General features: G+C 47.2%; 12 protein-coding genes and 1 long non-coding RNA gene across 30 annotated transcripts; 4 read left to right on the top strand and 9 right to left on the bottom strand.

Moving 5' to 3' along the window:
* Positions 1-54,790: 54,790 nt before the first annotated feature.
* On the bottom strand, positions 54,791-59,757 carry LOC129737377 (T-cell activation Rho GTPase-activating protein-like). Its single transcript, XM_055726948.1, has 9 exons — positions 59,639-59,757; positions 58,697-58,816; positions 57,976-57,996; positions 57,699-57,783; positions 56,576-56,635; positions 56,183-56,344; positions 55,989-56,098; positions 55,584-55,779; positions 54,791-54,805 (listed from the first exon to the last, which is right to left on the bottom strand). The coding sequence occupies exons 1-9, from the start codon at positions 59,755-59,757 to the stop codon at positions 54,791-54,793; spliced, it is 888 nt and encodes a 295-aa protein (XP_055582923.1).
* A 7,476-nt stretch (positions 59,758-67,233) lies between these two features.
* Positions 67,234-72,401, top strand: LOC129737376 (E3 ubiquitin-protein ligase RBBP6-like). The gene is made up of 3 exons (XM_055726946.1): positions 67,234-67,470; positions 69,701-69,800; positions 72,344-72,401. The coding sequence occupies exons 1-3, from the start codon at positions 67,305-67,307 to the stop codon at positions 72,399-72,401; spliced, it is 324 nt and encodes a 107-aa protein (XP_055582921.1). The 5' UTR covers positions 67,234-67,304.
* Positions 72,402-118,955: 46,554 nt separating this feature from the next.
* Positions 118,956-121,915, bottom strand: LOC129737345 (uncharacterized). Its single transcript, XR_008735096.1, has 2 exons — positions 121,807-121,915; positions 118,956-120,245 (listed from the first exon to the last, which is right to left on the bottom strand). It is a non-coding gene; the product is annotated as an uncharacterized LOC129737345 (long non-coding RNA).
* An 11,921-nt stretch (positions 121,916-133,836) lies between these two features.
* Positions 133,837-150,138, bottom strand: LOC102059154 (carbohydrate sulfotransferase 5). Its single transcript, XM_005432276.4, has 2 exons — positions 150,002-150,138; positions 133,837-137,475 (listed from the first exon to the last, which is right to left on the bottom strand). The coding sequence occupies exons 1-2, from the start codon at positions 150,010-150,012 to the stop codon at positions 136,266-136,268; spliced, it is 1,221 nt and encodes a 406-aa protein (XP_005432333.3). The 5' UTR covers positions 150,013-150,138; the 3' UTR covers positions 133,837-136,265.
* Positions 149,696-155,032, bottom strand: TMEM231 (transmembrane protein 231). 2 transcript variants are annotated; one of them, XM_027802064.2, is made up of 7 exons: positions 154,621-155,015; positions 154,380-154,549; positions 153,289-153,417; positions 151,768-151,911; positions 151,405-151,486; positions 151,166-151,271; positions 149,696-150,286 (listed from the first exon to the last, which is right to left on the bottom strand). In XM_027802064.2, exons 1-7 carry the CDS (start codon positions 154,760-154,762, stop codon positions 150,097-150,099), a joined length of 963 nt encoding a protein of 320 aa, XP_027657865.2. In that variant the 5' UTR covers positions 154,763-155,015; the 3' UTR covers positions 149,696-150,096. The 2 variants fall into 2 exon arrangements, with proteins under 2 accessions (XP_027657865.2, XP_055582552.1); XM_055726577.1 differs by lacking the exon at positions 153,289-153,417 and having other exon boundaries at positions 154,621-155,032.
* Positions 155,033-155,100: 68 nt separating this feature from the next.
* On the top strand, positions 155,101-163,284 carry GABARAPL2 (GABA type A receptor associated protein like 2). Its single transcript, XM_055726580.1, has 4 exons — positions 155,101-155,271; positions 155,557-155,612; positions 160,554-160,726; positions 162,706-163,284. Exons 1-4 carry the CDS (start codon positions 155,238-155,240, stop codon positions 162,794-162,796), a joined length of 354 nt encoding a protein of 117 aa, XP_055582555.1. The 5' UTR covers positions 155,101-155,237; the 3' UTR covers positions 162,797-163,284.
* On the bottom strand, positions 161,192-192,390 carry ADAT1 (adenosine deaminase tRNA specific 1). Of its 8 annotated transcripts, XR_008735092.1 has the most exons (11): positions 191,619-192,298; positions 190,779-190,847; positions 189,053-189,107; positions 188,152-188,282; positions 186,143-186,761; positions 181,503-181,648; positions 179,026-179,125; positions 176,394-176,480; positions 171,090-171,544; positions 161,801-161,960; positions 161,192-161,553 (listed from the first exon to the last, which is right to left on the bottom strand). XR_008735092.1 is itself a non-coding variant. In XM_055726572.1 (10 exons), the coding sequence occupies exons 3-10, from the start codon at positions 190,843-190,845 to the stop codon at positions 169,707-169,709; spliced, it is 1,338 nt and encodes a 445-aa protein (XP_055582547.1). In that variant the 5' UTR covers positions 190,846-190,847; positions 191,619-191,740; positions 192,231-192,390; the 3' UTR covers positions 164,492-169,706. The 8 variants fall into 8 exon arrangements, 3 of the variants coding, with proteins under 3 accessions (XP_055582547.1, XP_055582546.1, XP_055582548.1); XR_008735094.1 differs by lacking the exon at positions 171,090-171,544; XR_008735091.1 differs by lacking the exons at positions 161,192-161,553; positions 161,801-161,960; positions 171,090-171,544 and adding exons at positions 164,492-167,300; positions 167,466-169,839.
* Positions 192,367-201,616, bottom strand: KARS1 (lysyl-tRNA synthetase 1). 2 transcript variants are annotated; one of them, XM_055726570.1, is made up of 14 exons: positions 201,503-201,616; positions 200,759-200,909; positions 200,388-200,553; positions 199,889-199,982; positions 199,373-199,559; positions 199,073-199,198; positions 197,236-197,355; positions 196,839-197,001; positions 196,569-196,742; positions 195,718-195,803; positions 194,935-195,020; positions 194,535-194,661; positions 192,708-192,851; positions 192,367-192,490 (listed from the first exon to the last, which is right to left on the bottom strand). In XM_055726570.1, the coding sequence occupies exons 1-14, from the start codon at positions 201,577-201,579 to the stop codon at positions 192,404-192,406; spliced, it is 1,788 nt and encodes a 595-aa protein (XP_055582545.1). In that variant the 5' UTR covers positions 201,580-201,616; the 3' UTR covers positions 192,367-192,403. The 2 variants fall into 2 exon arrangements, with proteins under 2 accessions (XP_055582545.1, XP_055582544.1); XM_055726569.1 differs by lacking the exon at positions 201,503-201,616 and adding an exon at positions 201,313-201,493.
* A 46-nt stretch (positions 201,617-201,662) lies between these two features.
* On the top strand, positions 201,663-203,289 carry TERF2IP (TERF2 interacting protein). The gene is made up of 3 exons (XM_055726576.1): positions 201,663-202,158; positions 202,267-202,343; positions 202,706-203,289. Exons 1-3 carry the CDS (start codon positions 201,663-201,665, stop codon positions 203,147-203,149), a joined length of 1,017 nt encoding a protein of 338 aa, XP_055582551.1. The 3' UTR covers positions 203,150-203,289.
* A 1,836-nt stretch (positions 203,290-205,125) lies between these two features.
* CHST4 (carbohydrate sulfotransferase 4) lies at positions 205,126-215,728 on the bottom strand. The gene is made up of 2 exons (XM_014277965.3): positions 214,853-215,728; positions 205,126-211,038 (listed from the first exon to the last, which is right to left on the bottom strand). Exon 2 carries the CDS (start codon positions 211,023-211,025, stop codon positions 209,886-209,888), a length of 1,140 nt encoding a protein of 379 aa, XP_014133440.2. The 5' UTR covers positions 211,026-211,038; positions 214,853-215,728; the 3' UTR covers positions 205,126-209,885.
* A 5,551-nt stretch (positions 215,729-221,279) lies between these two features.
* TAT (tyrosine aminotransferase) lies at positions 221,280-229,959 on the bottom strand. Of its 2 annotated transcripts, XM_027801965.2 has the most exons (13): positions 229,850-229,941; positions 229,391-229,507; positions 227,971-228,213; positions 227,694-227,798; positions 226,914-226,981; positions 226,407-226,565; positions 226,089-226,227; positions 225,501-225,553; positions 224,970-225,122; positions 223,931-224,059; positions 223,408-223,491; positions 222,659-222,757; positions 221,280-221,956 (listed from the first exon to the last, which is right to left on the bottom strand). In XM_027801965.2, the coding sequence occupies exons 3-13, from the start codon at positions 228,203-228,205 to the stop codon at positions 221,813-221,815; spliced, it is 1,368 nt and encodes a 455-aa protein (XP_027657766.1). In that variant the 5' UTR covers positions 228,206-228,213; positions 229,391-229,507; positions 229,850-229,941; the 3' UTR covers positions 221,280-221,812. The 2 variants fall into 2 exon arrangements, with proteins under 2 accessions (XP_027657766.1, XP_027657761.1); XM_027801960.2 differs by lacking the exon at positions 229,391-229,507 and having other exon boundaries at positions 229,850-229,959.
* Positions 229,960-237,494: 7,535 nt separating this feature from the next.
* Positions 237,495-240,627, top strand: MARVELD3 (MARVEL domain containing 3). The gene is made up of 3 exons (XM_055726575.1): positions 237,495-237,814; positions 238,128-238,228; positions 238,372-240,627. Exons 1-3 carry the CDS (start codon positions 237,495-237,497, stop codon positions 238,980-238,982), a joined length of 1,032 nt encoding a protein of 343 aa, XP_055582550.1. The 3' UTR covers positions 238,983-240,627.
* Positions 240,517-281,466, bottom strand: PHLPP2 (PH domain and leucine rich repeat protein phosphatase 2). Of its 8 annotated transcripts, none has more exons than XM_055726566.1 (20): positions 280,705-280,838; positions 280,327-280,401; positions 279,057-279,245; positions 271,710-271,843; positions 267,145-267,335; positions 266,584-266,709; positions 265,221-265,375; positions 261,100-261,246; positions 258,930-259,160; positions 258,043-258,245; positions 257,478-257,538; positions 256,646-256,741; positions 254,604-254,759; positions 253,665-253,865; positions 250,871-251,033; positions 250,208-250,338; positions 249,693-249,803; positions 249,037-249,225; positions 248,671-248,902; positions 240,517-245,585 (listed from the first exon to the last, which is right to left on the bottom strand). In XM_055726566.1, exons 3-20 carry the CDS (start codon positions 279,092-279,094, stop codon positions 244,449-244,451), a joined length of 3,702 nt encoding a protein of 1,233 aa, XP_055582541.1. In that variant the 5' UTR covers positions 279,095-279,245; positions 280,327-280,401; positions 280,705-280,838; the 3' UTR covers positions 240,517-244,448. The 8 variants fall into 8 exon arrangements, 6 of the variants coding, with proteins under 6 accessions (XP_055582541.1, XP_055582540.1, XP_014133364.2 ...); XR_008735089.1 differs by lacking the exons at positions 279,057-279,245; positions 280,327-280,401 and adding exons at positions 247,087-247,274; positions 281,276-281,466 and having other exon boundaries at positions 245,451-245,585; positions 280,705-280,949; XR_008735090.1 differs by lacking the exons at positions 279,057-279,245; positions 280,327-280,401 and adding exons at positions 247,087-247,271; positions 281,276-281,466 and having other exon boundaries at positions 245,451-245,585; positions 280,705-280,949.
* Between the last annotated feature and the right edge of the window lie 571 nt (positions 281,467-282,037).

Raw genomic sequence — 282,037 nt, 5'->3', positions numbered from 1 at the left:
CTCAACTGTGCCCCTAGGCTGCAAGCAAGTGCGTAGCAGGGTTAGTGCCCTGGTAACACGAGGCAGTGCTGAAGTAGAGACTTTGCAACCTGTTGCCCCCAAGGGAGGGCAATTCAGCTTTCAAAAGCTTAAGGGACCATGGGTTCACAGTGGCACAAACAGCCAGCTTCTGCCTAGCACCCCTCTTGCCTTGGGTTTCCCCCTGTTTGGGCTGGCGCTGCATTCAGCCTGGTGCAGGGTCCCACGTTGGTGGGGTGGTAGAGCGTGGCTGAAGGGTCAGCCCGCTCTGAAGTGCTGAGTCAAGCCTTGCACGGGATGCCATGTCCCACGGTGTCCCTGGAGAGGGGGCTTGGAGCATAATGTGCATCTGCATGAATGGCGAGAGGCATCTTTCTCTCTCAAGGTCGTGGTTGTCTCTGTGAAACCAAATCCTTGTTGCTTTAGCCTTGCCCTCAGGTCCCTGGAGAAATCCCTTGTGCATTGCTGTGCAGGTGGTCCCAGCGCCCCTCACCAGCAACGGAGCTGGGAAGGCTGCCTGTGCTTGCTTTTGGGGGGGATTTATTTCTTGGGCTCTTAATTGCATTGCTGTTGATCCATTTGCTCCTTAGCAATGACAACACCTTGACAATTACTTCCTTTTACTTGCTCCAAGTAGCTCCAGTTGTTGAAGTTCCTTTTTTCTTTATCCTCCTGCTGATCTGAACTTGCATCCTCCTCTGCCTACCTGGCACCTGGAAGAGGGAGCTAAGTAAATATGGCATGCCAAGACTTAATAAGGCAGGTAGCTTTCAATTGGCTTTGCAATGCCTTTGTTACAGTAGTGTGGCCAAAAGAACAACAACAACAAAAGCAAATAACATTCTTCATTTGCTAATGAGTTTCTGAGGATCGAAACAGTGCAGGACGTGAAGTAGCCAGGTAATAGGTGCTTTAAATTCATATGGGCTGCCCATAGCTTTTATTTTAGAGGGCTTAGGCTGCAAGATTGAGTACAAAATTGCTAACTCAGAACGACTTGCTGAAGATGAAACGCTTTCCTGAAATGCGGTATTAAATCATGCAGGTTGCTTGCTGCAGTTCCCTTCCTAGTATTTTACCTTCCAAATAGGAAAAGCAAAAGCCCTTCTGCAGTTTCTAGGGTGAATATTTGAGATGTCTAGAAAAGGAGATTATTCTTTTTGTCTTGGATGGGGCAGCATCTGTACTGACAAGCTTAAACCCCAGCTGAGCAGGTGGTAGGCGAGGTGCTGGGTGGTGGGTGAGGCGCTGGCTGTCAGCGCTTGCGTTAGAGCAATAGGTGCGTGTCTGTGCCTGGGCTGGCTGCCTTAGGGCCCTTCCAGGAGGGGATGGGGACGGGAGCAGGAAATCCCAGCTGTGGGGGAGTCTGGATCGGTTCTGCTGAAGGGAGTTTGCTGCTGTATGCAATTCCTAAATCATTAAAATCCTAAAGCGCTTGCTGCTTCAACAGTGATAAAAATATCAAATTAATTAAAAGCACTGAGGAAAAAATCAGGGCAGCCAGTGAGTGACGAGAAGCAGAGTTTTTATCAGCTCATCCATAAGAGCGCTGCTGGGGGTAATGGCTCCTGGCCCTATGGCAGCAGATTTACCACTGATTTCAGTGGGGGCAAGGTGATAGTTCCAGCGCAGCGATGCCACGCCATACATCTGGAGACTGCTCTGCTCATCTCTACAGTAACATGATTTTGGTAATTTGATTTGCCTTCCTGCTGCTAAACGCCAGACAGCCGGGGCGCGGGGGGGATTGCCTGGCTCTGTTCTGCAGAAGGCAGTGGCTGGGACTGCACAGCCGGCTTTGCTCTGGTGGGGTGTCTGAGTGTCCCCCGTGTGCAGCTCCCGATGCCGCCTGCCTGGGGTGGGTGTGCTAACCAGGCACGCCGTCACTTACTCCTCTAGAACAGACCTTACAGAGGGGTGTGATTACGGCATCAGCCAGAGCTGTCTCCTGTGTCCCCTGAGGCTGGGTGAGATGTAAAGGGAAACGGAGTTCAGACACAGGAAGAACTAACACCCTTTAATTCTAGCGCAGAGGTGGCATAGGCTGCTGAGGGCAGGGGTGGAACCGTTAGCGCTTCTAGGTACTTGTGAAACCTCTCGCAAAAACAGTTTGGGTCTGGAGCTGAGCCAGCTCTGGTGTGGGGAGATGGATCAGGTGGCTTTTGAAGGGTGCGTGTCCCCAGCCTTGGCCCTATAACGCTGTGAGAAGGGGCAGGAAATACAGCCGTACCCTGCACTGCCCTGACGCTGCCGCAATTACCGTGTCCAGCTTGTGAAGTATTTCACCGAAGACTGACCGTTGACTATGCATGTGGTGAAGTCCTTTTGAAAGTGTACCTGAGCATCCCCTGCCAAGCTTCAACGAGGTCGCCGCGTTGCTGGCACTGGAGTTAGTGCTGTGGCACAGCTGGGTTCTCAGTGGTGCTTCCAATAGTCTGCAGTGGCGATCGAAGCAGGTTGCGTTAGTGCTGTGATCCCTTGCATGAAGAGACTGTTCTGGTGTCTCGGAATCAAAGCATCAGATAATTGTGGTGCTGCCAGCTTGCTGCAAAAGCAGGTGAATCAATGGGGTTGTTTCTCCTTTGCAAGTTAACGACCCTGTGCAAGTCATGCTACTGGAATGAAAGCTCATGAAGGTAAAAAGTACTGTTGCGTTACTGAATGATACTGCTACAGCCATAGAAAACAGCAGCTTTCCTTCTGCCGTGGGGAAAGTACTAAAAGCATTGTGCTGAGATTGTTTCTTTCCCCGCAGGATTATTTCCACGAGCTCATCTGCATCACAGAAAGGGGAGAAGTTTGTTGTGCCTCTCCGAGCTATAGGTGCCCGAGCTATCCTGGACTTCCCCGACCAGGTGAACTTCTCAGCCTGTCCAGTCAAGTACAGCACCCAGAAAACACTGCTGGTTCGCAACATCGGTAACGGGGCGGCCCGCTACTGCATCAGCCCTCAGAGGTAGGGAGCTCATCTCTTTTTGTGCAAAACACTGTTGTGTGATAATACAGTTGGTAAACAGCGACAAAAAGGAGCCAGAGCGCGTGAGCTGCTGTACTGCTGCCGTGGCTGGAAATGGGCAGGGCACGTGGGGTTTGCTGTTGATTATAGTGTTTGAAGCATGGCGCAGCCTCTGCTAAAACTCTGCAAGCTGCAGAGTGGAGTTTTATAGTGCAACGGTGTCTTCAGTGCACAGTCGTGCAAGACTGATTCTGTTAGATTGAACGAGCAAATGTAGGAAGGCAGCTGGACTGCCCTCGGGCTGTGTAAGATCCTGCGTGGCAGACGACAGCTCTAGGAGCTCAGTTCCTGAGGACCAAAGGCAGTGTTAAGAAATGGGCAAGCTCTGAGCTGGTGGAAGAGACATTTAAGAATTTATCATCAGCTTTACCAGCAGTTTGTCTATAGTAGCAAGTGCAATCAGAGATGATAGATCAAAGCAACTGGTATTGAGACCCTGACAAAAACCCTGTGGGGTCCAGAACCTGGTTTTCCAGTAGGTTTGATCTGGTCCCTGGGATCCACTATTCTTCATTAGAATGAGCTCTTAAGTGGAGATGAGCTGGCAGCGGCTTCAAACCTGCACTTTAGCCCCAAAGCAGAATGCCGATGGGCGCACAGGCAAAAGGTGCAGCAAATGGCTGGTGCGTGGGTTGGGAGCCTTTTCTAGAGCTTTGTCTCTCTCAGATCTCCTGGAAAGTGCTCTAGCATGCTGTAGTAGCTACCAGCAACCCCCTTGATCTTCAGTACCTTCTGAAGTGGTTATGTGGCCCTATTGACCAAATATACCCATTCCCTGGGAGGCCACAAGCACGTGGCATTTCGGCAGTCTCCTGGTCAAGCGCCTGATGTGTGCTGTGTCGTGGACAGCCTGTACTGTTCCTCTTGGTCTGAGAAGACAGTCACTGGTTTTCCAGTTTGCTGAACTGGAGAGGGTAATGCGTTTTGGAAACTGCACCTGCAAGGAAACCACTTCAGCTGGCTGGTAGTTAGCTCCGTGTTGCTTGGTCCCAGAGGTTTTGGTGTAGGAGCTGAGGTCCAGAATGCAGCAAAGACGTGCCGTCTGCCTTAGTGCACCTGAGTTGCTTCGGTTTCTTCCCCAGGAAAACAGGGGTCAAGAGAAGGCTCTTTGCTCTTTCTCCTGGGAAATGCGAAGGTCCAAGAGGCTTCTACCAAAGCCTGGCAAGGCTGTTGAAGCAGGCTTCCAGGATGCTGTTCAAGCAGGCTGCTTCTTTTCACTGTGGAAATACATAGGCAGGAACTTGTAAATCCCTGTACAGCTTCCCTCTGGGATTTCCAGATCTACTTGTCACCACCAAAACAAGTACCCAGTCGTGTGTAGCATCTCTTGGCAATGTCCTTGCCAACTGTTCTATCGCGTGATACGGCGTACGTTGAATCCTGCTTGATAGGGATTTTATGCTGAACTTCACCAATTGAATGTTTCAGTCCTGACTTGCAACAAAGGGATGGGAAGCGTTACGAAAGCTTTATTTCAAACTACACAAGAAAGTACAATTCTGAATAACTGGATTGCGTGTGCACAGAGATCAAAAGCTGGTAAGATTTCCCATGTCAGCCAAAGGCATCAGTCATCTCTTCCATTTCGTTATGAACTTTTGAAAGCCAGTCTGAAATTTCAAACTGATGATCTTTGAATATAAGCAGCGTTTTATTCTAATTAGGTCGCCCCCACTTTCATTCAGATTTCTTTTTTAAATACTCTGAGGTTCCTGTCTTTCTGCTCTTTTATTTTTTTTTGCTTTAAGTGTTCAGCGAAATGTCATAACGAATTCCTCATTGGGAACTTTCTTAAAGGTTGAGTTCCTCTAATGCCTGTGTGTCTACCATCTGCCTATATATATGCACAGATGTATAAGAAATAATATGAGAAATTTGGGGAACACGTGAAATGGAATTGGGCTGCCGGAGAAGATAAAATCCTAGAATAACTTTGGAAGAGACCTCTGGAGATCATGTGAGCAAACACAGTGCTCAGAGCAAGACCAGTGTCAAAGTTTGATCAGGTGTGCACTCAACACGAAAAGTAAGACCAAGTGATACCAGCCTTCGTCTTTCCTTCTCAAGGCTGTGCAAAGCCATTTATCCCAGCATCTCCCTGTATGTGCTGTGCTCCAGCCCCTAAGCTCCTCTTCTGTAGAAAGGCTTTCGTGCCCACCAGCCTGCACTGCCAGGGATTCTTCCATCCCAAATACAGGTTTTTGCATTTTCCATCCCTCGGCTGCATGCGGTTCTGCTGTGTCCCCTGAATAGCAGCCCAGCCCTCCAGTATCTCGACTGTACTCCCCCAAGCTTGTATCCTCCACTCAAAATCCGAGTGCTCCCCACTCTTGACCAGGTCACCACGTCCCCTTGCAGCCTGGGAGCAGAACAACCACGTTCTCCCTGTGCGATGAGGCCATGGTGGGCCAGGAGTGGTTTCTCCAGCCAGTGCTGGGGACTGCGCTGGGTGACAGTGGGTTCCCTGCTGCTTGTGCTGTGAGAAGTTGCTCAGGTGCCTGCCCCGAGGTCCCAGGTGAGCTCAGTGGCTCCAGCAGCCCCAGCAGAAAAGAACTGGCCTCCCAGCTGGCATGACAAGTTGGCTGGAGAGTCTCACCAATACACTGCTCCACAGGCGAGTAGGTCATTAGCTGTTAATTGTCTTTGAACAACTCTACTTACAGAGGCTTTCGCGGGAGAGACCGTTTTCCTCCTCATGTCAGGGGATTAATTTCCCTGCGTTAGAGGCTGTGACCAAGGCTGCATCATTATTAACGACAGGGGAAGTTTTTAGTTTAATGTCATTGCATTCTTTTGAATGACTCCCGTAATGATTGTTCAGCATCACAAACACTTAAACCTGTGCTTTGGACATTAATGCGTGGTGTTTCCTGTCCTGGAGAGCTTAATGTGTAGATACGAGACGCAGTATTTAAGAGTTATGGCATAGGTGGTAGGAGTGCCAGCCTTACAGACTTACATTCAGGACTGTTTTAGTCTCTTCCTATTTAGTGGAGAACAGAAGCAGCTTTAGTGTGTGCTTAACTTTTGCTGAGTACGGATGTAGTGTTGTGTTAAAGCCAACATCAATATCACATAATAGTTTTGTGTGCCGCTATGTGTAAGCATGCGTGCACGTGAGAGGGGGAGGAGGCTTAGTGGGGTAGAAGGGAATGAGAGATCAAAGTTTGTGGACCATCAGCTGGCCTCTGTGTCCTTCATTCTCTCTCTGCACAACTGAGACTTCTTAGTTGCTGCAACTTCTGTCTTCTGGCCTGGGCGAATTCAGGCTCTTGCCCCTTTGCAAGGCAGCTGCAGGCGCCACAGTTTCCTAGTCCAATGCGCCGCTCTTATCACTTCTCTCTGCCTCCTTTCTCAAAATTCCCTTGGCATCAAGCGTAACCTACCAGCTTTCACCTTCAGTGCATTTTTCAGCCCATCTCCAATGCTAACCTTTCCTCTCGGTCAGTACTGCGAGCTCTGCTCTTGCAGCGGGTCACTTCATAAGGACATTCCTTGCCTCTTACAACTTTATCTAAGGACTTGTGTGGTGTATTTTACTCCACGGCAGAGCTCTCAAATGAATCCACGGGGCCAGTTCAGCATCCTTCTGCTGTTGCTTGTTCAGAACTCTCCCTTGCCGTGGTATCTACCAGAAAACATGGACACGTTTTGACTCCTCTTTCGTAAAGGGGGGGGGTGTGTGTGTGTGTGGGAACCCTGACACCAAAGCACTCCCCATTATGCAGCTTGGCTCTGTGCCTGTCCTCCCCCTGCATGCCCATACCCAGCTGTTCACTGCATAGTGTAGTAATAAAAAAAATAACAATAGTATAAATATAGAAAGTCTTTTCCTGCCGTTCTCATTGTTAAGGCTGGATAGTGAGTTTCTTCTCCACGGCATTCACGGAGATAAATGTCATTCCAGTACATTTCAGTTGAAAATGGTGCCTGGAAGCAGATCTCGGTGCAGCACTGCCTTTTCCTGACGTTACACTGTGCTGTGCTGTGCTATGGGTTAGAGAGGATCTGTCTGAGAAGGTCCATTTAGGAATGTCCCACCAAGCTCTGGAAGCTCAGGAAATGATCCTACATGGCACAGTGCCAGGAGCCGCCTTGCATCCCTCCCTGCAGTACCCATTATACTACATGGAGGTGTGGGGCTGGAGAGTTACCATGGGATGTACAGGGATGTGACAACAGAGCCTACGTGCAGGGAAAGAGGGAAAGAGAGAGCTTGTGAGATGCTGGCTCTGTGCAGGATTTTTTCAGTATGGAGATGGAGTCTTGGATGCTTTGACCTAACAGACTGTGTTTACTGGAGTGGTTACAGTGCTCGACTTTGGCTTTTATACCATTACCAAAACATTATGTATGCCAAGATTAAGTGATCTTTGGGGTTTTTTTCCTGCAATAGGTCTTAGTTGACAGAGGGGGCAATTCAATCACCAGTAATTTTACTGTCGGTCTTGGGGTTGGAGGCAGCTTTTAATGAAATCAATTCTCATAAACTCAGATGATTTTATAATGCAAATTAAGGCACCAGAGGAGTAAAGGGGTTTTGGTTGTAGAAGAGAAACATACCATGGGACGAAGTATGTTGCAGCCTCGTTGCACGCTGCACTGACTAAACGTATGGTTCCAGGAGGAAAGGCAGCGCGGTAGTCGGGAAAGCCTGAGCCACAGAACTGTCAGCGTTGTTCACTTGTCAGTTGGTTGCTAAATTGTCAGGAGTATTTTGCCTGTGGTATCCTCATGGGATTTAACTTTTGCCCAGCTTGGGGAGCTGATGCCTGGTGAAAGCAAGCAAGATGTAAACGCCAAGGCAGATCACAATGAAATTGCTTACTAATCTGGTGTTGTTCCCTTTCTGAAGGGCAATTACGGGCAAGATCTCAGCAGGTTCTGCTGGGAAGGTCTCCCTCAGATTGGTGCGGCTAGATGAGTTTATACAAGCTGGGGATTGCAAGGCACCGTTGGGAGATCTGGACCTGTGAAAGTTTAGATGTTGTACAACAAAGCAAACGTACAAATGGACGTAGTTGAAAAGCATGTCAGAAGAAGAGCTATTAATAAACCTCCAAACCTTATCTTTCCTGTTTTGTCAGGAGCAGTAGTTATTCATTACAAGGGTAGATCTAACAGGACAAGAATTACCGTAAAGAACAGCTCACAATTAATGGCTAAAAGGCCAAAGTTTAGCCTGCCAGCTTCATCTGTTGGCAGTGGTTTCCGTGTGGCTATTAGTGTGTCAGGGACGTTTCCTTAGCATCTCTTATCTGTAGGCTGCAGGGAACAGCTTAGTGATGTGGACTGAAGTTCAGAGTTCAGGTGAAGCATGGACCTTACATCCCTCTGGGTCTTGGAGAAGCAGGTCTACGTGAGGGATACCAAGCTCCTGCTACATCAGGAACCAAGTTGTCCTGTGGGTACAGCGTGGGGTGGGAGGCAGGAGGTGCGGTGTCTGACTTGTGCTCTGTTTCTCAGTCCTGAGAATGAGTCCTGACCTCGGTGGGATCCTCTTCTCTGGTAATTTGAAGATGTGAAGGTATCTACTTTCTCGGGCATCCCCTGAAGTCATCCTCAGGAGTGTCATTCCCATCCCAGCTATCTGAGGGCAGGGGTATGCAGACATGGGGATGGAGTAGGAAGGGCATGGGATGGGAGGTAGTGCTGAAGTGTGGCCCTTACCCGGCAGCTTTTCTGTTCTGGCAATGTTTCTGGTAAAAACAACAAACTAAAAGAGGTGGGGGGGAATTTTTCTGTGCCTTTCCCACAGCAGGCAGTGATCCCCGCCAAGCACCAGCAGAGCCCTGCCCACTATAACCAGGCACAACCCCCAGCGCAGGTGCAGGGCCATGTAGAGCAGCCCGGTTCTGAGGCTGGCGGCGCCTTGGCTTTCCTCCTCCCTCTCAAAAGCCTCAGGTCCAGCACGTGAACATTGCGGGCCCAATGCTTCCCCATTAGTCACTGGCGATGTTCTTGCTAGTCGTGATGGGAGCAGGTCAGGCCCCCAATTGCATCAGTGTCTCCTTAATGAGCAGGAACTCCAGCAGTTTCATCAGCTGTCACTGCTTCCATGAGCGAAGCTCAGCTTGCGCATGGCTCCATTTTTTCTCATTATTTCTGTGGGCTGCACTCCCCAATCACTGTAAAACTCTGCAGAAAATATTTTTAAGGTGACAAATTGACCACCAGCAAAGCACTAAATCCAATAACTTTTGCTTTCTAAGTGAGGCTGTACAAGAGCCGCAAAGCCCAGCTGCTGTTGTGCAGAAACATGTTGCATCTGACTTTTCCCTGAGCATTAAAGGACTGAATTATGTGTCTGTCAGCTGAGAGCTGTTTACCTGGCGACAAATCATAATTGCTCTTGTTAAATCTAAAGTACACCGACACATTTTCATACTATTTCCCACACATTGCACAGAATTTCTCTAGTAGGCCAAGCAAACAGTTACCAAGCCTGGATTACAACCCAGAGCCCCAGACTGCATTGCTTGTGAATACGCAGAAAACCTCCTGTTGAAGGTGCCTTGATATGCTCCTGCTAGCGGTGCTTCATTTAGCTAGAGATTTAATTGTTCAGGCTGTAAATGGGATACTCCTTTTGTGTCTTGTTTTCTTGTTTCTGTATCACTCTAATCTGCCTTTGCACTCATACAGATTTTTCTTTGCTTAGAACAGCTTTCATTGAAATGCTGATAAAATGTGCCCTTTCTGAGGCAAACCCAGGATGCTTTCAAGGTAAAAAAAAAAAAAAAAAAAGAAAGATAGATTAATTCTGCCATTAAAGTCTAATTATTCTCCGGTCATTCAAGAATAAACTTCTGTTCTCCCTGTCTGATTTCCAGGCTGTAATCTCACTGGGACAGGTATTGCCTTGACATTTGCATCTCTTGAGGTTTATAGGTGGCAGGAAAAGACGGATTCCTGAGGAACTCAGTGTCAAGTTGTGCATGCAAATAACTCTTGCCATCTCTGTGCCCTTCAAAAACCCTCCTCCGATCGTATCGCTAGCAGTCAGACTCTTGAGCCTTGCTGCAGAAAACTGGATGCAGGGTATGGGGGAGACGAGGTCATTTTATCGCTTAGGATCTTCTGAGGGCTGGAGCTCTTCAGGAGTTGGGTCGGTGGCTCAGTTCCTGGCCCTGTATGTTCTCTTTTTCTGCTGCTGACTGTGGTTTCTTGGCCCCTTGCTAATACAGGTGAGCTGGAGTGAGCTGGATGGCAGAAGGAACGTAGTCCCCAAAGGTCCCACAATAATCCTGATGTGCCTCTCCGTGTTGCAGCCCTTTCTCTGTTGATCCCTCCGTTGGGACTCTTGGGATTGGCGATGCCGTGCAAGTAAGGGTGGACTTCCACCCAGAGAAGACTGGTGATTATTCCAGGCCCCTGACAGTTCACTATGACACAGGTAAGGTCTGGGCACTGCATGGTGCCCAGTCTCTGCGTCCTTCAAAACAGAGACCTTTCAAAGCAGAAAAATGTTAAGCTTGCTTTGCAGACTACTTCTAAAACCTTTTCTTTCAAAACCTCTGTATGTTTCGGTGCTTAAGTGAGCAGGTAAGGGGCAAAGGCTGCGTGTGCCCTCGTTCTGTGTGGCTGTGTGCCGGTCTCTCCCTGGGGGATGCTGGTGTCGGCTGGGTGCTCTCCACCCAGCACCCCCCATGACTGCCATCTGCCATCATTCCCTGTTGTCCCGGTCACCTTAATTGCCTCTCCAGGTGTATCTCCCCTGTCCCGGCTTTGCCTCAAAGAAAAGTGACAAATAGTTGGTGTTTAGGGGGCTTTTAAAGTGCATCCCCTCAAGCAGGAATGAGGTTTTTTGGAATCGGGTTTTGCTGGGAGTTGCTGAGTCGGAGGCGGGAGGAACCTTGATTCTCCGTTACGGTGTGCATATGCACGTGTGAAGCTTCATTCCTTGGCGGTGCTATGTTTGAAGCGCGACGTGGGAATGCGTGCCTCTGTCAGACTCGCTCCAATGCCGCTGTCTCTTACACATCTGTCCCCTGCACTGCTTCTACGTTGTTTTGCCGCAGAGCCTTGTTCTTTCTTTTTGCCTTCTCCCACAGCTCACGACATCAGGACTAATGCAGCCAGGACTTGAGGGCTCTTGGGATTTGGCAGGAAGAGCTCGCTGCCTCCCGAGATAGGTGTAACATTTATATTAGGCTAGGAGAAGCTGAGGTCAGGCCACAGAAACACCATCAGCTTTACGCTTCACTGAAGAGTAAGCGGGGAATATCTTTAGGAAAAGGCGCCATGTTAGAATGCTTCTGTCGGCCTTGGCTCAGCAGGGGTATGTTGTGGTGCCGAACGAGGCGCTTCCTCAGTTGCGTGAAGGCACTTGGCGTGTGTTTCCTCTCGCCTGAGAGGGAGGTTTGGTTTGTCCCTGTTCCTCAGCGTTGGTCCTTGGAAGTGCGGTGTCCTAACCGAGGGGATACTGTGTGCTGCTTTAGCCCGGCAAAGAGCATTTTAGTTGTCTTGGGTTTGTGGAAGTTACAAATGCTCCTGTATCTTCCAAACACTTATGTAGCCTCACGACTTATTTCAGCTTTGTCTAATGTTTTCCAGTTATTGACATATTCACGGAGAATGGTTGATGCTCACTCAGAGGAGCTTATTGTTTTGGGTAACAGTTTCTAGGACGGGTGACTGAAATATCAGCTAGGGAAGCACAAAAACGTGCCTTATTTGTATGCCTATACAGAATCTATAGGATAAAATTCAGAGGGCTAGAATTTCTCTGGGGCAGATGAGCAGTGACAGTGGAGATTAGGGCCGTAGGGTTTATACTTTGTGACGGAACAGAGTGAGCGAATAATTAGGGCCAGGATCTTCGTGGCTCGCTTTGAAAAACCTGAGAGTCTTGTTCTTACTGAAACAGCTGGTTCCCCCATAGTCAATCTTTGCAAAAGTGATTTGTGTGGGTAGGCCACGGGGATAAACTCTCTGCTGGCTCTGAGATGGGTGTTTTCCCAGGAACACGTGCAGCTCCCTGGGAGATGAACCCAGGATTTCATTCCTGCCTGCCAGTACAATGTTGCAGTTATTTTGAAATAAACTACGAATTGCGAAGGAGAGCAAGGGGATAATGAAGGGATTATCTCTCTAGCTTTGAAGCGTACAGGTAAGTGAAAGGCTGCTGAGATGAATGGCTAAAGTGAAGCAGAAACGTGTAATCAATCAGTCTTTCGAGGTGTGGTGCAGAGTTTATTGCAGGAGTAGTGCAGAGCACCAGACAGCGTTCCCTGACCTCGCGTGGCGAGCCCTGGCTAATGTGTCCGGCACCACGGCAGGCTCCCTGTGACGCGCGTACAGAAAGCAGCCGGGTTGCTCTTTCAGAGCCACCAACAGAGTGTTTATTAAGAAACAGAAGTGCTAAGAGCAAAACAGCAGTTTAAGGTGTTGGGAGGCGTTTCCCTCGCTTGGCTGTGTATCAGTACTGACTTGCTCGCAGGCAGCAGTCGTTCTCAATGGATCACACCCTTCTTAGGGTGACTTACGCAGGATCAGGTGAACATTGCTTAAATTTCTGCTGAAGCTGGGTCAGATCTGTCCCTAGCATTGCTTAAGCAAGCATGGAGCTCTTCCATGTGAACAAGTCACAATTTTTCCCTTAGCGTATGATTTGGTTGATTTAAATTGTGTGTCTTTTGGGCTGGTTAGGAGCACAGGTACTGTCCCCTGGATAGACTGTGTGTGTGGTGGCGGTTCTGTTGCTACAAATTTATGGATGAGTGTGGAGAAAATGTTTGCTGCTATGAGCGTAATGATTTACAATGAAAACTTGTCCTTCAGTGCTTTACATGCCTAAACTCCTCCTTTTCGCCTGTGTACGTGTGTCTGGGTGTGAAAAATCCCAGCTCGTACTGAAATGAGGGTGACTTGGGATGTTCTGGGCTCCAGCATATCCCTGTCCAGCACCTTAACATCAGATTATGGTACTTGAAAGGGTTTCTGAAACCTGCGTGCGAAGCACTCGTACAGCTTTGGAAAAGGTTTCAATACCACTGAAAGTCCTGTCGGTCACTTGGCCTTTCCCAGATGACGTTCAGCCCACCCTGTGTGGACCGTGTGGATGTGGGAAAATAAGTTTATGGAGGTAAGTCCTAGTCTCAACCAATCCAGTATTCATAAAGTTTCGATATTCTTTCAGCTGTCAAGTCCTGCTCAAGTGAGATGATGCCCAAGCTGCTTGCCCTGAGTGCTGCTGATTGTACACCAAACCCAGTCTGCTGCAGTAACAACATTTATTGCAGCCTGGCAGCGTAGCACCAGCTTGGTGTGGGAAGGTGAGCTTTGCTCAGGGACACGTGGCTGAGGAGATGCATGACGGGTTCCCAGAGGTGTGCCAGAGGTGCAAAGCAAATCCACCAGTCCAATGCCATCCAAAACAATAACGTCTACGGCAGGTGCTCCATGCAGGTGAAGAAGGCTGCCAGAGACAGGAGGTGCCGGCGAGATGCTTGGAGTTGTGGAAGGAGAATTGCTTCTCTACTCAGAGCTCCCTAAATGCTGACTCACATTAGGCTCCTGTCTCCAACGAGTACTAGTACAGTATGATGGGTGGTCTTCAAGGTGTAGGACCAGATCCTGTGCCTGTATGTGGGTGCCTCCAGTGCCCACTGGCCCTTGTGGCAAGGCGCTACAACACGCTTCTAGCCCAGGGGATCTGTGGTGCGGTATTGAAATTCCTCTGTGCAGTTTTTCCCCATCGGTTGCTGCATCCCTTGGCATCTCTTTGTCAGCACAGAAAACTTCAGTAATTAGCAAAGCACCACAGAGCTTGTGCGTGGCTGACGGACGCTATGTATTGAGATGCTTTTATTGCTGTCAGTAATAAAAGTAGTGATGCGGATGGCTCTCTTTCAGTAGCTCTGTGAGTCTAATGCAGAAGCAAAAGCCTGGGGCAGGATCTCACCCTCTTTGAGGGGGGAGATCAGAACCCATACCCATAGGAGTATTTTAGGAGACAGCACACCCAAGAGGAGGCAGCCCTCAAGCAGAACTGCCTATTCCATTACTCTTCTGTCTCCCCTTGGTTCAGAGCCCCAAAAAGCGGTTTCCCCAGAAGAGAGGTAACATGTGTGGCTCAGGAGTAGTTCTCGGTGGTTTTAGTCCTGCTGGAAGCCTCCAGCCTTGTGCTAAAAGCCTGCTGAGGAACCGTCTAGGTGTTTGGCAGATGAATACCCTGTTTTCCCTCAACTTCCCACACAGCTTGCAGGAGGGCTGACAGCTGCTGAGCAGGAGCTGTGCTAAAGCAAATCTTGGCTTGTTTGCTGTGGATGGCAGACCCAGGCTCAGAGCATCCTTTGTGGTTCTGCACGCCCAGGGCACAGATGGGGGAGTTCAGCCTCGGCTCCTCAATTGCTTACTTCAAGGGCAGGTAGAAAGTGCGAGCAGGGTCTGATTCTGGCTCCGTGGTTGTTAATCAGAGTGAGTTTTCCTGCGCTGGCTCAGTTCCTGTCCCCGTAGGAAGTGGGTGAAGTCATGTCTCCCCTCCTGAGCCCTGGGCAGCAAAACTTGCTCTGTGCCAGATTCAGGTTATTCCTATATGGCAGGAGAGAGCAGCTAAACAGACTTCTTCAGTGCAGCACGCTGGGAGCTGGATGTGGGGCAGAGCTTGCCTTGCCCTGGGTCAGGGAGGGGTCTGGCTGCCTTGTTCCCCCGCCGCTGAGCTTTGCTGCCTGGCCCTGGAAGCAGGGGGTCCCCAGCACCGTTTCCTCCCCATTGCTGCTTGCTAGGCGTGGGGCAAATGCCAGCAGCCTCGTAGAATCATAGAATGATGGAGGTTGGAAAAGACCTTGAAGATGACCAAGTCCAACTTAACCCCGGATTGCCAAGCCCACCACTAAACTGTGTCCCGAAGCACCACATCTGTGTGTTTGTCAAACGCGTCAGGGGTGGTGATTCCAGCCTGCAGCGTGGAGAAGCAAGCCCTGCCGGAGCCGTCTCCTCCCTGGCAGGCTCCCGCCAGCCCCCCAGTCCCGAAGGCTGGCCAGCAGCTGCTGCTTAGGCTGCCCGCACGCGGGGGGCTGCTGCAGGGGGGTTTGGTACTGAGCACCGGAGAGCTACTGGGATGTGTGGTTTGGGTTGGTCAGTAAGCGTGATGAGCTGGCCTCAGATCTTCCCCTTCCTCTAAGCCAGCACCAACACTTGCACGATAGACAAGATCTCCTTAGGGCAACGTAAGCATAAAAAATAATAACAAAAGAATTTCTTGGGTAGATCTGGAAGAACTGGCTGGGGATCACTGTATTTAGTGCGGCAGCAATGCTCAGGGTGGCAGGGGATGTCAGAAGAGGATCTGGGTCTTCTGTCCTACACAGGACGGCCTGAGCCACTGCCCTGAGGTGCCTCTGCCCTTCTCAGTCTAACCACAGGCAGCTTCTCTGTGCTGCAGCAGCCTCTGGAGCTGTGAGTGATAACCGCCAGCTTGAGAAAGCACCGAGGTTTCATCACAAATGGGGGAAAATGAGGCATGAGATCACAGGAAAAATCAAGGCATATGAAACACGATTAATTAGGGAGCTGATGTGGAGCTCTTCAGTCACCTGTGGCACGACAGAGAGTTTGGTGTGGTGTGTTAGAGCCATTTGGGTTTGGTGAAGATGACGGTAACTACAGAACCGGGTGTGCTCGGCTGGCAGCAGGGCAAGCACAGCCTGTGCATCTCGGCCGCGGTGGGAAACTGTGGTAGGGGCTGCATCGCGTTGCAAATGGGCCGAGGGGAATTGTCAGGGGCGTTGCTGACTGCTCAGCTCCTGCACAGATCAGCATGGGGTTCCCAGCCGGGAATGTCGGTGTGTTGGGGTGCTGAATCCCTTTCTTCAGCTGAAATTGATGCTGGGCTTAGCTGAATCAGCTTACGTTGGTAAATGAGGCCACCTCTGCAAGGGCTTGGCGGTGTGTTAGTGGCCACTGTACACACGCAGGAAGCTCATTAAATCCCAGCCCTACGTGTTTATTGATGTTTGAGGCTGAACACCTGTGGGCATCTCAGCTACTCGCAAGAGTAAAACATTACCTTGCTGTGATATTAGTCTGTGGTTTTGTGTAGACTTTGGAGAAGACAACCACCTCTGCATGCCTCTCTTCTCTTTTCTTTAAGAACCCCCTTTCTACCGAAGGTCCTGTCATCTTGCCAGGCTGGCACTGCCATCAGTAGCTTCCAGGAACTTGTTTGAAAACAAAATGAAAATCCTATTGGCTTAGCCTCTAGATCAAGCCTTTGTCTTTTCTCTCTGGAAACCCACGGATGGATGTGGATAGGCAGCAGGGTTTAGCTGAAGTTCAGCCCTTGCTGTGTTGCGTTTCACGTTCCTGAGATCACTCAGATTGCTGAGCCCTTGCGGTTTGTACTGACTCCAGCCAGAGCAGAGGAGGCTCAGGACTTGCCAAAAGTCTCAGTTTTGGCTGTTTTGTTCATCCCCAGAAGCAGACTTCCATGTGACGCCGCCTATCCCGTTCTTAGCCTGTGAAGGATTTCTGGAGAATGTAGTTTTCATCTCTTTGCAGGGCATCCTGGAGTGCAGCTTGTCTCTTCTATCATCAATGGAAATCACTAGTATGTTCTTAGGTGCCATGAACCCTGGATGCGTTTCGGGGCAGAACTGACCATTCATTAGTCTCCTTTCCTGGTGGATCAATCAGCGTTTGCTGAGAAGCAGAAGAGTAGCTTGAAGGGTGATTGATATATGAAGTGGCGTATTAAGCATGTCTTTGCCAGGCAATCAGAAGGAAGGTTCCTGCCCTGTCTTTCCCCGTGGGCCAAAAGCAGTGTTTCAGTGATCAGCAACCCCAGCGTATCATGGCTGTAGTACCAATAATGATTATATATAGCCCACGGCATCCTGGATATGCGGCAGCGCTGTCTTGTGTTATCCAACAGTTTCATTGTCCTTTCAGTCCATTCTGCGAGGCTCCTTCACACTGGGCAGCACAAAGGCTCTGTGCTGGCTCCCAGATATTCCTGCGCTGGAGTATTTCATCCCGTAAGAAAGCCAACAGCCCTTCCTAAGCACAGTGCGGAGGAGGTAATGGGGAATCCTTTGGGTGCTCCATTACAGGAGGATGCACAGCAAGGAGCCTGGTGGAAAGCAAGGTGACTCCTAAGTGCAGGAGAGCCGTCTGAAGAGCCTGCGACCTGTCCCGTAGACGCTGTGGCTGGTCATTGCTCTCCATCTGCCTTTTCCTGCCCATCTGTTGTCTCACGGTGGCTTGCAGTGCTCTGGGGTAGCAGATCCTTTCCTTGCAATGGGCTGCATAGGCTCAGAGGGGGCTTTGCTGGGGGCTTTAGCTGTTGACAGCATCAGCTGTGGCAGCAGTGATGATTAGGGTGCCCTGAGCTTTGTTGTAGCCTGGGCAATGGTCCTGTAGAAACCCCTGTGCTGGCAGCAGTTATTTAATGGTGAGGTTTATAAACAAGCTGCTCCTAGGGCTGGAGTAACTAGCACGATGGTTTTAATGATGTCTGAAGGTAGCTCATGAGCACTGCCTCCGAGAAGCACTTAAAAATGACTGTCGCTGCCCTGTGTTTTGCTCTAGTGCTGGAAATACGAGCGTGGGGACTGACAGGTGGCCTTTGTCAGAGACCCAGCACACTTTGTAGGTGATGCCATTAGCTTCCTGACAGCAAAACAGCTCAGAGCAGCGCTCCTGACTCTGACCGAGGTAGCTCTGTGGGAGGTGCAGCCAAAAGCATATGGTGGGGAGGGCTGGATCCAGCCGCAGGGGACTCCTCTCGCTTTCCAGAGATCGTTAGCCTGGTGAAGTGACTCCCTTCTCCGGTGGTGAAGTGGTACCAGCAGACCTTTGCATGCTGTTTGAAAAACCAGAATATGCTGGTGATGGTGAGGCAGTTGGGTATCGTGATAGTAGCAGGAGCAAAAGAACTGCTCAAAGGGTCGATGTGGAGGTACAATGACACTTCTGAGTGAAGAGCTCGGCTTTCGTTGCTTGCTTGTATTTTCAGTGAAAAAGCAGCAGGACCTGTCTCTTTTAGAAGAGGTGAGAGCCAGGCATAGTTTTCTGACAAACTGGGCAAATTAACTTAAACTTGCTTTCCCTGTTACCCAAATATTCTGAACCTGACTGTCATGCACTCCTAGAAAGGTTTAAAATCCAAATTCAGCGAGGAGGGAGTTACAGGGATAGAGGGAGAATATTACGGTGAGGACGAAAGGCAGCAGAGTGCTGTTTTGTTTCTCTTCAGTCTAATCCATCTGGCTACCAGCTTCCTAATATTTAGAGCAGTAATCGATGGAGGAAGGTACTGGCTGTTGAATGCTGGGAACGCATTCTTCATAAAACCTGAAATTTGTTTTGAAATCTTGTTCAAGGGTTTGCTTAATATTCGGAAAGATATTTTAGCTCTTCTGTAAGTTCCCTCTCCTCCTGCACAACAGGCCCCCCAGAGGACGACCCAGTGCTGGGTTTCTTACTTTCAGATAGTTAAAAGTTACCATGATGTGCTGAGATACCGGTGGCCATAGCCATGCAGATGGATGCTGGAATAAAACACGGTGGTGTTCCCGCTGTCTCAGAGAGCATCGCTCAGGAGTGCACAGCCCAAAGCACCTGCTCTACTGCTGTGTAAGAAGCCTCTCTTTTAATTTCAAGTTCAGGTGTTGCTTTGTTCAGGTTGCAGAGTGAGCTGTGTCCTGCTGTCTCTGGGAAATACGTCAAAAGCGTGTAAGAATGAGAGAGCTGACAGCCTGTAATAAGATCATCGTGTTGTGTAAGTAACGATAGGGCAGGTACGTCTGGATTCAGTAAATGTGCTTTCATGGCAGCAAAGCATCCCAAAGCACAGACCCACGGACATTACCCCATCAGGTGAAATACCTAGGGCTACATTGCTGGTACAGTACAGAGATTGTTTTGTTGTTGTTTTTTTCTTTTCCTCCAGACTTATATATTAAACCATCAAGAGTCTTAAATAAATGTCACATCTAATTTGGCACCCAGGCCGTGAAGCCTGCAGCTGCCCTGGGCCAACCCTGACAGCTCTGCTCTGTGTCAGTTTATCTGCCTGGCAGAAAGACCTGCTGCTCCCTCCTGACTCGCTGGCGTCTGCACGCTCTCGTCTGTACCGGGAGGTTTGTGGGTTTACACAGTCAGCACGATGCCAGATCCTTCTCTCTGTGGTAGAAGGTGCTCCGGCAAAGCCCTCCAGCCTTCAGAAGCGTCCTCGGTGCCTGCAGCCGGGAGTGTAAGTGCTCTCCAGGAGAGCAGCAGTAGGGGATGCTTAGCAAAGCGTGTAGAAGCAGGCAGTGCATATGCTTTCTCCCTCGTGGGCCTTGGAGGCAGCATTTTTCTGTGCTGGAGGCTTTATTCACGTCTTTGTTTAATCGCTTCTGATGGTTTTACCTTCCAAGCCTTTGTCCAGTTGCTTTGTGGATTTATAGCGATGAGCGTCTGTAGGCACCTATGGCAGTACGTTCCAAAGGAAGGAATATTCCTAGGAAAAGTACTAGAACTACTTTTCTCTCATTTTAACTTGTTGCGACGGAGGGAAGACACAGTCGCTCAATATGAGTGATCAGCAGACTTCGTTTATTGTCTCTTACAGTCACCTTTTATGCCTTCTTATAATTAGCTCATACATATTACAAAAGTTAAGCTCATTATTGGTTAGTTGCCTAAATACCAAGCCCGCCCCTAGTTTCTCTTCTGTAGTTATCGGTTCCCACCTGCAACATTCTTTTCCCACCAAAATCTTCCTGTTACTGTGTAACAAGAACAGCCAAAGACAGTTATTTTTGCTTTACTTCAGATAAGCTGAGAGCAATGTGCATTTTTGTCCAGCCAGCTGGACTATGTCTATGTGACCCTTTTCAGCTAGTCAGTTATCCACAATTCCCCCGTTTTTATTTTGGGCGACATAGGCCTGGTTGACCATTTTCAATAACAGCGTTTTAACACAGGAAAATACACAGCCAACTTATAAAATCTCAGTTCAGAAGTATAATTCCTGAAATACTTGAAAAATAAAGTTAGCTTGAAGCTTTAATTTAGATGCTCTTTCTGTTCCAGTGATATAAAAAGTTTAAAAAATTCAAAGGTAATTTTAAAGTTCTGAACATGGACTAATGCAAGCTCAAAACCCAAAAAGAAACCAAACTGATGTTTGACTAGGAATATTTGCAAATATTTCCAAATAACAACTGCCCTTATGCAACCAACCAGTCCATACATTTTCTGAAGAATTCCTCATTGATATCAAAGAATTAACAAAGGGGAAAAATTAGTTCTAAGCTATATACATTCATAAGTGGATTTTTCAATAGTTACATACAGATTTACACACTAAGCCATAATGGCTTGTAGGTGATACACACAAGAAGAGTACGTTGCTTATCTGTCTGAATGTCTATGCTAAATTTGACAACTATGCCACAAGCCAAGCCTACATGGGTGCTGTGTGTTATGCACGTTCCTTAACAAACAGAAGTATAATAGGTAAATTCCCAAGATCTAGTCCCCAACCTAATTATATTATTTTGTAGCCAATTAAGGAAAATAACACAAATGTGCATATCTACATGTGCACACACCTTTTAGTTCAGAACCAATCTGTGATATAAGGCCTTAGCCTTAAGGCATCATCAAATCTTAACGAGTACAGTAATTAAAAATGCAGTCTTACTGTAAGTGCGATTTATGCTGACATTCCCTCAAATGCTACACATGAGTATTTCTCACTCAACTGCCTCAAGGTAAAATAGTAGTATTCGTTAATATGTATTAAAAAAAATCATTAATTCTCTACAATAGCAGTTGATTTCCATAACACTATGTAAGCAAAAGAGGCCTAAGATGGGTTTTCTGAATACTAACAATTTATTTTAGACTGTCTAAACTCAGGTCTTGAAAGATTTCACTCTGCCAGACGTAGAAACACTGTTGCACTCCAGTTGTGATATCCCTTTTCCCAAGTTGTCACATGCACATCTCGCTCAAGCAACATTATTGTCAAAGTTTCTCTCTGCTACATAAAAGCATGTTGCACTTGTAGATATAAAAGACAGCACCCTTACTTAGATTATTACCTTATTACCTCATAACTCTTAGTATACCTTGTATCTCTGATTTCATCACTTCAAAAATTCACCAGAAGCAGATAAAACCACAGCATCAGACTAAACTACACCTTAACTGCTGATTCAAATAAAGGCATTCTCTTCCACATATGCCTAATGCTTACAAATAGTGTTGGCTGGTTTTGATCAAGAAACTATTATTACAATAACGATCAAAAATAATAATCCCGTTTGCAAAATGCCTTTAAGCCAGCCTCCTAGTCCCAACCAATTTCCACATTCAGAATACAGCATAAATACAGAATACAGAATAAATTATCTCCATCAAGGCAAAAAGGCTTCTCTTTAAGCACAGAGATGTTTGCTAGTTCAAAGCAGAAACGCATTTCTTGTAGGTGACATCTGAAGCACTTTTTTTTTTTTTTTTTTTTGGGGGGGGGGGGGGGGGGGTTGGTGGGTTTGTAATCAATTCCGTATTTTTCCTTGAGAAGCTTAAGCTGTTCCTCTTGTTTCAGGAGTGTTTCCAACTCTGATTTGTCGAATAGGTCCGTATTTCCCAAAGATATCCTACATTTCCTCCGCTGTGATTTTATACGGCAGGTTCCGAATATAAAGGGTCCGATTGACCTCTGGGGGCAGCGAGATGTCAGCTCGCTTGGCTGCTTGCATCGCCATGGCGCCGATTGGAGGGGGGGGGGTGTGGGGGGGTGCCGCCTCGGAGAGAAACCGCGGCCGGGAAGGGGCCTGCCGGGCTGCGCGCCGCCGCTCGCCGCTGCCGCGGGGGACCCGGATCCTATCCCATATGCTAATAACCCGGGTAATGCCTTTTTACAATCTATGTCCCGAACGCTCCGCTTTTCTAAAAAGCATATGAGCGAATCATACGTCGCTTGTCTCTCCATACCTTCGTCAGCGCTGTTGCAGCCTTTGCGAGACTTCGGCGACGCGTGGCCGGCGGGACCCTCTGTAGGTGCTCCCGGGCGCGGGGACTGTGCCCTTCCGCCTCCTGCGCTGCTTTCAGGACCGGTACCCGAATCTCCGTCGAACCGTGGCTCGCAGGTTCAGCCCTCTCTAGGGTCCCTGTTCGGGCGCCATTTGTCGCGACGGAGGGAAGACACAGTCGCTCAATATGAGTGATCAGCAGACTTCGTTTATTGTCTCTTACAGTCACCTTTTATGCCTTCTTATAATTAGCTCATACATATTACAAAAGTTAAGCTCATTATTGGTTAGTTGCCTAAATACCAAGCCCGCCCCTAGTTTCTCTTCTGTAGTTATCGGTTCCCACCTGCAACATTCTTTTCCCACCAAAATCTTCCTGTTATTGTGTAACAAGAACAGCCAAAGACAGTTATTTTTGCTTTACTTCAGATAAGCTGAGAGCGATGTGCATTTTTGTCCAGCCAGCTGGACTATGTCTATGTGACCCTTTTCAGCTAGCCAGTTATCCACATTAACTAATACCATTTCAGGCCCTCGGGTTCCTGTTTTACAACAAATTGTGACAATTTTTTCCTTGTTCACTTTTTCCCAGGCCATTCATACTTCTACAAACCTACCTATCTCCTGTGTGGTTTCTAGGTTGAGGAATCCTGTTCAGTCTTCGTATAGAAGCTGCTCTGTACTTCGGAGAAGGGCAGAAATTTCAAAGGCTTCAGCCTGGTTTTTAAGATCAGAACTATACCCATTATTTCAAGACCCACCTGGCCATGGGTTTAGACAGCGAGATCATGATAGTTTTCGTGGAGTTCATTTTGCAGTAGTTGAAGATGTCAACATCAGGCTAGACAGGAACTCCTTGACAGCTGGGAAGACCTACATCACGCTGTCAAACCACAGATCCGTGGTCATCCACAATCGGAGTAAAGTCATAGCCCACTCCAGTGGAAGGCTTTTGTTAGTCAAGAAGGGGAGGATCAGGAGAAGCTGAGGTTCATTGGGAAGATTCATTTCAGTAAGACAGGCTGCCCAAGGGTAAAACTAACGTACGGCCTCAGAGGGATGTTGGTGCTTTTTTGAATGGCGTAGGACAAGTAAACCATCCACGACACCAGGGTGTCCCCCCCTGGGCTTCAGGGTAATGGAGCTCAGTGCTTCCCATTCCGGTTCCATCCATGTTCCAGCTCATGTTTTGGGGAGGAAAGGTCGCATTTCCTCGGAGAGCAAATTGCCATCTGTGGGAGCCCTAAGTCAGTGAGGCCAGGTCCCTGGGCTCGCAGAGGGTCTGTGAGGCTGAGGAAGGTGTCGGCACTCCTTACCTGGGACTGCGTTGAGCGGTAGCACCTAACAGCTGCAGGCAGCGTACCTGTTGTGATATTCACTGCAGTTTCTTCCCCTCCAGCTTTGATAAGATGGCAACCTTCTTCAGCCTTCTTGTCCAGTAGTGCGCAGGGCAGGGTGCTTTGCTGGCCCCGAACGTTGAGGCCATCCGGCTGTAGGATGCTGAATTGCCTTGCGCTGTCCCGGCTTCCAGCACAGCGAGGTATCCCTGCCCCTTCTCCGGGGCTCGGAGAGTTCGGAGGTGGAGGGTTCTGCGGGGAAGGCAGGGCAGCACAGGACTTGGAAGTGCCTTTGGGCGTCAGCACCTGTGTCTTCGTGGTGCTGAGAGGTGGGGCAGGCTCTCCACAGGGTGTCTCTGAAGCTTTGAAATTCCGTTTGGGGCAGCAGGGAAACACTTCTAGCCCAAGGGGATGCACTGGAAAAGACACTTAGAAGCTGGGGTGATTTAGGGAGTCCTTGTGTGCCTTCTCAGAGTTGAATGGCTGTAGGTGTATAGGAGTTAGTCTGAACCCAGAGCTGGTCAGGAAACTGCCTTCAGCTGGAGAACTTTTTGAGGGCTTCTGAGCAAATAAAGTTCAGTGTAATTAGGTCAGAAATGCCTTGAAGGCCAAAACTAGTTTTCCACTCTTCTCTGTTTTTAATTGCGCAGTGTGTGACTTCTGTGCAAGATCAGTGTGTTAACAGAAAAAGTCTCATGACCTTCTCTTAGTACGTCCCTGCGCCATTCTTTTAGCATCTCTTCCCACCTGCCTATCTCAGATGGGACCCTGAGTGATCCTCTCTCCCCTCAGAAGCAACCAGGTTTCCCCACAGTTAACTTCAACCCATTTTTTTCCAATGGCACTTGATCTTATGCCAGCTCGTGTTCTATACTCTGAGCAGAGTGCTTTGTTCTTCCTTACTTGCAGTCTTAGGGGTGGTCATAGCTCCGAGGCCTCTGTGCTGCTGTAGCAGAAGCTTTTGAGATGTCAGAGCAGAGAGGACCTTTCCAATGGGAGGAGGCAGTTCAGCACCCTGCGCTTGGCTGTCACCCCAAAAGACCTGGATCATCACAAGGTCTACCCAGGGGTTTGCTCTGTCTCCCTCCTGCAGGACTTTCTGGGATTCAACAATGGAATTATTGTCTGTTGATGAAGGCTTAGTTGAGGGTTGCTCATCTCGGTGCCTGGAAGCCCCCCTCATGCACAGCGCTGTAGGTCAGCCGTGGAAAAACATTTCTCATGACACTCCACAGGGAGCAAGCCAAAGAAAGTATTTTTGGCACTGGTGACAGCATTTGCCCGAGGCTCTGTCTGCGTGCTGCTAGTAATGTCCATGGCTGTGTTTCCTTTCTAAATGCATTGGAATTCAGCTGGGTGGTGATTGCGGTCCTGTTTATACCACGTTGCCCTGATGTGCTGTGTATGGAGCCTTCCCCTCATCCCCCTCGAGTAGTCACCTGCTGGTCCTTGGTGGCCAGGGGACTGGAGCGTGAAGGGGGCACATCCACGTGCCAGCTGGGAAGCAAGTGCTCTGCAGCAGTGCTCCCTTCTCACCTCTCGGTTGCGAGCTTTATACACTGGAATGATTGCTGCTACAACTACCGAGTGAGGGAGAGGTGACCTGTGTCAAAGCTCTGTGGAGAAGGCCAAAAAGAGAAAAATGTTGAAGTGGTTCAAGGCTGGATGTAAGGGTTTGCATTCAGAGATGCTGGTCCTGCCTTCGTTATTGGGTGATGCTAGGCAAAGTCCCTTCACCTCTCGGGGCCTCTGTCTTCATGCATATAAACCCATTAATTTCACTGAAGTGATGCAATGCCTGAAAGTCCGTGAGTTGGCTTTTCAAATGCTCTGGGATCCTCTGCTGGATGGCAGTGTAGGCGGTGGAGCAGATCTAGTTTGCTTATCCCTGCCAGTCCAAAAGGGAAGGTAAAAAAGAGTGATGCTGGTAACCTGCAGCTGAATCCCAGCTGCTCTCCCCTTGCCAGCGAAGCACTGCAGTGTGTGCTCCTTCATCTTCATCCATCTCCCCCGAGCACCTCTACGGGAGGAAAAGCCATCTGAGGGTGTTGGTGGGTTGTCCATTAGTCGTGGCAGTAGCTTTGAGCCAGGAGGCTCTCCTGAGGGCTGCTAGCTTTCAAAAACCTCCTCTTAGCTCGTGAGTGTGGCGTAAAACTACCTGCCGTGCCAGCGAACAAGTGATAACCTGATCTGCTTGGGACCCCGTGGCTTGGGGTCAGCCCCTTGCTGAGCTGCTCCTGCTGTTCCTCCCCCAGTGCGTGGCTGCTCCTGCGCTTACGCGACAGTCTCTGCAAATATCTTGTTTATTAAATGATCTGCTTGGTTTGTGTCTCCCCATGGCTGCAGGTGCTGTCTCAGGCTGCAGAAGCAGGAGGAGAATGAGAGGGATTCTTTTCTCAAGCAGCGTGCAATGGACCCCACGCTCCAAGAACGCCTTTCCCTTCTCTCCCGTGCCTTCCAGAACCAGAGGGCAAAGGTGCGAGAAGACTCTATGCTTTTCTCCAGTGATATTTTTGCCATTGAGCCGGTGGTAAGTGATAGCTGAGAACCTCTCTTCCTCCTCCTCCTCCTCCCTGAATGAGGTCACTCGGCAGATACCCGCGTCAGCGTCTTGATGTGCCGAGAGGGAAGACATGAGGTTTCTAGTGAGGCTGGGAGAGGTTGTTGCAAAAAGCGTTTCTAAACAGTGAGCTCCTGGCAGGCGGCGAGAGCCTGCCTAAAGCTGAGCTCTGCTGCAAGGGCTGTAAATTAAGGGCACTTCATAAGTGTCCTTACAGTGTTCAGGGGTACTGATTATTATATATAAGGGCAGGCCTTACACGTAGCGTATGGGGATTAACCATGGGCATTAGTTCACCTATTGAAGAATGAAAAGGTCCTCTATGGAAAGGAGGCCAAGTTCAGCCCGTTTAATCACGGAAAGACCAATCCCTTCATATAATCTGGATTTATACCATGTGTGACTCTCCCTCCCAGCATCGTCTGTGAGCCTGCACGCAAGGCTGGCAGCTTTAAACGAACTTTTTGAGTTTCATTGCAGACTTGGAGAAAACTTTTTGCTTTTGTGTTTGCGCAATCAAAACCTCATGTCCTTCAACGAAACAGAGCCCTGACTGAGTATTTGCATGGTCTGAGATGAAGAATGCCTGCTGCCTGAGCAATGCAAAATCCCTTCTCATCCTGTTGCAAACGCTAGAATAATCCGAGCCTCTTCTTTCTTTTATAGTAGGTGAAACTATTTTTTTTTTTTTTTAAGGAAGGGGATCTTGTTCTCTTCTTGGTTACTCCTATAGCCCGAATGAGGCTGAGAGCCCCCCATGTGAGCACAGCTGCAGTTTCACACCACTGCAGCTGAGAGCAGCATGATGGGACCAAGAGCCTGTGTCAGAGCAGCGGGGGTATTGCAGAGAGCGGGAGCCGATCGCCTGAGCTGTGCCAGCTGGTTTTGGAGCATGTCGCAGGGCTCCTGCTTCATTACAACTGGGCTAGGTCTCCATAACGAGCTTAACCTGCTCTTGGGCTCCTGAAGTGCATTAGGGTGAGGTCCAGCAGCCTGGCTGCCCGCTGAGTCCTGGTGCTCCGTGTAGCGCTGTACGGACCCAGAGTGTAGCCTGGCCTCAAGTCTCGAGTGGAAACCTTTCCTGAATGGCTGTGTTGATGTTACAGTTTGCTTAGGACTGGGTGTAAGTGGGATACTACAGGAGTCGTTCCCCTCCTGGCTGGTTCAGCATTATCAGTCTTTAGATTTCCATTAATTCCATGATTTATGGACCAATGGGTTTCACATTCATAGTTTTGCTGATGTCTGTCTTCCCCCCCTGGCGTACGGGTGTCTTCACATCAAATGTTAGTCTTTTTTCCTATCAAATGTAAAATCTAAAAATCCACTGCTGCTGACTTCCAAAACCTTCTCCCCGGTGAAAGTCCCGTAACTTGTAGCGTGGACAGAGACCCTTCTTGCAGCGCCGTGTAAATCTGCTGGAGGGGCCCCACCAGAGCTGGGACCTTGCTGCCTCGGACCTTCTGGCCAAAAGCGGCGGCTGCTCTTCTCACCTATCACCTGTGGTGCCTGGGAGCACCCTATAGAAAGAATCAAACCCTTGGAACAAGTGGCTGGAGGTTCCCAGAGGTTAGGAGGCCGCTGGAGGGACGATAGCCTTGGAAAGGCTCTCTGGGCAGGGTGGCTTTGCAGGGTTTGTGCAGCAGCTTTGCTGTGTAAGCGGGCCGTTAGCTGCCAGGGGTTGCTCTCAGTGGAAGCTGCAGCAGGCTGTTTCAGCCTGTATAAGGTTAACTTGCTGATGAAAATAATAAGAGAAAAGAGGAGGAGCGGTTTTGCAGTCAGCCTGTGACCATGAACGTTTTGAGCAGCCGTCCAAGCCTGTGGGAAACAAGCTGTTCTGTAACTCTGACTTCCTGAGTGCATCTCAAAGTTGATTTATTTTTGCAAAGACACATGGTATGTCAGCAGGAGCATCTGTGGTAGAAGCCCAGGTGGCTCTCAAAGGACAAAGTCCTTGCTTTTTGCTGCACCTTCCCCACCACAGCTTAGCTGTAAGTCACAGTACAGACACGTGGGAGCTGACTCCTTGGAAATGGAAACCAGAGGAAAGGGAGGAAAAGGATTTGTAATCATTGCTCTTACCTTGACAAGTCATCACTGTCTTGTCATTGCCTGGTAGCGACTCCTCAGTGCCACGTGTCAGCTCTGAGCCGATGGAGGTGGTCTTCAAGATGTGCAGGTTACGCAAGTGCTACTGCTGTTGGTGCAGAGGTTGGGCCAGGAGATAACAGCTATATTTGTTCCTGCAAACGTCCACCTCAGCTGAGGTGCCCAGCTGGTCCCCATCCAAATGAGAGGGGACTGCAGAGCACTTTGGTTTTTGGCAGAAGGCGCCATCTCCAGTGGGAGCTATGGTCCATCCCTCCACTCGCTGTGGGTTCGGTTATTGATGGGAAGGGGCAGATACTGGCTTTGGCGCTGCCTTTTCCCTGAGTGCCCTGAACTAACAGGATGCACTTTGGGGAGTCACTTCAGTACTTGTGTTGCCAGCTCTGCCTTTGGGGGTTTTGGTGTGCTTTGAGCAGTGATTTCCTTTCCATGGATCACCTTCTCCCTCCACCAAACAAAGCAGGCCGACAGTTGGTGGTGCCCCACTTTCCAAGACCAGCTTTTTCCTTTTCAGGCTGGTGGAGGTTGAGGAGATTCGCATTATTTAGGGGCTGAGGGAGGGGAAATAGGATCTGCATCTATTTATGGTTGGTCTCCTTATTGAGGTCACTTCTGTAGCGGTGAGTCATGGTGTGCCGTCCCCTCGGGTATCACGTCGGCATATGCTGTAGCAAAGCCAGGGCACAACAGCAGGAGTTTTTGTGCTGGATCATCATACATCCACCGTCTGTATTTTATGCCACCTGCCAGCTGCAGCCTGCCTGAGGCTGACATTAAGCCAGAAGTGTTGCAGTATCGTGTTCACAGCACTGCATAGTTGCATTTCTGTCCTGGCAAGCATCCACGGTAGTTTTCCATGATCTGACTCCACTGCCATCTTACGGAGAATATGCTAGCCGCGGCAGACCGCTGGCTCCTGCCGTGTCCTAGGGCTGGTACGCCTATGTAGCAGTAGCCCGCAAGGGTGAGTAGTGAAGTGTATCCTTTTAACCAGCAATTCTTTCTTCCCCGTGGGGTAGCAGGAATGTGAGGAACCTTTCCAACAGCCTATTTTCATTTCCCAGGAGAAATAGGTCACAATACTTTCCAGTTTTATGGTCTGACATACAGCAGTAATGAAGGGAGAAATGACAAAGGTTTCCCAAAACAGTCATGTCCTTCACAATTTTTTTTTAGCCACAGAATAGTAGAATAATGTGTAACTGATGATTTCTTCTTGCCCTCTCCCTTTGAGTCAAACAGTCTGGCGTGCAGCTTCACTGACAATACAGGGAAGCTGATTGTGGCCGTACTGCCTGAAGTTTCTGTCCGAATACGTTGAATCCTGGAGAATGGTGATTTCATGTCAGAAGCTCAAGAGGTTTGAGTCTGTTAACTGCTGCTGCAGGTTTTCTTGGGAGTGAGGATATGAGTGCAAGGCTCCATCAATAATGCTGCGTTAGGATTGTTGCAGAGAGCTGTGCGGGTGCATATGAACGGATGGGTTGTGTTGCTCGTCTGTAGGCTTGTCTCCTCTGATGCCTTAGAGCAGTCTCATCTGACTGTGCCTTGGGATCCAGCAGCACCCTGGATGTAGGGAGATATGTCCCTTACCAGGATCTTACTGCACCACTGACTGGCTTCCTGGAGCATGGCAGGACATCTGGTGAGTTATACAGCGTACAGAGAGATGCCAGCAACACTGCAGTGATCACCGTGGTCTCGGTGGTGTTGGGCAAATCATCCCGCTGGGGCCTCGGCCGCTGGGAATAACACCTGCAGGGACCCATCGCCACTCCCTCGCTGTTTGAAGATTTACGCTTGCAGGGTTCTCCCAGGTTCTTGCTGAAGCTGGATTTTTTTTGTGCAGCGGAAGTTCACCATTTTGGTGTTCGGTTTGGGTTATTTTGAGCCAGGATCACATTCTAGTGTCAGAGAAATGCCACGTGGGCACTGACCCAGCTCCGGTTCCGCTTCCGACAGCAGCGGTGATGCAGGAACGGGAGGAGGCCAGGACAACTAGGGCTTTGTGTCATGGGCAATGTCTCATACCCCCTGTGGAGACCTGCAGGCAGCTGGAGCAGATTGCAAAGCCCTGATATTCCTCTTCTGCCAGTTGTTGCCTGCAAGCAGAGGGAGGCTTGGACAGTGAGCCCTGGCCGGGGTAGCCAGCCCTGACGGGACCTTGCCTTTGTTTGTGAGCTGGTTTACAGATCTCTTCTGCAATGATGAAGGCAGGCATGGTTTTCTTTCTTTCTGTCTTTGTAACTAAGAATGGAAAAATCCATTTGACTTGCTAAATCTCTTCTGATCTGAGAAGACGTGTTCACATGGCTGTAGTGACACAGGGATATAAGGGAAGGTTTGGAGGGAAACCGTATCTTTTCTTTAGGTCAGCTGGCACTTCTGAAGAGATCCTTGATATGCCGAAGCCAGCCAGTTTAGTTCCTTTATTATAGCCCTAATTAAAGAAAAAAAAAAAAAAAAGGCAAGCCTTTACCGGGTGCTAGTAAAGGTAAGGGACTTAATTTTTTTCACAGCTGCTTCCAAAGTCTTACACATTTTGTAAGTGTTGTTTGCTCCTTGCTCGTCATTGATGCTCTAAATAAAGGCTTACAGGGCTGTGGTTGAAAACAAGAAATGTAACGTTTGAAGGTAAATAGTTTGTTGTCTCCTGTCTTAGGAGGGAGATGTCTGGCCAAATTCTTCAGTTGAAATTTACATGATCTTCAAACCCCGAGAAGCCAGAGTGTATCAACAGTCTGCTGCGACATCTCAGTACAGCTCCTTTCTCCTCCTCCTGCTACCCACAGCAAAGGCGAGGCACAAATACTCTTCCAGCCCAGTTGGTTCCCACGGAATTCCTAGGAAGAGCCGGTGGTCAGCAGGGCAGTGCCAGCACCTTCCTGCTGTCCCTGTGGCTCCCAGCTGGTCTGTGCAGAGCCAGGGCTTAGCGCGCCTGGCTCCGACCGCTGATCCCAGAGCAGCCAAAGCAGCGAGCTTTCATACCATGCATTCGTTGTGCTGCAAGGTGTTTGTAAAGGCAGAGAGGTACACAGCAGAAGAGCTTTGGTGGACGAGCACTAAGCCCCTGTAGACCTCCAGGATGAGCCTTTATTACGTGGATGCACCATCGGGCTCCTGAGGCGGTAGGAGCTGAGTGAAACGTGCTCCCTGCCCCTGGGTCACCTCCCGCTCTCCAGGCGCTGCCAGACCGTAGTGGCTGAGCCCTGCTGAGCGCAGGGTGTCTGTGAACGTGCCACACGTGTGCTGCTGTCCCTGCGTGGGAATCGTCACCTCGTGGCTCAAGTCTCTGCTTCATCTGGGTCGCGTGTTACAGGGCTCGCTGTCCTCAGCAGGGTGAGCACCCTCCCCAGAAGTCAGAGTGCGAGCAGCCTGCTAGACAAGCTTTATGCTCCTCCCGGCTGACAGAAGTGCTGTCAGGTCTTTTTCTGGGAGCGGTTATCACTGACCCACCGAGTTACGCCGCCTTTGCCCTTACAGAGGTGATGGCCTTGCTGTGCTGGCACGGGGCAGGGAATGCTTGCAGCAAGCTCCGTGGTTCAGGTTACCTTGTCCTTCCTCTCCGTCCGTGTGGTGCTGCTTGAGGTGTTTTTCAGGAGTGGGAGGTCCCTGTCAGATTTCCATCCAGGGAACGCTCTGGTTTTCCCCATCTAAGAGGAAGGAGGTGCGAGGCCCGTGGTCCCCAGCAGCCAGGCTCCCGTTCTGGAGGGTGCTGAGATCACTAACCCAGCTGCTTCGAGCCATTCCTTACTGCTCCAAGCTGACAGATACAAAGGCCATGAAACAGCTTTTTATTGATACGGTAATTGCGCAGGGTTTACTTGGCAAATGCCACCTACAGTAATTAACCAGGGCTCGTGTTAACAAACCGCCTTCCTGGCCGCCAGCTGCAGTTGTTAGAGCTGTGGAAGGAAAGGGTTGATTTAAAAAGCTGCTCCCAAGGGAATCCTGGCTCAGCGCTGTGCTCCTGGCCCTGGGATTTTTGCTGTGGTGGTGGGGCTGTCCATCACTTTGCTGCAGGGATCTCCAGGGGTTGTGCCTGGAGAGCTTTTGTTGTTGTTGTGGCAGAGAAATAGGAAAATTACTTACATGCAACCTGGGAGTTACAGGAAACAGAGCTGGGCAAGCGATCGGTGTTTAGAAAGAGGAGCCTGCTCTGGAAAAACCCTCGTGGTCCCTCAGGAGATCTGAACTCTTCCATGGGCCCCTTGGGAGAGGACCTCAAGGAGGTCACCTACCCCCCATCCCTCACAAAACAGAGCTGAGCCGCTGTATCGTCAGGGTGGAGACTGTCCCAGGGTGCAAAAAGAGTTTAAAGAAGAAACCCGTGATCTTTAACTAGGGAGTCATTAATTTTGCTTCTTGACGACTCTGAGCAGTGTGACAGCCTTCCTCGTGCATTTGCATGCCAGTCACAGATCCCTTTGGAGGACGATTTGCAGACAGCGTGTGCCCCTTGCAGGGAATATTTAGAAGCTTTGCCCTAGTGCAGCACTGTGAAATTGCAGTTGGATCTCGAGCCCCACGGGGAAGTGGCTGGCCTCCATGTGTGTTTTTGCAGTTGCCTCCATAAATTGCTTAGCCGAACGCTTCTGGACCAGGTGATTTACAGAACTCATCAGCACTGTGCAACTTGCAAAGCCAGCGGTTAAGAAGTGGTTTGAAATTTGTTTTGTTTAAGCTCAAAATGAACTTTCTTAGTTATTCATGCAAATAAAGCCATGGCTCTTGAGTGCTGGAAGGAAGCACGTGGTAGGGGGGGCTCAATCACCTAAAATTCTTTTTTTGTTGTTTTTTTCTGGATGTGGAAATGTACTGGGTTGCATCTGATTTCTTCCAAAACCCATTTCTAAGCCGCTTTTGCAGGGAGAAGCAAAATCCTAAGTGCTGATCCCTCCTTCACTTGCCGTGTCCTACATCGTGTGAAACTGGATCTCTGTGTTGATGTGGTTGGTTGAGAATCACGTTCAAAACCAACCTCAAAACCTGGGGACGTTCCGTGGGCAAAAAAACGAGTGCCAGAAAGCAGCAGAAGTTAGGGACTTGGGAAACAGTTCTGTGCTGTTGGGCCACCCACACCCCTGTTTCTTTGAATGCCGAGTTGTAATCCCTCCATGATGTGCCAAGGTGTTAACCCGACTGAGATCTGAATTCTCACTCCACAGAACCAGGTGTGGCTTTGGGACTGAGGACAAGGAGGCTGCGGCCCCTCCATGCCCTGGTCCATGTGCTCTGGGACATGCTGTGGTGGGGGCATCACACGGTCCCAGCCCGGGGTACCCAGGCCTTGGCCAGCGGCTGGGTGCTCCTGGAAGCCCCAGCTGCTAGCGAGGAGCGGGACATACTCTCTTTTTTCTTTCTTTTTCTCTCGGCTGTCCTGAATGGTCTGTATTTTACTCTGCTCCTCCTCCTTTCAGGAGAGCACTCTCTGAGGTTCACCTGGAAGGAGAGAGCGTAAAACTCCCAGGGTTTCCTAAAGTTCCAGCATCAATGTAGGGGCAGAAGAAAGGATAGCTTCCGCAGACCTTCCAGGAGAGGCTGAGGGCCTGCTGCAGAAGGGAAAGAATGGCCACTGATTTTTTTTGATGATAGTGGCCGTGGGGCATGCCTCACCCATGATTATGGGCAAAACTTGTCCCTTGGAAATCTTTGTCATTTCCTAAGAGCTTTGATGGTTTAGAACATCAAGTTTTTAATGAAAATTAGGCCACATGTGATGCAAGATGGAAAAATCTTCTGAACAGCGAGCACCCAGTACTGCCTCTCTTCGGGTGTCTGTGCAATAGAAGTACACAGCCCTCTGATGCGTGCCTGAGCTGTGAAGTGTAACTCATCTCTGCTGTCAGCTGGGCTGCGGCTGGATCCACTGAAAAACCACTGAATTCAGCAAAAGCTCCCTAGCTCTTCCTTTCTGGCTTTGGATGTGATCAAACATCCCCGTGCCACGGTTGCAAGCCCAAAGTCAGGGATCACTGAAAAGGCTGTTCCAGGAGGGTTTTTTCCGAGTTGTGATCTAGTCACACGTGGGCTGCTCTTTGCAATAAGAAGTTGGTTTGGACATTCTGGAATGACTAAGCAGCAGACTTTTATAAAAAAAGAAATCAACTTTCAGTCCCTAAGCTTTAGTTAATGGTGGGTGTCACACAAAAGGAGCTCAAAGGATAGAGGAATAGTTTTGCACAAAAGCCACAGTGATGGTTGTGTACAACTTCTGGGGCTATCTTCTGCTCCTTGTGCTACTCGCTTTCCGTACAAGAGTAGAATGGGATGGCAGTGTTACCGAAATCTCAGAATGAAGAACTTACCGACATCAATGTGATGTAGATAAGCAGACATTTCTTTATGGACGGCCGGATGCGTGAGCGAGTCCCCTCACGATCGACGCACACCATGGTTCAAAATCATACACCTTATATAGAACTCATTCATACATATTCATTAAATATTCATGCATAATCGTAAGATTTCCCATAAATCATTAACATACTCTCCTCTCGTACCCGATTCTGCGCAGTAAAGGTTAGAAAGGTCCGGAAATGGGTCTGGGGTACGATTTGGGTAGGTGGTATGTGAGTCGGTGGTCTCGATCTCCCCCTGCCAGAATTACCTGCCACTTGAGGTAACTGTTTCTTGGCCGGCAACTATGGGTTGCTTCACTCGACTCTTCCCAGTTCACATAAATTCTCATTTTGACATTTTAGTACATCCTCCTAGGTTACATATAAACAATCATCTCAAATCTTAAGTCTGTTATCTAAGTTCTAAACATTCCTACTAGGTGATTCTGACCAATTCCTCCGGCCTTGGTACGGGGCTGTACAGAAGGTTTTTTATAGCAGCTTTTTACCATAACTATAAGTTTCATTAAAATATATTTTCTTATCCTCTTATATTTCTATTACATGATTGATTTTATAAAATCAAATAATCAATCAAATAAAGTCAATCAATCTTAACTTATTAGCAAATCTATAACAGCAGGGGGACCTAAGCCAAAATCTGAGCTAGAATTCAGGCACTTTAGGCTGCTCCAGTGGTTCAAGAAAGGCTTCAGACTGAAAGATCCCGCACTATGCCATCTTAGCAGACTTAAGGAAGAAACTCAGCATCCTGGAGTTCAGCTGTAAGCCTTGTGGTCTCAGTTGCCTTTGCAGCAAGGGATATGTGTGTTAGCAGTACACTTAGAGCTTATCTGGTTTCAGTAGCGAGGAGGCTGGTTTTCCGTAACTGCTCAGTATGCTTCAGGTGGGGCGTCTTTACAAAGCTGAGCTCTTGGTTTGATGGTGGGAACAGGTGAGTGCTGCTCTCTGGAGACCGTAAAGCCCCGTCTTAACAAGGCGCTGCTGCAGGCGGTGAGCCCTGGAGCACCCCGGTACGGAGCCCTACGTTAGGCGCAGGTGGTGGCTGAGATGCTCTGCCTGCTTGAGGCAGCGCTCGGGTGCGCGTGTCGCTGTCAGCAGGCTGCTGGGGTATCGCTGTCAGCAGGCTGCTCTGCCTTGCTTGGGCTCATACTTCTCAGCTCCCGTGCGGTCGTCTCCGATTGCAGCGATACAGACAGCAGATTTTTCTCTCCGGCTCTGTTTTGTGAGCTTTGTGCCTTCTCTGAATGGATTTCAAAGCTCGTTTAAGTGCATGGGAAGGAATTCAGAAATCATGTTTTATATGCAGCATCACTTTCTGAGGGTGCAAACTGATTGCTAAGTTACAAACCAGCCCAAGGGCTCCGTCAGAAGTTAGAAACCAGCCGCAAAGTTGATGTGCTGAGGGAAGAGAAGGGTCCCGTATCTTCTCGCGGAGCATCTAGTGCTGGTGCCACCCAGCCCGGAGTCAGGGACTGGCTCTGAGGCTGCCTGGAAAATCCAGGCGAACCGAAGGAATTCTGTACTGACATGGCAACCTCTCCCCAGGCCGTGAGACCAGGCTGCCCCTGCGCATCAAAGGGAGCGGCATAGGGCCCCAGCTGCGCTTCAGCTTTGACCAGCTGGACATCGGGAAGGTTTTTGTTGCATCAGCCCCCAGCTACGAGGTGAGCAGTGGGGCTTGCTGGGGTTGGGGTGGATCCTGATGGCCCCTGGGGCAGCAGTGAGCTTTGTGCACCTGCTGGATTTCTGGCAACACAGGCAGTTATGTGCACGCATTATTTGATGTAAGTTAAATGTGGGAGTTTTTGCAGAATCTGGATAGTTTTGATGGGGTCTGAAAGGTGTGTATGTTGTCCACAAAGCCCCGATCCCTGCGTTTTGGCAACCTCCCTTTGAGACCAGCTGGGAGGCTTCATGCAGAAAATCCAGCCCTTGACACATGATAGCAACACCGGGTCAAAAAGGTCAGGGTCCAGAGGCTTTTGTTTCAGCCCTAGATGCACTGCGCCCTGGTACCCTGGCAGTTAAAAAGCAGCTGGAACAAACGTGTTGTGTTCCGACTCGAGTCCGTTGCAAACACCTTTCAGTGAAGCGCAACTTGCTGGATCCTGGCGCCGGAGGGAAGCCGGGCAGCCTCCCCGCGCAGAGCTGCCCGCGCAGGCACCGGGAGCGCTGTCCCTGCTGAGCAGCCTCCTGCCACCCTTCAGACCTGGTGCCCCTCTGGCTCTATGAACAGAGCAGAGCAGTTCTGGAAATGAAGCAAAGGAGCTTTCTGGGTATTTGCCTCCCCCCGCCGATGGTGGCAAGTTTTCTCAAAAAAAAACCAACCAAAAAAACCCCCAAGATACAGCAACTGGAGGCGGTAGAAAATGAGGCAGTACATCGTGCCAGACACTTTCAAAAGCTTGACTGTTGCAGGGAAGGACACGTTAAGGTGTTTTCTTGCCAAAATATTGTGCACTGTATGTATGCATTTTTTAATGCTGATTCTTTATTGATTCTATATATATCAATGTGTTGGTTTCATTACTGGAGAAAATGTGAATAAGTAGATGATACTCCAAGTGCTGTATTAAGTAGCCAGACTGGAGGTAAACTTCAGTGTAGGATCCCTAAGTGCAATTTGTAATTAAGGTGTAAAACATATGAGTAGTTTCCAAGTTACCAGTGCAGAATTTGAATACAGGAATGTTTTCAACAGCAGCTGCAAAATTAAAAAAATAAGGGCTGTACCTCTGCTTCTGTCTCAGTTTTTCTGACAGGTTTTGCGAGGACAAAACTTAGGGAAAATAACTGCCAAGCAGGTAGATAAGTCCACAGAAATGGCCGGATTTCACCTGCAGCCTTCGGAAACTGTAGAGCTTTGCTTTGGGTAGGTTTGGTGACCACCAGTGTGCTGATACTCACAGGCAGGTGTGGGCATTTCTTGCTGAATCTCAGCAAATGCTGCAGGATTGTGTAGCTTGTTGGAACAGTAAATAATGGTAAATTAGTAGATGATGGCTGTGAATATTTATGAAAGAGATTCTTTAGAGCAGGTGGAGCTGCTATGCCCCTCACTCTCATCCTTTCTTGACATGTCTGGTTGAGCAAAGACAAAGAGACTCTCAGATCAAAGAAAAGAATAAAATGCGCCTCACTGACGTACCCTAGCAGAGTCGGGGAGTGCTGCTGAAGCTGGTTATGGGGCTGTCCCAAGGTATTTTCTACATCCAGTAAACTTGCTGGCTGTAACGGGAGCTGAATGTGTTTTTGCCCTTGGCAGGACTGGGCTCATCTGGAGCGGGAGCAGTTAGGTGACGATTCGCTGTAATGCTGCGACCGCCCTTTGCTGCTCTTTGGGGCAGGTCTGCATCGCCTTGGTGATGCTGAGCACATCCTCAGCCCTGCAAGTCCAAGCGGACTGCTCTGTGTCAGTGGAATAAACCCAGAGTGACTCTGTTTATGTGAAGTTATCACTGGGGTTTTTTGCATGCAAAAACCCAAAGGCAGAAACTGTCCTGTTGTGTTTTCTTTGGCTTCAGCCAAGCAGCAGCACACAGCATCTTCTGCCTTTTGTAGAAGTTTAATTAGAAAACAAATCAGCCTTCTGTAAGGAAAGAAGATTCCTCATGTATTTCCATTTTGCTTTCTTGCTGCTGCAGGTGATCCTGTTTAACAAAGGAGTCATTGATGCCCCCTCCAAGTTGGTCCTTCCGGCGACCGCTCTGGGCTCCTGCTTCTCCTTTCTCCCCCAGGAGGGCATCGTTTTACCAGATGTCCTCCAAGTCATCCAGATCTCCTTCAGTTCCACCGCCCTGGGGCAGTTCACAGAAGGATTCCGGTTCAGTGTGGATGGGTCCCCTGAGCCCGTGACCTTGACCGTCAGGTGAGGAGGGTTACAGGAGCCTGGGGGGTGCCTCCACAGTAGTTCCCACTGCAGACTCCTCTCCTCGAGATGGCATCTGCCTCCTTGCTTTCTGTCTTGCCTTTGTTCCAAGGACCCCTGTCCAGCCCTTATCTCTCATTCTCCAGCCCCACAACTCAAGCTGTTTGTTTCAAATGCTTTTGAGATGCCCACCCACCGGGGCAAGCCGAGCCTCCCTCTTCAGGGGGGGTTGTGCACTGGATTTAGTTCTCCAGGGAGGGAAAAACTCCCAGTTCTTTTGAGTGGAGATGAGCTGGCTGGTGGGACATGGGGCTGCAGAGGAAGGAACAGCGGTGGGAGTGCAGGTGGTTCCTCTCCTACCTTGTGCTCCTTCCTGTTCTGCGAGGACCCCGATCTCCCTTCAGAAGCACTATTGGAAGATGTGGCTGTTGCCATAAAGACTGCCCTCTTCCCCCGTTCTCTTGCAAGCTGCGCTGTTACCGGCTGTAGCGCACAGGGCTCTGGGCTGGCTGCTTGGCCGAGCCCTCTGGGCAGTCCTTCAGGTCTGACTTCCTTGAGCACAGCTCCTGTGTGCTCAGCAGAAACGGCAGTTATTTCCCCCCTCGCTGCAAGGCTCACCCTTGGCAGTTTCCCAGTGTGAGACCCAGTTGTGGCTGGTTTGGAGGCAGTTTTCTATTGTCTTTTGGCAAGTGCTATTACGGAAAGCATGTCTGCTCCCTTTGCTCCATCCAGAGTAGGATGCTGGGGCTTGGCAGGTTAAGTCTGATTACGTGAGGTCCTTGGAGAGGGAACCTCATTGCCAGAAGGGGTTTGCTACCTAACTTGTTCTCAGGAACTGATTCAGCTCCAGGAATCGAGAATTAGCATGGGATTGAAACTCCTGAAAGTCAGATTTTGAGTGCTTTTTGATTGTGCAGTCAGAAGATGCCCAAACCATAGGTGATCACTCTTTGCTTGGAAACAGACCTGACGAGGTCCTGAACGCTTGTTCTTTTGCTCTTTAGAAAGGGATGCTGGAACTGGGACACCACGGGTGAGTGCAGGTCCCTCCTGCGGGAGGCTGGGGTCTGTTCATGTGTACGAGAGACCCGGTGGCAGTCCTGTGAATAAAACTAGGAGGCACGGGTCACTGTGCTCCTTGATCTGTATTTGTTTTTTTCACCAAGAGGCAGAGCTGGCATTGATTGGCATCAACCATGAAATTAATGAATGTTGTGCAGCTTCAAGTGCTGATTTCAGTGGATGTTGGTGAGTTTGGGAGTTTGGAACCTCTCTGAATTTAGGGATGGGCGGGCTGGTGTGGTGGCTTCAGGACACTCATGTTTGGTGGTGCAAACAGTCTTGCTCTTGGATGTGTCAGCCGGTGCACTGGTGACAAGCTGATACTTTCCTCCAAGATTCCGCCATCCACTGTGTAGAACTTGTGCTGCGTTTCTCAGTAGATGTCTGGGGCTCCTGTGGATTCGTGCCTCAAAATCCTGCACGCATAATGGTAGTGTGGAATAAGGTCTGAGGAAGATGTCCATCTAGGCCATGGAAAGGCCAGTTCCAGCAAAGAGATACCAAAGCAGGGAACCTGTGGCTGAGAGGGCTAGTTACAATGAACCTGCTTCTGCATGGACAGCTCTGCCCGTCACATGACAGGTGGGGAAACTGAGGCACAGAGCCATCACTTGTTCAGGGTCCTTCACTGGGCCAGCAGCAACCTGGGGGTGTACCCTGCCTGCCCTGGTGCCCTGAGCCACCTCAGCAGCTGCCACCTGCTGACCACGTTGCTTTGGCTGCCTCCTGTGCACAGGGATGCTGTGCCGAGCGCAGGGGTGACGGGTTGATTTGAAACCCACCGTGCTGCTGAGACCAGCTTCTATCCGTCCCGGTGGTAACAAAAGCCGAACACTTTGCAGTTCTTTTTAACCAAGCCAGTTCCTCCTCTGCCTTTGTCCTTACAAGGGCTGTGTCATCGGACCGACTTTCCCTTTCCATGTACCTTCCCTCCATTCGGCGACGTCTCCTTTGGTGAGTGTGCCCTGGGCTTGGACCGCTGGTGGGGAGGTCTGTGCCTTACTGAAATGAAGCGCTTTGGGAGCGTCTGTCACTTGTGTTCCTCCACAGCAGCCTTCAGGGTGTTAGAACCAGGGCTGCCGCTTGCTCAGGTGGTATTTTGCTGCCGTGAGATCAAACAGGACCAAAGGAATAGAAAGTCAGGATTTTCCTGGTGCCCTCAGAGCCTGCTCAGCCCCAACCTCCCAATCCTTGGCGGCAGAATGATGGTGAAAGCCTTTGTCCCAGAAGGGCCCAGGGGATGGGGCTGCAGGAGAAGGGAGTTGGAGCCACACGCTAGCCTGTGGCTGCTCAGGGTGAACGTTCCTGTTGCAAGGCGAGGACACCACTTACCCACTTGACCTTTAGCGTGAGCTGTTAATTTGTGCTGTGAGGGCTCCTCGTTATCACCTGCCCGGTAATAAGCCCAGGCAGTAGCTCGGCATTGGTTTGGGCAGTGATGTCTCCAGAGATGTGGGCTCCTTCTCCTTCCCCAGCCGAAGCACTGCTCCACTGACGGAGCCGGTGGCTGAGCACCCAGAGCATCTCCACTGAAATGCAGATTCTGATTCTCCATCTCGAGTCTCAGAGAAAAGGCTTTGTACTGAGATGATCTAAAGTTTACATGTGAAATCAGTTGGGGATTGATTGAAGGGCCATGATCATTCTGTGCCCAGGATGCCTCTGTGGTTTCATGCGGTTCGTGGACTTTCTAGGAAATCTCAATACTTTCCCTGAGCCACTTCCCCCTCTCCCTGCATCACCACTCGGCCACTTCTCTGCTTCCTTTTGAATAAATAGACCCACAAGAAACGCACCGGCAGAAATGCGGTTGTGTAATAGGAGGTTCATCCTACTTTAATCTGATTTCATTAACAAGGCCTTTTCAGCTGAAGGCAGCTATTGTATTTTTGCTTCTTGTCACTGTGCTGCTGGCTGTTGTCTGCATCTGGTGACTTCGGTCCCATTTGGGGCTGTGCAGTGGGTCAGTCGGTGCATGTCCTTTCTGTGCCCCACCCCCGCCTCCCTGCCGGAGTAATTGCTGGCGGTGGGCAATGGTCACTGCTGCTGGGCACAGAGGAACTATCTGCTGTGTCTGCGGGTGGTTTTCCTCCCTGTCTTTATTCAAATAGCACTTGGTAAGCAGGGCATGGGAGGTGTCTTCTGGCAGAGCTGGTGTCCGCTCCAGACCAAGCTGCGGGCTGGTGTCCTGCCTCTGCAGAACAGCCACCCCCTCACCCAGTGTGGTTGTACCACTGGTTTTCCGTTGTGGAAAGCAAGTGTCAGAGCTGGAGTGATGTCAGGCTTTGTGGGCAGTAATCAAAGGCAGTGTGGATGTGATGTCCCCGTGTGTTAGGTAAGGTGAGACACAGTTCCTGCTCATTTCTAAGGAAGCATCAGGTTTGCCTGCAGTGAGGTGGGCCGAGTTGTCATGTGCTCAGTCTGGTTGCCCAGAAACAGGAGATGCCTTAAGGGTCCTGCCTAGAGAAACTGCATTAGAGTGCAATGCATCATGCTGTAGTGCCCGGTCTCATCCTTTCTTTTCCTTACATGACAATGCCCTACTTTCATATATTGAAAACTGGGGGAATGTTCATGGAGTTAATGGGGGATTTTACAGACTGAATTTTCAGAATAAATGCTCTGTCTGGGTGCACACTGATCAGTGAGAAAGAGTTGGGGCTGGTTTGGGGGCAGGTGAGAGAGCTCCTCACAGGTAGAGACAGCTCTTCAGCACCAACGGCACTGCCCATTGCCAAGGAAGCAAGCTGTGCCATCCATGGAAAAAGCAACTTCAGTCACAACTCACTCCTCCCTGAGCTTCTCCATTACCTCTCATTCACACTGAAAAGAGATAAACAACAAGCACCGGTCTATCCTAACAGGAGAGTCACACCAGGAATCACGGGATAACCGGGGACTTAACTGATATTTGCCTCACCTTCACAGGCTTTCCTCGCACCCTGCCGTGTCGCCTCACTAACACCTCCTTGGTTCCCATGACTTTCAACCTTCGCATCCCTGGTGAAGGCTCAGGACAGCGCAGCGTCACCAGTTTTGCTCAGATATCAGACAACACTTGCCCGTCCTGGAGAAAGGGAGCCCAACATCACATCAAGCCAACTGAATTCACCATAATGCCCTGCAAGGGGACCATCCGCTCCCAAGGAGCCCTGGGTATCCAGGTATGGCACGAGCCCGGCCATACGTGCTTCAGCAGGTGGAGCTGAAGCTTCACTGGTGCGCAGGAGGGCTGTAGTGCTGCTGGCTTTGGGCATAACGCAAGTAAGAGATCGGTGTTCGTGTTAGGTTTTTGTGAGCTGGGGTACTCTGGGGCGGAGCACCGTTTTGTTTCCAAAGTTGTAAGCCAAGGATCGTGTACCCTACGGTCAAGCACAGAAGCCACGCGTGTGTGTCTGAGCTGCTTAGAGCAATTTGATTTAAAGTGGGCCGAGGAAGGATGGGGACAGAAGGTGACTGTTAAAAGAAAGATGTCATTGCATAAAGCAGTTTGCTATTCTTCCCGGTCTTATCTTTCCTCTCGTGTGGAGCAGAATGGTTGCATCCACTGCAGCGAGGACTGGAAAAGCTCCAGCAGCCGTGAGCTGCACAGCTGCTGCTGGGCCACGTTTTGCCCTTGGCTTCCCACTGTAAAGCTGGACTCATTCTGTGAAAGTCAACAGATTTCCTCTGAATTTATGCTGTTGTAGTCGAGAGTAAAAATTGGTCCCAGTGGCAAGTAGAACATGAATTGTGCTTTAATTTAGCTTACATATGCCCTGGTATGCAAGGCGTACTTAATAAATCGGATATCGCCAGAAGAGTTTTGTTACTCGGAAAGACAGTGGTCTACACGTGGACCAGCAGGAGAACTAAGGCAAAATATCGCTCCCTTTCCTGACCGTGGGTGAGAGCCAGAGGACACCATGCGTGGCTGATGGCTTCTGGCAGTGATTAAGTATCTGACGCTCTTCTCCTCTACCAGGTCACCCTGTGTTCCAGCACGGTGAGGCGATACGAGCTGGCGCTGGTGGTGGACGTGGATGGTGTTGGCCAGGAGGTGTTGGCGTGCCTCTCACAGCCAGGTACCGGCGCTTTCCTTGCAGCTGGCCACCTCTCCCCGCGTACCCATGCCCAGCACGCTGCCTGGCGTGGGGTGTCCTGGCTTCAGCTCCAAATGAGAAATGTTGCTTAACGAGCTAGTTCTGCCCAGCTCGCTGTGAGCACAGCCGTGCTTTGAAAGCAGCCCATGTTGAGAGGCACCTGTGCTCAGTGCTCAGGGCCATGCCTCTGTCTTTTTTTTTTTGGTTTATTTTATTTTTAAGGGAGCAGTGATTATATTCACTATTGGCCTGTTGTCTGGGACGTGAGGAGTAATGAATCTCCAAAGGACTGCCCCTGCTTCTCCCTGCAAGCGGTGGGCTTGTGCTGGGTTGGCCCAAAATGCAGCATTTGTTTGGAAGGCGGCGAGCAGCCTGCTGGAAGCTGGGGTCTGGCTCAGTTAATGAAGGCGTGTGCAAATGGGAAAGGGGCTTACGGCAGGAGTGGTGAGGGGAAACTAGTCCTTGGTGTGGCAGGTGAGCTCAGGTTTCTCTGGTTCTCTTGAGCATGAACGTTCCCAGACTTAAGCCAAAAGCTGCAGCGTCGTTCAATGCCGTTGCGCCGCAGCGGGTGCCAGTTTAATGACGAGAGGGACGCAGTTGCTGGTGCTGTTCCCTCTCCCCGGCAGAGTCACCCACTGGGTGCCTGGGCTGCAATTTTGTAAAACGAGTGGGAATGGGAAGAGTCAGTGTGTGGGCTGGTGTGTGGAGGACCCAGGCAGCTGCAGGAGCTGGGAGAGGCTGGTCACCCAGTGCGAGAGGCAGGCGGTGCTGGTGCCCTCCATCGCGGGGGCAAGCGGCTGAGGTTTCAGGCAGGGCGAGAGTGGTACGGGAGAGGAGGGAGTTGCTTTTACTGAGATGCGGGAGTCTTGTTTTCCTTGAGCTTTGGGGAGCGCTGGTCCTCAGCGGGAAGGCTCCCGCAGAGCTCGTGCCTTGCTGGGACTGTGGGAGGGTCCTTGCCGGCCTCCTGGGGCAAGGGAGCGGCAAAGCTTGATGAGAGAGCACTGGGGCAGGGCACTGGGCAGCCTCTGCCATGGGAGTCTGGGGCTGCCCCTCCTTTACAAGAGGCTGTTGAGTAAGAAGAAGTTAGAGGTGATCGATTGCCGTAGAGGTAGGAAATGTCTATCTGGCAGAGACAAATGCCTTGTGTCTGTTTCATGCTGTTTGGGGAGTAAACAACTTCTACATTCTCTCAGTGTCTCTAATTCCCTTTGGTCATCTCTTCACCCGGATGTGTCGTTCCTCCACTGCCCGTGCTCAGCCCTGTTCTGACATTTGGACGGTGCTTTCTGAAGTTCCCTTGCGAGTGGATGCTGACCCTTGTGAACGACAGCGATCTTCCAGGCTGCTATGGAGTCCTTCCTCAGGCTTGGCGTCGTGTTCGCCTCCTGCCCTCAAACGTCGTTATCGAGGGGTTTGTTAGGAAAGAAACGGGGTTTGGATAAGACCTTGCTGTTTTATATTCAAACCTAAAGTTTTGGAGAGAACGGGAAGCTACCTGAATATGAACTTCAGGAGCGGTTTGAACTCTTCAGAAAGCAGTTTCGGTTCTAGTCTTTGGGGTGCTTTCATGCAGGAGAACTTTGAGGGTTGTGAAAAGCTGCTGCAAGGAGGCCGCCAGCACCGGAGTGGGCGTTTGCGAGTGCAGCAGCTTTTGGACCCTGTGAGGATGCTAATTAGGCCCATACAAATCTTGCTCCTTGTGTTGTGCCTTTCTGCTTTCTCCTAGGGATTTTTAAAAATGTGGGTGAATTGCCGTTGTGGTGGATGTTAAGAAGCTTGGAGTTTCCTCAGAGGTCACTCTGAAGTTGTCTTTGATTCTGTCCCTTATAGGAGCACAAGGAGGATGCTGCTGTGTGGTACTCCAGCCCTGTGCCGTGTGGGATTATCCAGCCTCACAGCTCGGTAGAGATGCCGTTGACGCTGGAAGCCCAGGCGATAGGAAGGCAGGACACTGTGGCTAGTGTCTCAGTGTTTGGGAATGAAAGATCCCCGCTGGTGAGTGCTAGGCGAGATGCGTGCCTTTGTGTGACTCATCTTGGTGGGCATAAAGTGTACAGGGGTTCTGCCAGGGAAAAGGAGAACGTGACAATATGTGGCTGGTGCGGACACGGAAAGAAGGGATTCATGGCATAAGTAGCAGCTAATGCCTAGAGAAGGGTGGTGTCCTCTTAGGTGGAAATCTAAGTGTCTGAGATGGTGTTTAATTACGGACGTGTGAGGCGGGATAACAAGCCCAGTCTGAAACCCAGAGCAATTCCTGGGTCTCTCGCTCTCCTGCGTTACGAGATGAGCAGCAACCGCTGCTTCATTAGAACTCTTGTTCGGGAGCGCACGGGGACATCGCTGAATACCACTAAAGCAAGAGCGGTGTAAGAGACCGTGCTGAAATGATGATTTCTGTAAAGCTGGATTTAAGCTTTCCTGAAAGTCAGGTCCATCCCGCCTGAGAAATATCCATCATATCTCTTTGCCAAAAGCCCCAGCCAAAGACGCATGAGACTCCACACTGCTTGCATCTGGAGCACAAGCTTTTTTTTCTTTTCTTTTTTTTTCCCTACCAAGCTTGAAAAGGGGTGAGGCAAAGCATTCCTGGACTAAAGGCTCCTACAGGACATTTGCATTCAGGCATATACAGCAGCAACAACAAAGTGTAGGCAAGAGAATGTTGTATCTGGTGTCCTGGCTTCCACTGGCTGAAATCGAGAACAAATTTAGTTAATTAAACTTTAATTTAAAAGGATACTAACTTTTGAAGCAGCTGTTTTAAAATGTCTTGTCCTCTCTCTGAGCACGGAAGGGGATATCAGAGGATTCCCGAGAACGTGAAGCTTTCTGTAACAGAAAGGAAGGCTGACATTTTGAAAACAATTGCAGGGATATAAACTTTTTATAAACCGAATTGAAACGATGATGCCAAATCCCTTGGATGCCACTGGTCATCTCAACCCTGGCTGCTGGGGATGTGCATGTAAACCAGTCAACAGCAAGGCCAGGCAATGCAGGCTTTGCAGGGAAGTCTCACGTTTGACAAAACAGTTGCTTGCAAACAGAAGGCATGCTTCCCCGAAAGAGGAGGGTTTCTCCCCACTGGAATAACCAGTTGTTTAAATGTCAGCTGGATTTTGAACTACAGGTACCTTGAAAAGCTTTTACGCTTGGGCTAACAATTTATAAATTGAAAGTTGACCTTACCTTAATCTTTTCTGTTTGGACGTGAACGTGTCAATGTTTTGCCCAAAGGGCGAGCATTTCAGCTGGAGAAGCGTAGCTGTGCCTAAAGAAAGGACTAGATGCGTTGCATTTTCTATAGGTCTGTCTTCTGGTTGCAGTGCAGTTCCAGTAGTTCCCTGGTAGCTGACGCACCCAAAGCTTTCTGGGCTGGCAGAAGAGCTGGCTGTCTTGTTACGTGTCCTGCACTGGTGGCAGATCCTACCCGTACGGATGCAAGTCTGACCTTGGGAATCGCTGCAGTGTGTTCCAGTAGAACTTCAAAGCTCGTTCTTGCCTTAGGCTGGGGTGCCCAGTGTCGATGCCTGGTCTTTACCACCGTTTCAGGCGGAACGTGGTACAGATCGTTCATCCAGGTTGTGCAGAGTCCCTCCACAGCTCTGTTGTCGGGTATTTGGTTTGCAGGTGACCGTGTGCCTGCTCCAGTTTGGCGTGTGGCATCTGCATGAAGGAGCTGGTAAATCCCAGCGCTGGCGTTACTGGTGCAAGGCAGCCTCGTGTGCCGCGGGCAGGGGGTTTGGCAGCTGGCTGCTGTCGGAATAAGCGGGCACTGGAGCACAGCTGTCCGCCAGGGTCAGATGCTCGTCGTTCCTAAGTGATCAAATGTGACATGACCTACCTATTGACAAAGCCAGCGGTGCTGGGGGGGGCGGCAGCTGTGTCTGTAGCTGTGGCAATATTGCCGATGGCAGAGCTGCCATCGCTTGTTGCTGCCTTTCCCTGTGCCATGTTGCCTGTAACGCTGTTGAATGGCATTTTCCTTGTCCCTTTTAGAACCCTGTAGATGAAGGGGTTGGGGTTTTTGAAGCCCTCTCCTTGGTGGTGAGGATGCGTGGTGTTAGTACACAGGCTGACAGAAGGCAGCTCTCCTGGGCATCCTCCAGATGTTGTTCCGCTCATCCCCAAAGGGCTCTGCCCTGCCTTTGCTGCTGCTGTCCCGCTGTCACCGGGGAGCTGAGCTGGCTGGCGAGGCGCAGCTCTTCCCTGCAGCTCCTCCTTCCCGGGAGCTTTGGGCAGCATCGCCCAGACATGCATCATCGTGCATGGCTTCAGTTCCTTATTTTGGAGGCCCCAGCCTTGGTAGGTGAGGTTTTTGGCTCTTAGTTGCACGCAGCCCTGTCAAGGGATGAGCATTTCTGGATGCTGCTGCTTCTGGCTGAGTTGGGCTGGTGATTCTGACAGCGGTCAATACCACTTCCTTGAGCCAGACATCATTAAAGGTTTTACATCGTGGAAGCTGGTTTCTTTTTCGGTTAAATCGTACTCTGTGCCCTCCAGTGAATCATACGGCGTCTGGTCAGTGTTGGGAGTTCTATGCATTCAGATCCTGTTGAAGTGTTGAGGTGTTTGGAACCAGTGAAATCCACCGCAAGAGTGGACAAATTCTCGTTGTTTTTAATGATGTGGGAAGGTGGTTTAGCAAAGGGATCTGTGTTCCTCCTCCAGTAGTCTGTGCCAGTTGTGCAAGGAGAAAGCTTTTGGTTGTGACCGTCGAGAAAAAACACCACTTGAATGATGTAATGAATAATTAATGCCTGTTATTCATGCCATACCAGGAATACACATAAGCACACATCAGAGGCCATAACTTGCACGATCTCTGCTCTGAAGAGCTTGCTTCGCTTCTGGCTTGTGCTGGTTTTCAGAGGTGCATTTTTGGGAATGTCAGAGAAGTAACTGTCCAAGTGTCGCTGTGCAGCAGCAGCGGTCAGGGAGGTTTGGGGCAAGGCTGAGCGGCAGAAGGAGCGGGAGCAGGCACAAGGCAGAGAAAGGAGAGCTAACTGTGGAGGAGGTCTGGAAAGGAGAGCGTGGGACCCAGGGTTTCTCTGTCCCCTGAGAACGGGAGCTTGTGGCTTTCAGATGGGGTCACTCCCGAGCCTGCACTTGCCCCAGGCCTTCTGTTTCAGCCTTGCAACACTGAAAACTTCCAACAGCCGTACTTATCGCCCAGTCGAGGAGGACACTTAGAGCTGTCTCATATTTTTTAACTTCCCCTGCTTTTCTTTTTTCTTTCCTACCTGCTTCCTGGAGCAGAATATCTGTTTAGTGAGCATTGGAGAAGAACGGGTTGTCTACGTGCATCTGAGTGAGATAAATTCCAGCAGTATTGAAGTTCTACAAGATGCGTCCAAAACTCTCCACCTCTCCAATCAGGCTGTCATCCCTGCATCCTTCTGTGTAGAGATGGTAAGTATCTTTGGGGCTGTTTCCCAATGAAAATTGACTGGTCTGTAGCAGCCTGTGGCCTGATTTTTACATGCAACGTTCCCATATTGCTGTCTCGGAGAGAAAGCAAGATATTCCGTCCCAACGCAGCGAGAGGAGCCTGGCTCTGGGGGCAGTGTTAGCTGGGGCACCCCTCAGTAAAACAGACAGCTTGCATAGATGTTTGTGCAGAAATGAGTCTGGATCATCTTTACAAGTTTTCCCTCTGTTTTCTGGGTGGTATTTAACGGAGAGTCGTGTCTTTGGAGCTCTGAGATCAAGAGGCCCCTGTGGCCCTTTGCTCCTGGAAGGGCATGGATTTCCCGACACTTTCCCCATTAGGTCTGCGTTTGCTTTGTGTCAGACTGCTGTTTGTGACAGAGTCTGGGGTGTGAAGTTTGTCCTCAGCCTGCCTGTGGTGAGGTGAGTTTCACACCTGCTGGGGGCCCAACCAGCTGTGGTGTTGCACAAAAATATAACGGTAAGGGTTGTGTAGCTACAGAGCGTGTGGGCTCCGTCGCGTTGCAGGGCATCTCCGGAGGCCAGCCGCAGGGAAAGGCCGTTGAACTGATGGAGGCTGCAGCTGACAAGCTGCGTGGCAGGAGGAGGTTGGGTCGCTGCCCTGGCGGGGGGCGCAGGGCTGGTGCAGCCAGGGAGGGCTCCCGTGCAGACGCTGGGTGGGCTGTGCCGCTCACTGGAGGTGGGATCTGTGAGGGGCTTAAAAACAGGGTTGGGAGGAGGTTTGTTCTGCTCCACGCTAGGTGGGCTGGATTTGTGGAGCTGGTTCACCCAGGCCTGGCTCTGTGGGCTTGGTTGGGTCTGCGGGTAAAGCATCAGGCAGCGTGCGAGAGGCCAGGCTCAGCCTCCTGGGCCAAGGGGGAGGGGGGCGAATTTCCTCCTTGCTGCTTTTCCAGCTGTTTGGGGGACAACAGTAACCTCCAAGTGGGGGAGGGATTCCCAGGGCAGCTTTCTTTGAATCCACCATGAAAACCCGCTTTCCATCTGTGGCGAGAGCAAGCCACCAGGGATGGCTGGTACTGGTGTTGAAATGATGGGTTTGCATGCCTGTCGCAGGCAGTGACCCGCAGAGCTGTTCGGGTCCTGCTGCCCCGGTGCAATGCCTCCCTCCTCCCCGGGCAGCTCGCGGTGTAGCCGGGGGGCTTGCAGGGTACATCTGCCCCTCCGTTGCCTCAGGGCCCTAACCCATGGGACTGGGCAATAAAGCCTGTCGTGCTTCACCGCCATCTCTGCCAGTCCTGGGGCTGATCAGTCACTAGAGCAGTAATACGAGGCGGCTCAGGGACGGCTTCTTTCCCTGCAATAAAGACGGGCTCTGCTTGAGCAGTGGCTTGGACCAGATGATCTCCAGAGGTCTCGCCAGCCCCAGCCGCGCTGTGACTCTGTGTGTGTGATGATCCCCCCTGCTGACTCCACGGGGCTGAGTTCCCCCATGGTGCGCATCTCTGCTTTTCAGGGCAGCTGCTGCTCTCATGGAGACGTGCCAGGAGGCAGGTCCTGGGAACCTGCTCCATCAGCCGCTTCACCAAGGGCTCTTCAGACAGACTCCGGGCACGGTGCTGCTGAGGCTGCCTGATGGGAGCAGCGCGGGCGTGGGCGAGATGTGCCCGAGCTGCGCCCTGGCCCTCAGCAGCTGCCTGCTCTGCCGCTCTTTTGCTGCCCCAGTTGAAGTTTTGCCCTTGGCTGCTTTACGCTGCCTGGCAGCTCCTTGACGGGAAGCAGAGGGGACTGAATAATTGTGGAGATAAAGCCTGAGATGCAGTCGGGCGTCAGGGTGACGTGCACGTGTCCACCTGAGAGCGGAGCAGGCTGCGCTGTGCCTTAGCCCAGCTGATGGGTGACACGGGCATCCTTCATTCCCCCGTGTCCCTGAACCCAAGCCTTGTGTCCTGTAAAGCGCCAAAGCCGCTGCTCTGATTCCTGCTTGGAGGTTGCTGCAGGGTGGTGAGCCGTCATTTCCCTGTCTCCCATTTGTTGGCCAATCTGCAAACGGTGGCTGTGAGGCTCAGAGATCATGGTCTCCAATTGAAAGGGCGAGTTATCGACTGAAATTTTCACAGGAGCGTTGCATCGGGAATGTTATGCAGACTGACGGACAGCTTGACAAACTGAATGAGGTTAATTTAAGGGGCGGCAACAGGGCAAACGAAAGGCTGGTGTCTTGTTTGAAACAGAAAAGGAAAATGCTGTAATGCAGGTGGCCGTGCTGCCACCCCGGTGGTACTCTTAACCCTCGAGTGATAATTGCTCTTCCTGTTAAGGCAAGCTTGCTGCTGGCGTTGTGGGAGACAAGATCATTACCTGAGCAAGCCAGCATGATTTGTGGTGAACTTCACTTTGGGAAAGTGACTTCAGGAATTCCTTGCAGTCCCCCTCAGGCACCAGCTTCCCTGTACCCCTCTCCTCTCTGCTGGGTGAGTTGTGTCTGTTCTGTTCTCAGTTGCAGGGAGCAGCAGGGAGGGAGTATCTCTGCCACCAGAAGAAAATAAGTAAAAACCCGCCAAATCTGTGTGTTGAGACGGGGCTTTTTGGGTTGGAAGAGGGGTGTAGGGACTGCATACCTGCGTCCTCGGTTGGCTTATCCCTGCTTGCCAGGGTGTCTGCAGATCTGCGACCCTTGGGACCAGTGTGTTGTCCTGTGCTCACACTGTCAAATCCTGTGTCTGTCGGGTGTGCTTTTCCCTGTCAGATTGCTTTCCCAGCTGCCAGGCAGCCCAGCGTGTTAGGGAATCCTCTGGATCCAGCAAGGGGAGGATTTGTGTCTGTCTTGGGTAAAAAAAGACTGGAGGAATGAGTCAACATGAAGGAGCTGTTGCAGCTTAGCTGGGGGCTGATGTAACCTGCTGACAAAAGTGGCTGTTTCTCCTCCTTGCTCCATTGTCATCTTCTTTTCCTGCCTCCCTAAGTGCCTGATTTTTGCCGTATTGACAAGTGCCAAAGGCTTGTTATGGACTGATGGAAGTGTTTGCTCTCCCTGCAGAAAGGAAAAAGCATCATTCTTAGGTAATTTCCTACTTGTTCTTTGTCATGCTGTCTTCTCGGAGATGTTTTATGTGGCTGCTAAGGCTGACATCTCTTGGCATCACAGAAGGCAGCTGCATGTCACATCTCTGTGATCAGGAAAGAAGAGACAGGCCTAGGGTGTAAGTTTTCTTAATCAGTGGCAGCTTTTTTCTGCCTGCATAACCCCCGTGCTGGGTCTGTTATGTGCTGCCACAGGGCGCAAATGGTTTCCCAGCGCCTTGTAACGAGGGAGGAGGCAGAAGACCTTCCTTGGGATTTCCTCTTCTCATGACGGTCATAATGCGGGGTCCTGTCTCCTTCAGCCTGGTCCCTGACCTCCCTGATCCAGAGCCCTGTGCTCCAGGTGAAGCTCGCTGCTGCCTGGTTTCCAGCAGCGGTCGTACAGCCAGCTGCTTCGTCTTCAGGAGGGTGCCTGGTGGCTCAGTGCAGATCCCCTTCGGCGTTCCCAGGGATGCGCTGCTGTCACATTCAACTGGAGCTGACCTTGCAGAAGAGACCAAGTTTTGTTTGTTTTTTAAAAAAAGAAAAAAAGCTGTAACTATTTGTCTTGTCACTGGGATTCACTGCAGATAACTGATTTTTCAGGCAATGTATAAAGGCTCTTGGTCAGGTGTGGTGTAAGCAAGGGCAGAACACGCAGTTCCCATTCCCATACTGGCTTCTCCCCTCTAGCACACAATTTTTTTCATTTACTAATTTAATTGTTTATTACCTCAAGCCTTTGGCGACACTGCCTTTATTAACAAAACGGCCATATGGAGAGACAGCAAAACACGGAGGAGATAAACTTAAAAACAGTGCCGATGAGGGGATGCTGCTTTAGTGATTCTGTTCCTTGTTCTGGCTGACGGGCAATTCTGTTGCTCTCTGAGCAAACCGTGCCGGCTGGGGGCAGTGAAGGCTTTGAAGAGCATGTCAGCATTGACTGCAGTTCTCCCCAGCTGCTCTCACTGAAGTCGGAGCAGACTTGAATTGGCAAGAGGGTGGTTTTTAAATCTACTGCAAATTAACACCACCACCACCACCACCCCCGCCCCCCCAAAGCAGCTGAATAATTAGCCAGCGGGTCAGTGTTTGCTCCTAGTGAGACAGAGGCAGACAGTGCTGTGCCCTTCAAATGGTATCTGCAGTGCTATTTAGAAATTAGGGTTAAATTAACCTTCCAGGGTACGGGCAGCGCTAGCCCTGCATATGTGGCCTCTTCCAAGGTGAGCAGAACTTTTGAAGATGCGTAGGCTTAACTCTTTCCAGAGCTGTCCCACCAGAGCCTCATGGTGCTCCAACAGCTGACCTTTAGAATTAAACCCTTGGTTTGGGTTTAAAGGCTGTGCTGCTTATACAGCAGTACCAGTTTCTGATTTCCACCCAGTTTGGTTTTGCCAGAGCTGTAGGGAGCTTGTCATGTCGTGGCTGTTCTGGAATGCGGTACAGTGAAAGGAGAGACTGAAATGGCAAATTTTTCCCCCCAGGGCGGTCAAATGCTGGCAGAGGTTGCCCAAGGAGGTTGTGCAGTCTCTGTCCTTGGGGATCTTCAAAGGCCAAGGGCACACAGTTCTCAGCAACCTGCTCGAGGCGAGCGTGCTGGAGCAGAGGGCTTGGCCCAGAGGACCTCCACGGGTCCCTTCCAACCCCCCCCTCCTGTGTGGCTCTGTGCTTTGCTTTTCCTCCTAAAGCCCCTCAGCTCAGCCCCGATGCCCGCTGGAAAGGGTGCTGGGGCAAGGGACCATCCCAATCTCCTCCCCGAGGGTCCACCCCAGCACAAGCGCTCCCCACTCCACAAGACCCTATGGCAGACACAGTCAGGAGAGGGAAAAGATTCTTTTATTGTCAACAGCAGCTGCAGGGGCCCAGGAGTCACAGCTGTTCAGCCGGTGAAAATCAGTCGGCACCTGCAACGACAGAGTCAGAAAGCTCTGATAAGCCCCCAGAGGCAGGAAGAGGCAGGATTTGGTTCCCCCCTCTTTGGGGGACGCTGTTTCCGAGGAATTCCTCATGGCCCAGAAGGGACAGCTCTTGCTGGCCTCCACTCGAGGCCGGCTCCGGTGCCTTCTCCCCAGGGGTGATGTCCCTAGGGAGCTGTGCGTGCGCAGGGATGCTGACAGTGCCCCTGTGCCGCGCAGCAGGGCTCGACGGGGAGCCCCCGGGGAGCTGCCGTGGGGCTCATCCCAAACCCTGCTCAGCACCAGCCCTCGCCGGCCCTTGCCAGCCAGCTGGGCTGACTTAGGGCCGTGTTCAGGGCTGGGAAAGATGGGCAGCAGCGCGTGGTACGCACCTGGCCTTCCTGACGTGCTGCAGCTTCCTGCATTTTCGCAGGTTTGGGTCCACAAAATCACTTCCTCTCTTCTCCTTTTTATTTGTGCTTGGCTGTCCCTCTCCTCTGCCCAGGCTTCTTTTCTCTTCCTTTTCCTTGACTTTTCCTTCTCCTGCTGGGAGCCTGCAAACCTTTCCGTCCCACAGCGTGATGAGATGGGGAAAGCCCCAAGCCCCTGCAGCGAGCTCTCAGGTCAGGCAAGGGGAGCTCTTCCTACCTGGTTTCCTGGGGCAGGCTGGTCAGTTGTGGCAGGCGTGCCAGGGACTCTGCCGTGCCCTCGGGGGTGCCTGGAGGCAAATCTGGAGGTGCCTAAACCAGAAACTTGGGAGGTAACGGGTGGCAAGTGACAGCCTGGGGTAGTGAGGGCCTGACTGCCAAATTGCTGTATGAGCTCTACAGAGGAGATGCTGGTTTGCATCGTGCACATTTTGCACAGTCCAGCCAACGCAGCCTAGACTTGATGAAGCTGCGACGGAGTAGGATTTGAGCAAAAGCCCTCTCAAGGTGGCAGCTACTCCTTTCTGTCCTTTTGTGGGTATTTTGTAGGTATGTTTTGTTTGATGAAGCAGATCACACTTCATGAAGTGCATTCCAGAAACAGACTTTCCAGTTTTCCTTAGCACGCACCACTCTGGGGGGAGAGGAGGAACCCCAAAGGCACAAGAGAGCGGCTGCCAGGAGGAGGCCCAGCGGCTGCTTGGCCTCCTGGGAAATTACTGTCCCACTTGAGACATGTTGCCCCAGCGTCTGTGGAGCTGCCGTACCTCTGCCGCTTTGGGCCCTGCCCCTGTGTCTCCCCCATCTCCGCTGTCGATGCCCAGCAGAGAGGCGGCTGCATCCAGAAAGGCTTTTGCCGGATGCTGGGTCTCTGCTGTGCCTGCAGGGCCACTTTGCTCTTCGCACCGCAGCTCTGGAAAGCAAAAGCACGTGCAGCAGCGCGACTTCTTGGAAGTCAAGAACACCTAAGCAAAGCCCAGCCGAGCCCTACACCACTTGTCTCGTCAGCGTTGAGGTTTCTGGCATCCCAAGCCCCAGTGTCTGTGACAAGCCTCAGTCCCGCCTCCTACCTGTGCCCCGGTCCATGGGTGCTGGCACCTCCTCGGCTGATGGAGGGGAGAGGCCGGCCACCTCCTCCCCAAAGATGTCCCCGCAGTTTTCAATGAGGAACTCCACCAGCACGTTCACCTGCAGACATCAAAGCCTTGGTCTCAAGCCAGGTGCCTGCAGACGTGTCAAGCAGCCTTTCCCACTGCTGACCCTTCGCCTGCGCAGGCGGCTGCGGCTGGGGGTTGCTCTTCCAGGCACCCAGCCCACCAGCACTGGCCCAAGGGAGGAGGCAGCCAGGGACCTCGCAACAGCCAAGCTCCGATGGGCCGGGAAGGCAGCACTGGCTGCTGGGTAGGGCGTACCTTCTCGGTCACCGCCAGCATGGCCTGCAGCGGGAGCAGGTCCTCGTTGGGTGGGCTCAGCAGGTTGGGCCCGACGCAGATGGCCAGGTTGCTGCAGCTCATTCTGCTGGTGGCTGCGTTGTGGCCGATGTGCTGCAGCAGGGCCATCAGCCGCTTCAGGAGGAGGAGGTTGGCCGCAGGCAACTTGTCGGCCACCCTGGGGGAAGAGGAAGACAAGGCTGATGAAGCAGAGGGTGCCCACAGCCGTCCCCGCAGCTGGCCCCAGGCGGGTGGGAGCCAGCGGCCGTGTTGCACAGCTTTGCAGCTGCCCGAAAAGACAGCTTTCTGAGGAGCCCGTGCCTTTGCAGGCAGGTCCCAGAACTCTCCCGGTCCCTGCTCACCAGGCAGGCTGCTGCCCACACTTACGCTTTCAGCTCCTCCACCTTGGCCTGCTTGCTGGCCCTCTCCATGGCTGCCATCCAGTCCTCGTAGAGGTCGACGACGAGGAGCTTGGTGGGGATGCTTCGCAGGAAGTCCTGCAATGCCAAGGGCTGCAGGTGAGCCTTTGAACGCTGCAGGCCAGCCAGGAGCTCCTCCAGCAGCAGGTCAGAAGTGCTCACCTTCAAGATGACGGCCAGCAGCAGCGCAGGCTGGCTTCCTACGTCGATGTCCTTGCCGCGGTCCAGGGCCTCGCGCAGCTGCCGAAGTTCTGTCCCACCGGCAGCTCTGCGGAATATCCCCTCCGTTGCTGGTCCTTGCTGGCGCAGGACAGCCAGCAGCTCCTGCAGGAGAGGCAGGAGGCCACTTGCTTGGCTGAAGAACCAAGCGGTGGCAAGGACCAGAGCTCTGCCCCAGACGTGGTTGCCTAAGCGCCACAAAGGGTCTGGGACCAGAAGCAGGTTCTGGGGGTGCAGAGTCCAGTGCCCTGTCCCCGCAGCTGCTGGGGACACGCAGGCCCTCTCCAGAGCAGCCAGAGGGAGGGCTGGGGACCCCGTCTGTCCAGGCTGGCTTACCTGGATGGGCCGGGGCAGCGTGTTGTCCTCCCCACAGAGGGCTGCCAGGGGCTGCCCAAAGAGCGCCCTGCTGCAGCTGGAGCCCGCCTGCCCTGGCGCCTGGGCAGCGGCCGGGGTGCGCCGCAGGGCGAAGGGCCAGGGCAGCCCCATCCTCCTCCTGCTGGTGCTGCTCCCGCTGCTGCTCCCTCCTGCTGCAGAGGAAAACAGAGTAAGACGCCACCAATGGAGACCCCAGGCCAGCGGTCCCAGCGCCTGCCCTGCCCTGCGCTGCCCTGCCGGCAGCACGGTGCTGTGTGGTGCGGCAGGATGGGCAGGGAGGCAGCAGCTGGAACCGCGGCTGTGGCTCGGAGGTGTTGACTTAGAGGCTCTTGAGAGCCATCGTGCCACGGGGTCAGCCTGTGCCAGCCTTCGCCCTGCCCTTCTGCAAGCTGCGGGCAGCAGCAGAGGCTCCGTGTCCCCGCAGAAGCATATCCAGCAGGCACTGCCCAGCAGTTGTCCTTGTCCGTCCAGGTGACATCCTTCCGTGGGCTGCCCAACCTGCATGGCGACACTCGGGACAAGTGAGCACAGCATTGCAGGAGGTTGCCTTGCTTTCCCAAACTCACCTGGTGCGGGGCAAAGTCCCCCTGCGTTTGCAGATGGGGCCGTCGCAGGCCCTTGCTTGGGATGAGCCTGCAAGAACCAAGAATCGGGCTGTGCTTGGAGAGCAGCCCCGCAGCAGAAAGGGCCACCAGCAGCCTGAGCGCGGCAGAGCTGGGACCCTCTGCCCTCCCGGGCTCTCTTCCCCATGTGGCAGGGTTCCTCCCAGTGTCACCAGTCAGAACGTGCTGGCGTGCTGCTGGCTTCCCAAAACTCTCTGCTCCCTGAGTGGCACCATCAGACCCTCTGTCCCTCCCGCACAAGCTCACCCCACTCCCTGCGCATCCCGGCGCAGCCAGAGGCAGGTGCAAGGCAGCCATTCTCACCTCTGCCTGTGCCTCCATCAGCCTCTCCAGGCTCCTGGCGCGCAGTGTCCTCCACTGGGCAGGAGAGAAGGAGGGGAAGAAGGTGAGCAGCCATGGCTCTGCTGCTCGGCTGCAGGAGCAGTGCTTGGGGACAGGGCCCAGAGCAGAGAGACACTCACGGCGTGGCGGCGGCTCAGCTCCCTCTCCAGGAGCTTGATGGATGTCAGATGGGTGACGCGGGCTCCCTTGCGTCCTTCTGGTGTCCTGTGCACCGGGAAGGGAGAGGGAGAGAGCTGGGTGAGCCCCAAGCCGTCTCTTGTCTCTTGTCAGGCAGCTGTGCCCGAGAGCTGCTCGCAGCCACGGGGGCACCTTCCCCAGCTGGGGGCTGTGTTCCCCCATCCATCCAGCTTCTCCTGGAGCATCCCCCCGGCTTACCCCAGCAGCGTGGCCACCCACAGCTCCTTCAGTGCCTGGGATCTGCAGATAGAGAGGAGAGAGAGCGTCAGGCCCTGCTGCCCCCAGCCCTGGGCAAAGGTGGGTGCCTGCACAGCCCTGTGCTGTGGGGCAGGATAGAGGTGCTGTCCAAGCCCTGGGTCGCTCTGTCCTGCCTGAGCGGCTGCATTTGCCCTTCCCTTCTGGGGACCAAAAGGTGACCAGGGGATGCAGGATGGGGAAACATCCCACATCCCTCCCTCCCTGCCACCGGGCTGCCTGCTCCCTGCCCAGCTCTGCACGCAAGGCAGAGGCCTGTGTTCACGGGATGGCGTGGGCACGGCTGGGAAGCTCTCCTGCCCGACCACGACTCACCCAAAAGTGGCGATGCAGGAGCCGGTGGGCCAGGCGAGGATGACAGAGGTGCTGTCCTCATCGGTGCCTTCCTCCTCCTCCTGTCCCTCCTGCCCCGCAGCCTCCTTCCCGCTGCTGAGCACCCACAGCTGGTCCAGCGCCAGGCGGAGCTGTGGGCGCAGGCTGGTGCCATGTCTGCAGAGAGCAGAGGCGGGCAGTGAGCTGGAGGGGGGCTCCTTGGGCTGGGTCCCCACGCGCAGAGCCCTGTCCCCCACCTGCCCTTGGGACGGACATTGGTGCCTCCAGCACCGAGGGGCCGGGGCCTGGGGCTGGTGCCAGGGTGTCCCTGGGCCGGGGCTGGGGGCAAGGATCTGGGCTCTGAGGGTCTTACCGCAACTTGGCGACCACCAGTTCCTCGTGTAGGAGCAGAAGGCACCTCTCGCTCCTCTTGCGGCCCTGGGTCAGCCGCACGTCCGCGCTCAGCACCGGCTCAGCGTCGCTGAGAGCCTCCCTGCAGAGCAGAGAGCGGCGGGCGTGAGCAACGCCAGTGCTGCGTGGCCCAGCTGTGCCCGCGTGTCCCCGAGCCCGGGGGGAGCCCACCTGGAGCCGCAGCAGCAGCTGGCCTGGCCCATCCTGCCCGGGAGAGGAGGGCCCTGGCCGTGCAGCGAGGAGGGGGCCCAGCCGGCGACGGCGAGGCTGGGAAGCGGGGTGCTGGTGCTGTGGCAGCGCTGCTGGGCCAGAGGCTGCCTCCTGCCAGCGCCGCTGCGTGCCAGCACGGCTCTGCCCTGCTGCCTGTGGTGGCCGTGGGCTCCCCGTGACCAACGGTCTGAGCCCAACGGAAAGTGGGCGGGGCCTGCGGGGCGGGGCTGGGGCCCTCTCCAGTATGGCCGGGCCTGCCTCGCCCCGGGGAGCCCCGCGCAGGACAGGGCAGGGGGCAAGGGCCACCTCCCTGCGCCTGCGGCCAGCGCTTTGCCCTGGGGTTTGGACAGGGTCCTGCTCGATAAAAGAAGCCGTTTTTCCTAGAGGTGACCGTTGTGGCCTGAGGCAGACTCCTCTTGGTGGAGGCCGGCCTAGCGGTCGGAAGGCCTCTGGCACACAGGCCGTGCCAGGCCTCAGGCCCCAAGGCGCTGGAACTGGAGCAGGCCCAGCAGGAGGAAAAACTTCCATTTTTACCAAAAGACGGGGGGACTAGCAGCAGTCAAGAGCCGCTCGTGTCCTGCCAGGCGCCACAGGGAAATGAAATGTGTGGTGAGCTTCGGCAGGAATTGTGGTGCCCCTGGAGCACCACCCTTGCTTGGGAAGGCTTTATTCCACCTGGGTGCTAAGGCTTCACCCTTGGCAATCAGGGCTGGATGAGCGCCACACAGGAGCCCCTGCCCTGTTAGCCATGACCTTCACCCAGCCGGTGGCCGACACGGCCAGGGGCGAGTCTGTGGGGTAGGCCGTGACCATGGCAAAGAAGGGGAAAAGTAGTCAGCTTTTGATGGCCCGTGTCTCGTTTCACTGTTGACCCTAAGCAGTGCCTTGCTTCAAATAGAAGTGATTCAGAGAGTTACACACCCGCCCTGTTCAGGAAAAATGCAGGAAATCAGAGACATCTAGCAAATTCTCTTGTGGCTGTTGTACACTGCAGCAAGAAGCAGCGTGGGTCCAGTGGCTAATGCTGGAAGGGGAATTCAGCACTTCTGGGAAAGGGAGATAAAGGCACTCTTGTGGGCCAGGCTGGGATTGGAGAGCCTGGGTGGGTGTCTGGGGTCCCAGCTTTCCCGCAGTGCTGACTGTGGTGCCTGCTGCTTGTTCTTCCCTGCAACGCCGGTTGCATCCACCTGCTGGGGCTGTGCTTGGGAAGGGCTCCGGGGGTGAGCAAGCCCATGGGAGAGGCCTGGGGAGAAGCTCTTCTCCAGAGATCTACCAGAAACTGTCCAGAGCATCCAAGAGGATGCTCTGTATGACAAGGGAAGGTGCCCGTTGGTCCAATGTATGAGAGCCTGCAGGGCTCCCATCAGGGTCCTTTGACCTACCCATCCTCCAGCCAGCAATCCAGGTGCTGGGGGGTCCCATGTAGGTCTCCTGAGGTACCCTTTAGCCCCGGGCAAGGTGTCGTGCCTCAGTGTGTGCTTGCAGGGCATGTTTCCTTCCTGCTGACAAGGGCGGAATTGCAGTTAAATGCCCCTGGGCGATCCCGAGCCAAGCAAACTTTTTTCTATGGGTCACACTGCTTTGCAGTCCATGTGTGTGGTTCAGCTCCTGCATGGGAGCTGAGGACACGAGGTGACCTAGCTCAGAAGCTGGCCACTCTTGCTCCAGGCAACTCCAGTTGCTTGCGTTTTCCTTCAGCTTCCCCAGCCTGATCATCTCCACTGTCACCTCCTCCCTGTCCTACAAGAAGTATCCCTATCCCAGCCATTAGGACAGTGGCACAGCACTCAGAATCCAGATCACTGGTAGAGAAGAAGGACAGAGGAAAAGAGAAGTTCTCCTTTGAAAGAAATCCTTCTTTGTCCTCCTTTAGCTACTAGTGGATGAAAAAAAGGGGGACAGAATTTCAGGCCAGCCACAGCACTGGCTTTCAAGCCTGAGCTTGTCATCTCATGGCTGTTCTGGAATGCGGTACAGTGAAAGGAGAGATAGAAATGGCAAATTTTCCCCCTCGGGGCGATCAAATGCTGGCAGAGGTTGCCCAAGGAGGTTGTGCAGTCTCTGTCCTTGGGGATCTTCAAAGGCCAAGGGCACACAGTTCTCAGCAACCTGCTCGAGGCGAGCGTGCTGGAGCAGAGGGCTTGGCCCAGAGGACCTCCACGGGTCCCTTCCAACCCCCCCCTCCTGTGTGGCTCTGTGCTTTGCTTTTGCCCTGGCGGAGATCTTCAGGGACTTTGTGCTCCGTTTTGTGTTGCCTTAGGGCTACGATGTGCTGTGGTTTGGGGGCAACAAGGTCAAGTATGTCAGAGGTCAAGCGAGTCAGTGTCAAAGTGTGTTACTGTTATGGACAGAATCTGTGTTTGTTGGCCCTGTGTTCCTGGGGTTATGGCATTTTTATCTTATCTTGTGATCTGTGTGGTGGGTTTTTTTTGCGGAGAGTGCCTTTTTTCAGCTATTTTGCCTTTGTGGGGTTTGGATGGGTGCCTTTGGTTTGTGTATGATGTTTCTTCTGGTTGTTTTTCTGCTGTGCTGGTGGATGGTGGTGTTTTTTCTGTCTTGAAACCATCGTTAGTGGTCTAATAGATCTCCTGCAGGTCAGGCAGTGTCACTTCTGGCGTGGTCTGACTCATTTCTGGTGAGCTGGTGGGTAGGTGTGGAGGACTTGTGGTCCCTCCATGGGGAGTGACTGCTAGAGGACTAACAGGCAGATCTGTGGAGGGGTGAGAGGACCGCTGGCCCATAAGTAGTGACTGTCAGAGGACTAAGTGTACTTGAACTAACGTAGGCTTCCAAATTCATGGTTATCTGTCCTGCCTTGTGGAAGAGCCATGGGAAGTCACCAGCCACACGGAAGGACAAGGGGGTTCCCAGGGGTACGTGGTTTCTTGGGTTTTGCTTTTGAGTAAGAAAGTCTTGTCTCAACATGAGTACAACTGTGAACGGTCAATTTAGCTAACTTTAGAAAGCAGGGAGTAGCACTTTTGTGCTGTGCCTCACATGGCTGCCCGGGCAGGGTGAGAAGCAGCAAGAGAATTCCTGCCTGGCACCTTCTCCAGGGGAGCCGTGCTGCACTTGTCAAGGTGAGGGTTTTTTGGCTCTATATGATTGAAAAGGTGAGGGGTTAATTTTCTCACCACAGAAATTAGGGAGCAGAACATTTGTGCTGTGCCTCACATGGCTGCCAGGGCAGGGCGAGAAGCAGCAAGAGAATTCCTTCCTGGCACCTTCTCCAGGGCAGCCGTGCTGCACTTACCCATAGTGAGGGTTTTTTTGGCTCTTCATGATTGCAAATGTGAGAGGTCCATTTTCTCACCACAGAACACAGGGAGCAAAACTTTTGTGTTTTGCCTCACATGGCTGCCCGGGCACGGTGAGAAACAGCAAGAGAATTCCTTCATGGCACCTTCTCCAGGGGAGCAGTGCTGCACTTTGACAGGGTGAGCTCTGGTTCTGCATGAGTGCACAAGGTTTTGGTCAATTTTCTCACCACAGAAAGCAGGGAGCAGAACTCTTGTGCTGTGCCTCACATGGCTGCCAGGGCAGGGTGAGAAGCAGCAAGAGAATTCCTTCCTCACACCTTCTCCAGGGGAGCAGTGCTGCACTTGGACAAGGTGACTTTTTTTTGGTTCTGCACCATTTCAAAAGTGATGGTTCTGTTTTCTGACCACAGAAAGCAGGGAGCAGAAATTTTCTTTTGTGCCTCACATGGCGGCCCGGGCACGGTGAGAAGCAGCAAGAGAATTCCTGCCTGGCACCTTCTCCAGGGAGCACTGCTGCACTTTGTCAAGGTGAGTTTTTTGGGCTGTGCATTATTGCCACTGAAAAGAGGTCAGTTTTCTCAGCACAGAAAGCAGGGAGCAGCACATTTGTGCTGTGCCTCACATGGCTGCCAGGGCAGGGTGAGAAACAGCAAGAGAATTCCTTCCTGTCACTTCTCCAGGGGAGCCGTGCTGCACTTGTCAAGGTGAGGCTTTTTTTGGCTCTATATGATTGAAAATGTGAGGGGTTAATTTTCAGATCACAGAAATTAGGGAGCAGAACATTTGTGCTGTGCCTCACATGGCTGCAAGGACAGAGTGAGAAGCAGCAAGAGAATTCCTTTCTGGCATCTTCTCCAGGGGAACTGTGCTGCACTTACCAATAGTGAGGGTTTTTTTGGCTCTTCATGATTGCAAATGTGAGAGGTCAGTTTTGTCACCACAGAAAGCAGGGAGCAGAACTTTTGTGCTGCGCCTCACATGGCTGGCCAGGCATGGTGAGAAACAGCAAGAGAATTCCTTTCTAGCATGTTCTCCAGGGGGGCAGGGCTGCACTTTCCCAAGATGATTTTTATTGGCTCTTAACGACTGCAACTCTGAAGGGTCAATGTTCTCACCACAGGAAGCAGGGAGCAGCACTTTTCTGCTGTGCCTCACATGGCTGCCAGGGCACGGTGAGAAACAGCAACAGAATTCCTTCATGACACCTTCTCCAGGGGAGCAGTGCTGCACTTTGACAGGGTGAGCTCTGGTTCTGCATGAGTGCACAAGGTTTTGGTCAATTTTCTCACCACAGAAAGCAGGGAGCAGAACTCTTGTGCTGTGCCTCACATGGCTGCCAGGGCAGGGTGAGAAGCAGCAAGAGAATTCCTGCCTGGAACCCTCTCCAGGGGAGCAGCACTGCACTTTCCCAAGCCATGTTTTTTGCTTCTGTATGAGTTCTAAAGTGCTGTGTCAATTTTCTCACCACAGAAAGCAGGGAGCAGAACCCTTGCGCTGTGCCTCACATGGCTACCATGCACGGTGGGAAGCAGCAAGAGAATTCCTTCCTGGCACCTTCTCCAGGGGAATTTCCCAGTTCCCGAGAGACTCCTGGCACCAGCTGCAAGGGGGCTCCCAGCCGAAGGGAATTGGGGTGGGAATTGGTGATGTCTCCTTTCCTTAGGCATGTTAACACTTTGGAATAACAATTGGATGCTTCGCTTCTGTTGCTCTTTTATCATATTGCTCACAGTAACTGCTACTGGTTCCTTTTATCATATTGCATGCTATTTTCTTTTATTGTAATATAAGCAACTGCGTTTGATATATTCCATCATTTGATATATTTGATAGATTTGATTATATTTGATGTAGAGTTCAGCTTTGCTGTGTATCCAGTCAGTCAGCAAAACATAATTTGGCGTAGTCGGCATCGTATGAAGTAAAACTCTCTCTATTTAAGAAGAAAAAATGTTCCTCGACTTGCTGTTGGCAGGTGGGAACCATTGCCTTACGGTGCTTGGGCCAGAGTGGTCTGGTGGTGCTGGGCAGTTGGGCCGTGCCAGGGACAGAGGGACGGGGGCAGGGGAGGGGGCGGGGGGAAGGGGTTTAGGGACGGACGGGTGGGAATGGATGAAGGTGTTTAGGGATGGAGCGGGGTGTGTGGGGGTGGGGCAAGGATGTGTGTTTGTGGGAGTGGGGGTGGGGGGGGTGGGGGGTGGGGGGAGGTGGGTGTGTGTGTATTGATAAACCGGGGGTGGGGGCGTGGGGGGGGTTGAGGGTGTGTGTGTTATTTAGAGACCAGATTGGGGGGCCTGGGGGAAGGGTTTTAGGGACGGACGGGGGGTTAATGGAGGCCTTTAGGGAAGAACCGGGGGATTGGGGGAAGGATTTTAGGGATGGGCCGAGGGTGGGGGAGGGCTGGACCAGGGTCTGGGGGAAAAGGTTTTAGGGACAGGGCGGGGAGGTGGAGGTGGGGGATGACTTCAGGAACAGCCAGGGTGGAGGAGGGGGTCAAGGGAAGTCTTTCAGGGTTGTTTGGGGGGAAGGATTTTAGGGACGGATGTGGTGTCTGGGGAGACCTTTGATGCCACCGTATAGATTCCACTGTATATACGTTTGTGTCCAGGGATTCTGTTAAGGGAAGGCTGCTGGCTCGGCGAAGGGACAAGATGTCTGAGCTCCCCAGTTACCACACTGATTTGGTGTTTAGCTCTACGTTAAACACACCTGCGCACAAAGGTTAGGCCAAGCTGACTCTCTAAAGCTGTTTAAAGTGACGAATTAAGGGACCTCTCATCCAGGGAGTCAGCCTTGGGAATGATGGGGAACAAAGAATGGATGGGGAAAAGAACTCCATTCTCTTCAGTGATGCAGAAAGAGCCTCTGGGTGAGGACGTTGTGGCCACAGGAGGAGACAAGCCGATAGAGTGCTGCGATCCGCAGAACGTTGGTTGGAAGTCAGACAAAGGTAATTGTTGTGGGGGGAGATCGCGACCTCTGACTCAGATAGCCCCCCGAGAGAGGGCAAGGCCCCGCTTGGGGAGCATGGGGAGCTAGTAAAAAACCTCAGCAGTGCTGTCTGAGGGTGTGTGCTTGTTTGTATTAAAGCAAGAAACTTGTAACCCATCCTGTGCCTGACTGAAAATGCATGTGTAATGCGCTATGAGTGTGCAAGTGCTCTGCTGTCCATAGTGCGTGCCCTCGAGTAACTGGGTGAGCACGCTCAGAGGAAACATTCCCCCGTGCTCCCAGCACTGCCATAAAGAATGCCTGCCTTCTGAAACTTGCAAGCAAGGCTTAGAGGGTTTCTCTCCATGACCGACTTTATGGCATCATTCCCACCATACTGGAGAAAGCAAATCTTTTATTGTTTGGTGGTGAAAGCAGCTTGGGCAGTGTCACTGATGTGCAGCACTTTTTAACCTCAGGTGTAAAGTGCCACCGGTCCCACCGTGGGGTACATCCTTCCTCAGGCTTTCACCAAACGGAAAGGATGCATCAAACCCACCCCACAAACACGTCCTGCACTTTTTTTATCTTTCCTGGAACGTGGGGACATGACCCTGCTGGGCCATCAGTGCCACCTGCCTGGGAGCCAAGATGGTGCCTTTGCATTCCAGTCTAGGAACTTACCTTCTTTTTTTCCTTTTCAGTGACTTTAGAGCCATCCTTAGGGAGGCTGGTTAAGCTGGTTTACTGCACAGCTGGTCGCCAGTGGAGGGAAATGGTAAGCTCCGCTGTTGCCTTTGGTGTTAACTTGTTACTGTGTCGCTCATTTGAGTGATCTTCTCATGCCCCGGCAAGCAGAAGCTATCACGCCACTTTAGGCCTTGGTCTAATAGTCATGCAAAGCAATATTGAAAGTCATTCTGAGATCTGGAACAGGCCCCAATATGCATTTTATAAAAGTGCTTCTTGGCTGCTGTTTCTCTTTGTATGGGGTTTTTTCCCATTTCCCCAGACTGCTGAAGCTCTGAAAGGCACCGATGAGCTGCTCTCCCTCAGTTTGCTCCTTTGCCTTTGGGGAGTGCGGTTCATGTTTTCTTCATGGCTTTGCAGGGGAGAAAATCCATGAGTACACCACCTTGGTTTTTTCACCTAAGCTAATTTCAGAAACTGCCTCCTTTAACTTAAACATGAAACTCTTCTTCACCTCTTTGTGCACTTGTAGAAAAGCAGGGTGGGGTGGGGGGTGGGGGTGTCTTCAGGAAGTGCCTGCAAAAGAGCCTTTGGGAGATCCTGTCCCTTGACTCACATGTGGGGTAGTGAAGAGTCTGAGAAAGTCATGGGTGTTTTGGTGTTCACCTAAGCAGGTTTTCGTTTTGGTTTTTTTCTTTTTTCTTTTTTATCTTATGTAGCTTATGTCACCAGGTAGTGACAGCCTGGGGATGACAGGAGGGGACAGCAGGCAGTGGCAGTGTGGAGTGTGACCAGAGGGGACAGTAGGCAGGGACAGGCCGTGAAAACCTGGGGATGACAGGAGGGGACAGCAGATTGGGACAGCATGGCGGTGACAGGAGGGGACAGCAGGCCATGACAGCCTGCGTGTTGACAGGAGGGGACAGCAGGCAGTGGCAGCCTGGAGGGTGACAGGAGGGGACAGCAGGCCGTGACAGCCTGGGGGGTGACAGGGCACGGGGCGGTGATGTGCCCAGGGCTGTTGGGAGAGCCACCACAGGCGCAGGGGCTGATAGGTGACGCTGGGTGGTGAAGGCCCCAGGGGGTGACAGGAGGGACACCGCAGCCCTGGGGGGTGACAGGGCACGGGGCGGTGACAGGCTGGGGGACAGCAGGGACACCGGCGGCCCAGGCGGGGCTGATGAAGGCCCCTCCCCCAGGGGCGCTGAGTGGCCCCCTGAGCCCCTCTGTCACAATGCGGAGCCGCCTGGGTTGCCATAGCGAGCAGCTTGGCCTGGCAGCGCTGGTGCGAGGAGGGAGCGGAGGCCGCGCCAGGGCCTGTCCCCATCGTCCTCCCACCGGGGCTGCGAGGAGGAGCCGGCGGGCTCAGCCCGCGCTGCTGGCCCCAGCCCCTCGGTGGGCCCTGACCTGCTGTGGGGGCCGCGAGGCCAGCTGCTGCGTGAGGTGCCATCGCGGAGCGGGCACCGCCTGGCCCCGGCCATGTCGTGTGTCCACTACAAGTTCTCCTCCAGGCTGAACTCCGATGTGGTCACCTTTCACGGCCCCCACATCTCCCTGCGCGACCTCAGGCGCCAGATCATGGGCCGCGAGAGGCTGAAGGCGACCCACTGCGACCTGCAGGTCACCAACGCCCAGACCATGGAAGGTGCGTGGGGGCGGCGGGCACGGGGACCGGGGACCGGCCGGCTGGCGATGGCGCAGGCGGCCAGTGAGGCGGTTGGGCCACGGCCGGCAGCGGTGACTTGTGCTGGGGCCTCAGAGCTGCTCTTCCGTGGTTGTGCGCTGGCAGCTGCCGTCAGGGCTGTGTGCGCAGCCAGGCACAGCAGCGTACGGGGTCCGTGTGCGACACCGCGCGTGGAAGAGGTTTGGTTTCTGGGAACCCTTCTAGCTAAAACGATAAGGGAATGTGGGACAATGCCTTGTCATCACAGACCTGCCAGATTTCTTTGAAAGCCGGCAGAGAAGGCTGAACATGATAGAAAAGGAGTGGGTGGCTAATTTAAAGGGGAAAAAAAAGTGGGTTTGGTGACTGAAATTTGTCTTCAGCTACTTTTACTCCACCGCGTTGGAAAAGCGGTGCTTGGCTGCTGCAGAAACTGCTCAGTAGCAACGTTTTGGATCAAGAGTGTATCTGTGAGTGAGAATCTATGCAGACCCTGGAAAGCCATCTTGTAGACGAGTGTTCTGTCTAAAGTATACTTGGCATTTCTTGCTAATACAGCTTCTTTGCTGCACCATGCTACACATTCATTCAGATGCTATTGAGCATCATTTCTTCATTTCTTTCAAACGGTGCATTTTTGTCGTGGTACTGCGTGTTAAACGGTGTCAGGGCAGTACTGAAGTTTTATGGCAGATCAGTTATGGTGAATATACCTAGAAATGTTCTTAGAGAAACCCTAAGTTCTTTTGAATCTGAGAAATGGTGCTTGATTCTCAGAGACGGTAATGGTTTTGTATTACTTAGTGTGCTGTTTCAGTTTGGTAATCTACCGTCTGGCAAAGCTTGCATGTGATTAAAGACTTTGGAATATGACTTGTCAGAAATACAAAGACTTGGAAACCGTCTCCATTCCTTAAACATTCAAATTTTATCGGTTGGGGTTTTTTTTCTTTTTTCCTGTGGTTCTGTGACATTCCCACAACAGTCTTGTCGTTACAATGTGTACTCATAGGATTTTTTCCTCTCCCTGTTTGATGTATTAAAACTTAAACAGAATAACATGCCTGCTGCGGTAACTGTAACTTTGGCTCCAGCCTTTCAAGTGGTTGGACCTAAACACGCTGTTTACCTACAGATAGGTAAAGTATGTTCAGGAGAGTATCTGTGAGCAGACTTAACAGCACGGTGTTAGGGGTCTTGGGGGTGTTACGGGATCGCGTGTCATATACAGCAGTAGAGACAGACATGCAGGTAGAGGCAGACGTACAGGTTGTGACACAGATGCTTACTGGAACTTTTGTAAGGGTGTTTTCCCCGTGAAAATGCAAAAATCCCCCAGCGGTTGTCAGAGCAAAGCTAAGGAATACATTTCGGTGTCATTTATGTGTATGCCAGATTTTGGGGTTTTATACATAACCGTGACTTTCCGTTTTTATTGAACAGCATCTACGTGCTTAAAGTCACCTTCAGAAGATGAAGGAAAGAACTAGGCCTGGATGTCCTGCCTAAAGGGGGTTCTTGGAGATCCTCCCTGTGGAGATATGGTAGTGGGTTTTATAACTTTGTGCAGGAGTCCTGACTAAATGTTGGCATGATCTTGGAAAGACCCTTCAGTGAACCTTGAGTGAAGATGGCCAACTTGTTCAGAGTTTTCCGAGCCGCGTGATCACGGAAATCTCGTAATAGAAGCAATGCTAATAGAAGCTAAAAGTAAACAGGATTTTACACATCACTGGGGGGGAAAAAAAGAGATGGTGGACTCTTTTTGAAGATGGTGGGAAGGCAAAATGGATGGTTGGGATGTGTTTTAAAAGGTGGGAGGCGGGGTGGGGGTGTCCTCTTCCGTGCTCGCTATTATAGAGACATGTTCTAGGGTTTTGTAAGCTAACAGGAGCAAAAGCAATGAAAGTTAGATCAGGAAAGAGCCTCATGTTTTAGCAGACTCTGCTTTAGTGACTTTAGAGACCATTTTGCTGTTGGCATTGAAACGATTCAAAACAAGTGGAAAAGATTTTGCTGCTTGTGTTTGACTATCAGACCTGAAGATTTCTGGAAAGGTACCGTGAGTGTGTGGACATGATAAAAGCATGACGCTGTGTGTAAAATGTTGCTTTTCTATCCGTAAAGGGTTCCCTGAAGTGCTATGTCATGACATATTAATATCACTCTTACGAACTGACTGATGCTTTCTCTGTATTGATGTTGTTTTCAGAATACACAGATGACAATGCCCTGATTCCAAGGCACTCATCGGTAACTGTTAGGAGAGTCCCTGTTAGAGGAGTTAAAGCTACCGGCAAGACAGACCTTGGGTAAGTAGCCATAACGCGTTGTGTTCTTTGGGAGGGGTTTCAGTGTGTTCACCTTCTTTGTGCCTGTTGGGTTACGGAGGCATTCCGGTTGTCTCTTTCTTGTTAAAGCTGCTGTTAAATTGTGTTGTGACAGGGCAGATCTGAATGTATCTGTCCCAAAGCAGACTTAGATTTTTCAGCCCGCTGGGACGTGGCATTCAAAGTCCAACAGTGGTAGCTGTTCAGACGTTTGAATTGGGTTTGTTCTTGGGGTTGGTTTTTCTGAGAGTCAAGTTCTCCATCCTGTTTCCTCTATGCAGAGAGATTCCTTATTTTATGCTTTTGCTTGTATTGCTTTTAGAGTAAACGGAGAGACACATTGCAGTGTGAACTGGTAATTGGTTCCCATCTGCCAGCAGTCCGAGTCCCAGTGTTTGACTGCTTCCTTTGTTTGGGGGCGGGGGGGCAGGGTATTCTTACACCCCAGAGGGGTGGGGGTGGCGGGGCTGCATGCTGTCTCCAGAGGAAAGACTGAGAGTGGCCAGCTGGCAAACCGTGCGAACAAGAAGTTTCATTCTTAAGTGATTCCTATTAGTTTCCTAAAGACAATGCCTGTGTCGGGCAAGAGAAAAAGAGCAACGTCCTAGAGCGTATTGCCTTTTGTGCCAGGACGGTGAAGGAGCAGTTGATCTTTTCCAAACCTGAAGCTCAGAAAGCAGTTGGGCACGTTCCCAAATGTTAGTAGTTACCTTTCTAAGTTTGATTTCACCCTAAGCTGCTCTCTGTGCCCCAGGTATTGCTGCTGTATTCCTCAGATTTATGGAGGACAGAGATCTGATTACAATTGCAGATATTCAAATGTAAGCCTGACTACAGCATTGTTGCTGTCATCGATGTATTCGTCCAGTCCAGTTCTGTATCAGCTGCATCAGCATGGTTTGAATGGTCATGTTTTCCAGCCTTCTTCAAGACAGACCTCTCCTCCACCATTAGTAGATATTATTGACTTGTGGTTTTGCCGTGTCTTTCTAATGTTAGTTCTCAATAAATAAAGTATACCGGCAAGTTTCAGCGTGTCTCAAACAAACAGTACAGCAGCATCCTAGTACCCATGAAGCATCTGCAAGCAAACCCCCCTGAATTTATGTGGCTCTCCTGTAAGCTTTGGGCGTCTTAGTGCTTCCAGGCACTACCAAGAGTTTCTGGATGCCACAGCACTGTGCTGCTAAGCATGGCCTTGTTTGGGGGGTTAATTTAGATCGGGATGCTTAGTGCTGTCTTGTCAATATAGCCTCCATTTCTGGTTGGATGACGCCCTCTCCTGGTGTTGGCATGCTGCCCTAAAATGAGAGGCTAGGTGCCACTAGCATCAAAGATCCAAGAAGCACCTGCACGTGGGGATAAGGGATGAATGCCGCTGCTCTGCTAAAGTTGCAAATGGATCAGGCAGGTCAGCTTTCTATTCCTTCAGCTGGAACCATTGTGGAAACAACTGGTAGAGCTGTTAATGTTTGGGAATGGTGAATGCATGCTGTCATGGTGGAGAGGCCTTCAGGAATGTGTTAGTCACCTTGTAGTATCTTCCTCAAGGCAAGTGGATGAAGAAACCATGGTGTGGTAATCTAAAGCTTTTCCTCGCGCTTCCTCATCTTCAGGAGGTACGTGGCTGTACTTGCGAGCCTGGTGGTGGTGTAGCAGTGTCAGGAAGTATGAGCCTTTCTATTTGTGCAGGACTTGCACAGCAGCCTTTGGGTTGCCTCTGCTCGTGGGACGCTTTGGATGAGGTATGAATTGTTTGTTAACTAGATGGGCGGTTGCATGTTTGATTCATGAGTAGCATGCAGGTACAGACCAATGAGTATGTGGAATCTCGGCAAGGGCTTGTGTGTCATAAGTGTTCCCTAAAATATTGTAGCATGTTCAAGATGATCTTAAAGGAAGTTCTGGTAATCAAGACTTTTTTTCTTATTTTTTTAACACAGGCCTCCTCGATCTCAGAAAATCCTAGGAACTGCTTTCAGGTGATGTTTCTACTGCTATTTGTAGTCACTTTAGGCTAAGTATGGTAGGTACCTGAACACAGTGCTTGGGCTTCCACCAAGAAACACTTTTCTACAGACAACTGTTCTTGTTTTGTCAGAGGAGTGTAGAAACCAAAGTGCTCTATCTGGTACCTGTTTGTGATAGTGGGGCTATACAGATTGCCTGAAGGTGCCTTCGTATTTGGATGGCTGACTGTTTAAGAACAGAAAAATGTAGCACAGTCTTCACAGTTTTGGTACTTAGAGAGCAGAAAGAAAATATGTGAGGACTTCTTCTTGCACTGCTGTATTCTGTATCTTAGAGTCATTGGGGACAAAGAAGGAATGGGATTTTGGGTTTTATTTCAATTGCACTGAATGCACCAGGAGAGCACACTTTATGTATAGAAATAAATTTCCGTATTCATAAGACTACCAGAACACAATGTTTTGATGTTCAGGTTTTATAAACTGTTTTCCCTGCTTTATGTTGGTTACGAGTGCTTTATTTTAAGTTCTGATCATCTTTCTTTCTTCTTCTAGAAGTCGAACTGGGCCAGCGAGTAGAACATCGAAAGAGGTATGTAAAAACACAAGCTGAAACTTTTTGCTACATGCTGCACCTAAGTCTAAGAAATGTAGCCTTGTACTAATTTTTTAATATATATAAAAATATATAAAATATATATGTTTTATATATAATATTTATAATATATATATCTCAAACATATTTTCCAGTGAAACATAGTGTATGCTGTAAATCCAATGTATTTGATTCAGCATAGTGAAAACTGAGCAATGCCAACATTTGCGCGGTTCTAATGTGAATAATGGTATTTGTGCCTAGTAACGCATTGCATTTCGTACTGAATAGGCTAGAATATTTCTTGTGTGACTGTGTGTTGTACCGATAATGTATGCTCATTTTTAGAGCTTGTAGGTTCAAGGTTTGCACCACTGAACTTGGTGCCACTCTTCAGTACGCCACCACTTTGAATTTACATTTGGAAAAGGGGCAGCATTTTTCTTCCGGTCAGAAAACACTGTTGTTCTGCTGCTAAGACATGAATAAGTAACTCGAGGAGACACTTGACTAGTAATGGCCTAGATCTCCACTTGGCCCTTGGGGGGTATGCTACGTGCAACGATGCATTTCAAAATAGCCCTCATAGTACAAACATTACTTTGTGGTGGTGGTTGGTTTTCATCTGTAAGTATAACTGCTTGTTCTTCACTAGAATGGAGTGAGGCATTACATGAGCTCTAGGTCACTGGATCTGATCACTTTGTAAGCTCTTAGGATAACTTAATCTAGAAATTCGTGAACTTGGGGTCTAATTAAAGTAAATGAAAGACAGCGCAAAAACTATACTGCATTCATGAATCATACTTGTGTGCATTTAGTAGATGATGAGCTATTAACTGATTAATTTATAAACTGCACTGACAATGTTTCCTGTAGTGACACTTCCTACTCAAATAAACGGAAATAATTTTTTTAGATCCTTTCGAGCTGCAAATGGACAGCTTCCTTAACCCTCTGTCTTTTAAGCAGTTGTGAGCATTTGACAAGGGTCCCCCTCTGAGGTATTCTGAGCAATAGGTTGATCTCAGGAGGGGTTGGTTGCTTTAGTTTCTTCTCATTAACAACGTAGGCATACTTAAGCTGTTTAAGGTTTGGACTTTGTTTTGAACAAGTATAAATTCCACTGGCTTGGAGGTGGCTCTTCCAGTGACACTCAGAGGATATAGCGCAGGCTTTCATACAGCAGTAGGGGTGAACTATTGCTCTGTTTTGATTGTAGAACTTGAGTATGTGTTTAATTTTTCTGAATAGATTGGCGACCCTTCTGCACCTCTTTCTCTGGCCCAGCTTATTAAGGTATGCTTAGATGTACTTGCTTGTGAAATAGTGTTAAAAAGAAAGGGGTGGGTGTGGGTGTGTATCCTTGTATTTTCAAACCTTACACTGTGCTCTCTAGCTGGATAACTGCTGTAATATGAGCAAAACATTAATTGTTAATAATTCAGAGTGTTTCTCCTAACTTTAAAATGTTACTTTGATACTATCCTGTAGAGAGTAGTTCCCAGCTTGGGAAGATGGAAGGGGAGCACCTTATTGGCCTCAGTGTAATGCTGCAGTGTTACTCATCTGCGAGACACAAAGAAGCAGCACTTCAGAAGCTGTTTACCATTTTTCATACGTCCCGCTCATTGTTCATTGGAAACTAACACCATTTTTACAGCAGGATTTAATTGGCTGTAAGTCATGGACATTTCTAGGGCCTTTGCAACAGCCGGAACAGACGTGTTTCTGGAACATGGACAATTGCATGGCTGTTTTTGAATTTCTAGTCATTACCTAACCCCATATGTTAGGGTTATGAGTTATGTTATGGGTTATGACCTAACCCTAAGTCTGAATTCTAAGATATAACCTTAAGTCTTCACCCTACGACTTAACCCTCTGACTTAACCCTAAGACCTAACCCTAAGACTTAACCTTAAGATTTAACCTTAAGACTTAACTTTAATACTTAACCTTAAGACTTAACACTAAGATTTAAATTTAAGAGTTAACCATAAGACTTAACCTTAAGACTTAATCTTAAGGCTCAACTTTAAGTTTTAACCCTGAGAGTTAATCCTAATATTAACCCTAAGATTTAACCTTAGGATTTAAACTTAGGACTTAACCTTAAGACTTAAATTTAAAACAACGTTAAGACTTATCACTAAGACTTAAAGTTAAGACTTAATCCTAAGACTTAATCCTAAAACTTAACCCTGAGACTTAAACCTAAGACTTAAACTTAAGATTTAACCCTAGGACTTAACCCAAAAACTTATACATAAATTTAACCCTAAGACTTTACCTTAATGTTCAGCCTTAAAGATTTAACATTAATATTTAAACCTGAGAGTTAACCCTGACTTAATCTTAAGACTTAACCCTAAGACTTATCCTTAATAATTAACCCTATGAATTAACGCTAAAACCTATTCCTAAGACTTAACACTAAGACATAACCCTAAGACTTATCCTTGAGACTTAATCCTGAGACTTAACCATAATACTTAATCCGAAGACATAACCTTAGGAGCTAAATTTAAGACTTAACCCAAAGACTTATTCCTAAGACTTAACCCTAAAACTTAACCCTAAAACTTAACCCTAGACCTTAATCTCTAAGACTTAACCCTGAGATTAAACCTAACACTTAACCTCAATACTTAACCCTAAGACGTAAACTTAAGACTTAACCCTAAGACTTAACCTTTAAGACTTAACCCTAAGACTTAACACTAAAACTTAACCCTAAGATTTATCCTTAAGAACTAACCTTATGATTTAACCCTAAGACATAATCCTAAAACTTAACCTTAAGACTTAAACCTAAGACTCAACCTTAAGACTTAACAATAAGACTTACCACTTAGACTTTAAATTTAAGACTTACCACTAAGACTTAACCCTGAGACTTAAACATAAGATTTAACTTTAATATTTAACCCTAAAACTTAACCCTAAGACTTGTCCTTAAGATTTAACCTTAAGACGTACGCATAAGACTTAACCCTAAGAGTTAACCCTGAGACTTAAACATAATATTTAACCTTAATACGTAACCCTAAGACATAGCCCTAAGACTTAACCTTAAGAATTAATCTTAAGACTTAACCTTAAGACTTAACCCTGAGACTTAAACCTAACACTTACCTTTAATACTTAACTGTAAGACTTAACCCTAAGACTTTAGATTAAGATTTAACATTAAGTCTTTACCTTAAGAATTAACCCTAAAACTTAACCCTAAGACCTAACCTTAAGATTTAACCATAAGAGTTAACCCTAAGGCTAAACCTTAAGACTTAACCCCAAGATTTAACCCTTAGACTCAAACTTAAAGCTTAACCCTAGGGACTTAACCCTAAGATTGACACTTAAGACATAACCTTAAGACTTAACTTTAAGACTTAACCCTAATACTCAACCTTAAGATTTAACCCTAAGATTTAACCTTAAGACTTACCCTAAATCTTAAGACTAAAACTTAACCCTAAATCTTAACCCTAAGACTTAACCTTATTATTTAAGCCTAAGCCTTAACCTTAAGACTTAACCCTAAGACTTAAGCTTAAGACTTAACCCTAAGACTTAACCGTAAGACATAACCCTGAGACTTATCCTTGAGATTTAACCCTGACACTTAACCCTAAGACTCTTCCGTAAGTCTTAACCGTAAGACTTAACTTTAAGACTTAACCTTAAGATTCAACCTTAAGGCTCAACCTTAAAAATTAAGACTGAGACTTAACCCTGAGGCTCAACCCTAAGACTTAACCTTAAGACTTAACATTAAGACTTAACGTAAAGACTTAACCCTAAGGCTTAACCATAAGACTTAACCTTAAGACTTAACCGAAAGACTTAATCCTAAGACTTTACCCTAAGACTTATCCCTAAGACTCAACTTTAAGACTTAACCCAAAGACTTATCCCTAACACATAACCTTAAGACTCAGCATTAAGACTTAACCCTAAGACTCAACCTTAATACTTAACCCTAAGACTCAAACTCTAAGACTTAACCCTAAGACTCAGCCTTAAGACTTAACTCTTAGACTTAACCTTAAGACTTATCCCTAAGACTTAACCTTGAGACATAACCATAAGTCTTAACCTAAAGACCTAACCCTAAGACTAAACACTAAGACTTAACCCTAAGACTTAACTTTAGAACTTAACATTAAGACTTAACCATAAGACTCAACCTTAAGACTTATGTCTAAGACTCAGCCTTAAGACTTTACCCTAAGACTCAACCTTAAGCATTAACCTTAAGACTTAACCCTAAGACTTATGCCTAAAACATAACCCTAAGACATAACCCTAAGACTTAACCTAAAGACTTAACCCTAAGACTTATCCCTAAAACTTAACCCTAGACTTAACTCTAAGACTTAACCTTTAGACTTAGGAACCTTAAGACTTAGCCTTGAGACTTCACCCTAAGACTTAACCTAAAGACCTAACCCTAGAACTTAATCCTAAGACTTAACCCTAAGACTTTACCCTAAGACTCAACCTTTAGACTTAACCTTAAGTTTTAACCTAAAGACTTAACCCTAAGACTCATCCCTAAGACTTAACCCTAAGACTTAACCTTAAGCCATAATCTTAAGACTTAACTCTAAGACTTAAGCCTAAGACTTAACCTTAAGACTTAACTCTAAGACTTAATCCAAAGTCTTATCCCTATGACTTAACCCTAAGACTCAACCTTTAGTGTTAACCTTAGGACTTAACCCTAAGACTCAACCGTAAGACTTAACCCTAAGACTCAGTTTTAAGACTTAACCTTAAGACATAGCTTTAGCCTTAACCCTAAGACATAACCCTAAGTCTTAACCTTGCGACTTAACCCTAAGTCTTTAACCAAACGACCTAACCCTAAGAGTTAACACTAAGACTTAACCTTAAGACTCAACCTTAAGACTTAACTGTAAGCATAACCCTTAGACTTAACCCTAAGTCTTAACCTTAAGAATTAGCTTTAAGACTTAACCCAAAAACTTAACCCTAAGACTTAACCCTGAGACTTAACCCTAAGACTCAACCTTGAGATTTAACTCTAAGACTCATCCTTAAGTCTTAACCCTAAGACTCAACCTTAAAAATTATCCTGAAGACTTAACCCCAAGACTCAACCTTTAGACTTAACCCTAAGACTTAACCTTAAGACTTATCCCTAAGACTTAACCTTGAGACATAACCATAAGACTTAACCTAAAGACCTAACCCTAAGACTTAACCCTAAGACTCAACCATAAGACCTAACCTAAGCACATAGGGTAGAAGCTCCTGATCTGGCTCCGGTCAATCTGGGACCATCACTGGGAACCACAGAACTTGGCCAGCACAAGGTCTGTGAGGTAGCAGGTTAAATGAGGCAGAGGAGAAGCCCACCACTCTGATGAGCTGGGTTCTTGGCACCAAGGTACCTCTGTGACATTTTCACTGTGCTGCAGTGTAAAGACGGCCTGTGATTTTCAAAAACTGAAGATCAGTCTTTAAAATGCAACTCCTCGGGCAATAATAATACTGTGTCAAGTAAATACATACACCCCTCACCAATGGAGTTTTGGTTTTTTTCTTTGTACCTTTGCTGCTTCTGCAGAAGCCAGTAGCGCAGAGGGCTGAGGGTACAGCTACACAGAGTGGCTTCTGTTCTGTGAGCTCTAACTAAGCATGCAATGGACAGCCATTAAGATTGGGAAAGCTCACAAAAAGCTTAAAAACAAATAAACCACAACATTTCTTTCTTTTTTATAGAACTCCTTAGATTACTCCTTTTTTTATAAAAATGAGAAATCAGGGGTTAGTCATGCTTTGTATGCTATCTAAAGGCTTTAATCAGCAGTGCCTCCCCTGTCCATGCAGAGGAGGTCATGTCCATCTTTTTTCAGATTTTCTGTAGCTGGAAGAAGTGTTTTTGCCAGCCACCACAGACAAGTTTTCCTAAAAGGCATAATCTGTCCATTTAAGTGTTCCTTCAGCCTGATAATGATTTAAAAACTGTGCCTGCTGGTCTGAACCTGGATTTCATGTTCTAGTTCCCTCCTAACCAAATAAATAGAATGTTCTTTGCTGTAGACGCCCCATTGCAACAGGGTCTCCAGGAAGGGATTCTGCATCCAGCCCATCATAAATAATCACGCAGAATTCAAGAGAATATTTTAAGACCAACACGCTCTGCACTGATTAACATCTTCACCACTGTCATCTACAGTGGTGAAGATGACAATGAGGAGTACAATGAAGAGGAAGAGAACTGTAAACAGTTTTTTTTTCTCTTTTTTTTACAAGGAAGAAGAATGAGGGGCTTTTCAACTCTTGCAATGCACCGCGTGAACGATTTCTTAGAGCATTACAATTCTAGGGAAGACTTGTCAACAAGTTTTTGAAATAGTTTCCTAATCTTCAAAATATTGGAGCTGGTAGTCACCAGCTGTGGCTGATGCACCATTTTCTGACTCCTGTGAAGTGCCTAACTGTCTATTTCCATAGTGGTATCATTCCCATACCTCCTTTTCCTTAAATAGAGTTTAAAATGGGGTCCACAAATCAGATGATGCGGTCCACAATTCAGATGGCCATCAAAGAGTCTTCAAAATTTCTCAAAATTCAGGTACTTCTTTTCTGGGAAACATACTCTTTGCTACTTTAACAGAACGTGTATGTGTATGTATGTGTAGGTATTTACAAAGAGGCATTTTGTAAAACATTAGTTAAAACGTTGACTGTCTCTCACTTAGAGGTGAGAGATTCCGGGGGAAGGAATGGATTGCACATTCCCAGCGAGTGAAAGCGAGAGAACACCCTGCTCCCGCACGTTCCCTCCGTAAATGCCTGTGCTAGTTCTCAGGCGGCCCCAAGCTGCTTTTCACATCCCCCCTGCCCTTCAGGCTGGCTGGCAGGGCTGCCGGTTAGCGCTCCCTCACTGCCTTTCAGGCTGAGCACGCCTGTCAACAAGACAAACAGGAGGGCTTTGCTAACCTTAGTATCCTCAGCGGAGACGGGGAAGGAGCACTCGCGTCACCAGCTCTGCTGGCAGGCATCACAGGACAGCAGGTCTGCGCAGAGGTTTTGTGTCGAGCCCTCCCTGGGGACACGCTGATCCCAAAGGTTTCCTTTTGGGTGTCAAAGGGCGATTGTTTTGAAAAGGAGTGCTGAGGATGGTTTTGGAATCATTTAAGATCAACAAAGAGCAGCTTCTGAGTACGTGTTGGACCTGCAGTTCCACTGCACTTGGCAATAGCTGCTGTTAAGGACTCCTTTTCCTGGCCAGGAGCAGAGCTTGCGGGCAGACAAAAACCAACAGAAAATCCAGTACCAACAGAAAATTCTTAAATCCCTTGCTAAGGGATTATCAAAAGCTTGATTCCTTTTAGTGCTTCTGGGTCTGAAGCTGAATTTCAGCAAGCAAAAGCATCTGCCACAACTCTTAAGTTGTGTGCCCTTTTAATGCTGCAAAACATAACTAATGCTACTTGCATGCATCCCAGTTAAACGTACCGTGGCTAGCTTCTTCAACCAGTCTGGAGCTTAAAGGCCAGCTTCAAAATGCTGGCTGGTGTGCTTTTTTCTACACATAGCTTCAGTCCACTTGGAAGAAAACTGGATTGACTTCACAAGTCTTTATGTAAGGTACAAAGAGAGCCTATTTGTAGCCTAACATGAGTGTCAAATAATCAGTACCTGTTAAACAGACTGACAACCTGGCTGAAGACAATGCTACCAAAGAGGATAAGGTACAGGCTATGATGGTACAGTCTTGCTGTGAATACAACCCAGTCGAGGAAGTGTCAGGTATGTTCTTTGAAGGTTGTGGGAACATTGTAGAGATGTTTGTTTTAAGAAGAAAGACACATGCATACGTTTTCTTTTTTTTTTCTTTTTCAAAAAACTTCTAGTTACATGAAAGACCCCTGGGATCCACCTCCACCATCGAACATTTGCTTGTGTTGTGGAAAACCTGGCCACGATAGAAAGAACTGCCCAACAAAATGGGTAAGGTTGTGGGGCGCTTCTGGTGTTACTGAACCTTTTAGGGTTTTTACCTTGGCATTTATGTGACAAAGACATGAACGCTCCTAGTAAGAATTGTTTCTCTTGGGGTGAAATACAGAGGTTACATGGCAATGTTGCAAAGCCCTTCCATATTCAAGGGAAGCCTGGAATTCTGAATGTGAAATTTTCTTTTCTCTAGCTCACAGTCATTAAAGATGGACATGAAAAGAATCATTAAGAGATTTCTTTGTCTTTATCTTGACCCATGAGCATTGCTGGTTTATTTTCTTCCTTTGTCCTGTTGAGTCAGTGCAGCGAATGAGCAGCTGAATGTTTGTCTCACCATTGGTCAAGGTTAACCCACCACAGGACCACATCAGGACTGCTGAGCCCACAATGGGGCTCCCCAGCACAAGCAAGACCCTGACACATCACAGCAAGTCCTGCAGAGGCCAGAAGGATGGTTAGGACCTGGAGCCTATTATGGGCAAAGGGAGGCTGAGAGAGCAAGAGTATTATTTGAGAAATGGTTCTGAGTGAAAGACTGGAGCGCTGGACCCAGGCCAGCTGGTGGGATCTCAATCAATATTTGTTAGAATAGAATTGTTAGACTGTAGAGATGTTTGTTTTAAGAAGAAAGACACATGCATACGTTTTCTTTTTTTTTTCTTTTTTAAAAAACTTCTAGTTACATGAAAGACCCCTGGGATCCACCTCCACCATCGAACATTTGCTTGTGTTGTGGAAAACCTGGCCACGATAGAAAGAACTGCCCAACAAAATGGGTAAGGTTGTGGGGCGCTTCTGGTGTTACTGAACCTTTTAGGGTTTTTACCTTGGCATTTATGTGACAAAGACATGAACGCTCCTAGTAAGAATTGTTTCTCTTGGGGTGAAATACAGAGGTTACATGGCAATGTTGCAAAGCCCTTCCATATTCAAGGGAAGCCTGGAATTCTGAATGTGAAATTTTCTTTTCTCTAGCTCACAGTCATTAAAGATGTCCATAGATCTTTCTCAGTGAACTTTCACACCTATTTTTGTCTGTTTCAGTAGGACTGGAAGTTTTTCTGCTTCTAACTCTGTTCAATGACCATTCAAAGTTGTTGGTATTTCCTCTAAAAACAAGAGGTTTCTGTTGACCCCATCTATTGAGTATCTGTGAGTTTTAACTACTAGAAGCCTCTGGCTGAGTATTCATGCCGTTTAACATCAGTCACTGAATGTATATGCAAGAGGGACGAATTCAGCTTTCATAGATGGATTATTAAAGAATTTCCACAAGCCGAATGGGTTTCTCTAGGTTTGCTTTTAATCACAAGACAGAGTTGGGCAACACCTCAGTGAGTGGCAACTTGCAATTTTTCATTTTGCATCTTACATAGATTTCTTAAAGCAATTACATAATCCCTAAAGTCCAGTCATAAGAGTCCACTTAAAGTTTCATCATCTTTCCGATTCTTCTGTTCTTCTTGGTCAGCCGGAAAGTACTTTGAATTCTCATCCGTCAGCTGATCCTCATCATTCAATCCAATTGTTGACCGTGTAGGTCACGCTGTTCTCTTCTTGACTCAAAATCATAAAAGTAATTTCTATCTAATCATAATCATCTGACAGGCTTATTTGATTATTACTTACTGTTTAACATACACATTTATTTTTACCTACCGATTAACTCAGTTGAAGGCTAAATCAATCATGGAAAGAATTGTACAACGGACGTGGTTATATTGTTATTGCTGCACCTGTGTTTTCACTGCTGCTAACAACTAATCTTACTACTTTAACCTAGACAATACTGCTATTAATCTATGATTAACCTTGAACATAGATGGTGAATATAAGTTTCCCCAGGGACTTGTGGATATTTCTCGAGCTAGCTCGACAGCATCAGTGAGCAGAAACTGACCTTGGGAGAGAGACACAGTTATGCTTGTTGAAAGGAAGTCATGGGAGCAAGAAGAGGAACTTCAAGATACGGAGTTGTCTGCAGAGCTCGTGGCCTTGTAGGTAAAGGCAGTTGCTAAGTTGCTGTGTCTGCAATAGGAAAAAGAGCTACAGTGGAAAATTACTGAGCACAATCACAGGCTGATACATCAGCCCGCTGTAAAGGTAAAAAGGCTTGCTTGATTTTAGTAAAGTGTCTTTGAGGTGTCTTTGATTGTCTTCGAGTCTTCAATCTGCTCTCAGAGTCCATGCATCAATAAGCCACAGGGACTGATTCAGAGCCCTGAATGAAGCTCTCACTCTGCAAAGCATTTTGGAGGGGCAGCGGGTTTGTGTCTCTGCTCCGAACAGATGGTGAGCAAAGGGCTATTTCACCCTGAAGGGTCCTGAAGTTAAGCCAAAGAATGACTGAGTCCAAAACACTGCTCAAACCTGTGGTACGCCCTGGCTATATTCACTGAAGAAAGTAGATATTTCAGTCGAGCAACCCTTATGCTAGGTAAAAGGGGAGGATTAAAGGCTTTCACTGCTTAAAATAATCACTGCAATGTCATATTAAGTGTGGGTCTTAAGATAAGAGATGTCTGCATTTCCATTCTTAACAGGGCAAAAGTGTTGAGTCTCTTCCCAGGATTAAAAGAAGCACAGGAATTCCAAGGAGTTTCATGATGGAGGTGAAAGATCCCAATACAAAGGGTGCCATGATGACAAAGGCTAGGAAAAATGCAATACCAACTATTAATGTGTAAGTGTGAGATTCACTGGACTGACCAAAAAGTGAATGAGATAAACCATGTAAAAATGTAGCCGAGGTGGCCAACCTCTGCCATTATGAGGGAGGAAACATTATCATCGTATCTTAACATTAAGACCTGCAATACTTTACAATATTAAAATAGGGTGGTCTTAATGTTCATGCCCCGGGAAGCTGGCTGACCTTGGGGTATGCTAAGAACCTGTATTTCTGCAAGGCATTTCAGTAGCGTTTCCAGTTGGCATCATTCTCTCTGAATGCTCATTTTGCTTCTGGTTTATGTTTCAAAGGCTTTTTGCAAAATTTAATAAATAGCCCTTGGACTGAGATTTCCTCCCCCTCCAACTTTTAGTGAAGTTTTCCTGTAGCTATAAACTAAGAAATTACTGCTGTGTGCTGACAGGAGTGGCTGTTGGAAAATGCACTCGGTAGCACTTCCCTTTTTCTATCGTGGATCTCCTCTTGTAGAAGCTGTAGCACAGACTTCTTTAATTTACAAAATGAAATTACTTGGGGACGAACTTTACCCTGATCCAGCAATTTGCACTTACCCTCTGGCAAAGGAGAGGTGGGATTCCTTTCCCCTGCTCTCTAGCTGCCAAGCAATCATTTTTCCAGTCTGAGCTAATTTTGTAGTTGATCCAATGGATAGGAGAGTTCTGCAGAAGGAAAACTGTTCCTCCCTCCTTCTTTTGATATTGTGGCTCTAGAAAAGTCATGTAACCTAAATGCCTACATTGTAGAAGGCCAATGTGGAGTGAGAAGGCTTCCATCTATTACCCTTGTTTGATAAAATCCAAAGCTTGTAAAAGTTTTCCTTTAGCCATCTTTCATTTTTTTCTTTTTCCTCCCCTCACCCCCTCTCCTCCAGGGAAGCTTATGCTAGAGGGAAGAAGGAAAAGCCTCCCTTTTTACCAGAGGAGCCTTCCTCCTCCTCCTCCTCAGACGATCCCATTCCAGAGGAGTTGTTATGTCCCATTTGTAAAGATGCGGTGACGGATGCAGCAGTTATTCCCTGCTGTTTCTGTAACGGTATGCAGCCCATGGCTCAGCACCTCCACGTCACCTACAAAAAGGCAACACCCTGACACCAGGAGGGCCAGATTTCCCTGCGGAGGGCGAGGAGCGGGGCATCGTGCACCAAGAGCAGGGGCAGCTCCGGAGCACAGCTCGGCAGAGACAAGAACTGGCTGCCTGTGCTCGCCCCCAGCACCGCGGAGCTGCCTGTCCTGTTGAGAATGTTATGGAGAGGCTTCTGTGATTGTACATTTATAAAAAAAAAAAAACCCAACCCCAGAAAAGGAAAGCTTTTCTTTTTCTGGCTGTGTCCTTGGGTGTGATTGCAGAGTGGTCTGTGCATCCCTCTGCTCTGGCAGTGGTTAGAGAGGGGCTTTGTGGTGCCTGTTCATTAGTAGGCATTGGGTTGCAATCCAAGCTCCCGGACCCTTCTCTGCCACCTGAATAACGCTGCAAGAAGCAGCAGGGTCAGGAATGGATTTGCATGGCAGGGACATACCCTGAAAACTGCAGCTCCTGCCTAATGAAACTCGGCTCAAATGTTCGGAGGGAGCACCTACATCTTGCTGTGGGACCGGGAGACCTGTCACAGGACCCAGTTCTGATGGTGCCGTCCAGCTGACTTGAGAGGACTTGGGGCAGTCCTGAAAGTCAGGACCAGACCTTGCCTAGCTTCAGTGCAGAACAGCACGAGAGTTTGGGTGAGAACTGCGAGCCAACAGACAGAAGAGAAACTGCCCACAGTGGGATTGATCTCGGCAGCTCTTTTTTTCTGGCATGGGAGTCATGATGCAGCCTTTGACCTTTGTGAAATGTGTCCTGGAGTCCCTCACCAGTGAGGGAGGCAAAGGTCTAGCACTGCCTCTGGCCCACGGCAGAGGTGGGAGAGAGTTCTGGACGTGCCTCTCCATCAATTGTCTCCAAAGGCTTTCTGTGGTGGGTGTGGGGCTCTAGGGAAGGCCTGGGCCGTGATATTGCTTTCTCACAAACTTTCTGATGCCAACCATCTGGACAACACATCTCTCCGGTGAGAAGGGGCTGGGAGAGATGGGATTCTTCAGCCTGCAGAAGAGAAGGCCCAGGGCACCTTCTCCATATAGATCACTATCTGAAGGCAGGGTGCGAAGAAGCTGGAGCCTGGCTTTTTCCAGTGGTGCCCAGCATCCATGCGGCTCAGGGTGGCCCTCCTTCAACAGGGGCTGGCACCAGGTGGCCCCCGGAGGGCTCTGCCATCCCCAACCGCTGCACCAGCGTGTGATGCTGGCACAACTACCAGCAGCAGCAGGGACCGCCTGAAAGGGGCCTGAGCAGACACGGAGGTGTGAACCAACGCTGCCGGAGGGGCTTTGCATCGCAGGGTCTGTCTCTGAGGCTGGGCGAGCGCCTGCCTGTAGGTGCACCCCTGAGACCACTGTGATGTTACCAGAGGGTCACAGTCACCCCTCGACTTCACTTGGGCTGCGCAGCAACACTGCCAGCGTCGCGCGAGACGTGGAGTCCTGTGGGCAGCACCCAAGCCATCGAGTCCGGCCACAGCACGCCAGACGTTGAGAGCTGCCAGCAGCTGAGGAGCCAGAGAGTCCTGCCCGTGGAACCCGAGCCTTCAAGTCCCACCAGCAGCACCCGAGCCTTTGAGTCCTGCCGGCGGCACCAGCCAGTGGCAGGTGAGATAGCAAGTGCCGCCAGCAGCTGACAGGGCACCAACTTCCAGCACCAGCGATGGAGGCATCCAGGCATGAGCCAGCAGCACTGGGAGCCGCCAGGATCTCCCGGCGGGAGGACACCTGCCCCATCTGCTTGGGTCCCCTTGAGGGCCCCGCTGCTGTGGATCCGTGCTGGCATGCATTCTGCCACGCTTGCATCCAGCACTGGGCTGACACCACCGTCGCTGCCACCTGCCCCATCTGCCGGGGGCGCATCGTGGCCATCCGCCGCCTGCAGGGACAGGTGGACCACAATGGGGCAGCCCGCCATCATCACAGCCGTCTCCATCCTCAGGTAGAGCTGTGGCGGTGGCAGGGGCAGTGGCCGCAGCAGCAGCAGCGGGGCCCCGGAGGTCCCCGGTGCCGGAGGCTCTCTGACAACGCTGGGGAGCGCAGGCCCCCTGTGCCCCGCCAGCGCGTCCGCAGCATGTCCAGCCCGCAGGACAGAGACCGCAGCCCCCTCCGCCACTTGCCGGACGTCAGCAAAGGTCTGCAGTGGCTGCGCAGGTTCTTGGAGGATGAGCCGGGCTCAGGGGACCATGCGCACCGCCTCCCCTTGCCCCGCTACCGAGTGAGGCGGCCGGGCCCCCCAGGGCCCCTGCGGTGAATGAAGAGACGGGACGCAGCTTGATGCAAGCAAATGTCAATTTATTGTACAGAAGCACGAGTTTATATACACTTTCAGAAGCTGCACATTTTAAACAGATTGGTTCCTGAAGCTAAGCCTTGCATACTAGGCAATCCCTGATTGGTGGTTAACTACCAGCAATTAACAGCAAGGTGTTACCTTTCCTGGGCGCCATCCTTGGCGCCATCCGTCCCCCACTCCCCTGTGCTCTACTCCCCTGTGCTCTGTAAACACGTCTCATCATGTTAATTGTTGTCTAGACAAGCTCGAGCACATTCCCCTCAGCTAACTGATTGCCACGGATGGTCCTAGTTTCCAGCCCGCTCCTGCATCTCCCTCTTCCTGTTGCACAAAAAGAACCTTTGAAACCGAATGAGTAAAAACAAGGTATAAGTAATAGAACAAATAAAAAAAGCAACTAAGACATCTTATCAATGTCAAAATAACCCACTGTCTCTGTTCCGTACAATTTTACAATTTCCCCTTTTTGTTTTTGAACAGCTAGTACCAGGTTTGCCATGTTCCGCAGGGCCCTTGCAAACATGACAGCAACCAAGGTAATAGCAAACAAACAATACTGCCAATCGAGTGAATGGATGCCAAAAAGGCTGACATTTTCTCAGATTTTGACAACATGTTGCTGCAATGGGGCGCCTAAAATCCACGCAGCACATACCATCAAAATCCTCACAGCCGCGTCCTTGAACCAACAACAAAAAGCAGTGGCAGTTTTGACTCACATTCTGAACTGCCTACCAAACAAGGTGATTTAACTCTTTAATGCTTTCCCTGCTGTTACTCTGGGTAAGAGAAGAACCGCTGCGACACGTTCCCATCATAGCCTCCTACTACATTAGCATTTACAGAAAGACAATTATCGACAAAGTGTAAACAATATCAGCTTCTTTTGGATTAACATTATACATAGGTGGATGGGCACACCAAAAAAGAACTGGTTCAGTCAAAAAGTTCGAAACATCACATGCCTTCTCTGAACATGCCTCTGGGGTCATTCCCCTCATTCCCTCTCTTTTTTATGCAAAGAGAAACACTTTTACCATAACAGAGAAGCCCCTATTTACATCTCTGAGCCCGGACACAAACCGCAGCTGTATGCTCCACCAGGCTCAGGGCAGGAATCATTCATGCAGTTACATAGCTATGTATCACTACAAGCATGCAGACACCTATTAAACACTAGATAACCATGTTTATCTTTCCTAGTCTCCTTCACAATACCTAGCTGTTCTCTCATCTCTTGTTAGGTCAAATATTCTCCAGCTTCCTCTCCTATCTCTCTCTTCAGACATTCTCTATCCTCTTTCTTGCTTGTTAATTGCGACAAGGCAAAGCGTGTGTGTAGCTGGGTGACCATGACCTGATTTATGTTACAATCAACTAAACACTGAATACAGGAAAAAAAAGGCATGGGAGACATAAGGCAAACATCACTAAGGTGGTTAAAGATAATTATAATAAATCCTGTAATACCTTTGAGTCATGGCCCAAAGTTTCCCAGCCGTGAGAAGAGACCAAAGGCATCCCGCCCCTGGCTCTGTTGCAGATCTTTGTTTTAAGGCTTTTAAGTTTTGTATACTTTTGTGAATTAATTCACAGTGGTCACTCAGATTCACGTAACACATCCTATCAAAGTCTTCACACTTGTGTCCCTGTGCTAATAATAAAAATCAATAGCAACTCGGTTCTGTAGCAACATATGATGGACAGAATCAACATCTGTTAATAAGTCAGAAAAAAAAAAATAGTATTTGTAGTATTGCTTTGTTTAGCAAGCTAGCAGCCTAATTTACTAAGCAAGTTAAGAGCGTGTACTATTCTTACAGAAGAGATCAGAGAAGCAAAAATCTGTTATGCTGCATTCCAGAACTCAGCCTGAGAATTACAGTCTGCTGTGAGTTCTGCGTTACAATCATTTGACACATGTTGGGGTTGCGATTGTGAAAGTTGCCCGTTTACAATTTTCATTGGCATTATCACAGCTAGTTGTTTTAAAAGCAACCCTTGAGCTTCCTGATGTTCGACTTGTTGCAAAATATTCTGAAGCCAATCAATCAAGTTAGTATTAAAGTTAGTGACTCTCTAGGACCCCGCAAGACTGTGGCAAGACTCCCGCATCCTGACTGCCTTAATAGCCATCTCATTCATTTGCAAACAGCTGTCCCTGGCATACCTTGCCTGACTCACAGAATCGGCACAGTTATTTTCTCCAGCCAACTGCTCATAGTTAACAGCAATTCCCCGATTAAGGTTTTCAGTCAAGGCCACTACACATAGCTCACAAAAATCAAATAACCACATCATATACTGTATCAGTTAGTACCATACAAAGCAATGACTTCCAATCATGCAGTGTGAGTGTATAAGGCTCTGCCATCACTTCAGGAAGGGACACAGCAAATGCATTATGAATCCTCCCTTCCCGCACTGCTTTGCTTAACTCTGTAACAGCCTCGTATTGCACAGGCTGCCACTCTGCAGGTTGATTTGTCTGACAAAATACTGCACATGCCATAGCGACTCCCAAAACCCATCACTGAAGTGTTTCCCACTTGCATTCCTGTCACCAATCCCTCAGACCCCCTTTCACCCTCCCCCAAAATACAATCAATGCATCGGGAGAGACGAGGGGGTGGGGGAAAGGTCTAGCTCCTTTTCCAGATCTACAGGACCTGGATCAAAAGGTTTATCAGTGTCAATAAAATCATTGTCCGAGTTGTCCTGTTCCCGTGCTTGGTCCTGTGTTGTGAGGGTCGCTGCAACCAGTGACAGAAGCTTTGGGGGCAGAGGAGGTGTGGCCAGAATCGCCATCACTGACGGTGTCTTGAGAAGAGTCGCGCTGTCGGTGGAATTTACAGCTTCCTCTGGTTTAGCACCGTTAGTAGAATTAGTCCACACTTGGCAAAGAGGAGTCAGAATTTGCCACCAAGATGTTAAATGCATTCCTGACACGGAGTTCCCCCCAGGGCCCCCCTGAAATAAAAACACTGGGGATGCTGAGAGGGGCCACACCTGGTTTCTTCTGTGTCTGGTTGCTCATCGCTGCACAAGTCGGGGAGTGAGAGGGGTATGGCCCTGGGAACTGGGGAAGAGGCTGGCATATGGCTCAAGAACCGGGAGGGAGGGAGGAATGTGGGTGTCGGAACTGGGGGAGAGGGGCCACTGCTGGCTTCTTCTCTGCTGCTTTGCTCATCGCTGCGCGGATGGGATGCATCCCCAGAAGGGGAAGGGGGAGTGCCCTGGGACTCTTGCCAGCAGGTCCCCGAAGGGGCCAGTGCCTGCTGTCCTGGAGGCCAGGGCGAGGCAAGCAGCTGAGATGGGGGTTTCAGGGAGACCCTCCTCTCCTCTCCTGCCCCCACACCCCTGTGCTGCTGAGGGCTGGGGGAGGCTCTCCGGGCTGGGGGAGGCAGCCCTGGCACAGCCGCCTGCCCAAGGGCAGCTGCCTGCGGCAGAAGCAGCCCCAGCTGGGATGTGCCTCACGTTTTGGGGTCACTTCTCCAGGGAAACCCGCAGCCCTTCCCTGCTGCAGGGCAGCCCCACCAGCTGTGCTGCAGGGTACAGCCTGTGGCCCTGCTGTGGGGGGGCTGTGGCGGTTTTAACCCCCACTCGCAGCCTCTCCCCCCGGCAGGCTTTGGCGGGACACAGGTTCTCTAGGAGAGACCCGCCCGGGCTGCGGCACTGCCAAGAGCCTCGCTTGCTTTTCCAGGCATTCACAGGTGATTCTGTCTGGGCTTCCTCCCATCCATGGCTGCCTGGCAGGGCTGGCGCTTGCTGTCAGCTCCACTCGTGGCTGACTGCTTCATGGCGTTTGACTTCTTTGTGTAGCGGCACTTTGCTGTTGACACAGCTGGACGGGCTACAGCCAGCTGCCAGTAAGACGGCACTGCTGGCGCTGGTGCGGCGTGCAGAGGTCACCGCTGGAATGCCAGCTGTCACACACAGATGCAGTCATCTTGGCTGACCAGCAGCTGAGAAAGACAGCAGTGCTGAACAAGCTCTCACAGGGAGCAGGTACCAGCATGTTCTTGCACCTGTTTGGTATTCTCTGATAACATGTGAACCAAGTGACCGGCTGCAAGGTTTGAAGGGGGACAAGTGAGGTGTGGCTCTCGGGAGAGAAGATGCTACTTGGATTCCCGCAAATACAGTGCTGCCTCGTTCTGGACTCCAAGGCTCAATTTTGTAACCTAGTTTCTACACGCCATAAAAGCAACCCATAGATAACGGAGAGCACAAGTTTGTGCACATGCAGCCAGTGTCATAACCTGCAGGAGCGGGCTGGAAACTAGGACCACGCGTGGCAATCAGTTAGCTGAGGGGAATGTGCTCGAGCTTGTCTAGACAACAATTAACATGAAGAGGCATGTTTACAGAGCACAGGGGAGTGGGAGACGGATGGCGCCAGGGAAAGGTAACACCTTGCTGTTAATTGATGGCAGTTAACCACCAATCAGGGATTGCCTAGGATGCAATGCTTAGCTTCAGGAACCAATCTGTTTAAAACGCGCAGCTTCTGAAAGTGTATATAAACTTGTGCTTCTGTACAATAAATTGACATTTGCTTGCATCAAGCTGCGTCCCGTCTCTTCATTCGCAGCAATAACCCTACTCCCTACACTCACTGACACGCCAAAAGGTGTATGTGCCTACGCGAACAACGCCGAACTCCATAAAGGCAGTCCTAACTGCCCTGCCTTCCCCTGCCTGTTTTAAGCTTTCGGCTTTCTCCTTTCCCAGGACCAGCTGTATCACCTCCTTTCTGTAGCAAAAGTAATAAAGCCACTAAATACCTTCTCCAGGGGAGCAGTGCTGCACTTGCCCAAGACGTACTTTTTTGGCTCTGCATGAGTGCAGAAATGTTGGATCAATTTTCTGACCACGAAAAGCAGGGAGCAGAACTTTTGTGCTGTGCCTCACATGGCTGCCAGGGCAGGGTGAGAAGCAGCAAGAGAATTCCTGCCTGGCACCTTCTCCAGGAGAGCACTGCTGCACTTTGCCAACGTGTTTTGGGGTTCTGCATGAGTGCAAAGGTGAGTGGCCAGTCTTCTCAGTACAGAGAGCTGGTAGCAGAACTTTTGCAGTGTGCCTTTCGATGGCTAGGAGGGCAGGGTAAGAAACAGCAAGAGAATTCTTCTGTGGCACCTTATGTGGCGGAGCTGTGGCTGGATATTTCAGTGGAGCATTTGGGCTCTGTACAAGTGCGAAAATGAGCTCTTAAATTTTTCAACACAGAAAACAGGTAGCCAAACTTTTGTGGTGTCCTGCACATAGGCACCAGGGCAAGGTGAGATCCAGCAAGAGAAATCCTTCTTGACACCTTCTCTGGGGGAGCTGTGGCTGGAGGTTTCCACGGAGCATTTGGGCTCTGTACAAATGCAAAAGGGAGCACTTAAATTTCTCAACACAGAAAGCAGGTAGCAAAACTTTTGTGATGTCTTTCACATGGCTACCAGGGCAGGGTGAAAACCAGGGTAAACAGGTCCAGCTCCCAGCCTTTACTCCTAAGAGAGATGCTCCAGGTCCCCTCATGTTTGGATCCATACACTGGACCTGCTCCAGTAGTTCCCCATCTCTCTTGAACTAGGAATTCCAGAACTGGATAGAGCACTCCAGATGCAGCCTCACCAGGCAGGGTAGAGGGCACCCCAGACAGCGCTGTAGACAGATTTTGTGCCTTTGTGCAAGGCACAGTTTGCAGCACCTGCAGTGCGTAAGGTCTGTCCCTTACTGGGAAACGATCAGCAGCAGCAGACGAGGCCAAGGGGATGGCACCTGGAATCTTAAAGCTGAAACTGGATGCCAAGGACGTGAGCAAACGCTGCTGTCCTCAACAGCAGAGAGAAACACAACTGGGAAGCACAGCCCTGACAAGAAAAGAGGTTGCTGACAGTGGTGTCTCTGCTGCCCATGAGGGCCTTTGGTGGAGGTGAAGGTGATCGCCAGGAACGATAAGGTGCTGCTGACAGGCTCACTGTGAAAATGGTTGGTGTGTTCATTGGCTGTGTCATCAATGGGGAGAGTACCGGCCAGTGGTGAGAAAAAACAGCAGTTTGAGGACGTAGTCACACGAGCGGAGACACTGGTGTGATGTGCACTGTGGATATATCAAGATGAAGTCCCTGGCGGTCTCGCGAAACGTCGTGGGTCACCTGAAGAAGACAAAGGGCAGCCCCATCGCTGTCCAGCTGATGGAGAAGCTCCTGCCCCTTTTTGCTGTGGTAAGGCTGATGGGGGAGCCCAAGCCTCGTGGGCAGGCAGGCGCTGGTCGGGGACAGCTACCTACAAGCACGCAAGTCCTACTCTGCTTCTCTCTACCAGGGCTTCGGCAAGCTGAGAGAGCTCTCCATCAGCCTCTTCAGAGACCTAATGAAGACTGTGGTGAGGAAAAACAAGAGGCAGGTGAAGACAAAAGTGGAAGTGGGCTTGTTCCCTCTCATCTTTCACATGAGCGACCAAATCCACAGCGTGGCCAAGGCACAGATTCCAAAGCTAAGCAGAGATATAGGGATGAAAACCTGAGATGTTTGGGCCAGGGTACCTCCCAGCTTCCTAAGGGCAGGATGACCCCAGGAAGAAAGGAAAAGGCAGGGAGATGCCAGGTCTCCTTCCCCAGTTTCTGATGCCACCTCCCAGTTTCTGATGTTCTGCAGGCCTCCAGGGAAGCCCTCCTCGCTGCAGCAGAGCTCCTCAAGTGGAAAAAGCTCAAAAACCTGCTGCAGAGCCATCAGGCATGGAGGATTGCAGAGTGCTTGGTGAGGACAACCCCTGGACGAGGGCTGCCCCACGGGTCTGCCCTGCGCGCTCTGCAGCTGTGCCTCACCTGCCCTGCTGCAGCCCGCAGCCCACAGCCTGGAGCTGCATCCTTGTTCCCTGTCCTCGAGAAGAGAGCCCCAAGGGCTCTTCTACACACCCCTCTCCCCGCACCCAGCGGGAGGGAGGGCTCTGGGCAGCGGCGGGTGCTGGCAGGCGGGACTGCTCCGGCCAGCTGGGGAGGCTGTGTGACATGCCCATACCCTTGTGCTCTCTCCAGCTACAGCGGGACAGGCGCAGGACCGAAGAGTACTTGAATCAGAGCCTGCCGTACCTGGAGGATGCTCAGGCCACCTTGCGAACAACGGCCGTCAGGTTCATGGGTGAGCCACAGCCCCCAGGGTCCCGCTTTTGGCAGCCCAGCCCCAGTCCCGCTGCTGCACCGGCAGCAAGGAGCAGCCCTGTGGCTGCCAGAGCCTCGGCTGCCCCGTGCAGGGCCTTGGCCTCTCTCTCCCACCCTTGACCATGCAGGTGGGCTCGGTGGCTGCCTTGCTCAGTCCCACCGGCCTCAGCTACTGCTCTTCCCTGGGGTCAGCCTGGTGAGGGGGAGGAGGGCGTGCAGCCCAGCCAGCTGAGCTGGGGGCTGTGCTGCTGGGAGCACGCTGGGGAGTGGCGGGTCTGATGAAGCTCTGTCCCTAGGGCTTGCTGGGCGGCTCCTGAGGGACCAAAGGGAGGAGAAGCTGGCTGAGATCTGCAGCAGTGAGTAGGGAGCATGGGCTGGAGGGGATGCCTGGTGGTTTTCGCAGACACGGCAGTTCATCTCTGCTCCGTTTCTTTCCATCACAGCCCTTCAGGCCTTGGAGGAAGACAGTGGACCCTCCATCTGTTCCCTGGCAGCTCAGACCACCTCCATCCTGAGCACTCCAAGGGTGCGGCAAACGTCACGATGCACCCTGCGATCACTGTGCTGCTGGTGCTGCTAAGCCAGGCAAAGGTGCAGCTCTTCTCCAGAGAACGGCTGCAATTCAATAAAGCTGGAACAAGAAGCCTGAACCCAGGGTGTCTTTCCCAAGTAGAACTGACAGGCAGCGAGGAGAGGGCATGGGATGGGTGGTCCCAGCTCTGACCTCCCTGTAGTTCTCTGGGCACCCCAGCGACACCACAGTATCTGCTTCTACTGCACTGCCACGTCCCTGCACCATGATGCACTCGGGAAGGTTTCCATGCAGAGTACAGAGGTGCTAAGGGGGCCAGAGGGACTGGGGGACAAACAGAGTGCTTGGGTCACCCTGACTGCCTTGGGAGGGCTCCCAAGGTCTGGCTAGTCGAGCAACAGAAGGCTCTGGGGCATTACAGACACCTATGGAGGAGTGCCGCGGGGACTCAAGCGGAATGGTCGAGTCTAGGGGGGCAGGCCCCCAGTCCAGCGGGCTTCCTTTGAGTGCTTGAGGCTCTGCAGAGGGGTCTGGGGTGCAAGGAAGGTCTCAGGAGGCTAGTCCACCTGGGTGGACTAGCGTGAGCCTAAGACAGCTCCAGGGCAAAGACAGCTCCAGCGCACCCCAGGGTAGAGGGTGCCCAGGGCCAGGTGGCCTCCGCAGCCATCAGGGACCTGGGCACAGGCACTGTCATGTGGGGAGGCAGGGAGCGTGGCATGGGCTTGTTGTGCTCATCGTCTCCCTGCCCCTTTGCAGTGCCTTGACGTTGCAGCTAGTCCAGGCACTGCCCCCCACCAGCGCAGGGACCCTCGCGCAGCACTCCAGCTTAAGATCCCTGGCACCGGCTGCCCAGAGAGGCCTCTGGAGACATTCCAGCACCACCTGCACAGGATTTTGTGCAACCTGCTCTAGCACAGCCTGCTTTTGCAGGGCATTGGACTAGATAATCTCCAGAGGTTCCCTCCAATCCTGACCATCGTGTGATTCTGTGACTCCTGGCACTTTGGCTGAGGAAGAAGAGGTCAGGATCTTCAGGCAACACAACATCTGACTGCCCTCCCAGTGCCTGTCCAAGAAACCTGCCAGTCCTCCCTAACAGAAGTTGGAGCTCCGCACGTGGGCTTGCAGATGTGCATGTGCACTGCAGGGCAACAGCCTTCTCTCTCTTCCCCATCCTCCACTGCAGGGCGAGTGCAGATGTTCTGTGGAGGAAGCACCAGCCTGCACAGGCCCTGCTGCCCTCCCTGTCATGCACTGGCCGTTCTACCTGGGCTCCCTCTACTGTGTCCCACACCACTGGCCTGGTGTGATGGCAGAGCCAGTGGCACTGCCCGGCACTGCACCTTCCTGGTCCATCAGGGCAACCTGGGTGCCAGTGGGAAGCTGGGAATTGCCCTTGGCCAGGGCCTCTCCCTGGAGCTGCCAGAGCAGGAATTCCTTGTGGATGGCAGGGATGCCAAAGCATGAGGAGTTCCCCATTGGATGGCAGGGACAGGGCGTAGAGCCCCATCGATGTGCAGCCACCCCCGGCAGCCCCTCAGCCATGGCCACGGTCACACAGAACCTCACTGAGGAGCTCATCCGCATCATCCAGGGCACCCTCATAGTGACCAGGCAGTACCAAAAGTTTCTGCAAGTAATGATGGCCAAGTAGCAAGAGGCGGTCCGTAGTGGGACACACACCACGCACACCACCACCCCACAGTTGTCTCCCTCCCCCCCGCCAGGAAAGAGGAGCAGCAGGAAAGAGGAGCAGCTCTAGCCAGGGCTGCTGGAGCCCAGAGGGTTTCCCCAGGGCCTTAGAGTGGAGCTGCTGGGGGCAGATGCGCACATGGAGAAGATGGCAGATGGGGAGAAAGACCAAGGGGAGGACACGGGGCCAAGCAGAAGCAGCCCTGTGCAGGTGGGCAGAAGGAGCCCAATGGGGATGAGGAAGAGGAGCCCCATGACTCCAGACAGAATCAGCTCCATGGGCCTGGGCAGCACCATCCACGTGGGGCCGGGCAGGAGGACCCCAGCAGACCCCAGTCCCCGGCACCATGTCCCCGTGGGCAGGGCACGTGGGCAGGCGGCCTCAGGACCATGCTGGGCAGGATTGTGCCTGCAGGAGGGCTGCTCCCGCCTGTGGGGCTGCCCAAAGGCTTGGTGGAGATGCCACTGCCGGCTCCATTGTGTCCGTTTCTGCAAGCCCCCGTGGTGGCAGCGCTGCTCCCACAAGAGCAATGGGTTCCCCTGCCAGTGAGCAGCTGGTGGGGTGCAGGGCTGGGACCCCCCTGGCCTGCCCCCTCATCTGAAATGTTAAATCTTTCCTCTATCCATGGATCTATCTGTGGAGCTCATCCATCCATCCCGCCGCAGCTGGGGCTGCTTCACCCTCAGTGCCTGAACCCAGTGGGGATGGTCTGGCATTGGGCACTGCTGGCACCCACAGAATGGGGGGTGGGGGTGTCTGGTACCACACTGGTTGTGCTGGCATGTGGGGACGGGGCTGGGCTGGAGAAAGGGGCCAGCAGGAACCTCATGAGGTCCAACAAGTGCCAGCTCCGGCCCCTGGGGAGGAGCGAGCCCAGGAGGAACAAGCACAGGCGGGGGCCACCTTGCTGGAAAGAAGCTTGGCAGAGAAGGTCCTGGTGGGCCCCTCAACGAGCTGCCTACTGGGCAGGGGATCTGTGCCCCTTGCAAAGGGGGGAACTGGTATGTATTGAGACCCCACGGTGAATCCATACACCACAAACAGAAAGTCATGTTATCCCCAGGTTGGCATATTCAAATGGCTAATAAATGGGGTATAGCCTTGGTGCCTTAAACATTTTTGTCCAAACTAGATAACAGAGTTGAAACATGGGAATAAGTCCCCCACCCCATCAGAACATGGCGCTCAGGAATTGTTCGTGAACGATTTGTTGTGAATCGTGGAATAGAACCATGGTACACCCCAGACTTGTGAACCCTTATTCCAGGCATGTGTCCTTGTTGGGGTTTTCAGGCACCAGGGTTTAAACTGCATAACACGTTTGCAGAACAGGTTTGCAGGTTTGGAGATCCCACGTGTTATGCAAAAACTACCAATCAAGGAAACACATTGCAATATGCAGTTTTGCTTACCCACAAAACAAAATGAATTTTGTGTGAGAAGGAAAAAAAACATGCTACGACCCATCAACGCACTCCACCGTTCAATATCCAGCCCCTCAGGGTCCTTTCTGAGCATGTTCGGATGGGAAGATGTACTTTGCACTAACTACTTCCTCAAAATTATTTACATATGCATAAGGCACTTGCACATGTCACTTTGTTCCTGGGGGCCTTTCTTGGGGTCTTTAGAGATCGTTGGTGGTCAACAACCTGGTGAACTTCAGCTGAACTTTCCTGGGGCACCTGTACTCTACGTGTGGTTATAGAACTTCATTTATTCTCTGTGCTGTATGGTCTTGAAGGCAACGCACCGTTACCCCACTACCCTCATCTATCGGTATAGCCCAGGTGCCTCAGAAAGCTGCCACCCCTTACTGAGCTTATTCAATAGGTCGAGTTAATCACTGCTTTAGCTGCAGCCTCTCCGAGTGATTCTTCATAACTTAATCCTGTCAGCGAGGAGAAGCGTCCAGCTCTGCCACTGAAGGCAGCAGCCTCGAGTCACCAGACTGCTCCCTACAGGAAGCAATCCCGACTGCCTGGATCTCGCCGCTGAGAGGCTGTATTTAAAAATGAAGTGTTTTCTAGCAAGGGAAACAAGGCTGGAGCACTCGTACTCTGGCTGGTGACTCTCCCAGGCAGCTGCATATTGCCAGTCCCTCAGCAGGACAGGTGTAGCCAGAGCCCTGTCAGAGTCAGCAGAAAAACATGCTGGCCCTATTCCTGCAGGACCTACAGACGCCGGGGCGGCTCCAGGGGGCTCTGTGAGTCGGGGTGCCCGGGGCACCTGCCGGCGCCTCTTTCCCTCCTTGGCTCTCAGCTCACTCCCAGGGCTGCCCCAGCCAGGCCTGACTCCAGCTGCCCCGGGGCCTGGCACAGCGGGGGGCTGGAACCTCCCCACAGAACCCCCGGGCAGCCAGCAGGCAGCAGACACCCCTGTGCCAGCCCAAGGGGCATCCCTCGCCCCACGGCCAGCCACAGATCCCCTCAGCCGGGCCACAGCCCCAGCACAGGCTGTGCCTGCCCAGCCCAACACGGCTGCCAGGAGGGTGAGGGTGGGAAATGGCAGCTCCCAGCATGCCCCGGGAACAACCTGGCCATGGGGCGGCCCCGGGCCTACAGCTCCCAGCATGCCCCGGGAACAACCTGGCCATGGGGCGGCCCCGGGCCTACAGCTCCCAGCATGCTCTGGGAACAACTGGGCCATGGGGCGGCCCCGGGCCTACAGCTCCCAGCATGCCCTGGGAACAACCTGGCCATGGGGCGGCCCCGGGCCTACAGCTCCCAGCATGCCCTGGGAACAACCTGGCCATAGAGCAGTCCCGGGCCTACAGCTCCCAGCATGCCCCAGGACCAACCTGGCCATGGGGCGGCCCCAGGCCTACAGCTCCCAGCATGCCCCAGGAACAACCTGGCCATGGGGTGGCCCCGGGCCTACAGCTCCCAGCATGCCCTGGGAACAACCTGGCCATGGGGTGGCCCCGGGCCTACAGCTCCCAGCATGCCCCGGGAACAACCTGGCCATGGGGCAGCCCCGGGCCTACAGCTCCCAGCATGCCCTGGGAACAACCTGGCCATGGAGTGGTCCCGGGCCTACAGTTCCCAGCATGCCCCGGGGCACGCCTTCTCCCAGCAGGCCATGGGACATCGCTGCCCTGCAGTCGGGGCCTGGGGGGACACCAGCCCCCAGCCCGGGCCCTGTAGGCCCCATGGCCCCTTCCCAGGGCTGTCCAAGCACAGGCCCCGGCCCTGGAGCCCCCGTGGGACAGGGACGAGGGGAAGGGAGGCACCGAGCGGCAGGGAGAGGTGGGTAAAGGCGGAGGGGTGGCCGGAGAGGGACAGGAGGCGGCCAGAGGGGCAGGGGGAGCAGGAGGGGCTGGGCAGGGATGGAGAAAGGACAGGGACTGACGAGGAGTGGGCAGAGGGATGGAGCGGGACAGAGACAGAGGGGCAGGGGGGTGCCGCAAGGAATGCAGGATCAGCAGCGGGAGAGAGGGCTAGGGAGAGGAGCGGAGGGGCGGGAAGGGGGACAGAGGCACAGACCAGCACAGGCAGGGTGAGGGGACAGGATCCGTGAGCGGCTTGTGACTTTGGCAGTGGGCAGCAAAGCTGCTTCTGTGGGTCTTTCCTTTCCCCCTCTGCCCTTATCCCCTCCCCACCCTTCCCCTCGGTGAGGCTGTGTCTGTGGTGTGCCTGCTCTGGTGAAAGGAGCTCCTGCACCAGCCTGAGGGCAAAAGAAGAGGGGCAAGGAGCGAGCTGTCGCAGTCCTTAGTTTGCAGGTTTAATGTATCGGCCCTGTTCAGAAAACACAGCGTGTCTGTGTGTCAGTGGTGCCGGCAGATTTTTATTCTTTATAGCAATTTCTTTAAATACCGGGCTTCATGCAGAAGGTTCACACGGTGCTGTGCTTGTAGTAAACGGAATTGCTTTTATGCATGCTGCATTCTGGAGGTGGCAAGTGCCAGGTTAGAGATGAAGATGGAAATGAAAGCAAGTGACGCACACGCAGTGGTGATCCTGCCACAAGCATGCTGTGTATTGACCTGGGAGAACGCTGCAGGGACTCTCAGAAGTCAAGGTTTTCAGTGCTGTTTCTGTGTTTGATACCCAAGGGATGGCTTCCCTCTGCATGCGTTTCTGGGCAGGCATGTGCATGGACCATAGGTGTGTCTCTATGGTGCGGTAAGTGGGACTGCTGGTAGCTTTTCATTTCATTCCAACTCAAAAGTAAAGAAAGATTGTACCTGCAAAAGAATTCAAACGGCCATCTTTGTTTCCCAGAGCGAGCATACAAGCATGGGGGAGCGGTTTACAGGTTCAGAACTTCAGCCAGCTCTGGATGCTAAACCCTCAGGAGAGGAAAGAGAAGCCCCACTTTTTTAACTACAGCTCTGCTTCCCTTAATGTGTCTTCTTGTTAGATTGTGTCGGTAGTCAGATTAAAAGCACATGATTAAACTGTGCTTCTTTATGAAGATATTTGAGGGTAATTTACTGTCTTCAATCCTCTTACGAGTGGGGCACTCTGTTGCCCTGTGGGCAGTACAGTGTCGTGACTGGTAATTTTCCTTTTCTTGCCTAGTGTACGGATGCATTTATGAAGGCAAGTGTTGGGTCTTACTGGCGCCGCACAAGAAACCAACGTGTGAAACCCAGACATTCACTGTTAGAAACAGGAAGAAGCTGTGGGCCCTTGCTTCAGATTCTGCAAAAGATGTACCAAGGCTGAGGAAATTGGCAAAAAGGGAAGAAATGCCGTAGCATAACTTTGGGATGGCAGGTGAGGTTTCCATCAGTGTTCCTCAAATGTAGCAGCCTCATTTTGTTTGCTGATGTGGTGTTGAACTCAAACTGCGAGACTAGTTTCCTTTATTGCGGGTGGTACTGTAGCACACGTACCTTTCATGTCCCAAGTGAAGTTGCCAAGGCTCTAGTTAAACTTCTGCAGAACCACCTCAAATTTTCCGTAGTGCGTGATTTCCTTCAATAGTCAAGTCCAGGTCTGTGGCATACAATAACCCCTACCCCATTTGGGATCTGGATGTGGTTGATTTTTAATTCAGACTTATCTGCTGTTAGAGATGTTTGGGTTTTGGTCCAAATAGGGAAATGCTGATTGTGTGCATTCTTTTGTTTTTTCATAGTGTTGTTCCATGTTTAGTCATTTGTTCCTTACAAAAATAATGTATGGGTGACTATGAAGCTGGAGGTCTTTACGTTCTTGTGGCCGAATGTAGCAGTGGAGCTATCTTGCTGTATTTAAATCAAGAGGAGCATAATGTAACTTCACTTAAAATCTGGTCTTGGTAGGCAGATCCTACCCTGATAAGCATTTAAAACAAAACAAAACAAAAAAAAATCAAAAAAAATCAAATCTGTGACAAGGTATAGGTGGAGCACCTGAACGGGTGCAAGGCAGCAATTCTCTTGCTGATATCCACACATTGCAGAACTGTTGCCATCATGACCTTGAAATAGTGAGCCATTAATGTTAACTACTAGCAGCTTGTGAACCTAACACCTAAAGGTAGAAAATAATTTCCCACTGCCACCTATTTTTAATTTTCTTTTATGTTTTAAAGTTTCTCATTTGATACTTTCTGATGTATTTGAAACCTGTGTCATATCCTATGTAGTTTGTGACAAGTGTGTGGCAGATGGGACTTTTCTGCTTGGAGAGGTGGTGAGATGGAGAGTAGAGAATGGTTTTATGGCACAAGTGTAGAAGTATAAAAAGAGATTAAGAGGCTTGTGTACCTTGCTGCCAGTTCAGTGGCATGAGAATTCCTGTAATGACAAATTCCTTCTGGCTCTGAAGGAATGAACGTGCCAGCCTGCTGAGTTTCCAACCAGAGCAACACTAGCAACGGATGTCGTTCCCAAATGGTGAGGTGGTTGTAAGCTTCAGCAGCAGTAGAAGCTGTGGAGAAAGTCACGAATCACCTGCCGTTCTGCAAGTCAAGTGCTTGGCTCTTTTGTCACTAGTGTTGATTTAAGGGTGCGTTGCTTATAAATAGCACTTGACCTTTGTAATTCTTCATACTGCTAAATTCTGGGTGCCATCAGAGAACCACTGTGCTGTGAAGGCCCTGTAAACATACGGCGATGTTTGTGTTTATCCATTTTGCCTTCCCTTAGATGATGTTATTTTGTCATTTGAAACCTTAGTGGCAGGATTTGGGGCTTTATCCTGATCAGCCATCTAAGGGCCAGCTCTCGGCTGCAGCATAAGTATTCAGGTAGTTTGAGCACCAAATGAAACTTCCACTTGGCTGTCATTTTGGCTTTTCCCTTCCTCTTAATTTTTATATTTTAATTAAGAGTTTTAAGTATTTGGCTTCCTTACAGAAAAAAAAAAAACCAGTGCTATCCTTGTCCTGTTATGATAGACCCCTAATCTAGAGGGCAGAAAGCTGAGACCACCAGGAAGACGTTGAGAGGAAGGGGAAGAATGTTAGAGCCATGAGTTGGGTGTTCTTCAGCTGGCCAGATCTGAGGAGATGGAAAAGGTGCCTCCCAGGTAGCTACAGGGAAGCGCAGGAGAGCAGCTGGGAGCCAGAAGTGTGGTGTGGGCATACGGAAGTGCTACACTGTGGTGTGTCAGGCAAATTATTTTCAGGAACTTTCATATTTGTTGTCATTTCCCAAGCTCCTGAGGTGCAGGAATGCTGGAGGCAAGAAGCTGCCAGCATCAATTATGTGGAGAAAGAACACTTCTATCTCCATTTTACTTTCCTCACTTCTGTGTTTCGGTGGCAGGGCAGTAAAGACCCGGACCCGGACCCTGACCCTGACCCTGTGAGTACGCAGGCAGCTTGTGTGGCCAGTGCCGGTGTGGTTCTGGCACAGAGGATCAAGCTCTTCATGCTTCAGAGCTTTCAGGCTGACACTCTTCAGCACTCAATGAAGCTCTAAATTGCAGCTAAAGGAAGACAGAAGTTTTGCTTCAGAGCTTGATAATGTCATTCTGATCCATCCTTTTGCTTGTTCAGTGGCTACAGAAGGGAACCACTGCCTTGGTAGGAGCATCCATTGAGTTCTTCATGTGTGATATTAGAGGATCATTGTGTCTGTTTATGCATGAGACCATTACAGTAGGTGTTTTGAAGATGTTCATGTGTGGTACATAAAACCTTTGCCAGTAAAACAGTAAATCCACGCAGTGGGGTCTAAAGCACACAGATCCAGTGCGATCCTCCAAAGAGCTTTGAAAGTGTCTCCCCAAGGGTACAGACCTGGCTGTTGGTGATTCTGTTGACCTGCCTTTTATAGCGGGTTGCTTGGAGAAGTTGCTATGTCAGAAGTCATCTTCTGGGGGCCGAATGCTGCAAATGGTAGAATGTTTAAGGAAGCAAATGAATAACCTTCAGACTTGATTTTACTCTTTTAACAGATTGTACACAAATGGGAGGCCTGAGCAGGCTGCCTTTAGCAGGGGAACATGGCCTGACTGCACAGGAGGCAAGGAACTCTCTTCTCTCGCTGACCATGAGCCCTCAGTTTCAAGGCAGATGTGAAGAGGAATATTTGACCCGTGGGAAATGCAACTTCAGATACGTAACCCAGGTGGGACTGCCATGTGAGCCCTGTGATAGGAGCCGTGTATCCCAACCATGAACGTAGAGGTTGGGCCCAGTTTTTAGCTTGGTTCAGTATGAACTCTGCTGACTGATTCTGTGATCAAGAGCAGGCAAGTCTGCCCCCTGAGAGGATGTTGTCGTGGGTGGAAGGGTTGAAGTGCAGTGACTGAATCAACAAACAGGTGGTTTGAAAAGTCTTTTGGGCGAGGATCTGGTACGCTGGTGTAATGCCTTTTCCCTTTACAAAGGTGTCCAGTAAACACAAGTGTTCCTGCATGTGTCCAGTAGCGCAGAGACCTCTGTACTTTCTTTGGACTGATTGTTGTGTAAGATCTGGGGTTTTTGGGACAGTTCTGAAAATTGTTCAAAAGGTGTCTTGAATGTTGGGTGAAATGGGTCATCACTTCCATAAACCTCTAGCCTGTAAAGAAGAGCCATGGATGTAAGGAGATTTTCTTTTTTTCTCTTTTTATTGTTACTGGGAGGAAAAGCAGTGATTAACTATTGGCCTGTGATACCCCCCGGTGCAGACTGTGCAGTGCATTTGAGGTGGATCACTCCTGTACTGCCAGGACTGAGCCCAGACTCCTCAATGCTTTGCACACTGGCACTGGAAGTCCTTGTGCAGCTGTGGGTACTGGCTTTCTGTGCTGCAGTGTGAAAACACTGGGGTTAAGGTTTGCAGAGAAGTAGGAAAAAGTTGATTATTTTGTGCTAGGAAGAGAATGTCCTGTAGTTTTCAAGCTTTGAATGTCTCCACTTGGAATTTAAAAACTGCTTTTAACTCGGCTATGTTTCAGTGGGCGGGAAGGTGTCTTGTAGTTAGAGATGATCCGTTGCCGTCAGAAGGATCTTTGCCTTCTGAGTTGAGCTTTCTTGGCTTTACATAAAAGTGCCTCAAGCTGTACAATTTCAGATGGCAGTGAAGGAGTTACATCTATGTGGGGATTTAGAGACAAATCCAAAAGTATGTTGCCCTATCGTTTCAGTATATGAACTTTCTAAACAGGATTTGCTGGGTTTTGAGCAGCAGACCCATTTCACATGTGCCTACATAAACCCCGTTTTCTCAGACAGACACGTGCATTATGGTTTGTGATGCAATATTTACTTGATTCATAAGCCGTACTGTGCTGTGCTCTTCTGGGCTTGTCGTAGTCCTTTGAAATGCAGCCCTGCGCATCAAAGGGGCAAGCTGTGTCATCTGCTTTCCCCCACAATATAGAGCAATGTAACTGTCATAAATACAGGCTGAGCAAAACTAGTTGAGGGATTTGTGGGCTGCTGTTCCAATCATGGTAGGCCAGAAATCAGCCCATACTTACTAATAAGTTTAATTGTCCTACGCCACCTGAGGGGCAGGACAGTGTCAGGGCATTTTCCCAGGGAATAAAACTGGACATGTTTGCTTCTCTCCGAGGGTCCCCTATGTACAAAGCATCCTTCAGCACAATCTGGGTGCTTGGTGTTCTCAAAAGGACCCAAAGGGATGAAGTTCACTCCTCCTGCCTGCGTGACAGCAGGAATTATGGCTGCAGCTGTGCTTCTCCGCACTTAGAAACTGCCTCCGTTTCTTTGCTTAGCCAACCAGAAAAAAAAACCCAAAAAAACCTAAGCTGAGTTGGCAACAGTGTCTTGCTGTCCTCTCTGAAGGAAGTAATTTACCATCATCTCGCAGCTTGTCAAACATGCACCAAGTGTGAAGAAGAACATGACGTGCACTGTCCTAAGCTCTCAGCAGGTCAGGTTTTGCTGTCCTCTGGAAACTGTCTAGCTCCTCAGTTTTTCTCCACAAAGGACACATTGTTTGGAGTAGTGATGAGGTGGCCCCCCAGGTGCCCCAGCTTTGTTTCTAAGTGCTATTGAAGTATTTTGCCTCCTGAAGAGACTGTGTTCCTCATGAGGAACGGTTACTTCGAAATAAAGTGACCCCCTTTCCGTCTAAAGGGATGGAGCTTGAGACTGTGGAGGTGGAGGTGCTTGGTGAGGGAGGCAGTCAGGCAGTGCCAGTCTGGGGTGCCCAGCTGCGCAGGGCAGTGATGGCACCCATGTGCCTGGCGAATGCTTCTCTCGCAGTGTCGCAGGGAGAAGGTGTGAGGGTGCTGGGAGAGAGCCGGCGCCCCTGGGAATGACAGCAGCTAAAGGTGAGGGCTGGCTGCGTGGGCAGCAAAGGGTGAGCCAGCCACTCCCTTTGCAAATGCAGTGGAGAGGGAGGGAGCCCCTCCATCAGCACAGCAACGTCTGCTGGGGCAGGGCCGGAGGCACCGGCACCCAGGGCGGGGCTGGCAGGGGGTCTGAGAGAGCCACTCCGCCACCGCCTTGCTTACTGACCTTGTGGGGAAATCGCTTTGGGGGCAGCGATTAAAAAGTGCGTGCAAAGTTTTTAGGTCCAATTGGAACACTGAGAAGGGATTCGGGGCCTTTCTCAGAGCGCCGCACGTTGCATAGTCATGTGTCATACACAGGTTTGGTGGCTGGTTTCTCGCTTCTAATGCAAACACGTACGCATCCTCAGTAGCACCGCTGAAGTGTTTTACGGACTACGCATGCTCCCCAAGTGGGATTTTGGCCTCTTTGGGGCAGAACTATTTCAGTTAGAGGTCCCCATCTCCCACTGCCACCATTATCTTTGTCCTATTTTAAACTCATTTTCTGTTGATGTCAGTGGATCCCAAGACCTGATCAGCTTGTGTTCTCTTGCAGCCAGAACTTTCCTCATTGGAAGTCTTCTTCCTGCGCAACTTAGATAACGGTGCTCTTTTCACTACCTGCTCTTTGTTTCTCACCCCTACCAAGGCTGCCTCCCTTGATGGGAAGTCCCTTCATTTGTAAATACTTTAGAGAGTGGGTCAGCTCGGTGGAGGTGTCGCCTCGACAGAGGGGAAGGTGGAGCGTCAGATCTCTGCATGTGGCAGGGGCTGCATTAACCCTCATCTCCCGCTGCGTGAATGACCGCAGGCAGAGGCCCTGTGCAAGGAACATCAAACCTTTAATGAATTAAGAAAGACAGATCTGGTAGAGGGCTGGGGCTGCAGTGGGTGGGTGCAGGTCACATGTCAGAGGGATCTGTGCTCCACACCTTCTCTATCAATATATCAACGGCGACTGGGGCAGCGTGGAGCACCTTGTCTCCCGGTGTTCCTCAGGGTTCTGGCTCGCTTGGTGGGCACGTAGTCGCTATTGGATGGCCTCTGCTTGCTGCTGCCCCCCTGCTCCCCACTACAGCCCACTGCCGTGGCATCCCTGTGTGGCTTCCCCTCCCAGAGGGTTTTGGAGCTTTTTGCCACCGGGCACACCACCATCTTCTTCCTCTTCTTGGGTGGCATGCTGCCCCATGGGGACATCTCTGGCATCCCGAGGGTGTCAGCCAATGTGGGGCGCTTGGCCTGTTTACCAGCAGCCTTGCCTGATCTGGGCACCACCTGGCAGGAGGAGATGCCCGGTGGTGGTGGCAAGCGGGTCAAAATGACCCGGGGCTGCCTCCGCAGCACCTCCTCCACCAGCTGGGCCATGCGGGGCGGATGATGCTGGGGTGCAGTCGGGGGGCTGGCCAGGGGACTATTCAGCAGGATCTGCTGAGGACCCTCTGGGAGACCCTTGTGGGGACCCTGTGAGCATCCCTTCAAGGGGCTCTCCTCTGAAGTGTCCATAGGACCCTCCTGAGAGGGCTCCATGGGGCTCTCTGGCAGCCGGGTGGGGAAGACCGCTGCCAGCCCACCCTGCTTGCCTTTGGCGTCCAGCAAGGGGGATGTTGCCACCCTCTGCCAGGAGGGGTTGGTGTCCTCCTGCATTGCGGCCACCACTTGGTCCTTGGGACAGTTGCCCTCCATCATGCACTCCAAGAGGTCAGGGATCCTGTTGAGGGTGGTGGTCAAGACAGGGACATCAGGGACACCACGGTCGGTGTCCTCGCTGCCCCCCAGCCCTGCCATCAGCGATTGCTCCTTGGAGCAGCCACCCTTTGCCACGTACTCTGAGAACTCTGGGAACTTGTTGAGGAGGGTGGTCAAGCAGGAGCCGCTGAGAACTTCAGGGAGCTCCAGGATGCTGTCGAGCCAGGCGAGCAGGTCGCTGCTGTCCACGGTGGACGAATGCTCATCCTGAAACTGCAGATTGTCCTCTGCCAGCTGAGGGCAGGCCTCGTTGAAGGCATCTGGCCCCAGCTCGGGCAGGTCCAGGAGATTCTCTGGGCTTGGCGGGGTGGTCACCACTTCTGAAAAAGCAAACGAAGCCAAGCCACCCCCAGGGTGATGCAAGCCTTCCTTGGTGCAGGTCACCCCCTATGGGCTCTGCCACCCTGCAGACCTCACCTTGGTGCTTGGTCCTGTTTCTGCCAGAGAGCATATCCAGGGCGGGCTGGCAGGGGGGTGGCAGCAGGGACGCCATCCTCACTGGCCACCACGTCGTTGTTAAAGGCCTCCAGCAGCTTCTGGGCGCTGCCAGGATGGGTGCGGAGCACAGGGGAGACCTGCAGGCAATGCTGAGCCGCAGGGTGTTGGGGTGGCAGGGGCCCAGCATGGGCAGGGACGTTCAGCACAGTGCAGCCCGTAGGGTAGAGGGGCTGCCCCTGGCCCACGTCCCATGGGCCCAGCCCCGCTGGCTGGTGGGGCACAAGTGTCCCCATCACCACTTGCTGTCCCCGGCCATAGGCAGGGGGACAAGGAGCAGGCAGAGGGGGCAGCTGCACACCGCTGGGGAGCTGCAGCACGTGTGGCAGCTGCACGACCTGCCCCGAGTCCCCCAGGGGCCCCTGCACACCCTGCCAGGTTGCCAGGGCAGGCTGGTGGGTGACAATGTGGAGCTGGGAAGGCCGAACAGTGATCAGCAGCCCCGGGACAGAGGGCAGCACACCAGCAGTGACCGGTGGCGGCATGGTCAGAGTGGTGAAGCTCATGCGGGGCACCTCTGGTCCTGTCGGTAGCTGGAGGGGGAACCTCTCTGTGGGCAGAAGCGAAGGGGGGTGATGGGGTGAGATGCTGGCCGGCACAGCTGGTTGGGGGTTACCCGAAGGGCAGGAGCACCACGAGGAGCGTGCTGCTCTGTGCCGCGGCAGTTGGCCAGTGTGGCGTTTGTTGGGGCAAACAGTGTTCTGGGGTTCCGTCTCCATGGCGATCATTATGCCAGCACCTGGGTCAGCCAGCGTTGTGACAGTTTGACTTTTAATGACAGAACAACTTCCCAACTCAATGGTTTCCCATCCTGCTGATGCTTTCCTGCCCTCAGTGCTGATTTCCCACCCCCACCATAGTTTCCCATCACAACTGGGTTTTGGTTTGGGAGTTGAGTTTCATGTCAAAGGGGAGTTTTCACCTAAATTTCTGTTGATGTCAGTGGATCCCAAGACCTGGTCAGCTTGTATTCTCTTGCAGCCAGAACTTCCCTCATTTGAAGGCTTCTTTCTGCCTTCTTTCAGCCAGGGCAGGGCTGGGAGGGAGTTTGAGAGAGCCACTCCTCCACTGCCTTGCTTAGGGACCCTGTGGGGAAATTGCTTTGGGGTGGGGGCAATTCGAGAAACCTGGGACCTCAGAGAAGCATAGTATTACAGGAAACTTTTTAGGGTAAGAGACAGCTATCGCTTTCGGGATGGCTGGCATTCACCATCCTAAATGTGTGCTGCCACGGCTCCCTAAGCAGCGCAGCCTGCAACCTCAGCACGTGCTGACAGGAGTAACGGGGGCTGGAGCGGAGTGGAGAGCCCGCGGCCAGGCTCTGTTATGCTCCTGCAGGAAGGGGAACTTGACGGTACCACAGAGCTGATGAGATGTCCACTGCCATGATTTTCCCTTTTATAACAAATTCTACCAGGGACGAGCAATGACGGAAAAGGCAGGAATATGGTTACGCCAGTACTTCACAGTCCCTTGAACTTGTTGTAGTTCCAGCGTACTGGATGGACTGTGCCCAGATTCGTTCTTTTCCAGTGTGTCTGGTGGAAGAGAGGCAGCTCCTGCAACCCACCAGACTCCTTGGAATTTAACTTCTCGTGCTGGCCCTTGGCACTTTGACTCTGGGACTTCCAGTCCCAACTTGATTAGTGTTGCCCAAATGTTTTTCATTGCACCTGTAATGCTTTGTGGCCCTTCTGCCCCGCTGAGGATGCCATCGATGTATCGATACACTGTGAGGCCAGGTGGAATGGTGATCTGTGCTAAGGCTGTGGCCAGAGCATTGTGAGCGATAGTGGGGCAGTGTTTGTGTCCTTGCGGAAAACCGTTTGAAAACATACTGAGTCCCGCTCCAGGCAAAGGCAAACCGGGCTTTTTCTTGTGCGTGGAGCAGAATCACGAGGGATACATCTCTAACATGTAAAGCATCTAAAGCTAACCTAACATCTATGCTAACCCTAATGTCCTACAAAAATCACTGCGTTACTGACAATGAAAGGAGAGGAAACAGCACTGTGAGAACGAAAATATCCCACTAAGTCAATTTTTTTGTCTACCTATACAGCAGAAGTGTTCTTTCGTGTTAAAGTCAGAGTATGTTCTGATTTGCACTGCCCCACTAAATGGTTTTATGCTGGAAAGGTTTACTAAGAAATAATTGTTAGTGTTCTTCCTGGTTATGCACCCACATCTTATAATGAAAAAATTAGATGATAACGTCTTTGCTGTGCTACACTGTTCTATAACTGAGAGTTAGGTTGTGTTTCATTTTAAGCATTCTCAAAAAGTACAGATAGTTACAGCTTTTACTAACAGCACTGCGGCAAATGTGAATTCACTGGTGGGCTTTTAAGCCTCACCTCAGCGTGTTTGGTGTAGGAACAAACATTACAAGTACTCTAGTATTTTTGCCAGTGCTTTCCTGCACAAATTGTATTAAAAGCATAGATTCTTCTGGTCTTCCATGCAGAAAGTATGGTGAGAATAAATCTGATATTAAAATGACTTCTTCAGATGTCAGAGGTTTATTTAGAAATGTCCACTACCTGTATTTTTTCTTATATACTTGCAGCAGGTCGTAACAACCTGCAGAGAAGATATGCAAAGTATGTCATCCCTATTATTTCCATTCCTGGGTTATGATAGAATTTGGCACAGAATTTTAGATCAGTTGCAAAAAGTAGTGCTGGGCCACGCATATTCAGATTGATCCATGATCCCAGGTAGCTGTATGGGATTTGGTCATTTTCTTTAATAAGTAAAGGAAAACTGCATGTATTATGGAAATGAGAATTTAGTGAGACAAAGGGCAGGTCCAGTTCCTTTTCGACTACTACACAGAGATATTCTAACACATCAAATGAAAAGAATTTCTAAAGAACTAGACCTTTCTGAGCTGGAGAAGAGGTAGATGAAATAGAAAAGATAGAACTAAAATCTGCAGCAAAATATTGCCTCTAAAGGAAGATGTGTTGGGTTTTTTTTCTTTCACGGAAACAAATGAACAATTACTCTGCGATTCTCCAGACTGGAAATTTGCAAAAAGCTGTGTAGTGTGGTTTTCAGTAGTATAAAAAGCAAAAGCTCTTCAGGGTTTCAAGTACACCTTTGCAACAGCTGTGAAAAAAATGCAAGCATGCAGATTGTTCCATTGTATGAAAACACCTTCGTTTACTACTTATTTGTCATACAGGGAATAAACTAGCAGTGACGACTGTTGGAAAGTTTTAGGTGAATAAAAAAATCCTCCAAACCAGGAAAAATACTGTGCTATCAGGTAGCTGCAGCTTTGCTGTGTGAGCTTAATATTCACGTAGAGACTTTTTCTAAATGTGTCACTTAAGGCAGGGATGGCTTCTAATTCTAAAAAGTCATTTGCCTAGAGCAGTCGCTCATGTGCCACATACAGGATTTTTATGCTAACACTATTAAAAAATTTCCCTAGAAAATTTTCCACCTCCTTTGAGTAAATACAACCGATGTCCCTAACTGTCTCAGTTTCCTATTCCACCATAGGTTGCTGTATTTCAAAGACAAAGTTAACCAACGGCTGGTTACTAACCGAGGGCTCAAACCAATTTTTGCAGCAGTCAGGTAGAGAGTGGCCATTTGGTCTGGACCCACTGAAGTGCCAATGTAAATACAAACAAAATAAGGTCTATCAAACTTTAGATTCTCTAGCAAAACAACGGAAAGAATATGAAGAACTACGTCTTGTCTACTGTCTGTTTCCCATATGTGTTGTGATCGGCTCCCTGGAAAACAAGAGGCTGGACTGGTCCTGGCTGTGCCCATGAGCTTGCCAGCTGAGTGCTAGGTGGTAGCAAGGAGAGCACTAGAGAAAAGCACAGACCCATTGACCCAGCACCACCGTTCTCATGTTCTTCATGCATGTGAGGCCTGTTAGCCATTGTACTTGTATTTATTCTAACACGGGACATCAGTCAACAGTCACAACACCGGTGGATTACCAGCACTTCCATCATATGCTTCACATATAGTGTTAAAGGAGAAATTTACACAGACGTGGGTACCACTAGGTTTGCTTTAATCGCCCCTCAGAGCTGGGCCACCGCCCCAGCGAGTGGCGGAGAGCAAAGGGATACAGCACGGCTTATATACACTTATCAAATCATTAGTCAACGTCCAAAGTTTTTAGAAGTTTCCTTTGGTCTTGTCCATTCTGCAAATCCATCACCTGACCCTGTCCCTGTTGATTCATCTATTTGCTTCCAGTCTCTGCCTCGGTTCCAAGCTCCTCCTCGGATCGTGATCTTCTTTCTGCCTGCTTTAACTCACACACTCCTTCAAGCACACTTAGTCTTTGAGCAATTCCTATTCACATATACTGATTTTTGTTTCTTGAAACACCTGCGTTTCTGCGAGCACCTGTGTGCACAAGGTGATCATCTGTTGTTTCTCTGTTCTCCCAGTGATAACTGGACTGGGTGTTAAACCAGCCTTGGATTAGGGCTATACTGGGGACGAGGCCTGGTTCTGCCACTTAGCTGCTTTAGCACTTTAAATTTCTGAATTCAAAACACATTTTCTTTAACAAGCAATACCAGAACAATGGAGAACAATTAACAATGGTTTGGTCACTGCCGTGACAAAATAATGACAATTATTATTTCTGGTGTAGGTTGCTGTATGTCGTATTTATGAAACTAGGATTTGCCGGAAGAAAAATGTTCTATTTCACACCCACAGATGAGCTCACTGACATGAGCATCCACGTTTTAACAAGCCTTTACATCAAAGGCTGTAAACGAGTGTCAGTCTGCACAACCAGCTGGGAATCTTGTGTTGTTCCAGGCACGTATTTTTGTCCCATTCAATACCTTGTCTGTGTGATTTGCCTTTAGTCTGTCCTGTGCTTTCCTGCTAAAGATTTATAGGCTTCAGTCTTCTGATACTGCTCCAGCTCCTGCATCTAATGCTCCTTAGCTCTATCCGCTCCATCAAGGTGTTGCTGAAACAAAGAAGTCCAAGAGTACCAGGGAGTTGCCTCCCCTTCAGGAGGAAGGGAAGAAAAACAACTTGGCTGAAGTGCTGATCCATTTCACCTATGCAAACAGGAAAGGAGTGAAGAAACAATGAGAATGTACGTGAGATGCAAAGACGCAGGATTTCTGGATAATATTACTGTATTCTGGTGTGTGTCGTGTCCGTGTCTCCCCACCCTCCCGCCTTTCCCTTTTTTTTTTTAATTCAAATCACTATTCTGTTAACTCTTTTTTTTTTTAGATCAAGCTTTAACGTTCAGATCTGTAACAGCAGGGTTCCAATACGCCCTTGGTTTTTTGCCCCACAGAAAAAAATGCACTACCATTCTACAACCACACACTTTTCCCATCTGAGAGGCGAACAAAACATCATGGCTATTGGAAAAGAGTAGCATAAAGATAAAAGAGCCTAGGTGATATCAATTTAAGCTATCTACATTTAGGTTAAAAGAAAACTTCAGGCTAGGAAGAAAAAAAATATTTCACACGTGCATAATAGAATGAGCTTAACTGGAGAACTCTTTAGGGGGACCAATGAACTGAAAACCATTTAAGGAGTGGTCACAACACTTGCTAAAGGGCTCTTTTCCAGAAAAAAAAAAAGTTGCTGAGCAAGTTTTTCATCCAATGAGTTTAAAATTCAATGGAAATAAGTATTCAATCTGAGTGAACATTAGTCACTGGGCATGCCTTTTTATTTTCATTACGTCATCACAAGAATACATGCAATAGTTATAAATCTCGTGCATTTGCAAACCTGTTTTGATGCTGCTGAGGACACAGTTAGCATTCTAGATTGGGGTGCAAATTTAGTGATGCTGGGTTTGCGTTTCTTTTGGACACTGTATTCTTCCAGAAGACATTAATTCTTCTCTTCTGTCTCCAGCAATGTGCTGCTGACAGAGTACAGTAACCGACTCAAAAACAGCAGCAGTGTTTCCTCAGCTTGTGTCTTGGATGGATTGTTTTGAATCAGTAAGGAGGAGTTCTACTCTACTACCTGTAAGTACATGTCCTAGGTTTTCTAGCACAGATCTATACAGTTCTTTAAATATTTCTTTATATATATATATTTTGTATAAAACTTAAACAAGAAGAATGATTTTTAGGGTGTTTGCTGTATAACTATAGTAATGGTCTTTTTCTAGGGGAGACTTGCTATTCGGTCAGCTCAACCAGTCCTTATTTCAGTCAATTCCAGCCAGCTCAGCGGTCCTTATGCTCACCAAACACAACAAGCAGTAGCAGGACTGCAAGGCTGGAACAGGGGAAGCGCGAGGCTTTCCCTTCAACTGTTGTATCGGACAACTAGTTTGCTAGTTGCTGCAGCTCAGACACTTTTCCCCTGGGTTGCGGGACACTCACCCACACACAGTAGTATACTATGACTCCACCACTTGCTTCGAGAACGACTTCAAAGTCGTTAGCTAACCAAAGCCAGGCTTACGCAGCATTTTGGCTGCGGACAAGTGCAAAAGGCCGCGGTTCCGCATCTCGCCCCAGAAAGCGGGCAGCACAGTTCTTGTGGTGCGCTCCACATGGCTACCAGGGCAAAGTGAGAAGCACCACCACGAGAAGAAGCACCAGCCGCCCGTTCAGAGCCGCGGCGGGCAGGGGCTGGGCTGCCGTTCCGCGCCGGGCCGGGGCTCGGTGCCGCCGCGGGCTCCCCTCAGCCTGCCGGCCCCGGGGTGCGGCGAATGAAAAGACGGGACGCAGCTTGATGCAAGCAAGTTGTCCATTTATTAGTGATTTTCTTACAATTATATACGTTTCTACCTTCTACATATTACACACTGATTGGTTAAATCTTCAGCGTAAAAAACACTGATTGGTTGATATTTAAGGCACACCGTTAGAACAATAGGAACTTATTAGTTTACCTTGACATAGCAACAGTTTCTATTCCAAAGTTAGGGAGTTTCTTTCTACCCGGCTTTCTTGATTAACAAAGTTACGTATCGGCGCCAACGGTTCCCTTATCTGGCTACTTGTTTCTCTGTCCGTCTGGTTGCCTCCTCAACTGTAACGGCTCAGGGGTCTGCAGTTAGCTTGTTCCTTTGTTCCCAGGGCTTGTGCCCTACAAGTTCTAACAAGTCTCTATTCGAATAATCAGGCTATCAGTACTTGGACTCTTGTCCTTGAGGCCTTGTCCTACATCTCCCCCTTCCTGTTGCACAAAAAGAACCCCTGAAATCGAACGAGTTATTAATTTTTGTAAGCATTGTAAAAGACAAGGTATAAGTAATAAAACAAACAAAAAAGCAACTAAAGCATATATAATCATCTTCACTAAACTTCTTAGCCATCCTGAAATGCCCCAACCACTAAACAGTTTATCTAACCAATCCCAAGTATCACTTTGTTGAAGATGAGAAACTCCATCCTTCAATCTTTGGATGCTAGCATGAATTGATTCCGAATGATCTGAAAGGTTCATGCAACACATCCCTTCAGACTCTTCACAACCATGACCTTGTGCCAGAAGCAAAAAATCTATTGCAGCTCTATTTTGTAATGTCGCGTGGCGAACACTATCAACATCTAATAAAAGACCAGACAGGGCACTGCTTGTGGCATTAGTTTGTTTGGCAAGCCAACAGCCAAGCTTATCTAATGTTGCTAGAGCCTTTCCTGCAGCAGCTCCAGGCAACAGAAGAGATGCAATAAAGCATGTTATCATCACAATCGGAGGCAAATGCATGAACACCGTGCTTTGTCCTTCGAGAGTAGCGATGTTGTAAAATCATAGATGTGTTAGGAGTCAGGACGGAAAGTCGCCCTAAGCTACACGGACCTCCTTTTATGTGAGAAGGAATGACAGGCCATGCTCGATCACCACAAATAAAAAATACTCCAACAGGTAGTGAGAGCGGAGCATTGCTAGATTTAGACAAGTTATTAGCAGTGTAATTACACCAGATACTTGCATTTCTAAAAACAGGATGAATAGGGGAAACATCCCATGCCCTAGATTGATTCTTTCCCGTGTAGTTAAATTTTATGCAAAAATCCATTTTTACTGAACCAAGGAGTTCAATTTCCTGCGGTTCCAGAGTAGCCAGTGGGAGATGGGGTATCCATACATCCCAATTGTCTGTCACATTTTTTGATACGTTTTTGGGTGGAAAAAGACTTTGAAGGTCCCTAGGTATAGGCCATTCGTCTAATGGTAAGCCCACAAGACAGGTGGAAAAAGGCTGATCCGGAGTGGCCATAGCAAGACACAGAGTATCCTGTCCAGTCAAGTTCGCCAACGTGACCCAAACATTTACCTTTGGTAGAAAAGGGGGATAAGAGCTACCTTCAATAGGCCAAGGTCCAGGTATGAACATCATTATCCATATTACTGTCAATGCTTGTTTCTCTTTTTCTTTTTCCATTGTCGTTTTACAACCAGCCATTCTTCTGGTCGTACTGTCCACGACCAAGGCACTGCAATTGATTGTCCACACTCTAATCCTACAATAATGTTCTTGTTAATAATATAAATTCTGCTTGCTAATACAATATATTGAAACAACAACTGTGCAATAGCCCATACTTCTAGGCTTTCAATCAATGATAAAAAATTTGCAAAAACTAAGTTTGGCAAAATCTCAGAACCTAACCCTATAACTCCCTCCAATTCCAAAAGAGGTTTTCCCATAAAACATTCAGCCCAGTGTATATGATTAAACCTTAATATTTGATTATTACACTCAGAACACATCCAATGACCCCATCTGTCCCTTAGTCTTACAGCTCGCCAGCGATCGTGATCACAGAGTTCACAATGAATCTTGATCCACGGTCGACAAGATGGTTCATGTTCATAGCAACTTAACTATAGAAATCGAGACACTGTCCAATCTGGTTCATGACAGTGTCGTTGAAAGTCGATGTAATGGAAGATAATATCTGCTAGCGGTGCCGTCAGTGCGTTGGGGATCTGGTCTGGTCCAAACGTATTACCTTTGTTAAGTGGTTTAATCCAGGGCGATTATGTCCGTTCCAAGCGCTGTAAAAAGCGAAAACTAGATGCTATATCCTGAATTTGGTTACCTGACATTAATGCAAAACAGAAATCATCATGCAGTTTTTATTTCATTCTGTAGGGTCGGTGTCGGTATCAGTTGTCTGCGGTAAAGGTTCACGGAAAGGTCGTACATTCTTTGCTGGGATCCATCTGGGTCCTTTTTCTGTGGAGACACAAGCATAACCTTTTCCCCATGTAACAAGAGGATATGGTCCCATAATTTTACCTGTTTCTGGGTCTCGAACCAATACTGGGGCTTTAACCCGTGCCTCGAAAGAGGTATTTGCAGTAAAATGTTGAACTATCGGTGGGTTGTTATCTATTAAAGAACAATTTAAAAAATTAAAAACATACAATGCTTTCTGTAACCGTTCCTCCGGAATAGCCATTCCCATTCCCCCTTTTTGTTGTTGTAATAGACGTTTTAGAGACTGATGAGACCGTTCAATGAGAGATTGACCGGTGGGGGAATGAGGAATGCCAGTAATATGAGTTATACCCCATAGGGCAAAAAAGGTTTTTATAGTTGTTGAAACATAAGCTGGACCATTATCTGTCTTTATCTTTGAGGGAATACCCAAAGTAGCAAAAGCACGCATTAGATGTCTATGAACATCTCGTGCCTTTTCTCCTGTGTGACACGAGGCAAACAAGGCGCCTGAAAATGTATCAATGGAAGAGTGGATATATTTAAGGTTACCAAATTCAGAATAATGTGTGACATCTGTTTGCCATAATGGTAGGCTTTGTAATCCTCTAGGGTTAACTCCTGCAGCAATTGATGGGAAAGAATGTTTTTGACAATCAGGACAGACAGCAATAATATTTGACGCTTGTTGAGAAGGAAGGTCAAACTGTCGTTTAAGAGCTCCAGCATTTTGATGGAAAAAAAGAGTGACTTAGTTTAGCTTGTGCAATACGGTCTGGCAGTACTTGAACTGGTAACGTCAATAGATCAGCTCGTCGATTGCCTTCTGCAAGAAAACCAGGTAGTGAGGTGTGAGATCGATCTAATATGCATAACAAAATAAGGCGCAGATCGAGCGTCCAAAAGGAAAACAAGTTCCTGTAACAGGGTAAAGAGTTGTGAATGTGAAACATTCCGCAGCACAGAAGCTTCCGCTCGTGTAACAATACCTGCAACATAAGCTGAATCAGTAACAAGGTTGAGGGGTACCTTCCATTTTCAGAAAACGCGAACAACTGCATTCCGTTCTACTATTTGAGGTGAACCGGAGACTGTCTCTATGTCCGAGTCCCATTGTCTCCGTTGATCATCCCACCATAGGAGAACAGATTTATGTGATTTGCCTGATCCATCTGTAAACACAGTAAGTGCCTGTAAGGGTTGTTCGCTTCTTTTGGGTTTTAACATCAGACGAAAGTCAATGTTAAACAGTTTGTGTGAAGGTGGATGAGAAGTTATTTGACCTGTATAGTCAGCAAGTGCCCTAACAAAGGTGTCTGATTGCTGATAAAGCCATTGCAAGTATACCGTTGTTATTGGTAGACAAATACAGACAAAATCCTTCCCTGACAAGGTTAACAGGCGTGATCTAGCTTTAACAATCAGAGAGGCAAACATTTCATGTTGTGTCAAAATAGTTTTTGTAGACTGGTTAGGTAAAAAGATCCATTCAATAATCAACAGGGCGTCTGAGTTCTGAAGGTCCCACTGAAATATCAGGGCATGAGGCTGTCGAGCAGGGTTTAAAATAATCAAGTAAAAAGGTAGTTCAGGGGCCCATCGGTGGGCCAGTCAAGAAGCAATAGCTGAGGCAACCTTTTGTAAAGATGTATCTGCTTCAGAGTTAAGATTACGTGGAAAACAAAGATTAGTGTCCCCTTTTAGTAGTTCAAACAGAGCACCCAAGTCTGTATTAGAAATTCCCAATAGTGGTTGAACCCAATTTATTGTTCCCAGTAATTTTTGTGCATCATGCAGGTTTCTTACATTGGTATTGATCTGCAATGGTTGAGGAACAATAGTTTGTGCTCTTATTCGCCAGCCCAGATATTTCCAAGGGGGAAACTTTTGGACCTTTTCTGGTGCTGTACAGAGACCTGCCGAATTCACAGCATCTGTGACAAGGGCTACAGCTTTCTCCATGACTTCGTGATGTTGTGCTGCCACTAAAAGGTCATCCATATAATGATACAATAACACAGTAGGCATAGCATTTCGGACAGGACTGAGTATTTTCGCCACATACCATTGACACATTGTAGGGCTATTTTTCATACCTTGTGGCAGTACAACCCACTGATATCTCTGCAATGGAGCTTGCATGTTGATGCTTGGAATTGAAAAGGCAAATTTCGGGGCATCATCTGGATGTAACGGGATACTGAAAAAACAATCTTTAAGATCTATGACAGTTAGATGCCAGTGTCGAGGGATCATAGTCGGGGACGGGAGCCCGGGTTGGAGGGCTCCCATATCTTCCATAGCATCATTAATTTTTCTGAGATCATGGAGCAAGCGCCACTTGCCAGTTTGTTTTTTAATAACAAAAACTGGTGAATTCCATGGGCTGGTAGAAGGTACAATGTGTCCTTGGGACAGTTGTTCTGAGACTAAGTTTTGAAGTGCGCGAAGTTTTTCCAAAGGAAGGGGCCACTGATCCACCCAAATAGGAACATCAGATTTCCAGGTTATTTTTAGGGTGTCGCACACTTCAATGGCCCCATCTAAAAATGTGTACGGATAGACATTCCCCATTGTGGTAATACATCACATCCCCACAAAACCATAGGTACAGGCAGCACAAAAGGTTTAACAGAAGCCACATGTCCCTCTGGTCCTTGAATTCGAATTAGTTCCAAACTCTGACGACTGTTACCGGTCCCCCCTATCCCAGCCAGTGTCTGAGAGACATTAGTCAGTGGCCATTGCGGAGGCCATTTGGCTTGAGAAATTACTGTGACATCAGCTCCAGTGTCAATGATCCCATTTAGTGCTATTTGTTGGTCATTGTAAATAAGGGTACACTGATACATAGGTCGCTGTGGAGAAATGGATTGTACCCACAAAATACGAGGTAACCCTGTGGATCCAAAACCTCCTCTCCTCTGCGGAGGATGATCAGTGATAAGAGAGCTTACCCTTGCTGGAAACAGAATCAATTGCGCTATTCGACTACCCTGAGGTATCGTACAAGGTGGAAATGGAGTCCATGCCATGGTTTTGATTTCATCCACACTGTCAGAGTCAATAACACCTGGTAAAACAGAGACCAGACAATGTTGTGGAAGATCTACCAATTAACGGAGCTTGTGTATCGGGGGGTAATGGTCCTTTGACATTTGTTGATAATAAATGAACCGAGGAATCGAGCAGTGTTACTGTGTGTGAGATTGCCAGGTCCAATCCGGCGCTGCCTGAGGTTGCTGGACAGGGACTTGAGGTGTCGGTGCTTCTCTCCGAGCTTGTTGAAATGTCAGCTGTGGCACTTGTGTCTGCGCGCGTCGCTGCCCCGCGCTCCGCGGTCGGTTTCCCTGTATCGGTTGTCCCTGGAAGTCATACTTAGATCGACATTGATTAGCATAATGGCGCCCTTTCCAACATTTCGGACAAACTCCAGGACCAGGAGGTTGTTGTCTATTCCCTGCAGCCCGAGCAAGACAATTTCTCTTTAAATGACCAGGCTTACCACAACCATAGCAATTCCCCACACCACACATCGCTGCAAAAGCAGCAGCCATAGCTTCAAACTTATGGTCAACCGTACCGATTCGGTTACATGCTTCCACCATTTCCACCAGAGTGGGGTTTGGGTTGGTTAGAGACTTCAGTAGCCTTTTACAATCAACATTAGCATTTTCAACAGCTAGTTTTGTTTAACAATATATCCCAAGCTTCCGCATTATCTACTTGACGTTCCAAAGCCTGTTTTAGTCTATCAATAAACTGCATATAAGGTTCTCGAGGCTCCTGAGTGATGTTAGTAAAAGCTTTTTGTGGCTTTTGTACGTCAGGAACCTGGAAAAAAGCCTTTTTCGCCTCTTCTCTAATTGCCTCGAGCGCCGCACGGGGGGCAGTTTTGAGCCTGCGCTACAGGATCAGTATGTGCACCGGTGCCCGTAAGATGTTCTGTTGTTAGTGCAGCTAATGCAGCATCATTATGATTAACATACGTGAGCAGGAGTGCTTGCAGTCCCCCTCTCCAGTGCGACTCCCATAATGTGTACTGAGTCGGGGTTAGTAGCAATCGTGCTGAAGATTTCAAATCATGAGGAGTCATGACATAAGTATCAAACACAGAAGATAACAGACTTATAAAATAGGGAGAAGAAATACCATGCTCCGTAACCGTGCGGTGCAGTTCTTTAACAACCGAAAAAGAGCGAGCCTCCCATCGTGCTCCCCCTGCCCGACCCTGAGAATACAAGACCGGAGCAACTATAGTTTTAGCCATTTCTAAATCCCCCTCCTTTAAGGCTTGTTTCTTTATTTTGCATCACAAATGCAAAATACGCTAAATATTTAATCGTATTTATTACGCTAAATAGGCTAAATATTTAATAAAATAAAAATGCAAAATAGGCTAAAATCACAGGCCCACACGTCACGCAGATCAGGAGGGTATAAATCAGGTTTTTGTTCAGGGTCTACCGGTCCCAGGTCAAAGGGGTCTTCTTCTGGCGGATACCCCACTGCATTAACACCCAGGGGTTTAGAGCACTGTGATTTAGAGGCTGATAAGGACAGGGCTATAGGAGCTTGCAACTCCTCCTCCTCTCCTTCCTCTGCCTTTTCTTTTTGTGCTTTCAGAGTCTCAAAAACAACTCTCCACGAAGAGAGCAGACGGTGGGACTCAGTATTGCCTTTTGTCGCAGAATCCCACAATTTCACCCCTGTATCGTCCCAAAGTTCCCGCGTGAAAATTGTAGTTGCAGTCACTGCAGGCATATTTACTTGCACCCACTTAAGCATTGCTTTAAGGTCATGCCCAGAAATACTTTTCTTATGTTTGTTAAGGAGACCTTTCATAAGCACATATAGGTCTCTTTCTGGGGATGAAACCTGATTCCCCATTACGGATTTCCCACAGCTCACCTCTCAACTCCGGAGGGATTTATGGCCGGCCGGCTCCCGCTTCCTTTCAGCAGATCATTCAAAGTTCTGTGGGATTCGCTGCATGTCGCTCAGTTAGGCGATTCGAGAGTCCCTCCACATCAGATCGTTCACCAGATCACGTCAGGGTCAGCAATTTGCGGCAAATGAAGAGACGGGACGCAGCTTGATGCAAGCAAGTTGTCCATTTATTAGTGATTTTCTTACAATTATATACGTTTCTACCTTCTACATATTACACACTGATTGGTTAAATCTTCAGCGTAAAAAACACTGATTGGTTGATATTTAAGGCACACCGTTAGAACAATAGGAACTTATTAGTTTACCTTGACATAGCAACAGTTTCTATTCCAAAGTTAGGGAGTTTCTTTCTACCCGGCTTTCTTGATTAACAAAGTTACATATCGGCGCCATCCGTTCCCTTATCTGGCTACTTGTTTCTCTGTCCGTCTGGTTGCCTCCTCAACTGTGACGGCTCAGGGGTCTGCAGTTAGCTTGTTCCTTTGTTCCCAGGGCTTGTGCCCTACAAGTTCTAACGAGTCTCTATTCATCAGGCTATCAGTACTTGGACTCTTGTCCTTGAGGCCTTGTCCTACACCGTAATACATAACCCAAAGACTTAACCCTAAGATATAACCATAAGTCTTAAGACTGAACCTTAAAACTTAACCTTAGGACTTAACATAAAGTCTTAACCCTAAGACTTAACCCTATGACTCAACCTTAAGACTTAACCCTAAGACTTAACCTTAAGACTTTACCTAAAGACTTAACCCTAATACTTTACTGTAAGACTAATCCCTATAGATTTAACCCAAAGCCTTAACTCTAAGACTCAAACTTGAGACTTAACCCATAGACTGAACCTTTAAGGCTTGACCCTAAGACGTAACCCTAAGACTTAACATTTAGACTTAACCATTATTTTAAGGTAAAGTCCTAACCCTAAGACTTAACCCTAAGTTTAACCATAAGACTTAACCTTAAGACTTACTCTAATTCTTAAACCTAACACTTAACCTTAAGGCTTAACCCTAAGAGTAAACCCTGAGACTTAACCCTAAGACTCAACTTTAAGACTTAAACCTAAGACTCAACCTGAAAAATTAACCTTAAAACTTAACTCTAAGACTTAACACTAAGACTAAAACTTCAGACTTAACCCTAAGACTTACCCTAAGACTTAAACCTTGAGTGCTGCGGGCATTTCGGGCGAGCGGGAGTCAGATTCAAATACTCACAGAGTTCAAGATCTGATCCGTTTATTGTACAAACCAGGTAGACTTTTATAAGGCATTCTATAAGCGTGCAATAATGTGGTTGGCTATTTTACAAGCGTATAATAATATGATTGGTTAACAATTGTTTACTGGGAAGATTTCTGTTTCTGCTTTCTCTGGCACGTAGGCTCCTTTCTGCGGTTTCCCAGCTCCTCTTATCACGTCCCGTTGGCCTTGCTTTTGAGCAAACATCTGCAATTTGCTCCTTTTTCTTCATCCCACTGTTCTGGCCGTAACCTCGTCTTATTTCTTCAGTATTTTTCCACTTGCTTCAGAGTTCAGTATAATCATTCAATACAGCAAGAGCCCCAACACCTCCCCCTTTCTTTTTAAATACAGCATTAATACTGCGTTCCACACAGCTCTGAAAACATTGTAAAAGGCAAGGCACTAAAAGTAACAAAAGAATAACAAACAACAATATAGACAGACCTTGTTTCAATAAATCCCTCAACCACCCTCAATTCTTGTTGAGGTAAATAAATTGATACATTTAAACGGTAAATCAACTGTTGCAAAAAATACGTATTTTTAACAAGTGTAGTATTCCACCAGGTACAGTTATCACTAAAGCCAAAATTCGTGTCATTATACTTCTTATCTAACCAACCCCAATATGATTGATTTATAGCCGTATAGTTTACTCCCAAAGGCTCAAAAGCTAGTTCAAAGCAGAAACGCATTTCTTGTAGGTGACATCTGAAGCACTTTTTTTCCTTTTTTTTTTTTCTTTTTTTTTCTTTTTCCTTTTTTTTTTCTTTTTTTTTTCTTTTTTTCTTTCTTTTTTTTTCTTTTTTCTTTCTTTTTTTTCTTTTTTCTTTCTTTTTTTTCTCTTTTTTTTTTCTTTCTTTTTTTTTTCTTTTTTCTTTTTTTTTTCTTTTTTTTTTTCCTTTTTTTTCTTTTTTCTTTCTTTTTTTTCCTTTTTTCTTTTTTTTTTCTCTTTTTTTCTTTCTTTTTTTTTTCTTTTTTCTTTTTTTTTTTTTTATTTCCTTTTTTTTTTCCTTTCTTTTTTTTTTTTTTTTTTTTTTTGGGGGGGGGGGAGGGGTTTGTAATCAAGTCCGTATTTTTCCTTGAGAAGCTTAAGCTGTTCCTCTTGTTTCAGGAGAGTTTCCAACTCTGATTTGTCGAATAGGTCCGTATTTCCCAAAAATATCATACGTTTCCTCCGCTGTGATTTTATACGGCAGGTTCCGAATATAAAGGATCCGATTGACCTCTGGGGGCAGCCAGATGTTAGCTCGCTTGGCCGCTTGCATCGCCATGGCGCCGATCGGAGCGGGGGGGGGGGGTGGAGGGGGGGTGCCGCCTTGGAGAGAAACCGCGGCCGGGACGGGGCCTGCCGGGCCGCACGCCGCCGCTCGCCGCTTGTTCCTTTTCAGGACACCAGGGTGGTAATTGCGCGACCATACCCCGTACAGCTCGATACGTGCGAGCCAAAGTCTTTACCCCCTTAGTCCCAACTTGCACAGATTCCCATAAGTCCTCTCCTACTTTCTTCCATGTTTCATTATTATATACATCTTGCGTAGAAGCAAGGTAACCACGGCGGCAACTCCAACATAGCAGATCAACTACTGCCTGCCGTGAGACTGGCGTTTCAGTTTTTTCTGCCAGTTTCATCAAACTGTCTACGATTGCTTTTTCCACCACTGATGCAGTGATTCCCATCCTGCTTAAATTTCCTGACTCACCGGTCAGCCGTGCACGTTCCGCCTTTCTTCGGGCGCCCAGCTCTCTCTCCGCTGGCAGCAGGATCCTCGCCGGCTCCGCAGCTCGTAACACGATCCTTAATGAATCCTCCTGACCTTTTAACCGATCCTGTCGACCCTCATCGGATCACGTCGGGGGTCACCAGATGCTGCGGGCATTTCGGGCGAGCGGGAGTCAGATTCAAATACTCACAGAGTTCAAGATCTGATCCGTTTATTGTACAAACCAGGTAGACTTTTATAAGGCATTCTATAAGCGTGCAATAATGTGGTTGGCTATTTTACAAGCGTATAATAATATGATTGGTTAACAATTGTTTACTGGGAAGATTTCTGTTTCTGCTTTCTCTGGCACGTAGGCTCCTTTCTGCGGTTTCCCAGCTCCTCTTATCACGTCCCGTTGGCCTTGCTTTTGAGCAAACATCTGCAATTTGCTCCTTTTTCTTCATCCCACTGTTCTGGCCGTAACCTCGTCTTATTTCTTCAGTATTTTTCCACTTGCTTCAGAGTTCAGTATAATCATTCAATACAGCAAGAGCCCCAACACTTGAGCCTTAACCCTTTCTTAACCTAAAGACTTAACCCTAAAACTTAACCCTAACACTCAACTTTAACCTTAACCCTAAGACTTATCTATAAGACTGAACTCTAAGACTGAATCTTAAGACTTAACCCGTAAGACTCAACCTTATTAATTAACCTTAAGACTTAACTCTAAGACTTAACCCTAAGACTTAAGCCCAAGACTCAACCTCTAAGACTTAACCCGAAGACATAACCTTAAGACTAAAACCTAAAGACTTATCCATGAGACTTTAACTCTGCCTTAAACTAGAGACATATCCCTAAGAGTTAACTGTAAAGACTCAACCTTAAGACTTAACCCGAACACTTAATCCTAAGACTCAACCCTAAGAGTTAACACTGAGAATTAACCTAAAGACTTAACCCTAAGATTTAACTATAAGATTAACTCTAAAGGCTCAACTTTCAGACTCAACCTTAAGACTTAACCTTAAGATTTAACCCTAAGACTCAACCTTAAGATTTAACACTAAGACTGCACTCTAAGACTGAACCTTAAGACTTAACCCTTAAGACGCAACCTTAAGAATTAACCTTAAGACTTAACTCTAAAACTTAACCCTAAAGAATTAACCATAAGACTCAACCTTTAAGATTTAAGCCTAAGACTGAACTCTAAGACTTAACCCTAAGATTTATCCTTAAGACTTAACCCTACGTCTTAACCCAAATACTTAACCCTAAGACTCTACCCTAAGAGTTATCATTGAGACATAACCTAAAGACTTAACCCTAGGGATTTAACCCTAAGACCTATCCCTGATCCTTCACACTAAGACTTAACTCTAAGGCTCAACCTTAAGGCTTAATCCTAAGACTCAACCTTAAGACTTAACCCTAAAGACTTCAACTCTAAGATTTAACATTCAGACTTAACCTAAAGACTTAATTGTAGAGACTTAACCCTAAGACTTATCCCTAAGGCTTAACCCTAAGACTTTAAGTCTCATCCTTAAGACTTAACCCTAAGACTCAACCTTATGACTTGACCTTAAGACTTAACCTAAAGACTTGACCCTAAGACTTAACATTTAGGCATAACCATTAGCCTTAACCTAAAGACTTAACCCTAAGACTTGACCCTAGGACTTAACCCTAAGGCTCAACCTTAAGCCTTAACCTATAAGACTTAACTCTAAGACTTAGCCCAAAGGGTTAACTCTAAGACTGAACCTTAAACCTAACCTTAATACTTAGCTCTAAGTCTTAACTATAAGACTTATTCCTAAAACTCTCAGCCTAACACTCAACATTTGGACTTAACCTAAATACTTAACCTTGAGACTTAACCCGAAAACTTAACCTTAAGACTTAATCCAAAATACATAACCCGAAGACTTAACCCTAAGACATAACCATAAGTCTTAAGACTGAACCTTAAAACTTAACCTTAGGACTTAACCTAAAATCTTAACCCTAAGACTTAACCCTACGACTCAACCTTAAGACTTAACCTTAAGACTCTACCTAAAGACTTAACCCTAGTACTTTACTGTAAGACCTATCCCTATAGATTTAACCCAAAGCCTTAACTCTAAGATTCAAACTTGGAGACTTAACCCATAGACCAAACCTTTGAGACTTAACCCTAAGACGTAACCCTAAGACTTAACCTACCAAAAAAATTCCTTCCTGGCACCTTCCCCGGAGGAGTTGTGCATTGGGTTTGCCTTGGAACAGTTTGTCTCCGGCCGAGTACAAACGTCAGCACACCCCATGCACAGCTCCAGCAGGGAAAGGTGCCAGGAAGGCATTCTGCTGGCAGTTCTCACACTGCCCCGGTAGCCAAGATGAAAGGTACCACAAAAGTTGGGCACCTGCTTTCTGGGCTGAGATGGGGAACCGCTGACTGCACAAAGAGGTTAAGAAGAGTTTCATGTTTAAGTTAAAGGAGACAGTTTCTGAAATTATCTTAGGTGAAAAAACCAAGGTGGTGTACTCATGGATTTTCTCCCCTGCAAAGCCATGAAGAAAACATGAACCGCACTCCCCAAAGGCAAAGGAGCAAACTGAGGGAGAGCAGCTCATCGGCGCCTTTCAGAGCTTCAGCAGTCTGGAGAAATGGGAAAAAACCCCATACAAAGATAAACAGCAGCCAAGAAGCACTTTTATAAAATGCATATTGGGGCCTGTTCCAGATCTCAGAATGACTTTCAATATTGCTTTGCATGACTATTAGACCAAGGCCTAAAGTGGAGTGATAGCTTCTGCTTGCCGGGGCATGAGAAGATCACTCAAATGAGCGACACAGTAACAAGCAAACACCAAAGGCAACAGCGGAGCTTACCATTTCCCTCCACTGGCGACCAGCTGTGCAGTAAACCAGCTTAACCAGCCTCCCTAAGGATGGCTCTAAAGTCACTGAAAAGGAAAAAAAGAAGGTAAGTGCTTAGCCTGGAATGCAAAGGCACCATCTTGGCTCCCAGGCAGGTGGCACTGATGGCCCAGCAGGGTCATGTCCCCACGTTCCAGGAAAGATAAAAAAAGTGCAGGACGTGTTTGTGGGGTGGGTTTGATGCATCCTTTCCGTTTGGTGAAAGCCTGAGGAAGGACGTACCCCACGGTAGGACCGGTGGCACTTTACACCTGAGGTTAAAAAGTGCTGCACATCAGTGACACTGCCCAAGCTGCTTTCACCACCAAACAATAAAAGATTTGCTTTCTCCAGTATGGTGGGAATGATGCCATAAAGTCGGTCATGGAGAGAAACCCTCTAAGCCTTGCTTGCAAGTTTCAGAAGGCAGGCATTCTTTATGGCAGTGCTGGGAGCACGGGGGAATGTTTCCTCTGAGCGTGCTCACCCAGTTACTCGAGGGCACGCACTATGGACAGCAGAGCACTTGCACACTCATAGCGCATTACACATGCATTTTCAGTCAGGCACAGGATGGGTTACAAGTTTCTTGCTTTAATACAAATGAGCACACACCCTCAGACAGCACTGCTGAGGTTTTTTACTAGCTCCCCGTGCTCCCCAAGCGGGGCCTTGCCCTCTCTCGGGGGGCTATCTGAGTCAGAGGTCGCGATCTCCCCCCACAACAATTACCTTTGTCCGACTTCCAACCAACGTTCTGCGGATCGCAGCACTCTATCGGCTTGTCTCCTCCTGTGGCCACAACGTCCTCACCCAGAGGCTCTTTCTGCATCACTGAAGAGAATGGAGTTCTTTTCCCCATCCATTCTTTATTCCCCATCCTTCCCAAGGCTGACTCCCTGGATGAGAGGTCCCTTAATTTGTCACTTCTAACAGCTTTAGAGAGTCAGCTTGGCCTAACCTTTGTGCGCAGGTGTGTTTAACGTAGAGCTAAACACCAAATCAGTGTGGTAACTGGGGAGCTCAGACATCTTGTCCCTTTGCCGAGCCAGCAGCCTTCCCTTAACAGAATCCCTGGACACAAACGTATATACAGTGGAATCTATACGGTGGCATCAAACGTCCCGCCAGACACCACATCCGTCCCTAAAATCCTTCCCCCCAAACAACCCTGAAAGACTTCCCTTGACCCCCTCCTCCACCCTGGCTGTTCCTGAAGTCATCCCCCACCTCCACCTCCCCGCCCTGTCCCTAAAACCTTTTCCCCCAAACCCTGGTCCAGCCCCAAAGTCCCTCACCCACCTTTGGTCCGTCCCTAAAGTCCTTCCCCCAACCCCCGGTCCTTCCCTAAAGGCCTCCATTAACCCCCCGTCCGTCCCTAAAACCCTTCCCCCAGGCCCCCCAGTCTGGTCTCTAAATAACACACACACCCTCAACCCCCCCCACACCCCACCCCCGGTTTATCAATACACACACACCCACCTCCCCCCACCCCCCACCCCCCCCACACCCACTCCCACAAACACACATCCTTGCCCCACCCCCCACACACCCCGCTCCATCCCTAAACACCTTCATCCATTCCCACCCGTCCGTCCCTAAACCCCTTCCCCCCGCCCCCTCCCCTGCCCCCGTCCCTCTGTCCCTGGCACGGCCCAACTGCCCAGCACCACCAGACCACTCTGGCCCAAGCACCGTAAGGCAATGGTTCCCACCTGCCAATAGCAAGTCGAGGAACATTTTTTTTTCCTAAATAGTGTTTTACTTCATACGCTGCCGACTACGCCAAATTGTGTTTTGCTGGCTGACTGGATACACAGCAAAGCTGAACTCCAGATCAAATATAATCAAATATATCAAATAATGGAATGTATCAAATGCAGTTTCTTATAATACAATAAAAGAAAATAGCATGCAGTATGATAAAAGGAACCAGTAGCAGTTACTGTGAGCGATATGATAAAAGAGCAATAGGAGCAAAGCATCCAATTGTTATTCCAAAGTGTTAACATGCCTAAGGAAAGGAGACATCACCAATTCCCACCCCAACAACACCCAGGCCTACCCTTCGGCTGGGAGCCCCCTTGCAGCTGGTGCCAGGAGTCTCTTGGGAACTGGGAAATTCCCCTGGAGAAGGTGCCAGGAAGGAATTCTCTTGCTGCTTCCCACTGTGCATGGTAGCCATGTGAGGCACAGCGCAAGGGTTCTGCTCCCTGCTTTCTGTGGTGAGAAAACTGACACAGCATTTTGAACACACACAGAACCAAAAAGCATGGCTTGGGAAAGTGCAGCACGGCTCCCCTGGAGAGGGTTCCAGGCAGGAATTCTCTTGCTGCTTCTCACCCTGCCCTGGCAGCCATGTGAGACACAGCACAAAAGTTCTGCTCCCTGCTTTCTGTGGTGAGAAAACTGACCTCTTTTCAGTGGCAATAATGCACAGCCCAAAAAACTCACCTTGACAAAGTGCAGCAGTGCTCCCTGGAGAAGGTGCCAGGAAGGAATTCTCTTGCTGCTTCTCACTCTGTCCTTGCAGGCAATGTGAGGCACAGCAGAAAAGTATTGCTCCCTGCTTTCTAAAGTTAGCAAAATTGACCGTTCACAGTTGTACTCATGTTGAGGCAAGACTTTCTTACTCAAAAGCAAAACCCAAAAAGCCACGTAGCCTTGGGAACCCCCTTGTCCTTCCGTGTGGCTGGTGACTTCCCATGGCTCTTCCACAAGGCAGGACAGATAACCACGAATTTGGAAGCCCACGTTAGTTCAAGTACACTTAGTCCTCTGACAGTCACTACTTATGGGCCAGCGGTCCTCTCACCCCTCCACAGATCTGCCTGTTAGTCCTCTAGCAGTCATTCTCCATGGAGGGACCACAAGTCCTCCACACCTACCCACCAGCTCACCAGAAATGAGTCAGACCACGCCAGAAGTGACACTGCCTGACCTGCAGGAGATCTATTAGACCAGTAACGATGGTTTCAAGACAGAAAAGCCCACCACCATCCACCAGCACAGCAGAAAAACAACCAGAAGAAACTTCGTACACAAACCAAAGGCCCCCATCCAAACCCCACAAAGGCAAAATAGCTGAAAAAAGGCACTCTCCACAAAAAAACCCCACCACACAGATCACAAGATAAGATAAAAATGCCATAACCCCAGGAACACAGGGCCAACAAACACAGATTCTGTCCATTACAGTAACACACTTTGACACTAACTCGCTTGACCTCTGACATACTTGACCTTGTTGCCCCCAAACCCCAGCACATCGTAGCCCTAAGGCAACACAAAACGGAGCACAAAGTCCCTGAAGATCTCCGCCAGGGCAAAAGCAAAGCACAGAGCCACACAGGAGGGGGGGCTGGAAGGGACCCGTGGAGGTCCTCTGGGCCAAGCCCTCTGCTCCAGCACGCTCGCCTCGAGCAGGTTGCTGAGAACTGTGTGCCCTTGGCCTTTGAAGATCCCCAAGGACAGAGACTGCACAACCTCCTTGGGCAACCTCTGCCAGCGTTTGATCGCCCCGAGGGGGAAAATTTGCCATTTCTATCTCTCCTTTCACTGTACCGCATTCCAGAACAGCCATGAGATGACAAGCTCAGGCTTGAAAGCCAGTGCTGTGGCTGGCCTGAAATTCTGTCCCCCTTTTTTTCATCCACTAGTAGCTAAAGGAGGACAAAGAAGGATTTCTTTCAAAGGAGAACGTCTCTTTTCCTCTGTCCTTCTTCTCTACCAGTGATCTGGATTCTGAGTGCTGTGCCACTGTCCTAATGGCTGGGATAGGGATACTTCTTGTAGGACAGGGAGGAGGTGACAGTGGAGATGATCAGGCTGGGGAAGCTGAAGGAAAACGCAAGCAACTGGAGTTGCCTGGAGCAAGAGTGGCCAGCTTCCGAGCTAGGTCACCTCGTGTCCTCAGCTCCCATGCAGGAGCTGAACCACACACATGGACTGCAAAGCAGTGTGACCCATAGAAAAAAGTTTGCTTGGCTCGGGACCGCCCAGGGGCATTTAACTGCAATTCCGCCCTTGTCAGCAGGAAGGAAACATGCCCTGCAAGCACACACTGAGGCACGACACCTTGCCCGGGGCTAAAGGGTACCTCAGGAGACCTACATGGGACCCCCCAGCACCTGGATTGCTGGCTGGAGGATGCGTAGGTCAAAGGACCCTGATGGGAGCCCTGCAGGCTCTCATACATTGGACCAACGGGCACCTTCCCTTGTCATACAGAGCATCCTCTCGGATGCTCTGGACAGTTTCTGGTAGATCTCTGGAGAAGAGCTTCTCCCCAGGCCTCTCCCATGGGCTTGCTCACCCCCGGAGCCCTTCCCAAGCACAGCCCCAGCAGGTGGATGCAACCGGCGTTGCAGGGAAGAACAAGCAGCAGGCACCACAGTCAGCACTGCGGGAAAGCTGGGACCCCAGACACCCACCCAGGCTCTCCAATCCCAGCCTGGCCCACAAGAGTGCCTTTATCTCCCTTTCCCAGAAGTGCTGAATTCCCCTTCCAGCATTAGCCACTGGACCCACGCTGCTTCTTGCTGCAGTGTGCAACAGCCACAAGAGAATTTGCTAGATGTCTCTGATTTCCTGCATTTTTCCTGAACAGGGCGGGTGTGTAACTCTCTGAATCACTTCTATTTGAAGCAAGGCATTGCTTAGGGTCAACAGTGAAACGAGACACGGGCCATCAAAAGCTGACTACTTTTCCCCTTCTTTGCCATGGTCACGGCCTACCCCACAGACTCGCCCCTGGCCATGTCGGCCACCGGCTGGGTGAAGGTCATGGCTAACCGGGCAGGGGCTCCTGTGTGGCGCTCATCCAGCCCTGATTGCCAAGGGTGAAGCCTTAGCACCCAGGTGGGATAAAGCCTTCACAAGCTTTATCAACTTTCAACTGTCCAACTTTTCCAGTTTCTTTCTTATATCCCTCCATGATCCAGCCACAAATTGGATTTTTAGAAATGCTTCTCCAACTGGAGAGGATGGGTATATCCCCGAATACATTTGTAAATTTTCCTCAGTTTCTCTAACCAATCCACAGGAGACTCGTCCTTTTCCTGTTGCTCACTATAAACCTTGTTAATATTCTGCCCCCTTGGGACTACCTCCTTAATTCCTTGGATAATCAGCTCTCCCAAATCTGACATATTTTGTATTCACTTTCTTCCTGACTAAAGGGCTCTTTATTATTCACATATAAATTTAATGTCTCACACATCCAATTATCAAAACATCCAAGTATTGACCAATATACATAATCCGACCGAATTTCCTCTCTCGTCCACACATTCATACAGTAATGGACCATTTTTGGTTTAGTTTTTCCCTCTTGAGACGGCCAGTGGCCCCAGTGCCTGAGCATTATTCCTAAAGCACTATTCAGGGGAATAATTTGTGGGCATTCCTTTTCTTCCTTTGTTTCCTCTTCAAATCTTGACTCCTGTTGGCCCATTGGATTAGGAATTTTGCGGCAATTCCTATAGCCCTTAGCAACCAAAAAAGTGTCTTGCAGGGGTTCTGTCTCACATCTGACGCCCCCCTACGAATATTACACCCTTGGTTACCGATACCGATGTCTACTTTTACAGTGGCTTCCTATCGCCCTTAGTTACCGGTAAGAGTGTCCTGTACGGGGGTGAACCCTTCACCCACCCACATACCCTATAGGAGTCGAGATCCCACCCACAAATCCTATAGGAACCGCTTCGGTCCTTCACCGGCCAAGTCCCTCGCAGGAGTTTGGAACCGCAGTTAGAAGACCTCCACACTCACTTCGGAATTCAGATCCTGGCTCCGACCCTAGAGTCCGTTTCCAGAATTAGGTTCCGTCTCACTCACACTCTTACACACAAGTAACTGATACCCACCCAGCCGAACGGCTTCCCTTATACTCACGACTCCGTTGTCTTCATTCGGATCTTCGTGCGCCAGAATTATGGGTCCTTTATACTGCAGTTTTTCCCTAGGAGCTCCAATCCTTTTTGGTTATTGTTTCTCTTTAGTTCATTGATCTCCAGAGACTGACCTAGACTGCTACTCTCAAGCCACAATCTGTGGGGCGCCCCTCGAGAAGTCACAGTCCAGGAAAGCACAGCGAGATCACGTCAGGGTCACAAAATTGTTATAAACGATAACAATTAAAACAATTTTATTTTGGGTTCAATCAATTTAGGTTGAGGAACAATAAGCAAAAACAGCGCTGGGTGCGTGGAGAACTCAATTAGTTCCACCACACGCACACCTGAGTCCTAAAAGCAGCGTCTTTTATGCCCGGATCTTGACCAATCCCTTCTCGCCGGGTGTTCGTCCTGCCCTTTCCCCATTGGGTCGTTAGGAGGAGAAGGTGTACCCTACTGGCTCTCCTTTGGCGTGCTTTTTCAAATCTCAAGGTCTTTGTCTCCTTCGGAGGGTCTTCTCTGGCGTGGTTTTGCTTTCCTTATCTCCTTTTGGTGAGCTTTTCCAAGCAGTGATTGCCTCAGGGGAACGGGAAGCCATCACATTGTCTTAAAGGAGAACCACACGTGCCCACTCACCACAACTGTGATACAGGTCCCAGATTTACACAGGGTACAACAATTACACTTATCACAGTACATTCTATTTTTGACATGAATCGTGACTGCGTTTGGCCCAGCCCCTGCCTCCTCAGGCAGGGCCACCCACAGCCAGCTGCCCAGGACCGTGTCCAGATGGCTTTTGAATATTGCCAGGGTGGCAGACCCCACAACCTCTCTGTGCGTTCCATGCCAGTGCCCCGTCACCTGCACAGTGAAGTGCTTCCTGACGCTCAGAGGGAACCCCAGGTGCTTCAGCTTATGCCCATCGCCTCTTGCTCTGTCACTGGGCACCACTGAAAACAGCCTGGCTCCATCTCCTTCACACCCTCCCTTCAAGTATTTATATTCATTGGTAAAATATTCACCACCACCACCCCCCCAGCCACCGAGCTGCCTTCTCTCCAGGCTGAATAGTCCCAGCTCTCCCAGGCTTTTCTCATGTGAGAGATGCTCCAGTCCCTTTGTCACCTCAGGGGCCCTTCCCTGGACTTTCTCAGGTGTGTCCATGCCTCTCTTGCACTGGGGAGCCCAAAAGGTGTCCTGTGCTACAGACAACCCATATACCATACAGACAGCCCATATACCCGTCCCACCTGAAAATTCCACATTCCCTGACACAGGGAATGTGAGGAAGCCTCAGATAACCTGAGTAAGCAAATGACCCCCAAAGAACTGAGGAATGCACCAGAGATGCCAGCACAACCTCAGAATGCCTGGAAAAGCCACCAAGACAAAAAAATAAGGCTCCACAGGCCCCACGATAGCTCTTGGAACACTTAGGAAAATCCCAAGAAGCAAGAGATGTGGCCCTAGAGAACCCCCACAAGGAGACACAGCTCCCAGCATCTAGGGTGCTAGGATCTCCTACAGCAGATCACAGTAGCAGCACTGATGAGCTTTGCTGCTCATCCTAAATGAGCAACAGCGTGACATTCTTCAATTTGCCCTAACAGGATTACCTGGTATCGATCAAACATGTACTGTCCATCCTGAGATGCACTGTATTAAAAATAAATGAATAAAACCAAACAAAAGCCCCATACACAAGTGTCTGTCTCTGCATTAAAGCTGTTTGGATTGATCACTTCCATACAGCAGCATAATCAATATGCACAATTCCAAGGCACCTCAAATTTCTCAGTGATCTTTATCAACAACAACTTGTAGTTCTGAAGAGAGAGAATAATGGGTACGAACTGCACTGCAAGAGCAAGTGCATGCCTACCTGTGTCACAGTGTTAGAACACACAGCTGGGGTGGCATTAACAAGCTACTTCCATAGCGATTCCACTCAAAGCTGCTTCACCTCTTTAGCTTTTTGCACTCCATACCAACATGGCATTCAAGTATCTGATTGCAAACTTTGCCGTTCCAGGGAAAGCACAAAGAAATCTATCCATAAATGAAGCTCCTGCTTAAGTCTTTTACAGCAGAACTGCTACAGTTGCCCCAACTCATTGGAGAGCTTTTATGTTAAAATTTAAAATGTCAAGAGAAGCCTAAAAAAATACACAATTGCACAGCTTTAAAGCAAAAGAGGAAAGTCAAGTGATTCCGGAGGAAAATAAAGAAATTTAGTTTCTACTTTGTTCCATTTATACAAATTAGGAACTAGGCTTCTTAAATATTTAGAACATGAAAACAGAAGTGAACTATCATCAATGAACAAAGACATCTTTGACAATCTTTTAATAGAAAGTACTTAAATTGTATTTTTTAAACAATGCTGAGATCAGCCCAGCTCAGCTGTAAATTTGCAATCTGCCAAGTATCTTGCGGCATTTCCCACATGCTTTTGTTTGTTTTTTGCAGTGTAAGAAACTCAGGGAAAAAAAAACCTCCCTTCATTACGGAAAAACAGCAGACAGGAAGATGCTTAAGCCTCATCAGCCAATGATTTTCGAATTAGCTATATGCTGCACAGTAGACAAATACTCAACCACCCACAGCCCACCCCATCCCCATCCCAAGATCTCTCAAAAATAATGTCTCAGTGCTTTGGATTAAATGATGACCAACTGAATTGATTCTGTCGTCTTGGCAACACTAAATCCAATGACAGATCTCTTTGTTCTTTTTCTGAATCCACCAGCTGATAGCCAAGCATATTTATAGCCCCTTTGCAAACTTCCTGTATTTTCTTAATTTTCTGGAAGGAAAGAACATTTCTCCAGGCCTGTGAAACACTAACTGCATCTCGAGATGTGATTTTGAAGGCTTCTTTTTTCTTCCCTGGCCCCTGTCCATGTGTGATATTATAAATCCAGCTTTTGAGCATGGGGGTCAAACTAAGATCTGCAAATTTATACATCTCTGAGATTTCTGATAATGGATCTCTTACCAGATCTTCAAAACGGATCATTAAATAGCGATCTTTAAGGAAATTGGGTGGTTTTAGAGTAGCCGTTTCATAAATCTGCACATGACTTCTACAAATCTCTTGCATTACTTTGTATTTGCTGTCTTCCACTTTAGTGCCATTGGTACTCAAAACAATTCCATTGTCACGGGCTAATGCCTTAACTGATTGTTCCCGTGACTTGACAACTGCTCTGGGGTCACGGACCAAGTGAATGATTTTGAGGTTCAGGGACGGATCAGTGAGAAGCGGGTAGAGGACCTTCAGGTCAAAGAACCGAACCTCCTTGATGACAACATGGCTGTAAGTTTTACAGGCTTCCTCCACCTTGCTGAACGGGTACCGTCCACAAAGAGTCTTGCAGGCCACTTCACTGGTTATGTCAGTACGCTGAAAGGAGTCACAAGCAGGAGCTGAACACAGAGCCCGACTTGCTGCCCACTGAAAGAGATCAGATAAGTTCCTCTTCCAAGGCATGTAAGCATCAAACACAGACATGTCGCACAGAAAGACCGACCTGACCAGGTCCCGCACTGCCATGTGCAAGACCTTGGCACTGTTCTGGTACATCGTAACCCACACGTGCCACGCGGGCTCCATCAGGTAGAAGACGCTGGGGTGCTGACTGAAAAGTTGACCAACAAAAGAAGATCCCGACCGCCAGGAGGAAAGAATGAGGATGTGGGCTTGAGATGGTTTCTCCTCAGACTGAGGCATGAAACTACTGTACCGGGCATACATGAAGAGTAAGAATCCAGTCTGAACTGTAACAAGAAGTATAACAACTGTGCTAGGAATCCGAATCCTCGCCATTCTCACCAACGAAAAGCAGTAACAACAGCTGAAAAAGAGAAGGAAAATGTTGGTGAACCACTGGTCCTGAGGCACAATAACACTTACACAATAGAAATTCTTGCATTCATAAAACCTTTCTTTAAATACACACGTATGTATTTGGCACTATTTGCTTCCTTAATCAGCAGCACTGGGAGATGATAATCTGCAGGTGACAGGTGTCGGAAACTGAAACAAAGTAATGCATGACAGCAAGATCACAGCAGAAATAATTTGGAGCAAATGTCTGATGCTGAAGGAAACCTTGGGTTGTTGCAGTTCAACTGCTGGGGGGGAGAATCTACAAAATACACAAAGCCTGCAACTTGAATTCTCGTAAATATTGCTGAGCAAAATAAAAACCCTTTCTGAATTGCTCCACTGTATTTCCATTTCAGTCTAACATTACAAGAGCTTCTTTCTATCCCTTAAAAGGAGCAGACAGGAACATCATTCACTGTGGCTGATGACATAAAAATCATCATCTTACCTAAACTTCTTAGTGAGCGCTATACACTGTGGTAACAGCAGGGTGCTACACTGCCTGATGCATCTGCACAACCCTCTGTTTTCCAAAATGCAGGAGATGGGTGAAAACTCGCAACCTGAAACCTCATCTGGCCACAGATGTTAACATAGAAAAGCAGCTGATGTGTGTCTTTGAACTGGAGCGCATATACTCCATGACTGAATACCCTGGAGTTTGCATTTAAGGCATTACCCATTTGTGACTTAGAATTTGTCTGCGTGTAACTCCTGGAAAAGTTTAGGCATGTCAGCCCCCAGCAGACTTCTGTTTTACTTTGAAATCAAAGTTCCAACGACATGCCGTCCTCACAACTTTCTACTAGAGGTTTTTGGCACCTGACCTTTTGTGCTCTCACTTGTGCAGATGCCACTTGTAAGCAAGCAGTCAGTAGATGCTAGCAGGCACAGTATTAAGAAAACAAGAATCCTTGCATATGCAGAATCATCTCAAGAGTTTTACATATAAATATTTGCTATCTAGCTGCATTTACACTTTTTTTCCCCTTGTTACTGTGAAAGGTACATGTATCAACAGACTCTGGACTCTTGAAAGTAAACCATGCTGACTAGTGGATACAGATACACACTCATATGACAGAATAAATGCATTAAATTCTTAATGCTAGCCTAATGAATCACAAAAAAAGACTATAATTAGTAATAAAATTTAAAATAAATTATCAAATGAAAGAAACTAGAAATTGGCAGTTTCAGCCTCTTCCACTGACTAAATGTCTCTTCCAATATATAGAAATGCATTCTATCTTAAATGAACACAATTTTGCTACTAAACTTCTGTTTGTAAGTCAAGAAAAACAGCCGGACTATGAGCTGAGTAGGGAAAAGGAGTCAATAAAAGCATCTGCCTTCAGTATCATACAGTATCTTGTAAGGAGAGTAAGGCACATGAGTAAGGTGCTAACTTGCTTGTGGAAATTTTTATCCCAAAGCACCATCTTTTGCTTGTCAGATACAGAATCACAGAATCATTTAGGTTGGGAAAGACCTTTCCAGATTATAGAGTCCAGCCATAGAGCTAACACTGCCCAGTCCACCATTAAACCACATCCCCAGGTGCCACATCTACATGCCTTGTAAATACTCCCAGGGGTGGAGGAAAACAAAAGATGTTATTCTCTACTTCCCATAAGTAGGCGATGTCTGGCCACTTCCCAGGAAGCAGGGATTCAGTACACATAGCAGTTGCTCCAGAAGACAAATGTCATAAATAATGAATGCCCCCCCTTCTTCCTCTTTTCTCTTAGCTTTTATATCTGAGTAGACGTCATATGATATGAAAAATCCCACTGGTCACTCCTGGTCAGCTGTCCTGCCTATGTCCCCTCCCAAGATCTTGCCCACCCCCAGCCTACTGGTGGGTGGGAGAATGTTGGGAGAGACAGCCTGGATGCTGTGCTGCTCAGCAGTTGTCAAAACACAGGTGTGTTTGCACCACCTTTCTAGCTATCAAGACAAGCACAGCACTATGAGGGTGCTGTGGGGCTCGGCCAGACACAATACACCAACCTAAGCCCCCTCCGGCGCAACTGAGACCACTTCCTCTTGGCCCATCTCTTGTTACTCTTGGGAGAAGAGACTGACCCCCACCTCGCTACAACCTCCTGTAAAGTAGCTGTAGGAAGTGATAAGGTGTCGGCTGAGCCTCCTTTTCTCCAGCCTAACCAACCCCAGTGCACTCAAGACACTCCCCACAGGACTTGCCCTCTAGAGTCTTCAGCAGCTTTATTGCTCTTCTCTGGATGCACAGTTCTGTATACCCTTTACAGCCACTCTATTTGATACCCACACAACTAAAAATGCCTTTTTACTGTTTTATTATGTCCCCTACTTCATTGTACAATCTGTTTCTGTAGCTCAGCAGCAGCATTTATTTATCTCTAGAACTATGGTTATCACTGAGTTTTAAGTGGTTGTGCTGCCCACGGAGGCAAGGCCCTTTTCTCCAGTGGTTCCACACTCTCATCAGCTCTGCACAAATATCTGTGCCGTGTGACTGCACTAGGACCTCCTAGGATGAATCCCATGGCTCCCTAAGCCTCTCTTGCATAGTCCCCATGCGTATCAGATGCTCTGCCTAGCATTTCAGTCTGCAAGCCTGGAAGAAAGCTACCCGCTTGTTTTTCTTCCCCTAGCTCTGCAGCGCTGAAACAAGTCAGCATGGCACAGACCATCACCAGGGCTGGAAGAAGGTTGGGAACAAAAAAGCGCAGAAGGGAAAGAAAGCAGGGAAGACCCAGACCACTGTTGCCAACAGAACACAGCTTGAGCGTTGCACACAGGTCTTCATATTAATCAGCATTATACTTTTTGACCTACTGCGTAACCCTATTACAAAATCATTTACAGGGATTTCTCTGGTGGAGTCATACTATACCTCCCCTGTGATCACTCTCTCAAGCCTCCTGGGTCCCTAGGTGCATTACAGAAGTACCTAGCTACCTGCCAAGCTTACAAACAAACAGCAAAAGGAATAAACCCACACAACTTCTGTGAAACAAACCCCACCACCACCTTTCTCCTCAAGCTGCTAAAATTATCTTCTCATTTCAAAATAGTGATTAAAGGACCCTGGCTCCCCAGTCCATCTCACAGACCAACTGAGGTTGGCAGACACCGTGTGTATGTCACCTGGTCCAGCCCCCCCCTGCTCGGGCAGGGCCACCCACAGCGCTGCCCAGGATGGTCTCCAGACCGCTTTTGAGCATCTCCAAGGTGGGAGACCCCATAACCTCTCAGGGCAACCTCTGCCAGTGCCCCGTCACCTGCACAGTAAGGAATTGTTTCCTGACGTTCAGAGGGAACCCCCAGTGTTTCAGTTTGTGCTGTGCCCATCACCTCTTGTCCTCTCACTGGGCACCACTGAGAACAGCCTGGCTCCACTTTCTTTGCACCCTCCCTTCAGGTACGTAGAAACATTGATGCAATCCCCCAGTATCAGCCGCTCCTCCCTGTCTCCTGTCATCAGCAAACTAACAGAGCGGACACTCCTCCCCACCATCAGTGGGTTAATGAAGATGTTGACCAGGGCTGGATCCTGTGCCTACCCCTGGGAAGAGTTACCACCGGCCTTCCTAGACTCCGTTCTGCTGCTGGCCACCCTGCCAAACTGGCTTTCAGCCCCTTTTCAATCCACCTCACTGTCTGCTCATCCAGCCCATACTTCACCAGCTTCTCTGTGCAGTTAACTTTTACTGTTTTCACTTCAAGATGCCTTTTTTTTTTCTTTCTAAATAGCAATATGGGACAGAAAAATATACATACATAGGTATATTTCCATATTCCTATCTGAGAGGACAGTAACCAAATAACAACTGTAACAGAGTGCTGATAGATAACCTTGTTTTTCAGGGCCAGGTTCATAAGTGACTTCAAAGCCACAGCAAGAGCATACATTTTTACAAGACCCACATGCCAAAATACTCACTGAAATCCCTACTAATATATCCTGGCAGAGAAGCGTGGAAAAAGTAGCCCAGTCTCCCCTTTCTGCTCTGGCAATGCTGTCTGGACAGCAAACAAATATGCTGCCAATTTTGGGCAGTGGGATGGGGAAAAGGGGGTCTCTGCGGACCAAATACACTGCAAGTTGGCTTTTGTATTGTGCCGCACAATCAGTATGAAAGCTGTACTTTAAACAGAACTGACTGAAGTGACTACTACTCCTCAGCTGGAAGAGAGACTCCCTGGACAGGGAAATAACTGGCGTGAAGACAGCAATTGCAAAAACACCCTCTCATGACCAATCAAAACAGGAAAACTGGGAGATTGCAATTAAATAATCACTCATGACAAAACTTTTTTGTACACTGCATCATAAAAATATGAAACTGCCTCAAAATGCTGTGGCAGCAAGAGTTCAACAAAGCATTACATAAATTGTAAGTAATTAATGCAAGAAGAGCCTCTCAAGGACTAAAAAGATGAGGCCACAACCAGTGGCTTAGAAATTCCCTAAACTCTAGATGGCCCAAGGTACCTCCCTGCAGCTGGGAAGCATACTAAGAGAGACCACCTTTCCTGTATTACGTAGGTTTTTCCCTAGCAATCCAGTACTTGCTACTGTCACGCATAACAGCAGATAAATAAACCTTTGGTTTAATTCAGCATGGCCATTCTTCATAGGTAAAGTCTGTCTTGTTCAAATAACTGAATTTTTGCATACTATGTCACCAGAAGCATTTACGAGTTTCCCTGTCCTGTGAGGGACACTTTGCCAAACAGAAGTGATGAAAGAATCTAAGTCGGAGTGGAAGAGCAGTTGCATTTTCTAGTTTTCAAGGAGTTTTCTTGAAACAGATTCTATGCCTGAAAGCCAGCCAGACGTAACTACCTCAAATCTTTTTGTTGTCTGCAAAACGTTAGCCATTTTCTGCACTGACTGCATTCTGTTGCTCCTCATAGTTTGACCCATCACATAGTTTAACCCATTACACAGCTTTTAGAGACCTAATGATGCTTTTTAAAGAAACAATATTTCTACTTTAGCTACACAGAACTGCTGTTCCCCTCTACTCAAAATCACTCTGCAGAAATGAAGACACACCAACTGTTCTAACTTTTACTGGCAAAGGGTGGGGGAATGAGGAATACGACCATGTACACATCAAACCAAAAGACGGGGGTTTAAAATTCACAGCTGCCCTGACTGCCTCTTGAACCTATCCTCACTCTGATTCTAACCCAAGTACTGTTGCAGACAATACTGGGCTAATGAAAAACCAGCTACCATGAGTATTAGTCCATAATTTGTGTCTGAACTAGTCTGCCCACCGTAAGCACTACAAAAAACATGTAAAAAGACTGCAGGTAAAGTATTTCCCTACTCTTCAATATGATATAAATGGCAAGAAAAAGTGCGGTATCAAAGTAAAACACTAACTAGACACCCATTTTCAGTATTTAAGATTCGACTTCTACCCTTCTAGGAAAGCTGGGATGTTTCTAAGGAACATACGCACACAGACGCCACAAAGAAATGAATAATTACACACCAAAATGCAGCATCTGTAAGAGTATTTTCTGAGGCAGATTCCAGTGCATGAGGCCAAATATATAGCCAGTCCACTGGATTCTCTCTGTAAACAGTATCTTTTATTTCTGCATTTCTCACATTGGGCACGTGTAATTCTGCAGTTAAGGTGCTTTCAGACAGGGTTAAACTTACACCCCTTTAACGTTCAGCTTGACAGCCCACCCAAGCTCCTTCATGATTTCTGACAAATGTTAGCTGAGGCGGAAAGCAGCTCTTGAATATGCTGAAGAATCAGCTTCTCGTAAAGCTGCTGAATATACGTACACACATACACACACACATATATCTCTATGTTTGTACATCTACTGAATAGATTACATGGTATCGTTGCCTTACTGTTGGACTTGATGATCTTAAAGGTCTTTTCTAACCTAAACGGTTCTACGATTCTAACCGTGACAGACGGGACCTTGCGATACAGGCTGCTCCCACCCATGCTCTCCTTACTCCGCTCATTGCAGGACTCACCAGACGGTGCTGTCCAGCGAGCTCGCTCGCTCAGCACAGCAAGGCAATGTGCCAAAACTCCCCTGGTTACTAGGTGAAACACTAGCCCGTGACTTGCTTTGCGTTACCTCGCCTCAGTCGCCAGTCTGTTGCAGCACTTGGCAGCATCACAGTACATGCTTTTGTACATAACGAATACTGCTAAGCAGAAATTATTTTAATAATAGTTATTACAATGTTGTTCCTCTTCTGTGATAGTACTATCACTCCTTTTGTGATGCTATTTCTTCAAGGAGAGCTCTGGCAAACAGAATAATCAAAAGTCTAATTCTAACAAATTCTTGAGGCAGAATCGTCTCTCCACAAGCCAATGCAAACTGTTCAAAATGTGATCTGAAAAGCATCTGCACATATGGTTTAGCTGACAGTCCCGACTCAAGCTCCATCCCTGGGCTCATCCGCTAACGGCTACTAATGAAAACAAGATCCTGGACTAGATGCACCCTTGGTCTGTCCCAGAATAACTATCCTTAACATACGGTGCAAAGGAAATGAACTACACAAACTAGCCAACAGAGCAGATTTTCTTCATCACTTAAACTGGCTCTGATAAAATGCTGAGCTGCAGCACCACTGGCCTCTGCCACTGCTTGCCAGGAGATTAGGTACGTTACAGAAAGCTATCCAGCCTTTCCAGGCGGGGTAAAAATATAGCGAGCAGCAGTATGGATCCCAGAAAGCTTGTTTTCTAAACAGAGCACTTTTCATACCCAGAACAGTAGAAAAGAACGGAGGAGGAAAGAAATTAATTGTGCAATGGATGGTGATTTAGCTCTTGTATTCAGGGAGTTTTGTTTGTCAAGACAAGTAACATTGGAATCAAGTAATTGGATCTTTTCAGGTCAGCACGGAAAGGAACACAATTGCTTAGTGAACTTTCAGTACAGAATTCAACCTGAAGAGACATAGTAAATCAACAAAAATTAATTTTATAGCTAAATTTTTTTTTAAAAAAAGACACTGTTATTACACTGTGGGTTTTTCCCCCTGCCATACTGCAAAGACTGTAGAAAGACAGAAAGAGAGTGCCTCACATTAGAGCTGCAAAGAAACATGGGCTCTGTCTGAGCTTGGGAATGGGATGAGATTTGGGCTGGGATGAAAGACTCCCTCAGAACAAACAGGTCTGCATCTGTTGTGGGAAGGCTGAAAAATCTGGCTGGAATAAAGCAAAACAACCAAGAGAAGAATTACAAGCACCTGCTCCCCTAAAATGACTTCTGAGCAACTGTATCTTCACTGTCTTCATCAGTATTCCCCTGCCAATTTACGCCTGAGAAAATGTCCAGCACACTTTCATTTAAAACCAGACTCTTTATAGATTACACAGAAAATATTTCAACTTCCACATAATGCAAAAATACACTTTTATTTCCCAGATTGTCTTCCACTAAAAAATGAATACCTAATGGTATATTATGTGCTCAACCTTTTGCTAGCCAAAAACGATTTTGACCTGTATGCTTGTATTACACCAAATGTTGACTTTCGGAGCAATCACATGAGCCGAATCTGTCACCAAAACACCTCAGTACTGACTGTGAAAAGAATAATGGTAAATATAATGCATTTTATAGAATTAACAGGAAAATGTTTGTGCATGGCGTGATAAACAGAGCAGAGATTGCCTGAAGGTCTACTGTACCTCATGGAGAAGTTTACTCACTACATACTTCACCTGTAAGACCAATGCAACCACCATCAGAACAGCTAATAGAATTTCATATTAGCTGTTAGAAACGTCCTGTATAATGCTCTGTGACATTATAAACGCAGTTTGCTGCTCAAAAAAGTGAAATACAGGAATGTGACAAAGCTGGTCCAAGAAAAATGCACAACATCACTAAGTGATCCTTGCTATAAATCACCCAGCCGACAAAATGTCACTTTCCAGTGTTCTTCCACAGCTGGAAATGACACATCTTCACAAGGCAAAAGCTTACTGGATCACCAACAACATGCAGATTAGTCTTCGAACAGGGAAAGAAAAAAAAGTTTAGAGGGTACTTTCTATAACTACTAGTACTTCAAAAACAGGTAAAAGTCTTTTCAATAGCAGGTTGTTGAAAGACTCAATAAATGTTTGATTTTTTTCATACAACAGTGAAACTGCAAAAGAAATAATAGAAGTACAGCTGTAATCAGACATTTTGAATTCTAATATGAAATTCTATTAGCATTTCAGCTGACACTGTTGATTTAGCTTTTCGAAATGCACTTCCTTTTACAACGTAGTGGAAAATCACATCGGAAAAGTCTCTTCCAGGTAACCATCAGGCTTAAATACTTTATAGTACAATAAAGTCTACCACAGATTTCATGATACAACCATAAAAGTTCTTTAAAAAAAAAAAAGGTACCGGGCTTTTCTTTATTTTCCCCCTTCATATTGTGTGGAATTAGATAAAGTTGTCCAGCCTGAACACACGGCAGTGTCGAAGCAGAGCCCTACGCACCCATTTCTCCCTGCAATGCAGCTGAAGCTCACAAAGCGTTTTCAGCTTCCACAGTTACCGGTGTTGAAGACACAACGTCTGCTCGGTTGCAATTTTGGTTCGGAATTTTTTTATCTTTTTAAGGATGGCAAAACTGGGGCGAGAGAGGCCCCCGCAGCGCCGGAACGCCGGTCACTTATTTGGGACTTTGCCTGCACGGGTGCGACAGTGTCCTCGGCGTCAGCCAGCCGCGGGGGGGCTGCGGCGGCCCCTGCGCTACGGAGTAACGAGTTTCTTCGGTGCGGCAGGGCCTTTCCACCTGGAGACAGAGGCGGGACACAACAGAAAAACGGGAAGAATTTCCCGGCGTGACGGGAAAGGGTCTCTAAAGCGCCTGATTTCACCACCTAACACCAAAAGCCATCGTAACCCGAATCAGCCATGTTCCCGGGGACGGGATGGGGGGGCGGGGAGCGGCGGAGAGGACAGACGAAAAAAGGCCGATTTCCAACGGCTTCACCTCTGTCAACAGGCGGCTGCAGCCCCAGCAACGCCGGCGGGGGGGCTGCGCGCATCGGGCCGCGTCCCCGGCGCTACCGCGGCCTCCCAGCGCAGGCGGAGGGGGGGGGGGGGGGGGGGCGAGGGGCTGAAAGGACCCCCGCACGACAGGGCGAGTGCTCCTGCACGCCGCTGTCAGCCGCCGAGAAGCGGCGTCTGCCACCGCCCCGCTCCGCCGGCCGAGACGAGCCCCGCGGGACCCGCCGCCCGCCCGTACCTTCCCGCCGCCTGCCAGCGCCGCCGCGGGTCCCAGCTGCCTCTGGAGACAATGAGCCGCTTTCAGACGTGGCCGAGGCGCCGGGAGGAGCCCGGGAAGGGCCGATCCGCCCCGCACCCGGAGCATCCCCGCGCAAAGGCGCAGCACCGCCCCGCGCGGGCGCCGTCCGGTCCCTGCGCTCCCGGCAGCCTCACCGGAGCCGCCCCGCGCGCCCCGGCTACCCGGCCCCGCCGCCCCGGCCCGGGGAGCGGGAGGGCGCTGCCCCCCAGCAGCGAGCGCGGGGGCGGCTCCTGCCACCCCAGCACCACCCCGCAAAGGCGCCCCGAGCGCGGCGCCGACCCGGCCGCGTCCCCGCTCGCACCCAGGCGCCGGACGGGGCCAGCCGTGCCCCCTCTTACAGAGCCACCGCCAGAAACGCGGTAGTCCGAATGGGCTCCCGCGCCCCTCCTCAGCGAACGCACGTGGATCCCCACCGGCACGTGTGTGCACCAAGACCCGGGTGGCAGCACCGCGGTGGACCGCAGCAGTATTTTCGTCCACTTTCTGTTGCTTGGCAAGGTAAAGGGGGAGCCACCACAACCAGCCACCCAAGAAAGACTCCGCCCCTTCCTAGAACTCCTCTAAAGCCAGCTGCTGTGGAGTCTCAGATGAATTTTTTTCCTTAACCTCTAGTTTATTGCCACGGCCACAAAAATCTTACCTACCTCTTTTCTATTGCTTTTACTTACAGAAGTAGAAAGCCTCTCCAAGCCTAATAAGAGTCAGAGCTATGAACCAAGAACTATGGTCAGTATATAAAAGCAGCCCTGGAAGTCACCACGGCAGAGGTATTGGAGACAGGGGTTGGGGTTGTTGGGTTTTTTACCCCTGCTGTAGTCACATCTGCCTTTGCAGCTCTTTTTACGCTGCATTCACCTATTAGTCCCAGTCATGAAACACGCCTTCAGGTCATCATCCTAAACAGCTACATACCACCTCCAAGCAATTAACTTTTTTTACATCCTCCTTTTAACTTAAATAGTTCTCCTCTTTAATTACTGTAGAGGATTTTCCCCCACCCTTCTCCTTCTAAAGCAAAATAGAACATAAGGATATTTTTCTCTGTATTTCCTGAACCAGACCAGTTCACCATTTCTTATCTCACATGCATTCACTGAACTGTTGCTCTGAGCAGCATCATTTGTCATAACTTGATGTGGAAGGATACAATAGGAGAGAAAAGTGAGACAGGGAATAATGGAGCCCCTGGTATTACTGTTGTTTTCTGGCATTAGTCTCTTCCATGTTCCAGTTGCTACCTTAAACAGGCTTCTGTTCAGCTTGGAGGCATATTACACATTCCATTTTTTGTGGGAGTACAATGGCTCAAACCCTTAACATGGGGTTCTGCAGTCTCGAGATTTCTATCCCTTGATTATGGCCACCCTAATGCTGATGCAGACACATAGCAAGTTCATTCAGGTAACTCACTTCTCTAAAAAAGTGAGTATATTTGGTAAAGATTATCTTCACCATATTGAACTCTCTGGATTAGCTCACGCAGTCACACAAGCCCTGTCACCATTGCAAGGAAGAAGAGCTGGGACTACAGCAGACCAAATATACATCAGCTTGAGGTATCAGGTAAACAAGCTCACAGGCCCCTTTGTTCACCTGTGCAGTGCCTAGAAATGCTAAAAAGCTGTAGACAGTTGCTTTGAGACTGTGCACTCTGATACAAAGCCAATTATCAGTAGTCCTAGGCTGTCAGGTACAGACTTCAAAGATCAAACAACAAACTACAGATTTCAAACCAAAAAACATATATATATGTATATACAGCAAAGTTTCACAAGCACAAAAGTGTGTTGAATAACCAAAACACAGCTCACTGCACTGATGTTTCACTTGCATTGAAAAGTAGGCTGGAGTCCATCCAGCATGTAAAACTTGGAAAAAATGCAAGCTGCAAGACTACAAAGTTTAAAAAAAGCTTAAAAGGAAATTCAAAAAGAAGCTGGCCATTTTGAGGAGAAAAGAAAAAGGAACAGGCAGGTCACCAAACTGCCAGAATGCTGAATTCCAGAGGGCAATAGCCAAAAGGTGGGGGGTACTGCTGTACAGGTTGCTGTTTCACATTTCATAGCTGCACCATGTCTTAATAGTTCAAGAGAACCAAAGACCCTCAGAATTTTGTTAACTAGCATCTAGAATTGTTTTAGACTCTCTCCTGCCATAACAGTGCTTTGCCAGAATTAAATATTAACTACGAAACTGAAAACGTAATGGAAATGATGTTGCTTTCCCTTTTAAGCTTGTCTGGCATAAGAAGTAAGCCCAGAAATAGAGAATACAATTAAATAACCTGCCCTACCCCCCCCCCCACCCCCCTCCATCAAGGACAAGGGATACAGTCTTTCAGTGCTCACCAGGTAATTATAACTGATTTCATTTTTATCTGTTCAAAGTTATCATCTAACTTCTGAAAGCAATTATTCACTTGCTTTGAAACTCTGAAGCTTCTCTGGTAGTTTTTGTGTTAAGTTTTCTTTAAATAAACACCAGGCTTCTTTGTTTTATTATTCCCAATTCACAATTAATGGTCTAGTGCCACAGTAATAATGCCAACAGTATTTTGCAAATAATACTTATGTATTTGCAAACTATTATTTTATATTATAATTGTATATCATTATAAACGTATGTATTTGACATGCATTTATTTAGGCACATGTTGCAATTATGCAAACCTTGCAGACACTATCACCCACAACCCAGTTTCTCACATCAACCTTGAATTTATCATCATTCAACTTAGTAACTAAATCAGTGAGCACATATAGCCACAGTTACAGACGTGTGGCTCTACCCTTAACTCATCTATACATTTTTTCACATTTCTTCTATTTTTTCCTTTCATAGTGCACATAAATGCTTGTACAAATAGCTCTTGACAGAACTCTTAATTCAGCAGTGAATTAATTCACAAGGCATTAAAACTGGCTTATGTTGTTACTGTTAGCATATTATTTTCAGTCTTCAAGGTTTAGAAAAACTGAGATCATGCAAAAGCAGTTTCATTGCTTTCTACTGGTTTTTGAAGTGTGTTCCAGCTGAAAAAAAATGGCCAGGTTCTTCTTTAGCTGTCAAAAATACTAAAATTTTCAGTCACAAAGCAGTGTTCCCAGAGAAGTGGATGAACGAACATGTATGTTAAGAGGGAAGCATGAACAGAATGTACTTGAAAAATACTTACAAAGTTCTCATCTTCTGAAGTAAAAAACATATAGAGAATAAAAGCAGGGATCTATTTTTGAACTACATTTCTTTTAAGTGTTCTCAGGCATCTCCTCAGGACTGGTGCTGTTTGTAGGACAGTACTGGAGACACTGGCAGAACTGGTGATATTGGAGTTGTAGTTAACACCTGATTCTGGAACACAAACATTTTAATCCTACCAAACAACCAAAGAAAGATAAGGAGAATGCTGACATACTGGATCCAGGCAAATTTAATCACTTCCCAAAATCCTGGCTGATATTTAAAGAAAGTCAAGGAGCATTAACAAAGAAGCTTCTGATACTACCACTGCAACAACTAAACAAAGGAACTCAGAGGTGGAAAGGCACAAAACCTGTTAGACATCACTTTGTGTGGCAAATGCAAACCCTCTGAGCCATGGAAATCCTTAAAAGCCTTTTAGCGTAGTACGTTACAAAAGCTGAAGAGTCTGTCCTAGAAGACACTTAAACCAATTCTGTGGAAAGTGCCTATTTCATTCCTAACTCACCAGAAAATAGTTATTTGTAATACTCAGGCAGGTAAACAAACCTCATAAGAAGTGTGCTCCATAAAGATTACTTTAAACTCAGACTTGTTCTTGCCTGAGAAAATGAGTAAAGAACATAACAAACGAAGAATTATTTTGTAAAAAGAAAAATTTCAGGTCTGTTTGCACATGTAACAGATTACCCACATCCATTGCGGAGGTTATTATTTGGTGAGCGTATCTTACATACAGATTTCTAGTGATCTGCTTTAGGTCACAGAATACAGTATCATGCTTTGCTAGCGGCACCCATGACAGGCTGGGACAGCAGGCGCTGCAGCACCAAAGCAAGACTTACTAAGGATAGTCACTTGAATGGGTTAAGAACCTGCCTTAAAGGCCAGTTTAGCAAGACTACTAGGAACCTGTGTTGCTTTTCAACGAAAGGCAAAAAGTAGTTATGCAAGCAGAACCATCTGGAGGAATGAGCAAATAGGTATTCAGTTGACTCCAGAACTACAGCATTTGCTTAGCTAACAAATACAAAGTTTAGCAACAGGTCTAAAGAAAACAATTTTCATTTGGCCTGTACATGAAGGCCCAAATATGCAACCCTGTTATGTCACAGTTAATGCAGTTTTCAAAGGATATAAGATAACTTCCACTGGGTAATGAATAGTGGCGTTGATGATAAATGGTGTATCTGTCGCTCTCCCAGCCACCCAAACAGGGTTGGGATCTGAAAAGACTGTTGTCACTAAAATGAGGAAAGGAAACAGCCAAGTTAAGGGGCTTTTCAGTCTTAATACAGAGCTCAAATCCTCACAGAACAGCTGCCAATATGCTAACTTCTGCTCTCCTGTAATTCGCAACTACACATGCAGGCTTACCATTTCTATCCCAGTATGCTGCAACGATGTTTGTTAGATCATAGTCACTTGCAAAAGGACTTGTGCCATTCACCACAGACACCTGTTACAACAAGGAGATACTTACATTATTTGTCGACTCTTCGGGAAAGTAATTCTACAGAGTTTCTTGTGCAAAGTAACCACACCCTTTAAGCAACACACATGAACATCTTGGCAGAATAACCTTGTTCACCTTTCAGCCTAACAGGAAAACACCAGTTTCAAAGTTCTAGGGTCCACTCTGTGCAGAGCTACAAATAATTTGGGTGTCACCTACGGTACTAGGAAGATAAAGAGGAGGGAAATTGATGGGAAAAGAAAAAAAAAGAAAAGTTTCCTCACATTGTATCTGGTATCCAGTCCACAATGGTTAAGTAATTGCCTCTGGTTCAGTTTCAGGTCTCCATTCATACAGAGCTGGGACCCTGGCACAGGAGAAAAGAACTGAAGAAAAGCCATGCTCTGCATCACAAACGTTGACATTCTCTGAAACAGTTAACAGGAAAAACCCAGAATTAACAGAATTTAAGCGGGGGGAAGGGGGGACATGACATACTGTTCTACTTCTTTGTAACTACAGGTTTTCTGCATGCATTTCGGGGTTTTTTCTGGCTCCCAAGCTTCAGATCATCTCACTAGTCTAAACAAGAGAACACCAAATAAGAAATATTAATTACTTCTTTGAAAAAAAAGTTACCTACTTTAGTTGTTAGTTAACTTGTTTTATAAACCAAACAAAGTTCCACAGGAAATTCAGTGAAGTGCAACAGTCTGTATCTAGTGACAGAAAGATCTGACTTGCCATAACATGGGAAAAGTGGCAAGATGACTAAATGCATGGAGACACACTTAAAAATACTCAGCAGTCGGAGCCAGCTAAGGACTCCTGCTCTGCAATACAGACCAAACAAGGAAGCTCCTTAGCCCTTATCAGCCATGCAGTCTGAAGTTAAATTTTCACATTTACTGTAAAACAAAGGTGTTCCGAGTATCAGAACTCCCTGTGATACTAATCACTGACCTAATACTGCAGCACAAATTTAGGACTGTTGGGCCTTTACTATGGGCCTCACAGGTTTAAGAATGTTTTCTATACCACACAGCTATGCTTGCTAAGCTTGTCCATTCACAATCAGCAAAAGTCTCTTGGACAAACTAAGCCCAATCTCTCTAGTAAAACAACTTCTTGTCTATGTGGCTGCATCCAACACAGCTCTATACTATTGCTCCTTCATGGATTCCATGGATTCTTTGTGCACTAGTGTATTACTCGCTGCTTTAGGTATTAATTGCACTGCCACCTGAGATACAGTGACAGCAGAATTTTATTTTCTCGTCTCCCTGTAACACCTTCTTCCCCCTCCCAGTTACAAGATACAGAAGATTCTGGCAGATGATTACCACTGCTTCAAAAGCTGTTAAGTAAGCAAAATTTGTGGAGTTTTAGGCTGCTGTAACAGCCTGCCCCTCCACCTCAGAAAACTACCTGGTTATGTCAAGACACAGCAGTATGTAAGAATGCACACCCTTCTGCCTAGTCCCAAGATTCTCAGTTATTTCCCGACGCCACCCACACTGATATCCACTGTTGCACATCTCTGTCCTCTATGCTGCACTACAGCCCGAGAGAATAATACACCTTCAAAAAACCCTCAAAAACTAACTAAACCTATCAAAATATGCCATAGAACTAGACTAGGAATGATGCAGCACAGGAGGAGAATATTAAATACTTCCTAGTAAAATAAATCTTTTAGATAGGAATTTCATATGTGGAAAGGTTCTTTCACCTTTTGTGTAACCACTACTGGAATATTACACTAAGCCTGTATGTCAGAACAAATAAAATCTAAAAATGCTCACATAAAGCTGGTAGGAAAAGAGCAGAATCAGCTGAACGCCAACTACATGTTCTGTAGGTTGTAGCGGAAGTTCCAATTTAAAGTGCAACTGATCCATTTTGCCATCTTGATTTTTGTCTTCTTCTCTAGTCTAAAAGAATCAATAATTATTTTAATTTTTTTTACAGACAGGAACTTCTGTTAAGAAAGAAAAACAAAAAAGGTAAAACCCCAGGGGATCTCCACAACTGCAGCATACTCATACTAAGTTGCATAGTTAGGAAAGCAATAAAAACTCTTGACTTCACAGACAAGAAGCCTGCAATTTTGCCTCTTATATAATGTCCCGTATGCCCCTCAGGGAGGGAAAGCTCATCAGACTCTTCAAGGTCTGTTCTGCCCTATGCCACTTCTACCCACCTCCCCTGCATGCTACAAAGCATGCCTTAGTGCTGAGTCTTCTGTCACATCCCCTGCAAATGTGTGACTGACAGTTCGGCTTTTGCCTCTTGCTGCCCCAGCCTCTTAACGGCCTCTGTACAGCTCCTGGTTGTGAGCCAACGCTCCCTACGCTTCTGTGCCACAAATGTCCAGTATTTCAGCCATCTGCAAACATAACAGGACTCACAACAGAAGTAACAGAGAAATAACTGCCACTGTTGAACCTCAGAAGGAACAATGGCTGCAGGGCAGAGGCTCTGTGCTTTAGAAAGTACATACCTGCTTTCAAACCCGAGGGCTACCTAGCAACCCCTACAAACTTCAGATCATGGTAAGCCATAGGGCACAGAGGGAGGGCACAACTAATTTGAGAAAAGTAAATGGATGTGTTCATGCAAACTACCAGTGGCACTAGCGGTGGATCGGTTGTGTTTGGTTAATGGTTGGGCTTGCTGATCATAAGGGTCTTTTCCAACCTAAACACTGCGAGGGAGCAAAACTGGACCGGTTAAAAACCACTTGTCCCAGGCGATTTTTTTGCTGTGAGACGTGAGGCACGAAGCTGAAGGCAGCAACGCACGACAGGCTCGTAGGCGCCGCCAACTCCTGTCGCCCGGGCCCGCCGCCGCCCCCCAGCCCCCCCGTGCCCCCGCCGGGCCTGGGCATGCCTACCGCCAGCAGCGGGACCCGCAGCCGGTCCTCCTGCAACCTGTTGAACGCTGGGAACGTGCTCCACGCCAAGAAGCTGCCCGGGCCGGGCCCGAGGGTGGCCACGATGAGCATCTCGTACCGGAACCGAACGGTGGGCTGCTCCAGGTACGCGCTGTGCTTCAGCCACAGACCTGCGGGCACAGACAGCGTCAGGTCTCAGCGCCGCGCCGGGCCGAGCCGGGCGCGGTGGAGAAGCGCTCACCGTGGCTCCGGTAGGCCACTAGCAGCGGCGGCACGTAGGTGAGCACCGTGATGAGCAGCAGCGCCAGCGCCGCGGCGGAGCAGAGCCCGGCCCGGTAGCGCGTGTGCAGCGTGGGGTGCGAGAACAGCTCCACGCCAGCCATGGCACTCCCCGCCAGACGGACAGGGCGCCGGGTCTGTCAGCGCGTCACGGCGGAACGGGCGCGCCAGCCAATGAGCGGGCACGGCTGCCTGCCGGGACCGACTGCTGCCGTGGGGCGGGAGAGCGCCTGGGAAGGGCCACGGGAGGGAGACGGGGTCGCCGGCCGCGGCGGCGGAGCCCAGGGCGCAGCCTCGGGCGCCCCGGGAGAGGCCGGCGCGGAGCCCAGCCCCCGCCCGGTGGCTGCCCGCCCGCCCGCCCGGCGGCTACCGCGGCCCCGCCCCTCGACCCCCGGCCGGAAGCGGCGCCCTCGGGGGTTGCTAGGGAACAGGGAGCCGGAAATCCCGCCTGCCGAGCCGTGGCTGTTGTTGTTGTGACAGGGACCGTGACACCGACAGGCCCGCCCGCCCGGCAGGAGCCCCCGCCCGCCCGCACACGGGCCCCGCCGCCGCTGGCCCCGCTCCCCGCCGGCCCGCATCATGAAGTGGATGTTCAAGGAGGACCACGCGCTGGGTAAGGGTGGGCCCGGCGCTCCCACCGGCGGCCCCGCCGCCCTCCGCTTCCTCTGTCGCCATCTGCCCCGCGGCCTCCCGACCCGGGCGGCTCCCCCCACCCCGCACCGCCCCGTGTCTTCGGGCGGGCCCAGGGCTGGCCTCCGTGAGCAGCTGGAGACCCCCTCGGCCGGGCGAGACGGTCGCGATAGCCGCAGGCTCCCGCCCCGGCGGGCACTGCCCTTTCAGCCCAGGGCACCGGCGATGCTATTACTATGCGATGACTAATTACGAGTTTTGTTCACAGAGCACAGATGTGTCGAGTCGGCAAAAATCCGAGCCAAATACCCTGACCGTGTCCCGGTGAGTAACCAAGCCATCTTCATCTGAGTTCTTGGTGGCAAAGATGGATAAACTGTTTCCATCCTGCCCTCTCTTCTTTGATCAGATCCTACTAAGTAAATTCATCCTCCCTTTTCTGTCCTTAGGTGTTTTAAAGAGGCTCCAAACACATGTAACTAATACAGCACTGCCTCCCGTGCCCCAGTGCGTATTGACAAGCAAGAGTGCCTGACTTTCTAAATACTTCCCAGGCATGTTGCTGGTTTATCAGTGTCCTGGTTTCTTCTAGTGGCAATTATATCCCAGCAAATGCCTTAAGTGTCGTGAGGATTCATTCTGTGCCTGATCCAAAGAAAGATCATAAATCCTTTAAACCTTGACAGTCTTCCTTCCTGGCTATATGGGGAAGATGATTGTCCCTTATGTATTCCACACCTATAACCAGTCTTACCTGGTCATAAATCTTCCCATGCAAACCCTGTTTGAACAGCCAGTGCAAGTGGTGACCCCTCCTTTCTGCATTAATACCTACTAAACAGTGAATGACCTCTTTGCTCCACAGTCCCTTTTGTCATGTTTCAGTCAGTGAAATGACCGCATTTCACATGCTTATGTAACAGCCAGCAACAGGTCCATATTCTCAACTTTTCTGCTTGCGAGTAAAATTTCCACATCGCACCTGACCTTATGCCAGTTAGTGCCACTCCTGTCTGACCTCCTAGGCAGTGCAGCCCAGAGAAGAACCTCTAATCCCATTGACTTTCTCTGCTGCTGAGTTGCATGTAGTCACAGCATCTTCTCCAGTTGCAGTCTGGCAGGCTGATCTGAACCTTGCCATTCTCTGCTTGGCTAACTACCCCCTCATATATACGCTGATGACCATACATCTCCACAGATAGCCATCTGTCCTTTTTGAAGAATACCCTTCATAACCCTAAGGGAAAGAGAGACATTGAAACTCATAGTGTGAGTCAGAATTACATGATGCTGTATCAAGAATGGACAGCAAGGTGTGGATGGATAGAGGAATTAAATTGCAGTGTGTTGCTTTGTCTGGGCTTATAAATGTTTTCAGCTTGATGATTCAGATTGAGCCATGTAGCTTTCACAAAACAGTTGGTATCAAATATACTTTTGGCATTTAATAGTCAAAAGTGTTTTTCAGACTTAACGTGTGTTTCCTGCTTTCCAGGTTATAGTCTGCATCCAGTGACATAGCTCAAAGTGACTTCAATTCCCAGCTGCTGTATCTGTCTACTTGGATTTAGAGATGTTTCAGTGGTTCAAACCTACTAAGATAATACATGAGCACCTTGTCCCTGCCCTAGGGTAGACCTTCTAGAAATGAGAGGCGAAAGAAATTCATGCTTGCTAAGCGCTGTAATCTTAAATTTGCCTGGGGAATTAAGTGGTCTAATGCTTAAAGGTATCTATAAGTTTTACTAGAAGCAGTTCACCAACAACCTTGATGTGTAGTTATGACAGTTTCTGTATTATGAAGCTAAAATGTCTAGTGTGCTATTGTAATCTTAAAAAAAAAAATATCAGTTGTTCATTGTTGAGGCTTCAGTATTCATTTCAAGCTGTACTTGGTCCTCTTTACAGTTCCCTCATACTAAATTGCAAGAGGCAGCTACTCTGTCCTCCTGTTTCTGTAGGCAGAGCTGAGGAAATTATAAGACAGTAATAAGTTCATCATCATCAGATCATAAGACAGTATATGTTGTAAATTTACTTGAGCAGTACCCGTTTGCTGTAGCAACAGGGAATGCAGAACTAAGGAATGGAGACACTGGAACCTTTTGTAAGCCTTATTTCCCCATGCGCTGCATTTTCCCTTCAAGAACTAGCCAGGGTGGAGCAGGAAGTGTCAGGTCCTTTCCACAAGTAATAATTAATTCTCCTTCCTCCTGTACTTCTTGCTTTTTGTTTGGTTTTGTTTGTGGCTGTCTTGCCATCTTTAGTTCCTGTAGTCAGTTTCTAATTTCCTGACACATGAAATAAGATACTCTCATGTCAGTTCATCATAATACAAAGCAGAGAACAGCGTCAGTAAGTCTGACATGAACACCACCACAGTGGAACAGTAATCCTTAGAATGCAGTTATATTCAGAATAACGTGTTAAAAAAAAATGAATTCTGCTTTCCAGTGATAAAATTACTATGTTACTGCAGACCTGAGTCTACAGACATCCTCAAATAGTGATTGATGTAGGCAGTCTTTTTTCAAAGTTGCAAACAAAAGCCTGTTGAGGCTGCGAACATCTTCTTATCTAGGCACCTCTGCTTGGGTTGTGCCTGGTTCTTGTTACCAAATGCTCCCGGTGTAGGCAGAGAATAGCTAAGTTCCTGTGGTGGCCTAGCAGCATGACATTGGGTTGTGGTTATTTTATTTATTTTCCTTACAGCCTACATATCTGATCTGCTCTCATTCATATACAGCTAAAACGTGTACTTTATTAGTACAGCTTCACTGTCGTCCTGTAACTTCATCCAGTCAACTGAAGCTGTCATCACGTAGTTTTTAACGTCAGATGTATACATGGCTGGATTTCTGGCAGTGTAAGTCTGGTACAGCAGAGGCACACAGACAAAAATCACATCACCACACCTTTCTGGTGCTTTGATGGAGTGCTCAGCTGGCATCCTTGGCAGGCCAGTTGGTATTCCAGAGCCATGATTTATTTCTCTTCCTTGAGCCTGGCTGAAATGCTTGGTGGCTAGCTATAGCAGGTCAATAATAATTTCCAGATTATAGAAATGCAGAAAGCATAGATGTCAAAATCAAAAGCAGTACTGCAAAGTACTGTAAAAAAATGAGTATGTGGTCTATGGCCAGCTAGACCCTTACGTAACACCACAGTTCACACTGCAACTCTTAACAGTTTTGACTGTATTCAGCTATAATGTGGCTGCTTCAGCTCTACACTGAGTTACCTGAGGTATGCATGTGCCTCTGCTTCATGTGACAGTTTCTGACAGACAGAGCCATTCTGGCATCTCTGGCTTGTATGCAACCAGTAAAATGGCAGATTAGATACTGGACTAGACTGCCGATTCTTCCTCCCATTTACCTAAATACTGATTTTTTTAGCTTCACTGTTACTGCAATTTATTTCTAGTATTTCTTCCTTGGTTTTTATTTTTCTTTTGCTATGCATCATGTCAAGGCAGTAGGTTCTCTCATCTGTTAGGAGCAATTTGGGACAGTGTTTAAAGATGACAGTTAAGTCAGAAGGGTGGAGGTGGCACATACATTAAATCTGTATTTCTTTGTATTCTGGGATTTTATTTAGTCATAGGACAATTTAAAAAGGAAGAGGGCATGTTTGTTGCAAACTAGAATTCTGTTTTAACACAAGACTTGAAGCAGCGATGGTCACACTTGCACATCCTATGAGAAGCAGCTAAGGATTCTGGGTTTGTCTCTTTTGTAGAAAGGGAGGCTGAGGGGCGACCTCATTGCTCTATGCAGCCTCCTGAGGAGGGGACATAGGGAGGTGCCAGCGTCTTTCCCCCTGGGATCCAGGGACAAGATGCCTGGGAATGGATCAAAGCTGCATCAGGGGAGGTTCAGTCTTGACATTAAGAAGCATTTCTTTACCAAGAGGGTAGTCAAACACCGGAACGGGCCTCCTAGAGGTGGTTGATGCTCCAAGCCTGTCAGTGTTTAAGAGGCATTTGGACAATGGTTGGGCAGTCAGGCTAGATGATCATTGTAGGTCCTGTGCAACTGAACTACACTTTTGTATTTTACTTTCTTTTTATGTTGTGATAGTGACAAAACCAAAATAAGTAGCATCTGTACAAAGGGAATGCCCTTCCTCAGGTCACCTGCCATTGCTTAAGTACCAGTGCTGCAGTCTAGTTGAATTTTTCATGACTTCACTACAGCTGAATGGGGCAAGGAAGGAATATGGTTAAATGGATTCCTTAGTTTGTTACTATCAACTGCAGTTAGTGAGATTACAAGTGTCTTGGACTTCTGGAAGGGACCTCCAGAGGTCACCTGGTCCAGCCCCCCCCTGCTCGGGCAGGGCCACCCACAGCGCTGCCCAGGATGGTCTCCAGACCGCTTTTGAGCATCTCCAAGGTGGGAGACCCCATAACCTCTCAGGGCAACCTCTGCCAGTGCCCCGTCACCTGCACAGTAAGGAATTGTTTCCTGACGTTCAGAGGGAACCCCCAGTGTTTCAGTTTGTGCTGTGCCCATCACCTCTTGTCCTCTCGCTGGGCACCACTGAAAACAGCCTGGCTCCACTTTCTTTGCACCCTCCCTTCACAGGTGTTTGTGCACACTGGTAAGATCCCCCTGAGCCGCCTTTTCCCTGGGCTAAACAGTTCCAGCTCTCCCAGCCCCTCCTCATATGAGAGATGCTCCAATCCCTTAAACATCTTTGAGGCCCTTTGTCAGACTCTGTCCAGTATGGCCCTGTCTCTCTTGTACTGAGGAGCCCAGAACTGGACACAGCACCCCAGATGTGGCCTCACCAGTGCCAGTACAGGGGAAGGATCACACCCCTCCACCTGTGGGCAATACTTTGCCTAATGCAGCCCGGGATACCATTAGCTGCCTTTGCTGCCAGGGCACACTGCTGGCTTATGGCCAACCTGGGGTCCACATTGCAGTACTTTCCTATCATTGGTGTACAAAAAGTTAATAAGATGTGTATACTTTCCTGTCACAGGTCGCTTTTAGGCATATTGCCTCATTTTACCCCATGACTGTCAACTTTAGGCACAGGAAGTTTTGAGCATATGTGAAAATAAGTTTTAGTGAATTGTAAAATCAGGTTTTACCGTGCAGAGTCAGTCCTGTCTCTCATTTGGTTGCAGTCAGGAAACCTTTTTTGTTCCTCCTCTCTGTTCACTGTTGTAAGCCTGTAGCAGCAAGTGATTTACCAAAGCTGTTTTTTCATACCAATCCTGAAAAGCCTGACCTTCACACCTGTGCTTTACAGGTCATAGTGGAGAAGGTGTCGGGATCTCAGATTGTTGATATTGACAAGAGGAAGTACTTGGTTCCATCTGACATCACCGTGGCCCAGTTCATGTGGATCATCAGGAAGAGGATTCAACTGCCATCTGAGAAAGCAATATTCCTCTTCGTAGACAAGACTGTCCCACAGTCCAGGTGAGAAACTATTCACTTGGTATTCAGAACCATTTCAGCAAGCCTCTGCGTATCAGAGGGACAGTAACTCCCCTCTGACGCTTATTTGGTGATTTTAGGAGGTGTTTGTTTATACCTTACTCTCACTATGATAGGTTTTTTGCCCTCATGAGTTTCATAAAACATCTTACTTCTTAGGCTAAGCTGCAAGGAAAGGTGAATGAAAAATATAATGCGGTTTACTTCCATGCCAAGAGGGTGAGCTCTGGAGTTATTATGGCATCTTTGTACACCATCAATGCAAAAAAGAAAAATAATTTCCAGCGTAACAGTGAAATTGCATGTTAAACACTCTAAAGCAAACACCATGAATTATTCTGAAAAAACATTAAACTGTCAGCTGACAAAGAAATTAAGACGTTAGACTAGTTGCTGTTACTTGTTTTAAAAATTACTTTTTTTCCTCTGTAAACAAAATGCAAAATGTTTATAGGAAGTTTTTTCACATTGCTTTTATATAGGAATAAGTTTCACGGTTGTCTGCTACATACAGAATAATGTATAGCAGAAGCAGCTGCTACAACTGCTTTCTATACGAGATACTTGAGTAGTATTGGAGGAAATAGTACTTCATGCTATTGTGTGGCTTAGATATAATATTCTTCTTATTAACCCTTACCTGTTTAACAGTAACAGTCCCTCCAGGTAACCTGTCCAGACTCAGGGATATTTTTATTTACTTTGTGGTACACAATAGGGACTTGTGAGAACCATCTTTTTCGGCTTGTTTTCTTGTAAGAGTACGAGGAGTGCCTGTATGTCATCATCTTAACAGTGCTGTAGAACTGCTAGGAACAGGAGAGAAAAAGAAAGGGCACATTGTCTCATCTCACAATTTCGTGATGAGATGTCACATCTCTGCTGGAAAAAATAGCACCTTGGTCCTTCAAAATTAATGTAAAAATGATCACTTGTTAACAGATAAACCAAAAATCTTTTACTGGCTTTGCTCTTCTCATAGGCTGCGTTTATTACACAGGCCACTAACTCTTGACATCCTTCTCTCCTCATCCAAAAATTTTATCTACTACTTACGAATTCCCTTCCATTTCAAGTACTGCCTGCAACTCTTCCCAGGTCCTCTCTTGGGTAAAAAGTCATCATTCAGCCTTTTCTCAGTCTTGGGAAGGCAGAGACAGGTGAGCTGAGGAGGTGCCATTTGTGCAACTGGCTGGTGTCCAACTGCCTGTTTCATCTGTAAGACAGATGGTTGGAGCAGTTGTGCTGGCCAAGTAATTGCTTAGGTTTCTTTTTGTTTTCAAAATACAGACATTGCCCTCAAGACTGCAATGGCTTAGACTGAAGGGCCACATGCCTATTCAGTTTAAGAAAATTTTCATTCGGTCAAAACATTCAAAACCTTATCCAATGAAAAAGCACAAGTTTCTGGCTAACTTGTCATTTATTTCCCATGCATTTTGGTGCTAGCACTTTTCTAACAAAATAGGAAAAGCTTTTACTCCCCAAAACAACCTGGACTTCAAAGAAACAGTCCAAAAAACACAAGTTCAACAGACTTCAGACCAGCTGAACATTCATGACTACACTAGGTAGAGGGAGAAACGAGGTTGCTCACACAACAAACAAGACATTAATGCAGCTGCATTCAAGGAAGGTGTTGTCAGGCTACTGATCTTGGTATTAGTCATGGCATCAAAAATAGATGATTCAGAACCTGGAATACATTCAGAATACATTCCAGTAACGTAAGGAAGCATTCTGACAAATGCACTTACGAAGAAGTTACAAAAACCTAGACACTACAGAGAGCCTAGGATCATCTTGCTAACTCAGGAGTTATCCTCATTTTTGTATTTTAATTTACAGACAGACAAGTTTTTAGCTTTTATTAATCCTTCTTTATGTGAGGCTCTAACTGTTACCATTTGCAACTGTCATGATCCAAGCAAACCATTTCTCTTTTTTTCCTCCTCTTCAAGCTTAACTATGGGACAACTTTATGAGAAGGAGAAGGATGAGGATGGATTCTTGTATGTTGCCTACAGTGGAGAGAACACATTCGGTTTCTGAATGGTGGGTCTTGGCTACTACACCATCCTGCCGTGTATCTTGTAAATAGCTGATCATTTTCTGTTCTGACATTCACAGAAGTTCCTTCTATATACATGCATTTGTAACTGGATTTAGTTCTTAATATATTGATAGGTCTTGTTTTATTAGACTGTTAAATTATCAAAAAAAGTTTTGTTGGTTTTGTGCAATTTTTTTTCTCATGGCTATGAACTCCCAGAGCCTCACTCCTTTGGGGGATACATTTGACAAAATTTATTAAATAATAAAGCAAAGTAGTTGGGCTACTAAAACATGAAAAGAAGAATATGCATTTATTCTGTTTTGAGGTGTTAGCTTAAGAAAAATAAAAACATTAAATTAGTACTGGGAGCACTGGATTTGCTAGCTTATCCTAAGCAGGAGCAAGATGCTGATCATGTTGAATTGAGCTAATGTGTTCCTCTTTCTCAGTTAACAAGTACAATAAAAACTGTCACAAACAGGCAGTGCTGTCATTTCTTTACCTTAATTCTGGCAAGGAAGTTATACATCGCATTTACTAGACACTATACAGCTTCTTATATTATTTAGTGGACACTGTACAGCTTCTCAACCTGTAGTACATGGAATACAATAAAGAAAGAAGGAGCAAACTGCAGGTTCCAAAACCAATAGTTTCAAAACTACTAGATCTCATCATCATCTGTGCCTGCCCACAGGCTATCAGTGGAGTAAATACTGTGGGCTTTGAAAGCAGGACCTAGGTGACAAAAGTAGAGCATATAGGGGGAAAAGGGGCACCTAGGAGAAAGAATGATCTGAAAAGGAGACCAGAGAGCTGCAGAACTGGAAGGTATGATTTGTACATGAGTTATTGCAGAGAAGGAAATAATTGGCAAGGAGTACAGATTAGAAGTCACATAAGCAGCTTTTTAAAAACAAAAGGCAGCCAGTAGTTGCGTTACAGGTAGTAATATAAATATACATGTCATTTCCAACTAAAAATTCTGTACGTATTTTAAGGACGTTACAGAACCAAGTATGTGAAAGAACTGCTTTGCTATACAGCAGGGTAGTGTGGCTGACAGGCCTGAGGGATAGGGTGCCATTCAGAGGGACCTGGACAAGCTCAAGAAGTCGATCAGTGTGAACCTCAGGAGGTTCAATAAGGCCAAGTGCAAGGTCCTGCACCTGTGTTGAGGCAACCCCCAGTATCAATACAGGCTGGGGGACAAAGGGACTGAGAGGAGCCGTGTGGAAAAGGACTTGGGGGTACTGGTGGATGAAAAACTGCACACAACCTGCCAATGTGTGCTTGCAGCCCGGAAAGCCAACTGTATCCTGGGCTGCATCAAAAGAAAGATGGCCAGCAAGTCAAGGGAGGGGATTCTGCCCCGCTGCTCTGTTTGCTGAAACCCCACCTGAAGTACTACATCCAGCTCTGGAGTCCTCAGCACAGTAAAGACATCAGAGGAGGGCCGCAAAAATGATGAGAGGGATGGAGCACCTCTGCGATGAAGACAGGCTGACAGAGTTGGTGATATTTCAGCCTGGAGAAGAGAAGGCTCCAGGAAGACCTTGTTGCAGCCTTTCAGTACTTAAAGGAGGCTTATAAAAAAGATGGGGACAGGCTTTTTATTGGTTTTAAACTAAAAGACGGTACATTCAGACTAGATAAAAGGAAGAGGGCTTCCCCCCCCCCCCCCCCCCCCCCCCCCCCCATGAGGGTGGTGAGGCACTGCAACAGGTTGTTCAGAGCTTGTAGACATTCAAGGTCAGGTGTGATGGGGCTCTAAGCAAGCCAATATATTGAAGATGTCCCTGCTCACTGCAGGTGGTTTGAACTAGATGACCTTTAAAGGTCCCTTCCAACCCAGATCATTCTGTGATTCTGCTTACTTGAGGCAGACAACTAGAATTAGAAATGCTGCATGCAAGATAATTTGAGATCAGTTCCTCCAGTTTATAAGCACTATTGCCAAAGCATGTATGCAGCACAACAAAGGTGAAGAGGCTTTGCCACAAAGCCAAAAAAGGTTGCTGTTCACATGGGGCTCAACTTCTCTCCAAATGGGCTTACCATAGTTAACACAGCTACCTCTGCCTACAGGCAAAAAGGCAAACTTGTAGCTCTGAATTGTGGTGGTGGGGCAGAGAAAACACCTAATTGACCTAACTGCACAGCACTGGAGTTCATGCTTTGATATTAAAGGGTAACACTGGGTTGGAATAGTAGCATCACTTTGAATTTTGTAAGCCAGCAAGGAAACACTGATTACAGTTTAGATTCCTAATAAAAGTTTTACTTCATTGTCACACTACACGGTGCAGGAGAGATTAGTTTTTAAAATGTTTCCAGTCACAGTGGAGATTTATCGCTTTCCAAGCTTAAATGAAAATCACACTAACTCAACTCCCATGAAGCCGCCTTATGCCTAGACTTATGTTTGACTCTACAGTTATTCACAGGTACCAGCAGAAGCACTCCGAAATGAGAAGGTTGGAGCCTATGAAATGTTGACACTACTGTATTATTGCAGCTTGTCACAGTAACAGTGCTGCATGTGCTTACTGCATCTGAAAATGTGCTGCTGGTGCAGTAAGCCTTTCATTATTCAGAATAGCACTGCAATGTATACCACTGCTTTTATAAACATTCCGTCAACTGCTTTCATCATTAATTCCTTCCACCCTCCCCCTCCACACATTTAGTATTAATGTTTACTCATAACAGAATTTTTGATTCAGAATGAAGGGTTTTCATCTGTGATGTTTTTTACTACCTTTTATTACCGGAAAATGTTCTGTTTCCTTTAAGCTGAAAGTTCACGGCTTGTCTATGATTATCAAGTAGTATTTTTTGCTAGCTATTAAGAGGAGAGTAAGAAACATAACTTACAACTGCTAGATAAAGCTAACTGCATGCTAGGACACAGATATATCTAAACAAAACAAGGGAAGATGAAGTTTTATTCCCAGTCTTATGATCAAGATGACTTTTGGAATACCCTTCATAAGCCTCTAAAAAACCCCATGTAACTACTCTAATTATCAATTTAGATTTAGCAGCCCAGGTACACAAATAATTCAGAGAATGCAAGGATAAATGCTTTACAGCAGTACCTGTACTTTTCATCTGCAGATGCACTTAAAATTTCAATAAAACATCAAGGTATTTCTTTTTGAAATACGTAGATGAAATGGATCCCTTTAGATAGTACAGTCACTCTTGTAAAAATATTAAATGCATTTGGGTCTCATATCATCTTCACCTTCTGTAAACCTTCAGGACTGGGAAGGCTTTTCAATTTATACACTGAACAGAAAATGAAGAAATACCTTGCTATACCTACAGCACCCGTCTTTAAGCTAACTTGAAATGTCTTCTCAGCTATAACTAAGCCAGTACTAGATGAATTTAGATAGCTTTTCCTCAAAAATTATCTTGCTTCCACCTGTAAGCCACTGTTGCAATCCTCATTATAAGGATGTTACCAGATTCTTGGGGTGGATATGCTTTGAGAGAAGGAACTGATAGGTCCCTCAACTACGTTTAGCTCTCTGTTTTACTCCAACACCCTTCTTTCCTCCTTAACAACAGTAACTTACACTTCATTTCCATACTTATGCCTCAAGCATTTTCTCCATGTGTGGTTTCATAACCAGCTAATTGTTTGTAACAAGTGAAAGGAAAAGCTTGGCTCTTCCTCCTGCCCTCAGCAGCACAGCCCTGGCTCTTCCCTTCCTTTAGCCCTTACTGGGCTTATTGCAAAGTGATTCAACTCCTAGTGAAAATCTACACCTTGTCTTGGGCTCATAGTTTGTTTTCCCTACAAAGATAATAATCTGAGTAGTCTTCAATTTACTCTGAACATACCGAGATCAGTAAGTGCTTCAGCCTGTGCAAGGTGAGCAGCAGAAGCACAGTACAATACCAAAACGTTGCTTTTTCAAAGGGAATGGGATGCTAGCATGCTGTGTTACGAACTGCAGCCTCCACCTCAAACAGGTTGTGTACTTCTACACGTGGACAGAAGCACTTGTTTCTGTGCTCTGGTTTTGACTTCCTTAAAGATCAGCAGGCAGTCTGCCCCATCTTCTTACTGTGATTGACAATGACAATTTCTCCAATAGTGAAGCTGTTAAAGATATCCCACTCAAAATAAGGATTACAGTCTCTTTGTTCTGGCAAATAAGGCAAGGACCCATCTGGGTAATACAAATATGCTCTGTAGAGCATTGTACACGTCCCTTGGGAATCTTGGTGCCCTCATATGCTCTGCTGCTCCCATTACCAATTGTTTGGTTGTCCTTGTTAACCAAGACCTGTCAGCAATTCATTTCCCCTGCTTCACACACACACACGGCTCCCCTGTAGCACAGCCTCTGCATTCTGTTGTCCCCCCTGCGCCTTGCTTACCTCTGTATTTTGGTGTGTCAGCTATGCCAGTGCAAAGGAGTGATACAAGCCTGAAATATGTCAACTGCTACCGTCCAGGAGCAATTCTGGACCAAAGATCTGCTGACAATAATGAAAGTTCAGTTTGCTACCTCTTTCAAAAGCAGAGATTGTGTTATCTCTTCTCCATATATCTTTTCCTTCCGATTTGTAAAGCAGTTTCTTGGTACTGCCCAGAGCGTTTCCTGGCATTTTGTAATGAACCAGATGCAGCATTTGAATACTTACTTACAATCCCAGAAATGCGATCCAGTTGAGTTAAGATTCTGCAGGCTTAGCCCCTCAGCCTTCTAAATGCTGCTTTGTTTTAGCTCCTTCCCTCTCTTCGATATTCAGTGCCTCGCTCTAGGCTTAAATATGTCCTCAACTCCATCCAAAAAGCAAGGTTAGTGTGAGTCTTCAGCACCTTGAAAACTTTTACAGCTGACAAGTAGCAAAAAGCAGTAGTCCACAGTTCACCAGTATTTTACAAATACACAGGAAAATCTTACCAGGAACAATCTCTCCTAACAGCCAGGCTCAAATTTTAGGAAAGAGTTAAAAGAATTTACATCGTAAAACTGCTCATCTGAAAACTAGTCTGACGCCAAGACTAGAGTGCAACTAGCCTTATGTAACCCATTTTAATATTGCAGCTGGATAGGAAATAGGAACATTCCAGTCTGGTCAGCAGGTTCACTACAGACTTTGTTCATTAACAAAGGGAAACTAGGTATGTTAAGGTATAGTTTCTACAAGATTTCTGGGAAAGACAAAGGTAAATTTCAGGAGAATGGAAATTTACTGGTTATCTCTTTAAATACGCTACAAGACTGCCCTTGGAATGCTGTTTGCTCAATTACAATACCTGTTACCATTTCTCTTCAGCAGTTCACCCTGTAGCCTGTCTGCAACGCCATGTGGCCATTTTTCATCCTCTAATGACTAATGCAAGTCACAATTCTCCATAATCCCCTGCCCTCTACAAACACACAAAAAGACTCCACCCTCACCAATACAACAGTGGTCTTTCTGCATGTTGGTGCTGCATTTGAGAAGACAGACTTATATGCACAGAATTCAAGTTCTTTCTTATTTCTTCAACAAGTAAGAGAACTATTCTTATTTGACAAGTCAACCCAGGTGCAAAGTAAAAAGATTTGCTGTAATCCATTCTCAGACTGTAACGTGATATGGACTGTTCAGTCCCATATGTAGCTTTACAGTCAACCAACCTGCTGAGCTATTTGGAGAACTGCTGTGCCCATTTTTCAAGTCTAAAACCATAGTAAGATAACAAAGAACAGAAAACTAAGATCACTAAAGAATTCTTAAGTTCTAAATTATCCACCTCTTTTTTTTCATCCTGCCTTTGCCTTGTCCAAATGTTATGAATTGTCATTTTCAACAGAAAAGGTACAGAAGGGGAGTGTGTGCTCAGTAGCAGTTACACAGTCCCAAACTTGCTCACAGAACACAGTAACTGGGACAGAAAGCTTAAGGAGGATTACCCGCTGCTCCCCCCCAGCTCGCAGCGTTGACCATTTCGCCATGCAGATGATACTTGGTAAGAAAGTATAAATGCAAAGACTGCCAGACACAACTTCCAGTTTCCCCCAGAGCATCTCCACCTTTGCCAGGCTATTCATGAACACCTGCCAGGAAACAGTGACATAAATGGCTAAGGCATGCCTGCTTTTAATTAACTGTGTATCACAGGGGGACTGGGGGATGGACTGTGCTTGAAACACTGAAAAGTTTGTAAATATTTGCCTGGAATTACACAGGATTGACAGCTGTGAACCAGGTAATTCAGGAGTGGTTTTTTCCTGCCCACGAAAGGGGTATCTGGCAAAGTTCTGAAATTAAAAGAGATGCAGGGGATACTGTAAGTAGTTATTATTTGACACAGCCTTAACCCCATCACTCTTTTGCTTCTGCTTTGGCTGTATTTAGTAAATAGCAGCTTATATGAAGGACTCCCAGAAAAAAGACCTTTTAAAAGAACTAGTATTTCCAGTTAGAAGCAACGTGGCTGGGGGACACGGAAAATTCTTCCTGACACCAAACAAGGAGAGCCAAGAGTTACAAAATTATTACTTACTGTACATTAGGGTTGTCCCAGTAACACAAGAACAACCATAACATTATGAAGAATGAAAGCAAACACTAAAATTTTACAATGAAAGCCTTTCTCCCATAGCACTGTTTCAATTTCAGTTCTTCCATTGCAATGGACTACGCTGACAGATCATATCCTCAGACCACAGCACATCATGAAGAGAACTTTAAGTCTGCAGTGGTATTTTTCTGTATTTCAATAAAAAAGGGACTTCAACTCAACCAAAACAAAGACTTCTGTAAATTGCTCTCCTTTTGCCTGTCTCCTTACAGAACACAAACTAGCGGACATCTTTTCCTGGCCCTTGAACTGCAGAGGTATCTGCTGTTCGCCAGGGTTTACTGGCATCTACATAGCTGCATGTATTCTCATGTGAAGTGCAGGTATTCCTTGGCATTCTTGACCCAACCCAGCAAGGCTTGGCTACGCAGCACTTTCCAGGCTTCTTGATAATTTAATGCAGCTTCCTTGTAGTCCCAGTAGGTTTCTAGAGTCTTCATCCTGACAGAAAATGCACAACAAAAACACTTCTATTATCCTACTGGATGTGATGTCACAAAACGAAAAAAACAAACATCTAAGAACATGATGATGGCCTGCGAGCTCATTCATACTAAGTGAAATTCTCTTGTGCATCTAGAGACACGTGGAGAGACCCAGGCCCTGAAGCTACTGTATCTAGACATTATCAGGAGTCTTACAAAAGGAAGCAAAACAACTCCTCTACCATGCTTCATACCCACTCTCCAGCAATAGAAGTGTCAGTGTTTGACTGTCTGACAGAAGGTTACACAAAACTTCCATGATAGCAAAAAATGTTGAAGCAAAGCAGAAAAGGTGGCTAGAAACAAGTGCTTAGAATTGGGTGGAAGTAGCCTTGTTTTGCTAGAAGAATGGATACCACTGCTGGCTGGAAGGGGAATGGACAGGGATGAACAGGACAGTTTTTTCTTTCCCAACACAAAATAATGGGGAAGACTGAGACAAAGGAGAAAAATTTTTTTTTCTTCTCCCTCAAGCAAAAGAGACTCAGCAGTTTTGCTGCTCTGTTCCCCTTCCTCATGTAGCACTTGCTCCCCACAATCACAGCAGAACCACCGGTCACTCTGCTGATTGCATTATACCATTGATTTTCAAAATAGTGGAATTCAGATCTGGAGTATCTGAATACAAGTGCCTCTAAGACAAATTCATCAAGACTTTTTCCTTTCCTTGCATTCCTTTCCTAGCCTTTTTCATCTGCCTTTGCCAAAGAGTCTGTCAGCCACATGTGGCACGTAATGTTTATACATTCGACCCCGTAGGAAGGGAAGATCATACACAACATGCCCTTCATCAAGAAAGAGGAAGAGCCAAACTACTACAGGAACCCTAATCTAAAAAGCCTGAGAACCACTGCACTAACTTCTGGAACAGGCTTGCATGCTCAAAGGCAGTATTGATCACCACCACCACCCAAAAAAAACCCCAAACTCCAAAAAATGTAAGAGCAGACCATCAGAAACTGTACTTCAGGCATTCACTATTCTGCTATGAATGTATTTCTAGAACACTGTGACGTACATAGCAACCCACAAGATATCATCTATCCTGCAAGCCTTGGGTTCAGAAAGTACAAGAGTGGAGAACCTGCCTGTGCCCCTGCTGAACATGGGAGGTGTATACTTACAAACCTGCCTGCACTCTTGTCACAGCTAATCTATTTTGCTGTCTTTACCTCTTTCACATTAATCAAACTCTGTGAAACTAACCTCCAAGCTGCTCTGCAAAGTTCCATGGAAGGGCCTGCGAGTGGCAGGGAATATCACGCAGCTGACTCAATATGAGTGATAAAGCACGATTCACTTTATTAACCCGAATAGCTCCTATTTATACAGTGTATCTAATTATGCATACCCAGCAGTCTATGATTGGCTAGAACCACTACCTAGTCATTTACATGGTCCTCCTACTTGCGGTTAGCTAGCTTACATAACTCCTTTATCTTTACTGCACATACCTCCTCAGAGTTGTTTGTGACTCCTGTTAAGGCCACGGTGTCCCTGCAACTCCGCAGCCATCAGCACAGCTGGCAACCTCAGCTGAGGCCTAGTCTTGATAGCACACCGGTTAGATTCAGCTCTGCTCATACAAATGCTCTAATGATCCATGACCCTTCTCATCCAGCCATTCTCCAACAGGGCCCGCTAGAACTCTCCTCCACCAGCTGGTGGAACAGAACCCCATTACCAATGGTGGATCATGATTTAGGAGCATCACTGAACAGGCAAAAGACCAGCAACTATTTTGTATAAGCAGCATTCAGCAAGCAACACAGGTTCAAGAAAGACCAAAGTCAACCCACCACAACCGGCTCCAAATCCCTAGCATAGGCAAGTTGTTCCTCTCCCAGGTACTCCAACCTGTATCTCAAACACAGTACAAAACACCTGCACCTTCTCCTCCATCTCAAAACCATTCTCTGGGACCCATGAATAATAACATAATCATTCTTTGGGAAGAAACTCTCTTATGCTAGCATGCTTCTTGCACTTAAAAGTACTTCTGATATATTTAAGACTTTGATCCTGCCCTTTTTCACTATATATGAATCTAATGATTTATACTTGTTCTTTATCATAGAAAAGCTAATAGCGCATGCTGCTTACACCTTCAAAACACATCTACTTGTACTTAAGAGGTCACATTTAAGATGGTCAGAGATCAAAAAAGATTTACACAACACAGATTTTGGACTGGCTCAATCTTATTAAATATGAAACAGCTGTTTCCCTTCATTTGCTGTAGATGCACATACATAGGTGGAATATATCTGTCTGTCTGTCTGTATCTATCTACCAACTCAGCCAAGAGAGAGGCTTCAATACCTAGCTGTTCTTTTCTTCCTTGCAAAATGTTGCTGCTGGTGCTTTCCTCAATCTGTTGGCAAATCAATGGCTCTTCAACTCATACCCTGCAGTCGGATTCAACTAAAACACATGGGATTTTTCTAACCTAGATAATTCCAACAGACCTTTGTTTGAAAACTGTTACACTAGACAGTAAGGGAAAACACAGCTAGCACAGAAACAGGATAGACAGTAAGGAGCAGCTCAGTATTTTCGCCGCACTGTAGGACCTACAAAAGCACATGTGACCACAGCCTCTTGCCTCATTCTCTGAGCACACAACAAGAAAACATCACTACAGGATTTTACAGTGGATGCAACAGAAAGTTGCCTTTTAAATAGCTTCATCAAAGAGCTGCCAAAATCAGACAAGACTTATTTAATGCATGCTCAACTTCTGCATTAAGCTTCTAAGAATCTTCCAACATATATACAGGAAAAATGTTTTCAAATTCGAAGTACATTACATCTGCCCAAAACCCTCACATTTTGACTGTATCTTAGCTTTGGTTGGGCCATTAAGTCACTAAGCTTCAGTAATGAAGAACTTGTGACTTTTTTTTTTTTTTTTTTTGTAAAGTGAAAACTATTTTGCTGCCCCAGGCGAAGTCCTGTACAATCATACGATCTCCAGTCTATCCAGGTCTGCCTGACCACATTCCTTTTATGTTTCCCTTTATTATTTCAAACCTGCACCTACACTACTGTGTAAGAGAGAGGCTGAGTGATTCCAATGGCTGTGCCAGAGACATGAGAGGTGATCTACAGATTTCATTGTGAAAGGTACCACACTCTTTGAAAAAGCCTTACAGAAACTACCATTATGCTTGAAAACATTCACATGCTCAGCCATGTGCACAGCCGAGCAAAAGTGGGCTCACAAGCAAGCCAGCCTACAAAGAAAAGCAATGCACTGCTGCAATACTTTCTTCTCAGCAACAAACCCTATCTTTAACCCCATGTTCAGTTTCAAACATTTACATTCAACCTATAATGTACTTTTGAGATTACAGACATACTACACATGAAAAATGCTGATGTAAGCACAAGGCATCAACCAAAACATTACTCATACAAAAATTAATGAATCACATCTAAGATGGCAAATGCTCACAGATCTGCAATACATAAAAATCAGTTGTGAATCCATAATGACAGGGGGCCAGGAAACCATACTTGGCCTGGTTCTATTAGTGTCTTCTTCAATGCTTCAGATAAAATGCAATCACGATAGGCAAACTTTGTAATTGACACCAATTGTTAAGAAGTCTCAGCTGAAATAAAATCAATTAAATCCTGAAAAAAACAACTGCTGAATGTTACGCTTAGCATTTAGCTAACCTACACCACTACAAATTCCTAAACTCGCCTTTAGGAGAGTCAGCAAAGTTGTACCCCCAGTCTCTACCTGTTCCAATCCCACTGATCCTCTGGAGAGGAGTGAAGAATGAAAGAGAAAGTAAGGCAGAAAAAGCAGAAGCAGCTTTAGACCCAGGAAAGAAAAAAACAAAAGAACATCAGAATCAGTATTGTAGTTCCATGTAAAGCTTTAACTGCCCCAGTATCCTAGGTCTGACAGTGGACATGATGAAGGACAGATTAAGGAGGGGTTAAGTAAATAATGTTCCTTGCCTAATATACCCTACAACTACGAAGACAAGCTGTTCGACAAATTTGAACGGACTACAGAATAAGATTTCCTTGCTGGAGCAGAAAGGATGGGAGGCAGGAGATAAAAAAGTGGACGGGAAGAGGGCAGGAATTCAGAGGCAAAGTGGGAAAAGGAAACTGGGTGATAGCATAGCACTAGAGCCAACCGTTTGTGGGAGGAGATAAAGATACATTTGAATGGGAAGGAAATACAAAACTCTCTAACAGTTAAATACCCAAGAGTTTAGAGGATACAATAAGAGTGTGGGATTTCTTATCTGAAGTACACTCAAATTCAGACCACAAGAGGAAAGGAAGGAAAACAACACATCAGAATATCGTGTAGAAAGGGAAAGGGAAGATGAAGGAAACAGCAATACAAAGACATTTTTTAGATTTTGCTTTTTAAGTGAAAATAGCAAAAACGAGGACTTCAAAAGGAAAGCAACTGGGTAAGACAACCGGTGAGCTAGCACCTTTACTGTATAAAGAGAGTTTGTGCAGCCTAAAAATGATGCCACATCTGTGAATCAGCTGTACTTTGTCAGGAGAAACGCAGACAGATAAATGGTAGAGGACAAAAAAGTCAAAGGAAATTACTAAGCCACTAGAGTCCAGAAAAGCCCTGAGGCAAAGTGACTTTATGTAAGCAGCACATGATCAGCCCAATGAGTCACCTACCCAACAACACACCAGCTCACACTCTAATCTGGGGAAATTATGATGGCTAAACAAGTGAGGACAAACTCTCACCCAGAAAAGGCGAATAATGCTATATCTAAAACTGAATCAAGGAGAAAGTGTACCTCTACCCATAGATTCTGGTAAAACCACTTCAGCAATAGCATGGCTCGTATTGACATCAGAACTTTATAATAGTTAAGAGAGACTTGTACAGACACAGAAGGTAACTGCAATCTTTAATTCACAAAACTCAAAAGCAAGCAAGATCTAATAATTAAAGAACCAGGGTGCACCTACTTTGGCTAAGTTCATCTCACCTACTCTCCTGGTACCATGAAAGGCAGAAATGGCCTATCTCCCTTGCTTCTGGATACACATACCTACTTCCTTTGCACTGACTGATTTTATTATCTGTTTTAGCTTTCTATGAGCCAATTCAGCTCAACAGACCCAATAGAAAACACAAAAGGCAAGGGAGTTGTTTTCTGCCACATTAGCTAGTTGAACTGGCTCACCATGAGGCTGCAGAAGTGCTACTGATACAAGGGAGAAAATGGGAACCTCCAGCCAGCTGCAGCAGGGACTGCTGCAGGACCATGCCCATCAACAGCTACAAGCAGTTAGATTAGCTCAACAACTGGTATAATTGCATCGCAGAGCTGGTGAAAGAAATCATACTGGGAAATAAGTCAAAAATAAAATAAAACATCCAAGGCAATGGCTTTGGAACCTTCTACATCTCTCAATCTCTAAGCCAAAGTAAGAAATAAGTTTCTGTATATATGAAAGTATGCCCCACTCTATGGTAGCTATTTGGGATGGAATACTACCAAATATGTAATGCATGTAATGCAATGCCAGACCAGATGATTACCATAAGAAACGCCAGTCTGATAAACCACACTTGTTTCTAATAATGTAAAAGAAACCTCCAAGTATGGCTTCCTCAGACAAAACCTTCTGTTCTTTCCAGAAAGTCTCCATCTATGTAATACATGGATTGCAGAAGGAGCCCTCTACACTATCTCACCTTACTAGCTCGTAATCATACACTTAGGCAAACAAGGATTTTAGCGTAGACTTTCCTTAATAATTTATTTATTTATTTTACTCAAACTCCTTCTTCCTGTGAAGCAAAGAAGTAGGATTTCATAGAATTACTAAACACCAACCAGGTATCAATAATCCCACCACAATTTTGGTATGGAGGGACTGAATGCCACCAAGGATATGAATGCTACCAAGGGCACAGTGCTGCAGGGAGCTGAACTAACAGCTCACATTTTCAGAAATGGTACTACTTCCTCCTCTCATCTCCCTCCTCACTTCTTCTGCGCAGCTGCCTGCTGCCACTTTCAGACAGGACCACTTGAACTGAGAAAAAGACCCCAAAATGTAGAGTTTTCTGCCAAGACAGCAAGTTGAAGAGGCTTACAGAGGTGTCCAACAGATGCCAGCTCTAGTCCTAAGAGAAGGACAAGGCTCCACTGAGCAGGAACAGAGTTTACCCTTTTGAAAAGCAGTAAGGCCTCAGAAGAGATCAGCTGCCCCAAATTCTTACTTTACCGTCAAACAAACAAACCACCTGCAATTTCTTCTTTCTGTCATTAATACATGAGGTGCGATAGCTGTTTCTCCAACAAGGTGATTAAAAAAGACCAAAAAAGAGAGTCCTCCTAACCCATCAAGCACATGCCATATTTTTCAAGTTATCAAACTTTAACAATGAACTTTTCTAAAGTGAGATACATGAGCAGATTCTGGTATCATCAGAATATTCTTGAGTTTTATTAAGATAAATTCACTCTTTAAATATAATCAAAATGTCTTTACCGAAGAGTGTCTGGCAGATCCTCTTGTGAAATACTTCTCACCAGCTTTTGGAACCCATGGAAGAGTTCCACTTTACAGATCTTGGATCTGATGAAAAAAAAACCAAGAAATCAGAAGTTCTGATGGAAGAGAAATCAGAAATGCATTTCCTCTTACAGCTCACAGTAGTACTTCCCAGCTGAACATTTTTTATAAAGAAAATTATGTTCACTTCGCAAGGAACGTAAAAAGTTCTCCGTAATTTAATTTCTCTTACCCCTTCTGAGCTGTCCACCTGCCTCTTGCCTTCATTTGAAATATTATATTGACAAAGAGCTGCATTTCTTCCATTGTCCCAGCCAGCGCCCTACAGGTTTGCACAGACATTTTAATACCCCCACATTATTATCTGTGTGAGACTGCACAGTCATCAGCTTGTAACTACAGCTAGGTTGAGCCAAAAGGACTTGTCCAGAACCCATCAAACAAGCACAGAAGGACTCCAAAGGCTTGTTCAAACTGGCAAACTTTGTATTATTCAAAACAAATAAAAGAACCAGCAGAAATATCTGGAACAATGCTGTCCTTTTTACAATGGTGACGAGGCTACATTCAGCAACAGCTGCAGGGCAGTTAAATAGGAAGCAGCTCATCAAAAATAAAGTGATCCAAAGTTTGAAAGGTCTTTTGAAAATACCGAATGCATCTCTGTCAGCTTTAAGGCCTTCTCTTCCCCCAAAGAGAAGGCAACCAGAAAAGCTGATTATAAAGCATCATTTATTTTTTAAAACCTCAGCTATTTTCTCTATTTAATTAAATTCTTTTTATACACTTGTCTTCACAATGACTGATTCAGTTCTCCAACACATCCAAGCTAATTCTTCAGAAGCACTGCAAAAACAAACCAATAAAAAAGCCTTCCTATTTTGCCAGTATGTTCTTAAAGAACCGCAAAATTGGTGTGCAAAGACAGCTAAAGATGTAAAAAAAAATTCATCTTCAATTGTCAAAGGTTCTTATTGTAGGTTTTGGTGCTTTTGTTAATGCTTAATTAACTAAAGCACATACCAGACACCTACCTACAAATTCCTTTTAGTCAGTCAGCTTTACCTTCCTCGATATTTAGTGTTACCTAACATACTGAGGGGGAAAAAAAACCCAAACAACACCCCTGCCACCAATAGCTCTGAGATTCCTTGAAGAGAAACCAGGGCTGAAATACACGTCTTGTTTATTATTAAGTATGCCCCCCCCAATAAGGCTATAAATTCCTTATTTTCATTACAAAAGTTCCTTTTGTGACCATTTATCACAAAAGTGTAAACAGGTTACTTATTCCTTGACCTTGTTTTTAATCCTGATTTCTTAGGAAATGAGACCTTCGCAATCACACAGTCTTGTAGACCCTCTCTAATAACTTTTCAAGGTTTTAGTGAATGTTGAGCATGTGAAAAAGAAGGAGGATCTCTCAACTTTTGACAACAATTGAGCTCCCAAGCTTTGTGCAAAGTGGCAGCTAGCAGATGGCTCTGAAGTTTTAGAACCGATACACAAATGCTACATAACAAATTTAAGCCTACCAAGAAAAACAGGTTGGTTGGCTGGTTTGACCTTTCTTTCACACATCTCCAGGAATACATTACACACCACATATTGAAAACTAATATTCTACAGTGCACGTAAAGCCTGTCTCAAAAGACACACTAAGCCACCCAGGTCACCTGTGCTCACAACACCCCTGACACCAATACTGGTCCCAAGCCACAAACTTCCTGGTCCTCCTCTTTGCAGAGAAAATTCAGAAATACTAGGATATACCAAGATAAACTACAGCCAAGTGAGGCCTAACTTTGAGCTCAGAATGTGCAACCAAACAGGAACGTAAATGAGTTCTCCACAATAATCGTCTAAGCTCTACTTCGCATTTCATTCACTACTGCCAGGATTACCTTCTTTCTCCCAGAAAGCCTGGGAAAAATAAACAATATGACCATTAATAAATTGGTAGTATAAGGAGCCAGCAACCAAAACATGATCCCAACCTTCAAACTGAACTTCCACAGACTAATGATAATTTTGGTCACCGCACTGAGGAAAGTGTAGAGAAATGGAGAAATTTGTCTGCAGATGTTAACAAGTAATTCCTCATAACCACAAGAAAAATACGTAACTGTTTCTTTAAACATTAATAATTGATAGAAGATTATGACATTTCTTAAAGAGCTGGCCTGACTTGTACAGAAAAAGAAATCTGTGGAAAGAGGACCTGCAACACACACACCTCCTTCACAGGCAACAACCCAAAAGATACAAAGCAAAACTTCAAACTTCACCAACGAATGAGCGGTCTTCTATTAAAAACTGATCACAGTCCCGTCCCCCCCATCATCTACAATGCTCTTTTTAATCAACAGTGACAAAAAAGAAATAGGATAAACTTGTTAAGCCTCATTCAACTTTCCCCATTCCAGCTCCCCCTCTCTCCCTTACACAGTGTTTCTTCCTTTTCCCCCACTTCACACCTTTCCCCTTTTTCCCCACTCCCTAGATTTCTTTCTGCTCTGACAATGCGCTATACATCACATGAGCTGACAGAAGCATGTATGCTAACAAACAGAGATACATGCACCCAGGTATCACAACATTCTCTCACCTGCTCTGATGGCTCCCAATCCCCTTCTTTGTTGTTCCCTGCCGGAAGCCATCTGAGCTGACATCCAGGGGTTGCTCAGGGACCGCACTCCAACTGATAGCTGTAGAAGAAAGGATTATAAACAAGGGAGATGCTCTCATCACAAAAGCAGAACTTCGCAGTTCCTTTCATTCTGTGTGTTCACATGATACCATGCTGCTTCCCAAAACAATTTAAACTAGAAAGAGGACCGTGGCTCTCTAGGTCAAGGATTTCAGTACCTAAAAGAACAGGTAAATTCTGTTTAATTAATAATAATTTAAAAATATATATACACACACATACATACACAGAGAGCTTTCATCTGAATCAGGTCCTTCAAGAATCCATGCCTCTAAATATTTGGCCTCCAGCTCTGTAATTCTCCCCTTTTTAGGGGGCTTCTACTTTCTTTTGTACATCCTGTCCAGACAAAGAAACTTCAAAGTCAGATGGCTTATTTTCATATCAGGCTGTGAAATACTTTCCCAAGCTACTTGCACCAGCCGCTCTGTGTTTTCCTTATTAATTTATTGTGTGCTACTATTTTATTGCATATTGTATACTCTAAATAGTTCTATGATAACTGGCATACATCAAGTATCTGTAGACTTTACTTGAAAAATGTTATTAGCTAGTGGTCAAAGAAAAATACCATGTTGGAAGAGCTAGCAAGTGCCAACAACCTTATCCTTTACCCCCAATTCTGGTAACCTAATTACCATCTTAGACTGTGAGCTTCCTAATGCTGAAACTCTGCACACCATACCTTACAGATTTATAAATAACTAGCAAAGCATCAATAGCAAGTTAACAGAAACAAAACCGATTGACATGCCCAATCTGTCCCTCCATAACCTAACAACAGTTCCTTTAACTTCTACTGCCTTGAGACAATTTTTGTTCCTTAAGTTCTCCCATTTCTCTGCGTTCCTAACAGGCAAAACAGCTGCACACATACTAACTCTAAAGACAATTTTCACGGCTTCTCTCCTTCATGATACCACCTTGCCATTCAAGATGCTCAAACCCTACACATTATAAAGTGTATTATGGAGACTGATTATGTCAATCACACTTGTACTATGATTGAACTGTATGCTGCAATTGCTGTACTCTGCTAAGCATAAGCTGTACTTGCATTGTGATTTAGATACAATGCTGTATCACTCTACTAAATTAAAATCCTGTGTAATGTCTATTATGTAATGTCCAATCACATTAAATATATATATAACTGGTGTTAAACATTAAATCCTCCACAAGTGGAGTATCTACAACCACCTGGTCAGAGAATACCAGATTCTGACAGATAAAAATTTACTTAAGTGAAAACATTTTCTATTCTTTCATTTCTTCATAGTTATCATAAACTTCAAAATACTAAACAGAACACATTTATCTTTTTAAAAATACCAGCTGAAACATTCCTATGAAGCATATTTCAATAGTCAGTGTAATAGCCCTGATTTAGACTTTACTCCAACTTTTACCCCTTCAAGAAAAGAAATCAACCTGGCATAATTCATATATGCAAAAAAATGTGATGAAGCATCATTCATCTTTATTTAACTGAATGACTTGAGTAACTACAGAAAGGAGACATACACAGGAATTTAGTCACAGTTGTTTGGGATCTTGTTTGTTGAGTGAATTGGCACCATTTTTCAATGATGGATTCTGTTTCCTTTCTCACAGGATCAAAATCTTTTCCTTCCTGGCACCTGTAAATAACTCCAATTTAATAAATCTGAATTCCATTAAGGAACCCTTTGTTTCCATTCTATTTTATCATCAGCTTTACTGTAACAGAATAACTGCTACTTCCAGTTAAGCCAGAAAGTATACAACAGCAGAAGGTAGGCACGTCCAAGTTTAAAGAAACTGCTCAACCATATACATACAGTGGCAGTACCAAAGTTTGTTTTCCCCAAATGAGACCATGCTGCTAAATCATAACATGACTTGCATATTCATTCATCACCATGACAAAAAATGCAATGTCCAAAACCTCTATCAATTAAACCTTTACATGATACTACTCTGTATTCTATGTTCACAGATTTCTGGAGCAATTCAGCATGGCAGGTCTCCTGATTATTACCAAGGACAATGCAAAACTAACTGAAACAAGAAGTCTTTTGATATTTTTGTTTTCTTATCACCCTCAGAACTTTAGCTTTCACTGGTTATTTTCTGTCTTTGTTTAGATTATAGATTCTTAACGGCATCAATCAAGTGTTTATTCAGTCCGAAAACTCCCCACAGGAAACTAGAGGCTGAGCTGAATTATTAATTATTAACAATTAAGTTTGGCCTGAAATTAATTTCCTGCTACAAGTCACCTTTACCTCTAGCACTGGCAATTAATAAAGTTCCATTTTAGGAAATTACCAAAGCCACCTAATTTCTATTTGAACTTTTTCAAACAGTTATGCACCTAGTCCAAGTTAACTCACCTGCACTACAAGGAACAAGTTTTGTTTTGCCGTTAGTTTGAGCTTCCTGAACTGCCTGACGGCTATGTTCAAATCGAAGATCCGATTGCAGCAGCTTAACCTCCTGAGCAACAAAACCCTCTGGTAAAAGCAAGGTGTGCTGACATCTAAAATTAACATGGAAAAATGCAAATTATTTTAAGTCTGGTCTTCCCAAACAAGCCAAAAAAACAAACAATTTCCCTTCAAAACCGGAAATATGTTACTTTTGCATTAAAATTGAATTGAACATGAGCTATAGAAGAGAGATAAGGAAGTTTGGGGGCATTTCTTCCTTCAAAAAAGTATTTGATAAAAAAACAAAGCCACAGAGTTTATTAAGAACTTGTCCATCCTAGAAAAACTACAATTAAATAATTTTTAAAAAGGTCTAGTTAAAAGCTGATGTAATCAATGGCGATAAAGTATGCAGGATAAAAACTGCAATAAACTTCTGCAATCACAATGAAAAACAATAATCATGAAGTATTTACATACTCAACCATATTAACACCTGTTTTATGATACTAAAGGTTCATAATCAAAGACTAGAAAGATATATACTTACAGTTCCATATATAATCTCATCTTTGCTACCTTAAGTTACTGTTACACACTGAACAGGATTAGGAACATGTAAGGAGGAAACAATAGCATGTGTATAATCATCATAATACTTACACAGAGCAGGAATGCAGACCGAGATTCAAACTGTCACATGTAATAGTCTGAAAAAGTGTCTGACTTTGCAACCTAAGACTAATCTTTAATGTAATTCAGATTAAAGAAGTAGAGAGATTTTTACCATGAAAATAAGCTTTTCCTTTCCAGTCTAACACAACTCTTAAGTCTTTTTCCACCTGACCAGCACAAGCTTGCACATGCCAAGTGTCCTGAATCACTTCAGTAAATCACATACCAGCTGAAATTGGCAGACACCGTGTGTATGTCACCTGGTCCAGCCCCCCCCTGCTCGGGCAGGGCCACCCACAGCGCTGCCCAGGATGGTCTCCAGACCGCTTTTGAGCATCTCCAAGGTGGGAGACCCCATAACCTCTCAGGGCAACCTCTGCCAGTGCCCCGTCACCTGCACAGTAAGGAATTGTTTCCTGACGTTCAGAGGGAACCCCCAGTGTTTCAGTTTGCGCTGTGCCCATCACCTCTTGTCCTCTCACTGGGCACCACTGAAAACAGCCTGGCTCCACTTTCTTTGCACCCTCCCTTCACAGGTGTTTGTGCACACTGGTAAGATCCCCCTGAGCCGCCTTTTCCCTGGGCTAAACAGTTCCAGCTCTCCCAGCCCCTCCTCATATGAGAGATGCTCCAATCCCTTAAACATCTTTGAGGCCCTTTGTCAGACTCTGTCCAGTATGGCCCTGTCTCTCTTGTACTGAGGAGCCCAGAACTGGACACAGCACCCCAGATGTGGCCTCACCAGTGCCAGTACAGGGGAAGGATCACACCCCTCCACCTGTGGGCAATACTTTGCCTAATGCAGCCCGGGATACCATTAGCTGCCTTTGCTGCCAGGGCACACTGCTGGCTCAAGGTCACTCCTTTCCTGCAAAGCTGCTTTCCAGCTGGGCAGCCCACAGCCTATGTTGGTGGACTGAGCTGCTTCTCCCCAGGTGCAGGACTCTGTACTTCCTTCCCCTTATTGAACTTCACGAGGTCCCTACCCTTCTCCAGGCTGAGGTCCCTCTGGATGTCAGCACAATCCCTAGCGGTATCAACCACTCCTCCCCATTCTGAGTCATCACAACTTGCTGAGGGTACACTCTGTGCCATCATCCAGATCATTAACAATGACGTTAAACAGGACTGGACCTAGTACTGACCCCTGCGCACACAAAGCTGGTCACACCTCCAACTACACTTTAGCCAGCGATCAGCACCTTCTGGTGTCAGCCATTCAGCTGGTTTGCAACCCACCTCACCATGTGCTGATCCAGCCTATACTTTTAACAGAATCTCTACGAGGATCTTACAGGAGGCAGTGTCAAAAGCCTTACTGAAGCCTAGGTAGACAATACCCATTGCTACTTCCTTGCCTATCAGACCAGTCACTTCATAGAAGTTCTTCAAGTTGGTCAAGTGTGACTTCCCCTTGATGAATCCATGCTGACTCCTTCTGATGATTTTGTCTTTCATGTGCCTGGAAATGGTTTCCAGGACCCACTTCCTTCCCAGGGATCGAGGTGAGGCTGGCCAGCCTGCAGTTCCCTGGGTCCTGCTTCTTGCCCTTCCTGAAGAATGGAGTGACTTTTGGTTTCCTCTAGTCTTTGGGAATTTCTCCCAGCTGCCATGATCAAGCAAAGATTTATGGGAGTGGCCTCACAATGATGCCTGCTGGCTCCCGCAGGTCTCCTGGGTACATCCCATCAGGGCCCAGGGACTTATTCATGTCTGCTGTTCTTCTCCACCTCATTCCTCTTCCACCAATGGTACTTTCACCTTGCTCCAGACTTTCTCCCTAATCTATAGGGCCTGGGATTCCTGAAGGCTGGTCTTGCTAGTCTTGGGGCAAAGAAGCCATTCAGTACCTCAGCCTTTTCCATGTCCTGTGTAACCATGTCTCCCACTTCATTCAGCAGTGAGCACATTTTCCCAAGCCTTCCTTTTGTGACCTGTGTAATTAGAGAAGCCCTTCTGGTCTTTGACATCCCTTGCTAGATCCAATTCCAGTTGGGCTTTCCCAACCTCACTGCCGCATACAGAGACGCTGTCTCTATACTCCTCCTAGGTTACTTGCCTTTGCTTCTACCCTTCATATGCTTCTTTTGCATGTCAGTTTGGCCACGAGCTCCTTGTTCACCCACACAGGCCTCCTGACATTTCTGCCTGAATTCCTATTCAACATGATGGACCACTCTTGAGCTTGGAGGAGGTAATCCTTGAATATTAACCATTTTTTTAAGGGCTCACCTTGCCTCTGGGGCCTTATACCATACGACTCTTTCAAGCAGATCTTTGAAGAGGCTGAAGCATGTTCTGCTGAAGTCCATGGTTGTGAGCTTGCTTTTTACCCTCTTCCCACTCCTCAGAATCCTGAACTCTACCATCTCATGGTCACTGCAACTAAGGCCTCCTTCAACCTTCATATCCCAGATGAGCCCCTCACTGCTAGCAAGTGTGAGGTCTAGCAGAGTACCTCTCCTTGTTGGCTCCTTTATCTGCCATTTCAACCATTCATAAAGGTTGATCAGGTTGAAAAATCCCACTTCTTTTTATATTGCTGAGCAGGAGGATAAGAAACAAGAATGTCAAAACCAGAGCTGCTGAGCCACAAACCACATCCTTTATAAAAGCTAAAGGCCCACAGTCTCACGGCAGAATTCTGAAGTGCATCCACCAGAATGCATGGAGACTACAAAACATGAGCTTGCACTGCACATCCAAATCAGTGTGAATAGAAGTGGTGGAATAGATCAATGAGAGATACTTGTTTGCATGCAAAGTGTCCCAGAAGCACAAAGTCTTGCTCAAAAAGCAATAAACTGACAACACTAATCAAAACAAGTGCTGGCATGAAATCATGACTTCCCAACCTGGCTGCCAAACAGCACTCGTCTTTCTAAACTCAAATGTACTCCTAGACCTAATGCAGAAATTGCTGTGAACTCACTTTCCATGGGCTGCACAGAACAACTGAAGGCACATGACAGAGTCAAAAATAACAATTTTGAAAAATCTCTACTGAGAACAGACTGACAATATGATTTTGAAATCTTAAATGGATGGACTTGTATGCATATGCAATAAACCAAACATTAATCTCTTGCAAAATTTTAAGTTTGGATCCAAGCTCAGGAAGACAGCAAAAAGTAAACTGTTTTTACTACAATTCCCTTCAAAGCAAGTTTAAAATACATCTTTTACTCACTGGAAAGTAAATTTGAAAGCAGGGTCTAAAATCAGCAAAAGCTTCAGAAGAACCAAGAAGTTCATTAAAGGCTAAGTTACAAAAAAGTTTGAAAGGACAACCAGAAAAATATCCTTTCAACAGTGCAAAAGTCTACCTATACATTAATGTGGAATCATTTCAGTCAGACTGCCTTTAGGATGGATGGAGAGATTTGGGGGCTTTTAAAGTTAATTTTAAGAATGGTCCTGCAAGAAATAGAAGCTGCTTTTGCCCATCAACAAATTCTATAATAAGGAACTTAAAGATACTCAGAATTACTTTGTGGAGTACAGATAACTGAATAAATTAAGGCTTTTTTTGACCCAGTTTGAGTAAATAAAATCAGGAAAAGGCAAGAAAAGTTCAATTTCACTATGCTGAAACCTTCACTGCACTGAGTTTTTGTCCTTCCAGCTGCTTTTCTGCTGGAAAGCTTCTAGTAAAACTTTTGTCTAGTAACAGCTTTTCACTGCTCTGTGAAGGGACAACCAAGGGGATCTTGAATCTAATGGAAATTCTTTTGTGAATCTTCAGGTCTGAAGCAGTAGTCAACTTTTCTCCATACTGCACAGGGCTTCCTGAAAATGTGAACTTGCAGAAGTTCACATTTTCTGCAAATTACTTTGGTGCAAAGTTCTGATATTTTTGTTTCACATGTTGTCTTCCATAACTCACGGTCTCCATACACACTACCAGATTTCCAAAGGAGAGCACTTACCTTTCAATAATTGCTCTCCGCATAGCTTCTTCACTATATGGACACTTCCCCACTACAACTGCTGACAGATACACTGGATACTGCAGGAAATGCATCAGAAGAGCTCCTTGACACCCTAACACATTCCAGCGAGCCAGTTTATCGCTGCAGGACATAGAGCATGTTCTGTCCCCACGCCCTGGCTTCACTCTTAATAGTCCTACACAGTGATAACCTAGCCCAGGTGTTCGGGCATCACCCAGCTCTCCAGGTATGCATTTTGCTCCAGTTCTATAAACATCTACTACCTTTAGTCTCCCTAAACCAGTCTCCTTATTAGCTACTTGCGTCTCTGCAGAACATTCACAGTTCTCTGGATCTGTGTCATCTTCTTGTTTCACAGATACTTGCTGAACATCCAGGTCTTCAGTGATTTTGGAAAAAACACCATCATCATCAGTTTTCATTCTCTTGATTACACGATTACTTTCTGTTTCATCTGATTTCCTATTATCTTCTGAACCCAAATGATCATGGTTACGTCTACACTCTGATGATCGTCCAGGTGCAGTATCGCCAGTCGCTGGCTTAGAAAGCTGGTTCTCTGGTTTGCTAATTGGAATAATAGAAGCATCTCCACCTAGAACAGAAGAAATAACATCAAAAATGGCCAAAAATGCACCTCTCGTTACTGGAACATATCATACCAGTCATGTACCAGTAATGTACCAGTAGTACCAACTACTACCAGCTTTTACAGCTTTGCACTCAAGAAGATTTAACTATGAGAATACGCTTTTCAAACAACATTGCCCTGTACAATGATGAATAAGACTTTGCTGGAATTTGAGCCAACACATGAAATAACCAAAAAAGCAAAACTTCAAACAAAAATTATGAAGCAAAGGTGTCAAAGACATTTGACAGACTACAAGCAGTGCAGAAGACTCGCAGGAAAACTAGTCCGATTAACTAAACAATACAAACCTCAAAAGAATAACTAAAGAATAACCTATCAAATAAGGATGGAAATTTTAATCTGTATTCCTAAAACAAGCTCAAAACCAAAATTCCAAAGCTCAGTTCAAAGCAAACAAAGCCTGACAGGCATGAGAAAAAGGCAGTCAGGAAATTATTCATGCTATTAAATTTGAAGATGTAGATTCTATTCTCATATTGCATTAATAAAGAAAACTATCATAGCATATTCCAACAATGCCATCAAAATCATAAAAACCTACTAGAAACTAATTCACTATGTGAAGTACAGATAGACTTCTTTGCTCTGGTAACAGACCAGCAGTTGAAGAACACACTGGTAAGAGTGTGCTAACATCAAGACGTCTGATAAGCTGGCAAACCAAGTTATTGCATCCCTGCATTTTGCCAACAGATCCTCATCTTTGTGGTGCTGGTTTTTTAAAAAACACAAAGAGCATTTTCAGTGACAAAACAAGAAGTTGCATTCCATTCCATAGGAAGTTTTGGATTGGGGGTGTTTGGTTTGTTTCATTTTTGGTTTTGTTTGGTGTTTTTTGCATGGTTGCGTGGGGAAGTGTTTTGATGTTTGGTTGGGGGGGAGGTTGGTTGGGTTTTCTTTGTTTTGTTTTAGGGGTTTTGTTTGTTTGTTTTTTAATAAGTGTGATAAATGTTGTTTTTCATTAAAATCTGAATCCAAGGAGAAAACGTTTAAAGTGAAGCAACCAGGAGATATGACAGGATCTCTGACAAGTATGTTAGTTTCTGGAAAAGAAACCAGTAGCCATTATTGTTTAAAGAGCAAGTGAAGCACTCCACTATATAATGAGCAGTATACTGGATTTACCAAGTTCTCAAGAATCATATTCAGTGACATAGAATGGTCCTCCACATATCAGTTTGGCAGTCAAGTACATCTTAGGGCACATACTGATAACATGAGTTACTGCCTCACTCCCAACTCCAGTCCAACAAGAGACCAAAGAAAAGCAAGGGGCAGAGAAGATGCTACAAGTGGGAGCCATGAAATTGGTTGACTCCAGCATACTCACATGGGGTATGGCTGGAGAAGAAAACAAATGTGGTATTTGGTCTGAGTTTCCATTTCCCAGTTTCAGTTCCAGGAATAAAGATACTACATTGCTGATGGGAAGCTGCCAGCCACATCTGATGGAGAAGATACCTGTTCAGCAGAAAGTTTTCATGAAACATTACTTCTTTTCTGATGCGTAGGAAAACAACAAAAATGAGATGCCCACTAGTGCCTGTTCTTTCCTGATGAAGATCTACAAGAAGCCAGTCAGCTATTCTTCTACAGATAGATGGGATCCAACATACTCCATAAACACAAACACATCATTGGAACCTTAATAACAGGCCTCAAAGGGTTGCTTGCATTCAGTGGAGTTAAAAGTCTCCTCAAATTGTATATCTAAGGTCCTCTCCTCCCACTCTGTTATTTTTACTCACAATGCAACTCATCTGATTCTGCGAGCGCCAGTTTAGCGGCATCAAACTTCAAGAAATGTACTTGTTTCTGTAGCATTAGTATCCTCCTGGCTTGGCTCCTTGAACCACCTTAGCCCATGTGAACATGAGGATTGGTATGTGAGAAACAGGAAAAAGGCTACCCTTTACAATGTAGTCATCAGACCAGTACTGACACCACACGAAATCAGATCATACTTCTCCATACAGAGGTTCTACAAGAATAATGAGGAAGAAACAAGCTTTTGTGAAAGGGCCTTAACACCACCTAGAAGTGTAAAAATTAGGTTAAACTCCTCCCAACAAAAGGAGTCACCTACACAGAAGTAATACCTTCTCTTTCATTACAGTCTCATCCCTGAAGCTGATAAATTTGGTTATTTCAGCTATAGGTCAAAACCATTTGTATCACAACAAACAACCTCAAGTGGCACTGAATAACAGCACGTGAACTTCATGCCTCACCTCTGGAAGCTCCTCTTAGCCACAATTTCAGCATGGCTGTCATTCAGAATGTCTCCTAAAGCAACAAGAAAGTAAGAATATGCATCATTATTGAAAAGGAGACAAACAAAGCAAACCAAATTTGATGGATGACAGTTTCTCCAGATGTGTTAGTACTTGAAGGTTTAACATTGGTATTAGGTTATTGCAAGATAGTTAAACTTCCAATCACTACAAAAGGAGGTCAATAGCCTACACAAATGAAGAATAAGCATCTTCACAGAAAATCAGAGACGTGTTTAAATACCAAATTTTAACTCTTCAAATATCTGAAATCCTTTGAGTTGAATGAACCCTGGCTTCCTTCAAATCCTTCCTCATGTTTGTTCTTAATAGTAAATCTTGATATTCTCAGATTAAGCATAACATCAAGACAATTTCAAGCACTGTTAAGCTTTTGGTTTAAGTTTCTTGTTGCACTATGTCCTACAATTTAAATTACTGTTCTTGTAAATAATTCTGGCATTTACCAGGTTTACACATCTCATCTTCAAACTTCCTGCAGTATCTACCTATTGTGGTATCCAAAAGGAACAGGATCTGTAGATCAGCCTTTATTTCAGGAATAAAAGGTCAGATGATAAAAGTCTTTTTTTAACATTTCTAAAATTTTAAAAGTTCTCTAAAAATAACCATTAACTTGACTACCAATAAATCAATGTTATAACAGGAAAGTATTTTCTAAATTTAAGATAACCAAAGACAAACAACAAAGCGAGAGGAACTAGCTTTTTTCCCCTAGTCAAATTTCTACTTTTGACTTGTAATACTTGGATTGTATAGTACAATCATTTAATCATAGTTTTCCTAAATCAATCAGAAGAATGTCTGTACTAATACTCTTCTAAGATGGCTAAGTCATAAGAAACATCCACAAAACTCGGAGATACAAATTTAGTTTTTTCTCTTCTGCTCCACTAACTCATTTCAATATGAAGGACGTTACATAGAACACGACACAGTCTAAAACTGATGCACACAAAACTGCTTCTCCTGTCTTGCTTGACTGCTCCTCTGAAGTCTAAAGAAGACAGAAAGCCCTGTACCTACATATTCACTCCCTTCTTACTCACTCTTCAGCATTAATTACTACAGCTTCTCCTCTCTCCTAGGAAATGAGACAATACATTATGAACTAAAAAAGACATGCAGAGCAAGGAAAGTCCTGTAATAAATGATAAGAAATGGTAGCCATGAGAAATCATGTATCTATCCCATACATTTATTGTACAAACACAACTATCAAGCTGCAGAATATACAGTAAGGGCTAAAAACCCTGCTAGTACCTTTCTGGTGCGTCACCCCTACCCTAACTCAGCAGTAGTATCTTTTGTATCAGACCACAACAAAACTAGACTGTAACAGGTGAGCGAAGTGCAATTATTTTGCTTACATTTTGGTTTGCTTTTAGTTATTAAGCCTTCAGGTATGCAGACTCGGGGCCTAATGACTACACATTTCCACATATAAAAAGTTTATTCACCTTTAAGGCAGCAAGTGCAGCAAACTTTCAGGGCAGCCATTCTGACTGCCTAAGCTCCTCTCTTGACAAGGTAAGGTCTGCCTTGAGCTTCTGGCTTCAATCCAGAAGTCTGAGCTCAATGCCTTGGACATTTTCATCAATTCTATGACACCAGCAAGAAGGTAGCATAGGTAGTCTGTTCTTGGATTTTACACCATACTTACCAGTTTTTCTCATTTTGTTTTGGCCAATACATTTTGTTCCAGTTCCCATAGCAACAACTTCCTTCATTACTGAAAAAAAACCCCAGCATTAACTGAATGAAGTATTGCCAGAAACATTGCTCTCATTCTGGAAGACAGTATGGATAACATTGCGTAGAAGTGAAGGTACATGGAAGCAGGCTACACAACATTCCAGAAAGGAAACAGTATCAGCTGGAGAACGGAACATAGTAGGCAGAAGCACCTGTGCTAGGGAAAAGTCTATGATCCCACAGCAGGCGTGCTAACGTGGCCTTGACTAGCAAGCCAACACACAGCAGATGCTGGCACAGGATTCCTCAAACATGGGACAGAAGCATGGGATACAATGTGCAGGACAACACGGAAGTGCCAGTACAGGAAAAGAAGCTGATGGTGAACTAACATAAAGGCACAATGTAATAATGCAGTCTGTTGAAGGAAGGCAAACCAAGACCTTTCTAGGATGCTTTCAAGTAGCAGCAAAACACACTTTTGCAAAGGCTTACATTACAAATTCAGGTCCTGCCTAGACTTTTGCCATTTATTGAACCGCCAAATGCAGACTTTCATTTTCTCAGTTACAGTCTGGGAAGAACAGCATTTTGCTATAACCCATCTTTGCAGACATAAGCTGCAAAAGCTTTTACAGTCACAGAGTAAAGAAATTGAGTGGACACAGAAGTGGGACAGGACAGGTTATAGGTTTTTTTAAAAAGGTATCTTGGGGAGGGGTGGGGTGGGGGGTGGAAAGCATCAAGGAGTGCCGCCTCCTCTCCCCTTTTCCCCCCTCCTGCCCCAATTCCCACAACTCATTCTTACCCCGCACATTTCCTGGACTAGCAAGAACCTCCCTTTGGGCTGCAGACTCCACTTTGACAACAGCTGCCAGTGAAGTCCACTCCCTGCTTGGATCTGGTTTCCCCTGCTTAGGGAGTCTAGTCCTATAATGCAGGTAACATAGCTCAGCAATTTCGTCAGCTGACCACATGACTCCTGATGCAGGTTCTAAACAGAATTGGGTTCCATTACAACACTGATTTAATCACTCCCATGTCTTCAAACTCTGCTGCCTTGTTCTGCATGGCACGGTGGTGCAGCACGTTCCAATATCCAAGGCCTAATGGCATCATCCCTTCCAGGATTACGTGTAACAAATAGCTCACACAAAATAAAAAACTTTTTGCCCAGATCGCTAGACATATAAACAATGCCAGCCCCCTGACAGCCAAGGAGGCTCGACTGCCGGCCCTCAGGCTCCCCCCGCCTCCGCAGGCCGCACCGCACCACCAGAAGTGCCTGGCGCCACGATCGCTCCAAGGCCTGCGCCCCCACGCCCCGCGCCCGGGGGGTCAGAGCCCCGCAGCCAGGGCAGCCAACGCCCCGAGCCAGCTGCTGCCGCGCTCAGCCTGCGCCAGCGACCCCGGTCCCTACCGCCAGCTTAGCGGTGCCGCCGCGGCGGGCGCAGGAGAGCGGAAGCCCCGGAGCCGCCCCGCCCCCTCCCCAGCCTCCGGCGGCGCAGGCGCAGCTGCTTCCCGGCGCGCGCAGGCGCACAGACACAGACACGGGCGGCAGAGGACGCTGCTTTTATTAGCCGGCCGCGGCCTTCACACGGCGGTGCCTTCGGCGGGCTGCCCCGGCGGCGCCTCCTTCTTGCCGTCCTCCGGTTTCATGGCCGGGAAGAGGAGCACCTCCTGCGAAGAGGGGCACCGTCAGCGCGCGCCGGGGCGGCCCCGCGCTCAGCGGCGCACGAGCGCAGGAGTTTCCAAGCGCAACCAGGGAGAGCTTTCCCCAGGTGGAACCTTCCCTCTTGCAGAACGGCTGCGCGGGTTGGAGAGGGCCGGCCGGCTCTGCGGACTCATCCCCTGCTCCCTGGCAAATCTAGCGGGCACTGCCGTTCCCAACACTTACCTTGATGTTACTGGAATCTGTTAGGAACATGGTGAGGCGATCTATGCCCATGCCCCAGCCAGCTGTAGGGGGGAGGCCATACTCCAGCGCAGTGCAGAAGTTCTCATCAATAAACATGGCTTCATCATCACCTGCAGCTTTTGCCTAAAAGAGAATTAACAGTAAAAGGTGAGCTGTACTGACCTTGATAGTACCACTTCTGCTAACCCCTGCCGAAAAGGAGGAATACTGATATCCATAGCAGCCGTGCAATGGGTGAAACCAAAGCCCTACACAGTTGCACAAGTAACAGAAAAAGGAATCTCAGCACATGGAGAACTGCGGAGGTCACTTGTACAGGTGCTTCCAAAACAGCTCTAGGCTCAATTCCTTTCTGTTCTGAAAGTCTCCTCTGTAGACAAAGGCCCAGGCCCTTCACTTCAGTAAAAGCTATCTCGAAGGCCATATGCAGCAGATGACACTGGAATAAATTGTTTTCAAAGGCTTCTCAGATGTGTTGTGGCTTGCAACTCTTGCCTTTCATGTCTGCAGAAACAACTAAGAAGCATTACCATTCAAATTCACCAGTTGTTGCTCCACTAAACAAGTTTAGCAATTGCTTTTTTCACCTCAAGTAGAAAGAGTTAAAAAATTACACTGAGATGGTAACTAATACATATGACCCTGACAACCCCCTGACAACCTCCAAGTGCCAAAAGTCACAATAATAAAAATTTAGATTAGACAACCCTCTCAAATTTAGAAAATGCCAAGTGTAAACACTGAAACAACAACAAATGTTTTTGCTCGCACAGTTTCAAGGAAGACTTTGCAAAAGACAGGCAAAGCAAACTTTTCTGCCTGAGCCTGGAATCCTGAAAAGTGAACTGCCATCCTTCCTCTCAATCTCCACCTTAACATTAAATTTTCAGGCAAATATTTGTTCCATACGTACAATCGCATGGCTGCAAAGTCTGGCTATAATCATGAGAAACAACTGCAGCAAACATATATATAACACACCCAAAAGTGAAAGATATCTGTAATATTAATCATTCTGACTGAACATTTTGAAATTTACTATCAAGGGAGTTAGTTAACGGAAGTCTGTCTTCCTGGTTTTTACAATTGTTTAAACCTCTCAGGCACCGAGAGCCATTAGGAAGAGTAGGAAGAACAGGAACTCTTGTTTCTGCAGACTGCATTATCTGACCTCAGTCATGTCTGGGCACACATGCATTCATGGATGTGTATACCTAATTAATAATAAAATCAGTTTCAGTCACTCTGAGGCTTACCAAGAGACACCTAGTAGTATAAATTTGCAGGCCTAAATTTCCAGTCTGCAGCTCTATCCTGTGAACCAATTTAAAATAATAGTAACTTAGTTGAGGAAATTAGGCTATTTCTTACTTGGCATTCAAACTCTTACTGGACACAAAAATTTATTTAAGAACCTACAAGTACAATATTGTAGGACTACAAAAATGCTTAACTGGTGAAAAAATAACTTTCAACCTGAGCAAGACAGAGAAAAGGCTTTGCATATTTGCTTTTTTCCAGATTAGCACTTCAGGTACAATAAAAAGGAAAATACTCCAACACAAAGTTACCCTACTAAAAAACTAAAGAACAGCAGTGTTTGGACTGACTTACCTTAGAGAGCAAGGTTCCTTTAAAAGGAATTGAGTTTTAATGACAGGCTTTCACTTGTGTGAGAAACACTTGCTCAAAATAGTAACAACGCTTTTCAGCAGCAGGAAGTAATGACAGATTCGGAATAGACACAGGAAGTATTCTTTGCTTACGTGCCTGTACCATTGATTCACTATCAGCAAGACACCATACCTTGGCCTGATCCTCAAAAAGCTGCCGCTGACGGAAAGGATCGTTAAGCTCTGTGTACGCATTGCACACTTCCTTCTTCATCACAAAGAGTTCGAAGCGTTCTGTTAGTCCACGAAGAGAGCGATGCCTACGTGAAGAAGGCAAACAACCATCCCTAAAATAAACATCTGTACAGAACCAAAGAGCAGACTCATTACTTCAGGAGGACTGCCCATGCTTAACAGTAACAACTGCCAAAACTTCACGGAGGTTTCACATCTCAGGAACCAATGTCTATCCTGGTTGGTGTCATCAAAACCACTTGTTTTCAAATACGTGACTTTTTTCTTTTTTTATTTTAAATGAAGTAGGAGTAGGGGTTTTAAAAAAGTTAGACACTGACTGTGTCTCATACTCTTACCATTTGGCTAGAGGACTCATGATCTGTGGGTGATCACAGATGAATGTAGGGTTGATACAAGTGACTTCCAGGAATTCACCAACTAACTGGGGAAGCAAAAGCAAAAATCACAGATGAACATAGGGTTGATACAAATTACTTCCAGGAAAACTGTACTCCACGTAATTGCATCACTTCCCTAACACTACCTTCCCCAAATACCCTACTTCCTTCTCTTCGCAGCTGAAGAAGGTATCATAAAACCAGGAAGTTTTCCAATTAGCAATTTTTGATCATGGTAATATCTTCATTAACAGAGAGTGTGTCCCCTAGCTGGATAAGAAAAATGACATAGCAAGAACTGTATAAATAATAACATAATTCAATTTGGACATTTGGACAAAGGCCAATAGGGAAAGCAGCAGGGAAAAAAGGTAGTATTTTGTGTACAAAGGAAAAGCCTTAATACAGCTGATAGAAGAACTACTATACGGTAAGCCTACCAGTTTGGTAAGGTACATACAAACACACAGATCTCAGACAAAACTGACCTAAGAGACCAGTTACCAAACTAAAATCCTCTGGCATTCACATTAAGCGAGCATGAGAAATCTACATTTTGGTGCAGACAACACAAAAAAAGATTCTGGTTCAGCAAGTTTTCTCACTGGTGTACAGAAATAGCTGAAATGCATTTCAGCATGTTTCCCCAGATGCAGCCAAGCTTTTGCTTTCAAGTGACTTCTGTTAATAAAGATAGATCCTCAAAGGCACTAGCATGATAGAAACACTATCTTTACTTACTCTGTCAAGAAGCCTGGCCGTTGTCCTGGGGGGTGGACACTCAACATTTCTTTCTGCACAAAGGTCATCAAAGAACTTGCGAGTTTCTGAAATTGTTGTAGACAACAATTAGAAAAGCCACCAAGTTTTTTTTTTTAATTTGTGCACCCTTCAACATGTCTCAAGAGTGATTTATAAGATCTTAATGGTATACATCATGGAAAACATCACCTTAAACATCAGTCTACAGAAACAGGATTTGGTTTTAATCAGTTTACACTAAAACACAAGTTATTTTCTACTTCAGAAACTTGACAACAGTTAAGCACAACCCTACACGACTGCTGGATGTTATTATTTTGGGGGGGGAGGTGGGAAATTGGGGGTTGGGAAATTGGGGGGGTGGGGTGGGGTGCAGCAGGGCAGGGAACAAAACACTAAAAAGTATATGAACTTGTTTCCTTATGGCTCTGAATTCTACGAACAAAATAGTACATAAGCATATTTTGAAGAATGTCCAAAATAATCATACTCCTAACCCATAATCACAGGTATGGAGACTCAACTGCAGAAAAGAGGAAGAAATAAGAAATAAAAAGCTGGGTCTCCTCAACAGACCAAGAACTCTCCAGATCACGCCTCTTGAGTATATAGCATCATATATACTCAACAAAGGAAGAAGCAAGAGTCAGATCCTGCCAAAAACTGCAAGGCACAAAGGTTTCTTTCTGGACTCCTATAGGTAACAGACAAAACCATGTGTTAGTACCACCTCAAAAAAGCAGCTGATAGACTGCAGGCTGAGAACTCAAGACCTTTCACCCTCTTTCTGTCAAGGAAGAATTACAAGACATTCATAGGCAGCATCTAACCTTCAGTTTCAAAACACTCAGCCGATGGAAATTTCACTCCAAGGACCTTTTCCAGATCATGCAACATGTTAATTCGCCGGAAGGGAGGGGTAAAATCTATCTCATAGGCCTGTCCATCTTGACCATCTGGATGGTAAGTGATCTTGTAACTTCCAGTAATATGTTTCACCATCCCTACAAAAGGAACTTGAAGTTTAGAAGAATATGCCACATAATATGCAATTCTTCCAGACAGTCTTATTCTTTTTTAATTAATATTGCATACATCACCTGAAAGCAACTTCTCTGTAATTTCCATCAGGTCATGGTAGTCTGCATAAGCCATATAGAATTCACAAGTTGTGAACTCAGGGTTGTGAGTCAAATCGATGCCTTCATTCCGGAACTGACGCCCAATTTCATATACTCTGTCCATGCCTCCAACCACCACCATCTAAACAAAAGGAAATCCTAGTAAACACACTAACTTTTCCAAAAGGATTAGAGACACACACAGAACTGCAACACAACTTCACAAATCTCATTCATGGTACATTTTGCTTCCTCCATTCCAATAGGTCCACCTTTCTTCAACAATAATCCTCATTTTAGCCACATTTACTTTTTTAGAATAAGATCACAGCAGTCTGGAGAACACAGGTTTAGCCATGAGGGACTTGTATTTTACCTTATGGTAAAGCTCTGGAGCAATTCTCATATATAAATTCATATCCAGTTCATTGTGGTATGTGATGAAAGGTTTTGCCACAGCTCCACCTGGAATTATATTCATCATAGGAGTTTCAATCTGTAAAATAATAACAACAAATAAAATAATTTAACAGTGGCGTAAGTATTTCCAGGCTCCTACCTCATTGCCCTGCTTTCATCTGATCCGTTTCCAAAGCAGAACTCTGTAGATCAAGCAAACAAAGCACAGCTAGCTTTGATGAAAAAAAAAAATCTTTTATTGTTTGACATTCCAGTGTATGAAAACAGTTCTGAATTAAAGAGCACTTCCCCCCTGCAGTGAGTAAAGGCAAATTACTTAAACTTACCTGTTGCTATCAAGACTCATACAATTGTTTTCATAGACTGGAATGCCTCTTTGGAAACAAGATTAGACTTCAGCCTCAAGAATTAACACCGCATTACTGACCCAGAAGCATGAGAACAGGTATTTTCACAACAGAATTTCACAATTCACAACAGAACTACTTCTAGCCGTACAGAAGAGGAATACTTCTACAAAATATAATGAGATTCAGTGCTCCTGTGAAAGAACAAAGGTCAGGGCGAAAACACAGAAGTTGACCTGTGATAAAAAGAGAACAAGGATGCAGCTAGAACTTACAAGAGAGAAGAAACGGTGTAGGCTATGAATTCATGTAACTCCCTAAACAAGTATTTAATGAGATTCTCCAAACAGACCTACACTATAAAACAAGTTGAGCTGCAGAAAACAGAAAGCAGTCAGCATCCCAGACAGTACTGGAATCAGAAATAAAGTTTAATTTGATGACAATTGAACTAACAAGCCCTGACAATCAGCTGAAAAGCATGATACAATACCTATGACAGTTTGGCTAATTTTTCTCAAAATTAACTACTATCTGTCCATTGCATGACACTACACTGCACCATACAGAGTACCGGTATGACTGAGCACTGCCTGATTCATGTACCTCCAGACTGTACGCTATTGTATAGCAGGCCATTCCCCAACTTCTCTGCTTTTTATTTCATTCCCAATATTCTTGCCAAGCATAGATAACTTACTCCATTATTCCAACAACAAGTCAAAACTTCATATAAATTGAGAAGGGCTCTTATGGTCCTTTTTGATCAAGTTATCAAAACAGTAAAATCTGTAAGTAGTATATTAAGAATTATTTGGGGAAAAAAAACCGCAAACCCAAATCAAAGACAGACATTAAAGCCATTACACATACAACAGAAATGACATAGCACAGGTTCGGATTCCCATTGCTCTCAAAAACTCCCACTGGCAGCTTTTGCAGATTCAGCTGATAAACACGTGTAAATAAACTACATTAGTTTCTAATCTTTGCAAACTGTAAAGTACAACCAAGAACCTGGATGCAACAGAGAGCAGAGCTAGTATTATTTTCTCATATGCTACTCTGCAATGTATCTTGAGATAAAATCAATTTTACTTAAAGGAAGTAAAACCTGCATTTACCTCCACAGGCAAAACACCATTTCAAAGATGTTATTTCCACCTCAATTTACTGAAATAAGGGAAGGATAATGGTAGTTCGAAGTACTACCTTGGTAAAAGTTTCCAAAGTCATAACCTCACCCACTGAAGAACACATTTAACTTTAAGAAGAAAGGAACAGAATGGTTTCCATTACATTAAACTGATGAAACACACTGTGCAGAGGTAATTATTCTCAATTCTGTAAATATTTCACATACAAGCCTGAATATAAAGCATCCTTGAAGCTGAGAACCTCTAAAAACATTCAGGATTCAGAGAGAAATAAACACCAAAGCCTTACCTCAAGGAAGCCCAAGTCATCTAGAAACCTCCGGATATATGTAATGATCTTTGCACGGGTTATAAATTTCTGCCTCACATAATCATTAAGGATTAAATCCAAGTATCTTTGACGATACCTAGTTTCCTGAAAAGAACAAATATCTTTAGAACAAGCTAGACAAAATGCGCTGCCAAACATAAAAATAGCAAAACAAAACTAATTTTGTTTTGTAAGCTGACACCATCAGCAGATACAAAAGGTCATCCATTCAGACGCATCTGTCAAATTGCCTCCAAGAGTGACAGGTAGGACAAGTACCTTATCTTTGAGGCCAAAGTGAAGATGAGGCAACATGTGCAGGCATGGGGACAACAGAGTTATTTCATAAGGAATAATGCTCAGTTCCCCTTTCTTTGTTTTCCCAGGATTCCCCTCGACACCAATAATGTCCCCACGACGCAGCTTGTTATTAATACAGAAATACTCTTCCTCTGATTTGTAGAGCCTGTAATTACAAAAGCAATTTTGTAAGCACATTTGTTTAAAATTCAACATTCCAAACTGTCCTGCAAATCTCTTCCCAGACCAAATCCTTTTTCGGGAGAGAAAAAAAAAAAAAAAAACCACCACACCAAAAAGACCCCAAACACAAAACCCCCATTCTTCTAGCAGGTAAGCCAACCACAACATCCTAAGCAAAACATTACCTGGCTGCCTAAGCCAGCCCACAGGCTAACAGCCTAAGGAAATGAAGGAACAGAATGCCCAAATACAGACCTCTAGGCCCCAGAATGCAGTTCAGTTTAGAATGCTACTGGCAACACTTCTACTTACCTGGAATTTGCCATGACCTGTAACTTGACTCCTTCGCCACGAAGATCGTAGAAAATCAGCTTCCCTCCAGAGGCACGCTTCGCATGGATTCGACCTAAATATCAAAGTATGGAGGACATCAGGAAAAGAATCTCTAGCAGAAAAGGATACAGCGGCAAAAGCCACAGTGTTACCACTTGGACAAAGGACTGTCAGCTCTGAACTGATCAGTAACCATGAAAGAACCAAGAAAGTTAAGTCTCAAATTTAATAGAGGTGCACAAAAGACCATATGAACTTTGGGACCTAGAGCCCATATCACAACCTTATAGTGTAGTTGTAAGGGATGTTGCATGGGTCTACTCAGCCTGAAGGGACATGTCTTCAACAGCCTAACACTTCATGACCGAGTAACAGGGGACCAGCAAAATTTGAAAAGATCATCCCATCACTAAGAGCAGCTGAAACCTGACTTAGCAAAGCAAGAGACCACCTTTCTGTATCCCAGATAAGCCCTTACCTGCCACTCTCACTGTAATGTCTGTCAGGTGATCTCCTGGCTGCAGGTGACCATACTTCTCTATAAAATCAGAAAGAGCTATATCCACATGGAACTTGTGGGGATAGGGATCTTCGTCGGTGCCCTTCAGCTGCTGGATTGCATGGCTACGGATCTTGTAGTATTGCTGTCGCCAGAAACAAACAAAAGCAAGGTATTTCGTTAGAAATTGAAAATATTTCACAGGTTGTAAGCTAAAAATCAATTGTCCTTATGTAGCAACAGGTAGGTCTGTCCTCTTTTAATCGTTCAGCTCCCTTTCAGAAAAAATCACACATAAATCAACAGCATTTATTCTCAAAAGAGTAATAAGCAGGAGGCCAGATGCTCACATTTGGGTCCAAGCTTTCCTCATCAGCACCGACATTATTCTCGGAGTCAGAAATCGAAGAAGGCTTATTTGAATGCTTTTCACTTTGCTCTTTCTGCTTTGCCTCTTTTTCAGCTGTTTTTCTCTCAGCCTTTAAACGCCTCTTCAGCTCACTGCAAAAGAGGGGAAACCTGATGAAGCAGGTGCCCCGTGACAACGTGCGGCGGGGCCCTGCCGGCAGCTCACTGTCGCTCCCTCTTATTCCGCTCAAAAGCCGAAACAAGCCTTAAGCACGTTTAGGCACTTTCTTCTCTAAGCTCCTTCAACTCCTCTCCTACCAGATACGAGTACTCACAGAAAGTTAAAGTCAACTTAAGCACCACGCGAAAGGGCCCCGCGGACGCGTGGCTCCGTGCCCAGGACCTCCCGCAGGCCGCTCACCAACCGCCCGGGGCTACCGGAGCCGCCCCGCGGCCCGGCCCGGCCGCCCCAGAGCCCTCAGCGCCGCGGCCCCCGACCCCGCCGGCGGGACTTCATGAGGCAAGAGGCGAGCCCAGCAGGCCGCGAAGGACCGACCTGCTTTGGTCATGATGCGCCTGGCGCCACCGGTGCGCGGTCCTCCAGGCCCAGCCGCGGAGCCGCGCAGCGCCGGGGCTCAGCATGGCGCGCCCCGACGGATCGCCTGGCGGAGACGCGCACTGGGTCGGCCGGACGCTCGTTTCCCTAGCCCGGCGCGACCGGGCTCCACCTGCCCGCCCACCCTCACTTTTTGCTGAGGCGCGACTCGGTCTCCTCCGTCTCGAGCGCGCGCGCCGCCGCCATCTTCGCCGCCGCCGCCGCCATCTTCGCCGCCGCCGCCGCCCGTCCTTCCGGCGCCGCCGCCGCCCGTCCTTCCGGCGCGTCCGCGCCTGCGCGCCCGGGCGGCGATGGCGGCGCGCGGGGAGGCGGTGACGCCGTTGCAGTCGCGGTCGCTGTTCCTGTGGGACGATGGGACCCCGATGCGGTTCTACGTGCGGCCCGGGCTGGCCAAGCTACGCCTGGCGCCGCTGCTGCTGGCGGGCGGCGGGCGGCTGTGCCGCGTGCAGGAGCCGGGCGCCGTGCTCCTGGCGCAGCCCGGCGAGGAGGCGCCCAGCGGGGCTGTCTCCACCGTGTACGTGACGGAGTGCGTGGAGCGCAACCAGCGGCTGCCGCTAGAGCCCTACCGGCTGCCCGCCGCGCCGCCCGCCGCCGCCGCCCCCCGCGGCCGCCTGGCCTTCACGGAGGCGGAGGACGTGGCGCTGCTGTGGGCGGTGCAGCAGCAGGGCCAGGCGCGGGCGCGCGGCCGGGCGCTCTGGAAGGAGCTGGAGCGGGCCGGCCTGACGCGGCACAGCTGGCAGGCCATGCGCGACCGCTACCTGCGGCATCTGCGGCCGCGGCACAGGGGTGAGCGGGGGGCGGGAGCGTGGGGGAGCGGGAGCAGGCGGCGCCGAGCGGGCCCTGAGCTCCGGGGTGGGGCGCTGCCCGGCCGCCGATGCCTGCCTGTTCCCGCAGAGCCCCGGAAGACGGCGGAGCCCGCGCAGACCTTGGGCATTTTCGCGGCGGCTAACCGGGAGTTTGAAAGCACGGAGGTAAGTGGCCAGCGCGCCCCCGGCCGCGCTCGCTGCAGGGAAGTAACGTGTCATCTTGTTAAAGGCCGCGCTGGCAAGTGAAGCTGTTCCTTTGCATCGGGCTGAGAACCTCCCTGCAGCCGCGTTGACACTGGCTTCTGCCATTTGTACTTGGGCTGTTCGATTCTTCCTTGGGTCTCGTGCTTTTCTGTGATCTTATGTATCACCGTTAAGGCATACTGCTTCGCTTCACTCACCAAGTTTTGCCACGCCTGGTGGTTTCTGAGGTTTCTTACCTAACGTAGAGTCTCAGCAGAAGGTGGTTGGGCACCAGTGGTAAAAGCAGCTTGCCAGAATATACCATGCCTCTCTCTTTCTTTTAGTCAGGAAGCGATGCTTCAGACATCACAGAAGAACTTTCTACACAAAATGGAGAGGGAAAGTCCTTGAGAGAAACAGTGTTTGGTTTGAAAATGGGACTGGAGGACTCTGCAAATGGCTGTCAGGAAAAGCCAAGGGAAGAAAGACCAGCAAGCTCTTGCTCTTCTTCCAGTGTGGTGAGAGAAGTAGTAAAAACTATGCAGCGCTTCATGGAGCATCTCAGCATGGACCTGCTCACGATTACACAGGCCTTCCTGAAAAACACTGGTGAAGTGGAGACCACTTTACACTTTCTGCAGACAGGGCAGCGCTTAGATGGGTACCCTGTATGGAGCAGAGAGGATGATTTGGAATTGCAAAAAGACGATGAACACATCAGAAATAAATTGATAGCAAAATTTGGAGCTGAAAATGTAGCAAAGCGGATAGCATTTAGGAAAAGTTAGATAGGAAAGCAGAGGGGAATGGCTAATCTATGACTGCAGCAGGAACTTAAAAACCCAGTCATTTCAGAAATGTAAATGCAATGGAAAGTTTGATGCAACATTCTAAATCTTCAGGAATCCTTTAAAATGATTTTTTTAAAGGCCTGTTTCGTAATCGGTTTTTATTTATAACACTGAGTACACTAAACATTTAAAAGTAGAAAATCATGAAGAGGCATTTTCATATCTATCAAGTTTCCACTGAAAACTTGCTTTGAAGTGTCTCTACTATCTAAACCAACTGACAGTCCTACTTGTACATTGCTGCATGCAAAGGATTTTGAATAGCATTGGCACCAAAATCTGACGAGAGTCACATTAAGTGCTCTAACCTGTAATGTGTTATTAGTGCACAACAGCAGCCTGCTCTCTGCCATGTGTCTGTCTTCCGCCTCTGGTGGATGATCATTTGATAACCTGCTCTGCCGGTTGTTATCATTAGCTTGTTGTTGCTGTTGCCATTGAACCTTGATTAGCAGCAGACGTTTGGAGATGGTAACAATGAAAATGTAACTGTTGAAAAAGAAGGATCAAGAACTTTCATGCCAGAAGATGAGGTACTTGGTCTCATACATGAATGCCAAGATGTCTCAAGAGTGGCCATGTGTACTGAGAATGGCCAAAAAAGGTCACTATGACATTATCATACTCAGTCTCATGTTACAGAGAACTGTCAGCTAATACCTCTGGCCAGTTGACAGTCATCTCAGTTTTTATTACCACTTCCAGCACATGTTCTCCAGTGCTAATATTGCTGGGTTTAATAACATTAACTTTACCATCTTGCTTCATGATTTCAAAACCAGTTAATACCTCTGCCCCAGCTTGCATCTCAACAGGTTGAAAACTTAACAGCTGCTTTAATGCGGGCAAAGTAAGATTTATATCAGACAGTGTAGTGCAGCTGGAAAAAGAAGAGTAGCTTCCAGGGCCACCTGCAATAGTTCAAGTAGGAGATACAAGTTAGAAAGGAGCACTCTGAGTTTGTTTAGGTATCTATGACCCAAACGTGTGAGAGAGAGAGAATGCCACTGCTAGTATACAGTCACAGTCTGAAAAACTCAGTGCTTTCAGCCTGAATTTGTGCTCTTGTCACTATTTTAACGTTATTTGAAAGATCTGGAATTCATTCTCTTGGTGAAATGTTGATTATACACACACACCTTAGCATTATGTTTTGAGGTTTTTGCTCACTGCACTGTGGCATTCAAAAATTTTAAGGTGAATTAGGAAATTGCTGATTTTAATCCAAATTCAAATTATATTGAAAGTCAATGATTATTTGATACAGTGAGCCTGCTATTGCAGAAAACCACAATCCTGAAACACCAACCGATTATTTGGGGAGTTAGCCAACATAACTTAAAATGCCAAGACTCTGGTTTAGACTACAGTGTTTCACTGGATAGGTCATTCCTTCTGAAAAAATAAGAATTCTTTGGTACATACATGCTGCTTAGACTGGTTACTTGAGACTTCTGTGGGAGACCAGATAAGCACTTAACAAGGAAGTGCAAGATAACATAGCAAAGTAGTCAGATTTTTGAAAAAACAAAACTTTACCATCTGAATTTCAAAGCCAGGGGCTGCTGGTGGCCAGGTTCATGCACAGCTCCTGCAGCCAGAAGCCCACATTATAGCTTGAGTGGTGTATACATCTCAGCAGCACCATAATCTCAGAGTTCATTGGTCATCTTCTTTAATTAACCAAAACTGCTCTACAATCCAAAGTGAGAACACTTTAAATGCCTGCAATATAAAAAGATACCTTATAAATAATAAAGACTTATTACATCCTTTTATAATTCCAAGTGATGCTTATTTTAAGATTTTGTCTTTTTTGGGGCAATTAGTCAGACATACACGTGCAAACTTCCACATACAGTGCTTTTACCTTTGCAGAACCATACAAATGCTGTTGTCTGACACCGAGAACCTTTCCATATGCACTTGGAGCACTCGGTATGCGCAGGAACGAAGACACAAAGAGCACAGCTCACTAAAGGTAGCCTTCTTGTGTCTGTTCTGAACGCCTGAAAGCCATTGCTTATCCACAGATGCACTCTTGCATGTGCAGGCACATGGGTATAGGTCTCTTCAGTCCAGCTTCCCATTGACAGGACCTGGAGATGTCACTATATCGTATGGTTCTGCCTTCTCCCACGGTAGAAAGTCCTTGTTTTCTCTGCTTTATCTTACCTTCCTTCCAGTATGCTGGAGACAGTTTGGCTTTCCATGTTCATATTGGGTCCCTGCACTGTCAGGAATGCTCTTTTTGTAGCTCCAAGTTTCTTTGTGTTACTGCCTGGAGCAGCAATATTGTAAACCTGGAAGGGTGAGTGGCAACATGCATGCCAAAACCTTGAGTGAAAGACAATTCCAGAGGCAGAAATACTGGGTCTGCAAACTATTATGTGGAATTTGGGTGTTTCCCATTTGCTTCCTTCTAGAGTTGGCCAGCATTCATCAAAAATTATGAATTCTGGCCTTTCATAACTAAGTTACCAGTGAAGAACCAATTGCATGCACCAGGTTGAAGAGCAACAAGACAGGAATACCAAAGAGTTGGTGACCTCTCCATCTTACACTTCAGTGGTATAAAAGCAGTTTACTTTTCTGAACTTGCACAATGCAAAGGTGACATTTGTTTCTAAACAGACTTCCACTATCTTCAGTTTTATACTTGTGTGAAAGGAAGTAGCCATAGTTTTAAATGTCATGCTCACCATCTTGAAAGTCTGGGTATTTTTTTGTTGTTTCTTTTCCTACTCCACAAAGTACTTTAAGTCATCTTTGCTTGCATGAAGGCAACTTTAAATATTCATGTGACCACACTGTGTGGCTTTGGTGCTTCCAGAAGAAAGTCTTACCAATGGTATTGAGGAAACATGGCTAAAGGAGTGTAGTAAAGATATACTGAAATCAACAATCCTGATTTTTCCTCTGACTAAGCTTAGGAAGCAGAAGTTAAAGTGATTTTTGAAAGAGTACAATAGGAAAATACATCAGATGTTATTCTTAATGTCATTTGTTTACTGGCTGACTGGAAACACTGAAGGTTTTTGTCCAGCTAAATATTTGATACAAGGAATTGACTGAGTCCACTGAAAACAAGTATCCATAATAAAAATGATGCCACTGAAGCTGAAAGTGGTTAATGTAGAGATATAATTAGTTATGTACTGAAAAGAGTCTACTTTTGCTCAGAAACAGGCTTCTTGGTGCTTGAAGTAGGAAGCTCTGTACTGTGACTTCATTAAGAGCAGACTTCTGAGATGCCATGCTTTTAGTGGAGCATGTTGAGTTAAGGGGACTTGAAAAGAAACATGGTGGCTGTGTGCTGCTCTGGTGCAGTACGAGTCCTGCTTCTCTATGCCAGCCTGCCCTAAATTTGCATAAACACTATGTAACGGAAGATTAACATTCTTTCAGTGGGGGTACTATCATGATGCCGGTGCCTCCTAGCATGGAGCACTGGCCACTCAGCGTGGATTTTGCCATGCAACAGGTTCCCTAGTAGTAAGACTATGATTTCCATACTATACAACATCCCACCCTTTGCAGGGATTAGGGTTTTAGCTCTAGGAATATAGATATCCACAGTGCTATGGTAGCAGGCGGTCTGTAAATGTCACTACAGCCTAAATGCTGGATACAGTTTCTGATGTCTCCTCTATGAATCTACTTCAAACACTTACTTACACAATACAAGACTGAGATCTGCCTCTTCTGAATGGAGTCACTATTATTTCAGTTTTACAAATGATTAAATGGAAATTCAGACTCTGGAAAGATTATGGGAATAGCACCTGGAGTCTTTGCAACCACTAAGAGTAACAGCTTTGTTTTAAAAAATAGGATTCATACTTAAAGGAGCCCTGTCTTAGTGGTCTCCAGGGAGAAACCATGCCCCTGAGAAGGAAACATCCTGTAATCACCCACAGCTGCTTTTATATGTTTTTAGTTTTGGTGATCAGTGCCAATTGCTTCGTCCAAAAGAAAACCATGACTGAAAGTGAAATTTGGATAGAGACTGACTTCGTGCTGAAGGAAATCGCTAGCAGCTATAGGAGAAATGGTGTACAGACTTCGCAGAACATCTGAATAATTCAACATGCTAAGCCCTGTTCAGTGGTAAGAGATGTCTGGACTCAGTTTCAAAGGGCTCCTTCAGAAACACGGACATTCGTCTAGTCCTGCACCCAGAAACCAGGAAAACCCTGCGAACTGGGTAACAAGCTACGGGCCACCCCTTACAAGGCACAAGTGTACACGTGGGCACTTGAAGAAATACAATTTCATGGATAATAGAAATGCTGCAACAAAACACCGGCCTGTGAAACCTAAATAATTAACAATAATAATACTGAGCGTAACAAAAATTGAAAGGAAGGCTCCTTCCTCCTGCCCATACCATCTTTCCCACTGCTGGCCAGTTCTGCTTCTAGAGCTGCCTTGCTGGGCAACTAACCTCTGCTGCTCACTGCTCGCTATTGCACAGTTCATCCTACAACTCTTGTCCTAACTGCTGCAGGATAATCTCTTACCCTAAAGGGACACACAGGATCTGGAGTGCTGATGCCTACCCCAGTGAAGGTGTCTACACAGCTGTTCTGGGCTGAGGAGCTCTCCCACTTCTCTAGGCTGCTCCTCTTTGTGGTCTCAGAGCTGACTGTTTAACTGGGGGTGGCTCTTTGGTTCATTCCACAGGTCCATGCTTTAGCTAGCAGCTACTTTCTCTTGCCAACCAACATAACTGCTCAGTGTCTGGAAGGTTACTTTCCCCAGCAGGATCCCCACATAACAAAGCCCTTGTTAATTCTCTGGTACAAAACTGCCCAACCAGCCCAGCTGCTGTGATTTTGTCAGAAGAGCCTCCTTCCAGCCATTAGAGATGGCTGTGCAGTTAAGGTGAACCCTTCTCAGCCACCCTTCAAATACACACAGCAGGTAGAGGCCAGACGCTGTACATGTTTCTTGCCTGTACATCTTCAAATGTGAACACAGTCACTATATCCCCAGTTTTAAAATGCAGCAGTTGGTGTTTCTCTTTTTAAGAAGGTCTTGCAACTCTTGAATAACATGCAAATGAGGTCTAGTCCTCCAGGTAGACACCGTCACTTTTTTCTCTAGCGGGCACCAAATGCCCTTCTGGCAGGTTTAAGATGAGCGCTCCTTGCCAGGGCTTCACTAGCAAGGGGAGGGTGGCTGACTGGCAAAGTGAACAGGGCCCTGGGGCAAGGGGCTGCAGGCAGGGAAGAGGAGCAGTGACCCAGGGGCCAGGGGTGCTGGTGGGGAGGGAAGGGGAACACAGCTTCCCATGGCCCTGAACACCCTGATCCTGCCTGGAGCCTCCTCAGATCACCTCCAGTGTCCAGCCTTGCCTTGACCGCTTTCTCCCGAGGATGCACACCCTCAGAATTGAGCCTCATCCCTCGTTAATGCTTCTGATCCCAGCTCTGGGGCAATCTCTGAATGCACTGTTAAATAGACAAATGTTAAAGGGACTCTGTGATTTACACACAAAAGAGGATGTTTAGAAGGAGGTGTTTGTAGGCATTTCACTCCCCAGGTCTGGTAACAAGCTTTTCTCTGTCTTGTGGAACACTTAAGAACAGGTAAAAGTAATTCGGTTGTTCAGGTTTGAGCTACATGTTCCCATTGGAGGTGGGAGAATGGCATCTGCAGTGGTGATGGTGGAGGATGGCATAGTCTATTAAACATAATTTTGTTGTGCTCTAAGACAGGAAATGCTCTCACCAAATAATTCAACAGAGTAACTTCCTGGTCTCCTCTCAACTTCTTCAGTCCACTCCCAAAAAACCTTCTTCCCAGTTCCAGCATCTATACTCAGGGAACCTGTGTCCTTACCTTGTCTTTACAATCCCAACCTTAGCATAAATTCTTCTCAGTCACACATGCGGACTGTAAGAACTCCCAGGGAAGAAGTATTCTTGGTTTTCAAAGCTAGAAGACAAAATTATTTCAGCTGAAAAATAAGTGAATCCCCATATACAAACCCAGGAATTCTTATTTTCAATTATAGCTGGTTTATTCCATTTTCCCATTATATAGTAAGTGAACACAAACATTTCACCAACATTGCCACCAAAGCTGGATGCCCAGGCACTGGAATGGAGCAAAAGAAAAGCTGGGCTTGAAAACTCAACCATTCTGAATAAAGGATCTTTCCAGAAACCAATGTCTAGTCATCCTTGTATCTCTTCTGGCATTAAGTATCCTAGTAACATCCAGCAAGACAAATAATGTTATCTTTATTCCACTTCCATTTATATCTATCTCCTCCTCCTTTGCAGTGCAATTGCTCCGTGTGGTTTCAACTAATATTTAGCTGTGGCCTATGAGGGGCTTGAGCTCTGCTCTCTGCTCCCCCTCCTTTGGCATTGTTTGCTCCAGTCTCCAACTTCTTCCTCTTTCACATAATCCATGGACTTAATTTGGAAAACAGACTTGCATCACTTCAGCCTCCCTTGTGGCTGAGCCTGCAGGGGCCTGGCAGAGTGAGTGTGCTGCTGAGAAAGCACTTGTTGGTGCAGCTGGGGTTCCTGTGTTATTTGTCCTTGCACAGCACCCCCATGCATGCACCTCTGTCCTCTTTCTCTCTAGTAAAGAGTTCTCCACTCTGCAGCCTTCAGAGAGCAGGTGCAGAGAACAGTTTTTCTGCCTTCAGAATTGGTTACTCAGAGGAGTTGTGGGCAAACAAGAGATCCAGCAACATATTTTTTTGCTCTTCTTCGGACCGAATGAGCCGGTAGCCTAGCAACTCCATCGCATCCTTGCACACATTTTGCACTTTTTCTATTTTCTGGAAGGGAAGGGTCTCCCTCCAGGCCTGTGATACTCTCAGCGCATCTCTGGACCCAATATCAAAGGCCTGTGCTCCTTGCCCCTTCCCATGAGTGATGTTGTGCACCCACTTCTGAAGTGCTGGTGTGAAATGGAGTTCTGCAAACCTGTACATCTCAGCAGCCCTTGCTAGCGGGTCTCTGACAATGTCTTCATAGCGAACCAGCAGGTAGCGATCTTTCAGGAAGCTGGGAATGGCATGCCTGCCTGCCTTGTAAATCTCGACATGGCTTTTGCAGATTGCTTGCATTGTGTTGTAGGGCCCCATCTCTCCCCTTGTCCTCTGGGACCCCACAACAATGTTACTGTCAAGTTTCAAGTCTGCCACTGTGTTCTCTCGGGACTTGAACACAGCCCGAGGATCACGGACCAAGTGAATGATTTTGAGGTTCAGGGACGGATCAGTGAGAAGTGGGTAGAGGACCTTCAGGTCAAAGAACCGAACCTCCTTGATAACAACATGGCTGTAAGTTTTACAGGCTTCCTCCACCTTGCTGAACGGGTACTTGCCACAGATGGTTCGGCAGTTGCCTGCAGTGATTATGTCACTGCGACTGAACGAGTCACAGGCAGGGGGGGAGCACAAGGCTCGGCTTGTTTCCCACTGAAATAAATCAGACTTTTTCTTCTGGCTAGACATGTAAGCATCAAACACAGACATGTCGCACAGAAAGACCGACCTGACCAGGTCCCGCACTGCCATGTGCAAGACCTTGGCACTGTTCTGGTACATCGTAACCCACACGTGCCACGCGGGCTCCATCAGGTAGAAGACGCGGGGATGCTGGCTGAAGATTTGTCCAGTAAAGGAAGATCCCGACCGCCAGGAGGAAAGAATGAGGATGTGGACTGGAGAAGGTTTTTCCTCCATGGGGGCATTGTTGCTGCAGGGTAGGAAGTACAAGTGGATCAGGAGGAAGGCCAAAACTGCCAGAATCAGGAGAACCTGCACCCTTCTAGAATTCATCATGGTTGCAAGGGACCTGCAGAGACAGAGGAAGTTCAGCATTACAGGATCATGAGGAAAGCAGGATGTGGTGCATCAGGCTCCTGCCAATCCCTCTGCAGGCTCAGGGTTCTGGAAAGCTGCCACACACTGCTGACACTGTGACAACCAGTGCACAAGGTATCTTTGGAATGGACATAACACTGCAGGGCTGAACATTTTCTGTAACAAAAACACTGTTTGTTGGTAACCCATTCTAATGCAGTCCTAGAAGATCACTGGAAAGCTTGTCTGCGCTTTTATCAAAGTTTAAGAGTTAGTTCAGTTTATCAAAATGTCAGTATACACAAATGGCGTGGTGAGGCGCTGGCCCAGGCTGCCCGGAGCAGCTGTGGGTGCCCCATCCCTGGCGGTGTCCCAGGCCAGGCTGGATGGGGCTGGGGGCAGCCTGGGCCGTGGCAGGTGCCCCTGCCCCTGGCGGGGGGTTGGGGCTAGATGGTCTTTAAGGTCCCTTCCAGCCCAAACCATTCTGTGATTCTACGAAACATGTACTTAGTTTACACAATCCTTACGGTCATGACCTCAGCAATTTTTATGGAGGAAAGATGGAACAAGCAGTTTTTGTGGAGAATTCAACAGTTCCGCACAGTTACTTTTAGACTCCTGCTCTGATGACCTTTTACAACTATTTTTATGCCAGAATGCTTTAAAAATACAGTGGAGGCTTCAACTTCTTTTGCTTATATTATTTTTGGGATTTCAGGATACATTTATTGTCATCACAGGCAAAAACTCACATACCAAGGGAAGTCATTTGGCACTGTAATAAATCCAAGCACAACAAGATCTTCTCCACAATCAGAGCGTCATAGGCAATTTTGCTAGAAAGGTCCACAAGGGTTTATCTCATCCATCTTTGTGTAGGCAGGCTTACCTACAACTAACCCTTTCTTAGCCTAACTCCTTTATAAAGACCCCTGCTACCCCTCCCTCCAGCCCCACTCATCCTGTAGGTCTTTATGAGAAGTACAATAGAACATGTTAGTCCAACTCAAAGAGCCACCCAAATCTGTTTCTTTCACGGAACATCTATCCTGCCTGTTCAGGATGATTTAATTGTTGGAAAATGTCCATTTTGCTGCTGGGGACAATTCAGAGCCTGAGCACTGGCTGGCACAGGCATGCGCAGGGAGTATACCATCAGGGATGGGATCTGGGGCAGGAAAGATTCACCTCATTTTTAAGAGTATATTAAACCATGCTCTGCCAACTGCTCCTCTCTTGTGTGCTCTCCTCCCCCCTGCTAGCCGTGCCTGACTGTGCTGTGAATACAGGCGGGTGCCCGCAGCCCTGGCTGCCCGCCGATGGGTGCCACTGACGTCCACATAGGGTGCTGTGCTCCCCTGCCACCATGTGCCGGGCCGGCAGTTCGGCTGTGCTGCAAAGGTGACAGGCTTCTCTGGCCAGTGAAACCACTTTACACCTCCCAAGGTGAACTAAAATTAAAAAACCTTGCTGGTTTTCAGTCATGGTCAGTCCTTCCAGGTGCTTCTGCAGCCAGGCAGGATAGAGAGAGCAGGGCCTTGAGGGCTGCAGGGCCAGCTGGAAGCCCTCTTGGACAGAGCAGCACTGGAGCCCAGCTCCTCACGGCTTTGTACGCTGCCTTTGTGCAGCCCATGACTGCACCAATTCAGACAGCCATGCCCATGCAGAGCAGCTGCCTCCCTACTGAAGCAGCTGCAGCACAGAGCATGCCCCAGCTGGCCACAGTGCAGACCCTGCTTCCCCACTGTGTGCATACCACGTTATCTTCTGGGTCGATGGTCAAAGTTTCCCTAACCTCCTCCTCATGCCCTGCCTGAATTTCCCTCTGCAGCACAGCTTACAGACTAATTTGCATGGAGGTGCCTCCTTCCATGATTTCAGTTCCTGTAGCACTGCTGTCAGGATTTCCAAGCACAGTCACTACTGCTAACTGGTTAGGTCATCTTTTCCCTCGGCATATATGCATATATTGGCCTGTTCATCTAATCTACTTGCTGAGCGTTCATTTTGAGTTTAGGGTTTATCAGGCAGCAATTATAATTTCCCAGTGTAGGAAGAGCTGCAGACAAAGACTTATAAAAATAACTCATGTATCAGCTTCCTCCTTGTAAATGAATACAGCAGTGTTTACCAGAAGTGCTGGCCCCTGAATGAACTTTGATGATATCACTTCCATCTGGCACTATTAATATAATTATTCAAACACTCCTGACAGAGTTCCTGGACTACAGCCAGAAGCTCTTAATTGAGAAAAAACTCTGTGAGCAGACATTAACACTAGCATTAAGATACCCAGGCAGATTTAAAAACACAGAAATCATTATTTCTCTGGAAACCCATGTGTGAATAGTCTCAGTCAAAGAGAATGGATTCAGACTTTTTGGGAAGCAAGGGTGTGCTTTTATATAGAGTCACACCAGGGTGGGAGAGCTGGATGTTTCAGATATTTCACAGCATATGCAGACCATGCCTGTGACTGCTCTTGGTAGCATGTCCTCATGTGAGGCCACAGCCTCAACAGCTTCCTCAGTCTTGCACAAGAGGTTGTGATGATCATTGAGGGGAGAATGACTGAAATAAGTTGCATGTGCCTGGTGAAGTGGAATAGAGGAGCAGCAAAGAGCAGTAGAGGTTCTATCAGACATTTCCTAATATGAAAGAAATACTAATTACATAACCTTAGTTTTCACCACTATCTCTTGATTATGGCAGTTGGGTTGTTTCTAAACTAAAGTCTTCAGCTTAGTCATGTTTTCCCTATGGCAAACATCTAGAGTCACAAGTGATTCTGTTCATTTCATACTGCAGAAATGAAATATGAAGCCCTCACAGAACTGCAGAGTAAAGATCGGCCCAGAATAATAGAGGCAATCTCAGCTGCAGAACAAAAAAGGCATGTTGTCACCCAGCAGAGAGATGAGCCAGGGTTTGGCTGAGAGCAGAAAGAACAAGAAGAATCTCAAGGCACTAAGGGTGAAAAACAAAAACTACTGAAAGGTACGACAACCCAGTCTCAACACATTAGGGTTTCCCACAGCACAGGTATGAGGACACAAAGAATTCATATCTGCCTGCCCGAGCAACCAGAGTCTCTAAAAAGCCAAACAGACTTTTAAGCTTTTCCAGAAGCACACAGGGGTCTTGGAAAAGCTTGAGCCTGGCAAAGAAAGAGCATTACAGAAAGCAGCAAGCAGTCCCAGGGAGACATAGCCACCAGACACACTCTGAGCATGGGCAGCATGTCCCCAGAGCACAGGTTTGTGGAGCCTGTGCATGCAGGGGCTGCATAACAGTATAGCCCAAAATACCTTGTGTTATGCAAACTGTGGCTGAGTGCTCTGCAAGTCCAGGGAAGCTCTCCAGACCTGTACAGATCCCTCACTGCTGTACTGGTAGTAGCGTAGCAAAGAGGGTCTAGTGTCGAGGAAGCCCCAGACACTGGTCTTTGAGATGGCACTAATGATTGCTCATAGTTTTATGAAATCCTTCCTCAATTTGGCCTAATCAGCCTCTCAGAATTAAAAGTAGCATCTGCCCATTCAGAGGGGAACAGATGGCATGACTGTCACTGGTGGGGAACACTGGGAAAGGGCACTGAGAAGAAAGCTTGGAGAAGCAGGAACTACCCTCTAAGACAGGCCAACAGCTTCTGTCTGTAGGAGGAATCATGTAGCAATTTACTGGCATTCATATGTTTACAGTGTTTCACAAAAACTATCTCCCAGTTCAGGCTGCTGAGCATGAGCAGTGAATACACTTCTGAGCACCACATCATCCACACATCAAGAAATGGTTGAAAATCTCACCTTAACAAGTCCTCTTGAAGCGCTACAAGACCTGGTTCAAGCAAAGTTGTCCTAACACACCCACACTGCTGTGGCACACGCTCCTCCAGGCAGCCACCCGAATAGCTGCACGTTCACATACTAGCAGTCTACCTTCATGCCAGGCTCTCATACACACCTGTACGCTCTTACCTACACCTGTGCCTGCTCCCTCCTATCCCCTTCATTTCTGTATGTCACAGCTCTAAGACTGACTATAGTGCCCGCCTACTCTGACCAGCCTTAAAGTAAAAAACTCCACCCTGCACGAAGCACAAAGCATGGGAAAGGTGGCTTCTTGTGGGGCATGAACGATCCAATGCTGCTAGTGAAGGAGAAGGGCCAGGAAATTCACGATGGAGACTGAGAGGTGCTCTTATATTGAGTCCCACCACAAGCCCCAGAGAAACTGTTCTCCATGAAAGAAGGAACAGGCATGTCTGTGGAATGTCAGGGCAAAGGACAAACAGGAACCTTTCTCACAAGGAGGACCAGCTTACCCACCGGGTGTGCAGAGACAGGGCACATTGTTCTGGCTGCTCACCGTGCTGGCAGATTCACATAAAGTCTTTTTGACTCTCTTTTTTTGTCTGTGCCTTGCTCGAATTAAACATTTTGGGGCTGGGAAAGAAAATTGTGTGAAAGGAGCAGCCGTGAGAGAAGCAGCTGGACTTGGCCTGTTAATGATTCACAAGGGCGCTGGAGCTGCAGTGAGGCTGCGCCAGGCAAGGTAGCAAAGCAGTGCTGGGCTCAAGAGAAACGTGGTATTCTGCAACCATGCAGAGACAATCGCTTTGGGCCATTCCAGGTCTCATTGCTTCTGTCACACGGTGTCTGGAGAGGTGTAGATCTCCTCTTGATGGTGCCCCCTGTTGCCAAGGATCCCACTGAGCTGCTCGGAAGGCAAGTGGAGTATAGGAGACAGCAGAAGCAAAAATAATCTGGGCAAGGCTGGCGCTTCCAGCAGGAGGGACAATCTGAACGGCGCAGGTCATGCTCCTTTTCACTTACTGCATTGCAAACACAGATGGTCAAGCCCTGGTAACCCTGGGCTGGGAAACAAGGCGAGAAGCTGGCAGTGGTCCAGGCATGGCCCTACAGAAAGAATCACGCAATGTTCTGCACAACTGAGATTTCAGCTACATGTTGCTATGCCTTGCACTGACACAATTTGTCAGAAGGATTTACCTGTATGTCATTAAGTGTTACAAAGCTGATTTGTAAAGGTCACACCACTTCAGTGGGTCTTCTTGGAGCCTTATTCCTCCCTGACCAACACTTGCATGGACAGAGGTGTATCAAATTATGTTTGCCCAAGACATGCTGGTCCTTTGGCACCCATATTCAGGCTGCATGACAGCACTGAATGCGGCCGTACAGGCCTCTGGTGACAGGGCTGAGCAGATTTTTACAGTTGCACAGATCCCAAGTTCTAACTGCTCGGCTGGGCTTTCCAGAAGGCAGCTTCTGTGGCACAAGAGGAGGAAGATGTACCCTCCTTTGAAGATGAGGCTTGGGAGTGCCGACTGCTCCGGCACACCACGTTTCCTGAGACCTGCACATTGTGGAAAGTGAAGGAGGAGTCCTCTGGCTCCTGAACAAAGGTCATCATTCTCCCTGTATGTCTTGATTCAAACTTTATAAACCAAAGCAGAAACACATGTGTCCCAAGCACAAACACAGACTGGGCAGAGAATGGACTGAGAGCAGCCCTCAGAAGGAGAACTTGAGGGTGTTGGTTGACAAGAAGCTCTACATGACCTGGCAATGTGCGCTTGCAGCCGGAAAGCCAACCATATCCTGGGCTGCATCCAGAGCAGCTTGGCCAGCAGATTGAGAGAGGGGATTCTCCTCCTCTGCTCTGGTGAGGACACCCCCTGCAGTGCTGCATCCAGCTCTGGGGCCCCCAGCATAAGAAGGACATGGAGCTGTTGGAGCAAGCCCAGAGAAGGCCACGAAGATGATCTGAGGGCTGGAGGATCTCTCCCATGAAGACAGGCTGAGAGAGTTGGGGCTGTTTAGCCTTGGCAAGAGAAGGCTCTGGAGAGACCTTAGAGCAGCTCTCAGTACCTAAAGGGGCCAGCAAGAAAGCTGGAGAGGGGCTCGGTGCAAAGGCAGTAGCAGTGACAGGACAAGGGGGAATGGTTTTAAACTGAAAGAGGGGAGATTTAGATTGGACATCAGGAAGAAATTCTTCACTATGGGGCTGCCGAGACACTGGCACAAGTTGCCCGGAGCAGCTGTGGGTGCCCCATCCCTGGCGGTGTCCCAGGCCAGGCTGGACGGGGCTGGGGGCAGCCTGGGCCATGGCAGGTGTCCCTGCGCCTGGCAGGGGGTTGGGGCTAGAGGTCCCTTCCAGCCCAAACCATTCTGTGACTATGATTCATGTAGCAGTCAGCCCCATATCACCTGGCCTTGTACACCTTGCTTCCACTTCACACAACAGCTGATCACATTTCTTCTTTCTACCCTCCTTCCATGATTAAAGGTGTTTTCTGGGGACGTAGCAACCAGTGAGCCCTGTGAACTGCCCATGCTGGCAGACATTCCATTTTTTATACCTGAAAAAGCAAGGAGTGTGCATTGTGCTCCCCAGCACACATACACAGAGTACACCCAACCCAGTGCAACAGCAACAGGAGTAGGCTGAGGAGTAATGTCAAAGGTATGGAGTAGAGGCAACACCTCAGTGCTGACACTGAAGAGGACTCCCTCCCTAAGGGCACGTGTTTGATAGTCTGATGCGAGAAACAGGCTCAGCTGAAAGGTTTGACCAACCCCACGCCCTGTCTTCTGCCATCAGCAAGACCAGATGCCTAGGTGTTAAAATTTGAGTTACAGCAGTCAGGAAATAATGCAGCACAAACAAAATAGCAAGCAGCAAAAAGCTTTACCGTTGGTCAAATTCTACTGTCCATGCTGTTTCTGCATCCTCCAGAGGCCAGACCACACTCCTCCTTGTCTCTGCTTCATCCACCTTTTTCTCCTACACCCCTCAGAGCTATTTAACCACTTTGCTGTAGGATCACAGCGGCACATCATCAAAGCAAGGCTACAGCTACATATCATCAATGTCAATCAACCCACTGTCTTCATTCCCCTACAGCTAGGGAAAAGAACAAGAGGAATGTTTCCTCCCTAGATGATGTCCTGGCCTGCGGCGGGCTCTGGAGTACGTGATTCACCTCTCTGAATGTAGGTATCCAAAACAAGCTAGTAAGTGATGTCCCAGAAGTTACTGTTTCTGTTGGCTGTGACAAGAGTAGGGGGTGATGTTTGTGAGCAGGCATCTGCACTGAAACTGTCTAAAATCAGTTGAGACCAAGCTTGTCTTTGCATATCACAACACCTAGATTTTTTTCTATTCACTTGCCCAATTGAGTTTTGAACTCACAGATACTTTTAGCATCAACAGGATTCCCTGGCAATGAGAATATGTTTGGCTGCATGTTGTGAGAACTACTTCCTCTGTTCTGAACCTGGCATATAAAAATTGTATTTGGTAATACCACCTTTTTTTTTTGTCAAGAGCGACAATGAGTAATTTCTCCCTATTCACAGTCTTTAAGCTATACTGGATTTTAGCACCTGCTCTTAGAACACCTTAGAGCATCTGCTCTGTAGAACACAGCTTACACTAGGTTGATATCTAAAGCAGCTCATGGGAATCCTGCTGTGTAAATCTGTCTCTGTCCACTAACTGCAAGAGGAGAAATATTAACCCTGGAGCCATCTGTCACATGCAAGATAGATCACAACCCTGTGCAACACACAAGGGGACTTCGACTGATGAAGGCCTTCATACATTCTGCATCCTTCTCGCCTCTTCACTACATCAACTCAGCTGTCTCATGAGCCCTGCCCTTGGGAGCACCCTCCTTCAGCAATGTTTATTCACTGACAGGTTTCCAGTCAGAGATGAGAGGGGCATTGTCTTCTAAAATCTGAAGGAAATTTTGCTATATTGCAGCATCCTGTCTGGCTCAGGTCACAACTTTGACCTTAGAAAAACATTTAGAGTCCCAAACACAAGGACTGATACACTGCCACTTCTTGCCTTCCTTCCAGAGAGGCAGATTTAGGAGACAATTCTCTCTCCTGTGTTTGTTAATATTTATTTAGAGGGATCAGTTACTTCCCGGTGTCGCAATACACCTGAAAGAGGTGTGTGATGGGGTTGCTCACGTTTCCTGCGCCCCAAAGGCCAGGGAGCTGCCCTAAGAGTCAATGCAGTGACTGTGCACTGGTGACTGCTTGCCACAGAAAGGGACCTGCCTTTCAAAGCAGAGGGAGTTTAGGCATTTTCTAGCTGGCACCATTAAAGCTGTAAGGGAAAGATGGAAGTTTATGGCTCTGCAAGACGGAGTGTGTGGCTACTCACACACTACAATGTGTGGCTACTCACACAAGGGCCATGCATGACCTCCCATACTGATCACTGGATTTTGAGTACGGCTGCATTTTTGTGTTTTGAAATGCACTGGGAAAACCCTGCTCCTTGCATAAAAGAAACTTGACAGTGATCTTCAAAAAAAAAAAAAAAGAAAGAAGTCCGTATGTCAATTACCCATCACTTTCATAGGGATGAAGGCAACAGAGCAGAACTCTGGCTTTCAGAAAGAGCTTGTTTGGCAGAGATGCTGTATACAGTCGTTTTGGTTGCTTCAGACATCATCATTCATAGAAGATGGAAAGGAAATGCAGCAGTTAGGCAAGCATCAGAATGCATAGGAGCAAAGGTGCAATGTCTATGCTAAGTTCCAGTCAGAGCAAGTTCTTCCTGAGCTAGAGCAGCTCTTGAGCTCTTGCCCCACGTGGCTTCCAGAACAAGGGAAGATGAGACAAGTGACTGATACGATGTCCTATATGAGACATCTCTCAAAGGGCAGGCTGGTGTGCTCCTGCAGTCATGTTGCTATGGCCTTTCCCTTGTGTTTGTGGTGAGTTTTAAAGTTGTATTTTGACTTAAAAGCAGTTTGAGATGAATAGATTTGTCCGAATTGGTGCAGGAGGACCCAAAGTTGCAGTAGGCAAGAATAAGGATGGTGGATGACTTCCCACCCCAGTCCCTTCCGCTTTGCAGTTGCAGTATCTCTGTAACTAGTTCTTTTACAAAAGAGCTAAGTTACCCTTACAAGCAAGGAACTTTTCTATTGTCATTCAGCAAACTCTCTATGAAATACATGGGAGCAGAGAGATCGGTAAAACCAACGGCACATAAAGGTAATAGCTAGAAACTACAGATTTGCAAAGCACATTATAGATAAACTGGGCAACTGGATTTCCACATGAAAACCTTTACGTGTATGGAAACAAAACCTGAGGTTTTGCTTAGAAGTAGCTTAAAAATATTCTTCAGATGAAGAAACTATTTTTTTTCCACTTTCACTGTGGGAAGGGAGGCAAAAAAAAAAAAAAGGCAACAGTGAAGCCTAGAATATCAAAGCAAATTAAAGTTTTGTTTCCTGAGCATGCCTGCACAAAATGAAGAGATGACCTCTTCATGCCCTGCTGTCTTTCTCTTACAACCTCCCCTCTAATGGAGTACCCAGCCTTTGTCCCGGGCAGAGGGAAGGGAGGCAGTGAGGTGTCTGCAGAACCTGGCAGTGTATGACCTAGAGCTAGCTCATTTTTCCCATCACTGGGGAGGCAGGGTTGGCCTGCAGACTCTGATTCCGCAGGAGGTGAACAGAGTTGTAGGCAACGGTGTAAGGTACTCTGTAAATCACCCCTCTGTCAGCCTCAGAAAGAAGCTCCCTGAGCAGCTCCCCAGAACAGATGGTCCAATGGATGTTACCATGTCCTGACTGCACAGGCACTCCTGTTTCCACAGAATAAACAGACACCAGGCCACCAGTTCCTTATTACTTTATGGAGCTGAGCTATTCAGCAATCAGTAACCCTGACCCTGCTGGCACATCAAACACCCTGCACAGTACAAGCATTTCATGGGTGCCACCTGCTTCTTCACCAGCTGGCTGCCCAAGCCTTGTCTTGGGCACCAGCCACCGGCTTGGCTGGCTCCTACGCCGGGGGCAGCACCAGCCCGCAACAGTAGGGCCAGCACCTGCTGCTCTGCCAGGGGGCTGCAGGGAAAGGGGCTGGGAGGGCCAGCAGGCGGGTGCAGCCAGGGCTGTTCTGTGGGGAGGGTCCAGGCTGCCACAGTGAGCCTCTGGCATCAGCAGGGCAGGAGCTTCAGGGTACAACCTGTGCCAGGCTTGCAGGGCCCCTCCTGCCCTCAGTGCCTGGTGGGTGCCTTTGAGGGCCTGAGGTGCTCTCCCCGTGCCCCCCAGACAGCCAGCAGCGTGGCAGAGGCAGGCCTAGAGCACTGCAGCACCACAGGCTCGGCAAGGGTGATCTGCACAGCCACCAAGCCAGATGTGGCATAACAGAAGCACAGTGCGGAGACTGGCATGTCAGAATGTTTATTAATAAAAAAAAAAGTCACAATAACTTACTCCCCTTTGTTACTCAAAGGGCTTGGTATAAAGAGCTCTGGCCTCCTCAGGTAACAAGGTAAGTGAGAGGTGGGTACTTTTCTTTCGTTCTCTGAGACAGCGGTGATCTCTGGTCCCCGAGGGGGTGTGCAGCCAGCACAGGAGCTACCAGCCATGTGGGCCTGGGCAATGGCACAGGAGCAGCCATGTGCTCCTGCCTGCCACTGGTTTGCAGGCGGCACAGACCAACACAGGGTGCAAATGCAGAGTATGTGGACACCACGGGCACTGGATGCCAGAGAGTGTGCAAGGTGCAGTGGAGGAGGACAGAGAATTGGCTGCTTCTTCCCATAGTGCTGAGGGGTTTGTGGAGCACAAAAAGAATCAGCAGGACAGCAGCTGCTTGCAGGCAGGAGGGATGTGGGGCTGGCTGGAAGCAGCCCTGCCTGCCCAGCTGCTGCCTCACACAAGGTCTAGCCTGGCAGAGGCAGGAGGCCAGCTGTAGCTACTTGTCACACTCCAGATCCTGGGCCCCCTCAGCACCCTGGTAGTGCATCTCACAGAACTCCTGAATGCGACTGCAGGCCTCCAACATCATCTCCTCAGGCACAGTGATCACCACACGGAAGAAGTTTGGGTACTCAAAGCACTGAAATGAGAAAGGACAAAGCTGGCAGATTACCTGGGATAGCGCTGGAGTTTCAGAGACCTGCCCTGGGGCCATGTGCTGTGTCAAGCAAGTGAAAACGGTCAGTGTAGGATAGCAGGGCTGGGCTCTTGCTCCCTTAGACTTTTGCTGTTCCAAGCAAATCTCCCATCTCCATCTGTGTAGTCGTGGTGTTGGGAGGGTGACAGGCCAAAGGACTCTGTGTGGCCTATGCAGGACCCAGGGAATGGGCTGGAAGGAGCTAGGGAAGGGGAGGGCACAGATATCCTCAGCCTGTAGTCCCCCCCTGCGCCTACAGAGGTGGGGGCTGGAAACAGGATGAGGAAAGGAACTTAGGCGAGAGCAGTCCTGGGCCTCTGGGGGAGCAGCTTCAGCAAGGAGGTGTGGGGGTACATAGGCTTCGGAGATACAGCTCTGCCAACTTGAGAAATACAGAGCAAGCCTGGAGCTGGGAAGATCCTGGCAGCCTGTCTGAGGGCTGTTGGTGAGCCAGAGACTGCCATTTCCCAGCCCTACACACAGCACTTGGATCTCACAGCCAGCACAAACACACCATTACAGACAATGGGCGCTGCACACACAACTCCCAACCTGTCCCCAGAGCTCAGGGCTGTGAACCGCTGTTGCTTCTTGCCCCTTGCTTTGGCCCCACAGTTCCCTGGGGGTCTCAAGTGTTAGCCTCACCGTGGCTGGCAAGCAGAATACAGACTGCTCCGAGATGAGTCGCTCTGTGAACTCCACATCATTTTCAAACTCAGGGAAATGCTCCATCTCAATCTCAACCTGCAGCAGAGGGATGTAACGTGGCAACCAAGGGCACCAAAACTACCTGCAGTGTCTCTGCTTACCCACGTGGCCCAACAACTCCCCTGTCAAATGCAGCTGTCTGCCCTCCATTTTTGCTCATGATTTGAGCTGATTGGAATGTAAGACACAAACAGAAACATATAAATGAAAACTGGGGCTTCTTTAAGAAGTATTCATTAACTACATAAAGCTAGAATTTCAGTTAAGGACACCTTTAGTAAACAAACTGGTAACACTGGCACAGGTCGCCGAGAGAGATTATGGATGCCCCATACCAGGAAGCATTCAAGGCCAGGCTGGATAGGGCTTGGAGCAAACTGGTCTAGTGGCAGGTATCCCTGCCTGTGCCAGGGGCGTTGGAACGAGATGATCTTTAAGGTCCCTTCCAACCCAAATTATTCTGTGACTCTGTGCAGGAGCAAGTGGGTGAAATGTACCAGCCTCTACTATGTGAGAAGTGAACAACATACTCTGTCCTTTCAAAGTGACAAAGGGATGCATCACCCACACAGGGCAGTGTGAAAATGCATGGTAACAGACACCTGGTGCCAAGCACCAATCTGAAACCATTGACAAGCACTGGCAACAAGACTTTGTGTGAATGTTCATGATCTGGAAACGCTTACCATAAGGTACATGGCTCCAGCGGGACGGACAGGCCGGAGGCCAGGGATAGCTGATAAGGCAGCGTAACAAAGGTCAGCATTGGACTGAAAAGCAGAAAAGAGAAATTTCAAAACAGGAGGAATTCCAAGAAGTAGCTCAGCAAATGGAACCCAAGCTCTGGACTGGGACTATAAACAGGTTTGGCCACTGCAAATAAAGGGACAGGAAATGCAAATAGTAGGGGTGATCATGGCCTTGAGTACAGCAGGTGCAACTGAACTAAGCTTGGCAAGTCAGAGCCAAACATCCTGTCCTCTGGGTCACCAGCTCCAGCTGCAGGGCTGAGCTGTCTGAAACTTATCACAGCCAGTATTTCTGCTGCAGTTATGAAGTTTCCTGCTGGAACTGGATTTGTTGGGCTCTTCTAGTCACAGACAGAACCACACCTCGAGGCAGGTTGGAGAGGGATGATGAGCTAGAGAGATACGGCTCTCTCCAAACAATCCGTGAACAAACTGTGCTGACCTATTACAGTCTGTTTACCTTGAGGATGCTGAGGGTGTTGTGGTAGAACTCAGGAGGTGTTTGGTGCAAGATACGTTCCAGTGCTCCTTGGACAATTGTACAGGGTCCTAGGATCCTTTGACTCAGTCTTAGAAGGCCATCCCTGATCTGAAAAAAACGTGGTGATATTTGCAGCTCAGACTGTGCTTCCCTGATGGAAAGGGATGCTCCAAGGCCTACTCTCTACAGCTATTCACACCCCTCTCTTCAGTGAGCATAGAGCGTACTAAAGAATATTTGCTTGACTACATGCCAGGTATTTGCAGACTATTTACAGTGTCATTCTCTGTTCTTCTGTTGCAGACTGTAATGCCAACAGAGATGACCTTTGGAGCTTCCCAATCTGACTCAAACCAGGCTGGAATACAGCTAATACAAATAAAGCCAGAGCTGTTCCAAATATCACTTTGCATTTCCCTTAGGTTTGGGGCCACAATCCACACTTTTAAAGCCAGGCAGGGACAAGCAACCATAGCTCTTCTACTCACTCAGTTGGTCCTCTCTTCTCCCTCTTCCTCTGCAGAAAGCTCTCTAGGTGGAAAGGTCACTGCAGCAGATGGTTGTTCTTTTAACACAGCTGGACAGATAGCCAGATAAAGCACCGGCAGCACTGCAAGGTGCTTCATTCTTACTTTTAAGAGGAAAATGTGTAAGAGCATATAGAGACCACACACGGACTTCAGGTGCTGGATAAGCCACACAATACCTTCAGTGCACACTGGAGCTATTTGAGAAGGAATTAGAAGCACACAAAAAGAGCAAGGCATATATGAAGAAGCAGCAGAGACAAGGAGCGTGTTACAGCGTAGACATGGGTAGAAGGTCATGTACGGGAGCAGATGGAGTAAGGAAAGGACATAAAAAGCCTAGAGGTGCAGAAAAACCTGTAAGGAATTGGGTGACACCCATGTGAGAGCAAAAGAGTAGTACATGCCTGTATCAGTTAAAGCTCTGGTGATCCACACACTGAAGACACTGCAGGTCTGTTGCTGTGGCAGCAACATTCAGTAATTCTCACCTCATTACCAAAGATATCTCTCCTGTCATGAATTAGGATCCAACCCATCCGCCAGCCAGGGACTAGCCACCGCTTTGCCAAGCCACCACAGGACAAGATTGGCACATTGGTGCTGAGAGTTGCAATGGGTTCATACTTGCAGTCAGCAAACACCTGTGACAGGAACCTGTGTTAGGGCTGTCCCTGCCTCTTGGTGTAAGAGCTGTGGGGGCGTGCATGAGGTTACAACAAAAAGGGAGGCAGGGAAGTGATGGGAAATTGGTGGTGAAAGCTCCCAGCTTCAAGATATGAACAAGGTAAGTGCACTCACATGAAAGTGAGCCGTATGGGGAGAAGAAAGGAGCTGGACATGAGAGGTACCCCGAGGGATGGCACACCAGAGGATTGGGAGCTCCGGACATGGACCCAGGCACAGTACAGGAGAGTGCAGTTATCACTCACCTCTGGGGACCTGGCTGCCATGGCCAAAGGGCAAGCGCGTCACAAAGGACAGGCAGCATGGGGGTGCAAAGGACTGCAAGTGACACTCACCATGTCTCCATAGATCTCGTCAGCAAGGATGGGCACGCACTGTCTTGATGCCACTGTGGGAGAGAGGGCGTTCAGCCTGGCCACCCTGCACTCTCCACAGGAGCAGACTTGACTTTTATTGCAGGGCCTGACAGGGCTTTGAGGGATGATCTGTCCTGAGGCAAAGGGTCCCCATCTTCCTCCTACAGATTATGCATTTGGAGAGCCCAAGCACTGGAGATCCCTGCCCTGGCTGAGCCCAGTTCTGCTCTCACCTGTGGGAACAGGCAGCACAGCCCTCCCACTGACAGGCCAGGTCTCGGAAGCATATGGCTCCCTGTGAACACTCTCCCTGTGCAGAGCTAGAGTGGAGAAATGAGCAGTCCAAGCCACACAGAGCTTTCGAGGAAGAGTAAGACACACGCACTGCATGTTCTTGCCCAACTAAGGCAAAACCTGCACACTGAGCAAGCCCTGCTTCCTGAGCTGGAGTCAGTCATGAGGAGAGAAGCAAAGCCCTAGGCCATGGTGCTGCAGCAATCCAGGCATGGGCAGTGTGCACAGGCACTAGGCTGCAACCCTGCCCCAGACACACGCAGGCAGGCTCACCTGCCAGGATCTTCTGGAGGTGGCTCTTGCTGAACACAGAGCCACAGGGGTTCGACGGGTTGTTCACGATGAGGCAAGCTGTCTTCTCATCTACCAGAGACTCCAAGTGTTTCAAATCAATTTCCCAGGCCTTCTCTGGCTAGTGAAGTAAAGAGAAGGGGAAGTAACGGCTGAGGAACTGAACTTGCCACACGGGGTGAGGTGTGACAGTGTGCCCAGGGCTGCTCATCTCAGCTTCAACCACTTCCTAGACAGAGCCAGGGTATCTCTGGAAAGCAGAATGTCAGGGCTGCCTCCTCCAGGCCTGCCACCACTTACCAAGAGGTTGTAGAGTTTGACCTCAATCCCCATAGACAATGCCAGGGTCTTGTAGAGGGAGAAGCCAGGCCGTGGCACCAGGATGTTCTGGCCTGGGTTGGCCAGCACCGCCAAGGCAAGCTCTATGGCCTGGCTGCAGCCGCTCGTCAGGATGACATCCTGCAAAGAGCACATAAGAGTAAGTTGAAAAGCATGGCCACTCCAAAGTGCCCCAGACATGTAGGAGTAACAAAGTGCTCAGGCTCTGCCAGGTGACAGCTTCTCAGCCAAAAAGCCAAGCCCAGAGCCTGACAGAAAGCAGGAATCCCCCCACAGGCAGAGAGCTCAGCCTCCTCCCAGGGCAGCTGGAGAAGGGCCGGGGGCAGGGGATGGCAGCAGCGGCAGGCCGCTGCAGGGCACAGCTAGGGGCTAGCCTTCAGCCCTGCAGCTGCACGGGGGAGGGCGAGAGCCAGGGCAGGGCCCCATGCCCACAGCCTGGGCAGCAGCGTCTCCATGGGGCACACGCACCTGGGCCTCCAGCGGTGCCTCGGGGCAGCTGTAGTACGCGGCCACTGCCTGCCGGCAGGACTGGTAGCCTGGGGAGAGAGGAGCCAGACAGCGGAGGTTGTTGCAGACCCTTTCCTTTTCCTTGCCAGCACAAGGCTTACAGCTGCCGCCCAGCTGGGGGGTGCCCGTGTGTTAGCGACACGGTCCCTAGATGGCAGAGACTGTTCTGCCTCGGGCCCAGCACGGTGCAGCCCCGGGGCAGGGCCAGGAGCAGGGACAGGCCCTGGGTAGGGAGGCGGGCGCCGGCACCAGCATGTCCCGGACACAGGCCTGGCAGGAGCAGGGTGCCGGGCAGCCCAGGAGCCGCTCTGACACCGCCGAGTCCGTGCTCCGTGCATGCTTCATGCTCTCTGCACCAACGGCGAGCCAGGCTCACCTGTCTGCGAGTGCGGGGAGCCCGAGGGGAGTCCTGGTCAAGGCGGATCAGAATGGAACTGGGCTGCAGCCCACAGCTGGGAGACACGGTCCTGAGCCCTTCTGGGTGCCCAAAGCCCTGCCTGCTCAAATGGTGGTGGGAGCAAACGGCTTCTGCGGGAGGCTCTGGGCCTCAAACAGATCACACAGGTAAGGGCTTTCAGGTGTTTCTGGGGATAACCATGCTTGTGTGTTCATGGGACTGTAGGCAAGGGCAGCTGCAGGGTGCTACTGGGAAGAAGTCTGTGGGCTCCATATACCTGCTGCAGGGCAGGGGCTAGTACCTGCTTTCATCTTACTCTCACAGGAAAAGCTTTGTCAACTTACCAACAGATGGAGCATAACCGTTGTAATGTCCCAAGTCCAAAACTTCCTTCACAGCCTGTGTGACCTCATCATTTGTGGGAAGGTTTCCAAAGACCGTTGGGTCTCCTTTTCAAAGATTGAAAAACAGTAAAGTTCTCACTGATCTGTGACGGGCACAGAGCTGTGTGGCTGGCTGGCCTATCCCCAGGTGTTTGCACAAGCTTTGTGCTTCAGAGCCCGTCAAACTGCCAGCCACACAGTTGACCCCACTGCCTGGAGGCTTCAGCACTATGCTCACCTAAGGACAAGGAAATCATAGCTTTCCTTGGGTTGGGCTCCACCTTCATGCTGTCTACAATGGCTCGGACAGGATTGAAAGTCTTCTTTGACATTTCAGAAGCTCTGACAGCCCATCTTGGCTTCCTGCCCTTCACCTTCCCTGATGATACGCTGTTCCCATTGGTCTTGAGATGAACATCCAGCATGGGGGCATGATCTCCATGGCCACTCACTTGGATCAGGTACGAGTCCATCTTGAGAGCTGTCAGTGGGAAGTGGATTTCTCGGGCTTAGTTAACACATGCCAAACAAGGGATCTGACCATTTGAGGACACAGCCCATGACTCTCCAAAAGTAAAACTTCTGAAACCTTTGGACCTTACCTACTGCCTATGGACAACTCAGTCAGCAGCAGCAAGTAGGGCTGTATTCGCAGCCAGGATGGAGTGAAACTCCACATGTGAGTGAGAGCACAGTGCAGTGGGAAAGATAAAGGCACCTGTCTGTGCTAGCTGCACCATTGCCTAGTATGGACTTGCTGTGCTGAGGAGGAGCAGGTCCCCCTAAAGCCAGCAGCCAGGATTTAGCAGCATGTTGTAGTCACTGCTTGACTGCAGATTCAATGTTCCATCAACAGAAGGGCCAGGTTACCTCCCTCTTTCCCCCAGCTATCAACTTGCACACATCAAGCTGCAACCACAAGGATCAGCCTACGGCGTGTGTTCACATCCAGAATGTCCCTTCAGTCTGCAGATGGAAATGCAGCACTATTTAAATCAAATCTCAGATGCCAAAAAGGTAGTTCCGGTCTAATGTTACTAAGATGCACTGGGCAGTGGCAAGGTATAGGTTACAGACACTTGCCTCTGTCAGCAGAGCAACAGGGAGCAACAGCCCAGAGGCCCTAAATCAAAAGGCATTGCTCAGAAAGGGGAACAAGCCTGGTACCACCAAGAGGGAAACAAGGAGGTGGCATTGCCCCAAGAAGAGGGCCTGTAGTCCTGCCCAAGGCTCAGTAACAAGCAAGGCACAGCAGAGGAACAGCAGCCTTCTGTGCTTCAAAGTGCATGCACCCCAGAATGTACACCCAGAGCACAAGCCAGACCCAGCCAGCAAAAATCTCCCTTACAAACTGCTGCTGACTGAGGACTTTCACCTGCAGAAGGTTAGGGACAGGACACAGGGCAAGCAGAGACCTTGTGAGCCACCAAGCCCACTCCTGCTGATACTGGCACACTACCCTGAAATCCTGCCACAAGGATTACACAAGGATGTAATCCTGCTTATGCTCTTTGTACTGCCCTGGTTCTCTGCTCCATTGAAAGGCAATTCAGTGGCCCTTTCCCGATGGCAGTTACTTAGCCCCACACTTGCAGATACTCACAATGCAGCTATTCCTTCCTTGCTGCAAAAAGTGAGGTGGAGGGTTGTAGCATTACCTGGTTCAGGCAACTTCTCACTGCTTTAATGAAGTCTGCACCTTGAGATGTCCCATGCTGCTGCAGTTACTCCACCAGCAGTGCCTCATTAGCCTTTTTATAGTAACTGAGGCAGATCTAATAGGGTCACAAAGCAAGACTTAAGTTTCTCTGCTGATGATACCTTCTGGGTCTCCTTTCTACCAAAAGAAAGGCAGCTGAAGAAATGTGCAGCAGTGCTGCATAAAAACTGAACAGGGAAATGAGCCATATATCTCAGTTCAACAGCAGGGCTGAGTCCCAAATGCACAGCACAGAGCCCATCCCAGCAGAGCCTTTGCACCACCCTACAACTTGGTTCTCAAGCAAAGGGGAGCTGCAGACACGAGCACAACATATGCCTTCAATGTAGGCAGCCAGGGAAGATCTCCCCACTTCTCCCCCTGATAAGAAGCAAGGAACCAAAGCATAGCACTTTACCTTCTACAGCACAGAGAGGGAGCCACCAACAAGCTTGGGGGTCCAGTCCCTACTTTTCATCCAGGACAAATCCCCTTGAGAAGAAATTCCTGCAAATTCTTGCCCATGAAATAAGCCTCAAAACTGGGCGTTGGGACTGAATCGTTTAGCCATTGGCTCACAGAGAGGGCTGCCCTCCCCACCCAAAAAAACGCCCTCTCCTCTCCATTGCAACTGTGTTCCCTCCAAACACCTGGAACATGCCCGCACATTAACTCTTTCTGGGGGCAGGCTACAGGGGGACACAGCCGGGCTTCCTGGGCTGCTGTCCTTTGGCACCTGCTCACTTAGCCCTGAAAGGCTGCGGGGGCCAATCTGCACAGGGTCCGGGTATTCCAGCCCTAGCACCTTGTAATGCATCAAGAGTGAACTGACGGACCCCAAAGCCTGTGGAAAGCATCAGTCTCTCCTGAACTCAAAAAGCTCTGGGCTCCCAACGCACCAGCTGTGAAAGGACAGTTTGTGGCATTGCTACAATTAGGAGACATCTACCTCCACAGCCTGAAGGGAGGCAGGCACTTCCCTGGCTGGTGTCTTGGAGGCACCAGGACCTGAAGGGTTAAAGAAAGCTCAAGTTGCCAAGGGTTTGTTCGTTTTGTTCTCCCCTCCCCCCCCCCTTTTTTTTTTTGGATTGCTGCAGGGCCCAAGCAAACTCATGGTTTTAGCAGCTAACAGAAATGATGCCATTCTTCCCTCTCTGATGGTACTGCAAAGCACAGGTGACACCATTCCCAGAAGACCTCTTTTCATTAAGCAATGTGAAATCTGTGCTTTCCTGTCCCTTGACTCTTGCAGGCCTGGGAGAAATAAGAGAGGCACCCACACCCTCCCTAGGTTCTAAGGGCTGCTCCAAGTTTTCCCTTACTGCCTTGACAGCAAATGGCCAGAGACCAAAGAGTTGCTCAGGGACAAGAGGGAGCCTGCTAATCTTGCACAGACCTGCTGATGCCTTTATCGAGAGGCCAGCGGTCACAGTGATTTTTGCCCGTTTACACCTGCTCCTGCATGGGAGGAGGAAGGACCACCTGCGCTCAACTCATGCTCACTACACTGCCAGCAATGAGGCTGCACCCCCCCAGGTGCAAGCAACGGCCCCTTCACTCCGCACTGGGGCTGGGGTGATGCTGCTCAGAAGACATGACCTGCCATTGACCACAGTGATGCAATGGCACTGCTGGGGCCACAGTGGGGGCTAGGGACATGGGACTGGCAGCAGGCTGGGGGAGGTGGTGGGGTGCAGCCAGCAGGTCTGGCCAGGGACCCCAGCCCCAGACTGTCTGGCAGGCCTCCCACAGCAGCCACACCCCGCGAGCTCTGGATAAGGAATGGCACTTTTCAGTAACACTTCACAGAGAAACGTTTTGTATTGAAGCTGCTTGGGCTCTCTTCCGCTGAGAGCTGCACAAGTCCAGACTATTTTCTCTCTTCCTCTTACTGAAGCCTGACATGAGCGACCTTCAGAAGTCCATGCAGGCCCTCTCCATGCACCTATGGGTTATGTTTTTGCTTCCCCCAGCTGGCCCCATCTGTTGCCATGTTGCAGCCCTGCCAAGGTTAAACGTGGCATTGGGAGGCCTCAAGGACAACGCTGAATGTTCCGCCTAGCAACAACCCTGAAGCTGACGCAAAGCCTCTACCCGTAATACTGCATGGTGCAGTGGGGTTCAGGGGAGGGCACCGTGGGAGCCTGCTGCCAGGAGGGAAAAAATGTTGCTCTGGAGACATAGGTAGACACAGTTACATAAGGCTGAGAACCTGGCCAGAAGTGGGGGGAGGACAGTGGTGTACAATGGGATCATTGGGTTTCTTCTGCTGTTACTGTGCCTTTCTCCTCTCTCCGCAAAACTGCAGTCCTTCTCTGGATGCTCTTACACAGGGTCTGCAGCCCCCCTCCCCCACCCCCCCCCACCCCCCCCCCCCCCGCCTTGTGGTGCACAGACGCTCCCAGGGCTGAAGCGTGAGTTCAGCACTTCGTATTCTACAAATATGGCCAAGCCACCCCTTTTGTGGTGCAGTGAAAGAGCTGGCCATACTCCGCCAGCTGCATTTCTGCCAGCGAGGCAGCTGGCTGTCTTGACTGCCAGGACCTCTGCACCCCACGAGCCCTGACTGTCCTCCCTGCTGCAGCTTGCTCCTCTGTCTCAGTAGCTCTCCCCCACAGGTACCTTGTTGCATACCTCATCTCCTTGTTTCTCAAGTAGCTTGAGCAATCTATTTCTGTCTCTTCCCAGTGGAAGGAGAAAGTAGTGATGGCTTCAATGTTTTTTTGGTACTGCCCTGCTCTGGTACCAGGACTGCCCAGAGTCCTGTTTCTGTGAAGAGAGGCCAAGCCAGCACGAGCAAGCAGCTCCCTTTTCCAGGCTCAGCCACAGTTACAAAGCAGGACTGACAAACAGCTGCTGGAGTGGAGCACAGGCTCAAGCATCACTGCACTGACAAACCCGCGTCTCTGTCAGGCTGCAGGTAGGACATGCACCAGCAGAGTTCTGCCCATGTGCTCTGCATCCTGTTCAGGGTGCACTGCTCCAGGGACAGTCACCCGACTGGTACACTGCACAAGAACCCACCAGGGCCAGTAACAAGTCACTTTACTAGTTATCTCCTCACATTTTGCTTTTATTTTCAGCAACTTCTGTCTGCTCCTTTCTGACACTGGTACAGCCCCAACCAGTTCAAGGCTGGTATTCACAAATAGGCTTGTAGCCTAATCTGTTTAGCTGCATTTCCAGCTGAACCAGCTTTTAATAACCTAATATGTGAATTTTCCTTTTTTTTTTTAATAATAAATTTATTATTAATCTCTCATTTATATGAGCAAACAGCCATGAAGCCTCCTCAGCTCTCATGAATTTTGTGACTGTTTATCGATTGCCACAGCGTATTTATCTTTATAACACTGCAGCAAGTGTCCTGAAATGCAAGGGACAAACCTCATCTGTAACAGGGCAGGTCACATAGGCACTCTGAAAAATGCACTTATTTACTGTTAAATCTGCCTTGCTTTGTGGACAGGGCTGCTGTGTCAAACCTACATACATATGCATGAGTCTCTGATCAAACCGTTATGATGGCTGTGCCTCCAGCAATCTTAATTGCCCAGCATTCACCTGAAATGGAGCGTAGTACCTGTTAAGTCTGCATAATCAGAGCAGAACATCAGCTCCATAAAAACCCAGCTAGGTTCTACAAAGCTGTGCAAACATTGTGTTTAAGAGCCAGAAAGATTGCACAATCCACGCAGACTCAAAGCTAGTAACTCAGTGACTCAAAAATGTAAAGTACCTACTTTATCTATCTGCCTGTTCTTAGGATCAGTTTTGATTTGATCTCAGAAATTAAAACCTGAAAGACATTAAAAGGCAAAATGCACAGTCTAGCTGGAGATGCCTTACTCTGGAAAAAGAGACCGTATACAGCAAGCAGTTTGCAGGGTGCTCTCACCGCCTGCGCGGGCTGGGCCATGGAAAGGGCAGCACTGGCATCTGCGGCCCGACTGATCTCTGCACTTCTTTCCAAACAAGGTGGCTCACACTGCCCACGAACGCAGGGTGTTGCAGTAGGGACACTGATACTCTCTGTCTAGGCTCCTGGTAGAGCTCTCTTCTGCAGGCCCTGGGCCAGGCTGAAAACAGCTGCGTTAATACACCTGCCTTAATGAACCCTATCTCCTGCAACTACAGTCACCCTCTGCCAAGAAAACTAGGGAATGTAAAACCAAATGCTTTCAATGACCACGGCATCTTGTGGGCCTCCCACAATACCAGTTCTGCAAATAGTGCTGCAACCTGATACCAGCTGTACTGGGCAATCCAGATTGCTCTCCCCAGCCACAGAGGAGATGCAATCAGCACTGGGGAGGGGAAGGAGGGTCCTTGCATGCTCAGCCTGGCACAAAGTCCTTTGCAAGCATGCTGAGAGACATAGAGTGCATTCCAGGTGTATGGGGAGTTGGATGTACTGGTGAGCTACAGGCCCAACAGCCACAATGAAAGACCTTCAAGCCCTGTTACAGATGCTAAGAGGATTGCTCCACAAAGTGTGAGTGTTAGTGGCTCCTGGGTACAGACACAGAGAAGAGAAACACCTTGTCCATCCAGCCTTGTGTTTTGCTTACATCCAGGAAAACATTATGTAAGTTCATACCCTGTGTTTGAGTTATGACTTCAAAGACTTGAGCTATTGCCTGCTTTGTTGTGGCAGCTGCCCCCCTGATGGCCTTGAAGCCACAGGGACAGTGACCAGCCAATGTCATGGGATGGAAAGGGGCTTGGTGGCTTTGCAGGGCGAGGCGACACTACAAGCTTGCAGTGACTGGGGTGGGCAGCACCAGGCACCGCCTTCTCTCAGAGCACAGACAGGCCAGCCCCTCTCTTGTCTGAATTTGAGCCCCAGTAATGGAAGACCCACCATCTGCCCAACCAACCTACTGCAGCAACAACCACTGCTCTTCTTACAAAGTGGTGCACTCGGGGTGTGTGTGAGAAGTATTGCCTTCTGGGGGGAGTGCCAAAATCACCTCCCTTTTGCTTCAAGCTAAGCTTACTGCTTCCTGACCATGCCAACAACAGACAAGGCAGAACAAGACTCCCCTCCTCTTGAAAGCAGCTTTTTACACGTTTGCAAGTGTTAAGACACCTCCCTATTAACAAGCTTCCAAGTTGTTAACAGACTCCTGTTCTGTGAAACAAGAGGACTGGGATCAATCTTTTTCTCATAGGTTGTATTTCTAGAGTTTTCTTTTGCTTTCCTTTGGATCCCCTCCAGCTGATCCAGTCACCTCTGGAAACACAGTGTGCAAGACTGGAGGCCTAGCCAGCACTGCAGTGGGGAGACAGAAGAATTTCTTCACGTGTCATACATGTGACATTCCTGTTTATACACCCTAGCAATGTTAGTTTTTTTCGCAACAGGATGACATTGTGAACTTGAGTTCAGTTTGCCATTCACAACTACCTCGGTATTTTTTCTGCAGCACTGCTGCATCATCATCATGCTGCGCTTATTGTTCCTGTGATTATTTATTTATGTGGGACAGTCAATAAATCCGGCTGTGCTGTTCAGCAGTGATTGTGCTACAGCTCCCAGCTGCCTCTACACTGCAGAAATATGAGGCAGTTCATGACTTGCTCCTTACACTTCATCCTCCAAGTTCCCAGGGAGGGCACTGAACCAGGTCAGAGCTCTTGGCCCATGGCAAGCCAGGCCTGGCCCAGCCCTCCCCTTAGTGCAGCAATGATATCAGGAGCAGCCAGAAACAGAAAAGCCAAAACCAAAAGAAATTAAAAAGAGAAAACAAAGAAGAGGTGAAGATTAATGTCAGTGTCCTCAGCTTCTCGTTGTTCTCTTCCACTGTCTGGTACTTGTTGCAGTGAGAATAGGAACCCAGAAGACAATGCTGACCACGCTCAGCTGTGGTACTTGGAGCAGGAGTAAAGTCACACGAAACAGATAGCAACAGAGGTGGAATAAGATTGACTTGGTTCTACAATACCATGCAGTTTGTACCTCACTTGTTAGCAGCACTCTAGCGAGACACAGAACGCATCACCAAATGGACAGAGCAGTGCTTCCCAGCTCTTTGAACGAGTAATTCCAGCACATCACAAATTCCAAGGCAAGCTTCAGTTCAGGTTGCTGGATGACCAGCAACACTCTGCCTAAGAAACACTCTGCCTAAGAAAAACTCATGGTTATTCAACATAGTTGTTCAAGTTCCTCTCTCTTGTGGCCGTTAAAAACTCTACTAAGCAAAATGGCACTGCCCATGATCCTAAAAGTATGCAAAGGGTTGCTAAAGCTTTTAAGCTCATTCTATGCATGGCAACAAGGAAGCCTGGGTTCTGGCACATGAACACGAGTGATGCGACATATGTGCACCAAAAGGCATGGGCAACACCCTCTCTGCTGAGCATCTGCACTGTCTCCAGAGCCCTTTTCCTAAGCCCCCTATAGTCTTCCCATTTCCTAACTTCATCATCATCATACTGATACGGAGAAATAGTGTGAAATGGGGACAATGGACATCGATCGTGATTGTATATGTCTGCTCAAGGAATGTGGGTATGGTGACTGGTCATGGGTGCGGTGTCTGGTCACATAGGCACACAGCCTTGAGGAGACACCTGCCCTTCTTCCTCTGACAAAGGGGCTATTTATAAAAAGGATGAGAGACATTCCAATGCTATCTAGAGGGAGGGAGTGCTAAGTCTCCTTGCTGGAGGAGACCAGATGGTCACAAGGACATGAATCACCTACAAACCTGCAAGACCACCACAGTCCAGGCAAAGGACTGATAAGCTAATTAACATACGAAGCGAGAGTAAGCGGGTTTAGGTAACAAATATGTATAGGCGTTAATTGAATATTCATTTGTTTTATTGTATAAATGTGAGATGGTTCGTCACTTTGGGCATGCACGCTTGTGGAGGAGCGATCCCCCGTGCATCTGCGCGCAATAAACATACCTACTTTGTAACTTTCGAGTTATAGAGTCTAATTCCGTACATCAATACAACTCCTGCCCCTTCTGAACAGGGGGTTGAACAGAGTTATTTTGCTTTGCTTCTCTCTTGTCCTCAAACTAAGTAAACTTCAAGACAAGTTTTCAGATCACCTGTCCTTTGTGGAGTCAGGTGAAATGTTGAGGAGAGTGCTCTACTATGCCGAGGTGCAGAAGTACTACAGTTCACAGGCTTCTCATGGTATCAGTCTATACGGTTGGTGCTGTTGCTCCTGCAGGAACAGAAGGGTGAAGTAATCTTACTGTTGCCACCAATCTTACAGATGGAAGAAATGAATTTGTGCATCTTAGTGACAAATTTGGACCTCTTGGGGCACATATTCAGATACTGTGTCTGAGACCTCATGGCATAATTCTGTTTCTCTAAAAGTCTCTTGTTTTCCTAAACGCAACAAAAGTATTTCTTCGCAATGCTAAAGCTTTTCCAGGCAGCGTTTAGTCAGACTCCTGGATAAAAGCATTCCTTCTGGCTGTGGAATTCTCAGTGCTTCCTTCTGCGTTTCCAATTTGCCCTGTTTATTTTTTCCCCATGACACACAGCTTTTCCTGAATCACCTCTGCCCTTACCAGCCCTGGTAAGTGCTGACACTTGTGCATGGGTGAGATCTTGGGCACTTGCCTCCACTCCAGCGACCACCAATAAACAAAGGAGTAGTTCATCGCCTCCTCCGCTGGAAGGTGGTGGCTGTGCTCAGCAGCCGCCTGCGATGGGACGGCCACCAGTCCCACCAGGCAGCAGGACATTCCTGTGCATGAAAATGGGGTGCCAGTAAAACGGTCACATCATATTGCCTGAAGTGGCTTCCAGCAAACAGACACCACAGAGGTCTATCTGTTTCTGTATGGGTGAATAGAAGGTAATGTATCTAAAGAAAAGTACCTGCATGCGGCCTGCAGAGAGCTGAGCTGGAACCTGGCAGCCGCATTGCAGGACAGATCCCAAGGTGTTGATGACTGTCCACAGGAGACACAGGCTCTGCATGCCAGGACACTTGGAGAAGCTGCAAAATGCTCTGCATTGCCAGGGGGAGCACAGCGCGAGGCAGGGGCAGTCGTTCTGCCCTGGTATAAACCCCTGGTGCACTCATGTCTGGAGTGCTGCACAGAGATCTAGTCACCACATCGCGAGATGGGTGTAGGGGAGGTGGGAGAAGGCCCAGAGAAGAGCGGCGGGCACAGCAAGGGAAGTGGGGTCGCAGCGAGGGGAGCAGGGCTGCTGCTGCGCGGGGAGGAGTGAGAGCCTGGGCGCTGGGCCCGGGAGGGGAACGGGGCGACAGGCCAGGGCTGGCGGCGGGCGGTGCCGCGCAGGCCGAAGGCAGGACACCAACCCACAGCACCGAGACAAGTGGCATTATGAAGGCCAGTGGCCGCCCGGCTGCCAGCGGCCGCGCCGGGGGGAGCTCCAGGTGCGTGCGACGGGGGGGCCGAGCGCGCCCGCGGACACGGGGCCCGCAACGGTCCCTCGGGCGGGCCGGGCCCGGCCGGGCTGGGGGGCGTCACCCCGCGGAGGAGCCGGCCGTGGCGGAGCGGGGCCAACCCCGCGCACCGCGAACGGGGCGTCCCGGGGCGGGCGGGCGGTAAGGGGCGCGGGCAGGGGACAGCGCGGGAGGCGCAGGCGTTCGGGAGGCGGCCGGGAGAGGAGGGGGCCCGGCGGGGCGGGCGGGCAGCCATGAGGGTCCCGGGTGCGTGGCCGCTATCCCCGCCGCTGTCTCCCCTCAGCGCCGTGCCCGGAGCGGAGCCGGAGGAGCCCCCGGGAAGCCGCACCGCCGCGCCGGGGCTGCTGAAGTGCCGCCGCTGCCGTTACCTGCGCACGGGCCGGGGTGAGCGGGGGCGGGAGGGGCTGTGGCGGCCGGGTCCTCCGTGCCGCTGGGGCGGGCCCTCTCGCTCCTGCCCGGCGCCCGGACCGCCGGGGCTCGGTGGCCTCCGCGGGGGCCGCGGACCCACCCCCGCCCTCCCCTTGCAGCCTCCTGCCAGGCAGTGCAGGCGCTACTGGCCCTGCTGGCCCTGGTCTGCGGCTCCGTGTCCTGCGGCCCCCCCGGGGGGTACACGGGCCTCCCCGACGCGGGCGGCATCTATTACTACCAGTACGGCGGGGCTTACAGCGGCTTCAGCGGAGCCGAGGGGGAGAGAGCCCAGCAGCTCGACCAGCGCTTCCACCTACTGAAGCTGCCAGCGGGAAGGGCAGCGATGGCCGCGGGAGGGGCCCTCCTGCTCTTCTCCTGCCTTCTCGTTTTGGTTGGTGTTCTACGGCTACCCTGGCATTTCCCAGCGTGGCTGCTACTTGAATGCATCCTGGACACAGTGATTGCGGTTGGCATGGTGCCCGCTCTGTACCGTTTCTTCAGTTTTCTGCTGGGGGTCTATAATTCACCGCTGTGCAAAGAGAGAGAGCTGTTGTATCAAAGTAAAGGCTACCAGGGCTTTAAATGCAGCCTGCACGGGGCAGAGATCGCTGCTGGCCTCTTGGGCTGTGCAGCTGGCATGGCATACCTGCTCGGGGCCGGCCTCGCTGCCAGGGCATACAGGACAGTTCACAAACTGAAACAGAATCCAGAACAATTATATGAGGTATAGAATGATTCCTCCACTCCAGTAACAGTCATGATTTTTGCCAGCCTCCTTGCTTTTCCTTGCTTCTGGGCAGTGCCTCCTTAAAGCTGCAGCAGAACACACACAGAGTATAGCTCTAAATATGGTACAGTCAAGCTGTTCCTAACTTGAATCTGCATTATTGAATCATTAGTGGACACTAAGTTTAGTCCGATGGCTTGTCCTCATCTGGCAGCTGTCTCTTTAGTAGAGAACGACTGTCCCCATGTAGGTGACTAGCAAGCTGCTTGCTCCCCGCACAGCCTTCCTGTCCTCGGCCAGCTGGCTTGCTCTCCAGCAACGTCTTGCTGGAAGTACTGCTGCTATGTACTTACACTGGTGAACAGCTTTCTGTAGCTGAAACTGTCCTTGCAAAGAGCATGTGACTGTTCACTGAGATCGGTGGCAGCTAAGTACTGCTTCCTCGAGGGCCTCTTGGAACTTAACAGGGCAGTCTGGAGATGGCATTTACAGAGCTATTGGAGAATCCTGAAACTTGCAAAACAATGAATACACTCAGCCTAGCTTGCGACAGAACGCCTTTTCCAACTCTCCTGGCAAGGGCATGTTTTTTTATGAAATGGTCTTTTATATAACTTTGTATACAACAGTTTCGCTTAAAAAGATGCCCCGAGTTGGGATAATCAGACAGAAGCTTTAAGAGCTCAAACAAGTGGCTGAAGATAGAAGTATACTTTTTTCAAAATACTTTTTTAATATACAAGTTGGGGAAATGAGATTCTGCTCTTGTATTGTTTTTTAAAAAAAGGTGAAATTTACTTTGTAAAAAAAAACTTCTATAGGAAATTTAACAGGGAAAAGTAGCACTAGAATCACAAAATCATGCGTCGGAATGAAATGTCACTTCAGAGTAGTGTCCACTATGTGCACTGTCCATATGAAGATGGAACCGCCACTGGTCTCACAGACCAGTTCTGCCCGTATTAAAAAAAAAAACCCCAAACTAAACATACCAGAAATGTGCTTTGTCTCGGATGGATCTCAGGTTTCACTGGCACCAGTAACAAAATCTTCCCAATTACCAAAACCATGGAACATTGTTGGAAGTAGAGATACAAAAGTAAAACAAATGCTAACTAGGAACACACCAGGTACTCTGGGGTTTGTTTGATTTCTCCTCCCTTTTGAGAAGCTAGATGTACGGAGCGTCTCAGCACAGGGCTCTGTATGGGCAGTCCACTGTGGTCTTTAATTCTTTTAATGATTCTGTATTTCCTGTTTGCAGCAGCTACTTCTAGAGAGCTGTACAGTACTATTTAGAGCAAGTTCACAGGGCAGGATTCCTCTGGCAGCATACAGAAAGCTGCCTAATAATTGGTATTATGGATTCTACCCTCACAGTGTTCTGGCAAGTAGCTTTTGTATGCAAGGCTGATGAGTGAAGTAGCACAAAGAGCTCAATGAAGGAGAATCTACAGCACAGCTACTGCTAGCCGCAACTATGTTTGACTTTGATATTGCACAAATTCCCCTCCAGCACAGTAACGGAATCAGAATATATGGTTAGATGAAAGTAAAAATCTTTATTGCTACGTCAGCTGAAAATTTGATGCAAAAATATTCTTCCTTCCTGGACTGCTCTATACATCTGAATAAAGCATCAATGGAATAGTGTTTTCATTCTTGTGTTATTTGCCCCTCCAAAGCAATACATAGGCCACAGTGCTGAAGGTGCATTCATTGCACAACCTGCTCCCATACATGATAAAAATGGGGATTATTATAGGTGCATGCTAGAGTGGGATACAGAAAATATTCTCCTTTTTAAAACAAAATCATGAAAAAAGATTATTTAATTAACAGTTGATGTGCTCCAATATTTCTTTAACATGCACTGGGTCATACGAGTCAAGTTAAAAGTTAACTTTTAAAATGCGAAAAAAGAGGAAAAAATAATACTGGACTCTTCAGACAGCAATGGAACAGCAGGCAACAATTCCACAAAACTGAAGAGGTTGGCAAGTGACAGAAGGAGTGCAGAAATTCCTGAAGTCCGAGGACATGAGGTATGGCCGAATATCCTGTGTACTAACGGAAGGATTTCAGGCTTCACAGCAGCCTGTCCCCATGCTTCTTCCTGGAACAGGATTTTACCCTCCCCATCTAGCTGAAGATTCTGATCAGGTCCCAGCAATCTGTGACACTGCCTCCATCAGGCCTCGTGCTGGGGGCAGCCTGGAGGCTCATCCCTTATCCTTAATACTTGGGCCCCAACTACACTCACTGAATGTAACCTTTATGGGTTCCTTTTGTGAAAGCCTTTCTGGACAGGACAGGGCAGACAGGTCAGTGCCTTTAGAGTACCTGCTCTCAGCGAGCATGGCCAGAACTACTGAAGAGATAAGACAAATGAACTCATCAGCCTTAACGTGACTGTGCCCACACGGAGCACAGCAGGTCTGGCATTGCCTAGCAGGGACAAGACAGCCTGATGACCCCAAGCTGGGAGCTTCTCTCTGACAGCAAGTCTGTTAATGAATGGGACATTCTTAGTGATGTGGCTCTGTGGAGATGAGGTATCTGCACAAGAACCACATAGAAAAAAATCAGGCAAGAGACTGAAGAACAGGAAGAGAACTGGGAAAACACTCTATATCCTCTGCTATGAGTCCTTCACGGGACTTGCCAATTCATACCTGTTCCAACAACAGCAGTGTTCCTAGGGAGCTTGAAATCTAAGGTGGTGTTAACAAGTGAGGTGAGGAGGACAAAGGAGAAGCTTGCTGCCTCCAGGGAGGAAGGAAAAGAAAAGGGGTTGGTGGAGGGCAGCACTCAGGATGTGTTGCCCAGGGTAAGACTAACAGTTTGTAATAGTAGCTTAAGCAGAGAAAGCCATGGACTCCACCTAGCGTGCGAGAACAAGCCATGTTCTGCCCTGACAGTTCACACCCACAGAAAACAGCAGCTGGCTGTACTAAACTCCCTTTCTGCTTCAAAACCAGAAACAGCACTGGAGAAAGTCTAAGTAGGTATTCCTTGCATTCCATTCTGACACCATCGTGAAGAAGAGGAGCAGCTCACAAATCTGCAAGCTCCATTGCAGAGTTCTGGTTTATTTAGTCCTTCCCCACTGAGCTAGGTAGAGCCATTCATGACCACCTCCTTGTGGCAACGCCATCTGTCCGCGCAATGCCACTGGTTCAGGCTGGCAAGGACACACTGGATTTTCCACATAAGTGCAAGAAAGAGAGGCCTGATTTGCATTAACACCTACTGCTCTCCTAGTGCAAGGTTTGTCACAGTCTTACTCAGAAATTAGTATTTCTGCACTTTGTCAGTCCCACACTGCACAGAGGCTGCTTTGCAGCCATGTCGGGTATCAGAAAGTGTCGGGCTAAGCACCGGTATTTGGTAGAATTCTCACCAGTGACAAAATTAAAAGTTGCAGTCAAATACATTGGGATGAACTTTTTCTTTCTGCATACTTATATGAAGAGAACATAAAAGAGATCTGGGGTTTAGTTTTGGAATCTTTTCTGCTGCTGTTTCTCTGCCTAAGGGATTCAAATGCTGCTGCTGCTGTGATTCTAAGAACTAGCTTTTCTCTCCATTTCCAAACGAAACAGGGATTTAAACAGCCAAAATTTGTGAGAGTAAACTTTGGGAAAAGTTGGGTTGTTTCATAATTATACTGTAACTAGCACAAGGTATCTCCTAAAATGTTGTGCTCTCATGTGTGGTAAAAAATGCATTTTTTTTCCTAGCAAGAAGAAATTAAAGGTCCTTTGAAATCTCAGTAAAACTCCATTAGATTTTGTCGAAAGATCTATATTGACAGAATCCCACAAGTAGTCTGCACAGTATTGGCTTCTGAGCAAGGCCTGAATTAGGTCCAAAAACATACAACTCAAGCCCCTCAGAGCTCTTGAGAAGAAACTTTCAGGTTTTCTTCATAAATATAATTAATAAAGAAGAAAAGGCACTAGCCCACATTACAGTCAGGATTATTTACCACTGACATGACAGGGGCAGTTGCTGTACGGCTCTGCCAGCTAGGGAAGACAGATCTGCGTGCCACGGGGGCAATGGTCTTTTCACAAGCCTTACACAAGATGACAACATAGGCAGCCAACTTACACCCTGCACCAGAAATCCTAATGGAAACACAACACATCTGCTGAGTGCAGGCTGGCCAGTTCACCATTAGCGGGACCATTTTAAACATCTTTTCCAGTGCTGATAAAGATGTTATTAAGGTGAAAAGTTCTGTTTTTCCTTTTGCATTGAAAGCTGAGCAGGAACAAGTACGCTTTCACCTTGTTTGTGGCCAAATTGGGCACGTACCATGAAATGCAGGTTGCTGTGGCTTTGGAATAGGACTTCTGTTTTCAGGGGGAAGCAAAGATGCTGTAGCTGACAGCGCAGAGGTTTGTGTTGGTAGAACAGCATTGAATGCATCCCCAGCACAGGAAGGGCAGTCCCACTGCTCACTAGCCTTAGAGCAACATACCACTGCTTACAACTTGCTCTCCTCTTAGACAGACTGCTTCACTGGAACAAGCACGAGCTCCTGGTTTCGTCCCACATCTTCTGGATACAGGAAGCCTCTACTGTGAAGCATCCATGATAGAGGTGGCCAAGCTGCTCCTTGAACTGAGTCTGCGCTCTGCAGCTAGAAGCACAAGCTCTACTTGTTACCTTAATCAACCAGTCCAGAGCTGATCTTCCCTATGCTCCATGTAAACACATCAGTAGGCACCTGCTTATCACTCAGCTGCGTATTTTCACACCCTTCATGGGCTGATCCCATCATAACCCTCACTCTAGATTGCACCAGTGCTCCTCAGAACACTGGTACCCTGAGTTTTCCACTGCCCTCACCACACCTGCTGTGCAATGCTCTCTCCCTTAACCCTAAATAATAAAGTGCTGGGCTTAAGAACAGCTTAAGTGCAATCAATAAAAGTGCTTGCAATTAATGTAGGAAACCATTCTTAGGTCAGCTTCATTACAACTGGCTGTATTCTTTCAAGGAATAACAAAGTCAGGTGCTGGGCAGGGGGGCTGCGTAAGAAATATTCACAGGACTCCAAACACTGAACATTGCCCTCCCCTTCAGCAGCCTCCTCACCCCTCCCCCCCACCCCCATATGCCAGCCCCTTTCCTGCAGAGCTGGCAGAACCTCAGGGTTCAAGGAGTTACAAGCAGGTGGTGGAACACCTGCCTGCTTCCTAGTGCTTGCACAATTTCCAGACAGTCCCTAACACAGAGCTCAGCTGCTGGTCTGAGTGCTCACAGAACAACTGAGACTCTACAGTGAAAAGTGGACAGCCTAGACCTTAGCACTCCCAATTCTCCCTCAACGACTCCATTAAGGAAGCAGCAAATGCTTGTACTCCTTGCAGGGCCCAGCTCCCCTTGGAGGGCAAGACAGCCCCTCTGGGACAGAGCTTCCTGGGACAGACAATGTGGGAGCAGTACTTGTAGGGTTACAAAGCTGTGTCAAACTCCTCTGGCAGAATCGCTGCGTGTTCCTCTTTCTGCTCCTGATCCAATCCGTTCTCCTGGTGCTGCTTTATTTGTTCCTTTACTTCCTCCTCCAGATCAGGTGGCACCACAAATTGATCTTCTGGTTCCATCTGGGATGGAGCCGCAAAATAGCCAGTCTTCTTCTTGGGTGCTTCTGTGGCTACTTCAATGAGGTTGAGGCTCTCCTCCAAGGGCACTATGGAGCCATTGGAAAGCTTCTTTCCATAGAGACAGCATGTGGAAAGAGATTTTTGAAGTTCACACTTTTCCTTGACCCCTCTCTGCACACTGTTGCTGTTTACACTGTTCTGTCTCCGAATGATGAGGACAAGCCCAGAGTCATCCTCTGGCCCTGGAGCAGAGGACCTGTACTCTGCAGGAGGTTCAAACTCCAGGCCCTTTCCTTTACAGCAGTGGATGTCCACCTCCACCTCCACTTTACTGCCATTTGTCATCACACCTTCCACAGGCTGTTCATCATCGCTATCCAGACCATTATCAGACTGGTTGCTGGAGAAGGTGGCACTGGAAGGTTGGCGCTGAAAGATGCTCGAGGGGGGCACAGGATGTAGGCTGCAACGTCGCTCTTGTCGTGGTAGCAAACTGCCATCAAGACCAACAGCACTGTGTTCATCTGAAGCAGTAGAGCCCACCTCACTGCTAACCTCAGAAGCAGACAGTTCACTGCTGAATTCTGAAGCAATTCCACTGCTAGATGAAGATGTCACTGGCTTGGTGGCAGAGGAACTAAATCCCCCAGCAACTGGCAGAGTGAGGCCATGCATCTCACATGTGCAGCTGTCCTCACTGATGTTCAGACACACCACCATTGCACCTACATTGTCTTGGCACCCATAGCTTTGGGCTAAAGTGCAGAGTTTCTTCGCAGCAGCTAGTGGGTCATGTAGGTGGCGCACAGCTGAGATAGCCTCTGCGTAAGACAGGTGTTCCCAGAGAGATTTGTTCCCTAGAAGTAGCAGCTCATCTTGTACAGTCAGTGGAATGGAACTGACATGTGGTTTGGGCAGGATCCAAGGATGCAAGTACGTGCAGCCCAGCATCCGAGTACAGCAAGTCACACCATTGACCTTATTATCCTGCAGACAAGAGAAACAAGGCAGCAGTGTTAGATCTGCTATTAGATCATGTGAAAGCAGTCTTTCCCCTGCCCATATACTGGTTTGGAGCCTTGATAAATGCCAGTACATTTATACTTATATAAATAAATATATACTTTATACTATACTCCTACAGTATAGGAGAAAGGGATTTAGGCCCAAGTACCACAGAACAGAGATTCACTGTTCCTGATCATCAGGTATGGCAATTGCCCATCATCCATGCTGGCAATAACACACTTTTCTCCCACAAGACTTTTTGTGACATTCTGAAGAATTGCAGCAAACTACTCTGAAACGTGCAGTTAGACTACCTGCAGCACATTGCTCAGAGAATCCCACTCATGAGTCTTATGAAACTTATTTTTTCAGTATGAGCAAGATAGTGACTTTTCACTTTCTCATTGCAAGGCAGATTATCCAGACATTAAATAATTTGTGTATTTTCTGAACTATTTCCTTCTTTATTAACATATAACTGCATCCAGAAACTACAGTACAACCTGAGGAAGAAACAACAAGTAGGTATCTCACACTACTGCTGCAGCTTGGAGGTACTGCCACCTTCCCGTTTCTGCTAGACAGCCCCCTGGCCTGCCTGGCACTAGCCTCCTGGACAGAAAACTGCCCGCAGCCCTCAGTCCCTTTTCCAAGTCAGTGCATACAGAGTACACAGCTTCCCCATTGTTTTGAATTTAATTTCTGTGTTCTTAATTTCTTTCAACACAAAGGATGCTTCTTAACATCCTTTGGGTGTTAAACATTGCTGCTGCTGCTGCTGCTAAGTAACCAGCAGAGGACACATGCAGGGAAGTCTCCTTAGACAATGATTTCACTTTTATTTTTCAGAATCCATTTATCACCCAGTCTTTAAACCATTTAATGTGCTACACTGATTTCACAGTTATTTTTAGTCAGAGTGCTACGGGATGTATAGCACCTTGCAGAGCCATAATTTATTAAGAGATTATCCCCCTGATTATAAAACCTGATACTCTTTTAAAAAGACCCACTGAGCGTAAAGCTAGTATGACTGGCACTGATTTCTCAGATCTTCACCAATGACATAACTTTCCAGTTCGCTGCAACTTCCCTGTTATTTCCACGTTTTTAGAAAGCTACCCTTTACAGAGTTCTCCAGAAATAATTTTAATACTTTCACATAAAACCAATGAACACGAACATTTCTGTCTTTTTTTTTTTTTTACCTGTAATATACTTTATATCTATGTTCTGTGTGTCTCAAGGGCCACTAATCCTGTACATTCACCGAGTGAAATGTGGAAGAAATCCAAAGAGAGGTAACTCGAGTCATACTTGTTAGGAAACACCAAAGACATTTTGTGGGTTTTGAGACAAGACGACTTCCCAGGCCCTGCCCTGTTCTTCAGTGGCTCCTCGCCACACTCACCCAAGTCACGCAGACCTGGCTAGCTGGGGAGGTCCCAGCTGACTGGAAGTTAGCAAATGTGACACCCACCTACAAGAAGGGGCAGGAGGAGGATCCAGGGAACCGTGGGCCTGTCAGTCTGACCTCATGATCTGCTTCCTCTTTCAGATGATCTTTGTACATGTTGTCATCTCACTGCACGTACAGGACAACCAGTTGATCAGGCTCGGTCAGCATGGGTTTATGAAAGGCAGGTCCCCATGGACAAACCTAATCTTCTGTGACAAAGTGACCCACTTAGTGGATGATGGAAAAGCTGAGGATGGTGTCTACCTAGAGCTACTGGAGACACTGGCTGCTCACAGCCTGGACAGGTCTACTGTTTGCTGGATGGCTGAGCCCAAAGAGCAGTGGTGGAGTTACATCCCGCAGGCACTGGTCACGAGTGGTGTTCCCCAGGGCTCAGTGCTGGGGCCGGTTCAGTTCAATATCTTTATCAATGAGCTGGACGAGGGGACTGAATGCACCCTCAGTAAATTTGCAGATGACATTGATCTGCTGGAGGGCAGGAGGCTCTGCAGATGGGCGTGGGCAGGCTGGGCCGATGGGTTGAGGCCAATTGTACGAGGTTCAACCTGGCTCAGTGCCGGGTCCTGCACTTGGGGCACAACAGCCCCCCGCAGCGCTGTGAGCTTGGGACAGAGCAGCTGGGAAGCTGCTGGGTGGGCAAGGGCCTGGGGGTGCTGGTTGGCAGCTGCTGAACATGATCCAGCAGTGTGCCCAGGTGGCCAAAGCGGCCAACAGCATCCTGACTTGTGTCAGAAACAGTGTGGCCAGCAGGACTAGGGCAGTGATCGTCCCCCTGTGCTTAGCACCGGTGAGGCCACACCTCAAATCCTGTGCTCAGTTTCGGGCCCCTCACTGCAAGACAGACATTGAGGTGCTGGAGCATCTCCAGAGATGGGTAATGGAGCTGGGGAAGGGTCTGGAGCACAAGTCTTACGAGGATCGGCTCAGGGAGCTGGGGGTGTTTAGCCTGGAAAAAAGTAGGCTCAGTGGGAACTTGATTGCTCTCTACAACTACCTGAAAGGAAGCTGTAACAAGGTGGGGGGTCAGTCTCCCAAGTAACAATCGATAGGAGGAGAGGAAACAGTCTCAAGTTGTGCCAGGAGAAGTTTAGACTGGACATTAGGAAAAACTTCCTCTCTGGAAGGGTTGTCAAGCACTGGTACAGGCTGCCCAGGGAGGTGGTGATGTCACTGTCTCTGGGGGTATTTGAAAGACGTGTAGACGTGGTGCTGAGGGACATGGGTAAGTGGTGCGCTTGGCAGTGCTGGGCTAACGGCTGGACTCAATTTTAAAAGTCTTTTCCAACCTACATCATTTCATAATTATATGAATATGGACCTCCCCTCCTTTAGCTCCACACTCATCTTCTTTCCTTCCTCTATCCCTAAGTCATCCTTGGCATCCTGTACCTGTAGTTCACGGGCCATAATGTGTGTTTTAGGAACATGTCATTCTGAATAGCTAATCGGCAAGAGAAGCACCAGACAAGTCACTTGAACACCTTCACGCTATCCTCCCCTCTGTGGTACTGTGCAGGCAACAGAGCTCATGTGTTTGTACCAAGCTTTTACAGGAGGGTGGAAGTAAAGAGGGTCCAAACCAACCTCTGTTATAATGGCTTTTTGCTCCTTGACTCTCTTGGCTTCTTCTGAACATTGTTCAAGGCTGAAGACTTTGGAGAGAGGCAGTGGTTTTCCGCTTCGGCACAGAATGGCTTGGCACGTCCCCACATTGGCCACCGTCAAAGAGAAGTTGCTGGCTGGATCAGCCGCATCGTGACGAATATAGCACAGGACAGCAGAGGAACCCAGCTTCTGTCCAGCCATGCCCAGCTTCCTGTTGGAAGAGAAGGTGTAGGAAGGCTCCAGACTCCAGTGACAGGCATTCTGGAGGGCTGCCTCACCCCACCTAACACATTAAGTGATATACCTATGCAGGTCCCACCAGGACCAGCTTGCTCACCGTCCTACCTGTGGGAGACCAAGAAGGTGTTGGACATGAACATGGTGTCTGACTGCTGTACCTCCTCCAGGAGCACATCGGCCATGGTGCACTGCAGCAAGCGCGGCAGCTCCTCATTCTTGTCACCATCAAATATGCCATACACAGCCTCCACTCCCTCTGCAAAGCTCCCCAGTGCCAGGGATGACACACACAGCCTGTTAGAAAAGCACACAAGCAAAGTTAATGTCTCAAAAGATTACACGGTCCCCCAAACCACAGCCAGCAGGCACCTTTCCCGTGAGTGCTGTTCTCACAGGGCAGCAAAGCCATTGTCCCTACAGTCACTGCCCCATGAGATGTACAGCTGCATTTTATTACTGGAACTCCTGAACCCTCCTTGACCACACTCAGGTCTAGAGGGCAGCGGGCACAGCCAGCAAGAGAAAGATAAGCATCTCTGCCAGGGTGGGAAGCAAAGTCCAAGTGTCTCAGGATAAGCGTGAAAACAGAGGGAAAGGACAATGCAGAGGCTTGAGTTACCAAGACTTAGCAAGAGATCTGGAGAGACAGAGGGACAGATGAGCTCCTGAGCAAAATGGGTCTTCTTGGGTCCTTAGCAGTGTACAACACCTAGCACCCTGAGAAGACAAAGTGTCAGCATCCAGCAGACCACAATACTCACTTATTTCTTTGGCCTGCCATCTCAGCTACTCCATGACTCCAGAAGGCAGAACTGAGCGCTGAGTCTGCCGTAAGGGAGGGCTTAGCATCAATCTTCAGTGTGGTAATGTGACTACAGAGAGAGAAGAACAGAAGTCATTCTCTCCTGGACGCTGCTGAATAGTTAGTGTCCAAAGGACCTTGTCCAGTCTATAGAGTTTTAGACAGCAGCCTGAAGAAAGAACTGCACCAAGGAGAGGAGTTCAGGGCCTTGGCCTTCTGGAGATGTCTGGCTGCTTATGCCAGAGACAGCTGGGAGAACCTCATACCACCTGAGAAACCGTTTGCTGGCTCTGACGATTTGGACCAAAAGGCTTTGCCCTTCCTACAAGGCCGAAAGCTTCAGCTGCCACAGGCAGGGAACATTACAACATTATCCAGTGCTGTGATACACACTTTACTATCCCATTTTCCATCCTGGGAAGGGTTACCCTTCCCTGTGCAGGACACTATTGGGTTGGCACCTCCATGGCTCACCTGAAGATGTCCAGTGTCTTATGTTCTAGCACCAGGTTTGTGTTTCCGCTCAGGTCCAACTCTTGCAAGGCACCTGGCAGTGCCTCAGGGATTAGTATTTCAGTTAAATCGTTGCAGCTCAAGTCCACAAACTGCAGTATCAAAAAAAGCACAATGAAAAATAAAATATTCTCTGTTCTGTCACAGATCTCTGTTCTGTGATCAGTTACTCCAGCGCTCCTTCCAAACATTGCATGATCCCACTACTGATTGTATCCCACAAACAGGTCATGAAAATGGGTCTGACCTATCAGTAGAAGAACAATTTATAAGCAGCAAATACTTAACAACCTGAAATAGCCAGGACTCCAGTACTGAAAGAATAGGTCATGCTGAAGATAACAGGTGGCTGCTTATACATACAAACCTGCCTAGCTATGTAACACTCCCTACTGTCTCAAAAGGTAAACCAGAAATACACAAAGTCAGAGACAGAGGGTAAAGATCAATGAGAGAAGAGCCATCTTTGTTCAACTCAGAAAGGCGACTCAGATGCATATTCTGTGCCTTCTTCTTGGGCTGATCAAGGAAAATGCCGGGATCTCCATTTTCTCTCCTAGCAGTTTCTCCTCATCCTCCAACCCAAACTTTCCCAATATCTCTTTACCTTCTCTGCAAGAATACCTGAATACGGGGCAGATGCAGGATCTCTGGAAAGATGCTGATTTCATTAGAATGTGCAATAAGCGTATGAAGTAGCTTGCAGTTTGCCACTGTTGTGGGAATTGTTTTCAGTTTGTTGCCACTCAGATTCAGTTCTTCCAAGTGCTCCAGCTTACCAAGTTTGCTGAAAGAGAAACAAAAGAATACTTTATCTTATAGGCAAGAACTTGTCACTTTCTGAACCTGAGATAAGGTATCCATAGACGCTGCCCTTTATGACCTACATTTCTAATTTATTGATAGGAGACCAAAAGTCCTAAGAGATGCTCCAGTAAGAGCTCAGGGTCCCCAAGCATGGCTTGTATCTATATACAACTGAAAGGTGCCTTCACCCTGATTTCTACAGCACTGAAGCAGAAGACTATAGTGTCTTAATTTGAAAATGCAAAACCCTCTAAGCTGTGTCAGTGTACTTTGGTGGGAATAAACAGGTTTACAGGAAAGTGGTTCTTTAGCCTGACTGATACCAGCAATAATCATGGCAAAGCTCGCACAGATGCAATCCATACCAAGTTAATCATGCTGACATGATTAATAAAAAAACCCTTAGATTTTTGTGTTAATATAAGTGAATGTGCTCATTTCTGTGAGACCACAAATTAAGCTGTCACAGAAGTCTATCAGTATAGCACTAGTTCTCTACTATATTCTAAAGAAAATATATTTGATACCCCAAAACTGGATTGCAGAAGATACTGAAAAGTAATAATGAATTAAGAATTCAGTGTAAGTCCTTCCAGTAGGGTTCTGTGGGGAGGCACTTTTGATTCAATGACAGTCAATAGATTAGCGATTAATAAGAAAAACATATACACACTCACCAAATTATACCTAGTAAAACTGGCAAAAAAAAATGGTGGAAACTCATTTTCAGCATATAGCAATATGAACTACTTGGTGACATGAACTCACTGCAAGAGCACGTGATTTAAATTAGCCAAGTAATGATATGCACATGGGAACTTGTGCAAGTCACAGTTACAGAGGAAACAACCTTCAGAGACATGGCCCTGAAAAAGGCTTGAGTCAGATGAACAGGCACTGAGAAAAGAACAGTGTATAAAGATGTTGCCAGAAGGGGACTCAAGCAGATGCTCATGACCAGCATTATCTGCTGATGATTTTCAGTAAGTGCAGTGTCCAAGTTCTGCTGTCTACATAGCCACAAAAGGATTGACAATCTGGAAAGGATTCAGAGGAACCCTTCCCACATTAAGAAACTAAAAAAGCTGAGTCTATTTATCGTTAAGCATAGACAGCTGAAGTTTTATTAAGCTATGCTTGGAAAATCATAAAATCACAGAATGGTTTGGGTTGGAAAAGACCTTTAAAGATCATCCAGTCCAACCCCCTGCCAGGGGCAGGGACACCTGCCATAGCCCAGGCTGCCCCCAGCCCCGTCCAGCCTGGCCTGGGACACCGCCAGGGATGGGGCACCCACAGCTGCTCCGGGCAGCCTGGGCCAGCGCCTCGCCGCCCTCATCATAAACCACTTCTTACTTAGGTCCAATCTAAACCTACCCTCTTTCAGTTTAAAACCGTTGCCCCTTGTCCTGTCACTACAGACCTTGGTAAAAAGTCTCTCCGTGCCTTTCTTATAAGTCCCCTTTATATATTGAAAGGCTGCAAGAAGGTCTTCCCAGAACCTTCTTCTTCTCCAGGCTGAACAACCCCAACTCTCAGCCTTTCTTCATAGGAGAGGTGTTCCAGCCACCTGACCGTTTCTGTGGGCCCCTTCTGGACTTGCTCTAACAGGTCCACCTCTTTCTTGTACTGTGGACCCCAGAGCTAGATGCAGTGCTCCAGGCAGGGCCTCCTGAGGAGCAGAAGGGGAGAATCCCCTCCCTCGACCTGCTGACCTTGTTTCTTTCCATGTAGCCCAGGACAGCTGGCTTTCTGGGCTGCAAGCACACATTCCCAGGTCACGTCCAATTTTTCATGCACCAGTACCCCAAAGTCCTTCTCTACAGGGCTGCTCTCAATCCATTAACTCCCCAGGCTGTACTGATATTGGGAATCGCCCTGACCCAGGTGCAGGAGCTTGCACTTGGCCTTGTTGAACCTCATGAGGTTTGCATGGACCCACTCCTCAAGCCTGTCAAGGTCCCTCTGGGTGACACTGGCTAGAGGAAAGGAATCAACTGCACCACAAAAAAATATCTGATACTACATAGTTTTCATACTAGAAAGACAGCATGATATACTGGTAAAAAGAAGTAGGTAAATAATTCTTGCTGTAAAATAAGATGCATGCTTACACAACTGAGAGCAACTGGAATAACTTTGTAGGAACACATGGGAGCTTCCAGTCTCTTAAATTTCTACGCTGAGCACAGATTTATCTCTATTTCAACTCCAAATCCTAAGCCTGGTGCATTAATGGATTAAATTATATGACTTGCACTGGGCAGTTCAGACAAGTCTGACTGAGGGTCTTCTGGCAAGAGTGAAAAGCAAAAAAATACAGCACAGCAAGCTGCCTGCCAGTAGCATTGAAGTTGCAAAGAAGTATTACCTCATCCCCCCCGCACCCCGCCCCCAACCAGGTGGACAGGAACCACTACAGCCAACAGTACCCTGTGCCAATCCCCCTTAACATGCTGTTCCTCGGTGTGCACGTAGGAATGGCAGGCTTTTGTCATCAGGCCGCAGGGAGAACATTTTGCTTTGACACTGATTCACATACAATTGCAGTAAGGCAGGCAACAGATCCTCCTGGTGAGCACTATCTTGCCCACCAGCCTTACTTATTTACCTTGCGGGGAAAGTCTGTAGGTTGTTGTTTGCCAGATGCAGGATCCGTAGGCTTGGGTGTCCCACCAAGACAGGGATGCATTGATCTGTGAGGTTATTATTGGTCAAGTAAAGCAGCTGCAGCATGCTCAGACTCTCCTCCCCTGTACATGCAGAGGGCAAGGACTCCAGGCTGTTTGCAGATGCATTCAGGTACCTGAGGCTAACCACAGCAAGTATAAAAATCAGACTTCACATCATCTAAACCACTCCCTTAACAGCAGGAAAAGGAGCTATACAAATGCCAGTGTGGACAGAGCAAAAGCATTAGACAAGAGGCCAGACAACACCGTGTAACATCCCTACTCACATTAAGATTTATGAGTCTACTACTGACTGATTAGCTATATAGCACTGTGGATGCACACAGCATTTTACAGTAAACAGAGCCTGTGGAGGGGGTGGAAGCAGACTACATAAACTCCTACTCAGTCTTTAAAAGAAGGGTTGACTCATGTCTGAACAGACAGTTACAAAGGGTTGTTCATTTGTAAGAGTCTCTCTTGCTGTTCTCCAACGACCTGATGTACTTTCTGCTGTAATATCTGAAAATCTGTATGGCGTCTTTCCTTTGCACCTGAATTTACACACTACTTTTAAAGACAAAGCTCTTCAGGCAGTAACATGATCTTAGAAACAGCTGCAACTGAAGCTAATTTTTGAGCTGGCTGTTGGGTTAGGCAAGCCTCTGTTTCCCTGTAATTAAACAGTAACATAGACCGATTCCCTCAAATCAGCTTGACGACTTCCCTTAGAGCACCTGAATAACCTCCTCAAAGTGCATGCCTCATGATCTCTTATGCAAATGGCACCTTGCAAGGACAGTCACACAGGCATTACTATCAGCTTCTACAGCTCCAGATGTTAATGCAGACAAAAGATGCTCACTGCTGCCACTCACTTCAGAGCCTTGACAAAGAGCGTCTCTGGGAGTTTAGTCAACAGGTTGTGCTGAAGGTCTAGCACCTCTAGTGGAATGTGTTCTAGAAGAGGTGGAAGGCTCTGCAGACGATTGTGCCCCATCATCAACTTTCGAAGACTCAAGCTGCTGAGGATCCTAGAAAGACACAAGGTTTTCTGTATCAGCTTGGTTCATTCCCCTCCACATCCAAAGTGAGAAAAGGTAGTATTTAATCCATTATGATTTAACTGTACAGCACAGAAAAATTAAAATAAACTGATCCATAAAATGTAAACAATGACAAAGCAGAAAACCACACGTGGTAAGGTGTCTCAGTCACTCTGAATGCTTGGAAGTATATCTACATTTCCCTCTGTGCTATCACAGATGAGTAACTTGTGATATGAGCCTGTCTATGTGCATATGCCCTAGCATTCACTCAGGCAGATAAAAAACATAAGTAGTGACAAAGAATGGATTTAAATGCCTTTTTTCACTTGTAAGCAGAAAGAAGTGCTCCCCCTGTGCCAACTTAAATTCAGAGCTTTAATCAGCTACTTAGCACTTCTGCATTAATTCTGAGGCTGTTGTCACATTCTCCAGAATTGCAGTGCTTATTGAGGGAAAAGGCCTCTATCCCCACAAACTGCAGAGAACTGCTTGCAGGAATTCTGAGAAAGGATATCTGGACATAGCCTAGAACCTCCCTGCCCATTTGTGTGAAGTGATAACTTGGGACTATGTTCTGAGAGCCCCATACAGAACAGCTTTGAGTAATTATACTGGAAGGGGGGAAATATTCAAATGCAGATACACCAATTTCCTTATTCAAGCTGACTTCTCCAGAGCTGGCTTGGGCATCTCCACTCAACACTGTCATGCACCACTTTGATACAATTATGGTTTCGGACAGCTGTGTAAGACAACTTCATGGTGAACTATACCACTTAATGCAAGGCTCTTCAAGCTTTAGTCTGCTGGATGAGCCTGATAAATGGCTGAAGGTCAACACCGGCGAAGTTCTAACTATGAACAAGACATACTTACAGCGTTGATGACAAATGAGATCCCCAATGGATACAGTAAATTCCAGCATTTCAGAATCTTTAAAAATACTTAAACTTCCTTTCAGAATATATTATTTCTGTGTCCAAATCTTGCAAGTTCTTTCTGCATAACATACTTAAAATTTGGTCTTTTTCACCCATTGGCATGGCTAAAATTATTTTCTAAGTTCTCATTATGGCATCCTCGTTACATCCTTTTCTTGCCTTTGATGTATATAGACCTGTCTCCGACATCCATTAAAATGTCACCACTAAGATCACCTTGTATGCCTGCCGCTTTAATTGCTTCAACCTGCTCTCTGCACTTCCTCACCGTAACCTGCCCTTCCATTCACTTTCAGTGTAGTTTACTCTAGACATTGTCTCATTCATTACAATCACCCCCCCACTAAACACACTTGTTAGGCTAAGAACATTTGTGCTTTGCTTCTTCCCGTGATGTCCCTTGGAGAAGTTGTTATAAATATCTGTAAAATTATATTAGTTCTTCGCTCCCCTTTACCATATTTCTGCAGAAACTGAAAGGGGAACAGGGAGAAAGGAGATGACTGATGACATGTGCTGAAGCTACCTTTGAGATCAGCTGTATCACATCTCCAATACCTCCCTATGAAAGGTAACAGAAGAAATCTGTGGGGCAATGCAAGGAATATTATGGCCTCACCTATGACCCGTGTTTACAGACACTATCTTAACACAAATAAATCACAGCAGTATGTCCTACTTCAGGTGCAAACAGCTGCAGTGGAAGCTAGAAGCACAGGATGAAATTACCTGGCCCCTGTTATTCAAGAAGCTGATTTGGAAGTCAGTTCTTTCCAGCATTTGAATACAGAGTGTTTTTGACACTGCACAGAAAAAGTGGGTTATATCTCTGCACAACAAAGAATAAAGCAACTGAAATAGCACTGCTTCTCTCTCCCAGTCAGCTCACCATAGAAGAAAGCTCAGCTCTGTATAAGAAGGTTTGCTGACCTTGACGGAAGCTCCACAAGGAGGTTGTAGCTTGCATCCAAAACTTCCAGTTTCTTTGCCTCACAGGCCCAGTCTGGGACACACTGCAGTTGATTGCTGAGAAAAGCAAGGGGGGAAAGCTAGGCAGCAGCACTCCATAGGGAACATACTCTGTTTGAACACCGCATGAACAGCAGTGACAGCCAAACCAAAAACAATAGGCAGAAAACAGACAACAGTATCCAAGCTAGTCACATGGAATTCATCTTATGGCTAGCTGTGTAATGCAATCTGAGCTGGTGCATGGTTGGTAGAAAGTACTGACGCAAGGCTCTGATGATCAGGCTTTTTTTTTATAACACTGACTTCAGCAGAACAGAACACCCCTATGCTATCCTGCTATCGTGCTTCAACCCAGAACTGAAGCAAAAGGTGATCAGGTCCTCTGAACATCCTGTCTTACAGGTCTCACAATGCTGTTCCAAGGGCAGACATGGGTAACGGAGCCAACAGCAGAGATCACTGGCAGCTACTTGAAATGTTTGCTCCACAGATTCCCACCATTCAGCCCAGTAAGCTGCCACAAGTTCAGTGGTTCCTGCTTGGCTTTTTTTGCTGGTTACAGCCTACAGCTGCAGCCAGTCACCTAGACAGGTCATACTGGTTCAGGGGGACTTCTGGTCTGGGACACTTTCACCATTGCTCAGTGTTAGACTTTCCACTTCTATTGTGAAGATGGAGTCTTCCCTCAATTGCTCTTAACTCTTCCAAAAGCTTAAAAGCCAGAAAATTTATGCAGGAAACAGCAGTGTCCAGATACTTGCTTTATATTCTGTGGTGTATCGTCACTTACTGAGAGAGTTCCAGACATGTCAGTTGACCAGGAACCGGATAAATATTGACAGCTGTCAGACCTGATGAAGTAAAGCAAATAATTATGATTTGCAGAGCTGCAGAGGGAAAACAGCACAGAGAAGCAGACTTGTTAACAAGTGAGACTCACAGCCTTACTTTATGGATACTCAAGGTCTCTACTCATCCTTCCCAAGACAGAGTTCACACTTCATACATCTGCCATGTGGCATTACAGCTTCTCACTATCCCATTTCTCCATCTGCCATGTAGGGCACCAGAACAAAGGAGAATTGTGCTTTTATTTGTGGATTTCCAGACAGATCTCACTGGAAGCTGAATTCCTTGAACAGTAACTCAATACCACAACCTCACCCTGTTACACAGCCTGTGCACATACATGCATATGTGATCCCTAGGAGCTGACCTCCAAAAGACCCATCGCGTACGGCCTCACTACTGTAACAGCAGCATATACTTTTTTTGCACAGGAGAGGGCAAAGGGCTGTTTCCCTTTCTTCCCAGGGCTTGAAGGAAAAAGGTGGCTGAAGAAGGCAGAGACGTACAGTTGCTGTTGGCATAGAGGGCCCGAAGGGAGAAGCCACTCAGCGTCAACTCTTTCAGCTTATTCCGCTCGCAGTGCAGCTGCTCCAGGCTGCACAAGGAGCTCAGATCCAGATCTGTCATCTGATTGTCTCGTAAATCCATATAAGTCACAGATTTGTTCCCCTTCAGTGTGTCAGCTACTGCTCTTTTCAGGTTGTTCAACCTAAACACTCAGAGATAAGAGTTAGAAAGTCAGAAAATCAGACACTGAACACTGGACATCAGTAAGAGAAGAAAGGAAAGGAAGAGTTCTGGTGAAGGCTAACACCAAAGGTGAGAACAGTGAAATGTGAGAAGCCATGGTAGATTTCAGGCAGCGAATACAAAGACTGCTATGTGAAACCATTTTACTCATTTCCCAATATTTAAGAGATTCTAAAGACCAGACTAGAAATGTGAAGCTGAGCCAAGGGACAGCTACTTTGCACTGACACAGGAAGCTAATGCAGAGACTCAATACTAGTCTGCCTTGTCACAGACAAAAAGTCCTTTCTCCCTTTCTGAGAGCTCTGCAGTTGGCAACCTGGAGAATCAGGATCACATCTCTAGGGTGGGGCAAAAAAGGGAGAAATCAGAGCTATGGAAGCTCATGGTAACAGCGTATCAAAAGAGGAAAACTAGAGAGTGAGCCACATTCAGTGACTTCAGGCATTGCTCGGCTACTCTTGCTTCTCTAAGTGAATTCTGCAAACACTCAGAAACAGAACTCCCTAAAACCTAAAGAATCAGCAAGAGGAAAAAATTACACCTATTTTATTGCAAAATGTACTAGAAGTTACACAGCTCCTCTGCTGTAAGCGGGAAGTAGCAATCTGGTTCATGTGCATAGGCAAGCTTCCCCCCTTACCTCAGGTCCACACTTTTGATGTGACTCATACGGTTCAGCACTGCAAGGTCCAGCGTCTCTAGCAAGTTCCCTGCCAGGGCTAGTTTGTCTAAGATGATGAGTTTCTCACAAATTGCTGGCAGTTCACAGAAGTTATTGAAGGAAAGGCCAAGGCAGCTGAGCTGTTGCAGACCTCCCAGTTCTTCTGGTAAGGATGTGAGGAAATTCCCATCGAGCCAGAAGGTCTGGAGACTGCAGCAGTGAAAAAGTGAAAGAAAAGAATTCAGCAAAGAGTAGTGAACATCACATTTAGCATTTTCAGTTAATTTCCTCGTATAGCTAGCTGGTCTCAGTGTGGCTATTTCTTAAAGGTACCTACGAGCTAATTTTATTCTCATACACATCAGAATATGTTCTCTTTGCATCTGCTGCCATCTTGCATTCCCTTGCCTTCTTTCTTGTTATCTCCTTCCTACATTCTCTTCTAATTTATTTGTTACATCAAATGGAGCTGCAGACACTCCTTTTTTAAAATAAGCTGGAGGAAAAACAGGCCACAATGAACCAATAGCTCAGTATCAATGTTTATCTAAAGGAATGCAGTAATAGTCTTGCAATTAGATTTACTTAAGCTTAACCTTTTATGCACTCTGGGTAGCTACTGGGGAAAATGGAGAAGGTTTTTACTCCAGCAAACACTTCAAGCCAAAATTTTCAGAGGGGATTGCCCAAGCATTTCCACACTAAAATCCTCTTTTTAACACAAAAAGCAAGCAAATTCTGTAGAAAGCTATCAAAACATACTAGTGCTGACAAAAATCACTAGACCTCTGTGAGATGTTGCCAGAGAAAAGTTTTACACAATAAATTCGAAGTTTTATAGAAACTGCATCTGTATGGAAAATATTAAATACAAATAATAAACAGAAATTCAGAAAGTCACACACCTCTGCAGCTGCAGAAAAATGTGCATTAACTTATCTGAGAAACAATACAATTGCCTTCAGATTGCTTCGTCTGCATCACGTTTCCTCACCTTCTCTAGATCAGCAGCTGTCATGTTTTAATAGTAGTGATAAAGGAATTGCACCTGAGACCGTCTGCAGTCCTGTAAGGCACCCTTATACTTTAAACTTGCATACAGTTAAGAACTGTGCAAACCCTTTTGTGTAAGACATTTATGAATACTGCAGCAATATAAACAGCATGCTCTGCTTGTACAAATAAGGTTCACACACTAGGCCTCTGAATTTGAGAGGCATGGATATTTTTCCCTAGTTCTACAACGCCGAACTGATCTCCACAGATGTTTTGCTGTACTAGTCTGCAGTTTCAGGAAATGCCCCTGACAGTGTGAGCTTTAGATAGAAACTCTTAACTGTTTTTATGTAAACATAACAATATTTATGTTTAACCAGTAAGACATCACCAAAATAGTAGTTTAAAAGGGGAAAAAAAAAAAAAAAAAGATGAGAACACAGGAAGGAAACAACAAGAAAGCAGGTAAGTGAATGCAAGATGGCAGCAGATGCAAAGAGAACAAGATGCCTTCACTTTTACATAACAATGGACATAAACCTGCAAGAAATCAAACAAGTCATCCCAAAGTAAAAACAAAACAAAAAAATGCCAAAAACCAAAGCCCCCAAAACACACCCCCCCGCAGAGAACATAAAAAGCTTAAGTTTACTAAACTTTAAGTTAGAGTATATTCATGTGCTTGGAAGTCTTCACGTTTACTCTAGCTCAGCAAGGTGGCGCCTGTGATTCAAGGCAGCGCCTATGACTCAAGGTATCATAACTGGCTGTTAAGTATATTCCTAGGCCACTCCAAAATGACAAAATCCACTAATCTCCTCTATTAGAAAACTGATTTACACTAATTTATTTTTACATAGCTAGCAGAATAGGCAGGAAGTAAAAAATGATGAACCATAACTCGCTATATACCAGTGACTTAAAACGGCAACTATATAAACACACTGTAGTATCTTAATTTTCAAGGAAAACCAAATCTTATTGGACATCTTGGTTCTCAACCTTCTGCTGGGGTCAAATACATCATTCAGTGTCCATGGACAGACCAGGCTGCCCCAGCACCCATACTTTCATTAACAGTACCTCCACGACAGCTGAGCTCAAGCAAAGCACCAAGGATGTTTATGACCACAGATAAAAAGAATATACTTACTTCAACAGTTTGCCAATCTGGCTCGGCAAGTAACGAAGTCCGTTACAGGAAATATTAAGCTCTGTCAGAGTAGAGATCTCACACAGTGATACAGGAAACTCTCCAAGTCTATTATGAGACAGGTTCAGGCTCTTCAACTGAGAAAACCTATTGGTAAGAATACTAGTTAATTCACAGGCCTCCATGGTCTCAAAGCAAAAAGCATACAAAACCAGTTATAAAGAGTTTTGAAGTCTTCGTACACTGGCGATACAGTCAGCTAACTCATTATGGGAGCTTCTGAACAATTTTCTTTTAAGTCACTGATATTTTGTATCTCAGTGGTAATGCTGAAAGTGATCAAAATACCATGGTTTTACTGCAAAGACTGGCAACAACCTTTTACCCTGACAGGCTTCCTCCTACTGACCTTTTCTAAGATTAAGGAGACCAAAAATACTCCATTAAAAAATTTACCTTCAAAGAATTATGTAGAGTAACAGTCTACAATTATGCAGCTTGGGAAAACACGAGCTGAAAACATTAACTTGGACTATTCTGAGAATAAAACAGAAGGGGGAATACCCTTTTCCAGCTAGGCACAGCAGAAGGCCTAGCACAGCTGTAAAAAGGAAAACCAGGAAAGCGCTGCCTTCACCCTGGGAAGCCCAAGACCATGGGCTTTTTCCATGTGTGAAGTGCTGCTTGCTTGGCAGACTGTACCACACAGGTAGTGCCAAGCAAGCACTGATGCAGCCCTCACAGTCACTGCAGTCCCACGTGCCTAAGAGGTGGTTGCCTATTCCAGCTCCTTTTACCACTGTGCTAGGTGCAAATAGATAAAGAAATCAATCATGGGCTGAGGTCATATGCAAAAGGTTCTTCTCAAAGAGTTCCTCTTTCTACAGGAAACAAAAGTATTTCTCCCCAAGTAATAACCTTCTCATCCCAAACCGGAACCATTAATACAGTGGGGAAACTAATATACACAATTTATGACACAACTGCAAACCTAATGTAAGGTACCAGAGAAGTACTTCTTGGAAACATACAGTTCATTTATCTGCTCCACCCACCATACTTTTTACTAGGCCATGGTAAGTAGCTCTTACTTTGAAGCAAATGTTTTAATATAGATAACAAATCCAAGGTTAATTAGCTCGAGGGAGAATATTACTTCTAGCTTGAGATGTCCTGAACTGTAAGACTGAAAGGTTTTGGATTTTGTTCTTTATAGTGACTCCTTTTTCAGATTCAGAATACTTGGAATGATCTGTGTAGGAACTTATATTTCTCCATTTTGCTTTATAATCGTGGGGAAGGGGGTGTTGTTTTTTCTAAAAGAAGGAGCATATTTAATACTTGGACATGGGTGGTTTGCTTTGAGGAAGCACCCTGCCATATAAAAAAGGGCATAGGCATGTAATGTTTCCTGCAGCCACAGACTCTTTTGCAATGCAACTGGAAGTTAAAGAGAAATATACTGGTAATAGCTTTCCTAAAGGGAACATATTGTATGATGCAAAGATCTCACAATGATACGAAAATCACAAACTTGTACACAGAACTTCACAACAATGATGGAAAAGTAGGAAACAAGAGGGTAAACCTACATATTTGAACTCTCTCATTAACTGGTTCAACTTTAAGAGATTTAGGGCAGATCACAGTTCTCAGGTTTTGGAGTCAGAAATCGCTTTAATGAAACTGCTTTCTCTGGAGTTCTGCAACTTTTCTTTGGCACTCTGGATTTTTCTATGGCACCTGTCCTTAACACCAAGCAGCTCTTTTTCTCTTATTAGCAGAGTGTGGTGAGAAGCTGCCCTGAGAGGCATGACATTAAATGTGACAGCATAACCAATTTTTAGAATTCACTCCTCTGCAACAATATCAAAGCAAACACAAAAGGGGCATTACATTTTCCAAAAGCTCGAGAGAAACTGATACATGACACAGCTTGGTCTGAGACTCCTCGAGCAGACAGTCATTCAATAGGGAGGACAATACTCAAAAGTCTTTTGAGTTCTCCTTCTGTCCCTTCTCCTTTGCCCCAACATTCTTGAACAGTAGGGATGTGGGAATGGAATGCAAACCCAACTCTCAAGTTGTACCCATGAACCATATATTATATGGAACAAGGATTCTGAAATTGTTATGGCTCCTCAAGTTTTGGTCTATGCTTTTACAGCATATATTGAGATTACAGCAAAGAGGTATGGAAACATCGCAACAAATCCTCAATGGGATGTCCAACCTCTGTTCAGCAGCCCAAACTGGTGCTGGCCTGAAATATTCCCAGTTTCATGTAATGTCCTGCTCTGCCACCAAAGCATCCCAGTACAACTCTGTACCAACTAGCTATAATGGTGATAATAGACATGCATATGTATACACATGCATATGCACACATGTGCACACACACTTATAAAAGATTAGACTTAATAAAGTTTTCCAGAAAAGGGAGATACTTGAAAGGCAGTAAGTTACATCTCCTAGATTATTTTTTATGTAACAGAACAGGTGGGGTTATTTAATTTCCTTTGTTTAACATTTCCCTTTTAGTTAATTATTTTTGTTCCATTATTACAAATTATAGCTAGTTAGACTCCTAGAGCTTGAAAGACTTCCTCAGAGAAAGAGATCTGATCATTGCAAAAAATTCCGCTATTTGGAATTGTGAGTCTCTAGGCATTGATGACACCTACTGCAAGTGAGCAAGTTTCTTTATTTGGGGTTTTGTCCTGATAAACATCCTAAAAACCTCCGAAATAAAATCTTTTCAAATGGCAATGAGCAGCCTTACGTGGGCTACCTAATGCTACCTGTTTATTCAAGATTGTGTGAAGTGAGGGCTTCTTTTATGGCTTTTGTTTGTTTGAGGATTTCAGCTTCATCAGACATAGTCACTGCCAGGAAAAGAGTTGAGTTTCTGACATGTGAGATCTCTTGTTGACTACATGCAAGGTCAAAAGAAATTTCATGCCCCTTTGCTGATCCTGTGAACCAAGGATACCGCATTTTAGAAAACGAAGTTCTGGTAAGGTTTTCAACATCACACAATGTATTTGAAGAAAGTAGTAGAAAGCAAAATCTTGAATTACTGTAAGCAGCTGTTTCAGTAATAGAACCTACTACAATTCAGTAGTTACAAAACATTTAAATAACTATGGAATTAAAATAAGACCAGACTAGACTCTGGCTCTCAACAAAATGCAAAGAATTCTCACAGATGTGCAATTTTTTCCCCCTGTGTGTACCCTCATGGATATCTGGGTATCTCATTACCTGTAGGAAGAAAAATAACCTGGTAACAGGCCCCTAGAAATAAAGAAAACAAAAACACAACAAAAAAACCCCAAAACAAAACAAAAACCCTGCAGTTTTGCAATTTCTCTAAATGCATTATGCCTTAAGAAAAGTGTGTTACCACCACAAAGCCATTTGAAAATATTGCTACAGGCTTCCTAACTGCTTTTGAAATTAATAGAGCAACTCCTTGAAATCTTTTTAGTATGGCTAGCGTAGGTATCAACAGACTAATCTTCCTCTAGATTTTTTTTTTCAAGAATTAACTTTAAAATATTTTTGTAAGACCCCTTCACTTACATAAAGTGACTACATCATGCTTCCATACCATGACACAACTGCTACTCTTTTAAAAGCAGATTGCTACAAGTTTCAAAAGCAAAGCTGGAGTCTCACAGGCCCTCTGCCAATTCCAAATGCACGTCGAGAACTTCAGAAAATGGGCTTTTTCAGACCTGCAGTGCTTACCCACAATAGCAGCATTATGTTTTCCCTCACCTTTTATTTTATACCCAAAATGTTTTTAGGAAGCAGCCTTATATTACTATTGCATCTTGTCCATACAAATGGCATATTGCTCCACAAGGCTCATCTCAGATCAAACTTAGCACAAAGAATCCATGGAAGGGAGTTCATGAATACTGTAAATTGCTGGAGGCTTATGCCTGCCTGTGCTGTTCAGTTCTGCTTCCTAGCCCCCTCATTCGTTAGAGATTCCTGAAGATCAGTCTTTTTACCACCCCCACGAGAACCGGCAATAGACTCCCCCTCCTCTTCATCCCTGGATGCACATGTCAAGAAATACAAATGTCAAAGAAAAATAATTCTTTGTGGACCTGCAAAGAGAGTCAAGACTCCCTGCTCCACTTGATCTCATAAAATTGTGTCGTAGGTTGAGGTAGATGATGTCTTGACTGTAGAATAGGTGCTCGGGTAGTTCCTCAAGGCTGTAGCATGACAGATCAACCATGCTAAGTCGCATAGACACAACCTGAAAAGGAGGAAAAGCTGCAGCTGTGCAACAATTTTTCTCTGGAAGTCTACTGGAAGGCCAAAGAATGCAAATAGTAACCAATGTGCAAGAACATGAAAAAACCTCCCTGCACCCATCAGGGAGAGCCCATGCAGGAAACTGAGTCTATGGGGTATGAGTTCACATCATTTGCTACTATTGTTTCTGCAAGCCCCCTGAGAAGGATGCATATCTGGGTATGAACACACAGTAAGCCTTGCTCTGTATGTGTAATGGGTGCTGCCTAAAAGCTAGACATAAGAGTGCCAGCCTAATGGAGGAAACCATATTTTTGGCTGAGGAAACTGCTGAGGAAGCATAATCTCTTGAGTGCCTTCCAGAGATGCAAGCAGCAACAGGAAGCAGTTTACTTTCCAGTTCAGTCCTTAAAGGTTTACAGGACCTCTGCTTCACCTAGCTACTTCTTCCAGCTTTCTTTTGTTAGTTTGTTCAGGGCATATTAGAAGCATGACCTGTTATGATGAAAAAGTTTCACAAATTACGGTTTTGCAACATTTCATAAAGTCTCTGCAAATATCAGATCTCCTTTCATTAAGTATGCTTTGTTTCAATGTCTCTCGCGCTTCATTCCAGATTTCATGACCTGCTTTATGCTGAACTCATTTCCTATTTCATAATATTTTTTTTATATATATATATATATATATATGGTCAAAGCATGGCTTAGCATTAAGCTATTGCCATCCAATTGTACTTTAATGCACAATAAGGATGCAGCTCTGAACAAACTACACCTGTCTTGCTGACCTGTGATCTCCATGTTAACTCAAACCTATCGGGGTAGCTCTGTGGCAGTCCAGGCAGATTTAAGTATGGCAACAGGTGCAATTTATACCTTTCCATGACTGTAAAGTCAGCTAGTCCCTGTGGTTTGCTCTAGTGATCTATGATTAGCTATCTCAGTAGGTGCAGCAGGGGTGAAAAAAAATGCAGAACTACTACTCAACATTGTTGCCCAGGCAGAGACAGAAGAGAAGGCTAAAAGAAAAACTCTGTAGTCCTGAGCATGTAAGAAATTAAGCAAGTTGGAAAGTCTCTTGGGTCCATCCATCCAGCATCCTACCTGCATACCTAGCATCTCTGCCTGCATACCAAGCCTACATTTGAAGACCATTCTTAAACCCATATCCCCACCACCCAAACCACTGCAGTCTCCAGAGCCTTACCGTGGATGCCTGTCGGTGCCACCGCTGGCACTCAGCCAGTGTTTCAAAGGAAACGTGGTATGTTTGAGCTTGTGCACCAGCAGATGTGAAAGCAAGTGTGTACTGCCGACGTTTCATCTCTTCCACCTGCAAAGGGAGAATTGAAAACAAAACAGCCTGCCTAAACTCCAGCAATTACAATGGATCTGAAGTCTAGGGTGAGGTATTACCAACTACTGGTAACATAACTTTACAACTGTGTTTTCAGCAAAATGTAATTGAAGAGAAACACAAAGTAAATCCTTCTTAACATCTTTCTGCTGAAGTAGATCCAAGCAGCAATAATTTCTGGAACGTCCATTCTCAACATTGGCTACCAAGGTGGAGGCAGAACTCTTCATGTCATTAGCTTTAAGACTACTACCAAAGCAAAGCAAGTAGAAAGGGGTCGTACAACTCTCTGCACATGTTAAGGCAGTAATCTGTTACAAAACACTACATTAACCTCTTGTGGATAATACCCATCGTCATGATCCTTTCTTCCCTTCTCAGTCACAGAAAGCTAACCAAAAAATGTCTTACCTTCCCTCCAACGAGAGGCAAGATGTGCATCTTCCCTGTGTGGCTATCTTTCACAGAGGACACAATGAGGCACGTACCACAGAGAATTACCAAACGCTCTGCCCACTTGTGCAACTGGGTCTTTCCTTTCCGTACGTTGTAGACTCCAGAGAGCAGGATGCGATCTAGCTGTTCCACTTGACATGGCTTTTCTGAAGAAAAAGGGGACATTAGAATTCACTTTCCCTTTCTTCCTCATTCTCAGCTGTCAGTACAACTAGCAACACAGACATAATATGCAAAGTTATTTATTGTAAAGAACAAGCACAGACAAGACAAGGTGCCCTTCAAAAAAACCCTCATGCAAAGGACAAGCAACTTCCTCAGTCAGTGCAGTGATGGCGATAAGCAACCACTGTGTGCCTTCCAGTACAACATTCTACCAGTTGCCAGGTAGTAGGTTCCTAATCTACAGGTAATTGTAGACCTCAGCAAACTTACACACTTGCCAAACATCTTTCATTCAGATGCAACAGAAAAGCAATTTCAAACTCTTGTGGAGTCAGCTAAAGTCACAGAAACCATCAAATAAGTGGCTTCTACCAGTCTTTAAAGTAAGGCCTGGAAAATTAGCTACAGAAGAAACTTACTTCCCCGAAGACTATTCAAGTGAAAGGACTCCAGCACTGACTGTTACAGCTGGTGCTGTGTGCACTGCTAGCTAGGACTCTAGCTAGCCAAACAGAATTCTAGTCAGCCTTCTAATCCACATACAGTTAATTTTAGGTCAGCCTAACTCCCTGCCCCATTTATTACCTTTTGTTTTCAAGATAATGACAGATCTCCCAGACGCTTTTCAAGATTCTGTCCACTGTTCATACTATCTTACCTGCTAGGAAAATTTTCAAAATAGTCACTGAATTTAAAGAACAGGAATAAGCCTGAACTGATGGATCTATGAGTTTCAAGTGTTAAGGATCTCCTCACATTAAATTTGTATTTAATTTTATCCTAAATAATCCCTAAGACAAATCCTGGCAACAGGTCCTTTGTTTTACTTAGAAAAGAGTCAGTCTTTTTTGAAGTTGCTACTGACACCTTGCTTCTGTCTTGAACTGTCCTACAAGTGTCCTGATATCCCCAAGCAGCATGAACCTGCAGGTATTTATATTCTCCACCCAGAAGTCAGAAATTGACTAGCCAACATATATGGCAGACAATGATAAAAACTCTAGATTCGCTGGAAAAATAGTCTCACTATTGTTTATGCATGCCTCGCTTCCAGACACAAATCATACTCCAAACTTTTATTAGGAGCAAAAAGTTAACCACCAACTAAAGTCGTTATACTCTTTCTCAGCTAGAAAGCAGGCTCTTCAGCATGCCAAATTTAAAGCATTGTCTTTATGTCCATACCATGCTGAATTTAGCTGATTATATTTAGCTGTTTATTTTACAACAGCAGCTTTGTTTCAGAGACATGAATTTTGGTGTAAGATGTCCTTTAATGATGAGAAATTCTCATCATCCACAGAAAAAACTGCCTGGATTTCACCAAGCTGAAAGACCAGCCACAGATTTGCAAGAAAACAGTATTATGCGACCAGAAGTGGCATCCTACTGACTGCCACAGCAGCACTGTTCCAAGCACCAGATACTACGATGAAGCTACACCAATCCTCCAGTTCCCCCATCTGCTCTGAAAGATCCGTAACACCTATGTCCTAGTGCTAAGTAAACACCCAGGGGCAACATCCAAGGACTTCTACTTGGAATCCCAGGTATTTCACAACTCCTCAAGCTGTGTGTAAGAATGTTCTTAACCTCTAGGGACAGGCAAGTTCCTGTCAGTCTTTGCAGCTCCTGAGCTTGGCCTTGAATGTCACTGCGATGATGCTCAACTCCATGCTCCAATTAGCGAGCACAGGCTTTCCCATGGAGAACAAGGGTGCAGGTCATCAACAGACAGAGCTAGCACCTCTAACAGCATGAGTTACACAATTCCAGCGACAGCAATACATGGAATCAAGACAATTCCCCACAGAGAAAGCGTGCAACCTCTACAATTCACATCTGTCACACCTGACATAGAGTCTTTACATGCTTCAACAACAGATCAAACAGATGCAGCTCTCCAGGGCCATCAAACTGTTCATCTAACCCAGGGGTCCTCAAACTTTTTAACCAGGGGGCTGGCACACGGATGAAGTGGCAGGCAGTCATCTGCAGCTGCTTGGTTTCCCTCCCCAACCCCCGGTGAGGGGTGGGGGTGGGGCCGGGGGGTTCTGTAAATACCGGGGGCCGGATTGAGGACCCTGGGGGGCCATATTCAGCCCCTGGGCCATAGTTTGAGGACCCCTGCTCTAACCTTTGGTCTCTGAGCTTGCCCCAGCCAGCCTGGGTCACTGGCCTCCATTCTCCAAGTGACTTCCATTGAAAGGAAGCCCTCGCCCCATTCTCCCAACCAATCTAACACGCCTAAAACTCTTGGGCTCCTACGAGTATCTTAACAGCCAGACTTCAGGAAGCATGCTTCCCTCTCACCACTGTTTAACGTGAGATTTCTATTAATCTGCTTGCAGTCCCATCGACCCAACTGGGCGTAAGCACTCACCATGCACCAGGGAAAGAAACAAACCCAATGTATCACATGGGAAAGGCAGACAGAAATGTGGGAAGAGAGCAGAGAAATCCAAGAGACATCCCCAAGGAGTGAAATAAATATGAAGGTTGCTCTCAGCACTCCAGCAGGTCCAGAAGGGGCCCACAGAAACGGTCAGGTGGCTGGAACACCTCTCCTATGAAGAAAGGCTGAGAGAGTTGGGGTTGTTCAGCCTGAAGAAGAAGAAGGTTCTGGGAAGACCTTCTTGCAGCCTTTCAATATATAAAGGGGACTTATAAGAAAGGCACGGAGAGACTTTTTACCAAGGTCTGTAGTGACAGGACAAGGGGCAACGGTTTTAAACTGAAAGAGGGTAGGTTTAGATTGGACCTAAGTAAGAAGTGGTTTATGATGAGGGCGGCGAGGCGCTGGCCCAGGCTGCCCGGAGCAGCTGTGGGTGCCCCATCCCTGGCGGTGTCCCAGGCCAGGCTGGACGGGGCTGGGGGCAGCCTGGGCCATGGCAGGTGTCCCTGTGCCTGGCAGGGGGTTTGGGCTAGAGGTCCCTTCCAGCCCAAACCATTCTGTGACTCTAGGATTCCAAGTAATGTTTCTCTGGCTAAAATGCATTACTTCATCCCTTACGTTCTTAGCTACAGGCTTTGCAAAATTATCACATAATCCTCCATAGCATTCCCGCTAATTCTTCCCCTACCTTTAATAACCACATTTACTTTTACTTCCTTAAAAAAGGTCTCCTGAACTCTCTTCAATCCTTATATTTCTTCCTTCACAGCCTCTTTCTAAGCAGGACTACTCTCCCATGCTGACTGAAACTACTTAGTTCCATTTTCTACCTGCTTGCTTCCACGAAGTTGAGTCACCATTCTTAAATCTTCACCAGTTCCTGCCTGACATACCCAAACTGAATTGCTAATTTTTTCCTTAAAAGTCGTCTACAGCCTTACGCTTGACACCTCTCCTCCTTGCAGATGAAGTAACTTCCGAATCCCTGCTCCTTGCCCTGTAAATCCAGACTGTACGCATGTCATCCTTCTTTCCATCTCCATTACACTGTTTTTCCTGTTCTGCACACAGCTCCCAGACAGAAGGGGTTTGTCTCAGGTAAAGGGGTAGAGAAGCTGTTTTCTTATGATTCCCGGTTTTGACACTGAATAAATAAACAATGGCTAGCAGCTTAGTCGGGCTACCCAGCTCCACCATACACAAACAGTTTTCCATTAAAAGCACTCTGACCCTTTTTTCCCTGAAATGCAATAAATACGTAGGTGAAGTATTTCTAAGTAATGAAATAATTTCATTACCAGCTTTCCTTTCCTTTACTTCTTTCATATTTCCTCTTCACTTCAGTGAATTCCTTTTCTGACTGCTAGCGTCATAGGTCAATGGGCTTACGACTATCGTTCTGTTGCTCCTTATGCACATGGTATCCTGCCCAAACTGATTCAATAGGCCACTCAGAAGTCTCACTTCTGCAATGAAACACAGTGGGTTTCTAATGGCGACCTACATTGTTATTTACCAGCTGGCACTTTCACTCTGTATTTACAGGCTGTGAAGGTATTTGACCAGGACCTTCCTTGCCCATATCCACATACCTTTTGGAAATACAGTCTTTAGGCTTATCTAGACTGAACTGCAATATGTTTCTGATCTTATTAGGAGCTCTAAGGCATTTGTTGTAACAATGGAAACTAAAAACAGAGCAATCTTGTGTCTCCCTGTGGAGCTGTCTTTTCTCAAGCCATAGACACCCTGTCATCAAAAGAACTACAGAATCATGGGTTTTTTCTATCAATCTTGAAAACACGCGTTTTTTTTAGGAAATGCTTACTGGTACTTAGAGTGTTTGATGTAGCCACCATCTAGAAACCAAACAGGTCAACGACCTGGGCTTCAGCTGAGTTATACCTCATAGTTAAAGCTACAGGAACAGTGACAAGTGTGCACACACAGGATTCCTTACCACTGTAAAAGCGAATCATACAGCTGAGATCAGAGTTTGCTGCCTCTTCCTGCATTCTGACAGGATCATCAAAACCCAACCCAGCCAAGTAGTCATATACAATCTGAAGGGGTTTTTCTGTGGGCTCCAGCCTCCTGTCAAAACAGACAAGAAAGCAGTGTGAGAACACAAAAAAGATTAAACAAGGCTCAATGCAGCTAAAGTGTGAGGAATACTGACATACTGGTTGTTCTGCTCCCCTGAAAAGCATCCCCGGGGTCCGTGCTTCCTGCTTGTCAAGTAGCACTTAAGAACTGCAACACTTAAAGAATTACATTGCAGAAGGGCAACAGAGGAAAAGCAACAGACATATGCCATACAATCCATGGTGATCACTTCCATTCTATGATTTAAGGAGCACCAGGAGGAAACAATGACAAGAATCAAAACTAGAAACACTGCACAAAAAGCAGACTCCAAATAATTTTAAAAACCTATGTATAATGACTGAAAGATTTGAAAGAGCTCTACATAAATTTCTCTTCCAGATGCAACTGGGAGCAAAGCATATGAGAATCCTCCTGAAGAACAACTTCTAAAAAGAAAGAAAAAAAATTTCCCACACTCTTTAGCTCTCATCAGTGTAAGATTCTCACTCTTTGGCAAATTAACTCAAACAGTACATTTAAAGAAAAGACATTTTTAGAACTACAACAGGTCATAGGAAGGATTCAGTGCCTAATTTGAATAAATGGCAGTAAGTTCCCCTGAAACATCAGGGTTAGTATATTCAGAACAGAAAAAATTTTTTGATCCTCTCGTCTAACTTCTTCCAGAGATGTGGAATTGTTATTTTCTGCAATAAAAATAACAGTTTCTCCCTAAATCAGAAGTTCTACTTTAGGGAAAAAAGTCTTAGTGTAAAACATTAAGCACTGAAAACATAAGACGGGAGTTAAAATAAATTTTCTCCAGTTGTCCACTCATTATCCACTTCATTATCCACATAAAAATCCTCATTTTTAATCTAAAAGTGCCTAGCTTCAGATTACGGTCACTGGATCCCGACTTGTCACCTGTTCTTTAAACAGGTGTTTATAAATCATGCAACTAACTATATCTAACCTCCTTTTCAAAACGAGGCTTTTAAATTTTTCTTGCTAGGGTGGGTCTACTTTGATTCAAAATAAATTTTACCACTAATTTTTTTTTTTTTTTAGCATACCAACATGACTATTCGCTGTACTCATACACAAACATACAGAGACTTCTTAGTTATACTCAAGAGTATTTATATTCCTGGATCAAAGCTGCTCTCGACTATTTGGCACATTCACTCATATCCCTTCAATCCACGAGTCCCCCTCAATTGTAGTTTTTGCAAGTTATAGCCTCTTTCCTCTCCTCTTTACTATTTAGTACGCTTGGCTTTTACATATATCCAGTGATATTGAAAAGCAGTGTTTTCCAGGGAATACCATATGTTAAACGTATCTAGATCAGCGTCTTGCACTGACTTCTCAACACTCACCACTCCCTCGTTCTAGGCCTTCCTGAGTTGCTACCTTTATTTTAGCCACAGATTATTAATAGAACAACTGAAGAGTGCAAGTTTAGCCTTCTTCATTCAGACATATGCTAACCCCTCTAAAAAAATAACGCTTCCACTGAACAACAGTTTCCAATTTGAAAAGGTATCAGCCAATGAGTTTTACTGGTTTGTGCATTGCTTTTCCACCAATGACATCAGAACACAGAAGCACAGAATGGTTTGAGTTGGAACGGACCTTTAAAGTCATAGTCCAACCCTCCTGCAATGAGCAGGGTCATCTTCAACTAGATCAGGTTGCTCAAAGCCCATCATCAAATTCTACATCACACACTGCAACAAATGACTAATGCCTTTGGCAATCAAGCTTGAAATTTCAAAGCATCAAGATCAAGTTTGTTTGGTAAGACCTGTTTTCTACTAAAATTTGTTGACTTGCATATATCATTTATACTGCATGTCTTAACGTGAAATATTTCACTACTGTATGGAGCAAATCTCTGCTTCTTCCCAACCAAAGAAAAAAATATTTCTGATTCTTTTTAATGATTATATTATAGTATATCCACTATTACCACCAGCTTTACAAATGCCTTCTCAAAATTAAGGTAGGACTGATTTCATAAAACATGCCCCCTTTGCAACTATGTAGTCATCCAGACTTCCTTTGTAGCCAACAGGACACAGCACCTCAAGTAGTAAAATGACCTCAGGTATTTCAAGCACATACATTGCAGCTCTTTCACTTCACATACAGGACCTCTGCATCAGAAACAGGATTACTCATGAAGTTATGATCCAAACCAACAAAGTTTCTAGCCTGAAAAGACCATGTAGTTGATACAAAGCTGATCCTGAAAACCAGTTCTTACTACTCAATGTTTGCTAAGCCTGCTTAGGGCAACTTTGCTTCCCCTGCTTTTGTTTTACAGGGTAATACATCAACTTGCTAGCCAGAAGGCTGTCTATGAAATAAGCCCTTTTCTCTTGCTTCAGAAATTGTCTCTTGGAGCTTCTACTGACTAATAAAACTGATGTCAGGCCTCGCAGGCTGCAGTCTCTAGTCAGCCCAAAATACAACCGGAAAGTTACTGGCAAATTTCAACCCATAAATAGGCTTTACTGAACAAAGGAGAAAAACCTTGATCTGTTGTATCTTCAAATCCACCCGAAGGATCACTCCCTGATAGAGCTGGTTTGCTTGGTAATCTGTTCTTATTCCTTCCTTGAATGGACTAGTAGGATTTAAGTTTTAGTTTATGAGATATCAGCTGCCTTAACCAGTATAAAACATCGTTTATTCATACCAACATCTGTCACTGGTCATAATTTCTGGTTGATTTTAGGTGTTTCCCTGATTTCATGAAGCTTCCAAGGCGACCAAAAGCAATGTCAGAGATAACAATTTGATAAGTACTGTAAGTACACTCCAAAACTCATACATAAGAATAATATGCATGCATCAGTTTAAAGTTTAAGATGTAATCAAGGTGACTGTCAGCAATGCATGCCACTGCTGCTGTACTGGTGGTTTGTTGTCAGTTTTGGTGGTGGTCCTTTTATAAATACAAAAAACATTTGGAAAACTGCCTTTTCTTTCTGCCTCTTCTTTAAAGCTGTAAAGAAATTGAAATAAAGAGCTACCCAGTGTAGTTTAATGCAAATTCAGATAAATTTCAGCAGGAAAAACAATCCCTCCCCAGGCCTAACTATTCTCTTCTGGTATCCAAATCAGATGCTATCACGCACACACATGACGAAGTTTCTGCCACGTTCCCAATTATTTGTAAGGACTTTCCCCCCCCCCCCCCCCACAAGAGAAAGCCAAATTAACCTAAACTTGCCAAAACAAATTGAACAAATGCTCAGAATTCATAGGAGTTTAAGGTACATAATGCCAAATTACTGAGCTTAGATGATTACTGCTGTTCAATTTGCCAAAAATTCAGTACAGATATTTCTAACCCGTTACACTGACTAGAAAGTAAGTTTAATGGCAAGTACAGCATTAAATCTTACAAAGCAGTAATGCAAGTATTTATGACTTTAAATACATATATTTTATTTAAATAAATTATTTTCCATTAGCATCAGTAAAACCGCAATCAGATTTCTGAACTTTTCAAATTATTTTTTAAATCTTTTTTTATCATTGACTCAATGTGGTTGGAACAAGCCTCTGGAGTAATCATCCAGTCCAACCCCTGGCTCAAGCAGGGCTACCTACAGCCGGTTGTCCAGAACCTTGTCCAGTTGGGTTTTCAGTATCTTGAAGGATAGAGACTCCACAGCCTCCCTGGACAACCTGTGCCAGTGCTCCATCATCCTCACAGTGAAAAAGTGTTGCCTGATGAAATCATCTGGAGAGCCTATAAGCAAGGACCAGATCTCATGCTTGCCAAAATAAAAAGGAAAATAGCTTCCAAAACAAAAACCCCCCAAAAGGAAAACAGCAGTCAAGAATGTAAATTCAGACAGTGCTGATCACCTGTACCACCAGTCACTCTGACACTGTTCCTTTCTTGGAACTCCTGAAAAAAGAGCCTAGTCCAGTTAAGATACAGCTCTTCATACTATCAGCATGAAAAGCTGGTTTATGAAGTGCTTCTTTCCCTGCTTTGCAAGATGGACATTGGACAAGAGATTGTTCAAAAGACCGTAATGCCACCAATGCCTCTCTCTTTGCAGAGACTTCTTCAGTTCAAACATAGGCTCTCCGTCTTTTTTAGGACTTTCTATTGAGATCTAGAAGCTTAGAGCCAAGAACCTCTACAAATATTTAACTCAGGTTTATGTTATCTATTTTTTTTTGCTATAGAAACAGACAGCAGTGAACATGACACCAATTTTCAAAAGAGCTTTCTGAGGTAATCTTGGAAATGACAAACCTGTGTATCTGTCTCCTATAACAGGCAAGCTACTAAAAATTGGAATAAATAATAGATTGCACTGAACAATGCTGCAATACAGTAAACCCTGATGTACTCTATAGCCTTCAGCACAGTATCCAAGAAGAATATGAGAGGTTTGACTGGATCTCCAAATACCTTGCCTGTGTTTCCCCTGACTATTGCTAGATTCCAATTCTTCTGCTATTAAAGCCTTACGCTGGCCAGTAAACAACTTTTCCAGCATATGACCTACAGCTCAGGAGCCATAAATGCTTGAGTATCACTCACAAATGGAACACTTCAAGTAGCCTCCATCTAGATTTCCTAGGAAAAAACCCCCACAAACACTCAAAACACAATTTGGCTGCTGAAGGGACTGAGGCTTTTGCAAACAATACACTTGTCCTGGTTTTGGCTGGGATAGAGTTAATTTTCTTGTTAGTAGCTGGTACAATGCTGTGTTTTCCACTTAGTATGAAACAAATGTTGATCACGCCCTAATGTTTTAGTTGTTGCTAAGTAATGCTTACTCTAAATCAAGGACTTTTCAGTTTCCCATGCTCTGCCAGCGAGCAGGTGCACAGGAAGCCGGGAGGGAGCAGGGCCAGGACCGCTGACCCAAACTAGCCAAAGGGCTATTCCATGCCACAGAGCATCATACTCAGTATATAAACCGGGGGGAGCTGGCCATGCCCAGACAATTGCTGCTCAGGAACAGGCTGGGGCACCAGTCGGACAGGGGTGAGCAACTGTATTAATTTGTTTATTTGGGTTTTACTCCTCTATTTCTCTTCCCTTTTCATCACTATTATTATATTTTATTTCATATTATTAAATTGTTTTTATCTCAACCCACGAGTTTTACTTATTTCCTGAATAACCTCTCCATCCTGCTGTGGGTGGGGGCAGTGAGCAAGCAGCTGCATGGTACTTTGCTGCCAGCTGGGGTTAAACTACATCATCATCAGAATTGAGGAAGAACCTTAATACCATGAAGGGATAAGCACTTTTCATATGACACAAATTAAATCACAGTTCTATACGTTACTCAATACTTTCTGAAGTACAGTATTGTGGTTACCCCCCCGAAAAAGCTGTATATTTTAGCTCACCGTACTTGCCCCTTCCGGAGAGGAGATTGATCTTTTTCATTACTTTTATTCTTCTCATATTTCACTTCAGCAAGAATTAATGTTGTAGGGTTTCAAAATGCTAATTTGAATAACCCTTCATTTTCTTTCTTATCTGCATAAGTCAAGCTGATACGTTTCTTGAAGAGATCAAACACAATGCCCTCTGTTTTGTTCCTTTTATAAAAAAGCCACATACAAAAGAAACATTGGCAGAAATATCTGTTCAGGCCTAATACCCTAACAAATGTACCTCTCTTGCCATAGTACCATTTCTGTCTGAAAACCAACCAAAAGAGTGGTCTGTACTATTGTACCATCTAGGTTTGATTGCCACTGGCTGGAAGACAAAAGCCTTGCCAAAAAGTTAAGTCTTTGGAATTCACTACCTGGCAAAAGAGCTTGAGGTAACAGAAAAAACTACACCCAAGAAGTCACATGTATGCAGGATGCAGTATCTGACCACTCTGCAGATGTAGCACAGCTTAGTATTACACATTTCAAGTGTGATGACCTGGTGTGAAAGGTGTTTGACTCCCAGCCCGCAGCCGAGCTACTCTCCTGGCTCTAGCTGTAAGCTGGGTCTGGAAACATCAGCCCCAAGTCCAGGCATTTAGCTAATGATGCACATAGGTCCAGCACAGGGCTTTGTAATTAAAGCAATGAACAAACCAGCTTGTTACCTACAGACCACATTCAAACCAGGAAAGGGAACAACTCGCTGAATGCCTTTGGAGACATTATGGAGACCTGATTGAATGGGTCACTGTTCCACGTTCTTGTCAAGAGCCAAGTGATTGACTAACAAAACCTAGGGTAGGTCAGGAAAGGGAAAACCAAAACCAGTTATCTGGAACAGCAGTTTCTCTACAGAATTTCTTTACTAACACGATCAAGGCTGACAGGTTCCAAAGGCGATAGTTAAAGCCTGAGGTGGAGAAATATGCTTTCCCTTCAAGAGAACACAACGTGGTTCTCAAACCCAAATTGGCATGCAATCACATCAGAAATGTAAAAATTTGTCTTGTACCCAGTGCAATATGCATTGAATGCTAGCACACGTGGAGAACACCCTGGCTGTCACAGCAGCTGCTACCTGACACAAACAGCCCATTATATCCACATCAGTATCACATATCAGGTACTGGACACTTCCACCAGTCAGAGAAGCAGCTCTGTTAAAGTAAGGAGACAGAAAAGCCAACAAAAAGCAGCAACTGTTCCACAACTCCTGCTGCAACTGTAGCTCCCCTTCATAAGCAACAGTCAAGGTTTCACATCTTTGCAGTTCACATTTTTGTTGTGAGGGCTATCAGACCAAAGAAGGTATCCATGCTAATTTTGTTTAATCCTCCCCTCTGCAGGAAGGTATAATTTCTGAATATGAAAGAATGCTAACAGCAGGAAAGGCTAGGAGAACTCTAAAGGTCCTTGAGGTACACTGTGGAGAAGAAAAAAAAAGTTCTGACAGAAACTGACTCCCTCCCCTGCATGCAGACTTGAAAGGGAAATGCAGAATGATCACAAGGACACCAACGAACTTTTAAAGTGAATACACAAAAACATTTGTTATTTTTCCATCTACTGTCCAGCTTTCAGTCTTCTGAATCAGATGCCAATACTGCCACAGTCGGCTTCTGTAAGAAAGTCACCTGCTGATACTAAAGGGGGGAATAATTCTTAAGTTCTTTGGGAGACAAATGTACCTAAGTGTAAAATGCAATCAGATGCTTAACAGAATAATTTATATTCATGAACACATTATTAATCAGAAAACTTTGTTCGAGGAAGGAATTACCTCAACAGGGCATGGGGATATCTTGAGGATTCTGTCATCTTCCTGTGGTCATGCAAGCAGGTGCCACTCAGGCCTGCTTCCTGTTAGCAACACAAATGTTACCAGAGCAACGCTGGGAACTCCCATTTCTCTGCTGAGAACACCCCCGGCGGGAAGTAATTCAGGGATCTCTTCTGTGGTAAATACATTCTGAGAATTACAAGGAACGGATGCACCGTAATCAAGAATTCTCAATTAAATTTAAGACAAAGTCTGACAAAGCGTTATACAGACCAAGAGGCAACAAGAGTGGGAAGTAAACATCTACAACTCAGTACTTGCTTCCGAAACACTGGTAGCAGGACCAATTTACTTATCCAGTGCAAAGTCTGCCACAAAACAAAGACAGGCATGGCTACCTAACACGAGACAAGACACAGATGCTGAAAAGAACTCAAACACAAAACCCATTTCAAAAGCTAAAAAAAGTCAAAATGTCCCACTCTGAACACACCTACAAGCTTTACCCAGGCTTTTTCATGATACGCAGTAAAGGGTCTGCTCTACTTTCTAAATGCTGGGAAATCTGCTCACTGTTAGGATCCAAAACAAGCCAATTTCCTTGTAATTTCTTCATGCAATGAATGGAGATTTTCAGCTGCCTTGATAGCTATGGTCGTGTCCATCTAACTGAACTATCCCCAATTCCAACAACCCAAGCTGGGCGAGGTAAAAGGGTCTAAACAACTTTTTTCAACAGCTGGCTTTAACCACATCCTATTCTCTGCAGCTCTCGCCAGTATCACTCCTGTGCCCTACCTGATCAGGCACACGCCATGTTTGTAAAATTTGGATACATGCGACTTACGACTTTTGTTTTGGTATCAAAAAACCAGCTACTAGTCTTGTTCAGTGTATGTTGGCTCTACTGCTTTGCCTTCAAGTAAGAAGACCACAGCAATTTTTCTCCCCTGAGAACAGGAGTGGCAACTGAATGTTAAGTCCAGAAGAATCAATGCAAAGTCTAAATCCTGACAAACATAATGGGAGCTTGTAAACCTAGAGGAGTCCACAGTACATCCACAGTGTAATGTTCACGCACATTAAACCTTGAGCTGTCTATTTACAGTCTAAATCGACTGCAGGCATAAAACGTATAATCTGATGCTTAAGCCTTCCTTATATAACCCCTACTACGTTACCTTTCTACCTTTAATTATTTACGTGGCAACTCTTCTTGGCAAAAAAATCGCTAACACATAAATATTAAATGACATAACTGTGAAAGTACCTTACATGTTTCACTGACTCAGAACACCTGTTTACAGCCTCCTAAATAGCTTAAGTTGTCTGGATGCTAAAACATCTGTAACATAAAACATAACAAAGGAGTATATGAACAGTAGCTTCTACCTATAAAATGAGAACATATTTCCTCTTGGAGTACCAGCCAAACCCTCCCAGCTAAACTACCTATGGCTGAACTAAGAAATGCGTAAAAGGTGCACCACTGCTTCATTTTTATGGATTGCATTACCCACGGCTGTAACTGCTACCAGCTGCCTCTGTCTGTCCCACATGGGTCCTGCTAACGTGCAGAGGCACGCACAGTGCTCCCCAAGACAAAAGCAATGTTTCTTAAACTGATTTATCCTTTCTCCACCCTCACCTGACCAGGTCTCCATGAAGCTGCAAAAAGAGGTTTTTCCTCCCTTCTCCATCGCATATCTCGGACGCCAGAGTGTCTACCGTACAGAGGACCAAGCGCAAGTCTGAAGAAGCAGTAGCTGCAGAATCTTTTCCATAGAGATACACGCAGCCTCGTCCGACGTCCTCTTTCAGCCAGTCCCTCTCACGGGAACCAAAGCGGCTCCTGATCAAACGGCTCCTGCTCCCGTTGCGCTTCACGTTCCTCTGCAAGCCCAAACCAGCATGTCAGCCGCCGCCCGGCTCGGCAGCGCCCGGCCTCCCTCCCCACGGCAGGCCGGGCCCGCGGGCGGGCCCCTCGCCAGGAGCCGGCGGGACCCCGCGGGCGCCGGGCCGGGCCGCCCCGCTCGGAGACAGGCACAGAAAGAACCCAGCCCCCCGTCCCGCCAAGGTCGATGCGGGCAGCGCCTCCGGCGCGGCCCCAAGCAGCCGAGGCGGCCCCACTGCGACGACTCGCACCCCACCACCCGCCCCGCCGAGAGCGGCCGGCGGGCCCCGAGCGGCCCCAGAGCAGGCCCCGGTCCGCTCCTCACCTTCAGCACCCGGATGCCGCCGCGGGGCCCGGCCCGGCCCCCCCGTGCACCGCCCGGGGCCGCCGCCTCGTCCTCCTCGGGCTCCGGCGTCTCCCTGGGCCCCGGCCCGGCCCCCAGTCCCGGCCCGGCCTCCCCCATCACCGGCCGGACGGCGAGACCCCGGGCAGCGGCAGCCCCGCCCCGGAAGCGCGCGGGCTTCCGCCGCCCGACGGCCCGCCCCGCCCCGCCCCTGAGCGCGCCCGGCGCTGCTGGGCCTGCCGGGGCCGCCGCGCGGCTCCAGCTCCGCGGGCGCGGCCGGGCTTAGCGGCTGAGCCGGAGCAGCTCCGGGAGCTTTCGGCAGGCGGGTGCTGCAGCGCCCGCGGGCTGCGCTCCCCAGCGCTCTCGGCCTGGGGCTGCGCTAGTGCGGGTGACACGGCTGCTTCTGGGGCGTCAGGCGCCAACTGCCTACTGACCGGGCGAGGAGAGAGAGCGAGCCCGCCGCCATCCCCCTCGCTTACCCCCTGCCTGCCACCACCCGCCTCCCAGGGCTGAAGTTACACAGCGGAGTGCCTGCACATCGCCCTCTCAGCGCCGTGCCGGCCAGGCACATCAGCTCAGGCAGTCTTATGTGGTGGCTGCTAATAGTTACCATCGTCACTGCGCGGTTTACCAGAATTCGATGAATGCTTGAAGACAGCTACTGTTCATGCCTGAACAGGATCAAGCACGTTAAAACAGAAGCCTCCCACCTTCCCCGTAAGTGCCAATGGTTCCAAACTGCAA

This window comes from Falco cherrug, chromosome 14 (genome assembly GCF_023634085.1).
Source record: "Falco cherrug isolate bFalChe1 chromosome 14, bFalChe1.pri, whole genome shotgun sequence".
Taxonomy (NCBI): domain Eukaryota; kingdom Metazoa; phylum Chordata; class Aves; order Falconiformes; family Falconidae; genus Falco; species Falco cherrug.
This window is presented reverse-complemented; position numbering and strand designations above follow the sequence as displayed.

Coding starts and splice junctions, on each gene's coding strand:
- LOC129737377 (XM_055726948.1), bottom strand. CDS start 59,757: ATGGTCACGGCCTACCCCACAGACTCGCCCCTGGCCGTGTCGGCCACC. Junction 58,817..59,638: donor TCCAGCCCTGATTGCCAAGG/GTGAAGCCTTAG, acceptor TCTGCTCTGCAG/GGAGGCTCTCAGCGACGCTG. Junction 56,345..56,575: donor CGCTGCCCCGGCCCATCCAG/GTAAGCCAGCCT, acceptor CCTCTCCTGCAG/GAGCTGCTGGCTGTCCTGCG.
- LOC129737376 (XM_055726946.1), top strand. CDS start 67,305: ATGTCGTGTGTCCACTACAAGTTCTCCTCCAGGCTGAACTCCGATGTG. Junction 67,471..69,700: donor CAACGCCCAGACCATGGAAG/GTGCGTGGGGGC, acceptor TGTTGTTTTCAG/AATACACAGATGACAATGCC. Junction 69,801..72,343: donor ACCGGCAAGACAGACCTTGG/GTAAGTAGCCAT, acceptor TTCTTCTTCTAG/AAGTCGAACTGGGCCAGCGA.
- TMEM231 (XM_027802064.2), bottom strand. CDS start 154,762: ATGGCTGGCGTGGAGCTGTTCTCGCACCCCACGCTGCACACGCGCTAC. Junction 151,272..151,404: donor AGCATACTGGGATAGAAATG/GTAAGCCTGCAT, acceptor TCCTCATTTTAG/TGACAACAGTCTTTTCAGAT. Junction 150,287..151,165: donor TACCCAGTGGAAGTTATCTT/ATATCCTTTGAA, acceptor GACTTTCTTTAA/ATATCAGCCAGGATTTTGGG.
- GABARAPL2 (XM_055726580.1), top strand. CDS start 155,238: ATGAAGTGGATGTTCAAGGAGGACCACGCGCTGG. Junction 155,272..155,556: donor CAAGGAGGACCACGCGCTGG/GTAAGGGTGGGC, acceptor TTTTGTTCACAG/AGCACAGATGTGTCGAGTCG. Junction 160,727..162,705: donor AAGACTGTCCCACAGTCCAG/GTGAGAAACTAT, acceptor CTCCTCTTCAAG/CTTAACTATGGGACAACTTT.
- ADAT1 (XM_055726571.1), bottom strand. CDS start 191,787: ATGTGGTCAGCTGACGAAATTGCTGAGCTATGTTACCTGCATTATAGG. Junction 188,283..189,052: donor GCTAAGAGGAGCTTCCAGAG/GTGAGGCATGAA, acceptor TCTGCTGAACAG/GTATCTTCTCCATCAGATGT. Junction 179,126..181,502: donor ACTTGTTCCTTGTAGTGCAG/GTGAGTTAACTT, acceptor TTTCTTCTACAG/CTATCAGTTGGAGTGCGGTC.
- KARS1 (XM_055726569.1), bottom strand. CDS start 201,398: ATGCTGAGCCCCGGCGCTGCGCGGCTCCGCGGCTGGGCCTGGAGGACC. Junction 200,910..201,312: donor GCGCATCATGACCAAAGCAG/GTCGGTCCTTCG, acceptor CCTCTTTTGCAG/TGAGCTGAAGAGGCGTTTAA. Junction 192,852..194,534: donor TTTTTGAGGATCAGGCCAAG/GTATGGTGTCTT, acceptor ATTCTCTTTTAG/GCAAAAGCTGCAGGTGATGA.
- TERF2IP (XM_055726576.1), top strand. CDS start 201,663: ATGGCGGCGCGCGGGGAGGCGGTGACGCCGTTGCAGTCGCGGTCGCTG. Junction 202,159..202,266: donor TCTGCGGCCGCGGCACAGGG/GTGAGCGGGGGG, acceptor CTGTTCCCGCAG/AGCCCCGGAAGACGGCGGAG. Junction 202,344..202,705: donor GGGAGTTTGAAAGCACGGAG/GTAAGTGGCCAG, acceptor TCTTTCTTTTAG/TCAGGAAGCGATGCTTCAGA.
- CHST4 (XM_014277965.3), bottom strand. CDS start 211,025: ATGATGAATTCTAGAAGGGTGCAGGTTCTCCTGATTCTGGCAGTTTTG.
- TAT (XM_027801960.2), bottom strand. CDS start 228,205: ATGGACTCGTACCTGATCCAAGTGAGTGGCCATGGAGATCATGCCCCC. Junction 226,982..227,693: donor CGGTTATGCTCCATCTGTTG/GTAAGTTGACAA, acceptor CTCTCTCCCCAG/GCTACCAGTCCTGCCGGCAG. Junction 226,566..226,913: donor AGGCACCGCTGGAGGCCCAG/GTGCGTGTGCCC, acceptor TGCTCTTTGCAG/GATGTCATCCTGACGAGCGG.
- MARVELD3 (XM_055726575.1), top strand. CDS start 237,495: ATGTCTGGAGTGCTGCACAGAGATCTAGTCACCACATCGCGAGATGGG. Junction 237,815..238,127: donor CGCGCCGGGGGGAGCTCCAG/GTGCGTGCGACG, acceptor GTCTCCCCTCAG/CGCCGTGCCCGGAGCGGAGC. Junction 238,229..238,371: donor TTACCTGCGCACGGGCCGGG/GTGAGCGGGGGC, acceptor CTCCCCTTGCAG/CCTCCTGCCAGGCAGTGCAG.
- PHLPP2 (XM_055726565.1), bottom strand. CDS start 281,413: ATGGGGGAGGCCGGGCCGGGACTGGGGGCCGGGCCGGGGCCCAGGGAG. Junction 261,247..265,220: donor AGTCTTGACTCTCTTTGCAG/GTCCACAAAGAA, acceptor TCTTACCAATAG/GTTTTCTCAGTTGAAGAGCC. Junction 245,586..248,670: donor AAAAAGCCATTATAACAGAG/GTTGGTTTGGAC, acceptor TCTTGTCTGCAG/GATAATAAGGTCAATGGTGT.